General features: G+C 32.6%; 38 protein-coding genes, 1 long non-coding RNA gene, 3 other non-coding genes and 2 pseudogenes across 67 annotated transcripts; 18 read left to right on the plus strand and 26 right to left on the minus strand.

The window, feature by feature from the left end:
• The first annotated feature begins 8,651 nt into the window (after positions 1–8,651).
• Positions 8,652–11,482, plus strand: LOC107907336 (SPX domain-containing protein 1). Its single transcript, XM_016834680.2, has 3 exons — positions 8,652–9,194; positions 9,743–9,869; positions 10,976–11,482. Exons 1-3 carry the CDS (start codon positions 8,886–8,888, stop codon positions 11,329–11,331), a joined length of 792 nt encoding a protein of 263 aa, XP_016690169.1. The 5' UTR covers positions 8,652–8,885; the 3' UTR covers positions 11,332–11,482.
• A 1,168-nt stretch (positions 11,483–12,650) lies between these two features.
• Positions 12,651–12,723, minus strand: TRNAE-CUC (transfer RNA glutamic acid (anticodon CUC)). Its single transcript has one exon. It is a non-coding gene; the product is annotated as a tRNA-Glu (tRNA).
• A 925-nt stretch (positions 12,724–13,648) lies between these two features.
• Positions 13,649–15,167, plus strand: LOC107907337 (peroxidase 25). The gene is made up of 4 exons (XM_016834681.2): positions 13,649–13,890; positions 13,964–14,143; positions 14,231–14,393; positions 14,490–15,167. The coding sequence occupies exons 1-4, from the start codon at positions 13,681–13,683 to the stop codon at positions 14,912–14,914; spliced, it is 978 nt and encodes a 325-aa protein (XP_016690170.1). The 5' UTR covers positions 13,649–13,680; the 3' UTR covers positions 14,915–15,167.
• Positions 14,933–15,014, minus strand: TRNAS-GCU (transfer RNA serine (anticodon GCU)). The gene has a single exon. It is a non-coding gene; the product is annotated as a tRNA-Ser (tRNA).
• Positions 15,168–27,746: 12,579 nt separating the features above from the next.
• On the minus strand, positions 27,747–28,664 carry LOC107902849 (uncharacterized). The gene has a single exon (XM_016828962.1). The coding sequence runs from the start codon at positions 28,662–28,664 to the stop codon at positions 27,747–27,749; it is 918 nt and encodes a 305-aa protein (XP_016684451.1).
• Positions 28,665–30,052: 1,388 nt separating this feature from the next.
• Positions 30,053–31,647, plus strand: LOC107907338 (2-alkenal reductase (NADP(+)-dependent)). The gene is made up of 5 exons (XM_016834682.2): positions 30,053–30,359; positions 30,448–30,625; positions 30,705–30,871; positions 30,984–31,066; positions 31,139–31,647. The coding sequence occupies exons 1-5, from the start codon at positions 30,126–30,128 to the stop codon at positions 31,515–31,517; spliced, it is 1,041 nt and encodes a 346-aa protein (XP_016690171.1). The 5' UTR covers positions 30,053–30,125; the 3' UTR covers positions 31,518–31,647.
• Positions 31,648–35,799: 4,152 nt separating this feature from the next.
• Positions 35,800–37,391, plus strand: LOC107907340 (probable sugar phosphate/phosphate translocator At4g32390). The gene has a single exon (XM_016834686.2). It carries the CDS (start codon positions 36,025–36,027, stop codon positions 37,114–37,116), a length of 1,092 nt encoding a protein of 363 aa, XP_016690175.1. The 5' UTR covers positions 35,800–36,024; the 3' UTR covers positions 37,117–37,391.
• Positions 37,392–38,269: 878 nt separating this feature from the next.
• Positions 38,270–46,084, minus strand: LOC107907339 (CST complex subunit CTC1). Of its 3 annotated transcripts, XM_016834685.2 has the most exons (16): positions 44,716–46,069; positions 44,497–44,615; positions 44,165–44,239; positions 43,993–44,071; positions 43,791–43,850; positions 43,626–43,703; positions 43,317–43,487; positions 42,512–42,616; positions 42,345–42,396; positions 41,671–42,203; positions 40,948–41,544; positions 40,765–40,856; positions 40,005–40,116; positions 39,760–39,877; positions 38,885–39,162; positions 38,270–38,770 (listed from the first exon to the last, which is right to left on the minus strand). In XM_016834685.2, the coding sequence occupies exons 1-16, from the start codon at positions 45,748–45,750 to the stop codon at positions 38,600–38,602; spliced, it is 3,675 nt and encodes a 1,224-aa protein (XP_016690174.1). In that variant the 5' UTR covers positions 45,751–46,069; the 3' UTR covers positions 38,270–38,599. The 3 variants fall into 3 exon arrangements, with proteins under 3 accessions (XP_016690174.1, XP_016690172.1, XP_016690173.1); XM_016834683.2 differs by having other exon boundaries at positions 41,671–42,396; positions 44,716–46,084; XM_016834684.2 differs by having other exon boundaries at positions 40,948–41,535; positions 41,671–42,396.
• Positions 46,085–46,908: 824 nt separating this feature from the next.
• TRNAS-AGA (transfer RNA serine (anticodon AGA)) lies at positions 46,909–46,990 on the minus strand. The gene has a single exon. It is a non-coding gene; the product is annotated as a tRNA-Ser (tRNA).
• Positions 46,991–48,519: 1,529 nt separating this feature from the next.
• LOC107907341 (histone H3.2) lies at positions 48,520–49,280 on the minus strand. The gene has a single exon (XM_016834687.2). It carries the CDS (start codon positions 49,064–49,066, stop codon positions 48,656–48,658), a length of 411 nt encoding a protein of 136 aa, XP_016690176.1. The 5' UTR covers positions 49,067–49,280; the 3' UTR covers positions 48,520–48,655.
• A 7,259-nt stretch (positions 49,281–56,539) lies between these two features.
• Positions 56,540–57,187, minus strand: LOC107907342 (chaperone protein dnaJ 49). The gene has a single exon (XM_016834688.2). It carries the CDS (start codon positions 57,185–57,187, stop codon positions 56,540–56,542), a length of 648 nt encoding a protein of 215 aa, XP_016690177.1.
• A 1,230-nt stretch (positions 57,188–58,417) lies between these two features.
• Positions 58,418–61,844, plus strand: LOC107907343 (ribosome biogenesis regulatory protein homolog; annotated as a pseudogene).
• Positions 61,845–62,003: 159 nt separating this feature from the next.
• Positions 62,004–64,820, minus strand: LOC107907345 (uncharacterized protein At2g34160). The gene is made up of 6 exons (XM_016834690.2): positions 64,640–64,820; positions 63,450–63,629; positions 63,205–63,253; positions 62,682–62,744; positions 62,522–62,586; positions 62,004–62,303 (listed from the first exon to the last, which is right to left on the minus strand). The coding sequence occupies exons 1-6, from the start codon at positions 64,691–64,693 to the stop codon at positions 62,208–62,210; spliced, it is 507 nt and encodes a 168-aa protein (XP_016690179.1). The 5' UTR covers positions 64,694–64,820; the 3' UTR covers positions 62,004–62,207.
• LOC107907344 (uncharacterized) lies at positions 64,312–67,000 on the minus strand. Of its 2 annotated transcripts, none has more exons than XM_016834689.2 (8): positions 66,830–67,000; positions 66,592–66,720; positions 66,368–66,483; positions 65,984–66,065; positions 65,784–65,843; positions 65,596–65,703; positions 65,167–65,212; positions 64,312–64,956 (listed from the first exon to the last, which is right to left on the minus strand). In XM_016834689.2, the coding sequence occupies exons 1-8, from the start codon at positions 66,899–66,901 to the stop codon at positions 64,703–64,705; spliced, it is 867 nt and encodes a 288-aa protein (XP_016690178.1). In that variant the 5' UTR covers positions 66,902–67,000; the 3' UTR covers positions 64,312–64,702. The 2 variants fall into 2 exon arrangements, with proteins under 2 accessions (XP_016690178.1, XP_040948991.1); XM_041093057.1 differs by having other exon boundaries at positions 66,826–66,996.
• A 1,932-nt stretch (positions 67,001–68,932) lies between these two features.
• LOC107902850 (uncharacterized protein At1g15400) lies at positions 68,933–69,259 on the plus strand. The gene has a single exon (XM_016828963.1). It carries the CDS (start codon positions 68,933–68,935, stop codon positions 69,257–69,259), a length of 327 nt encoding a protein of 108 aa, XP_016684452.1.
• A 2,064-nt stretch (positions 69,260–71,323) lies between these two features.
• On the minus strand, positions 71,324–73,290 carry LOC107903303 (uncharacterized). The gene is made up of 2 exons (XM_016829325.2): positions 72,660–73,290; positions 71,324–71,604 (listed from the first exon to the last, which is right to left on the minus strand). Exons 1-2 carry the CDS (start codon positions 73,092–73,094, stop codon positions 71,449–71,451), a joined length of 591 nt encoding a protein of 196 aa, XP_016684814.1. The 5' UTR covers positions 73,095–73,290; the 3' UTR covers positions 71,324–71,448.
• Positions 73,291–75,865: 2,575 nt separating this feature from the next.
• Positions 75,866–77,082, minus strand: LOC107907346 (uncharacterized; annotated as a pseudogene).
• A 13,359-nt stretch (positions 77,083–90,441) lies between these two features.
• Positions 90,442–91,497, minus strand: LOC121217468 (uncharacterized). The gene is made up of 2 exons (XR_005913554.1): positions 91,362–91,497; positions 90,442–90,665 (listed from the first exon to the last, which is right to left on the minus strand). It is a non-coding gene; the product is annotated as an uncharacterized lncRNA (long non-coding RNA).
• An 11,272-nt stretch (positions 91,498–102,769) lies between these two features.
• On the plus strand, positions 102,770–104,753 carry LOC107907347 (protein NUCLEAR FUSION DEFECTIVE 4). Its single transcript, XM_016834692.2, has 2 exons — positions 102,770–104,045; positions 104,210–104,753. The coding sequence occupies exons 1-2, from the start codon at positions 102,817–102,819 to the stop codon at positions 104,631–104,633; spliced, it is 1,653 nt and encodes a 550-aa protein (XP_016690181.1). The 5' UTR covers positions 102,770–102,816; the 3' UTR covers positions 104,634–104,753.
• Positions 104,754–109,920: 5,167 nt separating this feature from the next.
• Positions 109,921–114,444, plus strand: LOC107907348 (mediator of RNA polymerase II transcription subunit 17). 5 transcript variants are annotated; one of them, XM_016834693.2, is made up of 8 exons: positions 109,975–110,258; positions 110,367–110,577; positions 111,044–111,157; positions 111,328–111,413; positions 111,571–111,964; positions 112,040–112,513; positions 112,611–112,931; positions 113,941–114,444. In XM_016834693.2, the coding sequence occupies exons 1-8, from the start codon at positions 110,170–110,172 to the stop codon at positions 114,265–114,267; spliced, it is 2,016 nt and encodes a 671-aa protein (XP_016690182.1). In that variant the 5' UTR covers positions 109,975–110,169; the 3' UTR covers positions 114,268–114,444. The 5 variants fall into 5 exon arrangements, with proteins under 5 accessions (XP_040948992.1, XP_016690182.1, XP_016690183.1 ...); XM_016834694.2 differs by having other exon boundaries at positions 111,841–111,964; XM_016834695.2 differs by lacking the exon at positions 109,975–110,258 and adding an exon at positions 110,883–110,955 and having other exon boundaries at positions 110,441–110,577.
• A 4,242-nt stretch (positions 114,445–118,686) lies between these two features.
• LOC107937156 (uncharacterized) lies at positions 118,687–124,644 on the minus strand. The gene is made up of 2 exons (XM_041093059.1): positions 123,250–124,644; positions 118,687–118,748 (listed from the first exon to the last, which is right to left on the minus strand). Exon 1 carries the CDS (start codon positions 124,556–124,558, stop codon positions 123,518–123,520), a length of 1,041 nt encoding a protein of 346 aa, XP_040948993.1. The 5' UTR covers positions 124,559–124,644; the 3' UTR covers positions 118,687–118,748; positions 123,250–123,517.
• Positions 124,645–132,382: 7,738 nt separating this feature from the next.
• On the plus strand, positions 132,383–134,670 carry LOC107907450 (uncharacterized). The gene is made up of 3 exons (XM_016834838.2): positions 132,383–133,367; positions 133,711–133,983; positions 134,437–134,670. The coding sequence occupies exons 1-3, from the start codon at positions 132,678–132,680 to the stop codon at positions 134,476–134,478; spliced, it is 1,005 nt and encodes a 334-aa protein (XP_016690327.1). The 5' UTR covers positions 132,383–132,677; the 3' UTR covers positions 134,479–134,670.
• A 1,082-nt stretch (positions 134,671–135,752) lies between these two features.
• Positions 135,753–136,908, minus strand: LOC107903313 (uncharacterized RNA-binding protein C17H9.04c). The gene is made up of 4 exons (XM_016829330.2): positions 136,794–136,908; positions 136,362–136,684; positions 136,081–136,151; positions 135,753–135,996 (listed from the first exon to the last, which is right to left on the minus strand). Exons 2-4 carry the CDS (start codon positions 136,673–136,675, stop codon positions 135,986–135,988), a joined length of 396 nt encoding a protein of 131 aa, XP_016684819.1. The 5' UTR covers positions 136,676–136,684; positions 136,794–136,908; the 3' UTR covers positions 135,753–135,985.
• A 5,738-nt stretch (positions 136,909–142,646) lies between these two features.
• Positions 142,647–143,330, minus strand: LOC107907448 (early nodulin-93). Its single transcript, XM_016834836.2, has 3 exons — positions 143,136–143,330; positions 142,982–143,043; positions 142,647–142,893 (listed from the first exon to the last, which is right to left on the minus strand). The coding sequence occupies exons 1-3, from the start codon at positions 143,212–143,214 to the stop codon at positions 142,720–142,722; spliced, it is 315 nt and encodes a 104-aa protein (XP_016690325.1). The 5' UTR covers positions 143,215–143,330; the 3' UTR covers positions 142,647–142,719.
• Positions 143,331–144,877: 1,547 nt separating this feature from the next.
• On the minus strand, positions 144,878–146,039 carry LOC107907449 (early nodulin-93). The gene is made up of 4 exons (XM_016834837.2): positions 145,621–146,039; positions 145,421–145,482; positions 145,241–145,316; positions 144,878–145,146 (listed from the first exon to the last, which is right to left on the minus strand). Exons 1-4 carry the CDS (start codon positions 145,697–145,699, stop codon positions 145,052–145,054), a joined length of 312 nt encoding a protein of 103 aa, XP_016690326.1. The 5' UTR covers positions 145,700–146,039; the 3' UTR covers positions 144,878–145,051.
• Positions 146,040–150,579: 4,540 nt separating this feature from the next.
• LOC107907447 (protein kinase PINOID 2) lies at positions 150,580–152,538 on the minus strand. Its single transcript, XM_041093060.1, has 2 exons — positions 151,743–152,538; positions 150,580–151,617 (listed from the first exon to the last, which is right to left on the minus strand). Exons 1-2 carry the CDS (start codon positions 152,312–152,314, stop codon positions 150,747–150,749), a joined length of 1,443 nt encoding a protein of 480 aa, XP_040948994.1. The 5' UTR covers positions 152,315–152,538; the 3' UTR covers positions 150,580–150,746.
• An 8,109-nt stretch (positions 152,539–160,647) lies between these two features.
• Positions 160,648–162,467, minus strand: LOC107903312 (probable polyol transporter 6). The gene is made up of 2 exons (XM_016829329.2): positions 162,135–162,467; positions 160,648–162,064 (listed from the first exon to the last, which is right to left on the minus strand). Exons 1-2 carry the CDS (start codon positions 162,253–162,255, stop codon positions 160,719–160,721), a joined length of 1,467 nt encoding a protein of 488 aa, XP_016684818.1. The 5' UTR covers positions 162,256–162,467; the 3' UTR covers positions 160,648–160,718.
• Positions 162,468–163,049: 582 nt separating this feature from the next.
• On the plus strand, positions 163,050–164,798 carry LOC107907446 (protein BUNDLE SHEATH DEFECTIVE 2, chloroplastic). Of its 7 annotated transcripts, none has more exons than XM_016834830.2 (4): positions 163,050–163,141; positions 163,406–163,654; positions 163,729–163,877; positions 163,982–164,798. In XM_016834830.2, exons 2-4 carry the CDS (start codon positions 163,529–163,531, stop codon positions 164,022–164,024), a joined length of 318 nt encoding a protein of 105 aa, XP_016690319.1. In that variant the 5' UTR covers positions 163,050–163,141; positions 163,406–163,528; the 3' UTR covers positions 164,025–164,798. The 7 variants fall into 7 exon arrangements, 5 of the variants coding, with proteins under 5 accessions (XP_016690319.1, XP_016690321.1, XP_016690320.1 ...); XM_016834832.2 differs by having other exon boundaries at positions 163,418–163,654; XM_016834831.2 differs by having other exon boundaries at positions 163,106–163,654; positions 163,982–164,038; positions 164,169–164,798.
• A 2,013-nt stretch (positions 164,799–166,811) lies between these two features.
• LOC107907444 (uncharacterized) lies at positions 166,812–169,947 on the plus strand. 9 transcript variants are annotated; one of them, XM_016834825.2, is made up of 4 exons: positions 166,812–167,113; positions 167,741–167,888; positions 168,467–169,598; positions 169,715–169,947. In XM_016834825.2, exon 3 carries the CDS (start codon positions 168,532–168,534, stop codon positions 169,540–169,542), a length of 1,011 nt encoding a protein of 336 aa, XP_016690314.2. In that variant the 5' UTR covers positions 166,812–167,113; positions 167,741–167,888; positions 168,467–168,531; the 3' UTR covers positions 169,543–169,598; positions 169,715–169,947. The 9 variants fall into 9 exon arrangements, with proteins under 9 accessions (XP_016690314.2, XP_040948997.1, XP_016690315.2 ...); XM_041093063.1 differs by having other exon boundaries at positions 167,741–167,885; XM_016834826.2 differs by having other exon boundaries at positions 167,759–167,888.
• A 5,325-nt stretch (positions 169,948–175,272) lies between these two features.
• Positions 175,273–177,443, plus strand: LOC107907443 (deSI-like protein At4g17486). 2 transcript variants are annotated; one of them, XM_016834821.2, is made up of 4 exons: positions 175,273–175,715; positions 176,341–176,628; positions 176,761–176,838; positions 176,963–177,443. In XM_016834821.2, exons 1-4 carry the CDS (start codon positions 175,559–175,561, stop codon positions 177,115–177,117), a joined length of 678 nt encoding a protein of 225 aa, XP_016690310.1. In that variant the 5' UTR covers positions 175,273–175,558; the 3' UTR covers positions 177,118–177,443. The 2 variants fall into 2 exon arrangements, with proteins under 2 accessions (XP_016690310.1, XP_016690311.1); XM_016834822.2 differs by having other exon boundaries at positions 176,966–177,443.
• Positions 177,444–177,534: 91 nt separating this feature from the next.
• Positions 177,535–181,892, minus strand: LOC107907442 (acyl-protein thioesterase 1 homolog 1). Of its 2 annotated transcripts, none has more exons than XM_016834820.2 (10): positions 181,739–181,892; positions 181,217–181,313; positions 180,886–181,000; positions 179,882–179,918; positions 179,686–179,755; positions 179,423–179,527; positions 178,848–178,998; positions 178,662–178,741; positions 178,046–178,139; positions 177,535–177,962 (listed from the first exon to the last, which is right to left on the minus strand). In XM_016834820.2, the coding sequence occupies exons 2-10, from the start codon at positions 181,245–181,247 to the stop codon at positions 177,875–177,877; spliced, it is 771 nt and encodes a 256-aa protein (XP_016690309.2). In that variant the 5' UTR covers positions 181,248–181,313; positions 181,739–181,892; the 3' UTR covers positions 177,535–177,874. The 2 variants fall into 2 exon arrangements, with proteins under 2 accessions (XP_016690309.2, XP_040949000.1); XM_041093066.1 differs by lacking the exon at positions 181,739–181,892 and adding an exon at positions 181,413–181,440.
• A 2,529-nt stretch (positions 181,893–184,421) lies between these two features.
• On the plus strand, positions 184,422–185,545 carry LOC107902870 (AP2/ERF and B3 domain-containing transcription factor At1g50680). Its single transcript, XM_041094810.1, has one exon. It carries the CDS (start codon positions 184,422–184,424, stop codon positions 185,466–185,468), a length of 1,047 nt encoding a protein of 348 aa, XP_040950744.1. The 3' UTR covers positions 185,469–185,545.
• A 7,195-nt stretch (positions 185,546–192,740) lies between these two features.
• Positions 192,741–193,631, plus strand: LOC107902868 (AP2/ERF and B3 domain-containing transcription factor At1g51120). The gene has a single exon (XM_016828980.1). It carries the CDS (start codon positions 192,741–192,743, stop codon positions 193,629–193,631), a length of 891 nt encoding a protein of 296 aa, XP_016684469.1.
• Positions 193,632–194,892: 1,261 nt separating this feature from the next.
• On the plus strand, positions 194,893–198,249 carry LOC107907441 (protein arginine N-methyltransferase PRMT10). 2 transcript variants are annotated; one of them, XR_005913559.1, is made up of 8 exons: positions 194,893–195,204; positions 195,604–195,796; positions 195,891–195,996; positions 196,611–196,800; positions 197,110–197,295; positions 197,394–197,477; positions 197,605–197,831; positions 198,008–198,249. XR_005913559.1 is itself a non-coding variant. In XM_041093067.1 (7 exons), the coding sequence occupies exons 1-7, from the start codon at positions 195,025–195,027 to the stop codon at positions 197,779–197,781; spliced, it is 1,116 nt and encodes a 371-aa protein (XP_040949001.1). In that variant the 5' UTR covers positions 194,913–195,024; the 3' UTR covers positions 197,782–197,959. The 2 variants fall into 2 exon arrangements, 1 of the variants encoding a protein (XP_040949001.1); XM_041093067.1 differs by lacking the exon at positions 198,008–198,249 and having other exon boundaries at positions 194,913–195,204; positions 197,605–197,959.
• Positions 198,250–202,388: 4,139 nt separating this feature from the next.
• Positions 202,389–205,767, minus strand: LOC107907440 (cytochrome P450 734A1). Its single transcript, XM_016834818.2, has 5 exons — positions 205,338–205,767; positions 204,260–204,483; positions 203,915–204,159; positions 203,400–203,769; positions 202,389–203,238 (listed from the first exon to the last, which is right to left on the minus strand). The coding sequence occupies exons 1-5, from the start codon at positions 205,612–205,614 to the stop codon at positions 202,780–202,782; spliced, it is 1,575 nt and encodes a 524-aa protein (XP_016690307.2). The 5' UTR covers positions 205,615–205,767; the 3' UTR covers positions 202,389–202,779.
• A 14,666-nt stretch (positions 205,768–220,433) lies between these two features.
• LOC107907439 (uncharacterized) lies at positions 220,434–222,946 on the minus strand. Its single transcript, XM_041093068.1, has 6 exons — positions 222,602–222,946; positions 222,297–222,376; positions 222,047–222,193; positions 221,361–221,484; positions 220,943–221,229; positions 220,434–220,855 (listed from the first exon to the last, which is right to left on the minus strand). Exons 1-5 carry the CDS (start codon positions 222,780–222,782, stop codon positions 220,991–220,993), a joined length of 771 nt encoding a protein of 256 aa, XP_040949002.1. The 5' UTR covers positions 222,783–222,946; the 3' UTR covers positions 220,434–220,855; positions 220,943–220,990.
• A 4,103-nt stretch (positions 222,947–227,049) lies between these two features.
• LOC107907438 (EG45-like domain containing protein) lies at positions 227,050–228,155 on the minus strand. Its single transcript, XM_016834816.2, has 3 exons — positions 227,771–228,155; positions 227,389–227,689; positions 227,050–227,282 (listed from the first exon to the last, which is right to left on the minus strand). The coding sequence occupies exons 1-3, from the start codon at positions 227,889–227,891 to the stop codon at positions 227,276–227,278; spliced, it is 429 nt and encodes a 142-aa protein (XP_016690305.1). The 5' UTR covers positions 227,892–228,155; the 3' UTR covers positions 227,050–227,275.
• A 1,653-nt stretch (positions 228,156–229,808) lies between these two features.
• On the minus strand, positions 229,809–234,235 carry LOC107907436 (26S proteasome regulatory subunit 8 homolog A). Its single transcript, XM_016834814.2, has 9 exons — positions 233,888–234,235; positions 232,969–233,066; positions 232,557–232,781; positions 232,356–232,418; positions 232,099–232,262; positions 231,661–231,817; positions 231,452–231,550; positions 230,404–230,514; positions 229,809–230,133 (listed from the first exon to the last, which is right to left on the minus strand). Exons 1-9 carry the CDS (start codon positions 234,081–234,083, stop codon positions 229,993–229,995), a joined length of 1,254 nt encoding a protein of 417 aa, XP_016690303.2. The 5' UTR covers positions 234,084–234,235; the 3' UTR covers positions 229,809–229,992.
• Positions 234,236–234,374: 139 nt separating this feature from the next.
• LOC107907437 (serine-threonine kinase receptor-associated protein) lies at positions 234,375–238,282 on the plus strand. Its single transcript, XM_016834815.2, has 7 exons — positions 234,375–235,064; positions 235,242–235,377; positions 235,805–235,886; positions 236,734–236,909; positions 237,351–237,488; positions 237,590–237,729; positions 237,811–238,282. Exons 1-7 carry the CDS (start codon positions 234,947–234,949, stop codon positions 238,068–238,070), a joined length of 1,050 nt encoding a protein of 349 aa, XP_016690304.2. The 5' UTR covers positions 234,375–234,946; the 3' UTR covers positions 238,071–238,282.
• A 2,990-nt stretch (positions 238,283–241,272) lies between these two features.
• LOC107907434 (3-ketoacyl-CoA synthase 11) lies at positions 241,273–243,818 on the minus strand. Its single transcript, XM_016834813.2, has 2 exons — positions 243,604–243,818; positions 241,273–243,102 (listed from the first exon to the last, which is right to left on the minus strand). Exon 2 carries the CDS (start codon positions 243,087–243,089, stop codon positions 241,557–241,559), a length of 1,533 nt encoding a protein of 510 aa, XP_016690302.2. The 5' UTR covers positions 243,090–243,102; positions 243,604–243,818; the 3' UTR covers positions 241,273–241,556.
• On the minus strand, positions 243,603–247,273 carry LOC107907433 (uncharacterized). 2 transcript variants are annotated; one of them, XM_016834812.2, is made up of 8 exons: positions 246,511–247,260; positions 246,298–246,435; positions 246,152–246,220; positions 245,982–246,053; positions 245,822–245,904; positions 245,615–245,746; positions 245,263–245,476; positions 243,603–244,822 (listed from the first exon to the last, which is right to left on the minus strand). In XM_016834812.2, exons 1-8 carry the CDS (start codon positions 246,925–246,927, stop codon positions 244,778–244,780), a joined length of 1,170 nt encoding a protein of 389 aa, XP_016690301.1. In that variant the 5' UTR covers positions 246,928–247,260; the 3' UTR covers positions 243,603–244,777. The 2 variants fall into 2 exon arrangements, with proteins under 2 accessions (XP_016690301.1, XP_016690300.1); XM_016834811.2 differs by having other exon boundaries at positions 244,778–245,165; positions 246,511–247,273.
• A 19,145-nt stretch (positions 247,274–266,418) lies between these two features.
• On the minus strand, positions 266,419–268,802 carry LOC107907432 (pentatricopeptide repeat-containing protein At1g31430). The gene has a single exon (XM_016834809.2). It carries the CDS (start codon positions 268,740–268,742, stop codon positions 266,877–266,879), a length of 1,866 nt encoding a protein of 621 aa, XP_016690298.1. The 5' UTR covers positions 268,743–268,802; the 3' UTR covers positions 266,419–266,876.
• Positions 268,803–270,284: 1,482 nt separating this feature from the next.
• On the plus strand, positions 270,285–272,042 carry LOC107907431 (GDP-fucose transporter 1). The gene has a single exon (XM_016834808.2). The coding sequence runs from the start codon at positions 270,748–270,750 to the stop codon at positions 271,777–271,779; it is 1,032 nt and encodes a 343-aa protein (XP_016690297.1). The 5' UTR covers positions 270,285–270,747; the 3' UTR covers positions 271,780–272,042.
• A 10,223-nt stretch (positions 272,043–282,265) lies between these two features.
• LOC107907430 (DELLA protein SLR1-like) lies at positions 282,266–284,240 on the plus strand. The gene has a single exon (NM_001326992.2). The coding sequence runs from the start codon at positions 282,330–282,332 to the stop codon at positions 283,971–283,973; it is 1,644 nt and encodes a 547-aa protein (NP_001313921.1). The 5' UTR covers positions 282,266–282,329; the 3' UTR covers positions 283,974–284,240.
• Positions 284,241–284,376: the final 136 nt, after the last annotated feature.

The following is a 284,376-nucleotide window of genomic DNA, read 5'->3' on the forward strand; positions in this document are numbered from 1 at the left end:
TCTTGATATGTTGATATATGGAAATTATGTTAGTGGAGACAAGTAAATAACTCAAGTGTGACATGTCAAGAAAATAAGTTTATCAAAATTGAAATTATATGTAATATGTGCAAGTATGCTAACTAGTGTTATTGTTTGATGCTTAGGCAAGTGCCAAGCTATTGGTTGAATTGGTAAGTATTTAAGTGAAAATATGTTAGTGCTCATGAAAAAGTGGTAAGGTTTAAATTAAGCAATTTCTTATGAAATGACTTATCATGTGATCAGTTCGAAAAGGGCTTTGGTTAAATGCACTAGCTTGTGACCATGGTTGAATGATATGTTTATGACTTGTGTGACATGCATATGGAATAAGAGTGGAAAGTAAAGAAATGCAAATGAAAATAAAGAAATTATGAAGAGTTAAAGTTATATAAAATCCTACTAAGCTTGGGATAATATGTTTAAGTGATACTGTGGATTTATTCACCTTGTGAGTTGATGAATATAGCTTCATGAGTATTGTGGTATCAATATTGGGTTATCCTTGATATGTATAGATTTCATATTTTAAATGAACTAATATGATTAAAGACTATACGAGCTTACTAAGCATTCATTGCTTATGTATTTATTTTTATTTACCCTATAGATTATTGGAAGCTCGATTGGGTTGGAAGCTTATCGGAGATATATCACACTATCCATTTGTTCTATCGATAATTTTGAATGGTTTGATTATGGTTATAATGGCATGTATAAGTTAATTTGGCCAACATTGGCTCATTAATATTTTAATTTTGATTGGTTTCAAATATGAATGCTAGATGAAATGAAATGTATGATAATATAATTGTAAACTCTGGTAATGTTTCGTAACCCTGTTTCGGTAACGAATTCGGGTTAGGGGTGTTACATGAGCTTCTCGTTAATAGCTATTCTGAGCATCCCGATTGGATGTGATCCTGCATGTGTTGTGGACACACCAAGCTCGTAAAGGTTGGAAGCTGGTCGGAGCTACATCGCACTATCCATCGACTCATTCGATATATGTAAAATTTTAATTTTGGTTATAATGACATGTATAGGCTAAATAGCCAATGTTGGCTTTTAAATGTTATGTTATAATTAGCCATTAGAATGACTTGTGTTGGACATATTTTGATGTAATTATATATGGCCTTATCATGCTTGATGTGAGATTGGTATGGTGGAAATATGAATAACTCATAAGCATATTAATGGTTGCTTTGAATTGGTATAATAGATACAAATAGTCCTATATGTGTGATTGGGCAAATAGGCAAGTATAATTACTTGATTATATGTGGAGTTATGTCATTAATAAGACTTAATTTGGTTTTGTTTCAATGACTTGTGCTGGCTTAATGTAGGTGGTAGACAACTTGGGTAAGAAATGTGGCATTGGAAATGACCTATTTTCGTCCACACGGGCATGTGCCTCAGCCGTGTCTGACACACGGGCTAGCACAAGGGCGTGTGGTTCGACCGTGTGTCCCCTTCATCTTTAAAATTGCAAAACAGAATGCTCAGATATTTTCACATGGCCTAGCACACGGGCATGTGACTTGGCCATGTGACCCCTGCACCTATTTAATGCAAGTCAATATGCTCAGACGGCCTAGCACACGAGCATGTGACTTGGTCGTGTGACCAAGTCAGAGAACACTCTAATTTGGACACGGACTAGGACACGGCCTGTGCCCTTATTTCGGATGCCCACACAGCCTAAAACACGGGTGTGTCTCTTGACCATGTGAGATACACGGCCTAGCCACAGAGGCGTGTGTCCCTTGCACCTTGGAAAAATTTTGATATTTTGCAAAAAATTCTTTGAGTACTCGGTTTAGTCCCGACTTGTTTCTAATATATATTTTGGGCTTCGAGGACTCATATAAGGGATGTTATGATGATTATGATTGGTTTCTGATATGAACGTGAAATTATATAAAATGTTTGTATTTAATCTATAAATTCTGGCAATACTCCGTAACCCTATTCTGGTGACGGATATGGGTTAGGGGTGTTACAAACTTTTTTAGTTAAGTGACAAAAACGAAAATTTACTCATAATCTAATGACTAACGGTGTAGTTCACCCTAAAACTTTCAATGTTTACTTTGCTTATTACTTTGGTCTTGATTATTTTTAATACTTTCACCTTCAACTTTCAAATCTTAGTCATTTTATTTTATGGATGAAAATTTTGACTCAACATTTAAAATTTTAATAGCATTGGCGTGACAACTCATGTGTTATTATACATATATTTCATAAAAATGTAAAAAATAATTTTTTAAAATCATAAAAAATATTCACATCTGAAATAAAGTACACGCATGGTGGCATACGGGCTACTACATCAATACTGTTAAAATTTTAACATTTCAATTAAATTTTTATTAAAAATAATTTGATTAAATTTTGAAAATTGAGAACGAAAATGATTGAAAAAAGATGTAAGACCAAAGTAACAAAATGGAAGAAATAACATTAAAAAAAAACTTAAAACACATATTTCCTTTCATTGAAAAAAGGGGATAAATATAAAAAAGTATTCATAAAATTTAATTCAATGTATAAAATCGTAAATTTTGGTTTTTATTTGATTTATTTTTCATAAATGGATGTATTTATATTTTTAAAAGTGCACAAATGAATTAAATCAAAATTTCATTTATACATGAAGCACAATTAAAATTTTATTTGTATAATTGCATTGAATAAATATTTTTGTATCAAATTATACATTGAAAAATGATTAAGAAATGTAATTATCCTTAATTAATATATAGGAACTTTGATTTTAAGAAACAATAATAGAAGCTCAAGACTCAAATCTAAGCATTTAAAATATTAAAATCTCAATTTTTCCCGATATTATGAAAGTCTGATTGATAAAGAAATTGATAATCAATCAAACTTAGAATAGAGAGAGAAAGTTCGAACACGCTAAAACATGTTTATTCTCTCATTTAAAAGGTTGAAAAGGGTATAGATAATTTGAACACTTGTATAAAAAAATAAAAAAGAAATATTACTAGGGACTGTACTTATCATTGTTGAAAAACACTAGTATTATTTCAACATTTGAAAAGGTAAGCAAATTTTTTTTTTCTTGTTTGAAAATTGAATTCAAATATTTCGGAGATTTTCAATAAATAATAATGACTATTTTGATATTAATGAAAAATAAAGATTGTGAAAAGGATGGGTCGGAAGTTTTCAAAGGTGGGAAGACTTCTTGGAGTGGGTGATAAGCGCAAAGGAACGAATATGGAATATGCTGAGTTTCTTTTTTTTTTATTACAAAAAACAAACTCATTAATTGTGAAAATTAAAAATATATGTTAAAATTAAACAATATATATATGAAAAAAGGGGCAATGTCACATCATACGTATTCAAACTTCACAGACTCCAATAAATATCTTCCATATTCGGTCAAGCAAAATAAACCGGTGAAATGACGGGGTTGATGGTTTTTTTACTAAAAAAACTCATTTTCAATATTATTTACTGGAATAGTTCAAAAAAAATGTAAAATACGCTTTCGTAAAAGTGTTGTCAGGGAAAAATATAAAAAGTGCGCTGATAGGGATATGTTTTACTTCGTGTCAACAAAAACACATTGATGTGAGCGCTTTTTTATCCATGCTCAAACTAAATTTTTAAAAACAATCATTTTTTTAAAATATTATAAAAATAGATCAATATTTTGAAAATTATGAGAATAAGCCTTTATAAATACCTAAAGTGGCAGCACCATTTTTTTATTTTTTGGTGCCATCAATTGATGTGGAAATAAAACTTACAAAACAGATCTTTATATAGATCCAAAGTCTTATTTCTCTTATTTTTTTAAGTAATGTAGGATGTGAGATATGTGTATATATAGACTCATGAATAAGTTTGCAACTTGTTCCTGGACAATAAGCCTTTCCTTTTAATTAACAATATAAAATTAAAGGTTACACAGTATTTTATATTTTATATTTTATTACTTATAACTAACAACATAACATTTGTTACATTATAAATAAAAATTTTAAACTCTATAAGTAAAAAAATTATCAAATATAAAATGAGTATAGTAAAACATTAAAAAATAAATATTTAAAAAAATTACCAATAATTGAGTGATCATTTTGTAAGTTTTTATAATTCGATAGCCAAAAAATCATAGTTAAGTGACTACTAATGTAATTTAATCTAAATATAAAAATATGAAAAATAATTATTATATTTTATGTGCATTATATATTTATATAAAAAAAACTTATTTAACATAATTATATACCATGTTTAAATAGATTATCTATCTAGTCAAAATACATCTGAAATAAATTTATCATCATTCATTAGGTGATTAAATTAAAATTAGGATTAAAAAATAGTAAAATATTAAAAAATATATTTTAAAAAGAGATATTAATATTTTAAAACTACAAAAAAAAATAAGTACCAAATACTCACAATTTATTTATTAATCAAACATTTATAACATAAAATAAAATAAATAATAATAAAAATTAAAAGTATAACTTTTGAAATAACAGAAAATTATTTTAAAAATTAGAGTTGCATGGATATTAACTTCAAACATTTAAAATTGAGTAAAAGATTACTGCATGTACAAGTTTTCATATGTGCAATTTGTTCTTTTTTTTAATAGTCCTTTTGTATATGCTAACAATTATAAAATGCAACAAGATTGAAGATCTCAAAAGATACTTTTATAAATTGAGAAAATGTTAACAAAATATAAAAAAATAGAAATTGTTTTGTAAAAAAATTATAAAATATGGTGTAACCTTTAATTTTATGTTGTTAGTTAAAAAAAGGAATGAATTAAACATTGTATAGGAACAAGTTGCAAACCTATTCATGACTCTTTATATACACATATCTCATATCCCATATTGCTTAAGAAAACAAGGGAAATGAGACTTTGGGCCTATATAAAGATCTGTTTTGTAAGTTATATTTTCATATTAATTGGTGGCACCTTAAAATAAAAAGAATGGTGTTGCCACTTTGGGTCTTTATAAAGGCTTATGTCGTAAATTTTCAAAAAATTGGTTTGTTTTTGTAATATTAAAAAAAGACATTTTTTTAAAATTTAGTTTGAGCACGGGGTAAAGCGTGCCCATGTTAGCACAGTTTTGCTGACATTGGGTAAAGTGTGTCCCCGTCAGTGTGTTTTTCTGCGTTTTCCCTTGAAAATGTTTCTACGTAGGCGTGTTTTGCGTTTTTTGGACCATTCCAGTAAATAATATTTTAAGTATTCTATTTTTATAAATAATATTAAAAATGGGCCTTTTTTAGTAAAATATTCGGAGTTGATGGCAATTTAATAATATTATAAAATAAAAAATAGAAATTATAAAAAGTAACACACTCAAAATTCATTACAAAGTTTGTGATTTGTTCCGTTATGAATGGTTTTTATCCGTTTTTCGTATAATTCTTTGTTTATTTTTGTTTTTTACTAATTTAATTTTATAATATAATTGTTCAAACTTTGTATTTATAATAATAAAAATAATTAATAAATCATTAATAAATTAACTTTACAAAAGTAATTAATATGTTATGCGTTGTTATACTTACGCTACATTCGAAATTGATCTTTTCGATTAAAAAATTTATTCATTTGTATGGTTAAAAATTAACGTAATAATCATCAATTATACATAGCATGTCATATTTACCTCACACTGATGTATATAGACCAGTTTTTAACAGTAGAAATAGATGAAATTTATTTATGTTTTTGGTAGATGGAGCAAAATATAATTTAACTCTTAATAAAAAAGCTTATGATATTTTTATTGCTAAAAGCAAGGATGGATCTAGAGTAGAGGTGTATATGGGCTGGGCTGGGTTAGGTTCAACAAAAAATTTAGGCTCGTTTTTTGGGCCCAGACTCGGCCCAAAAATAGGCCTAAAATTTTGCCCAGACTCGACCCGGATAAAATGTTAAAATCGGGACCGACTCAGCTCGCCCATATTATTTTTTATATATAATTTTAAAATATATATAATACATAAAAAAAGATTAAAAACATCGAAATAAATATTTCCCAACAAATTGAAAATTAATTTTAAAAAATATGTATACTTAAAATAACATTAAGATAGATGCAACTTAACAAGCAAATGCCTCTAACAAATGTCTTTAAAATAATAACAAAATTAACAATAAAATAAGTTTTATACAATATCCAAATAATAACAACAAAATAGTAGCAACATAATAGTAAAATGGTAGCAAAATAGGGAGAAAACAATAAGAAAATAATATTAGTAGCAACATAATAGTAAAATGGTAGCAAAATAGTGAGAAAAAAATAAGAAAATAATATTAAAAACAAAAAAATTGTCCTTTAGTGAATTCAGGCCGGGCCTGGGCAAAAAATGTCTTACCCGAGGCCCAGCCCGTTTTTTAGATAGACTTTTTTTCGTCCAGACCCATTTTTCAGGCCTATATTTTTGGCCAAACCCTCTCACATTTCGAACGAGCCTCCGGGCAGGGCCGGGTGGCCCGACCCATGAACAAGTCTAATCTAGAGGTGCCAATATGGGTCCAACTCCCCTAAAATAGAAAATTTTCTATTAGGCTCTTTATAATTTATAAAATTTTAAATTAATAATAAAATTACACTTTACCCCTAAAAACTTATAAAAATTTGATTTAATTATTCAAAATTATAAAAATAAAAACTATTAAAATAGAAAATTTACATTTTTACTATTAAAATAGCAAACGTTTTTTGACTTAGCCCCTTGCTAAAAGTTATTTATTTTAAATGTACAAAAACTGAAAGGACTTAAGAGTGTATTTTAGCCATTAGAAAAAAGTGAGGGGACAGGACATTTTTTTTATTTAATCGTAAAACCAAAAATATGTTGTTGTTTTTCTCTTTAATTGTTGATTTTGGTGAAAGGATATGGATATTCCAAATGCTTTGGAATTATACCAAGTGTCATAAATCAATGCGATTCCTGTTCCCCCACTTCGGCTCGGCTTTGTGGCTGTGCTTTTGAAGCTCTTTTCTGGAAGTATTTTGGACGGCTTCTTTTCGCTAAAAAAGTATTTTTAAAAGAATAGATTAGATTTGTTGTATATTTTAAGGAAAACAATAACAAAAAGTAAATTGATATATTCAAATTTTTTTATAATAATTTTTTTATTTATCTAAATTTTAGTTGTTATATATTTTTAACAACATGTTATAGAATAATAATTGCAGTAAACTTACTATAAAATTTATATTGTAAATTTTCATTAAATAAAAAAAATAAGAATCATATTCAAGAATGAAAGAAAGTAGAATCAAATTAACAAAATTAAAAAATATAATTCTGCATGATTAATTATAAAATTAATAAATCTAACAAGTTTAATTAATCAATGATTTATCAAATCAAAAGTAATTAACCATTGAAGTAAAAAGAGGAAGAAGATAATGATTGATTGAGGAAAAATGAGTGAAGGTTGGGGAATAGTTTCAATTTTAAAGATAGTCAAGGAATCAGGAAGGATGAGCGTGTAAATAGTCTGTATGGATTGTTTTTATGGCTCTTTTATGGTAGGGAACAAGCTTGGATGTGTGTATTGAGGTTATCGACGTGAATGTTTGATTTAATATATTTGGCAGCGAAAGTGATGCTACGTCCTAAGATAAGACATTCTAAAGTGACTAGGTAATAAATTACTTTGGGCCTATATGTGGCCCCCACATAGTCTTGGCGAATTTGTTGAACTAACCCCAAGTTTGTAGTGTAGTTGGTTTTATTGAGAAACACATGTTTAGCTCTCTATAAATACACTTTAAGGTTCATGAAGCACAGTGTAAGGTCGCGAGTAGGGCTACTGTATGGTTTAATAATTTTATGTTTGTTTAAGTATACTTATATCTGTAAAGGGTTAATTTAAGCTTGTTTTAAATTTTTTTAATATTTTTATTTTATTAAAATTTTAAACATAGATAAATTAACATATTTTCTAACGCTTACATTATAATAAAAATATTATTCTAGAATTAAATTACAAGAAGATAAAATATTTCAATATTAAAAATGGGTTGGGTTGGCATTAAATTTTTTTTTATCAAACTCAAAATTTAAATTTATATTATTGAGAAAAGTGATTGTATGATAAATTGGAATGGTCAAACATTGTGATTTCATTAAACAACGTAATTTAAATTTAAATGGAGACAACCATCGATGTAAAAATAGAATGCTTAAATTTATTAATTAAGTTTTTTGGCCACCAAACGGAATGGTTAAACTTATTTGATAAATCATTTAATTTAATCCTTATTGCTCGATTAGTTAAATAAAAGCCTGGGTGTTAATTATTTTTTATACAAAGATTCTCAGTGTTAATTAAAAAAAAAAAAACATCCATCCAAACTTATGTTAAAATTTCAAAATGAATTCAAAATTCAAAACCTTAATAAGTTGTGTGTCTCGTTTTCACCGTCACACAAATCCTAGCTGGTGTGAGTTCCAACTTCCAAGTGCCAACCTTAGGCTTGACGCGGCTTCGGCTTGTAGCGGCAACTAAAAGCCACGTGTCAGTACTTGAGTCGTTTATAGAATTAAATAATCCGAAAGAATACTGAGAAAATATTTAAACAAAAGTAAAAAAGTAACCTCTCTTCTCTTCCGAAAGGAATATATAATAAAACCCAAAATATTTATCAAATAGAAAAAGAAACCGACGGATATTCTCACCACTTCCCTCCGAATATTCTTCATTTTCAGTTATATTTACCCTTCTTCTCCCTCCCCCACCCCCTTCCTCCCGTTATCAGTCTCACCCCCGTTCCGTTCTCTCATTTTTCTCACTTACCGAGCACAGAGTTTTTGCCATGAAATTCGGGAAGAGCCTCAGTAGCCAGATCGAGGAGACGTTGCCTGAATGGCGGGACAAGTTCCTTTCATATAAGGAGCTTAAGAAGAAAGTTAAGCTCATTCAACGTAACTCCGGTGAGAGACCGAATAAACGGCTTAGGCTGGATCAAAATTCTGGAGACGTTGTCTATGCTGGAGATAATGTCGGCGACGGAGACGGTATGTCGAGAGAGGAGACCGATTTTCTTAATCTGTTGGAAGATGAACTCGAGAAATTCAACACGTTTTTCGTTGAGAAAGAGGAAGAATACATCATTAGATTGAAGGTAATTTCAACTCTGATTTGATTTCCATCTGTTTGATTGATTTGTAAGAAATTTCTCTTCTTTTCTTTCTCCTTTCCCGGTTCACAAGTAGAGATGTAAGATTTATTAACAGAGCCTAGACAAAACGACGTTTTGTTTAAATAATAGCAGATTTTCTTTCTTTTCTTTTGAAATTCTTTTTCCTTTCCGTAACGAGTCCGTTAAACTGTGTAAAACTTTTCTTGCTTGTCAAACTTGCGTGATAATTTCTTCTACAACCATTGCACATATATTAAAGAATTGTTGAAAGTCATTTTTCTTGTAATGTATACTTGAAACGTAATTTAATTATAATTATTTACTTGCTTGGAATTCGTTGGATTACTGGAATAGAATATTTGAGGGATTAAGATTAGAAAGAATACTGTAAAACTTATTTGATTTAGTGAAGATTTGGTTACTTCGATTGCGATGTAAAGATTCCAAAGTTCCAGACGCAATGCTTTTTAATTTTATTCGTTGTGTAAAGATTATGCTTATTTGATGAGTCATTTTGGTTGGAGATGCAGGACTTACAAGACAACGTGGCAAAAGCAAAGGATTCTGATGAAAAGATGATAAAGATAAGGAAGGATATAGTGGACTTCCATGGCGAGATGGTTTTATTAGAAAATTATAGCGCCCTTAATTACACAGGTACTTATGCTTTTCTTATTCCCTACCTCTCTACTTTGTTTAATCAAATAAATATTTGCCACTTGCCTTCTTTCAATGATTTACATATTTGATAGAACACCATTTTAGCCGGCCGAATGAGTTGTTTAGGGAAATTATTATTACGTTTTATAGCAACTTGCAAGCTCCTGTTCTAGGGAAAATGACTTTATTCCGTGATCAAAAAGGAAAAAAAAACTATTTTATCCTCCATGCTTTTCCTTTTGACATCAATATATTCTGCCAGACTACTTATCCACTTCCATTCTTCAATTAAACAGTAAATGTTCACCATTTCTTTAAATGGCCCCGTTTCAGTGTAGTGGGAGCATTTGCTACAGCATGTGCTGCCACTATTATAGATTTATGCCAGTCTAGTTCTGAATTTCATTTCTCCCAACGGTTATATGGGAAAAATCTTTGGTGATGGTTTGTAATTCGCAAAAGGAGTTACAAGTATTAAAATATGCTCACTTTGATCATTTCTCTTCTATTTGACACAATACTTAGAATTTCCCATTGTTTCTTTCAACCCATAAATAAAAAAATAATGCGCTTCAGCGTACTCAAACTCACATCCTCCTGCATTGACAATAATGCCCATATCAATCGAGTTATGAGTCAATCGACTACCCTAGTTAATATTTGAAATTTAGTTTTCTTATTTATTCTATTTTTTAAATTTAAAAATATAAGTTCAATTGTTAATCATATTAAAAATCCTTTAATAAATTTACATTCATTACTACAATTTTTTTTGTTACATGCTTACAAAGTGAATTTTTTTTTAAATATAGTGAATTTAATAGAAAAATTTTAGCTGTATTAACAATTAAATTTGAATTTTGTTATATGAAAAGTATAGATATTAAATTTATGAAAATAAAAATGGAGTAAATTTCAAAAGTATAGTATTATACAAGAACTTGAAGCATATTTTAACCGTAAGTTTGTAATTTTGAAAAGTTTGTAATTTTGAAAAGGAACAAGACTATAATCGAAATAGACTCTAGTTATTTATTGGCAACTTTTGAATTATTTCTTAATGTATCAAGGGATAAATCATTAACACATTATGCAATGAACAGGATTGGTGAAAATACTCAAGAAGTACGACAAAAGAACCGGTGCATTGATCCGCTCGCCTTTCATTCAAAGGGTGTTGCAACAACCCTTCTACGCCACGGACTTGCTTTACAAGCTGGTGAAAGAGTGCGAGGCGATGCTGGAACACGTCTTCCCCAAGAAAGAAAAACCGGATTCAGTTGAAGCAAAGAATGTGGAGAGCTTATACATGAAAAGCACAATATCAGCATTGCGGGCATTGAAGGAAATCCGTAGTGGAAGCTCAACTGTTAGCGTTTTCTCATTGCCTCCACTGCAAAGTAACGGATTGGAGGAGACATGGAAAATGATTCCCGTTCTTGAACAAGCAGCCAAGTAGTTGAATTTGTGGTTCAAAATTATAATCTTATATTTTTGGGTCTTTACTTTTTAACTTCTCTAAATTTTCACACGCTTTTATAATGCAAGTCTTAGATACTAGTACTAACAAATGTAAATCCTATATTAATTGAAGGCACGGTTTGGTATAATCATCAATTATTGTTGAGATGTTTATATACTAATTAGTCGCTTATTCTTACGAGAGGTATCAGGAACGTGTTATTTCTGTAACATTTTAAGTTCCAATTGGATGGAAAATACTAGGGGATTAACAACTCGGTTAAGATCAACAAAACAAGATGTGATCAAATATCTTGACGAAAAAATCTTGAGAAATCAAAAAATATTCGAATCGAAGTATTTGGATTATGATAAAATGTTGCTATTCTTTATATTGAACTCAATTTTTATATGTACAATGAATATTATTTTAAAGATTATTATTTTATCCACTGGTACAAGAGATTCACTAAATGTCACGTGTTTGTTTTTAATATAATTTTATTTTTTTAATATCACATTATGGTGTTTTTAATTCCAATATTTTTATATAAAAAAGTATTTTTTAAATATTATATAAAATTTATTAACTATTTTTTATTTACTCGAAATTAATATTAAAAATCGAAAATCAAATTGATTCAAAAATTTCTATTAAACCCAACTCATCCTTAAGAGAAACAAAAGGAAATCGATTCGATTTGAAGTTTCGAAGCTTTCTAAACAAATATAATAATGCAATTTTTTTGGGGGAAGGGGGGATTTTAAAGAGAAATCCTTGGCTAAAATTGAAACTCAGGCAACACATTTGAGATTTGTACAATCATACAAATCTTTTATAAATTAAAAATTGTCCAACAATTCATCTTCAGAGGGGTATTTGGCAGGGTGACCCTCTTTCGCCGTATCTATTTATTCTTTGTGCTGAGGGGTTTAGTTTTCTGCTTTGGCAAGGAGAGGCTCGGAGAACTGTGCATTGTTTTGCAGTGTGTGGGACTGTGGACCATCAGTTTCTCATCTTTGACTTGTCGACGACAGTTTCTTCTTTTTTAGGGACATTCAGGAGGAAAGTCGGGCGGTGCGTCATATTCTTTAAACTTACGAGCAGGCTATCAATTATAAAAAAATCTGGAGTTATGTTTAGTACTAATACTTCGTTGGCGGATAAGCAGTGTGTTCATTTTATGCTGGGGGTGGACTCCCTTCTTTTATATGGGTCGTATCTAGGTTTTCCGCCACTAATTGGTAAGAATAAAAATATTGAGGCTAAACGTCATATTTGTGAAGTTTAAGTCGACATGATAAACCCAAAAATTATTCCGTTGCCGGGACTTGAACCCGGGTCTCTCGGGTGAGAGCCGAGTATCCTAACCACCTAGACTACAACGGATTTATAACTAGCGCTGCTTTGAATTTTATATATTTATTTTTAAACGAAAATGAATCTCTGCTCCTAGAAATTAGTATGTCAACCATTTATTACAGGTATTGCCCTGTTTATGTTTTGTCCAAAAATAAACATGCAAATGTAAGAACATCAACATCCATGTAATAAATAATTTTTACCGAATTTTAATAATTAATTTTTTCACAGCATTATTCATCGGAATCTGTAATGTTGCATTAGCCATTAATTCATTTTAAAATTTTATAATAATATATCACTAAATTCTACAATAAACTACTAAAACCACTAATTAAACTGATATCATATGCAAAGTGTAACCATGTCCATCCACACATATAAATCACTCATTATATAATACCAAATTATTATTTTATATAAAAAACGACAAATATGGCATCTATAGCACAAAATGTACATTAATTTTCATTATTAGTCATTTTTTCTTTTACTTGCTCATCGTTAAACAAAATAATGAATTGCGTACACAATGATACATAATCCTCAATTCTAATAATAAACTTTATGAATCATATCAGTGTGAAGGTGAAGAAAAACATAAACAATTAAAAAAGATAGGAACATATACTTAATCCCTCAATTTTCAACTTGAGCAAGAAAAACGCGTTGAGGAATAAAGGGTAAAAGCACCCAAGGATAAGAAAGGCCTCTTACATTATCATTTGCCATTTCTTGTAGCATAATTAATATGTACTTATATCCACGTATTATCGCATTAATCGTTTCAATGCACTACTATTATAAACGGTCCTACACATTCCACTACAAAGATGGTGAAGAGTAGCCCATATTTGGACGAAAAGACAGGCCAATAATGCAATATAAGCAAAACCCATTATCCATATGTATATATAAATGCTGGTGCTCTGAACCTGGTTGGCTATTTATGATTTGGTTCTTTGTTTAGGAGCAGTTGTGAAAATGGGAGCTTTTTGGTTGGTTTTTATAGTAAACATAGTGATGGTTTCGTTAGTTCAGGGCCAGGGATCAGGTTTGCAGAATGGATTTTATTCATCTTCGTGTCCAAAGGCTGGAGCTGTTGTAAGGTCTACTGTTGAATCACACTTCAACAAAGATCCTACTATTGCTGCTGCCTTGCTTAGGCTCCATTTCCATGATTGCTTCGTTCAGGTTGCTCTGCTCTTCTCATTGAATTCTTGTATTGGAACTGATTAAATGGTGGATCACATGATTTTTTATGCAGGGTTGCGATGGCTCGGTGCTGATCTCCGGCTCTTCTGCCGAGAGAAGCGCGTTGCCGAACCTTGGATTACGAGGATTCGAAGTCATTGATGATGCAAAAGCACTACTGGAATCTTTATGCCCTGGAGTCGTCTCGTGTGCTGATATATTAGCAGTGGCAGCTCGGGATGCCGTCGACTTGGTAACATTCCTGCGCCCGCACACGTACACCTATAAACATGACTTTAATTCAAAATACAGTGATCTCATTAATATGTTTCCATGTCAGAGTGATGGTCCAAGTTGGGCTGTTCCAACCGGAAGAAGGGATGGCAGGGTATCTTCGTCATCTCAAACCTCAAGTTTACCGTCTCCACTCGAGTCCATTGCTGTTCAAAGGCAAAAATTTGCTGCAAAAGGCCTCAACGATCATGATCTTGTAACCTTAGTAGGTATACATATATATGTATATACATGTGTATATAAATAATACACCATCGCCCTCTAAAATTCCAATGGTTCAATTACATGTTATGTTTACATTGCAGGGGCACATAGCATAGGACAAACGGATTGCTTGTTCTTCCGGTACCGCCTATACAACTTCACAACAACCGGAAGTGCTGATCCGACGATTAACCAATCTTTCTTAACACAACTACAATCTCTTTGTCCGAGAAACGGTGACGGCTCAAAAAAGGTTGGACTAGATATAGGTAGCGAGACGAAGTTTGATGTGAGCTTCTTCAAAAACGTCCGTGACGGCAAAGGAGTGTTGGAATCGGACCAGAGGCTTTGGGGAGATGATGGCACGCGTAGGGTAGTGGAAAACTATGCAGGGAACGTAAGAGGATTGTTGGGGTTAAGGTTTGATTATGAGTTCCGTAAAGCGATGATAAAGATGAGTAGCATTGAGGTGAAAACTGGTTCCGATGGAGAGATTAGGAAGACATGTTCAAAGATCAATAAGTGACTGTAGATAAACTGGTTCCGTCGCCTGAGAGATTCGAACTCTCGCGGGATGAACCCATGTACTTAGCAGGCACACGCCTTAACCACTCGGCCAAAGCGACTTGGATGTCAAATCTGTCACTCCAATTTAACTATTGGTAATGCAGGAAGTGGATTTGCCATGGAATATTTCATGTTTGTTTAAGCTATTCGTAGTAGAAGTGTTTGTCTGTTCGCCTTACAGCAAAAAAAACTTGGTTTAAGGTTGTCTTTAACTGAGACTTGGTCCCCCCCCCGCGCCCTTTTTTTTTTTAAGAAAAAAATAACACTAAATTAATTATATAGCGACATTTGAGCAAAATAAACATCTGTAGACTTATTCATATCAATAAAGGTGCGAGCCATCAATGGAGGGACATCAAGGACTTGCAAGTTGTCTTTCTCAATCAAGGCTTGCTTAGCTAAGCAATCCGCAACTTGATTTTGTTCCCTCGGGATATACCGCAGAAACCACTGATTTTTCTGAGATAAAATATTATGAATTCGCCTAATCAAAGCGGAATTTGAAGCAGTGGAAGAGTTTCCAAGGATGGTTTTAATAAGTTCCAAACTGTCAGATTGAATGATGACTGGATCATAGCCACTTCGTTGAACAAGTTTGAGACCTTAAAAAAAGACCCCAGAGTTCCGCATCAAAGACCGAACATTTACCAAGGAACCGGTTATATCCAACAATTCAATTTCTATCATTATCGCGAACAACACCCCCAGCTGCAGCAAATCTAGAATCCAATTGTACTGCCCCATTTGTGCTAAGATAGACTCGTTCCCCAGTGGCATGTGCTTTGAAAGAGCGTTCAAAGCATCTGGTAAGAACTTTTAGTGTTGAAGAGAAAAAATAAATCGCCCAAAAAATAACATTAATTTTAAGTTTTTGAATTGGTATCATTATTTTTTTAATAACATTATTTGCATTTCAAAAAAAAAACCACTTCAATCATTTGTTTTACTATTTATTATTTACTATTAATTTGATATACATTTTTTTAATGAAAAATGAAATGATAAACATCAATCTATTTATAACATTATAAAAATTAAATATCAAATTATATTAAATTAAAATATAAAAATTCTAATTCTAAGCTTTAAAGTTGTACTTAAACCAAATAAGTTTCATACTTTTTATTTATTAATATTCAAAGAGATAGAAATTTTTTTAATGGTTCGAGCGTAGTGAAAAATCTGAACTTGAATAAAAAATTAGGTAATTTTTTAAAAATATATAGATCTCATTGAGGAATGTCTAAGATTTGTATCTAAGATTAAGTCTAGGACAAATTTTTTATCACTATATTAGGAAAAATATTTGGTACACTATCAAAGGAGTTTTTAAACTTTAACGTCAGGGATTGACAAGTGTCCTACAAAATATAATAAGTTATTAAAAATATATATTTAAAAAAATACATGTCAATTTTTAAGATTACTCATTAAATAAAAAAAGGGTACAATGTCAATGTACCAAACACATGTTGATTTTGAGAATTGCTTGGTTGAAAAAATGAAAATGAAAGAAGATGTAATGACTTATTTAGCCCTCTAACTTTACAAAAAATTCAATTTAACTTTTTATTTATTGTTTTACTTTTTTTTAGCTATTAAACTTGTTTTTTTATTAAATCACCCCAAAATGGATGAAAAATTTAAGAGATAGATACCAAAATTATACATGAACTATGGTTTAATGGGCAATTGTATATATGAACTTTAATTTTGTACAATTTTATACATTAAATTTTGATTTGATCCAATTCTTGTAAATTGTTAACACAATTATTGATATAACATCATTTTATATTTATATATTGCATGCCTAAATAATTATATTTATCCAATATAAAAAAAGTAAAAGTATTTATTTCTTTAAATATGTACGATTAAATCAAAATTAATGTTTCAAGTATACATTTGAACCACAATTAGAGTTTCATGTGTACAATTGCACTAAAATAAAGTTAATGTATACAATTGCACATTAAATCAGAGCTCATATATAATTTTGAGATTTCTCTCAAAAATTAATATTTTTTAACTTTGTTGATATGACATTCACTTGGATTGCCACGTGGATGATACGTCAGCATTTAGTTAATGTTTTAAAATTTTAAAAAATCATATAAATTTCACTTTTAAAAATTAAAATTATTAAAAATATTTTTTTAAATTAACAAAATTAATTAAATGTTAACATGTTATCCACGTGTATGTCACGTTAACAAAGTTAACAAATGTTAATTTTTTTTATCCATTTTGAGATGACTTGAAAAGAAAAATATGACATCAATGCTAAAAAAAACGAAAAAATAAATGAAAAATTAAAATAATTTAATTTATAAAGTTAGAGGTCAAAAGGTTATTATAGCATGAAAAAAAATGTACCTCTAAAGAAAATTTAAAATTTCTCATTTAAATTCTTACCTCTTTTTGAAGAGATTGGGTGGGATTAACACACGTACTTAATTGTTTTCATTGATGACTTCATTAACGGGGGATCATGAACTTGAACATAAATAATTTTTGAATATGGAATTAAAATATATATTGAAAAGTTGTGTTAGACCTTATACTTTGCGTAAGTTATGAATTTAGTACTTACATTTTAATTTGGTCATTTTCAATTTTTATATTTTTAGAATTTGAAAAATTTAGTCGTAATCCATTAAGTTATCCTATTTTTAAAATTTGATATGTCAAATATACTATCATATGTGTAATGTTATATCTATTTGTTATTTTCACATATTGCTTACAAGAAATTAGTTAATAGATTTAACAATTCTCATTTATACTAAGACTAAAACTTTGAAATTAAAAAATATAACCACTAAGAATGAGACTAATAACATAATACCAAATAGATTTAATTGTTACCATTGGATCGAGACTAAAATTTTAAAATTCGAAAAATATAGAAATTAAAATTGATCAAATTAAAGGCATTATTTAATAAATTTTAAAAATTAGATTTAATTGTTAACTTTTAATAATAAAAAAGACATTATTTAATAGATTAGAATTTAACAAATATTTTTAATAGAATTAACAATTCTTAAAAATTCACATAAGCATTTTAATAAGAATAAAGTACTTAGATGAACTAATGAGATTATAAAAGTTGAGATACTAAATATGTGAAAAAATAAAATATAAAGATCAAAATTGAAATTTAACCATTATTATATAATCCCGTTTATTATCATATTAAAATCAATTAAATATAGATTTTAAATAAATATTAAATAATGCTTTGTATTCGTATTTTATAAACTTTTAAAACTATTTTATTATTTAAATTGAGATTATTTGTATTGTGATAATAAAAACACAAAAAAGACATTAGAGATGATTTTATTCCTTTTACCATGCTACAATTTGAGATTTATTTTTACTCTTTTCACTATGATTTATAAATCAATTCTCCTTTTCTCATATTTTAGAAAATCTTATAGACATTTTTAAACACTGATTCATCTCCTCTTAATTTTTTCATTTCTAATATTAACACCAAAAATTGAACTTACACAATCCCTCAAATCTCACACTTTAACTGCTCATTCAATGTTTTTAAAAAAAATAAATTAGTTTAAGCTTTTTTTTTTAAAAAATGTTAATGCTCTTATAATAAAATTTATTATTTTTTAAATTTTAATTTATTAGTTAATTATGCACAATAAGCTTTACGAACTTATTTATTGTCTTCTTTTGTATGTTTTTGAGCTATGTTTATATATTCTCATTGGTTTCTAACCGTTTGAAGTAGTTAGAAGAAAAATTGATCCATTGAAGACATTAAATCGAGCGTTATGATACTCTGCTTAAATAATATGACCATTAAAATCTTAAGCATCGGACCTTGAGGTTGTATTCTGATACCTCTAGGTTTGAGGTTGATTCATCCTCATTTGGAGTTCAACACTCTTAAATATTCGAAGGACAAATTGACCCCTCAAATTTCGAATCTAATACATAGTTAGATGTATCGGACCACAACCTAAGTTATGCCAAAATAAACTTTGAATGATATTTAAGAACTTTTGACCTCGTAAAGTTTTTTTAAGTGCTTAAATAATTTTGAAAATTATGTGAAGATAATTTATTAAGATTTAACATAAAATCTTACAAAATTTAAGTAAAGAAATAATTTATTATATCACAACATTTGAAAATAAAAATAATATAATTTATTTTATTTTCATTTTTTATAAAAGTTAAGCATAATACTTTGAATATTTCTCTTTTTAAAAATATGTTTTCAGCATTTATTTTTTTTAAAAATGAACACAGCTAAGTATTAAAAAAATTATTATTAGAATACGGTTAACAAATTAATTATTAAAAGAAATATTTTTTTTGAATACTTTTATCAAACACCTTGAGTCAACCTAATACTTTCTTTTTATTTGTTTTTCATTTTGAGTTGTTTAGTTCACGTTAATCGGCTTGCCTCTGTCTTTATTCTTCACCTGTTCATGGGTCAGGTCATTCGGCCCGACTCAGAGGCTCGCCAAAAATATAAGAAGGTTTAGACAAAAATATAGGCTTGAAAAATAGACTTGGACAAAAAAATAAGGCCCGTTTAAAAAACGGGCTGGGTCTCGAATAATACTTTTTTACCCCGGCCCGAATTCACTAAATGACAAAAAAATCTATTTTTTAAATATTATTTTCTTATTGTTTTCTCTCTATTTTGCTACCATTTTACTGTTATGTTGCTATTATTTTACTGTTATTGTTTGGATATTGTATAAAACTTATTTTATTTTTAATTTTGTTATTATTTTAAAGACATTTATTAGAGGCATTTGCTTGTTAAGTTGCATCTATCTTAGTGTTATTTATGTATACATATTTTTTAAAATTTATTTTCAATTTGATGGAAAATATTTATTTTGATATTTTCAGTATTTTTGATGTATTATATATTTTTTAAAATTATATAAAAATTAATATGGGCGGGCCGGGCCGGGCCCGAATTTTAACATTTTTATCCATGTCAATTTGGGCAAAAATTTAAACCCATTTTTCGAGTCGGGCCGGGCTCAGACCTAACAAATAGGCCTAAATTTTTAGTTAAGCCCAACTCGGCCATTCACAGCTCTAGTCTAGACAACCTAAAATTAGAAAAGAATGAATTAAAAGTACGTAAATTAATTTTCATTTGCCTGACCGGAATAAGTGTAGTGTCATAGACTCATAATAAAGATTACCAACCTATATCCCCTACAATTCCTGATGTCGAATGAAATAAAATATTATAATTGATTAGTGGCTCTAGTTTTTCAAAAATTATTTATGATTTTTTTTAATAATAATCTCATTATAAGTTGTTATCATATATACTTTTTTTAACGTAATGTTTAGAAAGACCTATAGCCCCTCTCCAATTCTTAAATTGGAGGATAATACTTTTTAGGACACTCGTATTCACATTCTCCTACACTGACAACAATACAAATACTAATCGAATTAAAATTCAATCGAAATTTATTTATGAATTTTTAACTAGGGAGATTTTCAGCGGATAAATTTCCTTGCTAGCACATAATTGTTATCTTATCTTGTTATAAAAGTAATTTTAACCTTTATCTTTCTTAAATAATCTTATATTTTTTATAATATTATATATTTACAATTTTACCTCAAATTTCAATGATTTTTTTACTTTACTTAAATTGTAACACCCCTATACCCGATCCGATCTCCGAGTCAAGGCATCAGGATGTCACATTCGTCGCCGGAGCAACTACTGAAAAGTTCAGATCAATTTATCATATTATTTAATTAATATAGATCATTAACTAATTTTAGTAATAATTGAATTTACAATAGAACTAATTATGAGTTAAATGAGCTCATTAAAACATCAATAATTGATCAAATGCCAAATTGTAAAGTTCATAAAGATTTTTGAATTGTCGTCGCGACGTTGGGGTTTCCACGACGTGACATGGCGAACTTATCATTGTGACGTCGTCTCCATTTTCCTACAAGTTTCACACTTTATTTTTATTTATTTATTTTATATGATTACCTGAACTGTATTCAGATGTCATAACCGCCACTTCATTCTACATATCATCCACTTATATCTATTTATAATCTCAAGTTCTCATAAAAACATGATATTCAACCAAAGATAACAAAGTTCATAAAATTAACACAAATATTAAAGTTTTACAAATAAGACCATTGGAGGACTTGCACTTGCAAAATTAGTTTACCCACATTATGTATATTTCATATTTATTTCTAAATTATGCCAATCAATTTATTTCTTCATAATATTTTAACAAAGAATTCAATATCACATCAATTAACAATTATTTACTTGTTATTATCAAAACATACTCACATGTATTAATCATTCCATCACCTACAACCATTTCGAAACATTTCAAATTCATCTACTATATATATTCATATATTTTTTTCTCCTCCTCCTCTCCATTCCACATCCTTTATATATATATTTGTTAGAATCTTTAGCTTTTAGTATATAACATACTTATATGTAACATTATCTATAATTCCACTTTTTACTTATGTGTTTATATCAAAGCTGTTCACTTGAGTCATAGTTACTAAATTATTTATATTTTGAGCTACAGAATTCGAAATTAAGATCTGCTTGATGTTTTTAAAACTGGACTCAAATATATTTTTACCATAAAATTTCAAAATTTATAATTTAGCCAACAAGTATAGTAAAATTTTCAAATTTGTCCCTGTTCTACTACTTGACAGCTTCGACCTTTTTTTACTAAAAATTAATTATCTCCTAGTACGGGGTTTGGATGATGTTTCTGTCTGTTTCTCTTAAAAGTAGACTCATTAAGAATTTAAACATATAAATTTAAACCCCTAACCATTTTTTTTTACAATTTTTGATGATTTTTCAAAGTCAGAATAGGGGAACCCAAAATCAATCTAACATTGTCTCACAAAAATTCATATATCTCGTAATATGAAATTCTTTTGCTTACACCATTTCTTCTATGTAAAACTATACTCAATAGTCTTTAATCTCACACTTTAATTAGCCTCTAATTAAATTTCTACAATTTTTGGTGAATTTTCAAAGTCAAATTACTTCTACTGTCCAAAACTATTTTAGTGCAAAATGTTGATAATTAAGTTTATAACACATTCCTTTCCTTTCTCTATAATATTTCCCATCACTTCCTCTTATTTTCCTTTACTAACATATTAATAATATAAAACCTTATATAAGAAAACTCTACTTTAACATCATTTTCATGCTTTTTCAATAATATCAAACTTAAAAATATTATGAAATCTTGATGTTGTTACCTTGTGTATTGGATTACAAATCGAGAGAAATAGAGGATACGGTATAAAAACGCCAATGAACTTTCACGATGGAAGTTATCCTATATATGTTGTATTCATGCCTGTTCGAAATGTGAATCATAGTATTCATTGTTATGGGAATGATAATGAAAAACAAGAGATACTTTTTCTAGAAATATGGACAAATGGAAGTTTAACTCCGAAAGAAGCACTTCATGAAGCCTCTCGCAATTTGATTGATTTATTTATTCCTTTTCTACATGCGGAAGAAGAAAACTTACATTTAGAAAACAATCAACACGATGTTACTTTACATTTTTTTCCTTTTCAAGATAGATTAGTTAAACTAACAAAAAAGAAAAAAGAAATAGCATTGAAATCGATTTTTATTGACCAATCAGAATTGCCTCCCAGGATCTATAATTGTCTCAAAAAGTCCAATATACATACATTATTGGACCTTTTGAATATTGATTTCAAACTTTAACTTGATTTTCTCTCTCCTCCAACTTCCATTTTCTTGAATCCAATGTGATTTTCTTGTTCTCCATAGTCTCCTTATCTCTTTTCTCTCTTGGTGATTATGAAAATTCCTTGAAATTCTAGATGAAAATGGTGGATTTTTTATAGAAGGACCAAATTGTAAAGACAATAAAGTTTCTTCTTCTCTCGCCCTCACTCCCGTAGGAAAGATAGGAGGATGCTCTCTTTTTTCTTCTTCTTTTTTCTCTCCTTTTTTTTTGATATAAATTCTGGATTGGGCTTTTATTAAAAATAAATAAATACTGTTCAAAACAAAAAACCAAAAACTTAACAAAACCAGCCTATGGCAAAATAAACTAACGTCAAAGCCTAAAAACACGGCCCAAAAACATATAGCCTTAAATAAAAATTGAAATATTAAAAAAGATGATTCTAGAACCGGCAATAAGTGCACCGATCCATTACCCAGTCAGAAACTATTTGAAATCTGTCCTCTGATCTTTCTGTCATGTCTATTCATTTCGACGATTCCATTTTCAATGTATGCCCAGTAAATCGATTCATTCCTGTTCTGAGGCTTACCAAACCTTCAACCTTCCTCCCCTGAAAACTTCCTAGTCTGGTTCCCTTCTCATCTCATATCGGCCTTGCTCCTCAGCGTATTCCGAAACACCCATATCCAGGTATATTTCTTCTCCTCTCCTTAGCGTTTCTGTTGTTAGAATATGTGTTAGACTATTTGCCGATCTTGGTGCATGTTGGAATCTTATCTTATCAAGCCCGTATATCTGCTGTTGGATATCATAAATGTATGTTCCTATCATTGATCTATCTTGACCCTTTATATTGCATTTTTTGATGACTGCGAGGGAATCTCCTTCAAAAATCAGAAACTACCATCCCTTCTCGGTTCCTATTTGGACTGCTTTCCGGCAGGCTATTGCTTCTGCAGCAAATGCCGATAAGATATTTTCATGGATTTCTGTACATGATAAGAGGATTTTCCCTTCTGAATCTCTTACCACTACTCCGGAGGCCGAGCGGTTCTGGCTTTTATTGAAGGCCCCGTCAAAATTGATCTTAATGAACCCTTCCTGTGGCCTTTTCCATCTTATTTTTCCCCTGGTAAAATTTAGATCCCTTCTTTCAAGACTAGTGATCTCACCCATGTAGCTATTTATAAAGTTTGCTATTTCCTTTCCGGTACTAACCTTTCCTTCATGTACTCTTTTGTTCCTATCTCCCCATATGGCCCAGAGTGCACAATAGAAGAGTCTACTGTGATAAAGGTTAAGCTTCTCCAGCACCCAGGTAATCCACTGTACAAAATCCTCACATTGATTCATAATAATGTTCTGAAATGATAATGCTCTCCATACCTCATTTGTAGTAGGACAGTCACGAAAAAGATGATTCATTGTTTCAACTTCTTCACCGCAACGGGGACAACTTTGGTTAACTGTTAACTTTCGATGCTGAAGGTTCACCTTTGTAGGCAAATAGTTCCACGATAACCTCCATATTGTGACCTTTATTTTTGTTGGTAGACTTAGGCTCCAAAGTTTTTTGTAAAAATTTCTGTAGATGGTTTGTAAAGCATAAGCTCTAGGATTGTCAATCGATCTCTGTAATAGTTTGTAGGCGCTTCTGACCGTAAATTCACCCGACATCTCACCTTCCCAGAATAGAAAATCTTCGTGCGATGTTTGCGCCAGAGGGATTCTGAGGATTCTTGCAGCATCTTCTTCCGTAAAGGTATTATTGATCAACTCTACTTTCCAGCTTCTGTTATTACTGTCAATCAACTCCTCAACATTAGAAACATGCAAAGAGTTAATTCCTGATGATAATCTAAAGTTAACTGAATCTGGAATCCAAGCGTCAGTAATAGATATATTAGTACCCATCCCCACCCTCCAACAATGCCCTTTTGTTAATAAATCTTTGGCTGCCCAAATACTTTTCCACACATAAGAACATGAATTTCCTAGGCGGGAGTTTAGAAAATGAGTTTCCGGGAAATATTTTGCTTTAAATACTTGTGTAACGAGGGCGTTCTGATTATTCATAATCCTCTACCCTTGTTTGGCCAGTAAAGCTATGTTAAATTGCGCCATATTTCGAAAACCCATACCACCTTCCTCTTTAGGCCTACACAAATAGTCCCGTTGACACCAGTGAATCCCTTTCCTGCCTTTTCCTTTTTGCCACCAAAATCGAGCAAATAAACTGTCAAATTCACTGCAAAGTGACTTCGGAAATAGAAAACATGTCATGGTATAAGTTGGAATTGCTTGTAATACGGATTTAATGAAGACCTCTCTACCTCATTGAGATAAAAACTGCGTACTCCAATGTTTGATCCTTTGCTTTATTCTGTCTTTAAGATTCTGAAAAGATTCTTTTTTCCTTCTTCCAACCATGTTTGGCAATCCTAAATATTTCTCCATATTATTCGAACACCTAATTCCAATTTCAGCCGATATCCTCCTTTTGCCACCTTCCTCTATATTAGAGCTAAAAAAGATCATAGACTTGTTAAAATTGACACATTGACCAGAACAAAACTCATACTCCTGTAAAATAGCTTTTAGATTCCTAGAGTTGTTCTCAGTAGCTTCACCAAACAAATTGCAGTCATCTGCAAATAACAAGTGTGAAATTGTCGGGCCTCTTCTGCTAGCTCTCACCTCTTTAATCAGCCCCTCTCTCGTGCCAATCCTGATTAAGGTCGATAGTCCTTCACTACAAATAAGAAATAGAAAATGGCTAAGTGGGTCACCTTGTCGGAGTCCTCTGGTAGGTTTAAAAATTCTTCCAGTTCTCCCATTTGTGGTCACAACATAAGAGACTGTAGAGATACATCTCATGATTAACGACACCCATTCCTTCGCAAAACCCATCCGGATCATGACTTCCTTCAGGAAAATCCATTCGACTCAATCATAGGCTTTACTCATGTCCAATTTGACCGCCATAAATCCTTTTATCCCCTGTCTTTTTTGTCGGAGTGTATGTAAAAGCTCATATGCAATCAAAACATTATCCGAAATAAGTCTTCCTAGGACAAAAGCACTCTGGGCACTATCAATGCAACTTCCGATAACTCCTTGAAGATGATTTGCAATGGCTTTGGCAATTATTTTATAAATAAAAGTGCACAAACTAATTGGTCTAAAATTAGCCAGATTTGTAGGATTTCAGTTCTTCGGTATAAGAGTGATCCTTGTTAGATTTAACTCTTCGACGCCTTTCCCGTTTTTTAAAACCTCCAAATAGAAATTCCCGATATCTTTTCCAACAATGCCCCAGTATTTTTGAAAAAATAGGGCCGGAAATCCATCATGACCTGGAGCTTTAGTAGCACCCATTCCTTTTACTGCAAGAAAAATCTCTTCTGCTGTAAACGATTCTAAAAGGGTTTTGTTTGTGTCCGGAGAGATACTATTTTCAATACCTGTTAAGAGGTGGGAAAAGTCTCCAACACCATTAGTTGAGAATAACTTTTGAAAGTATTGTGTGGCTATCTCATTTATTTTGCTTCCTCAGTGATCTTCTGACCCTCATCATTATCAAGCCTGTTGATGGTGTTGGTCCTTTTCCGCATAGAGGCATATTTGTGAAAGAACGCCGTATTCTATCCCCCAACCTCAGCCAGTTAGCCTGTGCTCTCTGTTCCCAATACATCTCCTCCTTCTCGGTCTCCATACTCAGATGAATTCGCTTGTCAATAATCTGTATCATAGTATCTTCATCTGGTTCCTTCATCATTAAATCTTCAAGTTCTTTTGTAATTTTATCCGCCAGCCCCTTTCGTTTCTTTTTAATTGAATTTGCCCACTTTGACAAGTTGATCTGTAGTCGCTCAATCTTCTCACACACCGATCCATCTGATGACTCCCATGATCTCCTAATTTCTTCTTCAATTGATTCCTCTGTGGTCCACCATGCTTCAAATTTGAAACTCGGAACTCTCCTAAGTCTACTTTCATTAGTTGTGTGTATTAAAAGGGGACAATGATCTGAAAGTGAAGATGTTAAATGATGTATATTGCCCGTTGGAAACAACTCCATCCAATTTTCATTCGCAACACCCCTATCCAATCTTTCCCGGATGTTTGTATCTGGTAGATTTCCCCTTTCCCAAGTATACCATATTCATGAGTATCCCACGTCAATAAGTTGGCAGTCTTCCAGAACTTCACGAAATGCTGCCATCTTCTTTTCCTCCCTAGGCTGACCTCCCCTTTTTTCAAATGAATAAGCTATTTCATTAAAATCTCCGCTCACTAACCATGGATACTCTCGCTCCTGCCCCAATTTTCTTAGTAGGTCCCATGAGGCATTTTTATTTTGTGCGTAAGGTGATCCATAAAAACCTGTATATCTTCATTCTTTATGAACCCCTTCTTCTTTTATTAACACATCAATATGACTAGTTGACATGGTTTTAAGATTGACCTGGACCTCCTCTTTCCATGCTAAGCAAATCCCGCCTCGCGTACCAGCAGCTCCTACTTCAAGCCCATTCGTGAATCCACACCTCCTCCTAATTACCTCCATACGTTTTCCACTAACTTTAGTCTCCATCAGGAAGACTATTTGGGGATTGTTTTGCTTTAGTAGAAACCGAAGCCTCCTAACTGCCCGTGGACTCCCTAATCCACGGACATTCCAGCATATGATTTTCATTGTGTCCGGTCGGCTAGCCCATTGGCAGCCGCCGATCCATTCTGATTAGAATATTTCATTATCGAATAAGTTTCAATCTCATTTGTTAGAACCCGTTCGCCATGTCTCGCCCTTTTTTGTATTTCTGCCTGAGTCTCTCTTACTTCGTACTCATCCCGTGTGATCTCTGTCAATTTCCTTTTATGCACTTGGCGTTCTATTTCATTATTCCTCATTACTCTTATTAATTTCATCCTTTTCCAGCTGGTTCTCCTGGCTGAATTCGATCTATTGGCGTGTTTGTCTTCATTATTCCTTTCGTTGCTTCATTCCTCCTTTTGCATCTCTAAATCTGCTGTTTTTGTTGTCAACCAAGCATCATTTTGCGGTTCTCTTATCATACCACTACTTTGTTCGTTGTATGAAGGCTCTTCCTGTTTTTCAGTAGATTTTCCAACATTCGAACATTGTATTTGTAGTTTCTTTGCTAGGGCATTTAGCTTTAGACTCTCCCTTCCAACCAGATTTAATTTTGCTTTTAAAGCCAAAGAAAAAGGTGGATCCTCTCTAATTTTATTTTCCTCTGCAGGTGCAATTTCTGTACAATCATGAAGACTGTGCCCCAACATTCCACACCCAAAGCAAAAAGTCGGCAGCTTTTCATACTTGAATGGAATCCAAAATTTATTTCCATTCCCTATTGAAACAAAAATACCCCTGCGAAGGGGTCTCTGTACATTTAATTTCACTCTAAGACGGCAAAACTCACCCAGTATTTCAGATCTAAGCACCCCTCCAAAAGTAACACCTACTGCATGTAGCAGATCTTTTTTGTCAAACTCTGGTAAGTAAGGCCCAGTTTTAATCCAAAACGGAGATGAAACAAGCCTTATTTGATCTCTCGCCATTGATTTACTCAATTGATCAAAAAGGATTAATTGCTTCCTAAACAACCATGGCTGACCTTCCAGGACCGTTTCTAAATCCTCTTCTGATTCAAACGATATCATAAAAAGATTTTGTCCTACCCCTTGAATCCCAAATTTCTTATTTGTCTTCCAAATACTCCTCATCTGTGCTTTGAAGCTCTCCTGATTATAAGATTTCTCAGTCCATATAGAACATATTAGAGAAAACTTCCCGTTTGGTTCCACCATCGAACTCTTTACCGAAAGTTGAATAAGCTCCTCTGTTAATAGGGAGATCTCGTCTCCTCCCAACCCATTGTTACCATCACTCTCCATCATCCCAAGCCACAGCAGCCACTGTAATCGCTGGGATCCCGAGGATAGCACTCTTGGTCTTCTAGGGTTTTAACTTTACCAAATTTGTATATGATTAATAATTATTAATTTAAAATTTAAACTAAATACTTTATAATTTTACTTTATTTTTTTATTCAGTCAAAAAGTTCGAATGATTATGATATTCTTTTAATTTCATCTATAAATTAAAAAAAGCCTTCCAGTAAGTAATCATAATTTCATGAAAGAAAAGGAGTGAGCGTTTCTATAATAAAAATAATGAGAATTAAAATATTATTAACCCTTCAAAATGAATATTCTTAAACCATAGATTTGTTACTTATCCTATCTCAATAAAATAAAATATGAATTTTTTTGGTAGAAAAAACATTAAGCGATTACATTAGATAAAACCATAATCAAGAGGAAATAGACATGTTGCGATCTCTTCCCAACAAGTTCATGACCAAAGCCAATGAGGATCTAAATAAACGTATCAAAGAACTTCCTGTATCGACAGATTTAGTCATGTGGATACGAATCTCTCATTTCCAACGCAAAGCTTGATGTAACAGCCGCAGTTCCACTAAACTACCATTAGCTCCTTCACCGGACAAAAGTAATTCAACCAACAAAGCATTATCACACTCAACTTCAACTTTCTGAAACCCCTTATTCCAAGTTAAGAATAATATTTTCAACATCGCTCTTGTTTCAACTTTAAAGACTCACTCATTACTTAAATCATAGAAATTATCCATTTTTAATAAAATAAAATATAACTGTTCTTAAACCATAGATTTATCACTTATCCTATCTCAATAAAATAAAATATGTATAACTCAATTTTATTGTTTATTTAAATAATGATATAAAATTTTTGAATAACTCAATATCTATTTTTCTCTTTACAGATTTGAAAAAGAAAACGATTATGTGACTGATTTAGTTTTTAGTTTTTTTTTTTTAATTTTTCTACTTTTCGGATTAATAATTTAAATCTATAATTTAAAAATAGTCATGGATTAATAATTATAAAAATTTTGGCAAAGTAAAAAAAATTGGCCAAAACAATTATAGCTCGTTAACTCCAATCTTACATTTGTTTATTAATTTTGAAGCCATTAAAGATTACATGAAAGTAAAGAAACAAGTGAATTCAGGACGGCACCAGGCGTTCAGATTTGTCAGAATTCAGACAAAGAATCTTAAGTTTTACTGGGAGCATTCCAGTTCCCATTTTTTATTTTTGGCCCTTTCCTTGCTTAGTATCCATCGAGAGATGCTGTTTTTCTCCCTATCGGCTCAAATATACTATTCTGCGGTTTTATTTAATTCAAAAAATGGGTCCCGAACTAATAAATAAATGTTGGTGTTTGCAAATATTTAACCAATGGTAGTTGCCATATCCATTTTCACTTGATTCCACCATAGAGCTCCAAAAAAACTCTAGGCTTCAGCATGGATGTTGTTAACAGGTACATTACAATCAACAACCACGTCAATGGTGCGCCACAAGATTCTGATTTCGAGCTCAAGGCTTTTCCTCTTGCTCTGTCACTAGACCCTGCCTCCAATGTAGTCATTGTGAAAAATCTCTACGTTTCAATCGACCCTTACCAGTTAAACCGCATGAAAAGCTTTAGCGCTTCCCAAAAGACTTCAGATTTCGCAGTTGCCATCGTTCCCGGTGAGGTAATTTGTCAAACATGTTCCTTCAGCAAAAAGACTGCGTAATCTATATATCTATAACAGAGTTTGAAGACTGCGGACTCTTACACAGGCTATTGATACTTATGGTGTGGGCAAGGTTGTGGCTTCTACGAACCCTGAATTTGATAAGGGTGACATTGTTGTTGGCCTCCTTAACTGGGGAGAGTTCACCGTTATCAAAGCCGGTGGCATGTTGAACAAGCTCAACACCATGGGCTTTCCTTTGTCTTACCATGTTGGAATTTTGGGTAAACCACAAATTCATTTTTCTCATGATTGATGTAGAGTTATGCTTAAAGGCTGAACATTTTCATACACTTGTTACAGGATTCAGTGGACTGACAGCTTATGCTGGGTTGTTCGATATATGTAAGCCCAAGAAAGGGGAGAAAGTGTTTGTTTCTGCTGCTTTGGGATCAGTAGGGAACTTGGTTGGTCAATTTGCAAAATTGTCTGGCTGCTATGTAGTTGGATGTGCTGGTAGTAAAGAAAAGGTCAGCTTAACTAATATATATAATATGTCCATCATTCATAGTTTAATTGTTGGTTTGAAAAGAATCTTAACTCAGAGCTATAATTTAACATGTTTATACCAAATCTTGTCAGGTAGCGTTGCTTAAAGAAAAGCTTGGCTTTGATGATGCTTTCAACTACAGGGAAGAAACTGATTTGAACTCAACTCTCAAAAGGTATTAAAATATATGTCCATTTGGAAAGCTAAGCTATTATATAATTAACGGCACTTGCATTCAATTCTGTAGTTATTTTCCTAATGGGATTGACATATATTTTGACAATGTGGGGGGAGAGATGCAAGAAGTAGCAGTGAGTAACATGAACATCAATGGTAGGATAGCTGTTTGTGGGGTGATTTCGGAGTATTTGGATTCCGAAAAACGAGCTGCACCGAGTATGATCGAGGTTATATACAAGAGAATCAAGATCCAGGGGTTTCTGGCTGGTGATTACTTGAATATTTTTGGAGATTTCCTTTCAACAACTTGCGATCACCTTCGCACTGGGAAAATTCAGCCATTGGAAGACATCTCGGATGGGGTTGAAAGCATCCCCTCTGCTTTTATCAGTCTCTATAGAGGCCAAAACATTGGGAAGAAAATTGTTAAAATCGCAGAAGAGTGAATGGGAGGAAGACTAGTTCTAGTTTGGCTGCTATCTTCCTCCCTATTACATTTTTAGCAAACTGTATCCTTATTTTCCATGAAATTAGCATGCATGTGGGTAGCGAAGCAATAAACTAACCTTGGTCTCACCAATTGGCCTATGAGCTGAGATGGGTCATTAATGGTCTAGATTTCCATTTTATTCATTTATCTTTTGCTATAGTGGTAATTGGGGCAAAACAAAAAATTTTACTTTGATGGGCCGAGATAAAATTAAAAAGGTTAAATGGGTTAAAGCTAAAATTTTTGTGCTAATATCACTTAAATTAAATTACTAATTTATCAAAAGGGGCCAAAAATACAAATTATCCACTTAATTCAAGAGGGCCTTAAAAGCTAATTATGCTATTCAATCAAGGGGAACCAAGGCTTCTGCGTGTCCCCAACTATGCCTCTTAAGTGATAAAGTAAATTGTGCTCTTAAATATAACAATGACATTGTTTAGAGAAACTGTCATAAAAAATATACTTAATTCCAGGAAAAAGATCATAACTTGAAAACCAAATTTAAAAAAAAAAAAAAACCTGAAACAAATATGTATTTTTTTTAATTTTGTAGAAGTTAAGTTTTGAATGAAATTATGTTTAATTACAGTTTTTTCGCAATTTAACTTCTTATATCACTTTTTTTACAATATCTATTATGGTTCCGTTGGGTTAATTATTTGTTTGTATCAAATTATAGAGTAAAAATCCTAGGTATAAAATATATTTTAAGATCCTGTACACTCCGTACATTTGAAATTTAATTCTCCTACTTTTATTTTTAAGAACTTAGTCCCTCCAATTTTCAAATTTAAAAATTTAAATCTAGTTGTTACCACCGTTTAAATTCTTCTATTAAATTTTTTGGCGTCACATTTTAAAATTAAAAAAAATACACTTGGTAGTCATGTATAATAAAAATAATGCTAAAACTACTAATTAGAATTTTTTTCTTGAAAACATCCATTCAAATTTGTCATGATAAAATATTTTTTTTTGTTGAAATAGGGTTCATAAGAAAAGTTGGCGTAAGCATTTTTGATGAAATAGCTAAAATAGTAGCTATTTAGATTAATTAATGACTTAAAAAAAAAGGAGCCAATTTATCTTAAAATTTAAAGAATATAGATTAAATTACAAATTTTAACACAATCCAGGTGTCAAAATTGAAATTTAACCATTGTCTTATAAAATAAAATAAAAAGCAAATATATATATATAAGAAATGAGAAGCCACGTGTCAATCTATAAGATCTTTGGGCATTCAAATTATATATAAAAAAGTTTACGATATTAACTATTTAAATTAACTGATAAAATTACAAAAATCTAAGGACCAAATTATGTTAGAAATGAAAGTATAGAGAATCAGAGATTAAAATCTTATATTTAAGCATAATAGAGTTATATTGTATTTTATCTCCTCTGCTCAAATTAGTCTCTATACATTAGATCAAAGAGCAAATTGCTTATGTTTAATAAAAATTTCATCAATTTGTACAATTAAAAACTGGCGAAGTTAATGGGATAACTAAATAGTGACACTTGTAATGCCACGTATATCTTATGCTGACATAAAGTGACTACTTTTGAACAATAGAAATTGATGAAATTTTTAACAGAATAACCAGTTTGCTCTTTAGACTAATTTACTAATTTTTTAAGTATAGATGATAAAATATAGTCTGACTCCTAATACAATAACTTCTTTAATATTCTTACCCAATATAAACACTTTTTTATATGTAAGTATATAGATATCAAATATTTGTTAAAGTTTTTTAAAGTCACATTTTCCTCATTTTACCACATTTTCTCAAACACTTCTTTTTATGGATACAAACTTCCTTTGAAGGAAGACAGCAATAAGCCTGCGTTGAGATGAAACCGTCATATGAAGTAAGGCACACCAATAACCCCACCACCATACATAAATATAACTCAAATAACGCAGGGTAAACGTGATACGATAAGAAGGTCTCTAGAATTGTAGTTATTTTAGTAGTATTGGATGTAATTGTAATTTTGTTTTTATTTGTTGGAATAATTTGAAAAAAATATGGCAAAAAGAAATTATTTATAAATAATTGAACTTCGTCAATCAAAACATAGTTTTTCCACAATTTTACTTAATTAAACATAAAAAGAAAAAATATATATGCATTTATCTTCACGCCACCATCTCTCACCGCCTTAATGGTATCTATGCTGACCTTTTCAAATTTGAGAGATACTTTATAACATATTATTATGGGTGAATTTACCTCACAAGTTCCTCTATTATATGGATTTAATCAAATTAGTCCTGTACTATTAAAAATATTCGAATCATGCCAATTTGGTAGAGTTAGCATTTATTATTCAAAGAATTTCAATTATTGTTTGACGGAGTTAATATTTTTAAAGTTTTATGGTTTTGTAAATGAAAATGAAAATTTTTGTTTGGAATTGAACTGCAATTGAAAAAAATAACAATTTTTTTATAGTAAATGTTAATTCTATTGGAATTTGGACATATTTGATTCTTTTTAATGGTATAAAGTTTAAATTGATCCATTTAATAAGAAATGGACTAATTTGATCTAGTCTCTATAATAAAGGAAACTTTCAATATTTTAACCCAATATTAAGTATTTAAGATCACCAATCAATAAATAAAGAAATAGAGTCAAATTTGGCATTCAACGTTATCTTTTATCAATTTGACCTTTGTTTTTTTTTTCTTTAAATTTAATTTGATCTTTAACTTTTTTAAAAGAGTAAAATTTGATCATCAACGTTCCAGAAAGAGTCGAATTATTGTTTTTCAAACAAAAATACGAACTAAAAAGTTAAATGTTTAAACATTACAGTCCACATGACAATCCACCTATACTCCAATCTATTTTTTAAATTTTGAATTTCTTTTGTTTTTAAAATATTTTTATAATTTTTAAATTATTTATTAATATAGCATATAAGATAAATAATATGCAACGCACTTTAATCAATATTTTTATTTAAAAAATCAATTTAAAATAAAAAATAAAAATTAAATTAACAAAAGATATATAAAGGTTTAACAAGAAACCGAAAATAAATACAAAGATATGATGAAATTGAGAGGAGAAAGGAATGAGATGTGTGAGTGGCAAGGAAAAGGAAAATACAGCCCGTTTAACACTTTTGTCGCCGTGATAGTTGTTTGCAACTGCGTTTCTTTCACTATACCTTTCGACTTTTTCCTATTTGTTGCAGTCCAAAAGTGAGGGCGATGGTTGAAGACTCAACGTGGCGTTCTTACAAGGCATTTTAGACATTGACCAGGAACCAAACATGGTTTGAAGATGTAGACATTGACCCAAATGTGGTGAATCTTAAGTTACTGAGTTTCTTTGTGTGTGGGAAAGTTTTCTTTGAAAAACAGCAGACCCAAGCAGACTACTATCACTTTTCTTTGAAATAATCAACTTAGCGACTTTTCTTAAATACACTTTCTATTTCTTTCTTTTTTATTTTTCATATTACTAAATATACTTAAATTAATTCCTTTTTATGATAGCAATTAACAACTTAACAAGAAACTGGCCACAAGAAAAAAAATTACTCATAAAATTATGATAATTATCTTATATATTTCTGTGAATTTCTACAAATATGATAAATATATTATTTAAATATTAAACAAGACAATTTAATATATATATATATGAAATGTTACATAAATGATGTGTGTTTTATTAGTATTACTTAAAGACACGTGACAATATAGACTATTAAACTTGTATCACAAGGCTAGCATAGTTAAATAACTAGTTTATTATCTCGTGCAATATATGAGTTCGGTATTATGTATTAATTAAAATATATTATATTTATTTTTTGAAAACTGTTGTAAAATTTGTAAAATTATATAATTCTTTACTTTTATATTTAAGAAGTAGAAATAATATAAATATATCACATATAGACCATTTTCTTTTAGTTAAAACGTTGCATTTAATAAGATTAAAAGAAATTCACACATTAATTAAGGCGGATTATGTTCTTGCTTTGAATCATTAGTGTAATTTTTTGAATTTTTGTTTTAAGCTGTATTTTTTCTACCAAAAAGAAATTCACACATTAAATGTTGATGTCATATAAATATAGTTTTATTTGTCAAGCATTAAAAATATTTAAATTTAAAAGAATTGCTTACCGTTTTTAATATATTTTAATTTAAATAAAATACTAGAAAATTATGTCAAACGAAATTTAATATTATTATTACCAAAATATGAAAATATAATAATAATCCAATGTGCCATATAATCATGAATAGTTCAATACACCAAACCTTATTGAAAACAAACCTAAACTCGAAGTTCCCTAATTAACGCCTTAAAACCCCCAATAATCCCATATTTAAAGCCGATCAAAATTACCACCCTTGCAACACTAACAAAATTCTCTTCCCTTAAACCCATATTTCCGGGGCCAAAAATCCACAAGCAACCACTATGGGAGCCGCCACCGACGCCCCCACAACCTCCGCATCATCCACCACCACCCTCTCCCCTTCCATTATCAAAAAAATCCTCCTCTCTTACACATATGTAGCCATATGGATCTTCCTTTCTTTCACCGTCATAGTTTACAACAAATACATCCTCGATCAAAAGCTTTACAATTGGCCATACCCCATCTCTCTAACTCTCATCCATATGGGCTTTTGTTCCTCCATAGCTGCTCTCCTTGTCCGTGTCTTCCATGTTGTCGACCTCCCTACTTCCATGTCACCCCGTCTTTACCTCTCCTCTGTTGTTCCCATCGGAGCCCTTTATTCACTTTCCCTTTGGCTGTCCAACTCGGCCTATATCTATCTCTCTGTTTCCTTCATCCAAATGCTCAAAGCCCTTATGCCGGTTGCTGTTTACTCCATTGGTGTTCTCTTTCGTAAAGATTCTTTTAAATCTTCAACCATGGGTAACATGCTCGCTATTTCATTTGGGGTTGCCATTGCCGCTTACGGAGAAGCCAAATTCGATACTTGGGGTGTTTTGTTACAGCTTGGAGCTGTTGCCTTTGAAGCTACGAGGTTGGTTTTAATCCAAATCCTTCTTACTTCAAAAGGAATCAGCCTTAACCCGATTACTTCACTTTATTACGTTGCTCCTTGTTGTTTCGTTTTCTTGCTTATTCCCTGGATTACAGTGGAACTGCCTATACTTAAAGAAAACTCAACTTTCCATTTCGATTACTTCATCTTTGGGACCAACTCTTTTTGCGCTTTCGCTTTGAACCTGGCGGTGTTTTTGTTGGTCGGGAAGACCTCGGCGCTGACGATGAATGTTGCGGGTGTCGTCAAAGACTGGTTGCTTATAGCTTTTTCGTGGTCGGTGATTAAAGATACGGTGACTCCAGTTAATTTGTTTGGTTATGGGCTAGCGTTTTGGGGGGTTGCTTATTATAATCATTCAAAGTTGAAAGCGCTTAGAGAGAAGGAAGCAGCAGAGAGGAAAGATGAAGAGGGTGATGATGAAGAAAGTGGCAGATTGTTGGATCAAAGAGAAGGGGATGTGACTACGAGAAGAAATGAATCAGAGGGATAATTTTGATTTGCTATACATCCTCTTTTTTAAACCTTTAGATAATGATACGATTAAACTAGAAAGAGATTATAGAGGTATTTTAGTTTCTCTTCTCTGCTTGCTCTGTTTATGGTTATTATTGTGAATGGCGCCGACTGCCATCACATGTTGTAGATCATAATTTAGATAAAAACGAATTATACTAGTATCTCACCAATTTTACTTATTGTCGTGGATCTATAGACTTTATTTCCATTTATTGGATTGAATAAACTATGTTCAGCGCCAGGCTTCTATTTTGTGCTCAAATGTTATTTTCAGATCAATAACATATCACTTTCAAATTCTTGGCGAAAATATTGCTGGAAAATTGTTGATTGCTGGTTTACTTGTGCAAAACAAGGCATTAACAAACAGCACTTATCGTCAGCAGAGTTGCCATTAACAATGGTTTCCACATCTGTAGGTTAGATTTTGGTTTCCCTGGCTTGAACCAAACACCACAAACAAGATACAGTACAAAGTTTATCTAAACTACTGACAAAGAGATCAAGCGACAGTGTTGTGAGGAAGAGAACAGAGCACATGGTTTTCATTCCTTTGGGAAGCTGATGGTGGAGCAGAGGCACCAGAAGCATTACAAGTTTCTGGGGGACCGTGAGAGCATTTTGTTTCAATACAACTTTGAATGTCATACTGACCATAGCCCATGACTTTGATCAATAGTAGGGCAATAACAGTTACTGGTGGGGGGTTGCTGGACCAATGCCATTATCATTCTAGCACTGACCCAGGAGATGTTTTCTGCTCAAATCTTTAAATGGTTTTAAGGTTTGAAATTTTGGCATATTAACAGCTTGGTCATATTCACATGATGAAGTGAACGTTCTCATAATAACAGCTTGGTCATATTTATGTAACCCTTATCTATCTCTCTTCCATAAACATTTAGACCAACCCCAATTTGATAGTAATGCCCAAGGCATCACTTTGCCAAATAATCAATCAAATTGCATCGCTATGTGCATTCTTATCGTTTTCTTTTACATTTTTTTGTTGAGCTCGTGGAGTAATTCCAATGGCTCAAACAGTTTCAGCAAATTCTGCCGGTTAGTTTAGTTTCGAGGTATTTTCTCCTCTCATGGTTCACTGACAGCGGCAGATCCAGTTGTCATTAAATTACAAAGCTGGCGGTTTCAACTCCATTAGATAATAGGTTAACACATCACAGTAACTGACATTTTCTATACCCCACAAGGCTACCTAAATAAACAACAAAAAACTTGGTTGAGCGTTGTTGGAATATCAAAAGGAATCTATAACCCGTATACCCAAATTGAAATTATAAAATACCATGTTGCTGAATGCCAAAAAATCTAGTTCCTGGACACTGGCTCAAGGATCTAGAGCCTATACAAAAAATATATCTTTGTGGACTTAACGGACAACAGCATTTACAAATGGATACATGTACATGAAGGGAACAAGTTGTTAGCATCAAGAGTTACCTTTTCGCAAGTTGTTGGATCATGTCTCTGGCCTCACTTAGCTGATCCACATAGCAAACTTCTAAGGCTCGTAAGTTTGCCATGGGAGGCATTGGCATCTGCATTTCAGCCAGGTGTTCTCTTAACGAGTTGACTGCATTAGAATCCATCACTTCAGCAACCACAGTCTGCCAAGTGACAAAAACCTCATTCAACCAAGTCTTTCAACATAAACTAGAGAATATCTTTTACCCACGGCACTGAAGCCATGTAAATATATTATGTTAGACCAATAAACTCACCCAGGATGTATTGACGCATGCATTGAAGATTATGGATACCAGGACGTCAAAATCTTCATCCAAGCCAGTTAGTGCCCTTCCTGAACCGACAGTAACAGTGAAATCTTGATCAAAAGGATCAGAAGTTGATCTAGCGCTTTTCACAGTAATCCTGTCATGCTCCTCTACAATTCTTTGAAGATGATACATGGTAGAGGTCCTGGCAGTGTTCTGCAGCCTCAGCAATGTTGCCGCTCTTTCAGCATTAGCCCAGCAACACCAAGAAGATGACCCATCATCTACACGTGCAAGCAGGAAGATTATTAGTTAAATATATCTTAAGGAGGCACAAAATCAAGTAAAAAGAAATCCTACTAACAGGCATCTGGTCACTGCCAACCACTGATTTTGGCAGCTGATGCATAGAACTTAAAATATTCTTTTCACATTATTGAACAGTTAAGGAGAAGAGGAGGGAGCAGCAAGTAACTTAAGAGAACAATCATCCAAAAAACAGTTTTGGTTGAACAAAAACATGCTTTCAGATATATAGCTTAACTCATGCACTACATATCTATCCTGGCATTAGCAAACCTCATAACACGCAATAATGAAATTTAATAGAAGCTAGTAAAACTTGAAATGCACACAATGGAGCCACAAGAAAGATTAAACTCTAGGAGAAAGAAACATGCTGCTCTTACCACCAAGTTTGATCTTTAGGAACCTCTAACATAAAGCTTAACCTAGTAAAGTTTGAAGTAGCAATGCTAGCTAAAATAATATATAACGTGAACAAAATAGCAATTAAGAAATTGTGTAGGCTATAGGAAGGCTAAAAAATATACAAATCCATCACATTCCATCAATAATCTCTTAAACAATGAGCAACTCACCCAATATAAAGCAAGCAAGTGGAATGTCAACACTATGAGGTCTGGTGTAAGTATTTGATTTTATGTTATCACATTTCCGGTTGCTCTTCTCTAGAACCAGGACATGAACAGCAACAACCTGTCAAAATGTTGAACAAATAGAGCGTTATGAGCATTGACTACCATATTTATGACCAATGACCAACAATAAGCTAAACAACTAGGAGGCAAATTTAACGGGCTTTAAAAGGAAACTTGAAACCTACTCTGCAGCGGAACTGATTTAGATTGCAATCTAAGCTGTGTGCTTCATTGACGGTCCTGATTGAATTTATCTCAACGCTAGATTCAGATGTTAACATGAATTCACTTGGGACCCTGGACACCCAAAACATACCAATTACATCACTTCATGTCAAATAAAGAATGATTCAAGAGTATGAATAATCAAAAGATCAGAAAAACCACATTGATGGCAATATTCTGCCAGCCATATTTTGAAACTACATTCATATCAACTGAATAAATTCCAAAAATAGCCCTTTTTATCATCCTATAGAGCATAGTCTATTCTGAAGAATCAAATGCATGTTCTCAGTTCAGTGGATGCTTCTCCCTCTAATGTTTATGACAAATTCAATATAAAATTTCTATAATCAGAGAGCACTTACACATAAATCAAACCAAAATAGTAGTAGTAACCTTTATCATAACTCATTAACATATGCCAGTTAATTACATTCATACAATACCATATTTATCCTCAAGAACATTTTTATCAATAAAGAATATAAATATGGCAACAAATTAAAGGATCAATTTGATTGTTGAAAGAGTTGAGTATGTTTATTGATTTTTGAACGTTAAGAAAAGAGGGAATAAGGACCAAAGAAAACAGGAAAGAACCAAATGGACTTCAGTCTCCAAATTTAAGTAACATGTGAAAGACAGACATCACAAAGAGATCCTAGAACAGTGTAGGATTGAAGCACAAGCAATAAAGTAGCTGACGTTCAAAGTTCATACTGAAGTTCAAGAATTCGATGGAAAGTTGCATTTATGCCAGACCCAAATCCAGTAGGGAAATGATGTTGGTCAACAGATCCAAAAATCTTCACCTAAAACAATAATATTTTGAAATAAGATAACTCATAAATTCTCCAGGTAATGAAGAAAAAGAGAGGAACAGGAATTCTAATAGGCATTTACAGTTTGATCGGCCACTGAAACATGAATGCAACAATTTTTTGTTCTATCACAAAACCCATATCGATAAAGATCACCATAGTCTTCACGGCTTGAACACATGTCAGAAAACCCTTGGTCAAAACCATGGACAGCTATTATATCTCCACGCAGAGAGGAAAATTTTCCGGCAGGAAAGAGGAAACTAGGACCAAGCAAACCAGAATTCTCATCTGGGTTTGCATCCATTGTGGTCTCAATGCCCGATGAAAGACTAGAGTTCTCCAGGTTTGCACCTGGTGCATTATGGCCATTTCCAAGTTCCTCTGCATCCATCTCCAAAACACCTGTTAAACTTGAAGGGACATGAAGATGAACATCTGAAACTGAACAATCACTGGCAATGTCCAGCACTTGATCTTTTGTAAAGACTTCATTACATAGAGAAGAATCATGCAATGATTTATCACTAGCAAGAACCTCAGAGGAGAATGAAAGTCTTCGCAAATATGTTCCAGAAGTCATTGGTACTTTAACACCAATTTCATCAGCATCCTTAATATTACAGAGAGGACCTTCTATATGGTGCTTCATTAAGTAAAAACCATCAATCTGCAACAACTGAAATTGAATGAAAATGAACAAAACAAATCCGTTTTCTATGCGCAAAATTCATGCGCAAAACATCCATCATTTATGCATTGTGTGAATAACAGAAAAAGGGGAAAAGTAGGAAATTAAGAATACCTGATACTTCAAATCACTTTCAGATGTGAACTCTAGGAAAATCTTCTTCGCACTACCTTTACAAGCTTTAACCCTTGCATTGGCCTTCATTCTACACAAGGTCCCTGCACTTGTATAGATGAAATTATTAACACCTCGTATGGTAGCCAAGCATGGACTTTCATGAGAAAAACTTGTTCTCAGACAACTAGGATCCCCACAAGTTTCCCTTAAAGATGAAGTGCCTTTTTCCAAACATGCACTGCAAAAATTGTCCTCGAATCCTGGACTCAACTGACTAGATCCACTATCAGTCTTCTGCCTCTTACTAGAAGAATGATCTGCGTGGTTACCAACAGTACAACCTCTCAAAACATTTCCCTGATGCGCACTTCCATCTTTTCCAGCTAGAAACAAATACCAGGGTAAGACTCCGGCCTCAGCAAACACAGATCTTACTAATTTCTTTGAATGACATGGCGGATGGAATTTGCGTCTGATGCGGATAAGATGGAATTTTCCACTACTGATTTCATTCAGTTCATCCCTGGAATCTACAGATGGATAAATGAGACGATTTCTGCATGTTGCATTACATAAATGAAAGTAGACAAATATTTTTAAGTTTGGTTTTCTTGCCAACGGGAAAGCCCGGAAGAGACTTCCAGGCAATAATGGGTCAATAGTTGATAAACCTGAATGGACCGACTCAGGCATGCCTTCCACAATTACACAATAATCAATCACCTGAAAATTTAAAAAGAATGGAGTGACTGGTGGTGCATAAACCCTCTTACACAGCATTATGCAGCTCAAGACAAGATGATAAAGAGAATGCCAAAGTATAATCAATAAATATGACCTCAAATATACTATTAGGATCCCAAAATGATGGAAGGTCTGGTATAACAACATCAATGCTATCAGTCATGTCAACCAATTGCAATCTTCCAGAAGACAGAGATATCTGTAGAGTTGAGATAGAACCATGATCAGAAATGATAGCTAATATCCCACCAAAAAAAAAAGACTTAAGAGCACATATAAATCCCTAGTTTCAATAGCAAAAAGAGGAGAGATATAAAAGGAAAGTATTTACCATTCATAATTCTTTGTTAACTAGCCTAAAATTCTTCCCAAAAGTTGTAATTTAGGAGAAATAAAATTAACCGTTCTAGTTTTCTTTTTCTTTTTAATTTCCAAAAGGAGTCCCTCAACATCATACATAGAACACGAATAAAAGATCACGCTGTAATAAGTTGCAGTAATTCCATCCTAATTACTTGGTTATGATTAACAAATGAAGCAAGATTTAATTGAACTTTAAACCAATTGTCATTTGCCACCTTTTCCCTTTACTTTATTTGCAACTTAAATTGGTAAATGCATGTTGCAAGAAAATACTAAAAATGGCAAATACTCAAACATGCGTACTATAGCTTTAACACCACATCAAAAATCAAAATCCTAGTTAACCTTTTTTATTATCTTGTAAGATAATTTTTTAATAAAACAGCTACTGTATTTGGATCTCCTTTTCTCCTCTATGAAGAAAAAGAACCTTCATAGCAACTTAATTTGTATCACACCATTCGTACCTTTGGTATTCCCTTAGAACTAAATGGCCTCACTTGCCTGCATATGTACATACAAGCTAAATCACTAACCTTTAACGTTCCTACTAAAATGATACCCAAATCTTCACTCTGAAAAGCCTTCCTTATTGACTGTTGATAATATTTGCCCCCACATGACACAGGAAGGATATTATCTGATGGTAGTAGTTCCTTTATCCAAAAATTCTCACAATGATTGATGAAATTAGAGATTGGTACCACCTAAAAATAACCACAAGACATTAAAAGTGATGGCTAACAAGAAAACCAAACTAGCAAAAAGTATTAATCAATTAGACACTTGAAAAGTAAGTAAGCTAATTCACACGTATTCCAACAAAAATCAGGGCCAGGACTTACCAACTTCAGATTGCCATGATATGGTTCAGTAGTAGAGCAACATGATTCATTTTTATTGAATTCCATTACCACACCATGCTGCCAACACAAATTCATGACAAGATCATAATGGAATGACCAACATAGAAATTTAAGCACAATATCAATAGGAATTTACTGATTTACCTGTGCTTGAATCACTGATGAAGGCAAATGTGAATTAGCAAACATTTGAACCAGTCCTTTCTAAAAATACCTCAAAAATATCCAAGGTTAGATCAGCAGAAACAAATGTTTTGATTGCTGGAAGAAAAAAGCAGACTTTTCATAAAACTAGAACTCCATGCCAATCAAAAAAATCTCACAAGAACGAAAGCAAGTTAATTACATGTGTTGATCCCAAAATCTTCTTTGTGGATAAGATCCCAGAAAACTTTCTTTGGAAACAAGAAACAAGAAGTAGGACCCTGAAATCCAAAAACTATATTAAGCAAATAATATAGAGAATTATGCACCTTGAACCAATCAAACCATGAATATCTCTAGAAAGCTTTCCATACCATAGTCTTGTAGAAAAAGCTAACGTCTCAATGAAGTTCCCCAACTGGCTTTTTGACTGCGACATTATAAGACACCTGCAGCATATGTTTGAATTACATTTCACGCATGTCAGTCATTCTTTCAGGCCCTAAGCATGTCAATTACCTTCATGAAACCATCCATTGTTGAACTGGTAGAGCCAACATATAAATGAGTCCACCAATTACTAATATGAAACGGAATTCAAATTCAGTTTCCATAGAAATTCCAAAAAGAAATAAGACTAGTTATATGGCATCGCTAAAAGTGAATAAAGGCAATATCGAATAATAAGTTTTGGAATGAGCTATACCTTGTCTTTAATGGTGAGAATGATTTTACTATGATGCTGGTCCTGGTGCAAGCCCCAAGAACGAGAAACTTTGCCCAAGAAAATTTTGGAACCACAAAGTGCACATTTTTAATCAAAATCTGCTCATAAGAAACATACAAATGGTTAAAAACAAACACTCAACAAGCAGAAGATTACGATAATAAAACAATAAATGAAAAAAATGAATGTCTTACTCACATCGGCACCAATCCTAAGACCATGAGGTGGCATGAGTGACTGATTTGTTAGTAAAAGCCATGCTTCGTTGTCCAGTTCAACAACCATTCCTTGCATATAAACATTTTTTACAGTGCCTTTATAAGAACCATATACATCCTTTCTCTTTACTTTCTTCAATAATTGAGGCAGATGGAGAACAGAGTTCTCTGCAGTAACAAACATCAATTCAGACCCTCCTTTCCCCATGAAAACCAACTTCATCCTCAAACCAGAAATAGTAACAACGTTCCCGATGAGCTTCGTCATCACGGGATGCCAACACCAAGAAGGCCCACAAAAATACACAAACACCGGTTCAGTAAAAGAATGACGAGCTGATTTTCCATATAAAACCCCGACAGCCTCTGTAGAACGACACAATTGGCATTCACAAGTGATAATCCTCACATGAAAACCTCGAAGATTCATTGATTTACTGGAGCTTGAGTCGTTAACTGAACAGGGAACAACAAAAACAGGACTAACTGCTCCTATTATCCCGTGAATCTGATAGGACTTAGACTTGCTAGTGCTAGGTACAGATTCGATTAAATTAGAAACTAAAGGGAACGAATCTATCATCAAGCTTGAACATCGACTGAGCCCGCGACTCGAATCCGGCAAGTCCCATTTAACAATTTCCAACAATCCACCGGAAAGATGATCAGAAATAATGAAATTCCAGGTAAGAACGTGGATTTTCTTACCAATTATGCGAACATCAAGCCCGGTGAAATCGCAACAAACGGCCACTGAATCGTCTGAAAATTCAAGGCAGTTGTTGTGGGGACATTTTATTGTAAGGGTAGGAAGTCTTAGGGTTCCGACGACAATAGCCGGGTAATCGAACTGAGGCAGAGGTTTAAGGACCCGGTAAGGGTCTGAAGTGGAAGGGCCAGGTGGCGATTGAGGGTTTTGATCAGAGATGATCGAAGGGCCGGGAGTTGAAGACCCAGTGTGGGGATGGCCGTAGCGGAGAAGATCGGAGACAGTTATCGTCTTCACGTTTTCCATTTGGATATGATTTTCATATGAATGTTGGAAGACGATTTCGGACAGTGAACAAAACAGCAACTCAGAGTTTTATGTTGTACGGTTTTTAAAGGATCACCAAAGCAAATGAGTGGTAAAGAGCCTTTTCCCGCCAAGTGAGTTTTCAACAAAACAGCAACTCAGAGTTTATGTTCTGCTGTTTCGACCCAATAACTCGTGAAAACGGGTTGGAGTATTAGCAGGCAAGTCACGAAAGGGAGCGAAAGAGAAGGTTGATTTTTTCTTTTAACAATGAGAAGAGAAGGGTTGATAGTCGCAGACTCGCAGTGTCAGAAATTTTCTTTTGAGCGACCACAGCGTAATAGTAAAATTGTAATTTTATTATTTTAATAATTTATATTTTTATAATTTTAAAAGATTAAATTATAATTTTATCTTCACAAATTTAAAATTCTATAAATTATAAAAGATTTAAATAAAAATAAATAAATTTAAGGGAGGCAGAGAACCTTTCAGCCCCCTTGACTCGGCTACTGAATTGATGATTAATATATTAAGCTAAGTTAAACTTTAAGTAAAGAAATAGAATATGTAATGGTTTTCTTTAAGCTACACTAAGGTGTTCAAGTAAGGAATTAAAATATGAAATGTCTTAATAAAAAAAAAAGGAAATTGTAAGTAAATAACATGTTGGATTTTAATGAAATGATATTAGAAAAAGAAGACCAAATGAATTCATATTTTATTGTATTTAAGGATAAGTTTTTGTTAGATTCAAATGACTGTCACGTCTTTATCTTGAGGAATACTTTAATTCTTAACTATGTTCAAAACAAAATATTCTGTAAAAGAAAAAGTATACTAAATCAATACACATATCACAATGTATTGTGAACATATATATTTCTTGCCATCGGAAAAATTAATATTTATTTACATGCCAATTCGCAAAACTATGTGTAACTCAGCTCATGGATGAAAACACAATACAGAAACTATGGGATTATTTCAATTCACTTCTACCTCTCGAAAGAGACTCATTTGCACGAAAGTTCTTCCACCTCTAACTTAACTAGAAATAGAAATGGGCTCATCAGACATACCCAGCCAAGAGAATATATTAATCAGTTACTATTGTCAAATTTGATTCAAAAAAAAAAAAGGAAAACAAAATAAAAACGTGAGCGGCAGGATTCGAACCTGCGCGGGCAGAGCCCACATGATTTCTAGTCATGCCCGATAACCACTCCGGCACGCCCACTGAGTTGTCAGCTTTCAGCCTAGTTTTTTTATTTACTCAACCTCACAATAAACAGTAATCGAAGCGAACAACTTTAAATCAAATCATAAATTACAATCGATCTTGAGACAATGTCAAGTATAGAACATGAATCCGATTTTACCACTAGCAATATATGTTTAATTTCCTGATAAAGGTTACACTTACAAACTGCTTGATTCTGTGATGGAATTGTAAATGTTTATTGCCTGGAGCATTAAATAAGGCTTTTTGGCTTCTGTGTGAGAGCTTCGAAGTTAAAACCTTAATTCCACTCTAAATATAGTTCTTCACATGAAAATAGAACATTACAGAGTAAGCCTTAAAACTTAAAGAAAGACCAAAATGAAAACAACCGTTAACTTCCCAGAAATGAAAATACATATATAGCCTAAACATTTCATGTGTCTGTCACTAGGCTCTGGGAGGATACTTGAATGAAAGGGAAAAAGGTACCTTGGCAGAGGCTTATCTGGTTTCCACTTCATGCGCCTAAACACTCACTTATTGCATGGATGGCTATTTTGAACAGGCAACCTACAAGAGACAGGTTAATTGCTTGCCGTCTTAACATTGATAGTAGTTGCCTTCTATGCTCCTCCGCTACTGAAACAAGAGACCACATCTGTTTTGAACGTGAGTTCTCCCGAAGGCTTTGGGGACTGATTTTGGTTCTATGTGGTATTACAAGATCTATTGGGACTTGGGTTCAAGAGTTGAATTGGGCTATGGCTTACTTGAAAGGTAACTCTCTCATAAGTCTGCATTCTCAAACTTGTATGGACTGCATTTATACATATCATTTGGCGTGAGAGAAATGGCAGGCTCTTCGCAAACCTTCTAATCCGGTGGAGGTCTTGCTTTCAAGAATTCAAGAAGTGGCGAGAATTCGGCTGAACGGTAAACAGATTAATAGGATGGACACCATTAACCAACAGTTTTGCTTGAATCGGGGCTTACCCAGTATAGGAATTTATAGTTTTGTTTTCTTGTATAGGCTTTGTATAGTTTCATGCCATAACCAATAGGAAATTAGTGGAAGAAGGCCGAATGGTTCATGCGTGTTGTGTAAAAGGTAACATTTTGTCAGAACCAATTGTTAGCTACAACCTTATCACCGTGTAAGCTAATTTTGAGTTGACAGGAGACTACCTAAGATTTTTGAGGAACTCGAATTCAGAGTCGAACGCTTTAGTTTCAGGCTATTTTTAAAATGGGATGTCACTTTAAGCTTTGAGGACATTTTGATCAGCACTTAAGGAATATAATCCAGATCGGTGCACATGTAAGAGTGTGTTGATCGCAATCGGCTCTGGCGAACATATATCTCTAAAAGCCATTGGGGATTTCGGAAATAATCATTAGAAAACATTAATCCAGTTTTGAAATCTTAAAACAGCGAATTAATCAGTATATTTGGAGTAATTATCCAAGTATATATGCAAGCAACTTCAAACAACACATACCCCAAAAAAAGGATATTAAAGAGTTACCAAAAAAGCAAAAGGCAATTTTAACCAACGAAATCATAAAGCTTCCAACTGTTTTCCATCAATTTAAATGAACATTTGCTGAGAAAGCAAAACGTACAAATGATGAAAAGCTTAGATCTCCAGCTTTAGACGTTACCCAGCCGAAAATCAAACTCTAAGCTCTCTCCCCTCTAATCCTCCTAGCAAGTTGAATATCCTTGGGCATGATCGTAACCCTCTTAGCGTGAATGGCACAGAGATTGGTATCCTCGAACAGTCCAACAAGGTAAGCCTCGGCAGCTTCTTGAAGAGCGGCAACAGCGCTACTCTGGAACCTCAAATCAGTCTTGAAATCTTGAGCGATTTCTCTCACCAACCTTTGGAATGGAAGTTTCCTGATCAAAAGCTCGGTGCTCTTCTGGTACTTCCTGATTTCTCTCAGAGCAACAGTTCCGGGCCTAAAACGATGAGGCTTCTTCACTCCTCCGGTTGCCGGAGCCGACTTCCGAGCCGCCTTCGTAGCCAGTTGCTTACGTGGAGCTTTACCACCGGTTGATTTCCTTGCTGTTTGCTTGGTACGAGCCATAGGGGTTAACTGACGGTGAACAGATAGGATTTGGATTGAAAGAAAGCGAAGGAAATTCGTAGAGTAGGTGACGGTGAAATATTGGAGGGGATATATATAAAAGGTATTTTGGAAGGAGAGGGAAAGAATGTTACTAAATATTTTAAAATAGGAGGGAACTATGGACGGTGGATCGGATGGGTTATCAACGATGGATAATTTGTTAAAGTTGTGATCCATGTGCAGAGCAAAATGACCAATAGAATTCGTTCATTTAAGCGGCAATTTTTCCAAGTTTGGGCTCTTTTCAAATTTTTGTTGGCATTTTTGAGAGAAGATCTGGGCCGTTTATGGATCAGATTATCAACGGATATAATGTAATGAAACCAGCGAGGATTTGATAGCTATCCGTGGTATATGCAAGCAGCCAATGGCATTTATCTTATCACAGTTCACTTAATTTAGCGTATTTGATAGTACTAGAATACGTTGTTTGGTATTATTTGGTTGGTTGAAATAATAGTCTTATTCTTTAATTATAAAATATTATTTTATACATTTAAAATAATTATATTTAATACAAATATATAAATTAAATTAATAAAAATTATATATAAAATTTGATGATAATTAAAATATATTAATATTGGATTTTTTTCTTAAATGTAATTGAAAATATTATTTGTGAGGTATTAAAAACAATAGTTTTTTTTCAAAAGCAATTGTGAGTCTCAATTCTCTCTTTTCTCATTCAAATTTATTTACAATTATTTTCACCACTACACTATTATCAATGACTCCAAAACAATACTAAATTCACCCATAAATTTCACTCAAACCTAGCTTTTTATTGCTTCTTATATTTTTCTCCATCCTTAATGGCACCAAACACCTCTCTTTTATATATGTTCTTCTCTCCTTGTTATTTTGTTAGGATTGTTCCGATTAAGCAACAAACAAGTAAAAATAGCAGAATAAATTAAGAAGATGAACACACAAATTTAACGTGGAAAAACCTCTCCAAAGAGGATAAAAAACCACAGGCAAAGATAATTTTACTATAATGGCAAAAGAACGAAGAGTACAAAATATGGAGATAAAAACTAAACCCGAAAAACAAAGAACCCTCAAAACGTAAACACAAAATTCTCTGAATATGTTATGAGTTCTAATCTAATGGATATTTTTTTCTAAGATTGTAAAAGAGTCTATTTATAAGCTAAATTAGTAAGTCAAATAAACTATACTAAAATGTGTAGAGAAGTTAAGAAGTGGTTTTTTGATATGGATTATCCAAAAGACATTCATAATGCTATTATTAGTGATATTATCTAATAATATGTTATGACCCTTGTGGTCGTCTTTTACTCAAAAAATAAATAAACTATACTAATAAATGTTAAATATATTATACTAATAAATACTAAATATTCTAGGAAGAAAATATATTTTTGTTTAACTTGACTTGCAAGCAATCTCTTAGATTTTGGGTCACACAACTCTAACAATCTCCACCTTGACACGAATTCTTTCAATGCCATATTTGCTAAAACCCGCCACGGGCCTATCTTGAACTATGTAGGGAATTAGCTGAGTCGAATCTATGCTTAGAAGCTGGAAGACTTCTAGCCTTCGACTTATGCACTGCCAAATCAATACTAACCCGGGTCTGATTTTCACGAACACAGTGCTCTAACTTTTTAAAACCTGCATCCAAAAGAGAACCTCTCTTCAACGAAACGGTCATACATTTTTCCCTCCTATGACCAAGTTGCCTCCGCTCCAAACGAGTTGACTTTGACTCCGTAACGGACGAGGGACGTCCGATTTCACCGGTCACTGTAGAATCTTCTAGAATATAAAGACTGCCAGTTCTTTTACCTTTTAACAAAACAAGAGCTCCACGAGATACTTTAATGTCGCTCGACTCGATGTTGATTCTACATCCTTTCAAGTCTAAAATACTCAAGTAGATGAGATTCTTTCGTAAATCAGGTACATACTTGACATCTGAGAGTGTCCTAATTGTCCCATCGTGTATCCTAATTTTAACAGTACCAATACCGATTATCTTACTAGATGAATCATTTCCCATGTGCACAACTCCATCTTCAACTGAACTGTATGTGGAGAACCATTCTCTATTGGGACACATGTGGAAAGAACATCCTGAATCTAGGATCCACTCAGATGTAAGCTTGGAGTTATCACTCGTTGACACTAACAAGAAATCATCACCACCTTCATCGACCAAATTAGCACCAACTACATCTTCCTCGTTACTCTCAGCAGCCCTTTTATTTCGCAGTTTATAACAATCTGCTTTGACGTGACCTAACTTTTTACAATAGCGACATCTTTTGTCTCGTTTCTTTGATGCTACCAAAACGGAAGCTTGTCTATCTGCTTTGCTATTCAAACCAAACTCATTGTCGAGTTTGTTCTACTCAACAAATGACCCTTCACATCTTCGAACGAGAGTTTGTCTCTGCCATAAATCAATGTCTCCCTGAAAGACTTGTATGAAGAGGGTAAAGAGCACAATAATAGCATAGCTTGATCTTCATCGTCAATATGAACCTCAACGTTCTTTAAATCATTTAAAAGAGTAATTAATTGACTGATGTGATCTCTAAAAAGCTCACCTTCGTTCATGCGAAACGTAAATAGACGTTGTTTCAACACTAAACGGTTAGCCAGAGACTTAGTCGCATAAAGAGTTTCTAACCTTTTCCACAAGGCGAATGAGGTCTTCTCCATCAATACCTCCTGCAATACTATATTCGTAAGGCACAACTGGATTGCTGACAAGGCCTTTTCATCAAGCTCTTCTCATTCTGTTTGATTTAGATTTTCAGGCTTTTTCCCTGTAACAACCTTTTTCAAGCTGTTTTGAACTAGAATTGCCATCATCCGAACTTGTCACAGATTGAAATTTGTCTCACCATCAAACTTCTCAATTTCAAATCTTGTTGCTGCCATCTCTGAACGGGCTACTATATGAAAATTGAACTAGCTATGATACCACTTGTTAGGATCGTCCCGATTAAGCAACAAATAAGTAAAAATAGCAGAAGAAATTGAGAAGATAAACACACAAATTTAACGTGGAAAAACCCCTCCAAATAGGATAAAAAACCACGGGCAAAGATAATTTTACTATAATGGCAAAAGAACGAAGAGTACAAAAGATGGAGATAAAAACTAAACCCCAAAAACCCGAAAAACAAAGAACCCTCAAAACGTAAACACTAAATTCTCTGAATGTCTTATGAATTCTAATCTAATGGGTATTTTTTTCTAAGATTGTAGAAGAGCCTAAATGTAACACCCCTTACCCAAGACCGTCACCGGAATCGAGTACGAGATGTCATCCAATTTAACTTACCAATTCGGAGCATAAAAATTTGCTTTTAAAATTAAATTCACTGTTCACAACAAAACTGTCCACCTGCGTGACTGTCACTAATTTAATTATAACTCAAGTTACGAGACTCGAAATTTAAATCCATAAATTTTCCCTGAAACTAGACTCATATTCATACTTACCATAAAATTTTCAAAATTTTTGACTTAGCAAATTAGTACAGTTTATTCATTAAAGTATCCCCTGTTTCACAGCTCGACAGGTCTGACCTCTTGACACTAAAAATAAATTATCTCATTGCACAGAATTCATATAAGGTTATAGTTTGTTTATTTTGAAAATAGACTCACTAAGAAATCTATACATATAAATTATGACCCATAATTCTTTCTGTACAATTTATAATGATTTTCCAAAGTCAGAACAGGGGACTTCAAAAACCATTCTGACTCTGTCTCACTAAAATTCAAATATCTAAAAATAAAGAATTCCTTTGCCTACATTGTTTCTTTTATATAAAAATAGACTTGATAAGCTTTAATTCCATATATAATTCACTCTCTAATTCTATTTCTACTATTTATGGTGATTTTTCAAATTCACGTCACTGCTGCTGTCAAAGAAACTGCTTCTTTGTATTAGCTACCATTTACACGTACATAATACCAAAACATAATCTTTAGTAACCATTTCAATAGCTAATCTTAGCCATATCATATGAACATACTCAAAATGATTAAGACTCTATACATGCCATAGTTTAAACATTTTGAAAAGCACATAATACCGAGATGATTATGATAGTGTGATACGAGCTCCGACGATCCCCAATTCGACCAAGTTCAAATCACTATAAAACAAAGGAAAGGATTAAAGGTGTAAGCTACTAATAGCTTAGTAAGTTACATGTAAACAATAATTACTCATTTAATAATTAACACTTTTAACATATAACTAATCAAAACATTTCCTAGCAATTTCAATCACTTACAAATGCACAATCTTACAAATTTACTTGCATATACATTTTCACACTTAACCTTTATCACTTATACTCATTCTTTTCAAATGTACCGGCATACATAATTCATTTCATATTCACTTTAACTCATTATTAATCCCGTTGAACACTCGGAATATACACAGATACGTAGAGATTTAGCACATAAGCGCAACACTGATATGTAGCCGAAGCTATCACTGTTATGTAGCCGAAGCTACCACTGAAACGTAGCCGAAGCTACCACTGATCAATAACACTGGAAATGTCCACGGGCCTGCTCACACAAGCTGTCAGGTGTCTGCAACACATGCTAGATCACCCAGCACCCGAGACTCACTGTAACACTGTAACACTAATCTCTAGTGACATGTCACTTGTATCCACTTCTATTCCTAAGTTCAACCGGGAATTTACACTTAACACTTTATTTTCAACACTTTAACACTTGAATAATTCATGAATAATTTTCCTTCCACATTGAATATTAATTCACATATCAAATATAATTCACAATTTATAAAAATATAACTATTATTTACACGTAACTTATCTCAGATGCAAAACGACTATTTTTATAATTTAGTCGATAACTTTCTCTTTTCCCCGATCACTTCCACTATTTCCTCTTTCTTGATCTATATTAACACAATTTAATACATTTTATCAATATTCCATTCAAATACAATTCATACACAATATTTTGGTAAATTTACATTTTTCCCCATAACTTTTTAAAAATTCCACTTTTGTCCCAAAGCTCGTAAAAATAAAATTCACTAAATTTTTAAATTTCAAACTTCACTAAATCATATTTCATGCTCATAACATCCCTCAATTTCACAAAATCACAACTTTATGCACACTTTACCATCTTTCACAATTTAACCCTTTTTCAATATTTTCATCAAAATTCATCTAGTAAAACTTGAAATTAACGCTTCAAACATTCATTATCTAACATCGCTAATCAATTTACAATTATATCATGAATGGGTCAATTTTTAAAATTTAATTTCATTTAAATTAAATAGTAGAAACATGAAATTCAAGCATCAATAAGCATAAAAATACGAAAATAATTAAAAACGAGGCAAGAAATCACTTACAATTGAGCTTAGGAAGATCAAGAACCCTAGCTATGGTGACATGAATTTTTTTGGCAGCAAACGTCTGATTTTGAAGAAGATAGACACTTATTTTCACTTTATTTTGTCTTTTAACAATTTGAACAAAAATGCCCTTGACCCATTACTTAGATATTTTTCTTGAATTACCCTTTTGTGTCCATATCACTAATTTATGGTCTAATTGCCACATAAACACTTCCAATTTCATGCAATAATTCAATTAATTCATTTAATCACTAATTAGACACACTTTGCATTTTTCTCGATTTAGTCCTAAAAATTCAATTAGGCACTAAATCATTAAAATTTTCTATCCATATTTTCACACAATATTTCAATCAATCAGTAACTAATAAAAATTTATAAAATTAAACTATTTCACTTCTGATTTGTGGTTACGAAACCACTATTCCGATTAGGCCCTATTTCGGGTTATCACAATAATTATAGGCTAAATTAGTAAGTCAAATAAACTATACTAATAAATGCTAAATATATTATACTAATAAATACTAAATATTCTAGAAAGAAAATATATTTTTGTTTAACTTGACTTGCAAGCAATCTCTTAGAATTTAGGTCACAAAACTCTAACATATTTTCATTGCAATCAAAATTGGTGTTTGAAATCTCACTTAAAACTCAAATTTTGAAGAGATAAAAAGTATATCTCTTCCATTTTTCTGTTTTTGATAAGTTTCTTCTGCCCATCTGCTATGAAAATTTCGTTTAGTTTTTTTTTTAGATAATTGATTTGTTTATGAGTAATTTGGGGGGGGGGGGAATAACACTTATTTCAAGTATTGTCATTGAATAGTTATTTAAAGGTAGCCGTGAAGAATGACTGTAATGACATTATTGCTTAATCCCATAATAATCATTCGGCTGAATTATTGTTCAACTAACCAAACACTAGCACGTCTATAGAGGGCTGAATATGCCCTGAATAGTTAAGTCATTCCATTGAACTAAACATGACATAAAATCTGTTTAACCTGGACTAGAACAGGTCGGTGTACCGATCCAAAAAATGTTATTAAACTAGGTGGATCAAGAATATCTATAAATAGGTTGAACGAACTAAAAAATGGATTGAATCGATTTTTTTATATTTTTTAAAATTTTTAATAATTTTTTAATCGAACTGATCAAACTAGTCAGATTAACATACCAATAAAATGATTAGTTCAACCACTAATCTAATTCTAAAAACATTGCTTAATTTACTAGCATATTTTTATTTTTTTGTGTATCACAAGTGGAGGGCAAAGTAAAAAATTATGAGTATTTGTCCATTATGGGTCATCGTTGCATACATAGCATAGCAAGCAGAGAGCACAACGTGAAAGGCGTGGTGTTTGTCATTGTCTCTGCTACCAGCATCTGTTACCAATGAGGGAAGTCTCAAAGAAATTGCTCCATCAGCATAGCATAGAAAAAATAGAATGCAGGCGCTAGAGCTGAGCTAAAAATCATTGTAGATGCAAGTAACTAATTATGAACTTCAGTTAAACACAAGGGAAAACATTTTCTTCGACTCACCTTGTCATACATGTTCAATAAACTTTGTTTATCAATTAATTATTATGTAATTATTTGTGAATGTTGACAATTTTTAGTTTAGTCGTAAGAAAATTTCACGAGTAATTTTAGCTTTCACCTTCAATTGTCAAAAAAAATATCTTTACAAACATATTTATTTAATGTGAATGAATAAATTCATTTGAAATAAATTAACATGGACAGAAATTCAACTACAAATTCTGGACCTATTATACCAAAAAGAAAAATTCAGAGCATAGCTTTTCAATACATCATATAGACAAGCATCCTAGACAGAAATTAGAGGAACATCGAAATGACCTCAATGGAAGCCATTTAAGCACCCATCTGAAACTTCTGCAACAATTCAGAGGATTAAAATTTTTATATTAAAAATAAAGTGATCAAAGTTCAAAAATCTGAAAAATATAGGAATTCTTCTCATAAATTAAATCCTAGCCATCCATTACATGTTTAATAAACAGGAAAAATAACAAAACAACAAGATATAGCAGTAACAAGAAATGCTCCTGCGAGAAAATGTTGAATCCAGTAGAGCCCTTATCCCCCTTTCCATGCTCAAAGTTAAAACTTTGAAACTGAGTCGTTGCTTCGAATTCGGCATCATAAAAACCATTATAAAATCCATTGCCTCCTCCACCACTATATGCGAAAGCTGATCTCTTTTCATAAATGGGTTCATATGATCGAACAAGATCATAAGTTTTCCTTCTTTCTTCATTGCTTAGGCACTGAAACGCTTCGGAAATAACCATAAACGCTTCCTCAGCCCCAGGAGCTTTGTTCTTATCAGGGTGAACTTTCAAAGACAGTTTTCGATATGCTTTTCGAACATCTTCAACGCTACATGTTTTCTCTAACCCCAGAATTTCATAATAATCTTTTTTCTCCTTGACTTGTTTGACGGTCATGATTTGCTCATCGGTGTAGGCAGGCACTGATAAGAAACTGTCGATGGGTAGTGTTGGGTCGAGGCGACGGGCTTTTCTTAGGAAGCTGAGCGCACGGGCTCGGTCTCCGGCGTTCAACGCTACTTTCCCGAGCTTCAAGCTTTTCAACGCATCAGCCTTGTTTGCATCCATAATTATTTATTTATTTATCAGCAAGAGTGAATTTGAAGGTGAAACAATATTGGTCAAAAAATCTTGACCCAGAAGAAGTGGAGAGTGAAAAAAGAGAAACGAAAAATGTTTTGGAAAGGAATTATAAGCTACCATAAATCTTCCCTACTTTATGCAAATTAAGGTAATAAAAAGTCATGTCATTTAATAATATTTAAAAAGTAATTAAATTTTATGATTTGGTTTCACTAAAAAAAAAAAGAAAAGGAAAATATATGGAGGCTTCTGAAAATTAGACTATTAGCTTGTAGAATGGGGCATGCATTGCTATCAATAAGTGAAGTGATGCTAAAATTTCTAATATGGTCGTGTCTTATAATCCACGATGTCAAACATGGCTTGTATTGACTGGCTTCAACCGGGTACGCAGTTGATAGACAATGTGAAGCTTTTTTATGGTCTTGTTATGACAACTTTTGTTTTTTTGTAGAAAAGACTGAGTCAACGTACTCGAAGAAGACTAAAGAAAACTACAGGGGAACCACTTCTGAAATGTCGTGATTTAAGATACTCCACATGGCATATAGAGACATAGAGAGGCGGCTTGTGATCAAAATTTTGTATCCTTGTTAAGCTTTGCCTTATGGTGAGCAGCCTAATTAGAAAGCTGATTAACGTCAACTAGAACAACCTGTTAATGCAGCTGCAACAAATCCGAGATATGCTTCACCAGGCTTAGGCCCCCTCCAACTTCATTAACGTTGGTATGTAGCCGGACCACCACCTCACTGTCCCATTCCAAACGCACTCTTCTGAACCCCATGTCCCATGTCAGTCGGAGCCCATCTCAACTGCTCCAAAGCTATGCCCGGATCACGAGCATATCCGTTATCGACCTTCCCAGAACAAAGCTAACTTGGGACGGAGAAATAATCTGGGCTTAATTTTCTTTAATCTATTCATGATGGCCTTAGTAACAACTTTAGTAAGAGCAGAGCAAAAGTTAATAGTTTAATAACTTAAATATTTTTTTAATTTATAATTTAATAAGTTTGAGTATTTCAACATGTTGGTTTACATTATGTACTGAGGGTGTCTAATAATGTTATTAAATTTAAATTTTTTACAAAATCATAATTAAAAAAACCATTACATATTTTATTTTGCTTATCTTTAACAAATACTATTTTAGGGAGGAAAAAGTAGTGACAATGGGCTCTATATTGGGCTAGAGCCGATGAAGTGGCTGGTTCGGTTTCCAATTGAAGTTGTTTGCTACGCGCTATTCTCAACTGGTTCTGCTTTGCCATTTCGCCGTTAGGTTTTAATTTTAGAAAAGCGAAACCAAAACGAAGCTTAGAACTTGGAACCACACAGAAAATGGAGATGGAGACGGAGACCCAGAAACCTTTTCAAGTAGACATGGGAAATCTTTTGGCTTTTAACCCTTTTCATAACTTTCCTTCTCTCCCCACTTCCAGGTTCACCCTTTTTGTCTTTTATAATTATAGTTGTGTATTAAGTTGCCTCAAAGATGTGAAATTTATGGTGCAATGGAGATTGTATTTTGATGATAAAATTTCAATTAACTGGGTATACTTTAGAATTTTGACGCTTGGTTTCCTTCAATGTTGGTTTAATTAGTCGTTTCAAAGCATAAATTGTCCTCTGTACATTCCTTGTTCTTTATGTCCATTTGTGTTCTTTTTTCTTTATCTTATGTCTGCTGGCCAATATGTTTAGGGATGAGCTAGTTAAGGAATGTATACAGGAGGGCACCAAGTTAGTTCAAGCAATTGCAGATAGTATTTTTAACTTACCTTCAACTGAAGATGCGGATGGACCGCTTGTTAAGCTGCCTACCCCAACAACAAAACTTCCTAGGGAGAAGCATGTAAGCTTAGCCTCTTATTTAGTATATCCTAGCAATGAATTTGTATTTTATTTAGTTGTTCATTTGCATACAAAGGTATAGTTTGGAAGATGCCTTGAAACCTGAAAGGCTGTATTGCGCTTGTGTTTTCAGCTTCCGAAGCCTAAACCTCCCACAAAATGGGAAGAGTTTGCCAAAAAGAAAGGTAATTCGTTTCATCTATCATCTGCAGTTTTCATTGCTATTTTAGAATTTTGAGTTAAATCTCATTTTTCATTGTCTGAAGATTCGCTGTTTTTGCCTCTTCTCATTTGAAACATCTTGTAGGTATAAAGAAACGTAAAAAGGACAAAGTTGTATGGGATGAACAGACTGGTACATGGAAACGCCGTTTTGGTTATGATCGTGTCAATGATGATAAAGATATACCCATCATCGAGGCCAAGATGACTGATGGTGAGGATTTAATGGGTTGTTTCCTTGGAAGAAATATAATTGACTTTTAAACTGTAATTGCTATTAAAATTCAATGTAAATGGCATTTTTAGATAATAAAATGGAAATAGTTTACAAGTAGCAATAGGACATAGTTGAATAAATTGATTTCGTTGACCCTGATTGTTGCTTTTTGCAGAGCCAGGAGTGGATCCTTTTGCTAAAAGGCAAGATGACAAGACGAAACGAGTTGAGAAACAAGAGAAGAATCACCTCCAAAACTTGAAACAAGCTGCAAAAATTGGTGCCTTGCCAAGGTTTTGCCTATCCATTGTAGTTTTCTTTATGTAGAATCGCCACTCTTATCTTCAATAGGAATCAACTTAGGGCCAGTTCTTCATTGCTTTTGAAAAGTGCTTTAGAAAAGTTTAGTTTAAAATTTGAGTGTTTAACATTGCTGTCAAAAAGTATTTTTGAAAAATAAAATGTTCATTTTAAACATGTTATTATTAAGTAACAAATATATATTTAAATAATATTTAAATTAGTTAATATTATTATATTTTAGTAAGAATATAAAAAAATTATTATAACTTGTTGTTAATATTTTAATATATGAAATATAAATTTTAAATATTTTTAAGCAATAAATATTAATTATTTATAAAATTTAATTAGAATATATAAACTATATTTTAAATATTTAAATATAACCATTAAGTATTTGTAATTAATATTTTAAAAATATTTTTTTATTTTTAATTAATGATTTTAACACATTTGTAATTAAGCACCAAAGAAAAAAAAAAGAAAAATATTATGTTATTAGAGTGGTGAAAAAGTAATTAAGCACCAAAAGTGCTTTTGGGAAGGAAAAGCTAAAACTTTTAGCTTCTCCTTTTCAGCTTCTTTTCAGAAGTGCTTTTCAAAAGTATTTTTGAAAAGTTAAAAATATCAGCCAAAAGCAACTTGTTCTTCATAGCTTTTCTTTCAAAAGCGTTTTTGGAGTCAGAAGTGTTTTTTTAAGCAATGAAGAATTAGCCCTTAATCATATTTGAGATAGTATTGGTATCAATAAGTCTCATTTTAGCTTAATCTTCTTCTGACATTGTTATCCTGCTTTAACCTCTATTGTCCTATTCTTTGATACCATTCCATTATACCCTAACAATTATTGTCATTAGTAGTTTAGGTGTTGGACCATGACTGCAGATTATGCTTATAGGAATTTCTTATAAACATCAATGAATTTGAAGTCAACTTTGATTATTTTCCATAAGCATCATTTCTCATCCAAACTGCTCTAGTTCCTGATGGGAACTTCCACTTACTTTAGCTTGCATTAAGCAACTAGATCTTTGGTTCAGTTTCATTTCAATGCTCTTCATGTATTTAATTTTGCTGGTTCGACTTTAAATGGTTTGCTGCAGCCATGTTCAGCTTGCTGCTACATCCCTACCCATAACGGGAACCCAAGCTCCACCGAAGAAAGTTTCTAAAGATGAATTAGGAAATGTAGCTGGGATGGCCGCAACTTCTACAGCCAGTGGTGGGAAATTTGATAGGAAGTTGCCAGGAGAAAAGCCTCCTAAAAAGCAAGGAAAGCATCGCAAGGTTTTCATTCGTGGTCTTCACCTTAGTGTAAATATTTCTCATGAATTATAATGGCATGTTGTAATATGGTCATTTCTACTTTTGTTAGTTCTTACCCGTTGTTGAAGGATCAGGGATAGGTTCACGAGAGAAGGAATAAACCGAGAATGTTCTAAATAAGCTAATCTCTAAGCATTCCCATGAGATACTCAATGTTGACAAGGTAAGCTTGAGCTATAAATTGTTGGGTTCCAAATGGAAGTTCTTTGTTAATCTGAGATGACCTTTTTTTTTGGTTTAAAAAATTCAGGCAGTTACAATGTATAATGTGAAGAAAGAGAAGAAAGCTAGGAATAAAAGAAACCAAGAAGGGAAGTCGTCATCGGCCACAAACAAGTTGAAACCGAAAAAGCAACTACATAAGAAGAATGTAAAGAAAGGACCAGGATCTTCAAAGAAAGGGAAGGCAAAATGAACTTATCAATCGGTCAACGTTTCGGTAGGCTTGTAGAGATTTGGGTTAATGCAACCATAATTTTGTTTGCTTTGAGCAATAGAGTTTTATTTACCAAATCTTCTATTTCTTAAGTCAGGTTTAAATTTTTACAGTATTTTGCCGGCCCTAATATGTCAAAGTGAAAGCTTGGGATGACTTTTTGGAAACCTTAGTGATATAATCTTAAATTTTATATCATGTACCATTATTAATGGTTATAATTACAAAAAGCTACTAGTCCTCTCGTTTACAAAAAAAGGGGACCTATTAGAAGCCGTTCACTCTTGTATTTTCTTTCTTTTTCAGTAGCAAAAGGAACAACAGGCAACAGCTTGTTTTTCAATTTTGGTTTTTTTTTTCATTCAATGTATCCCTACTTGAAGTTTTGAGAGCCCCCCCAAAAATGTTTACAATGAAAATCTGAAAAGAAAATATTTCCATTGATCCAAAACATATTCTATCTGTACTTTTATTATAAAAAATGTAGATTAGAAACCAAAATCGAATATTGAAAAGAAAAAGGCTTTTCCTAGCATACTAAAACACCTACAATGTGTAAAAAGATTCAGTGTTTTCACCAAAATATAAAGGGCATTAGAAACTGATCACAAGAGAAACTAACAAAGCAAAACTTGTCTCATGTTTCAACTCTGATACTCACCATCCACAGCCTCTCTTTCTTCAGCTGCAGCCACCATTAATTCATCGAAATTTTCTGTCCTCCCCAATAATATCTCGATCTGAGAAACAACATACAAGAACACCTATCAATCTTAAAGCTTAGAGGATCAAGGAAAGTCGGCATTGTCAAAGACTATAAATTACGGTTAAATAAGGGCATCAACAGGCCATGTTGAATATACAATAATTGACTGCATTTCAGATTGAATCTTTTTATTTTTGGCATAAACGTGGTTTATCTAAATGGCAGCATGAAGAAACTATTAAGTTTATTTACCTTGGCTTTTTGCACAGGCCACCCTCGAGACTCCTCCTTCATGTCAACGGTTGCGGTAGTGATCTCTGAAGAAATGAAGGTTGATTCCCATTATTATCAGAACTTAATATTAACATTAACACATCATATATATATTTAAGAGAAATGGAAGACATCTTACTCTTCTCAACAGCCAAACCATTGTTTTTCAGAATTTCCGCAATTGTGACCACCGTCGCAATAGCTGCATGTATGACATGACCCAGAGAAAATATTTACTGCAATTCTCAAAAAAAAAAGAAAAAGAAAAAAGAAAAAAACAGTAGTATTCATATTTGATTATGCTAGGAAAAGCTGTTTTCATCGATGAACAAAAGCTGTATAGCATCTTCACAGCATAATTACCCCACAGAAACGATACATTAATAAGTCCATTGCCTTTTGGATAAGCATAATTTGAATAAAAAAAGAAGACCCATAGAGTTCTACCGGTGTATATTGCAATAATATAAAAATAGAACAGCTAATGCAAGTAACTATGAATTCCCAGCTATTCCTCTAGAGCATAATCCATTGAAGCATAAGGTATGATGATAAGATGATAACTGAGAACAATTCATAATAACTATTCAGATCCAAAGGAAGAAAAAGGTTAATATGAAATTAAATTATCAAAGATAGAGAGCTTAAAAAGTAAACATTACCCATTCCAAGTGCAGACAGCTCCACCTCATTGTGCTGCTGCATATACCTCTGCAAATAAAAAGAAACGTAATGTATTAACAAAGAATTTAATCGTCTCAAAGGAGGAAAAACAACTAGAACCCATCAAAATTCTTAACAATGTTATTCAAATTCAGCACTTTATTTTGTATAGCACATGATGCAAAATTCAAAAAAAGAAAAAAAGTGAAAGATTTGGAGAAGAAAAGAGGGGGGAAGGAGAAACCTTAGCGAGATTAACGTAGAAAAACAAGGGCTTTTTGCTATGGGAAACTTGAATCCTGTTCTTCTTGTGGGAATCAGCGCCCAAGTTGATGTTGTTTACTCCTTGAGTGATTGCTTCCATTAAAAGACACTTTTGCTTCTCGAACCCGAATACCAAGTGCCGAATCTTGTACTTCTGACCCTACGAAGTGTATAAATGGGAGGAGAAGTGAAACAATTTAATGGCAGGTTTTCTTCAGAGCTCAGTGGTGGCTACGCTAGGGTTTTGAATAAAAAGTACTTAGAAATCTATTTATTAATTAATGATAGTAGATTTTATTTATATGACAGTGTATGTGTTAAATAAAACATATTTTTCTTATTCATTTTTATTTTAAATAAATAAATTATTTATTTTAAATTCTAAAAAGTAATGATAAATATATATATAGCTCATTTTACAATTACTGTCACCAAATAATTAAATCACATTAAACAAAAGTTACAATTAATTCTCATCAATTTATTTTAGATTTTGGTATCTAAAAATAATTGTACATTACTAATATCCAGTATTATTTATTTCAAGATATTCAACTAAATGATACTTTAAATTACAATTATTTTTAAAAACAATTACTTACGTTAATTCACAATTTATCTATTATTATTTTTGAATTAAACTTTGCAAACCTTAACATAACATTAAACCTTTTTAAAATATGAAGTTACAAGTATGATTACAGACACACAATTACAATTACAAATATTAAACATTCAAATAACTATTATATCAGATCAAATTGATAAATGGAACATTTTCTATCCCAAGTTCACACATAATATTGTTTTAAATTACGCAAATTCATAACTGAACTGATCAATTTAACTAACTTTATTTATTATATCTAATTATTTTTAAATATATATCTAAAGTAGTTGTCTTATAAAAAAGTACCTTTTCCCCCTATTTCACAAGTACATAATCAATGAACGTTAATGAAAGGCAGTTCATAAAAACTATCCCTCACAGAATGACACTACAGAAAGGAACAATACATGATTCCTTAAAAAAAAAAAAACTGTTGTAATAAAGCTTGAATATGCAGTCCTCCACAATCGCGCTCATGCAATAAGCCAAATGTAAAGGTCAACCCCGCAATTGAGAAAGGATGAAATTATACCATGAATATTACTTCCTTCTAAACTTACATGTATACTGCAAACACTCATGCCTCTTTTGTTATCATTTGGCCTCAACCTCATCTGCTCATATTATAACAACGCCGTGTTCGATTGTGAAACACCATCTGTGGAGTTACTTTCACTCAACAGTCGCTCCTCCACCTCCTCGAGTCTTTGCAACCACTTTAGTGCAAGGTCACATCCAGCTGTTGCTGCTATTCGAAATTGTTCTTTTGCCATTTCAACAGGGTTCCCTGCTCGGTGGTCCACATTCTTCGTTGTTCTTTTGGCAGCAGAACCCCTCTTTGAACTAAATTTTGTTAGGCATTCTGGGACTTGAGCACCTAAGAAATAGTACTTTTTAACAATTCAATCAGCATATGTCAACCAAAGTAAAATGTAAAGCTAGTTGTCATTTTCATTGCAATATGTTCCATTTTTACCTTCAATCCGAGTTACACCAGCTAATACATGTTAATATGATAACTTCCTAAAAACTCACTAGCTATGGTGTCAAAGGCAAATTCATGAGAAGGTGCATGTGTATATTTAACCTCTAAGTAGCAGAGATCCATATGCTATAGCTGCTCCAGCATGTCCCTGCGTATATTTACAAGGATAGAAGGTAAATTTGTATACTATAGAAATAAAGTGGCCAAAAATAATGCAAAGATTATACCTTTTTAGTTTTATACTACAGCAGTTGCTTAAAATAATGAGGGATAACCAGACGTCTACTTCATAATTTAGATCATGGATTTTCAAGTTTAACTATATGATTTTGTTCAATTTAGCTAATGAGGTCAATTAACAAGGTTCACAATTCCCAGTTCCCACAGCATCAGCACTCAGTTATAATGTTCAATCTGAAAAAGTCCTCCTTAAACATTACTGACTAACAATTTGACAATCATGCAATAACCATAGAAGATTCACATGCAATAAACAAAACCACAAATTATAAGAACAAAGAGAAACCTTACTTTCTCCGATGCCCGGTGGAAACACCATAATGCTGAAGAAATGTCTTTCTTCACACAGTCCCCCGTCAAGTATACAGCACCTAGAAGGTAAAGAGCACCTGGATGAAGCTACAATATAAGGAGTTCTAGTAAGGTTTCGAGAGATATCATGAAAGCAGAACATACAAGTGGCTTCTAAAGACTCGTACCTGGTCTACAGCTTTCTCCAAATAATAGAAAGCTTGTTGATCTGATTGGACATAGTCATTCTGTCCAACATAATGATCATGATGTTAGAAACCTAAAGATGTCATTTGCAGAAAGACGTAACAGCTCACTGAGGTGTACTCCTTAAAAGAGTTCCTCAACAAAATTATTAAAGAAACATTTTAAGAAAAATGATTCGAACCTCAACTCTTAGGCGACAACCCAATTCATATTGGGCGTCTTTATCGCCCATATCTGCAGCTTCTACTAACAAAGCAGCACCTCTATCATAATAAGGCCATCAGTTTTCACATTCATGTCCATTAGATTATTTAATCTAACATCTAATACAAACAGGATGAGATTACAACCAAAAAAACATTAACATGGAAATAAAGTATAAGAAATCATATACATAATACAAGGATGCTAACAATCATTGAAAATTTTCACATGCATCAACTTAAGACACTAACATAATTTCAATCAATGTAGTTAACAATGGTGAGAAAAGAACACGCAAAATCTGAATTTTGTGCTCTCATAATTCAATAAAATAACTATTCAAGTAAATAACCAGACTTACATGGCTTTACATGCCCCGGGAACATGGTACTTCAAATGCAATTTGGACAGCCAATACCTAGCATGTGTATTGGAATTATCAGCTTCCAATGCCGACTCAAAATTCTCCTTTGCTGCCTAACAAAAAACATTAAAAATTAGGGAAATTAACCCTAAACAGAAAAAGATTTGTTAATAATATTGGTAAAACGATAATGAGAAGAGTTTCCACTTATTGTGAAATACCCTTAGGAGAGGGATGAGGCGTTTATCATTGAGCTCGCAGTAATCAATAACTCTGTCAACTTCTTTCAAAGCACTCCACCCTTTTGCTATTAACTCCATTGCTTTCTTGTTTCTGCTATGCATCTCCCTCTTTAACAAAAAAAAATACAAACCCACAATTGTAAATTTAACGATTCGAATGAAAACGTATTGGGAAAGTGAGAAATTTGAAAGAGAAAAAGAGAGAAATATGACCGACGTGTGGATTAAACAGAATAAAACTGAAAGTGGCATGTTTGGCTGTTGATTTTGCGAAGAGCTGTCTCAGCATCGTCTCCCTAAGTGACTGAGTTTGTGAAGAAATGGCTTCTATGTGCTCTGTTTTTTGTTGTTGTTGTTGAAAGTGCTCGAATGCAGTTGCAGCATTTCCCGTTTAGGCTTAACTTTTATTGGGCCAGGCTACCACTGATGGATAGTCCATTTCCAAGTGAAACCGATTATTTTGATATTTAAACAGTGAAAACTGGCCTTATTTTATGGGTTTTTTGGTTAATTAAGTTAAAAATTAATATATCTATACTTCTATACTGTACTTTAAACATATGATAAGGTTAATATCACGAATTAATTAAATATAAATTCAGTTAAAAATTAGTTAAATGGTAAAATTTTTACAAAGTAAATTATATTATGAATAGGGTATTTTTATTTTTTATTATATTTTTATATAAAATCAATAAAAACTCATATATATATTAGGACTTGAACATATGATATTATGATTTTTAAATATTCAACATCACAACTTTGACCCTTTTTTTTTGGTAAAATAAGGCTTATTTAAAAACTAGCTAGTACATCCAATTGTTGGGATAAACAAATATTGTGATATCTTTTAATATAATTGAATAAATTTATCGTGAACGTGTCATAATTTAATTTGAATGAATATCTCTATAAATGTTAAACTTTTTACTGAGGTAAGTGTCACGAATCAATTGAGCATCAACTCAATTGAGTAATAATGAAAATACTCTTACTTTTATAAAGTAAATTGTATTATTTTAATGGTGTTTTTGTCACTTTATATATTTCATGTACACAAATAAAAATAAAAATGCACATAATAGAGTTTGAATCGAAACTTTTATAATTATTAACATTTGTATTTTACGATTCATCCAAAACCTTATTTATTAATCGTATCAATTTTTTTATAATTATATTTTCTACATAATTCTATTTTTTTTCCATGCCATAGTCTAAAATTATAAGTTAACACGATAGTGAAATTGTATCTTAAATCTTTTAAATAGTAAAAATTTAAATTAATATAATGATAAAATTATACATTTACCCTTAAATAGAAAAATAAACGCACTTCAACATATTCAAATTAACGTTTCCCTACATTACATTAACAACACTACTAATATCAATCAACTTAAAAGATTTAGTTATTATACATTGAAAGCCATTTTCTTTTTATTATTTAACAATTCTTTGAATATTATTTTTTTCTGACGTAACAATAAACTTGACCTTCAAATAATTCAAACACGGATCACATTTTTTTAATTATATATTTTTATTTACGTTGATTAAAACTATTATGATTTGGAGTCAATAATTCAAGAAAATGTGTTCACAAAAAGAGTGCCATTTTGGACTTAGCCAAAGCCTTGACACCTTATTTTTATTAGCTTGAATTATTCAAATACTTACTATTTAATTCAATCATTTAATCATCCATTCGTTACACGGAAGTGTAAATTTAAATCAAGAGTTTAATAATAAAAATACCATTACCAAAATTTCATTTTATTTTATCTTAACGTTTAAATTCTTGAGCTCCTGTAAGTTATTTTTTAACCGATCTAAGTATCTGCCTTAAAAAAGATCCAGCCAACGGGATTGTGCCATGTCATTTTAAAAACAACAAATAAACTATGAAATAGCTCAAATACCCAACTTAATTACTTCTGGTTCAATTAAGCCTTGTTTTAAAGCAGGTATTTCAATTTATAGACCATGAACTATAAAATAATTTCCCAGTCCAAATCTTTGAATCAATGCTTTAAAAGTTTGCAAAAAATGAAGGTACGTATAATAAAGTAAAAAAAAAAAATCCCAAAATCCCATTTATTTTATCTAACATTTGTTGGTTAAATTCCATACTTGTCATTTTCCTTTCTCCTACTCTCTTATATACTTACAACACCACATTGAAAAAGTCGTATTTCATCACGCATCTTTGGACCCAACGTCCCTCCACCTTGTTCCAATAAAAACCCTCTAACAACTCCCCCCCTACCCCCCACAAAATTCCAGAACAAGAAGGGAGAAGGAGAAGAAGAAGAAGATGGATGGTTTGCAGAGGTCTACGACGTCGTTTAGGAGACAAGGGTCGTCAGGGTTGGTATGGGATGATAAGTATTTATCGGGAGATTTGAACCAAATGAGGGCTAATGGCAACCATCAAGAAAATAAAGAAAACCGAGGGTCGTCCCACGGTATGATGAGACGAAGCCGATCCGACGGAGGTAGCGGAAGTATGTACCACACGACGAAAGCAGCATCGCCTAACGTGGACCCTCCTTCTCCGAAGGTATCCGGGTGTGGTTTCTGTGGTGTTTTTGGCAAACCGGAGGCCGCCAAGAAAAGAAGATCAAACAAACGTAAGTCATGATGAATATCATAATACATATAGCTTAATTTTTGTATATGTTTTTTGAATGTGATATATCCGGCTTATGGGATTCCCTTTTCCAATTACGTGTGTGCTGTGCTTAGAAAACATGTAGAAATTCCATGTGAAAATCATTTCGTTAAATTGAAGGACACAAACCTCGAACTTATGTCTTTTGGTTTGTTTTTCAACAGCTTATGTTTTGTTATAGAGTTGCTTTCTTTTGTGAGCTTTGGGTTGATTTTTTTAATTCCTTTGTATAAATTTGTTCTTCAAAAGAAACTGAGTTATAAATTCTCATTAGGAACTATTCCTTTTCCATTTATTTCTCTTGTAGTTGGTAATTGATAAGGTAGCCGACTTTTAATTTGTTTGTTACCCAATAGTCTCTGCAGTTTAATTGATTAGCTGCCGCTCACCGATCCTATCATCTATCACCTAAAATGCCTCCACATATGATTTTGCCACCTGCCCTTCCCTCTTGTTTTTTTTAATGAAGAACAAATTTAAGTATGATTAGATGGGATTTTCTACATCTCTCTTCATGTATTCCCTTTCTTATCTTCACTTTGACATAAAATAAAAACCAACAAGTTTAGATGAGACACAAGATATGGTATAATTCTAGAAAATGAATTTTCCCATGGTTTTATTAATAATACCCATCAGCTTAGACGAATTTAAAGAGGTGTCAAAATTTCCCCTAAATTCGATCCAATTTTATTTTTTTAAATAAAAAAAATCACTGATTTTGTACTTTATTTAATTTTAAATTAGATGATAATTACATTAATCATTGTTAGATCGTAAATTTGGGATGAAGTTATGTTGACCAAGTGATAACCAAGAGAATTTTTTAAAATTTTACAATAAAATTAAAAATTATTGTTTATTAGGGTTTGGCTTAATGGTTTTTGTGCGGACTTGATATTTATATTAGAATTGTTAGATATATGATATGTTATTTTAATAACTAAAATTAATTATTTAGTGATATATAAATATAATAATTGATTACGATTCACACTAACCTTATATTAAATATGATATTTAAATTTAATTTAGTTATTTAAGCACCTCCGGTTGTGGTGAGTTCAGCTAGTTAGCACTTTGACAGGTTTTGATTAAAGTACCTAGTCATGTCCAACACTTTTAAGCTTCAAAATCTAAAACCGATTATTAGAAGACCTAAAAGCATACAACAACATTAATGAACTAAATTATTCAATTACACTTTCTTGGCTTTGTTTATGATGCATCTTTTTGTAACACTAACAATTTTTTTTTTTTAATTTCAAACTAAATAATATAAATATAATTTCTCTTAATTCATCCAATATTATTGGGTTAGTCAACGTACATAATTCATCATCGGTGGCTCCCTCTTTGTAAGGAAAGATTAATAATAAATTAAGATTACCCCATGCCCAACGACAGCTACTCGATTGAATAAGACCAAGAGAAAGACCCAAATTCAGACCCTCGCAGCTCTTCATATTTAAAGTTACGTTAAATGAACAATCCGATCCATCCACCCATCAATACACGTTGCTATCATACTCAATCTATCAGCAGCCACAGATGGGCCAAAATAGTCAAGAGTCGGCTCCAAATCATGCTTGCGGCCGATTTGTGATTAAATTATTTCCCTTTATTTTTGTTCAAATTAGAGTAACAAATTTTTTGATTATATCTTTCTTTTTGACTTAATGTTTAAAATTATCACAGCCACTCTTTGACTCGTAAATAAAATATAATATGTTTCAATGTACTCGAACCTATATATTCCTATACTGATAATAATGCGTTTTCTAAGATCTTATTGAATGGGTTGATTTTCAGAAAAAGTCAGTAAAACAACGAAAAATTATAACCTGTCACTATTTGTATTAAAAATGATGTAAATCTAGTTGTTGGTCAAATCTTTCCCATCTAAAATACTATTATTTAGTATTAAATAGTTATTAGGTATGCAAATTGTCCTATCCTTGGAATTATTAATGGTTGAATCTATTAGATTATGAGTCATCATTAAAATAAAATAATTTGTATAGGAATTTATAATAATCTTTCACAGTTATACTATTACAGTAGTTTGTTTAAAAATTTACAAACATCATGCTGACGAAAAAAACATACAAAATTAAAAAAAAAATTTGATTAATAGCCTTCAATTATCTATTTAACTCTTAATTTTCAACCCTCCTAACTTTTGTTTTAAATATTAAAATGTACAACTTCTCCATTGAGAAATAAAGAAAGCAACCTGTTGAATGTGTAACAAATGAGCCGAAATTTGAGCCCACAATACAATGCCAGGCCGGTCCATAAACTTTATCAAATTCCTACATTAGAGAAAAGAAAAGAAAAAGTAGTAACCATGAGACATACATATTAGGACAAAAAGAAGGTAATCAAAATGATTAAGAGCTCATGAGACAGATTGGACATAATTTGACATTATAGTAGTTCTACACATGCAAATGACTCAAAGGAGGTAAATAAAAAAAAGAAGATTATTTGATTATTAGAATATGATGCTGTTTGTATTTGATAATTGATATGAGTTTTTGAGGTGCCTCTTGCTGGTTTTTACACATGAGCTGTTGGATCATGATCTGATCTTATTATGGATTCCCATACTCCAGGTTTCAAAGCTGAAACTCTTTTATTCTACTGTATATACGTGTGTGAAATTGACTGAAATCTATTTCAATATTTGCAAGCATAGTTAATGTGAAGAAACCCCAAATTTTCTTAGTGTTAAAAATATTATCGAGGCTTTTATATAAAGTATTATTGTATTTTGTCTCTACTATTAAAAATTGATCCCTATACATCAATATGAGGCACACGCTATACGTTGTGTGTTACTATTTAGTTATTCCGTCAATCACACTAAATTTTAACAATACAAATAAATGAAATTTTTTAATAAAAAAAATCAAATTACTCTTTAATCTAATGTACAAAGACTAATTTATATATTTTTAAATAAAAAAATAAAAACTCCTAATATAATCACCATTACACTAATTTTACGGCAATAGAGTAAACACAACCCCTTTGAGCCAACAGATCAGTAAGTTAATGTTTTGTTTATAGTTTTCATGATTTAACTTTTTGACAGGAATGGCAAAAAAAAAAAAACACCTAGTCAATGGTTCCATGTGCCTCTTAACACCTAGATTCTGCTGAAAGAAACAGATCAGAAAGAAAGTCATATAATTTCTTTTTCTTGCAGAGTTATTGTCTCCTTCTTGTGACTTGTGAGGTTCCATGAATAATCCTCTCAATCATTCAAACTCAGGCAATTCCAAAAAGAAACACCAATAGCATATATATTCACAAACAACTTCGATTTCCAAAAATGAAAAGAATTGTTAAAATTGAGACATACCTTCTTGATGTTATAAGCGACGTGCCTTGAGCTAAACTTCTCTAAGCTATCGTAAGTTCTTCTGGCACAGCGGAAGGCATGCACTTGCATGAACCCTGGCATGTCGGCAACCAAAACTTTCACCTGAAGAAACGAAATCACTGATGATAAATTCGTTTCAATGTGGGATACTGACTTTCTTCCTTCAACAACTACCACCTTTCCTCCGCCGCCTTCCTCTCCTTCGGTACCTTCTTTTTCGATTCCTCTCCGGCCAGCTTTCTCTATAGCATGACCATTTTCCAGTTTATTCAACAATAAACTCTGTGAAACCGGCTTGTTGTTATTTACCAGTACAGCAGGCTCTGATTTCGGCTTCTGACTTTTAGCATTGGACCTATAAAAAGTGCTCAAGAAATCTCCTAATTTCTTATGCTTTTTCTCTTTGGAAGCCATTAATCTTTCTCACTCTCTCTGTGTCTGGTTGTAATAATGTTGTTTTGGTCTATGAAGTCGAGCCACGAAGGTGCATGAATATATATAATGTGAGCAGGGGTGGTGTTGGGAATCATTAGGCAAAAAGAATACCCATATACATAAAATAATAATGATTAGAAAGTGGATGGGATTAATTATATAGGCAAACCATGTGTTATTGCCTGTAATGAAGGATAAATATTTGATGGGTTTTTTTTAATCAAAATTAACAGTCTATGTGGAAGTGGCATATTTGTCTCCAATGAGATTGTTTACTCAAGAACCAGCACCCATATGGACTCACCTTATACTGCACCGCCTCTTTCCATAAGCTACCTAACGAAACTGTCGCTTTCAGACTATTATTAGAGATATATTGCAATTAGAATCTAACCAAAGAAGTTTATAATTAGACCAAAATCTATGATAAAATTGGATTAAATTACAGCTAAAATGATGGGTATACTTCTGGTAATAAAAGACAGAAAGCCCATGATCAACTCCTGGTTGATGAGTTTGCAATCTGTTAAAGAAATTGTGGTTCTGGCTAATATATATGATTCCACAAAGGTATAGCCACCTGTTCTTAGTCTGGCTCTAGACTTGTTTGCTTTCAATTATTTCATCCTTTGTGATTTAATTTGTATAATGTTTTCGTCAACAAAATATTATTTCCACATTTATGTAACTGGGTTTAAACGTAAAGGGTAAAAGATATCATTTTCATACGTCTTACCATATGTAGGGAGGCATATAAGTTTTCTTAATAAGACAAGTCAAACTTATTGTCATTGAAATAAATTGAGTCATTTAAATTTTAGAATAATTATTTTATATACACATTATAAAAATTGGATGAGTCACGTAGATGGGGTTGCATTTGAGGATGGACCACATAATTTCAATTTAATCATTCTATTTATTAACATGTCAGTAGTCGGCTATTAAAAAAACATCACTTAAACCAAAGGAGAAAAGGCTACAATTATTTTAGTTTCATCCTATACCATAGTAGCACGCTTCACACTGCTCTCGATTTCAGTGAGATCGACTTCGAAACATGGGCACAGCATGTGCATTTCTTAATAGTTGATATTCACTTTCATCAAATGTTTTATAGTAATAATATAATTGTTCAAATTTCAAATACACATAACACTGCAATAGTTCTTCTACTGTCTTCCTCATCAATTTCAGAAGTTATTAATTAATAAAAAAAAGATGGGGATAATATTCTTTCAGTATGTAATGATTTTGAGGCTATGATATGGTGTACAAGAATGGCCCCTCACATATTGATCTTTGGAGACAAGCGAAGCCAGAGACCTTAAAATTATGCAATCATATATTTATATGTTCCTTTCTTTCAAAATAAAATTGCATGACATGAATATTGATTGAAATTTTTGGATTCTGGTTGTTTATCCTTAGAATAATACTAATCATTTTTAGTTTATGTTTCATGTAGGGCTTGAGCTTACAAAACTGAGAATGGCCCCCTTATTAATTGTTGCCTAAAAGCACGACACATTTAACCATTTTATTTGGATGGTGGTTGATTAGAAAAAAAGAAGAAGCTATAACTATCCTAAAGATTTTGTATTAAGAATTAGATATTGTTATTCAAAAAATAAATAAACTAGTTCTTATATATTATATCAAAAAGTAAACTGGTCATTTCTGTTAAAAAAATTATTCATTTTTACAATTGAAAACTAACGTGGTTAACAAAATAACCAAACAATTTTTGTCTCAAGACAAGGGCAAATTAAAGTTAAATTAGTTTTTGTCTCGTTCTAGGTCTTGAGGCATTCAAACATCGAAGTTAAAATAAGAAAACAATGGAGGTTTGTCTCGAGACATAGGCTCCAAGGTCTTGAGACATGATTTCTTCGAAGCAAAAATACCAAAAATAAATTAAGATCTATCTCGAGATATAGATTTCGAGACATCATGCTAAAATTTGATATAAAAAGTTGGATTTGAATCCTAACTTCGTTTTTAACCCCATACAACCCCTAAATATACAAAATGTGATCAATTTGTACTCGTGAGTGTATATTGAGTATGTATGGATATTTACTTGTTTGAATATTTCGATACTTGTTAAATGATATTGAATCAGTTAACGGATCGGGTTGGGTGTCGCATTTAGTAGTTCGTGTACATCATTATGATATACACAGACCAGTTGTTAACAATAAAAATGTATAATTTTTTAACAGAAAGACCAATTTGCTCTTTGATCTAACGTATAGATATTAATTTATCCTTTTTTTAATAGAGAGCTTAAAATATAATCTGTCTCTTGATATAAGAACTTTCATTTTATGAAAAGAATCTTATTTTACTTTAATGATAAAGTGACATTATATATTTCTATCATTCAAGTATAGATTTTTATTTATTTACTTCATTTCATGTGAGTGTAGCATCATGATTCCTAATATTTGTTTTTTGATACAATTACTAGAACTACCCATAATCCCTCCTAATCCTTAAATAAAATGATAATACACTTCAACGCAGTCAAACCCACATTCTCCTGCACTATCAATAATACCTATACCGGTATCATTCAAATATAGATAACACATACAATTCATTAACTATATAATTAAAAATTCAACATACCTATAATTTAGTGGCTATTATGCTACACAATCTCTTGGCAAGTATTTTTGTTGAAACATCTGTATTTAGTGTCCTTGTCTAACTTATTTTCAAAAATAATATAAAGACTAAATACATGAAAACTTTCTTTAGAAAATGAATATATTAATATCAATTAAAAAATCAACATCTTTATATGCAAAAAAAAAAACAACAACAACATCTTTTTCTTGGGTACAGTTTCATTCATAAACAGCACAACGGCCTGGCAGGTTAAAACGAAAGATGTTGTCAGGTTGGTCAATTAACCAATCTTAAGTAACTAGTTTGGTCAGACTACCCCCATTAATTTCTCCAAAGAACATGCTCAATCTTCTGCACCTGCAATTGTACTTGCTGTTCTTGTTGCCTTTGTCGTCGAACGTTGCGGTTGGTCAGCGAGCATGATGACTGGATAGAATCGACCGGCAATGGGGTTACAGGGAGGATATCGCAATTGCATAGCTCAATCATGTAGCCATTGGGGTCGTGGAAGAAGAGTTGATCCACGCGGATTCCACCTTCTTCCACACCACTCGTCACGTATTCTATGTTCAACTCTTTCAATTTCTTCTCCAATAGCGCCATGCTCTCGCACTGCATGCCAACGAAAAATTTACTTTCAGAACATAATAATATACATTGATTTCAACTACTTATAATCAAGCCAAGCCGTACTCAAAAACCTCAAGCTCAATTGAATCTCACTTTTAATCTCGCTTAGCATGCAATATATATTTTTTAGGAAGCCAATTCGATTTTTATTAGCTTGCACTATATATATTACACACACACACATATATATAACGTACCTGGAAAGAAATATGATTGTTCTTGGGATTTATACCGCCAACCTTAGGCATGCTATCAGGGTTGTCAGATTGAAGAAGATGGATGCCAATGCCATAATTGAACAGCCTATCCAAAATCAAAACACCATTAATTAATATTTTTAATAAAGAAAAGAAAAACATGGACAAGAGACTAAGATTCAAAGTACAATTACCATGCACCAGAGAAATTAAAGGAACCAGGTCTCTTTACGGGAAAGAACCCTAAAATATTTTGATAGAAATCTACAGATTTTCAACTGATCTGCACACAAGTGAAATGTGATTCAAGCACTTCAACTGTAGAGGATTCTCCATCTGTCTTTTTTTCTTCGGCTCAACCAAAAAAAAGGAGAAGAGATTAAGAAAATAAGTGTTGTTAATTCTTTTATATATGCAACAGAGGTTGAGAAAGAACCGCAGGAAAACGAATGAGTAAATAAAGTAAAGAAGCTTTGATGAAGAAGATGATGCGATTGGACACCGCTCTACCTTGCACCTATTTATAATGACCAAATTTTTGTGTGGAATTTCATTTTCCCTCTTTCTTCTAAGTTTGGTTAAACACCATATTTATCCGTATCTTATCATTAGTGCTCTCACACGTAGATGCCACGTTTATAATTAGAGAAAACAGCGATCTAATAGTAAAATTTGACAATTAATGCATACATATAATATTTTCCTTAATTGTATTTAGAATATTATATATCAGCTACGAGGGTTCCGGATTTAGTGGGACAATTATCTTTGACCACCCAAAACGATAGACTTACAAAGCTATGTGGCTTTCTCGGACGGTTGGTTGTGATGAGACAAATGTTTTAATATTCAAGAAAAAACGAAGTTGGCTTTCTTTTACTTCCTTCAAGATTACAATCCAAATTGGTAGAAAATTACAACATATTTGTGCTAGGAATTTTCTTCTTCTTCTTCCTTGATTCTTATCCCCAAAACAGAAGCTTTTGATCCTTTCAAAGTTTAATATCTTAACTGATCGCGGGCACTACACTATCTATTTTACCTATGCTTCCAAGCCTTATCCTGATCTTAAGGTTTATAAACCTCTGACTTTTTTTTTATTTTTATTTTTCTTTGATACCTTATATTATACATCAAACATTAAAAAAAATTATATACCTAGTATTTGTATTTAACAATAGTTTGACGTCGGTTTTGGTTAGTTCGGCCTATTTAACGTAATTAGGCATAAAAAGAAATAGTGGTCATATGCACGTAACGCGTCTATTCAACTGCTGGATTGCCTCATAAGGTATTGTATCAATGGATGTGAGTGGTTTGATAAGATTCCAAAGGGTAGAAATTACTAATTTAATGAAGAAAATTTCCTGAGACAGACGAAGAGCCTAACAAACGGGTGAAGAGAGTTGCCTTTGATCTACTTTTTGGCCAACAAATTATATTTAAGGTCTTTGTTAAAAGAAATTGATTAGTAATTAAAAACTAAATTAACTGTGGTAATAAATTCAATGATTATTTTGTGTGTGTGGGGGGGGGGTAGGTAATGTATATGAAAAAATTTCAGAGTCGGCTAGTAAAAGTCTACTAGAGAAACAGGGGACAGAAGAAGAGTAGTGTTTGCCTACTCCATTGAATGATTGAAATGCAGCTATCCGGGAGAGTTTGAGTGATGAAGGTCTCAACTGTAAAGCTGTTCAAAGTCTGCTACAAGCCTGCAACCAAAATCTTTGTGGGCTTCTATCAGTGTGGTCCTTTAAACTGTAATGCTAAATATCTTTGTATCCTAATGGAGGCCATAACTAGACAGGTGGTAGATCATTTTTAAGCTTCTTGTAATCTCATTGGTCACTTTTAGTCAATGTTTGAAATGATGCTCATGACACACGATGGCAATGCCGTTTACCAATGGAACTGTCGTACTTGCAACTTTTTTTAGTGAGTCGAAAATTCATTTAACATAAAAGCAAGGAGATGGGTCAAACCCAAACAAACTACAAATCAAACCCAAAGACTTGACCCGTAAAACCACTTAGAAACCATAGTGACCTAAACACCTCCGGTGTTACTTTGGAGGACGGGAGAGAGGACCAAAGTTCGGCAAAGCGGCAGTTGTACCGGCCGAAGAAACGCGCCTCCAAATGAGGCCAATGATCGGAACGCACAGAAAACATCGGAGTCCCCACAGTACCGAAGAGATCTCCAAGCAACGAATGAGCAAAGGTTGAGTCACACCCTTGATGGACCAACCATGATAGCCACCAGGCAAGGCCTGATGTAATTAAACCGATCGCTGTTGGACACCATCACCATTGGATGTTCGTAGACAATGTCAACATCCTAACAGTAAGAGCAAGGGCCTCGAAAAATGAGGGGGAAGGAGATGAAAAGAAAAAGAAAAAAACAACAAATGGTGGATCAGCAGCGGCTACTGACGAAAGAGAAAAAGGGGAACCCCTTGAAAATGTGGCACCACCTCTGACAAAGAAAAACAAGGTAGCACTTCGAACGAGCGGCAAGGTGCTCATTAGTGTGGCTATTACCCCTCGTGTTTTATCACACGCTAGGGACATGGTGTTTGGATTGTTTGGGCCGAAAGGTATTGGTCTTTGTTCTTCTTTTAATCATGGGTTTAATTTGGTCCAAGATGTTGACATGTTATTTGGTAATTTACATTTTGGTGGTAAGGCAGACAGGAAAAACAAAATTTCACTTCTGATACTAGCAAGAACCTTGATGTAGATGAAATGACTGAGGCTGAGGTACAAATGTTTGACGTGATTAATATGACTAAAACAAGAAAAGTTAAGTCTTTATATGAGATCGAAAAACAAAGAATTACAAAACTTGAAATCACAAGATAAGGGAGAGTTAGGAACCGTAAGAACAAGTTTCCAAAGCCAAAAGCTTTTGCCGAAAAATTCACAAATGAGTCTCTTTCTGACTTTGATTTAGAAAATCGCAAGAAAATTTTTTGGAATGAAGTTATGGATGTAAAGGTTAGAAAATAGTGGTCAATTTTAAAAATTGACTAAATATGAATTTTGAGTATTAAATTAGGAAGTACTTAGACTTGATGGGAAAATTAGAAAATATTTCTGAGATAGGAAATTTAAGAAGAAGCTTTAGACTAAATTGAAAGAGTATAAAAATTGTTGTGGTTGCAGTAGGAATTTAGAAAGCTATGAGAATTTTTGTAAGTAGTGGAAAAACAAGGAAGGACTAATAGGAAATTTTGCCAAATTAAAATATGATTCTTACATGGGATTGTGAAGATGATTAAGGGTAAAATAGTAATAGTTGTATAAGATATTAATAGGGTGTAATCATTAGTGTCAAAGTGTAAAGATGATAGGCCAAAGGACTAGTCAGGAAATTGACAATTTCAAAATAAAAATAATGGATTTTTCTTAAGAAATGTGTGGAAAGATGGAGATAGAAAAAAAAACATTCACCTCCTTATTAGCAAGCCAGTCGTCACCAAACTTTCTTTCTTTTTTTATTATTCCATTTAGGTCCTTTCTGCATTTTTAGCCATTCCAAGCTCATTTTCTTCCATTTCTTTGATGTTCTTTTACTACAAATCTTAGATAAAGTTAGTAGATATCTTAGTTTTGTGATAAGAGATTCCATGGAGGAGTTATAGGAAAGAGAAAGTAAGAATTAGTTGGTGATTTTAAGAGATTAAGGTAAGAAATGAGAGAAACTCTCATAACGTACAAGTTTATTTCGTTATATGATATAGAAAGTTGTTTGATTAGATTTTAACATATGAATACTATGTGTTTGATATTTTGTTGAAGAAAAATAGAAGAAGTTTGAGGACAAAAGTGAAAGTAAAAGGAAAAGAGAAGGTCGAAGAGTAAGAAGGAAGGAACAAATCATCTCAAATTTTGGTTGTAAGTACTTCAAGTAGTCAAATTTGTTTAAGTTATATTAATTAGATAATTTTATTAATTAAGTAGTTTAATTACTATATTAATGATGTTATGAGAACTATTTAGTAGAGGTAAGTAATGTAAATGTTATAAATTGTAATCTTGATATACTATTATAGGATGAATTGTGGTGATAGTGGAAAAGGACTAAATCAAAAGAAATTAAAATATGTTATGATATTCTAAAATGTGGAAAGTGGGTTTAGATGAAGTAGTGTAAAAATTATGGCGTTGTATGTGATAAAATTGAATATAATTTACAAGTTTTAGGGTGGGTTTGGATGGGCAGTGCGTTTACTTGTGGTTAGTGTAAAAACAGCGGTGGCGATGAGATTAGATACTGTAGTGATACTGTAGCATGAGATAAAAAGTAAGATAAACGCATCACACCGCACCCAATCTCACATCCAAACCCACCCTTAATGTCATTATTGTGATAAGGACTAAATCGTAAAAAGAATAAAGTTATATTATTTAATGTCAAGTAAATAAATTTAAAGGTTTGATAATAAGAAAAACCCATGTAGATGAGTCTCAAAATATTATAGGATATAGATAGCATGCCATTAAGAAAAATTAGCGTGCTTATTGTATTATTTCGCACTTTGGTGCTAATCGTTGTAAAATTTTGCACTTTAGTGCTTATCGTTATTTGCACTATGTGCTTAATGATATATGTTATTCATTAACAATGCATTAACAATACATTTTTGTATATCCTAAGTGTTCAACTAATTTATATTGGGCTACAGTTTCGCAATTCTGTTATTATCAATTAATGGGTTACGGTAAGTAATGGTAAGTACGATTTTGGAAAACGTTGAACTTCAAGTACTAAATTTTTATGAAGTATATGTGTATATAATGAATATATTTTTATTTTATTATTTGTAAATTTTAAAAATCTTGAAGTACTTACTAAGTTTTCACAGGCTTACCGTGTTAATTTTCTAACGTGTAGGTACAGTAGATCCCGTCAGGCTAATATTGTAGCAGCCTGTTTTTTAGTGGTGTCGGAAACAGTAGTTTTGGGGCCACCAAATTCGACAAGTAAGTTTTTAAATATTGTTATTTAATATTTACGAGTCAAATATAGTTTTAAAAAAGTTTTCGATTTAATAATTTATGTTATATAAGCGATTTATTAAGTTCAAGTGGTAAGACCCTAAGGTCAAGTGGTTTTAGAAAATGAGGTATCGAGACCTCGTTTCATAATCTGAGCCGTAAATATTTTTATAAATATTAACGGAGTGTCATTAAGGTTGTATTAAAGTTTCGGTGAAAATTTTTAACGTTTCGATAGTTAATTAAGTAAAAAGTGTAAAATGTGATCACTATTTAATTAGAGTGATTAAATGGTTTATTAAATAAAGGTAAGTGGACTTGAATGGTAAATATACCATTTTAAAAGGTGTTGGACGGTTAGTGGGGTTATTTAGTTAAAAAATTATGTTTATTAATTTATAAAAACATTATATTATGTTATAATGTTAATAAAATAAGAAAAAGAAATTAAAAGATGATTCATTCATCTTCTTCACCATTGTTAGTCAAAACAAAAAAGGGGAGAAGCTCCAAGCTTCGGCCAAGTTTCAATGGGTGCATATTAAGATTGAGTGGAAATTTGAGGAGAATGGAAAAGTACCAAAATGCCCATGTACTTTGTCATTTCTACAATTTAGCCAGGTAAGTTTATTCTGTTTAATTTTAATTTATATTTAAGTGAAACTGTAACACCCCCTTACCCGTGTCAGACGCCCGGACCGAGTACAAGGCATTACGGAACTTTAACAAAGTTAATTTTTTCATATTTTATTTTAAAGTCCCTTTTTGCATTTAAACATTTACATACTTGCATTAAAATTTATCAACACAACATTGAAATTTCATACACGTGGAATTTAATCCATATTAGTCCATATTAATGACTTATACAAAATAAACTATTATATAGTATATACAGAACAATTTATGACACATAACAAAATGACCAAGTCCTCTATACATGTCATAATTCCAAAATAATATTTTTGACTAAAATACCCAAAAGGAAGTTGATAGTGTGACTGGATCTCTGACAACCTCTGATTTCCGAGCTAGCTTGGTAACACTATAAAACAAGGGAAAAGAGAAAGGGATAAGCATATAGCTTAGTAAGTAAGTATGTAATTAATAAACAAGTTTCTAGCATATTTCCATAGATAATATAATCATAATCACACATAAATTCATTCTTTATTCAAGTTCCAGCAAGCTGTTTATTCGCGTCATAGTCACTAAATTATTTTTATCTAGAGCTACAGAACTCCAAATTAAGATCCGTAAATTTTCCTTAAAATTAAACTCACATATCTTCTTACCATAAAATTTTCAGAATTTTTGGTTTATCCAATTAGTACAATTTATTCTTTAAAGTTTCCCCTATTTCACTGCTTGATAGCTCTGACTTCATTTCACTAAAAATTAATTATCTATTTGTACAGAATTCAAATGATGTTCCTGTTTGTTTTTCTTTAAAATAGACTCATTGATAAATTTAAGCATGTAGATTACAAACCATAATTATTTTTGTACAATTTTTGGTGATTTTCCAAAGTCAGAACAGGGGATTTCAAAATCACTCTGACCCTGCCTCACTAAAATTCCAATATCTCAGAATATATAACTATTGTCTATTCTTTCTCTTTTATATGAAAATAGACTCATTAAGCTTTAATTCCATATCTCATTCAACCACTAACTCAATTCCTATAATTTTTGGTGATTTTTCAAACTAACGTCACTGTCATTGCCCAAATCTGTTCTATTTCAATTTCACTCATTCATATAACACTATAACAATTTATTCAACATTCAATAACAATTTAATTTGTAGGCACAATACGAGACTTTATCACTCCAGTTACTCATTTGCAATTTATCACATTTCAATCACATTTTCATACTTGTTTGCAATTACTCATATCCCGTTGAACATGTCGAAATAATAACGAATATTCAGTGGTTTGCACATAGTACCACCCACGTGACCATTGTCATCCGATACATGTAGTAGCCTACACATAGTACTACACACGTGATCAAGCTTTCCGGTTCACGTAGTAACTTGCACATAGTACTACACACGTGAACAAGGCCATCTGGTACACATAGTAGCCTGCATATAGTACTACACATGTGACCATTATCTATCGATACACGTAGTAGCCTGCACTTTGTACTACATACGTGCTCATAGGTACTTCATTCAAGCCTTTCCTATTCCGACGGTCCAACAGGGATTCTCACTTTTTAATATTTTATAATTTATTCGAAATCAAATCACAATTTCCAATATTTCAGTCCAATACCATAACAAATTTAATAATTCGATTCGAACTACTTCAAATTTTACTCGACAATCATATATCCCCAATTCAAGTTAATTTTGTTCAATTCAACTATCAATACTAAATTTCTAATTGTTAAATAACTATTTCATATTAAACCATTTCTCATATATTATAACAAAATATTAAAAATAATTATAAACGATGTATTATTTACATACAACTTACCTCGATGCAAAATGTAGTGATTTTGCAATTTAATCCGAAATCTTTTCCTTTCCCCAGTTGAGATTGATTCCATGTTCTTCTTGATCTATAATATCAAATTTAGCTTGTTTAATATTGACATTTATCCAAAACAGCCCTCGACTCAATTTTTGGCAAAATTACAATTTTACCCCTAAACTTTTGCATATTTTCACTTTTGTCCCAAAGCTCGGAAATTAAACTTCATCCCTTATTATTATGTTTTATGACATGCTAAACATTTTTCCCTTCTATGGTAACATCAAATTCCCACTCTAACACTTACTTGTGAACATTAGGTATTTTTACCGATTATGTTGTTTTATTCGGTTTCACTTAAAATCGACTAGTAAAAGTTGTTTAACATAATTTCAAACTTCATATTCTACCATAAAACATCAAAATAAACACATTTCACCTATGGGTATTTTTCCAAATATGAACCCTAACATGAATTAATGGTAGAATAAGCTAAACCGAGCCTTAGCTTGAAACATTAAAAACAGGGGGTGGATACACTTACTATGAGGCTTGGAAGCTTGAAAACCCTAACTATGGCTTCCCCCTTGTAAAATTTAGCCTTAGATTGAAGAGGGACAAAATTTGGCTTTTAGTTTTGTTTTTAATTCTTTTTAATAACTAATGACCAAAATGCCCTTAATGAAAATATTTGGAAACATCTCTAACCATGTCCATTTTTGTCTACCAGCTTAACCAATGGTCTAATTACCATATAAGGAGCTCCAATTTAAAATTTCATAACAATTGGACATCTCTAACATATAGAACTCAAATTTTGCACTTTTTAGAATTTAGTCATTTTGACTAAATTGAGTGGCCAAACTTCAAAATTTTTGAACGAAATTTTCAAAAAATTTTTCCATGAAATTGTAGACCATAAAAATATAATGATAATAAAATTTTTCCTCGTCAGATTTGTGGTCCTGAAACCACTGTTCCGACTAGGCCTTAAATCGGGCTGTTACAAAAATATATGAACCTAATTGCATAATATTGGATTATATTGATGTGTGTAATTGAAAATTAAAATAATGAATTGATATTACGTTGATCATTAATTGAGAAACTCAGAGCCATTACTGCAAATTAGTTTTGTATGTTTATTAATAGAAACTCAATTATATTTCTAAATGTTTATGAATATTAAAGTTTAAATGATGTAAAATTACTGATATTAAATTGATTTGTTAATAGAACTGGAATTGTAAAAAGTTACTAAAATGATAATTTCTGATATTAATGGAGACAGGTTGCATTCACCAGTAAGACCATAGCGAGGCTATGACAATTATTAAAACGTAAGACTATGGTTGGACCATGATAGTGTTTATATGTAAGACCATAACTAGACTATGGCATTCTGATGATATGACCATAGCTGGGTTATAACACTATGGACGTAAGACCATGGTTAGACCACAACAGTGTTTATATGTAAGACCATAGTTGGGCTATGGCATTCTGATGACAAGACCATAACTGAGTTATGGCACTATGGACGTAAGACCATGGTTGGACCATGGCAGTGTTTATATGTAAGACCATAGCTGGGCTATGGCATTCTTATGATAAGACCACAATTGGGTTATAGCACTACGACTGTAAGACTATGGCAGGGCAATGGTAATTCATATGTAAGACCATAGTTGGACTATGGCACAAAGGAAACGTGTACCAGGATTTCAATCGTCTTCACAGTATTCATTGATTATAGAAAAGGGATGATTTCGACCATCGTTTATGTAACAGCCCGATTTTAGGCCTAGTCAAAACAGTGGTTTCGGGACCACAAATTTGACGAGAAAAAAAATATTTTTTAATATATTTTTATGGTCTAAAACTTCATGGAGTGATTTCATAAAAAAATCGTTCAAAAATTTTGACGTTTGGGCACTTAATTTAGCCAAAAGGACTAAATTGTAAAAAGTGAAAAAGTCAAGTTCTACATGTTAGAAGTGTCCAATTGTTATGAAATTTTAAATTGGAGGTTCTTAAATGGTAATTAGACCATTGGTTAACTTTTTGGACAAAAATGGATAAAAGATAAGTGAAATAGGATATTTTTAAGTTGGGGGCATTTTGGTCATTTAGTAATTAAAAGAATTAAGAAGGCCAAAATAGCAAAAAATTTGTCCATCTTCTCCATGATGAACGAAAATTGCAAGGGGAAGCCATGGTTAGGGTTTTCAAGCTTCCAAGCTCCATAGTAAGTGATTCCAAGCCCCGTTTTTAATGTTCTGTACGTTTTTGAAGTCCCTGTAGCTTAATTTAGCTTATTCTAGCAATAATTTAATCTAGAGTTTATATTTGGAAAAATACTCATAGGTTAAATGTGTTTATTTTGATTTTTTATGGTAGACTATGAAGCTTGAAATTGTGTTAAACAATTTTTGCTAAGCGATTTTCAGTGAAAACAAGTGAAACGACACAATCGGTAAAAATTATTATTGTTCATAAATGCATGTTAGAGTAAGAATTTGATGTTGCCATAGAAGGGAAAAATGTTCAGCATGTCATAAAATATAAGAAAAAGGAATAAAGTTTAATTTCCGAGCCTAGGGGCAAAATCATAATTTTGTGAAACTTTAGGGGCAAAAATGTATTTTTTCCTAAATATAATTTTTGGACTGGATTGAATAATGTGAATGTTATATAAGCTAAATATGTTATTATAGATCAAGAAAGAAGTGGAATCGACATTGATCAGAAAAAAATTGAAGATTAAATTTCTAAGTTTCTATATTGTTGCACTAAAGTAAGTTTTTAAGTAAATAATGCATCAATTTTTATTTATGATTTTATGTTCTGATATATTTTATGATATGTGGACGAAAGATATATTTTATGATATATGTGATTGAATATCGAATAAAATTTACAAAATAATAAAGTGTGAGAAAATTTCTCGGTTGAACCTTAGGAATAGAATGAGATACAAGTGACTTGTCATTAGAGATCTATGTGAAATTGTGAATAAAGTGGATTCAGGCGCTGATCATAAATTCTACCAGTGGCTGGGTATACCGGCATATGTTGCGGATACCTAACAGCTTGTGTGAGCAGCACTGAGTAGTAACGAATGACTGACAGCTTGTGTGAGCATGCCCGTGACGCGAAACTGTGATTAATGTGAACTCGGGTGCTGGTCTTATGTTCTTCCAGTGGCTGGGTATACTGGCATATGTTGCGGATACCTGACAGCTTGTGTGAGCAGCACTGAGTAGTAACAAAAGACTAACAGCTTGTGTGAGCAGACCCGTGAAAGTGAATAGCTCGAGAACGAGCTTTTATGTAAAAAATTATGTGAAGTAGCTTTTGCTATAAGAGTGGCACTTATGTGCAAATTTCTGACGTATCCAATAATATTCCTAAGTGTTCAACCGGAAAATGATTAAGTGCAAATGAATATGAATATGTGGTGGGCAATGTGCGCGATATGTGGTCAAACTTGAGTGAAGTTGATATGGAACAAGTGTTACAATGAAAATTTGTAAATAATTGATGATGAATAGCTATCGGCATGGCTAATTATGAATATACTTTAGTGTTATGTGAGTGTGAGTGAGAATTAATGCAAAGAAAACATGATTGAATAAAATTAGCAATAAAAAGTGTATGGATAGCATGCAATGGTATCACTTTGGAAAATCACCAAAAATAGTGTAAAGTTAATTAAATGTTTAAAAAAAATATGAAATTCAAGCTTATTGAGTCTATTTTGAGATATTTAAATTTTAGTAAGACAGTGTTAGATTGATTTCGGAATCCCCTGTTCTGACTTTGAAAAATAATTAAAAATTGTAAAAAAATAATTATGAGTTATATTTTATATTCTTAGAATCCTTAATGAGTCTATTTTCAAAGGAAACAAACGGAAATATCATCCGAAATCTGTACAATGAGATAATTCATTTTTAGTGAAGAGAGGTCAGAGATGTTGAGCAGTGAAATATGGGTGAATTTAAAGAATACAATGTACTAATTGGCCAGGCCAAAAATTATGAAAATTTTATGGTAAGAATATATGTGAGTCTAGTTTCAGGGAAAATTAACGGATCTTATTTGGAGCTTTGTAGCTCTAGATAAAAATGATTTAGTGACTCTGACTTAAATAGACAGTTTTGAATTTAAATATAAGTGAATAGTAAAATTACGTATAATGCTATTTAAGCATGTTATATACATAAAGGATGTGGAATGGAGAGGGGGGAGGAGAATAAAGTGTATGAATGAATTGTGTATAATTGGTTATATGTTTGATTATCATCGATAAACGTTGAAATAGGAGTGATGCTTATATTGGTACATTACTAGTCATGGTAAACTCATGAGAGAAAATAAAGTTTCATAGCATATGTGTGTGGTATATTTGGCATGAAGTGATGTCATGAGTGGTTCATGAATTAACTTATGTTGGAAAGTTGATGCATAATTATAGTATTCAAATATATACATATTTGTAATATTTTGCTATGTGATTCGGAAAAAGGGTAATAAATAGCATAATGAAAATTCGGTCATGGTGTTAGTTTATGTTAAGGGAGTGTTTTATGGCATATATTAAGTAATGGAATGTTATAAATTTTGAGGTTAATTTTCTAGTCAAATAAATGACAAATGAATTGATTGCGTATTCGTAATTTTGACATATGCCTTGTGTATGAAACATAAAAATATATGCTTGAATAAACTTTAAGTATTCGAATGACATGGATTTGATGGTGATAAGAATCGAATATTGAATTCATGAAGCACAGGTGATGTATTATTGTTGTGTGATAGCTTGGTTCGAGAAATTGATTAGGTAAATGGTAAGTGGAAGCATTTATGGATTTAGAAGAAAATTTGGAATGAACATGAAATTTAGCTCAATTAAATGATTTCATCAATTAAACATTGTGTACACCGGAATGTGTTAGTGAATTACATATTTGTAAATTAACATTCGAAGTTCGGTAAGTGATATATAAAATTAACATGAAAAGATTTATGATTGTTATTAATATTGATTCTGACATAAAGTGGATTCTTCAATAATATTGAGCATATGAATGGTATGTATTGAGCCTCGTATACCCTAATTAGCGACTCGAAGATAATAATTTGAAAGTTTTTAATTTAGATGAAATTTTATAACTCGGTTTAATATGTCTATAAGTGTATTTATTCTGGTAATGCATCGTACCCTATTCCAGCGTTGAATACGAGTAAGAGGTGTTACAATGTGACATCACCAAATTCGGCCCTAATGTTTAGGCCGGGTTTGGGGTGTTACAGTTTAACACACTTTGTATGAGCTCCGGTAAGGGTTCCGATTGACTTCACTACGACAAATATGGAAAGGTATGATGTACCAATGATTAAAGTATGAATATTCATGAATATGAAAGGTATGGTTTAAGAAATGCTATGTTTATGTACTATACCTTACCATGTGATGATATCGCTAAGTTATGTGTTTAATCATTAGCTTGTGAATGTGGTAAGCGTAACACCCCTAACCCTTATCCCTCGCCGTAACAATGTTACAGAGCATTACCGGACCTTATGGATTAATTACGAATATTTCACAACTTTTATTATACATATCAAGAATCAATTATAAAACACTCATATTGTCCCTTAGATAGACCCTCGAGGCCTAATATACACCTTAGAAGTGAATCGGGACTAAACCGGGTATTCAGGGAATTTTTTCCAAAATCTCAAAAATTTTCTTATAAGTAGGGGACACACTCCCGTTTGGCTGGCCGTGTGGGCATTCGATATGAGGCACACAGCCGTGTCCCAACCCGTGCCTTTACCCTTGTGCTAGGCCGTGTGTAAAAACTTGGGCATTTTGTTTTGAAATTTTAAGGTGCAGGGGACACACGGCCAAACCACACGCCCATGTGTCAGGCCGTGTGTAACACCCCTAACCTTTATCCGTCACCGAAACAGGGTTACAGAGCATTACCAGACCTTACGGATTAAATACAAACATTTCATAACTTTTGTTATACATATCAAGAATCAGTTATAAAACACTCATATTGTCCCTTAGATGGACCCTCGATGCCCAATATACACCTTAGAAGTGAATTCGAACCAAACCGGGTACTCAAGGAAATTTTCCCAAAATCTCAAAAATTTTCTTAGAAGTAGGGGACACACGCCCGTGTCTCTTCTAGTGCGGACGAAAATAGGTCATTTTAAGGCCACTTTTCTCACCCTTTTTGATATCAACCTATACACAACATTTTAATACATCAAGTAACCCCAATCAAACAATTAACACAAGCCAAAAATCATGTTTTAAACATAATATATCATCACAAAACTCAATTGCCTAAACTTACCAAAATAACTCCATTTATTGATTTACCAAAATCTACTACTAAATAAATGCATACTAACATATATATATGTCATTCACAACCATACTTCAAATTTAGCTCTTTTCCAATCTAGCCCTATACGTGCCATATAAACCATAAAATGTATAACAAAATCTACCGAAACAACTGGATAGTGTGGCTCGATATGTTGATCCGATCCTCCGAACTTTTTAAAAATCTACAAAGAACATTAAACGACACAAGTAAGCTTAATGAAGCTTAGTAAGTTCGTTGGCTTTAAATATAAATCTTACCGAATATACTATAATAATTCATTTAGGTAAATCATTTCACAAACATTTCCTGCCAATCACAACTTCGATTGATGAATTCACTTATTTGAGCTCAATATCAATAATAACTTAAATTCTTCCACGTTAATTCCATTTGGCACTTACCAATCATTGTCAAATCAGAGAAAGTCTTACGAATTTGAGTACATCGTAAACAGAAACCCGAAGGCTGCATGGAAGTACATAAGTGCTAAATGGAAACCTATAAGGGTTAAACGGAAGCTCATAGGAGCTGAACGGAAACCCATAATGGTTAATCTGAAACTCAGAAGAGCTAAACTGAAACCCATTAGGGTTAAACTGAAACTCATATGAGTTGACTGAAGCTCATGAGAGCTAAATGGAAAGCAAACACGGAAGTTCGCAACAAATGCTGAACCCCAGTTTACTTGGGTAATTTACTTTTAATTCCTCTTTCACATTGAACGACTGTACTCAATCCCACGTTTCTTTCTTTCCTAACATTCAATTTAATTTCACAACTTTAACAATAATTTTATTTTCACAAATGATATAAATAAATACACATTACTATACATCAATTTAATTTATAAGATTAAAATTTAACCATGCGAACTTACCTGGGTTAAATTATAAGTTTGTAGTGGTTAGGGACTATTCTGCTAATTTCTCTTTTTCTCATTGATCTACGGGCTCTTGATATGTAGCAAAATATGAAAACCAGCTTCTTAAGGGTTCTTCAATGGTGTTTTTGGCTGAGAATTATGAAGAAATGTCTAGATATTCAATTAAATCATATTTTTAACTATTAAGTTTTATTTCATTTCCAATTTTACCCCTTGTTCACACTAATTTCATGATTTTTCTACACTCATGCCGTCCAACCTCTTATTTTAGGCTTATTTACCCTTTAAGTCCTTCCTCATTTAACATTTAGGCTATTTTATCACTCTGGCAAGTTTTACACCTTTTCAATTTAGTCCTTTTTAACTAATTAACTATCAAAACGTTAAAATTTTCTAACGAAACTTTAATACTAACTTAAATACACTCCATAAATATTTATGGCCCGGTTTATGAAATTGAGTTCTTGATACCTCGTTTTTGAAACTACTTAACCTAATAAATTCTTTTAAAACACAAATCACTAATTAAAAAATCTTTCTAAAATCACACTTAACTCATAAATAATAAATAATAAAATTTTTGAACTTACTCATCGAATTTAGTGGTCTTGAACCATTATTTCTGACACTACTAAAAATTGGGTTGTTACTTACTAGTGGTCTTGAACCACTGTTTTTGACATCACTGAAAATTAGACTGTTACAGTAAGTGTTTAATATGAACCAAGACATGCGTGTATGAAATTTATTGAAATGGTGATACATGGAAAACATGATATGTTATGAAGGATGATAAATCCAATTAGATCATTCTCAAGTATAATGGTTATTTATGTTAAGTTCACATGAATTATATTCAATTATGCTAACATGTGTTGTTGGTGGTGCTTAGGCTTGTGCCAAGTTGGTGATTGAATTATATCATGTTTAATCTTAATGAAATACATTCAAATTGTAAGTGTTCAATTGGTAATGTGCTTATGTCCATGAAAAGGTGGAATAAATTCAAGTATGTAATTTATTATGCAATGGTTGATTATGTGGTTGATTTTAAAATAGCTATGTTTATATGCACTAGCTTGTAGTCATGGTTGATGTTATGCTTATAACTTATGTGTTATGAATATGAAATGGGTGAAGAAAGGTAATGAAATGGTAAATTCATAGTTGAAATGAAATTTGAGGAAAAAGAAAGTGATGAGTTTGAATGATGTATTATATGTGGAAACTGGCGATGCTATGGATGAATATACTTATAACATAGATAAATACACTAAGTCGGGAATTGATAATATTGTTTAGGCTTATGATAAGCATTGGGAACAAAATGAAAAAAAAGTAAATTGAAAAGTGTATTATCTTATAAAAAGGTTGATGATTATCTATTAAGTCTCATAAAATCCTATCATCGATTTATGAATCTTATGGCATTGATATAGATTTATGTTTATTCTATAATTTTTATTATTGAAATGGAATATTATGCTTAAAGTTTATATGAACTTACTAAGCATTCATTGCTTACGTAGTTATTTTCCTTTTCTTTACAGATTATCGGAAGCTCAATCGAGTTGGAAGCTAGTCGGAGATCCATCACACTATCCTTCGGCTATATTGGTAGATTTTCATGATTTTGAGTCATGGTTATAATGGCTTAGGGCTGTGCATTATTCGGTTAAAACCGAATTTTTTCGGTTAACCGACCGAGTTCGGTTAATCGGTCGGTTAACCGAAAAAATTCGGTCGGGGGTCGGTTAAGGTTTTTTGATTTGTTCGGTTAACGGTTAAATCGGTTCGAAACGGGTCGGTTAACCGAACAAATTCGGGTAAACCGAATTTACAGTTTAAGGGAGTTGGGCCGAATAGGACAGCCCAAATGTAAGTATTCAACAGCCATAGGCCCTAGCCCAAGAAGGGTAGAACTTGGCCTGCTGTGTGCTGTCCATTAGACCATTACCGTTTGGTCCATTTCTCAGCAGCAGAGTGAGCAAACACCCCTAACAACACCCCTATTCACAACACACCTCCAGCTCTCCTCCCTAATTTCACAAATTTCACAAATTTCACTTTTACACTCACACTGTCACAAACACAGTCCCAACAACACCCATAGCCCTAAATCTCAGTCTCAGTCTTAACTCTTAACACCCAACACCCAACAAACACTCAATAGTAGAATCGGGAGTCGCCGAGTCACCAAGTCGCCGAAGTCGCCGAGTACCAGGTTTGCTTTCTTCTAACTTCTTACCTCTTCACTTCATCTTAACCAATGCTATCCATGGTTGCTGACTTGCTGTCTTCTTTTGTACATATGAAATTTTAATATATATATTAGATTTTACAAGCAGCTATGTAAAAAAAAACCCTAAACAATAAAAATGGTAAACGTACATGAAAATTGAAATCATGGGGAGTGAGGCAGTAAGCAATGAAATGAAATATATAGAATTGCTTTTTCAGTTTTTCTGTGGTGGATTGAATAATGAATAGAGTCATGACCATTTCTTCTTGGGCCTTTTTTCATCATTATAATATCAGGGCCATAGGAAATTTTTTACTAATATTATAATTTTCATCATTACCCATTTCCAACATTCAATTTAGCTTGTTCTTTTCATGGCGAATTGTGCTGTTTGCATTTCGATTGAACTAATAAAAAGCTTTTCTATTGCTATTCGAGTTTTTAATGAAATTCTTTTAATAGTTGTTGACTAGATACAGTTAAATAGACATTATCTATTGTCTAATTCTGATCTTAATATTATTTCGTAATTAATAATTATTATTTTTTGTTATAAAAAATATCTAATTAAAAAACCACCAATTTGGAATTTAAATAATTCAAAGTCTTTGCGTCATTTCTATTTGATTTAGTGACAACATCTATGACTATGCTATTCATTTTTAGAAATTGAAAAACAGAAGGCCAAAAAGCATTAGAATTGTTTGATCTACAATATAGCATTTTTTTAATATTTTACCAATTAATATCTTAAATAATTTTAAACTTAATGGTATATATTTATATATGGAAGGATAATTATATATAAAGAATTTGATTAAATTAGTGTAAAAAATATTTTTTTTGAGAATATTTCTATTTTTTATGTTTTATATAAAATATAAATGTATGGTAGAAATTAAACTCAAAATACCATAGCATACCATTCACTCATCAATTTTCTCATTTCGATCAAAGACATGTTTAATTAAAATATAAATTGAATGTTGAAAATACCAAACTTGGTCTAATATCTAATTTCATTGGTAGCAGTAGGCAGTAACAATCAATGAACATCACCGACAAGCAAAATATGGAAATTTCAGCACCATGATCTTAACTTGGTACATGCGAACAACATATATGATATATCTAGAAACCATAACATAAATTTAATAATTTTAGCGTTTTGATATCTTAACTAAACTTGTATATGTTTGATACTTTAATTATTCATCTAAACCTTAATTTTGTAATGGGTTAAACTAAACTTGTATATGCTGCTCTTGATCTTGCAGAATGTCAACCGAACCAACATCTATTGAGGGTAGTGTTACACCTCCTACTTCGATAGATTCTGAAAATTCGGGAGTTGGAGCTTCAATCCAAACAAAGGGGACTACTGGGAAAAGAAAAGCCCCTCCTCAAAGGTCAGAAGTTTGGTCTCACTTCACTAAGTTTATTAATAGTGAGGGTGCAAGTAAGGCTAAATGTAATTATTGTGAAAAGGAATTTTGTTGTGATATGAAAAAAAATGGTACGGGGTCATTGAAATATCATATTGGTTCATGTAAGAAAAATCCTAGTAATGTTGTTGACACTAGTCAAGGACAACTAGTTTTACCTAGAAAGGGAGTTGAATGGGGGGAAGGGAATATTTCAACTTGGAGATTTGATCAAGAAGCATGTAGGAAAGGATTAGCACAAATGATTTTGATTGATGAATTACCTTTCAAGTTTGTTGAAAGTGAAGGTTTTAAGAAATTTATGTTTGTGGCATGTCCTAGGTTTCATATTCCTTCACGAACTACTATGACTAGGGATGTTTATCAATTGTATCTAGATGAAAGGGTCAAGATAAAACAACTTCTGAGAAGTTCTTGTTCTAGAGTTTGCTTAACTACTGATACATGGACATCTTTGCAAAGAGTTAATTATTTGTGTCTCACTGCTCACTTTATTGATAACAATTGGAAATTGAATAAAAAGATTTTAAACTTTTGTCCAATTTCTAGTCATAAGGGTGAGTCCATTGGGATGGTGATTGAGAAATGCTTGTTGAATTGGGGGATTGATAAGTTGTTTACTGTTACTGTTGATAATGCAAGTTCAAATGATGTTGCTATTGGTTATTTGAGAAAGAAATTTAACCCTCGAGGGGGTTTAGTTCAAAATGGTAAATATCTTCATATGAGATGCATGGCACACATTGTGAATTTGATTGTTGTTGAAGGCTTAAAGGAAATGAATAAATCTGTTGAACGTGTTAGGGGGGCTGTTAGATATGTGAGACAATCTCCAGCTAGATTACAAAAGTTTAAGGAGTGTGTTGTGGTGGAAAAGATAGAGTGCAAGAAGATGTTGTGTCTTGATGTTTGTACTAGGTGGAACTCGACCTACTTAATGTTAGACACTGCTCAGAACTTTGAGAGAGCTTTTGAGAGATTTGAGGAGCAAGATACAAATTTTAGGGCTGAACTTGAAAGGGGAGAGGGTTGGCCTAGTGTGGATGATTGGGATAATGTTAGAAACTTGAGGGATTTCTTGGAACACTTTTATGAAGTCACTTTGCGTATATTTGGCACTTCATATGTCATGTCCAATAATTTTTTTGATGAGCTTTCCGAAATTGATATTCTTTTACGTGATGCTCAGTTAAATAGTAATATTGATTTCAATGTTATGGCCATCAAGATGAAAGAGAAGTATGATAAGTATTGGGGTGATATTGATAAGATGAATTTGCTTATGTTTGTTGCTTGTGTTTTAGATCCTAGACAAAAACTAAAGTATCTTGAATTTGCACTTAGTGAAATGTCTAGTTCTGAAAAAGCTTGTGAAATGATGCAAAAGTTGAAGGAATCTTTGTATGAATTGTTTGATGAGTATAAGCCTCCACTCCATAGTACTTGTAGCCAATCGAGTGTGTCAACACATGTTTCTATTGGTGAACCACAACAAAAAATGAAAAGGCGAATGCAAGCTTTGTATAAAAAGCGTGAGTTGGAAATTTGTGGTGAGGATAAAACATCTGAGTTGGATAAGTATCTAGCTGAGGCTAATGAAGAATTTGTTGAAGATTTCGATATTTTATTGTGGTGGAAAGTGAACAGCCCTAGATTTCCCACTCTTTCAAAAATTGCCAGAGATGTGTTAGCTATACCGGTTTCTACGGTTGCTTCAGAGTCTGCATTTAGCACCGGAGGACGTGTGCTTGATCAATATAGGAGTTCTTTAACTCCTAAAATTGTACAAGCTCTTGTGTGTACTCAAGATTGGATTCGAAGATCATCATCACAAGAAGACATAAAAAAGATTGAAGAACAAATCCAAGAGCTTGACAAGATTGAAAATGGTATGTTTATTGTTTTATTTTAATAGTTTCAATTTTTTTACCATATCACTCTTACTTATTTAATTGATTCAATGTTTAGACATTTCTTGGAATGCATTAGAGCCTACCCTAGATTCATGAGCTTTCGTGAGTTATAGGGTATGCTTACTACTATCTTATTCTTGTTGATTTATAATCTATTCGTTTGTTTATATTATTTGAGTTTTTTTTAAATGCGTATATTTCTATTATATGCTAAATTTTTGCTCATGGTTTTTTTTTAGGTTTAATGCAAATGGAGATATTTTGGAGAGATGAAATGAATATATTTTGGAAAGATGAAATGGATATAAATGGAGAATGTTAAAAACATACATTTCAATTATGTTTTAATTCAAGACTTGTGTAATATTTTTAATTATGTAGTGATTCAAAGACTTATGTAATATTTTTAATTATGTAGTGATTCAAAGATTTATGTAATGTTTTTAATTATGTAGTGATTTAATTCGGGTAATTCGGGTAATTTTCGGGTAATTTTCGGGTAATTCGGGTAATTTGGGTAATTTTCGGGTAATTCGGGTAATTCGGGTAAGTCGGGTAATTCGGGTAAGTCGGGTAATTCAGGTAATTCGGGTAATTTTTAACCAAAAATGAATAACACATATTTTTCGGTTAATTCGGTTAACTGACCTTATTAACCAAAAAAAATTCGGTTCGGTTAATTATTTTTAAAAAAATTCAGTTCGGTTAACGGTTAAAAAATTTGAGAGGTCGGTTAATTCGGTTACAAGAATTTCGGGTCGGTTAACCGGTCGGTTAACCGACTGAACACCCCTATAATGGCTTGTATATGTGTCTTTGTTTGATGAAATTAGCCATTATGTTTGGCTTGTAAATATGCTATTTTAAGTGAAGAAATAGTTGTTATGTTGACATGTATGTATGGTACTTTAATGGTTGTTAGTTTGGTATTTAAGTTCTTAAATGATGGTAGTTGAAATGATGAATATAAATGTATGCTATGAAATATTGGTTTGGTATGGAATGATATAGTGCATTGAGTTGTTAAATGGCTAGTTTTGGTATATTTGGTTGTGGCTGGCATATGGCTAAGTTGCTAAGGTATTTGCTAAGGCATATGGCTAAGTTGTTAAATGGTATATTGGTGGTTATGAGTACGAAAATAATATGTGAACATTATAGTAAATGTAGTATATAAGTTGTTGAATTGGTTGATTGATTTATGGCTAAATTTAACAAATGTTTAGTCAAATTTGATTGTTGTGTTTGAGGTGCCTTTAAGGCATATTGGTTGTATGGATAGATGTCATTTTGATTTAACTACATTATGCATGTTTTAGGTACATTTTTGAATGTTTGAAATAGGTATAAATGGTTTGTATGTGTGACAATGTTTAGGGTGAATGAAATGGCTTGAAAATGGTCTATTTCTCGTCTACAAGGCCTAAGACACAGGCGTGTTTCTCAGTTGTGTGTGACACATAGTCACGCGACATGGTTGTGTGTCCCCTGTAGGTTTTTATAAGTTGTATTTCAAGAGTTACACGGCCTGGCATACGGGCGTGTGGCTTGGCCGTGTGACCCAAGTCAGAGAGTTAAACGGGCACGAACACGGGCTGGAACACAACCGTGTGTCCTTATTTCAAATGCCCACACGGCCTGAGACACGGGCGTGCGGGCGTGTGTCTCAGCCGTGTGACCCATGCAATTTGAAAATTTTTATCTTTTCCTTAAAAATTCTAAATGTTTCCGATTTAGTTTTGATTTGTTTTTAATTTGTTTTTAGGGCCTCGATGGCTCGTATAAGGGAAAATGTGCATGTTATTAATGGAATTTGCTATGATTGAAGTTGTGAAGTAAATGATTTATATTTTTGATTGTTTTGAAATGTAAACTCTGGTAATGCTCCACAACTCTATTTCAACAACGGATATGGGTTAAGGGTGTTACAAATATCGAGGTCAAGGGCATCCCATATTATTACCACTCCAAGTGACAAGATTGTATGTAAGAATTTTGGGGTTAGTATGGAATGTACATAGGTTCTTGGTATAGGTGAATGTTAGATGGACTAAAATGCAAACATTGGAAACCTTGTTACTTTGATGATATAATGATATATTGTGTTAGTATTGAAAATGAATTTATAAGAGTTTAACATTTGCATGCATATGTGATGTTATTGTATGGCTATTGTGATGAACTTTAATGAGTTTAAGGTTAATTGAATTGGTTTTGAAGTGTTGGGCTATTTTGAATCAATGTAGGGAGTTTAGCAATTTTTCCAACTGTCCTAAGGTATCGATACCAAGGGGTAAGGCATCGATACTTGGGCCCTAAAATAAAAAAAATGAAACAGAAAGCAGTTTTAGCATCGATATTGAAGCCTAGGTAACAATACTTATTAATACTTTCATCAAAATTTTGAAAATTTAGAGTTCTAGAGTACTATTTTGGTATTGATACTCATCAAAGAATATAGATACTTTCATATAGGTATCGATAACTCATGTTTTAGTATCGATACTTGTCCCTTGTATTGATTGAAAATCATATTTAAATCATTTCTAAACATACTTGGTTAACTAGTAAAGCCCTTAAACTTTTAATATAAATGAAAACATTATTCTTATACTCGGTTAATCAGATTGTTTAAATGAAAAAATTATTATTAAATGTTCAAAATACCTAATGATTAGCCAATATCGCTTTGGCACGAAATGTAATATTCCTATATCAGGTTCTGAGGGTCGGATCGAGTATAGGGGTGTTACAATGAAAATAGTGGAGCTTGGTAAAAAGTTGGGATTACGTGTTTAGCTTAGGGATGTTATCTTTTGCTTGAGCATTATCGTGCTTATCACTTATGTGCTAAGTGTGGGTAGGTGTCACGGTTCGCCAAAGAGTAGCACACCCCATAGTGCTAAAAGAGGCCATCATGGTGCAGAGCAAGCCATTTGAGGAGCAGCAAGCCCGGAAGGGCGTAGAATTGAGATGGAAGAGACTGAAATGTCCTGGAACATGGTGGAAACTTCTAGTATGCATTGGAGAAGTCTAGAAGGCCTAAAAGATTCTGAAAGGTTATGGAAAGGGTTAAACCTTTTTGGAATAGGGTAGAAGGTTCTAGAAGGTCTAGATACATCCACTTGTATAGATGGAAATGTTCTAGACACGCAATATAGGTCGTCAAATCGAATAGATCTTAGCCATTAGTTTTGAGGGCCAATAAATAAGAAGGTTCCATCCCCAGTTGTGGGCCAATAAATAGGAAGGTTCCATCCCCAGTTGTACATACTTGGCTTGAATAATGAGAATCCTCCTAGCATTTCTCCCAACCATTGTGTGCTTGAGTGTTTGAGTGTAGAAGCTCTCTTGGTGGCTTGTTATAGCCTAAAGGCAAAACTAGCCTCTTTCAATAAAGATCGAAGGTTGTACTTAGGCTCATTGTCATAAGAACTGAACCTAAGGCCACATGTTGACAGAGCTAATATCTCTGCACGTGACATATGCTTGATGTGGGTAATATTTTGCTTTAGGTTTCATTAAACTCTAGCTTAGTCCCCTATTTTGGGATTTTAATAAATATTTTCCTTTCGGTTGAGAAAAAAATGAATATAAATTACTGTCAAAGTTATTAACTATTATTATCGACTATCATAATAATCTAGTTTTTGGAATCGAAAGCAAGTCCTTAAATAAGAAACAATGTGATGTGATTCTTTTCATCTTCTAGTTTAATGGAAGCAAGAATTGGTCAACAATCAACCCACCTTTACATTTAGTACAATGAAGTAAGCAGTGCACACTATTTTATATTATCATATATAAAATATAGAAGATACTTTATATATAAAATATATAAGATCATTTCAAAAAAAAAAAATCAAAGATTATAGATAAGTTATCAAACTTCTAAATAAATAAGTTAACAATTTCAAATAAACAAATTTAAAATACATAACATAATTTTACAAAATAAAAAAACGATAAATATTCACTTTAACTAAAACCACCAGCAACATACATATTATGAAATCAAAAGTCAATAAATACACATATTTCCCATTGTTTTCTCTTCCTTTTTACTGTTTACCCCCAGATTTTCCACATTCTTTTTTTCATTTCCATTAAATATGTGCTTCCTCACACTTTTTTCCACATTCTCGTTTCTAAGCTAAAAAAGTTATTGCAAACATTACAATGCAATTATGAAATTAAATGAACATTTGTAGAGCCAAATCAAATGAACATTTTGTGTACCATTGAGATTGATACTTAGGAATAAATCTTTTTATATAATTTTAACTATTTAATATTTTTTTAATTTAATAATTTTGAGTTTTTTTATAATTTATAGTGTTAAAAATAATTTTTACTTATTTTAATAATTATTATTTTTGGTTGCCTTATTAATTTTTTTATAGTTTTGCATTAATCCTAAATGGATTTGAATAACCCTTTATCCAGAATAATTTTAGATGTTCATGTTATTAATTTTTACATTTTTATAAATTATTAATAATTTTTATTTTTTAAAATTTTAAAATTATAATTTTTTAGTATTTTTTAATAAATTTATAAGTTATTTTTTTATAAAATTATACTTATTTAGAATGAATTTAAATAAATAATTGTCTATGTTTTCTTTTATAATTAATAATTTTTTAAAAATATTTTATTTAACATGTCACATTAAGACGGTTAACGATAAAATTGGTGAAAGAAAATAAAAATAAAAATAAAAAATAAAATAATAATATTTAATTTAAATTTAGTTAATATTAAATTTAAAAATTTTATAATATTAAAAATGCTACGATTCCTTAATTGGTTGAAGAAATTTTTAAATAATGATAATAATAAAAACTTATAATAATTACAAATTTATATATTAACTATATTATTGGTGGGCGGTGAATTGAATTAAGCCTTAAAATTAAGGCTTAACTAGAAAAATCTTGAGCCCAAAAAGTGGGTCCACCGAAACCAAAACTATTAATTTGTGGTTTTGGATGGTTAAAAATTAAACACGCTCCCTTAAAGAATTTCCATAAAGAAACATGCTGTGTGGCCCCCAACATAAGCATTAATTTGGACCCTTGCATGAATGATGTCACCACTGAACTCACCTACACGATTCTACCACAGTTCCTATCCTATGTTTTGATTCGATTTAATAGGAGTTTTTAAAAAGAAAAAAAGAAAATTGAATGCAAAGGCTCAATACAAATTTTCGGAATTAGGTCCAAATGGAGTTTTGATTAAATTTGTTCCGCTTGGTTCCATCTTGAAAATTTTACTAAAATATTTTTCTATTAATTTCATAAATAATTTTAATTAAAATATTTTTAACATTTACAAAATTTTATATGATTTAACTATTTTGTATATATTTTAAATTTTTTTTATAAAAATATAAAAGGCATTGCATACAATTATAGGCTGTGACATACAAATGATGAGAATCAACGACATGAACGAGAGCAATAATATTGCATGAGGCTCTGCCATGTATGAAATAAAAAAAAAAGGCTTATGATGTAAATACAAATATATAAGACCCTCAAAGTGTATATATATATACACGTGTAGGCCTAGCCCATATATGTGTGTCCGTAAACATAAGCAGCAATTATGTTTCCTTCTAACACACACCAATAAGGTAAAACTGATGAAATTCATTAATGAATTATAAGATGTGTGGTACCGATGCTAAAGCATCTTTTAATCTTTGTTGAAAAAGCCACGTCTTTTGTCATTCTCAATTGCCAAACACAGAGACACACTCAATTCCTTTAAATACTCCATTAGTAGTACCCACAGCACTCACAATTTCAGTTTTATATCTTCTTTCGCATTTCGCTTTGGCCATGCCTCCAATTTTCCTTCAATGGCTTAGTCTAGTTGCGATGATTTTGCTTCAATCCATAAATGGAACTAACTCAAATTTCCCGGCTTACTCATCCCAACTCAAGCATCTCCTCTCCATGTCACAAATTCAGCTCAATAACCTTGCCTTTGCCTCTGATGCCGGTAAGTTGTTCGGGTGGCTTTCAGGCATAGCTGCCAATTACTTGCCCATGTGGCTGGTCCTTATCCTCGGTTCATCTCTCGGGCTGGTTGGTTATGGAGTGCAATATCTCCTCCTCATAGGCCGTGTCTCCAACTTGCCATATGGTGCCATTTTCTTCCTCGCTATGCTAGCAGGAAATAGCATTTGTTGGATCAACACCGTTTGCTACCTCGTTGCCATTAGAAACTTCCCCCTCGACGGCCAACTCGTCATAGGATTGACAGGTAGCTACCAGGGATTAAGTGCAAAAATCTATACAGATATTGTGGATGTCATCTACCCTTCTTCAAACGTGAAGAGAGCCAGAGCCTATCTTTTACTCAGCTCTATCTTACCCCTCATAGTTAGTGTCATAAATGCACCATTAGTTAGAGTTATTAAAGTTATGAAGACAAAGAGGGCCAAAGATGCATTTATATTCATTCTTGTCATAACAATAGCCACAGGAGCCTTTGCTGTCATGGGCAGTATAGGATCAACATCAAGCTTGTTATCACCATTTGCTAGTGCTGTTGGAATGCTAACGTTGCTATTAGCCCCACTTTTAATCCCCTTAGGTTTGGGACTAAGACATCAAATTAAGCAACTTGCAGAGGAAAAAGTTCATATAGAGGAGATTAATAATGTTTCTATGGACAAAATGGAGAGTGGGGTGAAATTAGATATCAGTGAAATCATAAGTGAGAGCCCAAGTGAAAGTTTCGATTTAAGTTTTAGTTCTACTAGTGAAGAATTTAATGGAGAGATAAGAGAAAGCAATAATGGAGATGATAGGATAAGTGAAACAAACGAGGTAATTAGTGTGATAGAGGAGATCGGTGTGAAGGTGATGCTAAGGAGATTGAACTTTTGGTTATATTTCTTTGTTTATCTTTTCGGTGTTACACTGGCCTTGGTTTTCTTCAACAACTTAGGACAAATAGCTGAATCTCGAGGGCGTTCAGCTTCTTCTCTTGTTTCATTATCTTCTTCGTTTGGTTTCTTTGGCCGTCTCGTACCATCAATCGTGGAATACTTTGTCTCAAGGTAACGTAATCCAAGCTCTTAACTCTTTTATTTTTGGCAATGTTATCTATCTAATATCTTCAGTACAGCAATATTATTTAAACCAAACAAATGAGAATCAGTTGAAGGTTGATGAATGCATTGAAGAAGCATATTTAATTATATTACAATTGGTGGAATTTCAGGAGAAAATACATGATATCGAGACCAGCATTTGTGGTGGCATTAATGGCACCAACAGGAGCAGCCTTCTTCTTATTACTTGCCAACGACACCAGCGTACTATGGCTTTATATTAGCACCGCCATTATAGGAGTGTGTTCGGGGGCAATTACTACCATATCTGTATCTTTAACGACGGAACTATTCGGGACCAAAAATTTTGGCGTCAACCATAATGTTTTGGTGGTCAATATTCCCATCGGATCCTTACTCTTTGGTTACCTAGCAGCTGTTGTTTATCACAAAGAAGGAAATGCAGAGGGGAAATGCTTTGGCATGGAATGCTACAGAAAGACCTTTAGTTTGTGGGGTACGCTTTGTTTTATTGGAACCTTCCTCGCTTTAATCCTTTACGCTCGTACCCGAAAGTTTTACAACTCGCAATGATCATAGGGTAATAGAAACTAATTATATTTTATTATTATAGGGTTAGATTTAACTTGCTAATTATTTTTGTATTTGTGTTTAACTTTAAAAAAATAAATAAATTAAATTATGAATTTCATACTTGTTATTGTATTGATGTTTGAATTTGACATTATCCTTATATTAATATCAGAATTTTAAAATTTTGAAAGACATATCGAAAATTTACTTAAAAATATATATATTTAAGTCTTAATATGAGAATAATTAATAAATTAAAGATGTAATTTAAATAAAAAATTTAAACCCTAATACAAATATAATTATCAAATTCAAGAACTTAAAATATTATTGAAAATAGTTACAGAGTTAAAAATAATAATTTAAGCCTTATTATTTATCATGCATACACAAATATTTAATATGCATAAATGAAAAGCGATGTAGCCTAGTAAAAGTTTTTTACATAAATGAAAATAGTTTTGCCGCGCCACTTGTTCTTTAGGTTTGCTTCACATCAATACATTGAAATGACGTTCTTTTACTCGTTATATTCGATGCTGGTATCTATAGTCTCGTTTTCTAATTTTTACATTTTATTTTAATCTTATAAAATACTATACCCTTATGGTAAATTATATAATAAATATATAAATTAAAACATAATATGAAAAATTATACTTAAATTATATAAAATTAATATATAAAAACACCCCATTTCTTCTTTAATTTCCTAGACTCGTGTGTTCTTCTTTGATTGAACAATTACTATTGACATCTACCAAATGTTAGGCGCAAATGCAAATTAATTGCCACACAAACAATTCTATATATGTTATATTATGTATATATCATTATATGATATGTAGGTAGTTATTATACTCTATATATACATATAGTGTTTTATCTTAAAGTTTGATATATATTTTGTTGTTGAAATTTCATCTTCGGATATGAATACATAAATCAAATTTCTTAATCTAAGCTCTCAGAGTTTCGACACTATTAAGTTTATTTTAATAAATTTGATTCTTCAAAGTTTTGGCATGTGCTATTACATCTTAACAAATTTAATTAATACACAGCATTCTACAAAAATATTTATCAAATATATTCCTTTGCATGTATGGCTTTGTATTCTCAGAATAATTTCTTGAAGTGGATATTAAAGTAACAAAATTATCTATTTTACTTTTTCATTATTTACTCTTTTTTTTTCTAGTAAAAGTATTAATTAATGCATTTAGGTGAGAAAACAAAATATCCAATAATTTTAAGCATTATCTGTTGAAAACTCTATCATAACATATGCGTATGATTTAAGATTGGTATTTTTAAAAAAATATAATAAATAATGAAATGCATTTGAAACTAATTAATAATAATAAATTAGATTAAGTTGTAAGTAAAATGAAATTTAAATATATGGATACATCATATTATAAGATTTCTAAATGAATTATTTATCGTTATGTTGTCATCAATCCTAAGTTTGGATCGAGTTAATTTGTGACACTATCTCAATCAACAATTAATGCTATAAATTATATTACACACGTATTTGTGTGGAAACCACAAATTTAAAACACAAATGTGTGTTTAAAAATAATATACAATAAAAAATAAACGTATGGTTTGAAATTATTTAATAATAACACATTAAATATATATGATATTAAAATGAAAAATATTAAATTAAATTATTTATCACGGTGTCAATATTGAGTAAGTGTCGGGTTAATTTGCGACACTAAGTCAACAACATTATTAATATACATAAAAATATAACAAATAAATTTATTAAAGTTTCATATAAAATAAAATAAAATAAAAATGCTTTAACTCAAATGGTAAATGAAAATGTTTTACATGCATGGTGGCCTTAATTCAAATCTTATGTAAATAAATTTTTATTGATTTATAAAATATAAAAGGCCAAAAACACTCACATAATCATATAACTTGAAAAATAAAATATTTTTTTAATAATGTCTAATTAAATTGAGACCGAATTAATAGGTGACACCAACTAAATAAAAACTTTTACCAACCTAGATAATGTTAATTACGAGCCGATAATATTTTACAAACCAAATTTCCTCTATTTTAATAAATATACTTAGATAATCCATTATTCATTCTAAATATTTTACCTTCCATTATAATTTTTGTAATTTATATATTACGAAATTTATTATTCATACTTCAACTCATATTCTTCAAAAAAGGTATCCTTTATAATAATCGTAAAATTAAATTTAGCAGCAAATATTTTTCACCATTTTTATGTATTAGGAGATTTGATTAAAAAGCGAAAACACTCCATTACCAGTTTTGCCTATCATTGTAGACTTTAATGCACAAACCTTGTAAAACTTATCGGTGAGACCATATTGATACGACACAAAAAGTAACGAAGAATCAAGTAAGCGCTTGATCAATAGATTGAGTTTGTTGCATCTTATCTTATATTTGAAGCCGCAACTCTATACATATATTTGGCAATAAGCCGCATGTCCGATTAAACGTCAATAAATTTTAGGAAACCTGTAACGTGATTGGTAAATATACCGCATTATCGGTTACTATATCATGTCATTGATATTTTCTTTTAATGCGGTTAACTTATAGTTAATAAAATACTAACCAACAAAATAATACTTCAAGAGGGAGAAAACATTTTATTATTGTGGATATAAAAATAATAATGCCTATAATCTAACCTTACATGTAGTGTTATAATTTCATGTTTATATTTTAATAAATATGATAAAATATTAAAAACAAAAATATTATTCATAACTTACCTTAAAAAAATTAAAGTAAAAGATAGAATAGCTAGCTTAATTAACTAAACGTATATGTATATGTAACCACAAGTCCAGTGGAAACATATACGAACTAACCTCTAAATCCTGTACTTTTCCTTATTAAAATATCGTATAGATCAATGCATCTGGTCATAAATTGATATCTACCCTTTCATTTTCATCTTTTAGTTCACGATTCTTGAAAGTAAAACCTGCGCTTAATTTTCAGTGTCATGAACAACTAACGACCTATATATAGGCGCTTAATTAGCTTATTAAAATGAATGCAGTTGCAGGCCCCAGAAGAAAGGCAGGGAACAATTGCAGGCCACATGATCTGCTGTAATCAAACCAAACAAGCAATCTAAACAGGGACCACCACCTGATTCATAGATATCCCCATAAGTTTGTGTGACTGAAAGCAGCGCCACATTATTCCTTTTTTTATTGTCGAATTATTCAGTAAAGGAATTCAATTCTTTGTCTGTTTTACTTTCTGCCCTCGAATTGCATACACACGAGGGCACAGACGTGTGCAGAAGTGGTTAACGTTTGGCTAAGTTGTTATGAGTTATGCCATCTTAAATCTTTCTTTTCATTTGATGCATGACGGCTTTTTCACTAAAATAATATAAAAATGTTTTTTACCCAAATGACATAAGAGCAATATTATTTATGTAAATAGCATGAAATCTATGGTGATTTTGGGAGGGACGTACGGCCTGGCACCATTAGTGGTGATTTGGGCAGGGCACAAAACTTTGAGTCCCAAATCCTTGCCAATAATTTCGATTTGAGGTATGAAAAATTGAAAATTTCTTTTACAGGAAAAAAATTGTTGATTTATCTAAGTTAACATAATTGGTGATTTTATCCAGCAAAACTCTACATGATCCCTTTTCTACCTAACACTAATCTCTCATTACAAAAACTCAACATAAAACACAAAAAAAATTCCAAAAAACCACTCCCAAATTTCTGAGGAAAAAAATCATTTCGATTCAAAAAATTCACTAAAAAAATTTAAACCCTAAATCACTTAAATTTTCAAATCCTAAACCATTTTTTTAAAGCAAATTTTATTGGTTAGCATTCTAAGACCGGGTTAGTAAGGTAAATAATATTTTTCATTATATTATGAACCAAATTTTAGATTAGTGTAATTAATATTATTACAACATTAATAATGTTGTAATGTTAGTTGAATTAATACTATGTTATAATTGAAATAGTTGAAAGTGTTATAATCTTATTTAAAAAATATTAAGTTATAACAATGTTAGTTATAAATTAATTAGATTAGTGTAATTATGTTTGATATTTAAATATGTTTTTTTAATAAGTAAGTGAATGTATATTATCGATAATTATGGTGAAACATTTAATGTAAATGTAGTAAATTATAATGAAATAAATGACAAATGTAAACGATAATTGTAATAGTAACTTCAAATTTACTTGATGGAATGTAAATAGCTACGACTTTTTGAACTTTAAGATAAATTAGGAATCAAGATCAAAGAGAAACAATGATTAGTTTTCATTCATTAGTAACATATATTAGGATAACTATTACATATTCATTCATCAAAAAAAAATCTATTATTAACATTTAATAAAATCATTTGTCCTAAATAAATGACTTGCGACCATTTTCTTTTTCATCAACCATGTAATGTCAGTGAGAAAATACATTTCATTCTTTATTGGGTTATAAATTTTACTGTTGTAAGTAGAACTATATCATATTTAAGTCATGATATACCCAACGTGCTAACTTTCAAATCTATTACCAATTGAGTTCCGACTTTTAATATATTAAAGTGTATGAGTTACATACACACAGTTAGTTACTCAATATTGAGGTAAGTCACACCGTGAAAGTTACAAGTGAATAAATTTATAAATGGATCTAGAATAAATTCACCTTGGGTTCTATCAAATTTATTGTCAGTCCAGACAATCACACCTATATTTTCATCTTTTTGGGAGTCATTCGTTTTAATATCTAAGACAATGTATCTCCTTAATTAGACTTGATAGATGACATAATAGTCTCTTGAATCAAATTGCTCAATATTAATTCTTTAGACCATAGACGATTTAGATTACCTATTAACATAAGTTATCTTATTGCATCATGATCTGTCCACATAATGTAACTTGATATTATTTAGGTAACCAGTAAACCAATATTATTTGTCTATTCACTAAGGACAAAAGAAAATATAATAATTTAAATAATAAAATTTTATTAACTAATCTATTTAAAAAATACAAATATTAATAAATAAATAACTACACTAAAAATACTAAATCACAACACTCTCTCACTTACCCTAAATGAATCATATTTTATATACCCATACCCTCTTTATACTAGTCATCAAAATTTTAGTAATCGAATCCGCAAAATGATACTACATCAAATATTCTTTATTTATATTTTAAAATTTCATATAATGAAATACATGAAACTGTAGCATATTTCGAAATGTTGGATGATTGGGATTGGGCTAAAAGAACGAAACAAACCCAAGCCTAGCAGAACCTAATCAAGCCTTCAGCCTTGGTTTCTACTAGTCCTTCCCTTTTTGCTATCAAGACCTTTTCATTTGTCAACACTGAAACTCCATGGGAGAAACAGACTTTTCGCTTTTAAATCTCACAAACACTTAAGTCTGATCTCTCAAACTGAAACCTGCGCTTTCTTCGAGGGCTCAATTCAGATTTTCCGGGAAAAAGAGATGGAGGGGAACCTAGAAATCTCCTTGGATAAGCTTCCCGTTAAACGCCTCGACGCCATCGAGGAAAACGGCCTCGAGCGATACCCTCCGTAAGCGTCTCTTTCCGATCAAGCTCCGTTATGTCCTAACTGATTACATTTGCTAATTTTGACTCTCTTTTTTTTTTGGTTTTATTTTTAAACTATTGTATTACATAGCGAGTCTAGCTACGACGAGAAGCGAGTGTCGCTTATACGGCGAATAGACTTCGCGTGGGCGGTGGAGGAAGACGAAGAAAAGGAGAGAAAGAAGAAGCAAAAGAAGAATAGTTCTAAAGATGCCTCCGCCACGTGGCAGTGGCAGAGCATGGTGGAGAATCTCCAATTGGCTCATCAGGAGCTTTCCGTCATCATCGACCTTATCAACACTGTGAGTTCCCTAGCTTTTTGATGCGTTACTTAGGTATCGTTTTTGTGCTGTTACGTATTTATATTTGATTAAAAATTAATAAATGTTTTATTCAACACAAAAGTAAAACTAAAACCAATTATATTATGTATCAATACTTGAATTTTTGTTGATTGAATTTAATTCCATATTTGTATCAATATTAAATTGTTCTGTTTCTTTCCCCTTTAAGTAAAAACTTGGTTTCCTGTACATCATTGTCTTTATCTTGGAATGAATGAGTGCTGAATGTAACAGAGTCTTAATAAACATTACCTTTTGGTTAGGTGAGTTCAAAAGCTATATCTGAAGTTTCCATTAGCTTCTTTGTCTGGTTGCATTTCCATTTTCCTTGACATAGTAAGTTCAAAATGTGGAGAGTTCTGCCTTTTTTAATGGTAAATGGGAAGTCATTTAAATATGATTTTTATTTTTATTTTGTGGAAAGTTGGAAGCTAATGATGCTGTAACGGTGGCTGGCATGACCAGGCCTAAGCCATTACCTAATGAGCTTATGTCTGATCTTGCCGTATCTGCTGCAACCAAGCTGCAATGTTACCGGGTATTCTTCTTTTTTTTTCTGGGGAATTAAAGTGATGCTCTCAACTCCTCTTGAGCTTAAGTTTGAGTTGTGTAAGATGTGTAACTACCACTCTCATTGAAAACATGCCTATTTGTCTTGGTATCAGAGAAATTTTACAAACTTCCTATTGAGGTTTATTTCTATTGCAGCATCTGGGAAAATACTTCAAACAGTCTGCCAATGCTTTGGAACAGCAGATTGCTAGGGAAGCAAGATTTTATGGTGCTCTAATCAGGTATCCCTCTGCATTGGTTTAAAAGAATCTGAAATTTTGTTGCTACCATGTTTCGTATTCTTTACTTATTATTCTATAAGCTTATTATGTGATTTGTTTTGTGGAGGCCTTGTTCTTTTACCTGCTCCATTTCTCTTATTTCCTAACAAGCGTATAGATTGCAGCAAAATTGGAAAGTTAAACGACAGCGAGTGGCAGGTCCAGGCCCAGCTTCTAGCAATGAAGGCTTCTCTATTGATCTTTTTGATAATTCATTATATAGTTCAACACCAATGTCTCGCCCGTCTTCTTTATCTTCTATACGTGTTGAACATGATTCAGCTGGGATGTTGTCTATCAACTTACCTCCAAATTCATGCCACTCTCTTCATTTTGGTTTTCTTGGTGTGCATTCTGCTGATATACCAAAAGAATTTAATAAGATCAGGACCCATGGCTCGGTTGGGCAGCACACAAGAAACACTGAGAAAGAATCAATGAGCGATGATGAGTATGTCAAAGAAACACATTTGCTCCTTCGCGATGTTCATCAATCAATCTTCAATGATCAGGTAGAATTTGCTTTCTTTAAGCTATTTTGTGACTCTAATATGCTTTCTTACTAGTATTATGTTGCTTTGATTCAGGTATTTGACATGTTGAATTGTGAAGCATTCAACCAATCTGTTGGAGTCAATGTAACTGGAATGCGAGAAAATTATCTACAATTGAGCATAGGTCAAGGAACCTCTCTATTCATATCACTTGTGCCATCTAGTGAGGGTGACAATCAGGCTGTTGACACTGCCAATACGCAGAATGTAGATTCTGCAATTGTACCTTTGGACTCGTTTGATGAGGTGAAATTCGGAGAACGAAAACATGATACTCCTACAATGAAAAAGAAATGGGGTTTCCCTCATCGTATCAGTTGTGAAATTTATCTGCAGCAAATTGTTCATGAACATGCATTTCTAAAAGCAAAGGATAAACCAAATTTATCTGGTACTCCAGTATCTGGCCAATCAGGAAAGGATGGACCTGGTCTTCTGGGTCATTTCTGTCTGTCTCTGGCTCATAGAATCTTTTCGAGCAGAGTTCTTATAGAGCTGGAAAATGTGGTATTTTCCTCATTAACCATTTGACTAGCATTACTACAAGTTTTCTTTAGATTTTATTTTTCCTACTTCATAAAATATTTTTTCATGATATCTGTAGGTATGCAGGGTTCCATATCTCCATTTAATGACCCACCCAACTTGGCATTCACGGAAATCATCTTGGACAATCTTTATGAAAGTTCCTCAGTCCATTCTTCATGCAGAGTCCCAATCCCCAAGATCAGACTTCCAGAACATTAAGGATGTTATAAAATCACAATTTCATACCAAGGTGGTGCTGAGTGATGACCGTATAAATGTTGAAGGGGAAGGTGCTCCTAATGTTGTTGGCCTGTTCAAAAGAAGCTCTGAGGACATATGTTCTGTAAACAAATATGACTGCGACTTGGCTGATCTTCCTGTTATATTACTTCAGCAGGTAGGTTGCTTGTGTAAACTTCATGGAATTATGCCACTGAGTATTATTTAGATCTGTCCAATGGCCATGGACAAGTCTAGTATTGTTCTCTGACCACTGTTTTTAAGGTTTAAATTGACTGTTAATGCTGACATGATCTGCATGTCATTCGGTATCTGCATACAATTAATATAATGAGGCTGACCAACAACCTAACATTGGCATAAATCTTTAGCAGATTTGAGTACTATCATTTAGCAGATGTCTGAATGTAATCTATCTGCTTTGCCTAAGCATAAATCTTTATCCCTCCCTATGCTGAGAGGCTGACACTAATTATTAGTAATACTTAGTTGGCTGAATTACTTGCTAGACAGTATCTATTGCAACTTTAACAGATTTAGAATACGGTATGGAAGCTATACCTTGATGGAAACAACTGTCTACTAACTTTTGGTGGTTTAGATACTTTTTAACTTATTGTTTGTGCAAAACTAACGATTTCATATTATCATAATCAAAATGAGGATAGCATAATTTATACCTAGAAAGTTAATTAGGGTAGTGCAAATTCCTTGCTGTGCTTGGTTGTGTAGGCACAAATCATGTGATTAGTGATTACCCTGTGAGTGTTAACATAGATGAGGTGATTAGACGATAATGTGGAGGAGGAGGTTCCTTTGGTTAAAGGGGAAGAGTGGGCTGATATAGAAGCATGAGGAGAAAGTGATGTGTAAAAGTAAAAGAATGGTTAATTTTTTTCTTAGTGTGAGAAAGACGGCCCTATTTTTCATTTTTGCTATTTTCTGGCGTGATCTATTTGTTGTAATGAAATAGGTTTTTCTTGCATAATCACGAATCAACTGTGAATTTGATTATTTTAACTTTTGTTAATTGGTGGGTTTAATGTATACTGCATGCTATTTGTTTTCTTTACTTGCGTTTGTCTGGAAGTGTGATTAGAACATGCATGCTTGATGCATGTTCATGACTAAATATTTTGCTGATATGGCATTGACTCTGGCTACAGGTTGCAAGCCAAGTTATTCGTTGGCTTCATGAGGAAGCTCTTATGGTGGGAATAAAAACAAACAGATATTTTCTGAGCTTGGCTTTTGATCTAGAACAGGGGGAGAGTGTTAGCCTGGTGGCCCATGTGGACCCAGAAGACATACAAGGCGGCATCTCTTGGTGGTTAGTAATGGAAGATGGGTTTGCAGAGGATTGGAAACTTCAAATGGAAATTTATGATGGTACACCTGAGTATAGAAAATTTTTGGGTCATTTAAATTTGGATGTATTATACTCAACAATGATGGACTTGGTTACCTTGAGCGATGGAGGTGGAAACCACTGATTCCGTTAAAGTTTCATCAACATTCCTTCACATTTAAGCTCCGTTTCTATACTCAAATCAGCGATACATTTAAATTAGTTGCTGTATTACTGTGCAAGTAATTTCGGTCGTTAGTTCTCTACTCTATACTCCACATTTTCTCGCCAGCTTACTGGAATAGAGTATTAGTTTTATTGACTTGTTACAGGTTACAGCAGCTTAGAGTTGATTTTAAGTTTGCAGGTCCCTCAAGGAAAGCCCCAAACAGGACTGACAGACATCAAAATTTCCAGGTTAGGGTCACTTTCATTTCCTTATTTCACCAAAAATAATTAAATGCAGGGCTTATAGACAAGAATTGGAGGAGAAATAAATCAGCCAATCATGTTTTCGACTAATTAATAAAAATGCCTATCCAATTCTCTTCCATTCCAGGCTTCCAGCACAGTTCGAAAAATCAACATTCCCTTTAATAGGCCATATGGTATGGAATGAAATTGAAAGATGATCATATCATTTTAATGTGATAGTATCATGATAGGCGTTTAAGTTTTTAGTTAATACCTGTCTCGGGTTTGATTTTTAGATAATATTTGTTCCCTACTTCTTGGTGGCCGACTAAAAGATGAAAACACCGTCTTGCCTACTCTTTTTTCTTCCCTTATGCAAAGTCAAAGCTGTAGAAACAAAACCTTTGACGTTCAACATCTTCACCAATCAATAGTCAAATATAATGTCATTGAGCCTTGATGCATTGTTATTGCATCTTACGATTTGGAGTATTATTATTCATCTGATGAAAACCATGTCTATGTTTATGGCGTTCCCTTGTTCTGCAGTGTGTAACGACCCGGAACGGAGAAGATGTAATGAAATGGAGTGTTGTTTTCATATTACGATCAGAAAATTTTAGTTTTTCTTCTTATTATATTGTTAAAATCACCCATCTCTACCGTCATCACTCTGTTGTTTAGCTACAACTTACCCATGATTTTAATATAGAATAAAGGGCAGAGTCCATGAAGGAGGCTCCTGCACGAATGAATCAATAAGCTTTAATCAATGGTGGACTCATATTTCTGGATTGCATAGTGTTTTCACATAATAAAAAAAAAATTGGAAAGTGAAGTTGCATCATTACTAATCAATCATCAGTAAAGTGGAACACTCATTAATGGCTAGTTTTTTCTGGGGAAAAAGGAAATTCACTGTTAATAACCGTGGTAAACAATGTTTCCTTTGAAAATATTCATTACGAGTAATAACCGTGATAAACAAAATGCAATTGAAAATACATCAACAACTTAATTTTAATCTTGATTTTAAGTTTTGAGAAATGGAAAGTCACTGGTAGAGGAAGATGATGACTGAATTCCAGAAAATAAAATTCCATAAATGGCAGGATTTTATCTTGTGAAACACTACCTTTCATCTCCAGAGGCAAAACGCTGCTGCACGGAAGATTTTTTTTTTTTGGCTGTAGATACTTCACTTTCTTTGATGAGATGGCTTACAATGATTAATTAGATTTTATGTCGCGAGTCAATTGCAGATTTGATATTACCTGCCGCATATTCAGCAGAGGGATTATGGGACATAAGACTCCAATGTTAGAGGCCAAACCAAAATGAAAATACAATGATTAATTAGCCATCATTTTTCTGTAAGAAAATCACTATATCAATTAGAAGCACTTAAGAGAACCAAACCGCATATTAACACTGGAAATGATTACAAACAATCTGAGCTCCAATGATTTTTCAGTAACATTTGTATTCTATGGGATATACATACACTCTTACTTAATACAAAGAAAAATATCATAATCAAATTAGACCCAGTGTCCAATAGCTGTAAGACTAGAAGCCTTCATATTCATGAAGTAATGGAGATTGTTTTTAGGCTGGAACTTTGTGTCTGCCTGACATGATTCTATTGGATCAGCAATCATGTCTCTCACCCTGCTTGTCCAAGAAAGACAAAAAGCTCTTTGCCATGCGCCATTTCTTGATTGCTCATCCATCAATTAACCAAATTGTCTTTGTCAATTATGTTCCTTAAAGAAATTAATATCCACATCATTATCTTGCAGCAAAACCCATCACCATATTCAAAAGGGTTAAAAAGAAACGTAAACTACCTAGTTGGTCACTCAATTTTTAGAGTGCTTTCATTGTGGTCGCTTAAAATTAAACTATTACAATTTGGTCACTTAACTTTTAGAGCGTTTTCATTTTAGTCACTCAAGCGTTAAATATTTGATGGCGGTTAACTTTATATGTCACATCATGTTTACACTTTTATTTTAGTCACCTAACTTTTAAATGCTTTCATTTTGGTTACCCAAAAAATATATTTTTTAAGTATTGATTAGGGTAAAAAAGTAAATCAATGATTAAAGTAAAAAAGTGATAGAAACTAATATAATAGAATTTTTTTATCAATTTGTACTTGTTTATCCTATTGTCTAAAATTCTAAATTAGTTTGAAATATAAAATTTCTAAATATTAGGATTCAAAGTTATAGTAGCAAATAGATTCACATTATCAATGGATAAAAAAATTTCAACAATTTATTTAATTTATTTTGATGTTTTGAAATTATTTTCAAAAACTATCAATGAAAATTATCTTTATTAGTTGTCTACGAAACCCAAAATTCTTTTGATTATGTGATCTTAAATCTTACATGCTAAGCTAAAAACAAAGAAAAATCCTTACAATTAATTAAATTAATTAATTTTATCTTCTATTCCAAGCAAAACTCATAAATTTTCTTCACTTCTTTACCAAACGAAGAATAAACAATTAATTCATAGTTTTGGCAATGGAATAAACAAGTATAATTTAACAATTTTTGTGTATTATTTTAATTTTCCACCTTTTCACTTTAATCCTTAATTTTTTTTATCCCAATTAATACTTAAAAGAATATTTTTTGGGTGACTAAAATGTAACACCCCTTAACCCCGAACCGTCGCCGGAACAGAATTACGAGGCATTACCGGACATATCGAACGATTTACAACAATTCTTAAATAAATAACCAATATATTAAAATAATTCATAAAATTTATTAGTTTGTTTACCAAATGACTTCATTTTTTTTATAAAAATTTCGGCAGCATTTCTGCTTATTTTTACATAAAACCCCCTGCAAATTAAAACCATATAGTTCCCAAATATCATCAATTCAACCAATTCATTTCACATTCACATTTTCTATTCTAAATACTTCTAATCAAACTCAATCTACACAATATCAATTTAAAATTTAACAATGTACTAATTAGATAAAATAGATAGACTTCTTTCATTAAAATCCATAAACTTTTAATACTAACATTTTTAACCATTATATATTAAAACATAATAACATTTATACACAATCTATGTACATGCCACCTTTACCAAAGGAAAAATACATCACCAAGTTTTGCCGAAGCCGGGATTAATCTGGATGCTGAACCGGGACCTTTGACTTCTATCGACCTGCGCACGGAAACAGCCGTACGCTGAGTAATTCATACTCAGTGGTATTACCATAATTCAAATTATAACAATAATGTACATGTAATGCATAAATCGTATATACAATTTAAATTCAATATTTCAACAATAGCAAATCATCAACCAATATCGTATATCCACAATTTGAGTTTGAATAAATCACGAACCTTAGGTTCATTTCTCAATCTCATTTCACATTTCAATTCACAATTCAACTTTTTCATATCATTTCAATAGCTCGTTTGACCAACTCGTTCGGTTTATCATTTCATCATTTACCCTATTAACAAAACTCGGACTTTGGCGGATACACAGATCCAACCAAACACACCAGAATGGCACCCAGTGCCTCATCGGATAGTTCGAAGCAATAGTTGACACCCAGTGTCTCATCGGCAAAGCCGAAGAAAGTTGGTACCCAGTACCTCATCGAATCTATCCGAAGAAATATAGTGACACCCAGTGTCTCATCGACTCGAGGTCGAAGTATCCCTGAACTCTTCCAATCCTATGGCATGCCAACTATATCCGACTCAGCCCGACTAGTTAATAGGGTATTTAAATCACATATATTCTCAATTCAATCACAATTTCTCACACTTTCAATTCAATCATTTTTCCACCTTCAATCAATAATTATTGCACAAATTCACACATTTTCACAACTCAATACATTTCCATACAATTTAATACCATTCACAATTCGATTCAAATTCATTTCCCGCTTTCAATCAACAAACAATTCAAATATTAATTCATATAAACTATTCAATTTAATTCCCACCCATAATAATAATAATAATAATACTAATAATAAATTAATACTAATATTATACTTACCTCACATTTCATTTACTAGACACATAAATTAAAATTTAGCATTTAATAATAAATAACTTGAATTATAGTAATACAAACCGTTATTCTCCCGTTTTAGTCCTCGATAACTTTCTCCTTTCCTTTTGACGCCGATGCCTCGGGTTCTTTGTTAGCTACGAAAATAATAATTTGTAATATTAATTACAGCACTAATTATAATAAATAATTGAATTTCTATTCAATTTCTTCCTAATTCTCAATTTAATCCTAACTAAATTCACTTACTTTCCTAATTCAATTCACACTCTATTTCTATTCAAATTTCATCCAAACTAAAATTTAACTATCAAAATTTCAGCATATTTTGCTAATTTCGAATTTCCCTCAATTTAGTCCCTAAAACATAAAACTTATAGTTTCTTTTACAATTTAATCCCTTTTTCAATTCTAACTTAAAATTCCTTCAAGTTAATCCCTAATTCATCTCTTTTGTTCAACATAAACTATACTTGAAAACCTATGAACTTACAAAATATCAACTTAATTCCATCAAAACTTTGTTTTAAAGCTTTTAAAACATTAGAATTAAGAGAAAAGGGCTAATTTGACTTACCAATCAAAGCTTTAAACCTTAAACCTTCAAATTTTCCTTTTTCTTTCTTTTTTCTTCTTTCTCCCCTGTTTCTTCTCTGTTTCGTCTTTGGCTATTCTGTTTCTTTCTTCTTTTGTTTCTTTTATTCTTTTATTTTAACTTACTTTACTTTATTTCCTTTATTTTATTTCTTTTGTTTTCTTTTATTTAATTACTTTAATATAATAATTAAAACAAATATCTATTTAGTAATTAAATATAAGTATTACAAATGTATGTATTTTATTAATACACTTGTATTAAATATCACCATACATTTGTCTTTATTTAATTTATTTCTTAATATAATATTTATAATATAATTAATTTAATAATATCCTTTATAATTAATTTATATATTTATATAAATAAATAATATAAAAATCTAAGATTTTTACAATGTTATGCCGCCTCAACTTCCAAATGTGGCTTAATTGCCCATTTGGTCCCTCTTATTTTCTTTTGATCTATAATTAAACATTTACCCTTTATTTAATTTAATCCTTTTTCCTAATTATTCTTAATTAGATTAAATTCATCTATCTAAAACTTAATTAAACACACAACTAGTCTCGTAAATATTTCTAATAATTATTTTCGGACTCAATTTACTAAGACGGAGGCCCGATATTATACTTTTTCGATGCCCGTGAATTTTGGGTCATTACATTTCTCCCCCCTTAATAAATTTCGTCCTCGAAATTTACCTGAGAAGAGATGAGGATATTGTGCTCTCATCGTCTCTTTCGGTTCCCAAGTTGCTTCTTCCACACTATGGCTTCTCCATAAAACTTTTACTAAAGGAACCCGTTTATTTCTTGATTCTTTCACTTCTCGTGCTAATATTTGAACTGGTTCTTCTTCATAAGTTAAATCAGATCGAAGTTCAATGTCTTCAGTGGGAATAACATGAGAAGGATCCGATCTATATCTCCGAAGCATCGAAACATGAAAAACATCATGAATTTTCTGTAACTCTGGAGGTAAGGCTAATCGATAAGCAATAGGCCCAATTCTTTCCACTATCTCATACGGCCCAATAAAGCGCGGACTTAATTTTCCCTTCCGACCAAATCTCAAAATTTTCTTCCACGGCGATACTTTGAGGAATACCTTATCACCAACGGAATATTCAATGTCTCGTCGTTTCAAGTCTGCGTAAGATTTCTGTCTGTCGAAAGCGGCTTTCAGTCTATCTTTAATCTTTTTAACTGTTTCTTCTGTCTCTTGAATCAATTACGGCCCAATCACTTTTCTTCCTCTTAATTCTGTCCAACATATTGGCGATCGACACCTTCGACCATAAAGTGCTTCATACGGAGCCATTTGAATACTAGATTGGAAACTATTATTATAAACAAACTCGACCAATGGTAAATAACGTTCCCAACCTGATTCAAAATCAATGACACAAGCTCGAAGCATATCTTCTAATATCTGAATTACTCGTTCAGATTGTCCATCAGTTTGAGGATGAAAAGCTGTACTGAAACTAAGTCGAGTACCCAATGATTCATGCAGCTGCTTCCAAAATCTCGAAGTGAATCGAGGATCTCTGTCTGAAATTATTGATACCGGAATACCATGAAATCTAACAATTTCTCGAATATAAACCTCGGTAAGCTTCTGTAATGACCAGTCGGTTCTAACTGCTATAAAATGAGCTGATTTTGTGAGTCGATCAACAATCACCCAAATAGCATTCTTTTTACTCACTGACAATGGCAACCCCGTAACAAAATCCATGGTAATGCGATCCCATTTCCACTCGGGAATAGTAATAGGCTGTAACAGACCTGTTGGTACCTGATGTTCTGCTTTTACCCGCTGACAAGTCAAGCATTTACTGACATATTCAACTATATCTTTCTTCATTCCTGGCCACCAATACAGTTCTCGTAGATCACGATACATCTTCGTTCCTCCTGGGTGCAAAGCAAAAATACTATCATGTGCTTCTCGGAGAATCAATTCTTTAATTTCAGAAGTAGATGGAACACAAATTCGATTCCGAAATCTCAAACAATCATGCTCGTCAATACTAAAATTTTCTACCGCACCATACTGTACCATTTCTCTTTTCCTCATCAACTTTTCATCTTTTAACTGTGCTGCTCTGATTTGATCAAACATCACCGGCTTGACTCTTAACTCAGCTAACAAACTTCCATCATCCTTAATACTAAGTCGAGCGAACATTGCCCGTAATTCAACCGCTGCTTTTCTACTCAATGCATCTGCTACCACATTTGCCTTCCCTGGATGATAATCTATAACACAATCATAATCTTTCAGAAGTTCAATCCACCGTCTCTGTCTCAGATTCAATTCCTTTTGTGACAGAAGATATTTAAGACTTTTATGATCAGTGTAAATATAACATTTCTCACCATACAAGTAATGTCTCCAAATCTTCAATGCAAAGATTACAGCAGCTAACTCTAAATCGTGTGTCGGGTAGTTGCGTTCATGTGACTTCAACTGTCGAGATGCATAAGCTATTACTTTTCCTTCTTGCATCAATACACAACCCAAACCATTCAAAGAAGCATCACTGTACACTATGAAATCTTTCCCCGATTCTGGTAAAGTTAAAACTGGTGCCTCTGTCAACATTTGTTTCAATGTTTCAAAGCTCCTCTGATACTGATCATCCCAGATAAATGGAACATTCTTCTGTAGTAATTTGGTCATCGGCAAAGCTATCTTCGAAAACCCATTTACAAATCTTCTGTAATACCTAGTCAAACCAAGAAAACTGCGTACCTCTGATACATTCTTTGGTGCCTTCCATTGAACAATTGCCTCGATCTTCTTCGGATCAACTCTAATCCCATCCGCAGATACAACATGTCCCAAGAATACTACCTTTGATAACCAGAATTCACATTTACTTAGTTTTCCGTACAACTGTTTTTCTCGCAGAATTTGTAGCACGGTTCTGAGATGCTGATCATGCTCTGACTCTGACTTCGAATAAACCAAGATGTCATCAATAAAAACCACCACAAACTGATCTAAATACGGCTGAAAAATACGATTCCTCAGATCCATAAAAGCAGCTGGAGCATTAGTCAACCCGAACGGCATCACCAAAAATTCATAATGACCATATCGAGTACGAAATGCAGTCTTCGGAACATCACTTTCTTTTACCTTCAGCTGATAATACCCAGATCTTAAGTCAATCTTTGAAAATACTGAAGCTCCTTTTAGCTGATCAAATAAATCATCTATACGAGGTAACGGATACCGGTTCTTGATCGTCACTTTGTTTAACTGCCGGTAATCAATACAAAGCCGCATCGATCCATCTTTCTTTTTAACAAACAATACTGGAGCTCCCCAAGGTGAAATGCTCGGTCTAATAAATCCACGATCTAACAAGTCCTGTAACTGCACTTTCAACTCTTTCAACTCAGTGGGCGACATTCGATACGGTGGTATAGAGATTGGTGCTGTACCCGGATACACTTCTATAGCAAATTCAACCTCTCTGTCAGGTGGTAAACCCGGTAGCTCTTCAGGAAATACATCTGGAAACTCACATACGGTTCTGATCTTACTGCACTGACTACCAACCAAATCAGAATTAATAACATAGGCTAAATACGCTGTACAACCCCACTGAAGCAATTTATTAGCCTTTATTGCCGAAATAATACGTGCCAGCCCCTTAGTACGGATACCATTTACCTCAATTCTGTCCCCGTCTTCTGTCTGAATACTAAACTTCTTTTTATAACAATCCAATACCACTCCGTGCTCAGCCAACCAATCCATCCCCAGTATTATACCAAAATCTCCAAATGGCATAATCAACAGGTCAATAGGAAAAGTTTTATTTTGTATAATTAACGGGCATCTCGGACAGACCTGATTCACTAATACTGTTTGCCCCAACGGACTCGACACTTCTACAGTCACTCTAGATATTTCAGAATTAAAATTTCCCAATTCAACTAATTTTGAATTTATATAAGAATGTGAAGATCCGGGATCAATTAAAGCATAAACAGGCTCAGAATATAGTAAGAATATACCTGTTACTACATCGTGGGCGTCACCTTCTTCCCGTGTTCTGACCACATAAGCTCTGGCAGGTACTTTAGCCTCAGACTGCTGAGTAGCAATATCACTGCTTCTCCTAATACTTCCTCCCCTTGAAACCGAACCACCTCTTCCTAACCCTCTGCCTCTAGCTGTAGATACCGATCTCTGTGATGTCACGGGTACAGTACTATCAACTTTCGGACAGTCTCTGATGAAATGGTCTGTAGAACCACATCGAAAACAGCCTCTAGTTAATTTTCAACATTCCCCTCTGTGTTTCTTTCCGCAGTGTTGGCAGTCTGGAATATCTATTTCTCGGGAAGGACCTCTCACACTGCCAGTAGATATCATCGTTTGTTTTCCCCTACTTCTACCACCTCTGTCTGACCTGAAACTGGATCTCCAACCACTTTGGAATTCCTTTGGTCTTTTCGGCTGAGGATTCGAACTGGTAGTTCCTGTACGCTTCCCGGTTGGTCTAACAACTTCAGTCTTTTTGTCGAGGCCCAGAACTTGTTCCACCATTTTAGCTCGTTCAATCAAATCTACTAACTCAGTGATCCGATGAGATACTAGCTGCACTTTGATCTCGTCTCGTAAACCCCGTAAAAATCTTTTACAACTATCGGCTTCTGTCGGAATAAACTCGGAGGCATATCTGCTGAGTCTCGAGAATTCCCTCTCATAATCTATTACTGACATATCACCCTGTTGTAGCAACAAAAACTCTTGTTTCTTGTCTTCAATATACATCTCTCCGATATATTTCTTTTGAAATTCCTTCTGAAATAGATCCCACGTTATCTGACTCTCTGGTAAATGTCGAACCACTGATTCCCACCATAGATAAGCCTCCCCTTGTAACAACGATACGGCACAGATTAAACACTCTCGGGGGGTACAATCCAATTGCTGTAAAATTCTTTTAGTCGACTCCATCCAATTTTCAGCTGTGGATGGATCAACTCCTTTTAGACTCATAAATTCAGTGGCACCATATTTCCTCAGTTCCTTTATCGGAGCCCGTCTAACAGTAGGTACTGAAGTCGTAACAGGAGTAGTTCCTGCTACTCTTTGTAATGCATCAGCTATAATTCTCAGTAATTGGGATTCATCTCTATCTCTGACATTTTCTCGTTCTACATTAGAAGGTTGGTTGCCTAACGGATTCACACTCGGTGCAACAGATTCTGTTTCATCTAATTCTCTATCTTCAGTATACATTCTTTCATCAGTATCATTTATTCTTTCTTCAGACATCTTTAATCTATAAAACAAAACAAACAAATAGGTCAGCATCCAAAAATCCCGACTCAGTTTAACTCGACAGTGGCATGTACATCTAGACTCAATTCTGAGCTCGATTTAGGCCGAGAATCAGCTAAACCTGATAGCTCTGATACCACAAAATGTAACACCCCTTAACCCCGAACCGTCGCCGGAACACAATTACGATGTAACACCCCGTACCCGAGACCGTTTCCGGAGTCGGACACGAGGGGTTCACAGACTAAATTCGCTTACTATCGCAGTCCATTTTAAAATTTTCCAGGCAGTTGGCTAACTGCGACACTGTCACCTTAAAAATCATATCTTGAGTTTCACAACTCGAAAATGAGTTTCGTAATTTTTCCCTGAAACTAGACTCATATGCCCATCTACATATTTTTTTCTAGAATTTTTGGTCAGGCCAATTAGTACAGTTTATTAGTCAAAGTCTCCCATGTTACAGGGATCAACTACACTGACCTTTGCGCATTACGACTTGGATATCTCCCTGCACAGAGCTTCAATACTGATGCCGTTTGTTTCTATAGAAACTAGACTCAGAGAGGAATCTATACATATATAGAATGACTCCTAATTATCTCTGGTTAATTTATAATGAATTTCCAAAGTCGGAACAGGGAATCCAGAAACCGTTCTGGCCCTGTCTCACGAGAACCTGAATATCTCTTAACATACTGTTCATATGATCGTTTTGTTACTTTCCTATGAAAATAGATTCATCAAGGTTCGTTTACATAATTTATTCATTATTTAATTCCAATCCTACTATTTTTAGTGATTTTCCAAATCTACATCACTGCTACTGCCAGCATCTGCCTTTAAGGTAGACTTTACCTATTTCATAGTTTCCATGATTCAACTAGCCCTTTTAGCATAAATAGCACAAATTATGATAGTGATTAACCATTCCATGCCAAATGATTATAACATTATGCTCAAACATATATAAGCCATTTTCGCATGGCTATATACATTAACCAAAATATTCTTCCGCCACTAGTCTATTTTATACATGCCATAAGATAATCCAAAACATAGCAGTACCAAACAGTGGATAGTGATAGTGTGACTAGTTGCTGACGATCCCCGAGCCTGTAGCTTCGCAATGAGATCTATAAAACAGAGGAAACAGAGTAAACGGAGTAAGCATTACAATGCTTAGTAAGTTTTAAGCAGTGTCAACAGATAACAATCAAATTATAACATAGTTGTTCGTATTTTTATTTCACTCTTCCTTCGGGCATACCATCCCTTTGCCGAATATGCACATCTCATCATATACAATAGGCAGATAAACTTTCACATAAAAGTGAGCTCATGTGACATAGATATATCGTATGATTTCACATCACCTCTCACACTGATCCGATGTCACATAATCATAGGAATAGTCTCATAGATTGCTCTCGTATGCATCACATAACTACCTTATGATTTAGTGCAAATCAAGCTCACATATAAACTTGGAGTACATACCTGTTTAACCTTTCGCATTGAATATATTTATAAGCAATTCTTATTACGAAGTCTTACCCGGACATAATCTCCACACGAAGTTATCGGGTCTTACCCGGACAAAATTCCCACACGTAGTCATCGGGTCTTTAGAGCTCGGATATAGTACGAGCACGAAGCTTACGGACATTAATCAGTGATAATATTCTCGCATAAAGCCTGCGGGGTTTTAACCCGGATATAGTACTGACACAAATGCCCTTCGGGACTTATCACATTTATGCACTTTCACATCCATCACGTTGGCCACTCGGCCCTGTCACATATATACACTTTCACATTCATCACATCGGCCATTAGGCCTTATCACATATATACACTTTCACATTCATCACATCGGCCATTAGGCCTTATTACATATATACACTTTCACATTCATCACATCGGCTATTAGGCCTTATCACATATATACACTTTCTCATTCATCACATCGGCCATTAGGCCTTATCACATATATATACACTTTCACATTCATCACATCGGCCATTAGGCCTTATCACATATATACACTTTCACATTCATCACATCGGCTATTAGGCCTTATCACACATATACACTTTCACATTCATCACATCGGCTATTAGGCCTTATCATACATATACACTTTCACATTCATCACATCGGCCATTAGGCCTTATCACATATATATACACTTTCACATTCATCACATCGGCTATTAGGCCTTATCACACATATACACTTTCACATTCATCACATCGGCTATTAGGCCTTATCACACATATACACTTTCACATTCATCACATCGGCTATTAGGCCTTATCACACATATACACTTTCACATTCATCACATCGGCCATTAGGCCTTATATCATATATATACACTTTCACATTCATCACATCGGCCATTAGGCCTTATCACATATATACACTGTCTTGGCTGAATCTACATCTATCATTTTCCAATATCACAATTTAGAATTCACGTATGGGTTTAATCAATAGCTTATGAGCAACTAGAACAAGTTTATCAAGGTTTACAACACAATCTCAAATTCAGCACAAGCTGTTTTTCCTGAGCAATAATCACTAAATCATTTATAACTGGAGCTACAAAACTCCAAATCACTTTCCGTTAAATTTTCCTGAATATAGACTCGTATATCTTCCATCCATAAAATTTCCAGAATTTTAGGTTTGGCCAATCAATACCAGATTTGTCTTAAAGTTTCCCCTATTTCACTGTTTGACTAATCTGACCACTCTTCACTACGAATCAGATTTCTCATTTTACAGAATTCAAAATGTGTTGTATTTGATTTCATTTGAAACTAGACTCATTAAGGAGTCTAAGCATATAAATTTTATCTTATAACCATTTTTGTACAATTTATAATGATTTTCTAAAAACGGAACAGAGGATTAAGTGTCATTCTGCACTGTCTCACACAACTTTAAATATCTCATTATCGGAAATAAATTTTCTTACACGGTTTCTTTTATAAGAAACTAGACTCATTAAGCTTTAATTTCATAATTTATTCAGCCTCCCATTCAACTCCAACAATTTATGGTGATTTTCTAAATTCATGTTACTGCTGCTGTCCTGAGCAGGTTTATCACATTTTTACTCTTCTGACATATCCTTTTAGCACTTCATAATATCATATCCATTTGGCAACATATCATATCAATAACTTACCTATACTTCATAATAGCCATTAGGCTATATGCATAAAAATTTACAATAGAGTTATGATTCTTTTAATATGTGCTTAACATATCATACTCAATCACATTATAGGCTTTAATACTTAAAACTTACCTCGATCGCTAATGTATGTCAATTCCGACTATTCGACCAATTTCCCTTTTTCCACGATCCGACTTTGTTTCCATAAGCTCTTGATGCTCAATCAACAATTTTTAACTTCAAATTTGCAAACAGCAATGTCATCACTTTACATAACAGAAATTAAATTTCATTACTTAAACTATCCACGACAATCACCTTCCGAGCACCTTAATTTTCTTTAAGCTAAACCACCTCATAGTATACATATACACATTCGGCTAATTATAAAACAAATCAGCACTCATAACCGAATCATTGACTAAAATCACATTCGGTAATATGCTTTTAAATAATTTCAATTTTTATTAACATCTAAAACTAATTTGCTTGGGGTGCCATGAATTATTCAAATCGGCCGAATATCATTGAATCTCTAAAATCATGCTTATAACCACTTGGCCGAGTTTCACATTTCAAAGCCACATATATATATTATTCAAAGTATTTAACAACACTTAAAAATCCAAAACCATAAAACTCAATTCATATAACACCAAACTCAATGCTAAATCACCCTAGGCACATTCGGCACTAGCACAAGCACACACACATTTAACTTTTCTAAAATTCAACTTTAACAAGCTTCCTATGCTTCCATGATAAAAACCGAATGCTCATCTTACCACCAACATGCATATTTAATTATCTCAAGCCTCTCTTAATCAATTTTATTCATAATAGCATGAACTCAACAATCCATTACTCATACAAAACAACATAACCGAAAACCTTACTCATTCCAAAAATTCAAATCTCAACTTGGTCACAAAAATAACTTGATATCTCACCAACACAACATCAACACCAAGCAAGAATGATGCATCCATGGCCGAGTGTCATTTCCATCACATAGCAAGATTTAGACCATGGGCTAGGTAGAACTCAAGCTAACAACTAAAACATGCATGCATCTCATGGAACATCATCAAACATACCTTAGCCTAGTTACATGCATGGCCGAACCTCTTCAATCTTTCTTCTTCCTTCCTCCTTAAAATTTTCGGCCAAGGATGAACCAAAGGATGAACACTTTTTTTTTTGTTTTTCTTTCCTTCAACTCACGGCAAGGGGGGGACAATCACACATATCCTTTCTTTTTTTTTTGTTTCTCATCCTACTAACACTAATATTTTATTGCCCATGCTCTTTACTTTATTGTTTCCTCCCATGATGCACCAACACAACATGTCTATGACATGTTTTGCCCATCACCCTTTGTCCATCCTAATGTCATGGCCGGCCACTACTAGATGGGGGAGAAAATTGACATGCAAGTCCCCCCTTTTTCAACATGCACTAATAGGTCCTTATGTTTTGATCTATCACATTTCAAAAATGTCACACATAAGTCCTATTGACTAAATTCACATGAAATTTACTAAATCGAAGCTTAAAATTTTCACACATTTATTTTAGACAATAAATATCATGTTCAAATAATTTGGTTACTCGGTTTAGCGGTCCCGAAACCGCTTTCCGACTAGGGTCAAATTAGGGGTGTCACATACGAGGCATTACCGGACGTATCGAACGATTTACAACAATTCTTAAATAAATAACCAATATATTAAAATAATTCATAAAATTTATTAGTTTGTTTACCAAATGACTTCATTTTTTTATAAAAATTTCGGCAGCATTTCTGCTTATTTTTACATAAAACCCCCTGCAAATTAAAACCATATAGTTCCCAAATATCACCAATTCAACCAATTCATTTCACATTCACATTTTCTATTCTAAATACTTCTAATCAAACTCAATCTACACAATATCAATTTAAAATTTAACAATGTACTAATTAGATAAAATAGATAGACTTCTTTCATTAAAATCCATAAACTTTTAATACTAACATTTTTAACCATTATATATTAAAACATAATAACCTTTATACACAATCTATGTACATGCCACCTTTACCAAAGGAAAAATACATCACCAAGTTTTGCCGAAGCCGGGATTAATCTGGATGCTGAACCGGGACCTTTGACTTCTATCGACCTGCGCACGGAAACAACCGTACGCTGAGTAATTCATACTCAGTGGTATTACCATAATTCAAATTATAACAATAATGTACATGTAATGCATAAATCGTATATACAATTTAAATTCAATATTTCAACAATAGCAAATCATCAACCAATATCGTATATCCACAATTTGAGTTTGAATAAATCACGAACCTTAGGTTCATTTCTCAATCTCATTTCACATTTCAATTCACAATTCAACTTTTTCATATCATTTCAATAGCTCGTTTGACCAACTCGTTCGGTTTATCATTTCATCATTTACCCTATTAACAAAACTCGGACTTTGGCGGATACACGGATCCAACCAAACACACCAGAATGGCACCCAGTGCCTCATCGGATAGTTCGAAGCAATAGTTGACACCCAGTGTCTCATCGGCAAAGCCGAAGAAAGTTGGTACCCAGTACCTCATCGAATCTATCCGAAGAAATATAGTGACACCCAGTGTCTCATCGACTCGAGGTCGAAGTATCCCTGAACTCTTCCAATCCTATGGCATGCCAACTATATCCGACTCAGCCCGACTAGTTAATAGGGTATTTAAATCACATATATTCTCAATTCAATCACAATTTCTCACACTTTCAATTCAATCATTTTTCCACCTTCAATCAATAATTATTTCACAAATTCACACATTTTCACAACTCAATACATTTCCATACAATTTAATACCATTCACAATTCGATTCAAATTCATTTCCCGCTTTCAATCAACAAACAATTCAAATATTAATTCATATAAACTATTCAATTTAATTCCCACTCATAATAATAATAATACTAATAATAAATTAATACTAATATTATACTTACCTCACATTTCATTTACTAGACACATAAATTAAAATTTAGCATTTAATAATAAATAACTTGAATTATAGTAATACAAACCGTTATTCTCCCGTTTTAGTCCTCGATAACTTTCTCCTTTCCTTTTGACGCCGATGCCTCGGGTTCTTTATTAGCTACGAAAATAATAATTTGTAATATTAATTACAGCACTAATTATAATAAATAATTGAATTTCTATTCAATTTCTTCCTAATTCTCAATTTAATCCTAACTAAATTCACTTACTTTCCTAATTCAATTCACACTCTATTTCTATTCAAATTTCATCCAAACTAAAATTTAACTATCAAAATTTCAGCATATTTTGCTAATTTCGAATTTCCCTCAATTTAGTCCCTAAAACATAAAACTTATAGTTTCTTTTACAATTTAATCCCTTTTTCAATTCTAACTTAAAATTCCTTCAAGTTAATCCCTAATTCATCTCTTTTGTTCAACATAAACTATACTTGAAAACCTATGAACTTACAAAATATCAACTTAATTCCATCAAAACTTTGTTTTAAAGCTTTTAAAACATTAGAATTAAGAGAAAAGGGCTAATTTGACTTACCAATCAAAGCTTTAAACCTTAAACCTTCAATTTTTCCTTTTTCTTTCTTTTTTCTTCTTTCTCCCCTGTTTCTTCTCTGTTTCGTCTTTGGCTATTCTGTTTCTTTCTTCTTTTGTTTCTTTTATTCTTTTATTTTAACTTACTTTACTTTATTTCCTTTATTTTATTTCTTTTGTTTTCTTTTATTTAATTACTTTAATATAATAATTAAAACAAATATCTATTTAGTAATTAAATATAAGTATTACAAATGTATGTATTTTATTAATACACTTGTATTAAATATCACCATACATTTGTCTTTATTTAATTTATTTCTTAATATAATATTTATAATATAATTAATTTAATAATATCCTTTATAATTAATTTATATATTTATATAAATAAATAATATAAAAATTTAAGATTTTTACAATGTTATGCCGCCTCAACTTCCAAATGTGGCTTAATTGCCCATTTGGTCCCTCTTATTTTCTTTTGATCTATAATTAAACATTTACCCTTTATTCAATTTAATCCTTTTTCCTAATTATTCTTAATTAGATTGAATTCATCTATCTAAAACTTAATTAAACACACAACTAGTCTCGTAAATATTTCTAATAATTATTTTCGGACTCAATTTACTAAGACGGAGGCCCGATATTATACTTTTTCGATGCCCGTGAATTTTAAGTCATTACATAAAATGAAAACGATCTAAAAGTTTGCAAATATTTTATTTTAGGTAACCACAATGAAATCGGCTTAGAAGTTGGGTGACCAACTTGAGAGTTTACCCTAAAATAGATTAAGTCCACAGGAGTTGTTGCTTCACAAGCAGACGATTACAGCAGTAATTTTGCTGAGCACCCCATAGTTAAGGACTTCGCTTCTGACAACTGAGCGTGACAATTTGCTGTAAACAATGTCACATTTTCAGTTTTCAGGAAAAGGGTAAAAAATAATTTAGGCCAAAGGTGATGTCTGTCTGTCTTTATTTGGAATTTGTTAAATAATTCCTTGAATTATTAATTTATCATATATGCTTTCAACGGTGGGAAATTGATGCAATGGCAGAAGCTAAGACGGTGACAAGTATGGAGATTGCTTTCCCCATTTATATGACTGTTCATTCATTGTCATTGATGCAGATATAAATATACCCTTTGCAGAGTTAAGGATCATCGTCTCCATGTGCCCTTCTTTGCCTTTTTACCTTTTCTACAATCAATAAGATAAAATATCTAGGAACCTGCAAATTAGAGTCACCCCCCACCCCGAAGATACTTTTATCAGTGAACTCTGAAAAGTGAGAGGCATGAACATAATCTACACATTTCATTGGTGAACTGTTTCATCTGTTAGGGATGTTTGATGGAGGGTTGACTATGTCTTTCCATAAAGTAAACTGTCCACCAGTTGTAGGTAATCTAAGTAAAATCAGAAGCCAGTGTAGAACAAGACCAAACCCATGTTTTGCAGTACAAATGTCTTCAACTCTGGTACAAACAGATGAAAATGGAGATTTTTATGAATCCAAAAAGATATCAGGTTCAAGTTCAACCGAACTAAAAAGTCAGCCCCAGAATTCCCTGCTTAGCCAAGCCAATACAGTAGGTATAATTGGAGGGGTTTCTGTTTTGTCCACTCTTATATTCCTTGAGAAACTTGTGTGGTGGAGCTCTAGGAATGGGGAGGAATGTGTTCCTTTCGTTGTCTGCAGTGAACCGGCCCTAGACGGCGGCCGCCGTCCGGTTCATTCATCGGAAGTGAATGGTGAACATATTATTATCCAGAATCTGAGGCAGAAAAGAATATTTCTCGAGAAATCTGGAGCTCGTTGCATTGTGATGCCATGCCATATCTCAAATGCATGGCATGATGAGATATCTGAGAGCTGCTCACTGCCCTTTTTTCACATTGGTGACTGTGTTGCCAGGGAGCTCAAGGAAGCGAAATTGAAGCCACTGGATGCTGGGAGCAGTGTTCGAATTGGGGTACTTTCCACCTGTGAAACCATAGCTGTTGCTCCATATCAACAAAAATTACAGAATCAGGTATCTCAATGGTCTATTTGATTCTGGATTTGATTTTTTTTTCTGGTATCATCAAGTTTATATACATTGTACGATAATAGAAAGCTAAATTTGTGTCCTAAAAACTTTGGGTCATAAAATCAACAATCAAATTGTTAGACCAAGCGCTTAGTCATGTTATCAGAGGAAACCGGGGAACTCTTCAAATTCAAGTTTATTAAGATTTTATTCGCCATTGTTTGCAAAATCTGTTCCTTTATTTGGTTTGGTTGGAAAACATCATGTGAAACAACTAATTTAAGACAAAAGATGCCACTAGGAAGAATCTTCACTATGTTCATTCAAAAGTACACATTTTTTGCAGGGTTTTGAGGTGGTTTTGCCAGACAAGGAAACGAGGGAACATATTCTAATGCCAGCAGTTGAATCATGGAACCAAAGGGACATAGAAGGGGCTCGAAACTTGCTGAGAATTGCAATTCAGGTTCTTTTAATTAGAGCTGTGAATATTGTCATCCTTGCTTCGGATGTACTGCAGAACATTTTACCTCGAGAGGATCCTCTTCTTAAAAAATGTATGGATCCCATGGATGCTTTAGCCAGAACAACTATAAAATGGGCTAAATCTGCAAAGAAGGTACGTAGGAAAACTTGAACTATACAAGCATGGAAACTCTTGCTGTCTTGTAACTTGTAAGGGTATATTTGCCTATCGAAAGTGCACAACATCTTGTTCATACTATGGTGTCAATAAAAAAAAAAACAAGGCTTCCACAGCAACAACAACAGTACCAAATAAGATAAGGCTGAACCGATAATGTTAGAAGCAAATTAAATGATCACTCTATGAATGTATACAAAGAGATACCTACCTACAAATAAAGACAGACAAGGGACAGAGGCTTAATTTGCATTTGATGATATGAAATTTTTGTAAAGTAGATGTTCTTCATATTCAATACAATTCGTGTTGAAATATGTTTAAAAGATGCCATCTCAAGTCGCCATGTCGTTTTGTATTATTTCATTATTAAGAGAGTAATATATTATTTTAAGATTGTGAGATTATGATTTTAATATTGTATAGCAGGGTTTCATCATTTCAGCATTAAAGCAACAGTCGGGCAGCTAAGAAGATTGAGGACAACAGCATCCATTCACTTCCATGCACGTTTTGAAATCTGAATACAAAATATAGGAATTTATTATTAATAAATTTTATATTTACTCAATGATAAAAGATTTCCATTGATATCACGTCATTGGTTTAGTAACAAAACTTGTGTTTCTAATTAACTGGCATGAAGTCTGAGATTTAATCCCATGTTTGTAAATTCTTTCTCCTGTCCCCTGTAATATAATTGCTTGCCTGTAAAAATAAAATAAAATTCAGAATCTAAACAACCAGTAAAAAAAATATTATAAATGTAATCCTATAACCCATCAAAATCCTAAAGTGCCACTCAAGTGTTCCAATAATTTCTGAAAGGTCATTTGAAAGAATTAATTAAGAAACAAAAGAAAATGCATTGAATTGCATTGATTTGGTTTTGGGTGCTTTAAAAATGATTATCATAATCATTTTTGCATGTTTGTTTGAATATTCTGTTTGGTTTTAGACTTTTAGAAAGTTATATTTGTCGATGCCTTCATTGTAATGAAACAGAGTAACAAGATTCTTGATTTAGCACCATAGTTTTGCATGGCTAGGTTCCATAGTCCAAATTAATTAATTTATTAAGCAACATTATTGAAATTATTTTAGTGTAAAGTGAAAAAAATGAGCAACATATAGCAATGTACCCTCTTACCTCTGTCTAGACTCTGGACCCCCCATGGATGTGCTGTTGCAGAACTGGTTCACTTGAAATTGGGGCACTTAAACATCTTAAAGAATAATATGAGCAACATAAAAGCAGCACTGCCCAATCCCAATTAGAATCTTGTGAAACAAAAGCTACATTACAGGGCAGTAGGAGGGAGACAACAAAGTATGTGTGTATATATATGTGTAAAAGAAAATTACTTAAAGAAAAGGTTATGCAGACAAATACTTGTGCCAATAATAATGTGTGGGATTTGACTTTGCTTTGAACTTGGCAATGGGCATTGGCATCTATGCTTCTAAAGAAGGGAGCATCTGGTTCTTATCTTCATTATTATATTATATATATAGTTCCATAAAGGTTTTACGCTTAAAAGAATCATAAATTATTGCACTGAGACAAAACCCTGCCTTTTGATCCCTTGAATCTTTATTTCTAAATTTCAGCTATCTTAATTTTGAATTTAATTTTATTGCATTTGTTGAATGCTGAGACCGGTGGTCCTTTAAGTAGTATTAGCCCAAAAATGTAGTAGCATTCAATTATGGGTTTCCCCACATTCATACATACACCCACAGGCTGAAACAAAGATATTATTTTCCATTAGAAAAATTAATCTCAAAGCTTCATGTTCATAAAGCCTGAAACCTCTTCTGCTGATCAGTGCAGTTTACATATGAGCTATTCTTGGTAAAAAAGGCCTTCACCTTTGGTTAATCTATCTATCTATCTATCTATATGTTATTTGATTCCAAAACAGAAACTGATGATGGAAAATTTGCGACATTGCATACCATGTTCTTCTTGAATATCCTAAGCACCACCTGAAAATAGAAGGAAAAAAAATGTCATTTTTCTATGCTATGATAAGATCAATGGTGCAATGGCTATACCAAGATTTTTCTTACCAAAATCCCTTGGTGTCTTGCATTTGAAGCATTCAAGCCTGCTAGCGTAATTGTGAACTCCACACCCATATCTGTCAATACAAAATTGCAGTCACATTCACTTGATAAATCAGGCATATCATCATCATCATCATTCAAATGAACACTGTGATGGGAATTTACTATCTGCTGAAACTTCCTATTATCATTGCTTGGAAAATGGAAAAGAATGCAGTATCAAGAATGTCACAAACAGAGACAATGCAGCTTATTTGTGGAATTTTATAACAAGGCCAACTCACCTGGTGCACATCCAGTCACCAGTTTTCCACCCAGGTGGGGCACTGCTTTCAGACCCCATCACAGTGTAACCACCATAGTCGGTTTTCATGGTACCACATCGATAGCAGTTTGGTCGGCTAGCGTAGTTGTGAGCTCCACAGTTCATGGCAACGCAATACCAGTCACCGGCCAAAGCTTCGGTCCTGTTGTACAAGTAAGTCGATACATCAGGGCCACCATACTTAGGATACCCGCAACGTTGGCACGCTTCTCTCTTTCTGAAATTCTGGTGTTGGCATGCTGCACACATCCAATCTCCTCCTGTCCAGCTCATTTTTTATCCCTGATAAGCCATTTTACAAACCACAAAATAAGAAAAAGAAATCAAACCCCAGTTTTTTTTTCTGGTTTTCATAAGAAAATGAAAGCAAGCTTAGATTGAAGAAGCTTACCTCCTTAGAAAATAAAGGGCTTTGAGTGAAAGAAAAGTAGTAGCTAAATCAATAAGTTTGTTAGTTTAATTGGTGATTTAGGTGTTTGGGATGGGAGGGGCTATATATACTTGTTAAAGGGCTAGGTTTTTTTTTTTGGGGGGGGGGGGCGGGGGGTGGGGTTCTTCATGGGATTCTTAAAGCTGACATTTTTTTTTTCTTGGGTGTTCAGATAAAACCTAGCTAAGCTGGTCATAGTTCTGATACTTTACAGTATTCTTGGGAAGATAGGGTTAGCAGTACACTGCATGTCATATGATTGCATGTATTCATGCACGCATACTTTTTCAAAATTAAAATTCCATAACATGCAAGCATGCCTCTTTCTTTATGTGATTCCCTATCGTTATTGCTGGAAAACAATGTAAAAATATTATATTCTCTTTCATCCATATTACTCACTAGCTATAGGTGTTATGAGGGGAAGCTCTTATTTGGATATGGAGTCTACTATTTCCCTTCATAAATAGATAAACCATTAACTCTCTTTTCTTTCAAGTCTTGTAGTTCTTTTTTCTTAATAAGGGAAAAAGGGGTTTAGGATTGTCTATAGACTTGAACACAAGACTAGTTTCAATGGAAATTTTAGTCGACTTTAAGTATTGTAAAATTTGATACTGAAATCCATCTTTAACTCAATAATTTTAACACTTCAGTCGAATTGATATTATTACTCAACCAACTTCAACTCATTTAGGTAATAATTAACATATATACTATTGCCTTATTAAATAAATAATATATTTTTTATTGTTTTTATCTTTTTACCTTATCATCTTTACTATTTCAGTCCAACTGCATTTGAATTTTATATTATTTTTTATCACGAGTGTAGCATAATTATATATATATATGATATTTACTTCTTAAACTAGAGGATACCTTGTTAATAGTTTAAGCATACATACATACACATATATAGGCGTATGTGCTTACAAGATCACTTTATTATTAAATGGATCTATTTAATGTTTGATTTTTTTAACAGTACATGCACTAAAAAAACTAATTTAATTCAATTCCTATGACGACACTTATTATTTTTTTCATACTTTTATATTATTTCAAATTACAAATTACAAATTCAATGGTCGTCCAATAATATTAAATTACGAATTTATTACTATTCCACCTATATATTTATTATTGACCAAGTTTTTTAAAAAAATTCACATAAAGTTTAATATATATTAAGTTTTAGAATAAGTTATAGTTACGATAGAATATATATTGGTGGGGCCATGTGAATCAAAATGATTGCTGAGGTGGGGTGTCCACTTGTGCAGACACGTCACGCTCCTCCCATAAAGCTGACTTGGATGAGCACGTCAAGTGCCAACTGAGGCTCATCCAACTAGAGTCAGATATGTAGCTTCCATGAGTAGGCTTATGCAGTGGCGGTTAAGAAAACATTTGAGGAAAATATATATACACATATATGCACATTGCATTTGGAATTGATTCCTTATAATGCACATGCATTGCAAAATTCCTTTTTAAAATTTTTTTTTAATGTGTCGATTCCGCTTTCTTGCAATAATTCAAAAGCTATTTGAAGATTCATATCAATTGGAGCTTCTGCGCATACACAAAAATATCCCATGAATGATGCACATTATTTTATTTATTATTCATAATCAAGTTACTGCAAATTTAAACATGAATGATTCAACACGTCTGCTTCTTTTTTATATATTTTTGGAGGATTTATAGCTTATATTTTAACCAAATATTTAATGATTCAATATTGTTATCTGATTAAATTAAATATTAACTAACCCGAATTGTGTGCGCTTAGAAATAGAGTTCAGTTAACAAAACCACTCTTATTTATCTTATGGTTAATTTAATTCTCTCTCTTTTGGTTGATGAGTGTATATGTGTAACATTTCTTTCGACAAGGGAATAAATGTACCCATGCACATGCACTTGCCAAATTAGGGAGTAACTTCCATTCTACTTTTCTTAATGCTTGTAATAATTTTGTTGTTTGAAACATTTATTATTAGTTGATAAACAATATCGAGCTTCACTTTATTCATATTTTTATGAATCTAATCGCATCTTTTAACAATAAAAAAATAATTTTTAAATATTGCAATGTTTTAAGTTATCGTATGTATGTATTTTTTTTAGATTTTATATAAAAATATTTTCAAAATAATATATTTTTTAATAATTTAACTCGGTCTATAAAAAACATAAATTAAGCTAAACACTAGACTTATATCTGTAGTTTCCCTCTAATCACACAAAAGTGAACCTTGAAAAAAGGGGAATGTTATGGATGAATATGGTTCGCGGCGGACCGACGCTGGTGGGCTATAAGTAATTATCGGATAAAATTTTTAAAAGTAAGGTTTGCACACTGGAGTTGGGCTCCATTGCACCTGAAAAATTCCATCCTTTTTATTTTTTTTATTTTTAACATATGATGTGATGAGCTGCATTTGACCTTTCATAATAAAGGCATTGCCAAGATTCTTAGAACGTCCACCAAAATCGTGTCAAAAGTTGAGAGCTAACAAACCCACACCAAATATTAAAAACAATCAATAATATAAAAGCCCTGTAAGAACAAAAAAAAAATGTGTGTTTGCAACGAAAATTGCAATTTAAAAGGCCACTAAGAGAATATACTTGTTGATAAAAAAAATCGGTGTAAAATTAGGGGTCATTTTATCATTAAGAGCGAAAATACATCAATTATAAGTAGCGGATTGAGAGGGAGAATAACATAGAGATGTAAGTAAGAGGAGAATTGAGGGAGAGAACGAAGAAGGTGGTGTTGGTTTTGTCTCATTTTTAAAGATGAAACTCCTGATAGGTTGATTAGTACTTTTAAAAATTTTAACTAAGTTGATAATGAAGACTTTGTTCTGAAACTAACGTATATAGGTGACAAATGATAACCGTCTTCTCAATTTAAATAGTCTATTAAAAATAACAGCTTAATAATGTATAATCTGACAAAAATTTCTTATGTAATCATACTAGTAGGTGATGACTATGGTAGATGAGTGTCGGTCTCTATTGCTTACATGGTAAACATGTTGAACTCCAAATAGTCGTATAGTCATAAACGTTACTTGTTTGGCATAATTTTATATTTTAAGTAGACATGATGAATATTCCCTCTAAGGGAAAATACCTTAGAACAACAGCCATGGAGTCCAGCTTTATTCTCTACATGTCACTGTTTTAATTTTTGGGAAAAAAAAGAGAAGAAAAGGGTCCATTTCCCTTCAATAATACTTGAGAGAATCCACCTTCATTAATAGCAGTTGGTTTTCAAATTTGTATATTCTCTTCCCCACCCTTTTGCTTCACCACATGACTTAAAATATATTCAATCCTTAAGTATACGCGTTGCGGTGGACATTTCACATTCCATAAAAAATTGAAATATTTTTCATAATGATCACACCATTTTAAAAAAGTGAGAAAATGACTAGTAATCTCAGCATCTATCTATCTCCTGATTTTGGCACCAATTATTGTACGAGATTAACTAGTGATTGTCAATCCACGTGCTGTTAAAAGATCTGAAATAAAGTTGGAATTTCTGAAGAGATTGGATTTGGATGGTTAAATCCTACTGCTCCATTAAATTATCTTCCATTAACCTCGTTTCAGCCAATTGCCTTTTTACATGCACCATTCTTTTAAGCTGATTAGAATATCAATTACCACACCAAATGTGGCTTATAAGATCCATGGATTTTAGCTCTCCGATAGAAATCTTTCGGGGATTGCAATGTCTTCCGAGTCATTATTTGTGAATTAAGTTATTCTAATATTTTATTTTACCTTTTCATGAAATATGTGAAAAAAATTAGAATGAAATAAGCCTAAATTATTTTTGTCAAGTTTTGTTAATATTTCAATGTTTTGATTATATCTTAAACTGTTTCAACTCATACTATTCCATTGAAAAGAAAATTAAAAGAGATTTACCTTGTTGAGGCATATCATTTTTGTTATTTTATCAATATGAATGGTTGAACTTTTTTACTTTTCCTAGAGATTTTGAAATTTTTGATTTTTTAAGTTTGTGAGATTTGATTTATTTTGATTTTTTACTTATTTTTTTATTATTTAATACAAATATTTAGGCTTGTTGAATATACGTTGTGTATTTCATAGCTTAAAATATTTACCTTGTTGATTAGAATATTTAAATATTTAACTATTCTAATATTGTAACAAATAGTATGATTAAGTATATGCAATTCATGTTATGCGTATATATAATCTAAACTAATAAACCCTCATTGTGCATGTTTGTTGACTAGAATTGAGTATCTTTAATTTTTAATGCTATTAATAAATTAAATCCTAAATGTTTAGTTATAGGATCATCAATATTTTGCTATAAGTCAAGCCATCAAGAATTTATTTGAATTTCCTTGGATGGTTAAAATAGAACATATTTTCAGAGAGTGTAATAGGGTTGCTGATTATTTGACTTCAATGGTGTTTTCAAGACCGTTGGATAGATATATTTTCATGCAACCGCCGGAAGAAATGCTCAAATTACTGCACGATAATTATTCTGGAATGACTTGACCTTACTTGGTGTAGTTATGGTTTATTCCTTCCTCTTGTACCAAAAAAAAAATATTTTGTTAGGAGCAATGTGCTGTAACTAAAATTAATTTATTAAAAAATATTATATTTATCTTTATATTCATGATTTCTTAAACATTTATTATGATAGTTTAAATTTAAAATTTAAAAGTCTTACATTTTTTAGTTATTTTTTACTATTGAAATAAAAGACTAATTTATCATTAAATGTCAAGAAAAATATTTACGGGACTAGGCCAATTAAATAAAAATTGATGGGAATAGGCTTTATTTTCGAAAAACACTTCCGGTTGAAAGCTTTTTCAGGTGATACGTAAAAAAGTGCTTCAGCTGGAAGCGCACTTCCAGCAAAAAGCTCTTTTGCCTTGATCATTGGGGGAAAAGAACTTGCTGCTAAAAGCGCTTTTGTTGATTTGGGAGAAAGGACTTGCTGTTGGAAGCACTTTTATTGAAAAATAATAGTAAGAGCTTCCAGTTAAAAGTACTTTTCTATAGATCACCTGAAAAAGCTTCCGGCTGAAAATATTTTTCAAAAATTAATCCTGTAATATTTTATTTTTTTAGCATTTATGAATAAAGTAGTCGAAATAAAATTATCATTAATCTTTATAGATACCATCTACGTATATAAAAAATAAAATTTTAATTTTATTGATCTGAATGCTTATCAAATTTAAGTCTCCAAGCTCCATAAAAAATGATGCTTCTGTGAGATTAGTGAAAGCTACTCTATCAGCAAGATATTGCCTACATTTATAGCATCCATGGCAGTCAAGCAAACATTCGTCGAGCGGTAAGGTAAGGTTCCATCACTTTCATAGTTGCGAAAAGGATTCGCATATTGGAAGTCCTAAATCAAATGTTGTAAGTGTCCAAAAGACAACAATACCATATTGGGCTTTCGAACCCAAATCACAAACCAGACATATTGCTAATTAACCATAAATAATATAACAGAATAACCCTGAAACATCACTGGTTTTGTTTTATGTTATTTTAGAAAAATCCAAGGTGGACTTGGAATCTGAATATAAACTAGAAAGCCATTAAAACCTCGTGCTAGCTATGTAAGCTAATATCCAAAGCCCCTGCAAACCACCCAACTCTTATTACATGAGTTACCAGACACAGAAACCGATCCAAATGCAAAGGGTATAAAACTTCTTGTAATAAAAAACCATCTTTATTTATATATACAAATACAACTCTCCCCGCCCACCCCCCCTTTTTTTTAGCCAACTGAATGGTAATATAATTATGGCTTACATGTTGAGTTTAAATTAAAACCAGCTCAAATTCATGCTTCCATATTGTTAGGAGCATGCTTGAAGGAGTTCTTCCGTGCCGTAGCCAAAACAGTCTTGTCTGCAACTATAAAATAAGCAGCTCCTGCCGCTGTGGAGATGATGAGAGCTTGCGCGGTATGATTAAGATTGGCTTTTGCCCAAGGCAGCATCCTTACACTAGCTAGCTGCATATGCATGGTACTGTTACCATTTAATCATCAATCACTAAGAAAAAAAGGATCTAATGTGGGATATTGTCCATCGTATACTTACAGTCGGAATTGCAGTGGCAATGGTAGCAACAATGGCTGCCTTAGCTCCAGCAACCACGCCCTCTGATGGTGCCAAAGAAGAAACAGATCTTCATTTAAGTTACCTTTTCGTTTAAATAAGTAAACCAGTAGAGTAAAATAGTGTTTATACTTACCATGAGAGCAGCGCTTTGCCAAGGCCAGCTTTTGGTCAAGGGAAGCCAAGGTAGCAGATTGAGCCACATTTTTAGCCATTATGAATTAAATATGATGACAATCAAATGAAACAAGTTGAAGAGGAAATTAGAAAGTGTAAGTATGATTGTGAATGTTTTGATGAAGAGATTGTAATTAGTGAATGGGTATTTATAAGGGGAAAATGTGTTATGGAGTGGGTGTGAGATTCAAAAGGGACTGTGCCTCGGGTGTTGAGGGGAGTGTTTGATGGTTTCCTCCAATTCCAGCGTCAGAGACTCTTGTTTTTTCACTTGGATTTCTGATATTGTCGGTTCGGCCCCTTGCTCATGCACTGTTCCCTATAATATGTAAAAGGAATTAAAATAGTACAAATCTTTTAAATTTTATTAATGCTGAAAAGAAATATTATTTTAATTCACACCTTATATATTATTACACTATGGTACATTTGTGATTAAATGAAAATAATATTAAGTAAAATTTTGGTTTGAAAGGTTAAATTCAATAAAGTTCAAATTTTAAATATATATGAGTATTTTGTTCAGCTTATATAAAAGACAGAATATATTTAAAATAATATAATTTATTTTATAAAAAATATAAAGTGGGTTTAATTTTGTCTAGTAAAACTTTAATTATTATGGAAAATAACATCTTATTTCTATACTTAATTAAGTTTTAACAATTTATAAATAAATTCTACGCAATTATGGATAAAGATCCCAACAAAAAAAGCATGGACGGTGGAGTAGAAAGAGATCACGTGGAGCCGACAGCTTGTAATGAGATGATTTTAAAATGAAATTGGAGATGAAACTTGTTATTGGCAAATTCCAAGAAGATAGCCCAGCAGGGAAGATGTTGGGCTTGTTTTACTTTCTGTGTAGAAGAATGCAGAGCTGGAATTAGTTTTTTTTTTTTAAATTGTAATAAAATATTGATTAATATTTCATGTATTTTTATTATTTAAATTGAATTTAGGCTAAATTAAGACAAATTAAAGTGTGAAAGTACCTGTTTCAATTCAACCCAAGTAGGAACAGATTTATTAGGTTGACCTGACTACCGACTCTATGAATGGTCTAACAATAATTAAGGTAGAGATACTTAGAGGTTGGTTTAAAATGTTTAGGATTTTGATTAAATATAATTACTTGATATAAAGAATGTAATATATTCTCTCAATTAATGTTTAAAAATTCAAATTAATTTTTAAACTCACTTGTAAATCAATAATATCAAATAAGAGTAATGGGAAGAGGGTATTATCAAAGAGGTGCTGCAAATAGCCTTGCCGTAGCTCTACCTAAAACCGGTATTGATAAGATTTGTGATATTTTAGTACATACAACTTGATTACGCTTTATCTGGTACTTTTGGGTGGATTTTCTTATATTTCATTATTGATTAATTGTTACTTTTATATTGGGTTCTTGATGACTCGTTTTGTTTTTATGTTATTTTAAAGCATCACATGGATAAAATGGCATGATATTTTAATGATCCGAAATCCAAGATGAAATTGGGGAGCATATGATTTGGAGAAAGCAATTAAAGTTCATTAGGCCAATCTAAGCTTAAAACCTTGTGCTATTTAAGCAAACCAGCCAACTTTTATTAAATGAGTTGATTTCAAGGATGGTATGCCTTCATGCAAAGGACTATTGGTGAAAACTGGATGGATGGATGGATGGAAGTGAATTTTCTTAGTGCATACTTGTAAATAGAAACCATCTTTTATTTATATATACACAGATAGGATGGATACTACATAGCAGCTGAAGCTAATAGCTTCTACGGATACAAATACAACTCTCCCCACCCAGTCTTTTATAGCCAACTGAATGGTAATAATCATGGCGTACATGCCGAGTTTAAATCAGCCAACTCAAATTCATGCTTCCTTGTTAGGAGCCTGCTTGAAGGAGTTCTTCCGTGCCGTAGCCAAAACGGTCTTGTCTGCAACTATAAAATAAGCAGCTCCGGCCGCTGCAATGGAATAGAAACTTCATTAACAAAAGGATTTTATTATTACTAAAAAACAAGATCTCGAGCTGATGGTAAAAGGATGATTGATGAAAACCAGTGGAGATGATGAGAGCTTGTGCAGTGTGATTAAGATTGGCTCTTGCCCAAGGCAACATCCTTACACTAGCTAGCTGCATATTCATGTCAAGGCAAGGGATAGAAATGTTACCAATTAATCATCACTAAGAAAAGAAAAAAATGATCTAATATGGGATATTGTCTTTCGCATACTTACAGTTGGAATTGCGGTGGCAATGGTAGCAACAACGGCGGCCTTAGCTCCAGCAACCACACCCTCTGATGATGCAAAATAAGAAACAGTGTTTATACTTTAGCATTAATATATTTCATTTAAATCAAATTAAACCTAAAGCTATTATTATCACTAACCCTTTAAAAAATTTGAAGAAAGCTGGAAGGAAAAGAGAAACTTACCATGAGAACAGCGTTTAGCCATGGCCAGCTTTTGGTCAAGGGAAGCCAAGGTAGCAGATTGAGCAACATTTTTAGCCATTATGAATGAAATATGATGATAATCAGAGGAAACAAAATGGAAATGATAATGAAACTAGTTTAAGAGGAAATTAAGGAAGTGTATACATGTGATTGTGAAGGGTTTGATGAAGAGAACGTGAGAAGTGGATGGGTATTTATAAGGGGGAAATTACAGTGGATAAAATGGGGTATGGGAGTGGCTTAGATACAAAAGGGACTGTGCCTCAGGTGTTGGGAGTGGCTTAGATACAAAAGGGTCTGTGCCTCAGGTGTTGGGGATGGAGAGTTTGATGGTTTCGCTTCAATTCCAGCGGTCAGAGACGCTTGTTTTCACTTGGATTACAGATATTGTCAGTTCGGTCCTGTTTACAATTCTACTGTTCCCTATATTATGTAAGGAGGAATCTAAATAATAATAAAACTAAATCTTGTGGGGAAAATAGACCACGTCACAAAATAGAATTAATGGAAGGTGGTTTTCCAGTTTTTTTAATACATACCCTAAATTACTTGTCATCTATCAAACTCCAATTATTCACGTAATCCCACTCAAGTTTATATTTTTCAAATTACGGATGATAGCTAAATTAAAATTAAGTCGACTCATTATTTTAAATTTAAATATAATTATAAATGAATTTAATAAGAGTTAGGCATTTAATGGAAATCTACCACTTCATGTTTTTTTCAAACATCATTAAATCAATTTTGTTTAATAATAAATTGAATAAATTTAACAAATAATAATAGTAATTTTTTGTTCAACTAAAATTAAGATTTGTGGTAAGGTGACTTAGAATTTAGAATTGTATGGTTTATTATTTTAGGAAAAGGGTTTGATTAAGATTTATGATCTAAATAGATTATTTTTAGAGTTAAAAATAGTAATAAAAGTTTATTTATGTATCATATTTGATACACTATCAGTGCATAAGTTCTATGCACCATTAGTAACTTACAACGCGCCACAAGAATAAAAAATAATTGAAGGACTTGTTCATATATACTCAATAGATATAATCCCTTATATTATTTATACATTCTAAATATATATATTATTAGATCGTCAAAATCTAAGTTAAATTCATTTAGCAAATTTATTATAATAATTGACTGAAACAGTCCAGGAAAATGTAGATTCGAGCATGTTCAAACATACGTATATCCCTATTTAAAGATTGAATTATAAATAGTTATATGCGTTGACTTATATCAGATATTAATATTGTTTGAAAAACTTACCAAATATGTAAATAACCCGCATGGCAGACTTTGAACATATTCAGATTTTCTTAAAGAGCATTTAGTTGGTTTTACTTTGCATAATAAAGATGTAATGCAAAGGGCAATTAGAAGGAAGAAACCATTATAAAACAGTGGGCATTGAAAATTGGTGACCTGCGCACATTATCAAATGGTGGTTGGTGATTTCACATACAATACGCAGAAACCCATACAACTTTTTTCAAACTCCTTTTTCCTTTTTACTCATAATGTTTGATTGCAGTAGCCACTGGTTTCCTGATCTAAAGCCAATGCTTTCCACAATACCATGGGTACCCCACCTAACCTTAGAGCAAAGGTGTATCTTAGATCATCTATAGTTTTTTAGATTTTAAATTTTATATATTTTCATATCTTGAGTTGGGCTGGAGTGCCCATGAGATCGGACCACGTGTCCTGGAAAACACATGGGATTGGGATTGCTGCTCACTCTCTGCCTATGAGACCGACAGATATCAGCTCCAATACACACAGGTTGGATGGGGGGGTTGGTGTTGTAGTTCATAGTTTTAGGGTTGAGTGGGTGGCCACTGCCCACTGCTGGGGTTTTCATTCACCACATGCATTGAATTCATTATAATTTCACAATCATAATTGCTTTTCTTTTAAATTACTTATCAATTTTATGATTTGAGCATTAAAATAGAACTTTCATAAAGGGTTAGAATGCAGGTATATTTGGCTAAAAAGGAAGAAAATAACATTTTTTATATATATAATTTTTATTATGGTTTATCAAATCTATTCAAATAATAAAATTACTAAAAAAATTAAATTTCAATATTAATTTAATTTTTCATTAAATAAGGCCTAATTTATCGATAGTGCTTTAACCCATGATTAAGATATATAAATTTATTAACCAATATTTTACTTAATAATTTTTTTCATAAAAAATATATGTACATGTACTTATAAATTTCCTAGATTTTTAGCTTCAAGTAAAAAGAGTGGAAAAGGCCCAATCTATAGCCCAACCGTCGAAGCCTAATACATATGTTTAAGCCTAGGCCCATATTTTGTTTGGGCTTTTGGAGTATCATGAATTTGTAAGTTTAACAGTGTGTCTGAAAAAATGAAGTTGGCATGATTTAAGGCCAAGACAAAAAGAAAAAGATAAAGATTAAAGCTTTATGAAGTCGAGGTTTTCCTTTTAACTAGTCCAAAGAAAAAACAAAATTTCTCGACTTGTCGATGAAAAAGAGCTTGGTTTTACTATTCTTAACAAAGAAGATTATTCAAACTTTTTTTGGCCTTTTGCATATTAGCACGAGAAAAAAGGGGCAATTAAGCAAACAATTCTTATTTTCTTAAAAGTATGAGTAAAGCAATGTTTAGTCATAAATTAAGGAAAGCAAACAAAAGCACAACTCTGTTTATAGGAATATTCTCTCTTTTTTTTTCTAATTTTTCCATGTCTATTTTATTGTTTATATTTAGAATTGTATATTAGGATTGAAACATTAATTCAACAAATTACATGATTTTAAACTGATTTTTTACTTCAAATTTATCTAAATAACTCAACTCGAAAAATAAAAATCTCACAAAATTTCACCAAGACATCAATGCCTTCACAAAGCAAGCAAGCACAACAAGCTGCCAAAGAGTATGTGCAACAAGTATTCCAGTAAATACTTTCGATTAACACTAACATCGAATGACTGCAACTCTGAGTACAATTCATGGTGATTATAAATGAGAGAAAATTATTTATTTATAGTTGATTTAAATTTTATATACTTTTATTCTTAGGTAACTTTAAATTACTTGAAAGTTTCATTGGACCTTTAAATTTGAAAGTTCTAAGGAGTTAAACTCTATAAAATCTTAATCCATTGACCTCTTTGGTGATTTTGTGCGCTTTAATTACAGGCTTTGATGTGCAACCTGTTACATGTGGATGTTCTTCTTAATAATTCTGTTTCTAAAGTTTAAGCCTACAATATCTCCTTAAAAATACAATATATCTTACTATTACACTAGCTAGAAAGATTCCCTTTTATTAATAGATTCTCTACTTATCTGTATCAATTGTTTTGATTTTCTGTTAGTGTCGGTTTAATTTCCAGTTTTGTTAAAGGTGAGCATGAATATATGAGAAAATTGGAATACTAGATTAGAGATAACGATGTCACTTTCGCCATGCAACAAACACACAGAAAGCATCAAGTGGGGGTTCATGTTGAAGTTGAAGTTGAAGTTAAAAGAAGAAAGCTCACTCGCGTGCTTCTGCAAGCTGACGCCTCACCGGTCCCCCTCAACCCCGGTCCCAATATTCCATATCAAATGGGTCTCACCAATTTGGCTTTGCCTGTCTGTATCTATTCAATGTTGAAACCAAAGTCCTACCTTATTATTAACCTGTTGACTCACACACACATATATTCCTCTACAAAGTTCTGACCCATTTCATTAAATTTTGACTTATCCTTAATGAACCCACGAATTGTATAAACATATACTGAAAAACAGTGAATCCATCCTTCTAGTAGTACTTTAGGCAGGTTTGCAGTATCATAAATTCTTATTACCTAATGTTCTATTCTACCTCGAAATTTACAAATAGGGTTTAAAATGGAAAAACTATCATGAATTGCATCTAAATTTTATTATATATAAAAAGGGAGTCAAATTATCACTCTTCTCGATGTGGTTAAAGTTTGATTAGTATATAAATGAGTTAAATTAAAATACATTATTTTATTTACTTTTATATTTCTTGATTATGATGTTATTATCCAACCACATTCTAATAATCATGAAAGTGGTCCACACATGATATTTAATCTATTTATTTCTTTTTTCTATGTTCCTCACCAATATTTTCGACTTTGCAAACTTCCTCTCCCTCCCATTTCTTATTAATTCATCATTGTATCAATGGATTAAATAATATTATGTTAATAATTTTATTTTTATTAAAATGATAAATTACACTAATAGTCACTCAACTATTAATAATTTTTTGTCACTTGAGTATGAAAATTTATAAAATGATTACTTGACTATTTAATTTTTTTTTGTTATTAACTATTTAACATAAAATTGAAAACATCCAAAAGTCTAATATAATTGAGTGACAAAAAATTTTATTAATAGTTGAGTAATTTTTTAATAATTTTTATAATTAAGTGAAAAAATATTAATAATTAAATAATTATCAGTGTAATTTTAACCATATTAAAATAACATAATTTAACTTTGAATGGATAAATGATGGAAGGGGAGATTCATTGCTCCAATGAATTTGTTTAAAAAAATTCACTGTTATTATTGCTTTTGTTTGTGGCAGGAAAACATGATTGATAATTTGTCCTTTTTATTATAGTTTTTCTTACCTTTGATCCGTGAAAGGACATGTGAATGCGTGACTATGAAAGTGCTCATTTTATGTAAAAAAAAAAGCAAAGAAAAGTGGTGGAATTGATAGAGAAAAAAAGTAGTTGTTAAAATTCTTCATTTAAAAATATTATTTTTACCATCATTGACAAGTAGTCATCATAATTGTCACCACATGAAGTTCATAGATTTCTCATGGAATCACATTGGGACAATTATGGGATCCCTTCCTTTTACACGTAAGCTCTAGATATATTAATGGAAAAATACATAAAAATAAATTAAATGTTAAAATTAATTCAAACCATAGAAACAATTAGAAGCTTACAATATCTTCTTTTTTTTTTTGAAAAAAAAAAAGAAAAAAAAACTCTCTCATTAGCAAGTAAAACAGCTCTTTGTTTTGGTGTAATACATGATTTTAATTTACATTTTTAGAGTTAGAAATAGTCAAAATGACGAGGGATTTGATATGGGGCATCTCTTTCTTGTTTGCTTAGCTTCGGAATATGAACTCTGCTACTCCTAACCTTGTAAAGATCACTGGGGACTTCAGGTGGCCGTACTGATCTAATGAGAGCCCAATTCACCCCTTTGAAGAATTCATGCCTTTTGATTTCGACAGATCCTTTCATGCTTCCAATTCTCTTCTTTGGATTCTTCACTAGAAGCTTGCTGATGAGATCTTGAACTTTGACCATATCTTCAAACTCTTTGCCGCTTTTAACACTGATTCTCGGGAAGCTTAATGGCTGTTTAAGGATGTTAATCAGTGTTTTCTCATTGTTTTCGCCTTTGAAAGGCGTCCTCCCGTACAGCATTTCATACAAAAACACCCCAAGTGTCCACCAATCTACAGCGCTGCCATGGCCTTGCCCTGATATCACTTCTGGGGCTAAGTATTCGTGGGTACCAACGAAGGACTTGGACTTAGCATTGAGTGGTTCAGCCACCAATTCAGGACCAACTTCTTGGGCGGCGGCGCTACTATCAGCTTGTTCTGTAATTGTTGTGACCCTAGAACCTTTCTTTTTCCTGTTGGAAGATGAGAAACAAGACAGCACCGGTTGCATGGGGGAAGCACATGAAGGTGTCAAGCAAAAGTTATCGTCATCTTCATTGTCTTCCAAGTTGGGCTTACTACGCCTTAACAGCTTGGGAACGACATCACATTTGAAGGAAAGATCGAAATCCGAAAGCATAATATGCCCATCTTCTCTAACCAAAACATTCTCTGGTTTCAAGTCCCTGTAAACAATGCCCATCATGTGCAGATACTCTAGTGCTAAAAGTATCTCAGCAGCGTAAAACCTGCATTGTGTTACAATAGATTATATAATTAATTATAGACCTTAAGTCGGTGAAGCATTACTTGAATAAATAAACATAACATGGAATTAATGATCATTAAATTAATAATAAGATCATAAGCTTACTTAGCAGATGAAATATTGAAACGCTTTCCGGGTTGGCGTTGCCTGGCAACATACAGGTCTCCACCAGGGCAATACTCCATGACCAAGCAAGAGTAATGAGAAGCCTCGAACTCAGCATACAAAGTGGGTACAAATGGATGATCAAGCATACCCAGGATCTCTTTCTCCATGTCAGCTCTCTGCAACTTCTTCCTTATAGCCAGCGCTTCTCTATCCACCACTTTCATGGCGTAAAAACACTGGGGCAAACCAACCACGGGGTTCCTTATCTGGCAAAGGTAAACATTCCCTATGTCACCGCTTCCCAGCCTACGCAAAAGCCGAAAATGGTCGAGCCCGACTTTGCCTTTGGCTCTCTTGAGTCGCTTCATGGCTTCCCAAGCTGCCTGGTTCGCCTTGTGCGGCTTATGAGAGGTGTAGAGAGAAGTTTCAACGGAACAAAGAGAAACCGAGCTCCGGTGACTACCGAAGCTAAGATTGCTCATCCAGCTACGGCTGGAGTCAGGTACGGTGATCGATGAGGAGCTGCTGTCGTAGTCGGATTCATCTCTGGTTATTATGGCCGCTGCCATTGTTGTTGTTGTAGCATGTAACAGTGATGATAGTAATGAGATATCTATATCTATATCTAGATATATATATATATATGAGAAGCTTATAATGTTTTTTTGTAAGGGTTTTCTCTTTTGCTGCTTTCTCAGGCTTTTTATATACAAAAACACTGTGCCATGAAATTTGTAATGCCTTGATCGAAGAAAGTTACAAAGCCTTGCTTTTTCCTCTAATTGAGGCTTGTAAGATTAATAACTATTATTTAAAGTGAGTATAAGTTTTATGTGGTCAACTAAACGACACTAGTTTTACCATTTATTACAATAGTGCCATTGTCCCTTTGTTAGATTAAAATGGAAGAAGAAAAAAGGAAGTATAATTTATAAGCCTAAGAGTATATATCCAAAATTAAGCTTAGGTCTCGACAGTGGAGCGAAAGTGCTGGATCAAGTGCCATTCATGTTTACACAAATTAAAATTAAACTAATATAATTTACCTATAAAAAAAAACTTGGCCAATTTAGGACTCAAAATGAAACAAGGTAAAGAAAAGGAGCTTTTTAATTTTAGTGTGATGAGCATGCTTACTCCGCTGACACAACCACTACTCTTTGTTTTCATCTAAATTTCATCACCTCTAAAATTATATATTACCAAAAACAAGTGCTGTACCTCCAACTTTTGTATCCATTGAAAATTTCTCATATCTTACAATAATTAATATTTGAATCATTTATGAAAATTATTATTTATTGGGTAACTGGTTTTTCAATAATATTTTGTTTGCTTCACCTTTCCTAATAATATGTTTAAAGGTAACGTATATTTTTTTCATAAAACAAAATAAGGAATTTCTGCGTCATATATGATTACCATTATAAAAAAAAATCATTAATTTAAGCCATCAGAATTCGCGAGAGTCGGTCAAAAGCGTTGCTTCTTTTTCTGCTATAAAGCTTATATGCACCGATTTTTATGCTACTTTTTCCAGCAACCAAACTTCTTAATACCCAATTCATCTAAATGAAATTTTAATTATGACTAATTAATATTGCTTTTTTGTTAATTTAATATTTATACAAAAATATATCATTTTCAGTAAAAAAATTTAATGATAAAAATTAGGCCCAACTACATCCAATATCACTAAACATTTTGATTATTTAACTTTAAAAAATTACAAAATAGTCACTAAATTATTCGAAAATTTACACTCAAGTCACTAGGCTATTAAAATCGTTATTATATGACTCTTTTTTTCACACTGCCTGCACCAATCAAAAGCTCTCATTCCCCTTCTCTTCTACAATTTTTTTTAATCATGGAACAACTGTGAACGTCGCGAATTTGTGAACCAAAATTCAAACAACTTTCTTCTTCGATTTTTGACACTAACCGTCAAATTAATTTGGATTTAAAGTATATTTTTCTACTTATCGATATGTACAAATCCACAGTAAGAATCGTCGAATTATCACTTGGAACTCACTGGTCAAAATTTAAAAAATAACTTAATAACTCAGTGACTTAAATAAAAACTATCAGATGATTCAGTGATTTAAATGAAAACTTTCGAATAGTTCAATAATTATTTTATTACATTTTGAAGTTAAATGGTCAAACCGTAAATTTATAAATAGTTTAATGAGCTTAGATGTAATTTACCTAAAATATTATTAACAGGTATTTATTTATAAGCACCCCATCCCTCATACCATTATTGATAGAATTCCACCGAAACGACAGGTTTACCGTAGGAAAAAAAGTATCGTTTTGAAGGGTCAAACATGAAATTTGCCTCTTCCCTCCCTTTGAATGGTAGTTAACCTCTTAAACATGAAAAGTTCAACGAAGAAAGAAAAAAAGAATACGTAAATAATAAAGTAACGGAGCTTTTGGTAATTTAAAGATGTTAGGTGAAAACCGTGGAAAAAGGATGGTAAGGTGCACGAAGAACCCGTGCCCCAAATTCATTTTCGCTTTTTTGTTAAAAAAAAAATCTTATCTTGTCTTTTGCTAATTATTTAGAAAAAAGGTTATTTTTGTGTGATATTTGCGATAAGAAGAAAATTTGAAAATAATTAATAGCTAATAATAATGGGTTAGTTGAAAATTAATTATTTTTATTTTTAAACTATGCTATGAAAATTAGTTTTAAAAAAATATTTATATTGAATTTTGTTATTATTTTTCTCTTTTTAGGACATCTTTGAATTTTGTTATTACCACCAAGAAGTGAATTAATATCTTTTTATGATATTCTTGTTATGCATGTGATGGCGATCATATAAGAGGGTACCTGTATATTAGGGTCCATGCCTACACTTTACACGTGTCGATCTTATTGGTTTTGAAAAATCTCAATTTTGTACGTGAATTATGGTTTAATGTGTAATTATATACATAAACTTTAATTTTGTATAATTTTATATATAAAATTTTGATTTGATTTGATTCAATTCTTGTAAATTATTAACACAATTATTAATGTATATCATTTTATGTTTATATTTACGTACATAAATAATTATATTTATCTAATATAAAAATAAATTAATGTATTTATTTCTTTAAATGTGTAAGATTAAATCAAAATTAAAGTTTCAAGTATACATTTGAACCACAAATAGAGTTTCATGTGTATAATTGCACCAAATTAAAGTTCATGTATATAATTTCACATTAAATCAAAGTTCATGTATATTTTTTATATTTATCCCATTAAAAATTGAACTGAAAAATCAATATAAATTGGGATAAGTTTTTATTAATTACCGTTATATTAGCAACTTATTTCAGAATCAAGGCAAATTATTTGATCCACAATTAGTAAAGTTTTTAGACTCCACAAATAATGTTAGGGGTTGACAAGTATCTTACTAGGATATAGCAAAATACTTTTTAAAAAAAAGACACATGTCAAATTTTTAAAATTGATTGTAGAATAAAAAAAAATAGTACCAGTGTAGCAAATATTTATCCCTATTATAAATACTTACATATTTTTGATAAATTATTTCTGTCAAAGAAAAAAGAAGAAGAATATATTTTTGATAAATCATTAAAAATATTATTTCATTGAAAATGAATGTTTTCGTTTTTAATGTTTTAATGTGTTTGATAATCATTTTAAGTTTTTGCCTAATCATTATTCCATGGATGTTGGCTCCACCCCTCCTCGCCCCACTTTAATTTAATATTTGCTATTTATGTTTAATTTTTTTTTCCAATTTTTTTAAGTTAAGTAAATATTTAAATATAATTATTCAAAAAAATATTTAAACATAAAATATATTTTTTTTCTTTATTATGTTATTATATTTTTACCATTTTAATAATTTACATATACAAAAATAAAATGGTAATTTTATATAGTGGAGCGGGTTAGGATGAGGCAAGCAATTACCATAACCGCTCTATACCCGCTATCTAAAAGAAAAAATCCATCTTGCTCTGCATGCATCCACTTTTCAAACAAAAAAACCCACTCCATATCTAAATCCATTGAGCGGTTCGGGTTTTGCCATCCCTAATTAATGTAGAAAATATCAAGTTGATCTTACTTTATTAAAAAGTCGAAACAAATTATCATTAAAAAATGAGATATTCAAATTGTCATATTTATCTTTTACTCAAAACTATCCAACACAATATAAAATATTATATTAATAAGATTAAAAGTAAGAAATAAATATTTTTTTTAAAAATCAGTTTTTACTTTTAACAAACAAAATCATTTTATTTAGTACTTATATTTTAGGGATAATATAATTTTTTTGCCTTTGAATTCGGGCTTTAGTTAAAATTTGATGATGTGGCCAATGTTACTAGAACAATATTGAATTAGTTAGTTAGACTGATCAGACCGAGAATGATGAGTACAACAATTCGAACAAAAAAATTGAAGCGATTTAATTGAAAGTTGCTTAAAATTTGTAAAATAAAAATTTACAGTTGAACAAATTAAATCGATTTAAATAATTTTTAGAAATTTTTAAGTGTTATTAATTTAGTAGTGAATCCATGAAAATAAGAATGAGTAGTTTGGTCAACTAGACTATTGATCTGATTAAATTAAAAGAATTAGTAGTTTGGAAGATTTCATTTGACCAAATATTATATTTGCGACATGGTTTGTATTCAAGGTATGATAATAATAAGAACAAACATGAACTTGCATTGACTTTCGGTTCACAGAACTTTCACTTGATTTTAATAATTCTAATTTAAACATTAATTGAAGAGCTACGTAGAATTTGAAGACAAATATTATTGGTCTTGTTTTTTTTTCTTTAAATATTTTACAAAGGCTTAGGCGAAATTATTACTATAAAATATAATAAAATTAACATTCAGAATCTTAACCTGGATTAACAAAAGGTAGATGAACATAATAATGTTGTATATTAATTAGAAAATATACAGAAAGAAAAAAAAGGAGGGGGAAGAATGAGATTCTAAATAGAAAAATGTCAGCAGATCTGGATTCATGAAATGAAAATTAGAAAAAGTAAATGTATTTCTGATGTTCCCCACTTTCAAAGCTTTAATCAGACACTGTAAACTCACCCAATCACTTCTGGTTTGGGACTTGTTGTCACATCCCCATTCCCATTATCATCAATCTTTGTGGCTTCCAAATTACCATATTCCTTTTATCCGGTTGGAATTATTGTTACTTTAATTCAACTGGACCGGTTCATCGAGATATTGAGTTGAAAATAGGTATTGAATAAGTTGATTTAAGAATTGGTATATATTGATTAAATTAAGTTAAAAAAATGGGTTGATTTAGACTGATTTTTTTAAATATTTTTTTAATTTTTTTTAAAAATTTTAATGATTTATTTAATTAAACCGGACAAATCGATTAAATTGACGAGCTGATGATTAACCAATTTAATCATCTATCTAATTTTGAAAATTTTGATTGGAATTTAAAAATCTGTTTTTTTTAATTTTCAATTTTCAATCAAATTTGTACAATAAGATTAAAGAAATAAAAGAAATGGAGCAGTTTTTTTAAGTTGGTACTATTGGGATAAAAATAAAAGTATCATGAAGACCGTTGTACTAAGTATTGGATTACACTTTATTCCATCTATTTAAAAAATGAGTAAATTAGTTCTCATACATTAGAGTAAAGAGCAAATCAGTCATTATGTTATAATTTTCATAAACTTTTATTGTTAAAAGCTAGTCTTTATGTATCAAAATAAGGCACACATGGCATGCCACGTGTAATTATCTGATTATTTCGTCAGCCATGCCAATTTTTAACGATAGAAATGGATGAAAATTTTAACAAAAATAATCAATTTACTCTTTATCAAATGTATAGAGATTAATTTGTCCATTTTTTAAGTAAAGGGGATAAAATGCAATCTAATTTCTACTATATAAGCTTTCATGGTACCGAGAATATCATAACCAAATCTTAATCCCATTTAGAAAAATTTTCTTGGATTTTTCATTATAATTAGGGGAACACAAACTTTGTAATACTATATATATTTTGGGTTAATATAACTTTTAGTTATTAAGCTTGGTATCCGTAATATAATACCTTAAATTTGTATCACATTGTCATCTAAATATATATATTTAAAAATTAAATTTTAATGGAATTCAAGTCCAAAAATTAAAATGGACTTAATTGTCAAGCATGTCAAATTCAAGTATCAAAATGAATTTGATTGCCAAGTTAAGGACTAAAAGTTATATTAACCCTTTTCCTTCATCTGCTTCCTTTGGGAGCTTCACTTTTGTCTGAAAAATCTTATCATTTAAACTTTTGGTTGCAATTTCAGGCAGCAGACCCAGCAAAACTTGCAGCATTGCAGAGTGACAAATGTATAGGATGATTGAAAGCTCCATAACTTGCCCCATACATTCTTCTCCCCCAACCATCCTTTTTCTATTTAGATTTTTTCTTTAGCTACAAACAATAAAAATCACATTAAAAACAATGTCAAATTTCTAATAACATTTTATATAATATATGTTTCCTTTACTGTTTTTTCTAATGTCATGATGAGTTCAGCTTATTTAGTTATTACTGTGGATTAATTTTACCAGTAATTAACTCTGTTAGTAAATGACAGTTAAACAAAATGAAGCAATCATTTGGTAAATCTTTGAGGTCTCTCATTTTTCTTTACCTTTCAGTGGCTCTTTTTTGTCATGATGGATTTCCTTCCATTTTTCTTTGTCTTATTTTTTTGTTTTTGTCAATAAAAATAATTTCATTTTATTTTTTGTTTTTGATCGATTGTCAATGATAATAATTATCTAAAAGAAATTGGTCCTTCTTCAATTATTTTCCTCCAACCCCAATGATGAATGATTTAAATCTTAAAATGATATGTAAACATGATGACCATGTTCCACCAGCTCTGTAAATCGTAAAAGACTAATAATAGTTTCTTTAAAAAAAACACTATAATCTTGTTGTACTCCTACCCCAGCTTGGACGTGTAGCAGCGCCAGAAATAACTCAACGAGCACCAATGGATAACCCTCAGCCTCATACCTTCAGAGGCATTCATCCAGTTAATCTCACTCGCATACTCCACACCACTCGCTATAAGGTACGTGTTACGGATTGTCCATGCGGACTATTAAGGCATAACAACATCATACTACCTCAACAAAATAAATGTCTATATTATACTACTCTTGATTCCTCCTGACATATAAGAGACCTGTCACTTGACTGATCACATAAGTAATTCACCATTCGTATATCAGTGACATGACACTACCAGACAAGAAAATCTCCTCGATATATACCCCAACACACGGTGTAGGGAGATCTCTTCTCCCTTAAGCTTTTCACAATTTCTTTTGTTCTTTCCATTATTTTCTCATCTCTTTCTGATTGATTCCCAGCATTAACAAGTTTCAATTTGATTTTTATAAACTCTGATATTTAATATCGATGCACAATTACATTATCACACCAATTATGTCAAATTTGTCTTAGAAGATGCAACTCCATGTAAAATATATTTAAAAAATTAAAAATTTGGAGTAACATGGGGCGTATTAATGATCATAAATACATTCTTTTCTACATGTGAATTTCCTGGTAACTATATTTATTAACATTGCTTGTCTACCGCCAGATTCACCTAAAATAGAGCTTAGGATCCTACTGCAAGTACCAAGAAACTGGTGATTGATTTAATTGCAACAAAATATTGCAGGCAAGTAGTAGAATTGGTAACAATCAAAACTGAAATTTTTTACTGAAAAAGACAAGAACAGATAAACTTTAAGACTGCAAACTTTCTACTACCCTAACTTTAATAATGTGTAAAATAAACTGAGCAAAAGATGGCCAGCCTGACAACTCCACAACACAATGTTTTGTCAATGCAACGGGTGATTTAACAAACAATCACAGCATCAATTTCAGTGGAAAAGGAAAAAAATATCAGACCAAATTCAAAACAGATATGGATGCATACACTGAGGCAATATTGTTTTTGATCTTTTATATATATTCTTATTAAAATGGAGATTTTGTTGAGACATATATCATGGGCAGCTCCAACCCTTGGGGGTCCAAACAAGACATTTGTTTTGTTTTTTATGATATGTTGGTTTGAATTTGCACACATATCATATTTTAATTGGTCCCACATTCAAAAGATTATGACAAAGATGGTATATTAATTTTTAAGAAAAAAATTAAATAGGGTATACAAGATCACAGAAGTGAAATACTGAAATAGTATTAAATAACAGTTGTTTTTTTAATAAATGAAGAGAAATATTATGATATACAATTGTAATAATCTGTTTGTAATGATGAAATGCCTTGAAGCAGGTTATTCATTTAACTTAGTCAAGGTATGTAATATATATTTAATTTGTTTTCTCCTCCAACTAAACTTCATCAGCCAACACAGATTGTCTAGTTGGTTGGGGACATTGAGAAAATGATAGAGAAATCAAGATTGTTCGTCAAGTCACCATGAAAGAACAGTAACAAAGCAAAGGTTCATATAATGTTATTTTATAAAGCTAACCATGCATGCAAGTCTCTTTAAAAAGAGTAGTATGAAGCTTGATCACGGTTTAACCTTATTTTTTCCCCCTCAAAATAGCAAGTTTCAAAGATTAAATGCATCTGTGAAAACAAAATAAACTTGCAATTTGAAAGAAACTTCCATTCCAAATGGACTGCTTTTCAGTTTATGATACCCAATAAATCTTTAGGGTCATTACTTGTAATGTTAAACAGGAAAAGGAAAAAAGAGAAATACAAATGGCCCAGAAATGGACTGGGTCTGGGCTTTGACAGTTTCAATCAACTGTTTGTTGTTTTGGTTTTGAATAGAATGGAAAAAAATAAAAACACCAGAATCAATCTATTCATGTGATTTGTTTTTCAGTACAAAGGGTGAAAGCGAAGAACTAATTTTCAACATCACTAGGTCTATCTTCAAAAAGACCCTCAATCTCTTCAAGGGTTTTACCTTTTGTTTCAGGCAATAAAAAGTAGAAGAAAATGGTGGCCATTGTCATAATCCCTGCTAGTATAAAAAAAACTCTAGCAAATGTAATCTTGTTTGCAATGGTTAAGAAACTCATTGCAACACCACCACTCACCAGCCTGTTTACTGATATCGCAACGCTGGTGCCTTGTGCTCGATATTTCATCGGGAAAATTTCAGACGAATACACCCATGTGATAGGGCCAATCCCTATGGAAAAGAATGAAAGGAAAGCACAAACTGCGATTATACTTAATACAATAGCCCATGTAGGTTTACTGTTATTTTCTGCTAGAAATTTGGACCCCAAGCCTAACCCCACCAATGAAAAAACCATCCCTAGTGTGCCTAATAAAAGAAGAGGTCGCCTGCCGAACCGGTCCAAGAAAAGAGCAGAAACCAGAACAAAGAATGTCTTGCTGAGCCCCATGATTACTGTAATGCCGAAAAGGTGTCGTTTGTTGTGGATTCCAGCAGCTTTGAACACTTGGGGACTGTAATAAACAACAGCATCATTGCCTGAAGCTTGCATGAAGAAGTTGATCCCAACAGCTGCTATAAGAATCCTACGAAGTGAAGGAGATGGGGTTAATAATAACTCTTTCCAAACACCTTTACCACTGAATTGGCTCGAGTTTTCACTATCCAATCTCGAAGCAGCCATTTTTATTTCTTGAAACCTTGACTCAGCTTCTTCCATGGTGTGTGATATTTTTTGAATGATCTTTTTAGCTTCACCGTACCGGCCTTTCATCACGAGCCACCTAGGAGACTCAGGCATCGCTAAAACACCTAAACCAATAGCCGCGGCTGGTGCTCCTGCTATCCCCACCATTATTCTCCAATTTATACGATTGGGGAGACCAGCTAAAAAGTAGTTGGATAGGTAACCGAATAGGATACCTAAAGTAATGAAAAGTTCAGGTAATGATGTGAGAAACCCTCGGCTTGTTGCTGGTGAAAGCTCGGTGGTGTAAACTGGGGCGATCATAAGGGAGTAACCGACTCCGACACCGGCAATCACTCTGCCAGTCATTAAGAAAGGATAAGATGGTGCAAATCCCATTAGAACTGCACCAACGAGAAATGTTGATGCTGCTAATACTATAGTCAAACGTCGACCGATCAAATCAGATGTTTTCCCAGCTAGGAGTGAACCAAATAATGAACACACATTCAAAGAACCAACCAATATCTCTACTTCAATAGTTGAAATGTGAATGTTTTCTTTGATGAAAATGATCGCACCACTCATCACACCAATATCTAAAAACAAAATATTACCATTCATATCAGATAAAGATGACAATATACATATAATTAAAGAAACACTCACCATAGCCGAGTAGAATTGAAGTTGCAGAAGCCAGTAGAGCAGCCGCAAAGGCATATTTGTTAAGAACTGGTTTTCTTGGATGAGGGACATCATGGGACGAACTGTTTTCCAAAGAATCCATATCCGAAAACCCAATGACTGGTTTCTTTCAAATGTTCTTTTAAAAAACTTGGAGATGATCAATAATAATATTAGGCATGACTCTGCAAATGAAAAGTGTTCTTGGATTAATTAATGTATAAGGCGATATTATCATGGTGTCACCACCGTTTATGGATATGTTGGATTGATGTTAATGCTATCCAAACAACTTAACAAAATCCTTCTGCATCTCCTACTTTTACTCCTCTTCTTTTGCTTCACGGAGAATCTCTTTTATATATTATCTCTCCTTCTATATTAATGTTGTTGCAGAGGAAAATTATATGATGGGCTTTGTCAGTGTAATTTTAAATTTTAACCAACAAATTTAATATAGTAACACTTGTTTATATATACAATATTATAAATTAAAATAATGAAAATAAAGAGAAATGGCAATGGTTATTGTAGGGAATTTTGATTTAAAATTTAAAATATAAAAATAAATACAATTTAACATCTTCGAATGCACATTCTTTTACACTGACAATAACGAAAATACTAAGTTAAAACTAGTTTAATAAATTATCATTATAATTTTTTTAATATATTAAATAATTGAGTGAACCCTAACAATGTAGCAAAGAAATTATTACCATTATTTTAATTATTATTATTTTGCCAAATCACCATTGTTTTATTTTATTTATATAAAGTATTTAAAATAAGAGAAAATATAATCAAATATTTCAGATAGTAAAAAGACTTTTGGGCCAGCAACTAGCGTTGGGCTGTTACTAAAATATTAATTAATCTAAAGCTAATCAATGATGTGGACTTGTGCATAGAAGTCCATTTTAAAAGAATAAAAGCAAGAGAATGTTTGCATAATTATAAAAAAATCCGTTGCCTGAAGCATGTTCTTGGTGAGAATCTCTGTCTCTCTCGCTACGTTATTCACTTTTCAGGCTCTTCAAAATTCCTTTGCTTCCATTGAAGAAGCCACAAGGGTTCCAGATTTCTCCCTATTTACTTCTTTTGCCACTCTGCTCTGCTCTTCTTTACTCTTTAGAGTTTTTACTTATGTCTGATTTTTTGGAGAAAACCTCAAATTACTAGTTTATTTTAATATAGTGATGACACGCCACCGTTTTTCTCGTTTTCTTTGAAAAAAACCCGACTCCTTGCAGTTTCTGTTGCAGACTGTGGACATCTAAAACTCTGTCTTGTAGCGCAAAAGTCTGGGTATATTATGCACCGAGTGTGTTCGAAGAAATTCCTCTAAGAAATTAAATTACTGGAAAGGTTTAAAAATGATCCCAAAGCAATTTCGTATATTGGGAAAAGGCGCTGCGATAGTTTTTGGAGGATTTATGGCTCTCAATCTTGCAGCTACCGTTGCCATTGGTGCATTTCGCTCTGTAGCCGAAAGGAATCGGGTAAAAGACAATTTGCCAACATCTTCTCTTTTTCTTGTTTTCTTAATTTCAATCTTACTCTCTGGGTTTTGTAGAGAAAAATTGCCTTGCCTTGTGGGGTTTGTAAAGGGAAAGGATTTTACTTATGCAAGCTGTGCAACGGAAATGCTACAATAAAGTGGTCACCTTTGTATGATCCTATTCATATTAACCCTTGTGTTTGCCCTACTTGTGATGGTAACAGGTTAGCCTTCTTTCTTTTTATCCATTCAATACTGTGTTTTCTTCTCAGAGAGGATTTTCTATTGATTTCTGATGGTTTCTCTCTCTCTCGTGGGATTATTACAGGGTGCAGCGCTGCTTAAACTGTCTTGGCAAAGGTTATAGTTGACTACTACTTAACTTGTAAGAGTTTCGATTGTCATTGCTTTATAATTCTGAAATCCATTTTGTAAGTGAATAATTTTCTGCTATGTATTAGAGCCTTATTCTTGCTGCTTTATAATCTATGTTACACCGTCTTCATGGCAATCAGAAAATCAAGAAGCCATCTCGCAATGTAATGAGGTACTTCAAATCTCTATAGAAATCCAGTCTCCTTTATGTTGGCCATCATGAAACTTGTGATACTGAAACTAGATGACTGTTATCTTTCCAAGGTCTTGTTATTTCATTTCATCGTCGACTGACATTCAAAATTTTGATGAACTGCTTGCTTTCTGCGATTGTCTCTGACAAGATCGATGAAATGAACTACTGCTACGTGATTTTGAACTACAATAGGATTACATGCTCTACGAGCTGCTGTGGGTCATGACCCCAGTTTGCAAGATGGTTGCCAAGTTAATGTGATTTACAGTACAACTGAATTCGCAAATCCTATTAAAGTGAGTTGGTACTGGGAAATCCAATTTTTTTTTCCTTTGAACTCTTTTAGACCACTTTCTTAATCACATGAATTATAATTAGATCAATAGCTCCTGAGTATGTTCCTTGGATTGGGAAGAAACTATATATATATTGGTATTTTTCATTTTCGTTTTACCGCAGTTCGTGATTATCTTTTTTTACAATGTCGTCTCCATCTCTCCTTGGAATGCAGTGTCTTACTATTGTACTCAACACTTGTTAGTCTATAATTATAAATTTAACTTAACATTTCTCATTTTGTCATTATGATTCTAATTGATTTTCTTTTTTTTACCCTTAACTTTCAAATGTTTGGATGAAAAAGTTAATTGAATTGTTGAAACTTTACCAATACTAAAGTGGTAACCTACATGCCATTTTACATGTATTTGAATTTTTTTTTTAATTTTAGGTTAAAATTTTAATAATTCAATCAATTTTCATTAAAAAAATAATTTAATCAATTTTTGAAGATTAAGGGTTAAAGTAATAAAAAAATAAAATCAACATAAAAGACATAATCAATAAAACATTAAATTTATCGTTATCTTAAAACTATAAGAAAGAAACTAATTCAATCTCGTTCATTTCAATTTTATTTTCTTTTAATCTTTGACTGTGATCATTGTTAATAAAATACATAATGTATATTTGTGTAAATTAGTTTATAAATTATGTTTAGGTTATTCAACTTTCAAAAGTTATATAAAAATCATTAATATTATAGACTTATTACACTTTGATCATCGATCCATTAATGTGACATATTAATTCAAAGGGTTAATAACTAAATTGACCCCTGAATTATAAATTTTTTTTGAAAGGTTGAATTATAGTTAAAGTATCATTTTGATACCTTTGAAAAAAAATGATTTATAAAAAAATTTCAAAATTTCAAAATAAAATAAAATATGAAAGTATGTAAAAGATCATGAATATATATATAAATTAAGAAATTATATATATTTTAATATTAATCTCTAGAATTACCTATACTCCCTTTCAACTCATAAAAATATAATGCGATTTAGCACACTCGAAGTCACTTGATAATATTTCTAAAAATAATTACAAAATCAACCTTCTTGCAACACTGGAGCCCAAACTTTATTTTTTGAGAATTCTTTTTATCTTTACAAGTAATTTCTACCTTCTGATTGTTCTTTTTCTTCGTTCTTGTTTTTCAGTTTCTACCTTCTTGCAATAATGGAACCCAAACTTAATCAAAGAAAAAAAATCCCATATCTTCATCGCTCTCCTCTCTCTTCCTTTTTCTCCCCAACGGCAGGAGCCTCTGCGACAGCAGCACCTCCACCTACGATGAAGCCTCTGCCTCCACATCTCCAATAATCATATGGAAAACGGCTGAATTATGGGTGACGACAGAACCTGAAAGTTGTGTTAGTGTTGTTGAGAAATGTGATGTAAAGTTTCTAAAAGAGAAGTTTTTTGTTGATGGTGGCACTAAATCATCCATTAACAAAACCTTTGACCTCTAAACTATAACTTAATTTAGATTTTTATTGAGATTGAAATTTTAAAAGATGTATGATAAACATTTGCTGAGATAAAGATAATAGTTAATGAGAAATTCATTTTTTTTATTTTCTTGAATTTTTTATATGATTTTTTTATTGAAGTCTTTTAAAAATGTATTAATTTTGAAGAAGCCTTTTATAATAATTTTGGTTATAGTTTAAAGGTCAAAATTAAAGTATCACGTCATTATTTCATTAAGAAAATAACAAAAGTTAATAAATGAATTACTAAAATGTAATAATTTGATAACATTAGTAATTATTAAGTTTTCAAAGTTAGGTGATTGAAACGTAATTTTAAATAGATTTTAATGATGATCGGTGTAATTTACCCTATATATTTTTATATTTAAATCTAATAAAATGATTAAAAATATTTTTAATTATGAAATGATTGAAAATTAAAAAAAAAAATTTGAATCTAAAGAGCTTGAGTCAATGTATAATAATTTATTTAAATTATTACGTGTAGAAAAATAATAATATTTTTGTGCATGATATTAATCGTAAGCGCAGCCGCCAGCGAGTGAACAGCTGTATTCACAAAACCTCTGCTAAGGAGGTTAAAAAAAAAAAAAGATAAAGCGCGCGCGTGGTAATTAGTCATTCTCCGTCCTCGTCGAATCCCGAAGCGGCGCCGATTTTTCAAATTTCGGAAGAACAAAAATTTATTGAACCGAACTTATCCACGTCAGCTTCCACCTTATATATATAAGATGCCCCCTATTTTTTCTCTAACACTTAATTTTTTTCTAATCTTTTTTGTTTGGATTTTGGAGCTCAAACAAAAAAGGAAGCTCGAAAGAGCCCTAAGTAAGAAAAAAAGCTGCCTCTCCCTCTCTTCCTTTAGTTTTCTTTTTCTTTCGGCTTCTCTCACTATTCAAATCCCTAATCACCAACTTTAAATTCTGTTAGTATTTAAAAGAGAGAAGAAAAAAAATTGAATCCAGTTTAAAGGATCTTAGCCTCCAAATCAAATCGGGAGTCTGTTCGTTTTTTTTTTTCTATTGACGCCTCGAAGTTGAAGTTGCTGGTAATTATCTAATTCGAAAAACCTCTTGTTTTTCATTTCTATTCGGGTTTCGAAGGGCTCGAGTTTACCCTGATCTGATCGATTCCAGTATTTTTCTTCGGGTTATTATAAGTTCCCGATTCGATTTCTTTTTTCTTTTCACGTTTTTTTTCATTGCGAAAGACTTTCTTTGTCGGGGGTTTTGAACTTAATGTTTTTGTTTTATTCGAAATCGATTTAATTTGTTTAATTTTGGAGCTCAAAGAAATTTTATTCCTGAGATTATTATCGCTTCGGATATTGTGTCCTTTTTTTTGGTATTTCGATATCACTCTCCGCTTGAATTTAACATTTTTTTTGCGCATGAAATCAAATTTGATGCTATGTAAAGTGCTAGTTTTGTTTGGGATACTTGCCGCAGTTTCTTATAGTTGAGTTTCAGTCTGGATAATTGATAAGGTTACATGTCGGGTTAATCTCTTTTGGATGAAAATAAATAAATAAAGATTTGTGGGAAGATTACTAATGGATAGTTTCGCCGTTTTGGGTTCATGTTGGCACTAGCTTTGCTTAAGGATTTTTTTATCTTGTTCTAGTTGGTTGTAAGAAGTAAGCTTTTGTGCAAAAAGAAGTAATTGTTTATGATAGTGCCTGAGACAATTGTAGGACCCTAATGAAGCAAACAGATGGAAAACAGCATCAAATTTTCGAAGGAGTTACAATTGCACAAGAGTACTATTTGCTGGATTTGATAAGGCCTGGTGATTATGGAATAAGATGTTGCAATTGATGGGTGGTTTGTCTTCTTTTGAATTCAAGTGATTTAGATTTTAGATTGTTTTGACTTTTTGAGTTTAACTTTAAAGCATGAGGAAAATTTTTTGAAACCAACTGAACTAAGGTAGTGTCCGTTTGGATTTTGGGAATTTGTCCTTGGTTAGGGAGTTATTGAATTATATTTAAGATTAACTTCGGTTCTGACTTATTATTACTATGATGCAGTTCTAGAATCATCTCTGCTACAATCATAACTAGCAGCATCATTTCTCCCGATATAGTTGTTGAATGCCAACTAATTGGCCGACAGATTTATTTACTTATTTTTGTGACATCTATATGCTATTTCTAGCGCTTATCTGATATTGTGAAATTTCATTTTTAAATGTACAATATCTTCTCTTTTTTATTTTTTCCCTTGAAATCTATGACATGTTTGTGAAGCTTTGGTTTTCCATTTTCATACATTGTATCTTTACTTGGGATTTTCTTTATTTATTTTTACTTGTTAGCCTTCTCTCAGTTCTTTTTTCTTCTGAATCTTATACTCTTTAATGCATTAACTAGTGATGGTGTTATGTTTTGTATTTTAATCAGTCAGTTTCTGCCTTCTCAAAGGTCCAGTAACTTAGCATTAGTTTTGGCACGTTAGAGAGTTCAACATGCCGAAGGTGAGAAGAGATCGTTCCCTATCTTCTGATAGGTGTAGGAGATCTCCCTTTTCGTGCCACCAATCTTCACCAAAATTCCCTTCTGAAACCGAGGAAAATCTAAAGGAATGGGAGGATGCCAGGTGCCCTGTCTGCATGGAGCATCCTCACAATGCAATTCTGCTCGTATGTTCTTCCCATGAGAAGGGTTGCCGTCCATACATGTGTGATACAAGTTATCGCCACTCTAACTGTTTTGATCAGTTTCGCAAGTCATTTTCAGATACCTCCTCGACAACACCACAAAATCCTCAACAAGGAGCTCAACTTGTAACCACAAACCTATCACCAGTTGTGAATGCAACTTCAGAATCAACTATCTCCGAGTTGCGGGAAGAAAGGACTGAGGAAGGTCCCTCCAACCCATCTATTATCTCATGTGAAAACCAGGTGCTCCCAAAACTAGTATGCCCTCTATGTCGTGGTGAGGTAAAAGATTGGGTTGTTGTAGAGCCTGCTCGTCATTTCATGAATGCCAAATCTAGAAGCTGTTCCTCTGAAACATGTAATTTTACTGGTTCCTATAAAGACCTAAGGAAACATGCTAGACTAGAGCACCCTTCTGCCCGCCCATCTGAGGCTGATCCTGAGCGACAACGAAACTGGAGGAGGTTGGAGCGTCAAAGAGACCTTGGAGACTTGCTCAGCACACTTCAATCTTCATTTGGGGAGGAGAGGGCTGATGACAGCATTTTGCCAATTGATGATGGTAGTTGGCTCACCGTCTTTTTCCTTATTCGAGTGTTTCAACCAGGGTCTAGTCCTAGGAGCAGCAGTTGGTCTGGCACCTCAAGAGCGAGAGCTCAACTGAGTATTAGGAGGAGATCCACAAGACTGTGGGGAGAAAGCTATGATGGGGAACCCGGATCTACCAGAGATGAGGACAATGAGTCTTCAGATAGTGGATCATTTCCTTGGAGGCGCCGTGTAAGGCGACGGACATCTCCCGATAATCAACCATGACTGTCATTGTATCTTTAATGTGCTCTGTTTCTTGTTTGCATGTGAAAGTTTCAATTGTAAGTGTCATGCAAATTCGTATACATCTTTTAATTGTTTGCTTTAGTTCCTTCTTGGCATAGCTATAATAGATTATAATATAGTAACGAACTGATTCCAATTTTTGGTGATTTAGGTTGGACAACAAGAGGAATATATAAAGTCCATTGCTCGAGCGTCTCTTGTATCTGTTGCGCACAGCGTGGAACAAAGTTGGGGTCCCCAGTTGTTGGGTGTTTTTATCAAATGAGTGAACAAGTTTTAAGGTATCTGGGAACTTGAAATCATGCAGTATACCTTTTTCTGATTGGCAGCAATTTTATATTCTGTCTTTATGGCTGCAATAATTTGAAGGCTTACTTTTTATGAGGGACATTTGTTTCTGGGTTCGTTGAACAACTGTTATGATGTTCTATTCCTGCCAGGTCTGCCATTTGTTTAAAGATACTATGTTCTAATTAAAATGAATTCAACGGAGTCGGCTCAGATAAAGAAAACCCAAATTCAAGCCCTATGTGGTGGTTATTAGAGAGGTTTAGAGGGTGCAATTCTAGCCAAGGATAAGATGCCAACTCATAGAGATGTATTTCTTAATAATGAATTTTTCAAGGGAATATTTATTAATAATGATATAATAAATAAACATGTTATTTTAAAACATAATAAATATAAGATATTGTATTTATGTTTGACTGAGGGAAAAAATTATACAAAACGCGATTATTTTTTTAAAATCCTCATTTTGGGATTATTTTCATTATTTTAAATTCCATGACATTGATTGGAAATTCATTAGTTCACGAATAGATTTTTTTTCAGCAACGAATATAAATTGTTATTGGACAATAATAATTTTTGTAATACATCTAAAATATTTGATTTATCATTTAATATAAAAAAAATCAATTAAGTTCTTTTAAGAAAAATGCATTGAATTAAGTCCTTGAATTTTTAAATTGTATTAGTTAAGTTCTTTCATCAACGTTTTCCATTTTTAACCATTATGTCACTGACATAGCCATTAACGGAGTTAATGTAGTAGTCCTATGTTAGCAAAAATAAAAATTTAAAAGTTGCATGAGCTACGTGGATGAAGTTTATAAACTAAAACGCTTATATAAAAGTATGGAAAACTAAATTCTCATTTATTCCAAATGAAAGTATGTGGTCGCTTATCTTGAGTGCTCCATTCGAGTTGGTATTGGAAATGTGTTTTGTCATCCAAACGAATTAGCGATATTGCCATTATAAAAATAAACAAAAATAAAAGAAATTATGAAATATTAAATTAAAACAACAAGAAATTGAGAGAAATTGAATGAAAAAGTGAGAATCAAATAGTTGAGAGAATTGAGAGAATAGATGAATAGAATTGAGAGAATAGGATTTGAATGCAAAAGCACGAAAATGAGTTAGGTTTATATAGCAAATAAATTAGTTGTTAGGGAAAAAATTAGCCATTTAAAAAAAAACATTGGAAATTAGTCGTTGGACTTTTTGACCATTTGACAAAAACGCATCCAGCAGGATGCATTTTCAGTTGAGATCGCAATAGGGATGCTAAAAGTACATCCTATATGTAACAACCCGATTTTTCAGTGGTGTTGGAAACAATGGTTCGAGGCCACCAAATCCGGCAAGTAAGTTCATAAATATGATTTTAAAAAAGTTTTTGAATTGGTAATTTGTGTTTTATAATGATTTATTAGATCAAGTGGTTTTAGAAACTGAGGTATCGGGACCTCGTTTCTATAAATCAAACCTTAAATATTTTTATAAATATTTATGGAGTGTCATTAAGATGGTATTAAAGTTTTGTTGAAAAACTTTAATGTTTTGATAGTCAATTAATGAAAAAAGACTAAATTAAAAAAGTGTAAAACTTGTTAAAAATAATAATTAGGTGATTAAATGGCTTAATTAATAAATAAAGAAGGAGCTAAGTAATAATTGTACCTAAATTTAATGGATGAGGCAGCATAAGAGAAAAAAATAATAAAATAAAGCCATTGAATGGCAAAATTGTATTTTTTGTGAAATTATAATAAAACAAATTAGATTTGGATAGTTTTCTAAACATTTCTTTTTCAATTTTCGGTTCAAAACAGACATAGAAGAGAGCTTAAGCTGGTTGTTCAATTTTTTCTTCATGTGAGTTCAAATCTTACCCATTTCTTGTAATTTTTATATTTTTGAGATTGTTACAATTAGGTCCAACTAAACCTTACCTTAGTTTTTGATTTTATTAAAAATTTTGGAAGTTTCCATTGATAAATATTAGATTTTTTTTATGAATAACATGGATTTAAAGCTTTGATTATGTTGTATGATGATTTTATAAAGTGATTTTGTTAAATATTGATTTTAGGATTAAATTGAGAAAAGGTTAAAAATACAAGGGTTTTTTGTGAAATTATTATATAAATGGGATTTTTTTGAATATCATGAACATTTTGTTAGCTTTTTTTTATTAAAAATGGTTAATTTTCATGTTTTGGGCTCAGGGGCTAAATTGAATAAAAGTAAAATTTTAGGGGAAATTTTGTAAAAATGTCAAAAAGACCAAATTGCATGAAACGAAGTGTTTTATTGTCTAAATTAATATATGGAATAAAATTATTAATTTATATCAAGGTCAAGTGGAACATTGAGGAAAATAAAAAATTACCAAAAAGTCCCTAAATCTTGGTATTTCTGCAATTTAACTAGGTAAGTTCATATGAACTGTATTCTGTATAATTTTGATTAAAGTGAATGTTAATTGGTAATTGGTATTATATATATATATTCTATTGTAGGAATTGAATTATTGTTGGAAATATATTATCGAATTTAATACTCAGTTTGAATTGAACGCGAGATTTGATACTTTCGTAAATTGGTGTATGGTGGTATTGGAGGGAGATGTCGACATATTACCCAAGTAAACTGGGGTTCAGCATTTGTTGCGAACTCTCGTGTTTTACTTTTTGTTTGGAGTGATTTGGGTGGATCAGCTCTCACAAGCTTAGATTTAGCTCTCACGACATTCTGTTTAGCTCGTTTGAGCTTCTGTTCAGCTCTTACAAGCTTCTGCTCAGCTTTTATGAGCTTCTGTTAACGATGTACTCTTATCCATAAGTCGTTCTTCGATTTGGAAAAGTCTTGGTAAAGTGATTTATTTAATGAATTTGAAAGTTATCCAACGATATCCTAAATGGTTCAACGGGCAATGTTCTGTTACGAGACGATATGAGTTTGATACAAACTAATACAAATATATACACGAAATACATGGAAATGATGGTACATGATATATTGATATATAATGATATATTGAAATGGATGATATATGTATATGAAGAAACAGTAAGAGAATAATATGTATCATGAAATGAACATATACGAATATCTTTGATATGTTGATACATGGAAATTATGTAAGTTGATACGAGTAATAAACTCAAGTGTGACATGTTGAGATAATAAGGTTATCGATGTTGAATTTATATGAAATATGTTCAAGTATGCTAACAAGTGTTGTTGTTTGATGCTTAGGCAAATGCCAAGTTGTTGGTTGAATGATAATATGTTTAATTACAAGTTGTATTGAAATGGTAAGTGTTCAAATGAAAATATGCTTGAGCTCATGAAAGAGTGGTAAGGTTTAAAGTTATTTAAAATCCTACTATGCTAGGGATGATATGTATAAGTGATGCTGTAGATTTATTCACCTTATGAGTTGTTAAATATAACTTCATGAATCTTGCGGTATTGATATTGGATTGTTCTTGATATGTATAAATTTCATATTTGAAATGAATTGATATGATTAAAGTTTATACAAGCTTACTAAGCATTCATTGCTTACGTAGTTGTTTTCCTTTACTTTTAGATTATCGGAAGCTCGATCGGGTTGGAAGCTTGTCGGAGTTATATCACACTATTCATCGGTTCTATCGGTACTTTCGGATGTTTTAATTTTGGTTATAATGGCATGTATAGGTATACTGGTTAATGTTGGCCTATATGTATTTTGTTGAGATTAGCCACTTATTTGGCTTATGTTTTGCTACATTTTGGGTTGTTCATATTTGCTTTATATGGTTGATGTGTGGTTTGTTTTATGGTTGTATGGTGAAAGGTAAAATGTTAGCTAAATGTGTATTCTATACATGTGTTTTGGAATGTGATGAATTGATCATGAATCGGTACCTTGATATGTAAGTTATTTATGTCTAAATATGTTAGTATTTGAAATACATTTTGGCACCAAATGGTATGTTTTGGTAGGTAAGTGACTTGGTTTGAAATAATGCAAATTAGCTTGATAAACTTTGGGTACAAATATGCATATAAGTTAATTATACATATGAATATATTGAATACATGAATACACATGTTATAAGCTGTCATCTGAAGTGTCTAAAGGCATATTGGTTGTATGTGAATATATTATATGTTTAAAACTTGATTTTGGCTTGCTTTGGATGCTTAATTATGGCTTGTTGATGTGCATAATGTTGATTGTAGGTTGACACAAAATTGAGTGAGAAATATGACTTGTAAAATGACTTATTTTCATTCACACGGGCAGAGACACGGGCGTGTGTCCCTTGTATTTTTTTTTTAAGAATGTAAGTAAGTATGTTCATAAGGCCTAGCACACGGGCGTGTGACTTGGCCGTGTAAGTAAGTATGTTCATAAGGCCTAGCACACGGGCGTGTGACTTGGCCGTGTGACCCAAGTCAGTATACTCACACGGGCACCAACACAGGCTGAGACACGGCCGTGTGTTCTTATTTCCAATGTCCACACGGCCGTGTGTTCCTATTTCAAATGTCCACACCGCCTAAGACACGGGCGTGTCTCGTGTGAGTCACATAGCCTGGCGACACGGCCTGGCCACACGGCCGTGTGACCCCTGCAATGTTGAAAATTTTAAATGTTTCTAAAAAAATTTATGAGTTTTCGATTTAGTTCCGATTTGTTTCTAATGCGTAATTTGGGCATCGATGGCTCGTTTAAGGGACAATATGTATGATTTTGATTGGTTTTTGACATGAATGCTATGTGATATGAAATGTTTGCATTTTTTTTTGTTTGATTTGTAAACTCCGGTAATGCTCCGTAACCCTGTTCCGGCGACAGATTTGGGTTAGGGGTGTTATACTATAGGACACGCTTTCTGCCACCTTAGCTGAAAACGCGTCTCGGTGGAGGTGTTTTTTGTTTCTCTCTCCAAAATCAGTTTATTTTCCTAATTATTTTTGAAAAACGACATTTTTTGCTAATTTTCCTGCCTAAAAAGTACTAGTAAAATTAAAAAATTGATACATATCTCATATTTTTTAAAGAAAAATAATATTTAATATTTTAAACTTTATATAATTTAAATTAAATAAATTTTTTAATTTTAATTTGCTGATTTGGGAACACCATATCAGCAGCATAATAGTCAAGGATAAAAAAAATGTTGATGGAGTTTGAAGAATTAATATATATTATATGTAAGAAAAGGATGGTAATTATATGTTATAACATAAAGTCCCATTTCATTGGAGTTTTGAAACAGAGAAATCCTTTTGTAAATCCAAAAAGCTTTGAAAACATGAACTCAAGTCATAATAAAAAGGTTGTAACTTAGTTTTTGTTGGCATAGAAAAACAAACTTGGTACTATTTATTAAGAATCGATTAGTAATAGTTTAGGAAACATTTGACTATAGACAATCATAGCCAACTTGTGTTTGCCATATTTGCCCACTATTATCTTTTTCCCTTCCTTTTCTCTGTCTATTTCCTCCAGAAAAGGAAAAATAAAAATAAAAGAAAAATTTTAGCTTTGGATCTTTGGGAAGGGTTCTCTAACATACTGAAACAAAAAGAAAAGATTTCTGGGATTTTTGGTAAACCTTCTTTGGCAAACATTTTTTTTTCTTGTGTATGTGTGTGTGTGTGTGTGTGTGTGTATTAATAAGAATATAAAAAAGAAAAAAGAATGGGAGCAGGGGAAGAAGTCTCAAGTTCTAGCTCTGGGAATCAAAATGGGAGCCATAGCGACATAACCAATGTGATTTTGAATGTTTATGATCTAACTCCTATCAATAATTACTCTTATTGGGTTGGTTTTGGGATTTTCCACTCCGGTATTGAAGGTTTGTTCTCGTGTCTTGATTTGTTTTTTCTGCTATGGATTTTATTTTATTTTTGGGTATGTTTTAAGATGTGGGTATCGATATTTTAGCTTATTATTGCTCCAAAATGGTGAATTTGGATTCTCCTGATAGAAAAATGGATATGGGTTTCCTTTTTAAATAACTTTTTTCACTTGATTATCTCTAATATGTAGCTGAAGATTGATATTTTAAAACTATAGTAATGGTATTCATTTATGGAGAAAATGAGATCTTTTGGTGTTTGCTTAGATCTCTCTATTGACTAATGAAATTCATCATCCAATTCTTTCCTTTTCTGACTGTACGATGTTAAATATTCGTTATGCATGAACCAATGTACGTATATTTTAGAAAGATAATGTTAAGATTAGATGAACATAAATTGTGGTAAAGGACTCAAAGTTCCTTTAGTAGGAATTAATATTAGGCATTGAAATGCATCGAATCTTAAAGAAAATTGTAGCATGTTTGTGTTGTTGAGGGCTTTAGGCTAAAGCAATTTTGCAACTTAACATGACTTTTAGTTCTTGTGTTGATGTTCCTTTTTTTTTTTCCTTTTTTAAATTTCGGAAACTGAACTATTTATCGCAATGTTTACGAACAGTTCACGGTAAAGAGTATGGGTTTGGGGCTCATGATTTTCCAATTAGTGGAGTTTTCGAAGTGGAACCAAAGAGCTGCCCGGGTTTTATCTATCGATGTTCCATCTTGTTGGGGTGCATAAACATGTCATTCTCTGAATTCAGAGCATTGATCGAGAGTGTAGCTTCTGAGTATCATGGAGATACCTATCACCTCATCTCCAAGAACTGTAATCATTTTACAGAAGACATTGTGCATAGGTTGACAGGCAAACACATCCCTGGATGGGTTAACCGGTTGGCTCGTATAGGTTTGTTGATCCTTTCAATTGTTCATCAAATTCTGTATATGCATGTATACATCTGTTCATATGTGTGTGTGTGTGTGTGTGTGTGTGTGTGTGCTCGCATTGGATGATGTCAATGATTTGTCAAAATTGTAGGTTCTTTATGCAGCTGTTTACTACCTGAAAGCCTTCAAGTAACTACAGTGAAGCAGTTGCCTGAATACCACGAAATGGGTATGCTTCTTATCTTTTCTGCAGATTTCAAATACTTGAACCTTCCATTTACTCTGTACAATTTACTCGTTCTAATCAATTTTTGGGACTTTTCTTCTGCCTCTTTTGGTTGGTTTGTTTCCAGAAGATGGAACCGAAACTCTCTCAACTGCCAGCCCAGGCGGCTCAACAGAAATCGACGATACAGATCCAGAGAAGCAGTTGCTGTCACCAAAAGATGGGAATTCGGATATATCTTTTATTAAAGAAGCCCAAATGTGTGAATGCAAGGTACCATGAAAAGGGAGCTTTCCATTGAATGTCTTTCATAGTTTCATCTGAATGTTGTAATTAGATTTCTAGTATTCCCTCCATCTTTTTTTTTCGGTTTTTTCATTTATTATTATTTTTTCTCCTTTTCATTGTTTAAGCAGAAGAAAATGGCATTGGTAGTGTAGTTTGTTGTTGCTGCCTTGTAAGAGTGGATGCCAATTGGCATTGCAAATAATTTGTGAGGTTTTATGACAGGAAGTAAACATTTCAAAGCCATACAAAATCTGGTTTTTGTATCAGTTGAATAACATTTGCCAATAGATGAAAGAATTAGTGGCTCTTTTACTTTTTTAGCTGGAAATTTTAAGTGCTCAAATTTAAAACAACAGACCAATTAACGAGTAGTGTTCAGAAACAGATTTCGAATGAAAAAAACTCGAATCATACTCGAAAAGGAAGTAGACGGCTCGGTTTCTGCATACCGATTAAAATAGCATTTGCGAAAACATAAAATTTACCATCCACAGTGCATTCCAAAATAACAAGAATCCAAACTGCCAAGTTGATGGTCTCATGTTTTATCACACGGTTCCAGCAAGGTCCATAAACAAATTGAGCAATATCAGTCAAAAGAGAACAAACAAAAGGCCTGCATCTTATCACTATACCATGTATGAAACCCAAAACCAGAATACTTTCGCCATTTTCGTTACTTGCAACTTGTAAATAGTTTCTCCTCTCTGTCTCGCTTGCTCCAAATGATAAACACTTTCATGTTGCAACTTTATGCGGACCGACCCTCAAGCCCAAGTTTTGAAGTTAACCAAGCACAGACCTCGTCCATCTCCTCAGGAATGGTATAGTGACCAAGCCTATATTGTTCAATAAAGTATCCAGTTTTAAGTCAAATTGTCTAAGAAAAACGCAAGTTCTTTCAGACACTTGAGTTCCATACCCGCTGTAGGATTTGAAAGTAGTGTCCTGAAATCCATTTGAACTCAATGCTCGAGAGGATTTCTCACCAAATTTATGTGGAACCACGTCATCACCTGCAACCAGCCATTTAACATATAATATACTTACTCGACAACTTCCAACAAGCATAATAAATCCATAAGGCTCTCATATACCATCAAATGCACACAAATATAGCTAACATTAATTATGTAAAATCAAATACATTGCTACAATCACAGCTCATTACCATTTCATTGATCCATGGAAAAAGAAGAAATTTTAGATGTAATGCAAGTACTTTTATTCCCCTTGAATATTAGTCTAATGAAGCAAAACAGGGATTTGCTTTTTCTAGTTAAGAACTAAACTCATATTGACACTAAATATTTGGCTGGTCAAACTCCTGAACTGGCAATGTCAATTTATTTCGGACACCATCTTGTCATATCTTGATGCTACTTGCTTATCAAGACAAATGTGCTATTGCTAGTGGTCATAGCAACACTTCTCCACCAAAGAAGTACATAAAGCAATAACCAGAAACACCTCCTCCGGCAAAATGAGCATGCATAAACCCACGATAATTTGCTTAATGAAGGTTACTAAATAAATACCTTTTCCATGGCATAGCAAAATGGGTAAGGATGCAGCACGTCTAGCAGCCTCGTCCTGTCCTATTTTGTTTTTCAAAGTCCTGAAAAAGAATAGATGTTATAACAATAAACCAGAGAAAAGGGGGGGGGGGGGCGACAGCGAAAACATCAAGCTCGCATGAGAAGGAGTCAATATAGGAAACCAACTTTGAACATGGAAGCCATCCGCTAAGTCCTACAACTGCACTCAATTTGGCAGGATATGGATTGCCATTTTCATATTTTCCATGAGTAAAACAAGTTGCAGAGTATAAGGAGGTAGCTGCACCCATGCTGAAGCCTCCAACACCAAGTTTAACTGTAATTGGAAAAGGCTACTATTAGAATGATGTCATAAACAATGACCATGACAAGATTTTAATTCTTAAAACTGAACACTAAGATGAGCCAGTTATCTTTAGTGTGCGTGTACAACCTGAGAAATCAGCCACAAGATACACACACAAAGACATCTTTGTCCAACTAACTCATTTACAAGAACCAGAATGAAACTAAAAGGCATGCTAAATCTAACGACTTCCAAACCAGCACTGTATGTTCTCATGTTCTTGCTTTATGGCCCAAAAAAAGCATAAAAATATTGTTCACATTTGATAGCAAAACACATTAGAAAATAAAGGCGGTGCTATGTAAGCTTTCCTAAATATATAGAATCAACCTCCCCCCCCCCCCCAAAAAAAAAAAAAACATATATATATATATAGTGGCAAGCAAAAACATACTGTCAGCAGGCTCTGTTGACAATAAATTTGCAACATGTGCTGCAGCAGCATCCAAACCCTCAATATCATCAGCAGCATCTTCTGAAATGTCTCCCACATCAAACCCTGACGTATGATGTCACATTAGAATTCAACAATTTGATTAGCATTCAAAGCACTCTCAGAAAAGATAAAGGTTGAAGAAGAAGAAGAAGAAGAAACTAAATGTATTTTGTTTCTTTCATTCGAGATTGCATGTCATTACAGATTTAGAAAATACTTACAAGCAGTTGACGGGAATCCACCAAAAATAGTTATTGGCTGAGTAGGGGCAGTTGGGCATATCCATTTAATCTGTGCACCACAGGATACAAGCATGGAAAATTATGAAGTTATGAAGATAAGAAAATTCATTGGTTAATACTTAAAAGTTAGAATATATTCTCCTAAAGATTTCCAGATACAAACAATCATCCTTACATTTGGAAGAGGGAGAGTCTCCAGGAGCTGGGACCAGCTGCCAAAAGATGAACGAAAAATGAGGACAAGTAGATTTTTCAAAAAGATATCAAAGATTTAAACAATAAGATTTGCTAAAACATATACTAATATCGGAAGATATGAAAATAACTTGCAATTGAAGATTAAACTCCTTGAAAAATAAACTAGATTTATCTTTATTATCAACTTAATTTGTAGTTTAGTGCAAACCTTATCAGCAAAGTAATAGCAATTCAAGACTACATCGTAAAATATATGAACACAAAAAAAGTTCTTTTGCATGCAAATATGAATTCCTTACTACTTAAGCATCAATCGCAATAGTGCTATACTACAGGAACAAAAATTGCATAGAGAAAGAGAGGCTTCTAATTAATTCAAGCAACCAAATGTTTTCTTGAATCACCCAAAACAGAAGGAAATAACAAGACAACATCTCAAACTCTTGGGACTATAGTTAACCCATGCAATCACTCAAAGAAGGGAAATGACCTAAAAAGAAAATATAAAAACAGTAAAAAGTACCGCTGTTAACAAAACCGTTAAAAAACAAAGACAAGCTACGATCATTTGATATGTGCTCAATTGCAGGACATCGTTCTTGGATTCCACATAGGAAAGTATGGGATTTCCTTGTGGGGTTATATGGACCTAGGTTTTGGGGTGCGGTTCTCCAAAGGTCCACATCGCTGTTGTCCTTGAAAGATCTGTTGAGTTGCTGACGCAAGGAAGAACTAGAAATGATAACTCAACACTCGTAGACTCTGCTATAAATAGAATATAGCAGCTATACATTATATTTTTCCTTTAAAAGATGGCATTTAAAGAGATATGAAGTCACCAAATTTTAAATCATTTTATTTTCCTTAAAAGAAAATAAGTTTAATGACCGATATTATTGAGAAATAATCTAATATATAATCACCAGGGGGAAAAAAGCCACAAATAAGAAGCTTAAAAAGCTAATACAAAGTTTATAATACTTCGAACCATTATCACCAAGGCCATGTAGCCAAACTATTGTCGCCTGATGCCTACCTTTGGGCCTGACCACATAGGTTCTTCCAAATTCAAGTGCTCTTCTAACGGTTCCACCACCTGAAATTTGTCACATTAGTAAAACTAAATACAATGAGCAAAAAACAAGCTCGTGAATTTATATTAAAGAAAAAAAAAGTCTACTTCAACCAATACAAGCAATCTAACAAGGAAGAACCAATTGATTCAATTTCCATAAGAACAAACAAAAACATTTATGCAAGCTTGCTAGTGAGATCTCATTATAAAGATATGGAGCAAATCAAATAAACTAACCAGGACCAACAGAAGAACCTGTGAAGCTCATGGTCGCCCACCCAAAAGGAGCACTGACTAAACCCGGCTATTGCAGTAGCACAAGGCTGAACTGATCCTGCGATTAAGAAAGACCCAGATTTACATTTAACATTCAACAATGCAATTAGTTTTCACTATATTGATACATAATACTTATGACTAAGCAACTTGGCACCTGCCCGGAGGCCTTGTTAGCTGCATTTTAACTAAGCTCCACATCGAAACCAGCCAAAAAGACAGGCACATTACAACAAAATCATGAAAATATTAGATTTTTATCCAATCTAGAGTAGATATCTTTCAAAACCCTTCACTAAAAAAAGGGGATTTTAAGCAAAAAAAAAAAAACTTAGATGAAAATTTTAAAAGTCGATTGTTTTATAGGATTAACGGATTGCAAAGACCTACAAACTGGAACTTCAAGGAATTCCAGAGAAAAAAAAAGCAGAAACCTGGAGAAAGAAGAGATCAAAAAAGGAAATGGGGTTTTAGGCATTTTACCTTTTCAAGTGATACGTCGACAAGATGTGAAGAGTGAAGACTCCGAAAGCTTTAGATAAACAATTATTTATTTAAAAAATTCTCCTGTTTTTGGTTCCAATTTCCAAAAGGCCAAACTTTTTGGGTTTTTTTTTTCATTGATAAATCCTTTGTTTTACTTGTGTGTTGTTTATTTTCTTTCTTTGGGATAGAGTTTATGATTTTTTCTTTTGGATAAACAACCTAATTAGTCACTAAACTTTTCCTATATTTTTATTTTGATCATCTAACTTAAAATTTTCAATGTAGTCTGTAAACTATGAATTCATTTTTTATCACTCCGAAGTTATGGCAAAAACAGCTAGATAACGTACTCGTATATTTTTGGATAAATTACATTAATGGTCACTTGATTATGGGAGTTTTTGTTTTGGCAGTCTAATTATAATTTTTTATTTAATCATTAATTTTTTTAAATTAGGTTTTTTAGTTACCATGATGACGTTGGGGGTCAGCCGTGTTGGCAACGTTATACCGAGAGATGTGTTGGGTGACGAAATCACATAAAATTAAAATTGGTGGTTACATGTTACTACTACAATCATGGGCGTGGTAACAGCTGCCATTTTTACGTCCTCGAACGAACTACCCTCATACATTCTCTCTCGTAACAAGATAAAATTCATTAGATAATATATTTCTCATAATAAAATTATTTAAATGTTAAATTATTGTGCTAACAAATTATTTCAAATGTAGAACCATGGGTCGAGTTATGTGGGATTATCGAATGAGCTTTGAGATATACAACTTCTGTTAGACTAACGACCAGAAGCAGAGTTATGTGTTTTCTATATTTGAATTATATAATATTAACGTAGTTGATTTGAAAATTAGTAGTATATATATAACTAAAATTTTTATTATTTTAATATAGTTTTAATGGACGCCATACTCTGATCTGACAATTCAAGAATGCATCCTATCTGAATTCTTGGTGAATCCCAACATATGGCACGTGAATGTGCCATTGGTAGTGTACACTACTTTGGAGATGCACGAGTCAGACTGAGTATTACGGTAATTTTGGTTTAGGCAATCAATTCCACTGACACCCTAAGAAATCGAAGACCTAAATCATATCGACTTGCAGGGGGAAATTGATCAGCATTAACCTACATTCCACGTGCAATATATCAATATTTGTAACAATAGGTACGAGTTTTTACCTACTCGCGAGACCATTGTCCCTCTAGAGTTAGACTACGATCCGAAATACATGCCATGTTTTAGGGTCCATGACAAGCCATACTTGCTAGCAGAAGGCACGAGGTGCCGGCAACTGCATACGAAGAGGCCACAACGGACACCTAGACATCCAAGGTCCGACGAGGCGGGTCTATCTTCAACACCTACGCAAGAACCGATATCGATGGCTGCACCACCCCTTGGTCAGTATGACTCGACTTATTCTGGTGCGTACACTAACCCTGTCATTTTCACACAATCACCACATATTCCACCACATTTTTTTGCTTCTACTTCGATGCCAGGTTTTGTTTTTAGACCTCCATCCCCGGCATATTACACACTGATGCCATTAATATTTCAAATGACAACGACGACGACGTATAGATCGCCTATATTTGGGGCACCGATCGGGAGTCCGAATCATTATGTCATCGGTGTATGAGACATAATATAGTTATTCCCCTACACCGATGACGTCACAAACACCTCCGGAATCATTGTTCTACAAAGGTGGATTATCTTGGCAACCATCTATTCCTAGACCGGAGGATGCATGATGGCAACCAAGGAGCAACCAATCACAACCAACTACAGGTGAAGGCGAAGAAGATGAGAGGTCAAGACTACAACCTATACCGAAGGTTGAACCAAGAAGGAATCCAACTCGCTTTCAGTTGGAAGCGTTTTCGTTATTTCGGCCTAATCCGGTAGTTTTCTGAAAAAACAACCTAATTTGGTAATTTTTTTTTATTTTCGATATTTTTAGGTAATTTAGTCATTTTTTTGCTGTATTGAAATTGGTGAGTTATTAATTATAATACTAAAAAAACCTTTAAACATGGTGAAAATTAAATCAAATCTGAATCCCCTTCAAAATATGGATTATATACTTGCCAAAACTAAAGTTGCAAAATCTAAAAACTTTGTTAGCATTTAATTAAATCAACAGATTTTTCTCTATACCTACTTTCTTTCATTTTCTCCAACATGTTTATTAGTTTTCAAGCAATTTCCGGAACCACTTATAAAGTAATCAGTAGGGTTTATCATAGTTTTCTTATAGCACAACTTGTTTGATTTTTAGAGACAACCAACTCTTAGTTTCAATTCTCTTGCTAAATTAACAAGGTACCAGGTTTCTGTTTTTTTACTTTTATTTGATTTCTTGCATACTAGTTTAAGTTACAAGTACAAAATCATAAAAATTTCTGCTGTGATTGTTTCTGATTTTATTTGATTGGTATACCCAATAAGTTTGAGATTCGAATCCGTTTGAATGAGTATCCGTAGATTGAATATTTAGGGAGCAGTTCGGATTTAGATGTATAATTGAACTCGAAGCTTAATTTAATTGTTTCATATAATCACTTTTAAAAGATGATATATAATAAATTAGAAGTTCAAATAATCCTATAAATTATTATTATTATTTTGGATTACTTTGCTAGAGATTATGGAAGAAGAGATACTAAGTGTGATTTCAAGTGGTGGAGGAAATACAAATTCAGATGTTTCAAATTCAATTAGCACCACTCATCAAGCAAACAAACGCCAAAGGTGCGGCGATAAAGGCAATTCGTCGCAATTCAAAGGCGTAATGCGACAGAAAAACGGAAAATGGGGCGCTCAATTATACTCTAATCATACCAGAATTTGGCTAGGGACTTTCAAAACCGAAATAGATGCGGCCGTGGCCTACGATAGCGCAACGATCAAGTTCTGCCCCGGAGACACTCATCGAAACTTTCCATGGAACGAAATCACAATTGAGGAGCCCAAGTTTCTGAGCCATTACAGTGCAGAAGCTGTCCTTAGCATGATAAGAGACGGTTCCTACCAATACAAGTTCATGGATTTTATTAAGGCTTGCTCTAGAAGTACAAAACCAAACACTGCTATCAACTCAGTGGGGACTTATAGCAATGAAGGGCTAATTTGCAAACAATTGTTCCAAAAGGAGCTAACACCAAGTGATGTTGGTAAGCTGAATAGGCTTGTCATCCCCAAAAGATATGCTGTCAAGTATTTTCCATCGATTTTCTGGACCGAAAAGGAGAATGCCGATGTTGCCGATAGCAAAACGAACGATGTTGAGTTGGTTTTCTACGACAAGTTTATGAGGATATGGAAGTTTCGTTATTGCTATAGGAATAGCAGCCAAAGCTTTGTTTTCACCAGGGGCTGGAATCGGTTTCTGAAGGAAAAAAAGTTGAAGGCCAACGATGTGGTTTCGTTCTTCGTATGCGAATGCCGGAAGGAGAACGAAGTCCAAAGGTTCTGCATGATCGATGCCAACAAATCCGGTAACGGTGGCACGTTCGTGGCGGTAAACAACATTCATGTTGGAATAGAAGTTGATTTGCAGCTTCGGTTGGGACATTATTACCCCATTGGTGATGAAAAACATGTCCAAGAGGAGCAAGGATCAATGGCGGCAGCGAAGCCGGAACAAGACGACAAGACTGAGGGTTTCAAACTCTTTGGTATGCAAATTAACTGAAGCTGAAATCCATGCTCTTTTTAACTATCAGGATTGTTAACTGAAATCAACGTTGCAGTAATGTTGACTTTTGACCTTTTTTCCAGATTATTAGCAGTTTTTTTTTTAATTATGGATATTTTGTTTTCTAGGATGAATTTTTGTCATTCGTAAGATTGATATCAATATATGAATTGATGAAAGTGTCTTAATAAGCAAATCTACTTGTTTTCCTTTGGACGTTATTGTTTTTTTATTACAACCTCTGCAACAATTGTAGGACTGTCAAATAGTGTTGTAAAATTGGATAAACCAAATACAACCATACATGTGACAATTTTTTTTACCGTGTTTTAACTTTAATTATTAATGTTACATTAAGAATTTAATTTGTAATAAGATTTTTCATATGCAACAGTAAATATAATATTAACAAACTAAAATTGTTTGTTTGTTCACAGAATATTTATAATATTAATATTATATATAAATATCTAAATTAAATATTTTCATAATCAATGGCTTTTTTATAGTTGGGTTGAACTAATTCTTTTTATGTAATTAGGTAACATGCCACTCATGAATATTAAGTAGGCCTTTTTTAGCTTAAGTAAAAATCTCTAAGTTGGGCAAAGCTATTATGAGTGCAGACGGCGGTCATCAGAAGCCCAATGAAGTCCATCGGGTGTAACTTCGAGAAGAAGGGATCCAAGGTTTCGGAATATGTCGAATGGCTATAGAACAAATAAGAAGGTCCTAAAAGAATCCAAAAGTCCAAGGAAATGATTGAAACCAGACCCATGTAAAATTGTTCTAGAAGCTCTAAAAGACTCTAGGCTTGTTGAGAGTTGTACAGAATTATATAAATTGTTCTAGATACGTGATCTTAACTGTATGTTGTAATCAATCTTAACTGTAGGATCTGAGGAGTTTGGCCTGTAAGGGAAGGCCCTCACTCATTTGCACAAACTTTAACTTAAGATTGACCTCCTTTGTATAGACTCTAACTTAAAGGTAATAACATTTTTTAGTATTTTCTAGCTCCATTTTGTGTTTAAGAAGATCGAAGATTAACTTAGATGTATGTTGGTGTAAAACTAGAGCCTAACGCAACATGTTTGTTGAGCTTAAGTCTAATTTTGTAATAATTATTTTCTATTAGTCAAATACGTCTAAAGAATTAAAGTTTTTTTTTGTAATTATAAGAGGATTAATAATTATATTTATCCAATTATACTAAAGTCTACAAATGCACCTAATATAAACTCTCTCTTTTTGTGAAGAAAAACCCATAAAATTTTAATTTAGATTTACAATATCAAAAGCACCACTAGCCTTATTAGCTGAAGCCATATTGGCAATCTTGCCAACACATTTACCCCTTCCATATTAGCTGAAGCCATATTGGCAATCTTGCCAACAATGGAATTAATCTCCCTAGGGACATGTCTTACCACCCAAAAATCTTTATTTTGTAACAGTTGTTGAACATTTCTAACTAGAGTTGAACTCGAGCTTTCTGGATTCCTCCCTTGAATTGCTTGGACTGCCTCAGAGCTATCAGTTTGAATCAAAATCTTGTACACACCCTACTTTTGTAAAAGAGTCAACCCATCCAAAATATCCCATAAATCAGCATCAAAGACAGAACATTCCCCTAAATAGTGATTGAAGCCCATAACCTAATCACTTGAATGATTCTGCACCACTCCCTCTATAGACGCTAAACCTGTTGTCAAATTAACAGCACCATTAGTATGTAGGTGAATCCAATTATCTGATAAAGGTTCCCTCTGAATGGAGCTTCGTCTTTGAGTCAAAACCTCCTTATGTATGGATCAAAATTGTCTCGCCCATGTAATAAAACTTTAAAAATCTCAACGATATTCTACGTAATTCCTTGAAAGACGAATAAATTCTTTTTCTTGCAAATGCGCCAAATAACGATCCAAATAAACTAGCCCAACTAATTCCCACGAAGACCAAACTCTCATAAAATTGTAAGTTATATGTAAGCCAACCCAGAAGATTGGAATTAAAGAAACTGCTACTTTGACTCAAAGGTACCAACTGTCACCAAACCTCTTTTGTCGCATAGCAATCTCTAAGCACATGAAGAATATCATATGTGTTATGTCTACAAATCAGACATAAAGCTTATTGTCCAATGCCTCGTCTTGCTCATTCCGCATTAGTAAGGAGGCGTTATTTGAAAATGAGCCATAGGAAAAACTAGACTCTATGGGGTCCCTTAAACTTTCAATGAGTATCCTAAATAGGTTCTTTAGCATTCCAATGATTCTCCCTAATCGAACGATAGACACTCTTGATCGAAAAGGCTCCTGTCGAGTTCGATAGCCAAGAAAGTGGAAGGGGTATACTCACAATACTCGTAATTATATTTTCCGAGACCCACAATCAAAAGGGATAGATTCCAATTTCCTTCCGAAATGACCATTTCTTCGAGTAGACAATCCGTTTCCATGCTCCAATGCGCATAAATCTGCTTTATTAAAAGACCAATCTATACTAACCAAAGATATTGCCAACATCGAATTGACTTTCCATCCCCCATCGACCACACTAGATTGTCCCTAAACAATGGTCATATCTTAGACAGACCTCTCTAAAGAAAAAAGCTATTGCTCCTCTGAATGCTTTCCGACAGATTATCTTTCATACCATACTTCACCCAAACAACCCTCACCCAAAGAACATTGACATTAGTAACCAAATTGAAACCCAAATTCATAAAAGAGAGGCATTCTGATCCTCCAACATCCGCAAGCCAAGACCCCTACAAGAGCGTGGTTGACAGATTGAGTCCTAATTGACTAAAGCCATATTCTTCTTTCCATTCAAGGACCCCGAATAAATTTCCTAGCCAAACATTCAATCTCCTCACAAATTCCTTTCGGTATCATCATTGACGGGATGAAATAGTTAGGAATAGATAGAAGCAGAGATTGTGCTAAAGTAACTCTTCCAGCAATAGACAATTGTCTAGCATCCCAACTAAAAAGCTTGCTACGTACCTTATCCCCCACCAACTAAAAAGCATCCCAACAGGCTTAAACTTTTGCGTTGGGACCCCATTCCTCAATAATTGCGTAGTAGAATTTGAAATTGCGGACATAATGACCTTCCTCAAACAATCTGAAATGCCAGTAGCACTAATTGAAGCGGCAATGAACTCCCATCTCAACCTATCATAAACTTTCTCAAGATCTATTTTGATCCTCGTCCAAGCCTTTTTGTTCTTCCCACCTTTCATTGAATGAACAACCTCCTGAGCTAAAATAATATTATCAGTAATATTTCTACTAGTAATGAAGCCTATTTGTTCCTCCGCTGTTATTTTAAGGGAAACAAACCTGAATTAATTTACAATAACTTTCATCACCAAATTATACAACACAAAACACAAACTGATAGACATGAAATGTTGAAAACTTTCTGGAGCAACATATTTTGGAATAAAGGTGATAAGAGTATTATTTAGTGCAGGATCAATGAGACCACCATCAAACACTTTTTTTACCCACTCACAAACAACACCTCCGACCACATCCCATTGACTTTGAAAAAAGAGATCATGGTAACCATCACTACCTGGGGACTTTAGGGGAGCCCTATTAAAAAGAGTTTTCTTGATCTCATCATCAAAAACCATCCTTCCCAAAAAATCAAAATCTATCGAATCCAGACAAGGAAAAGGATTAGGTGGTAAACCAATCAAAGGGGTCGATTCTTCACCATATAGATTTTGAAAGAAAGTAAGTGTTTCATTCTGTAGGATATCCAGATCATAGCACCACTCACTATTATGAACTCGCAAGGCAGAGATGTGATTCAACTTTCTTTTCCTAAGTGTGTGACTATGAAAAAAATTTGTTTTTTGATCGCTGAGGTTGAGCCAATCACATCTGGATTTTTGCTTTCATAAAAGTTCTTCGTGGTGCAAAACAGATTCCAATTCTTTCCTAACCGGCATCTCAATAAGTGCCAATAAGATAGCTCATTCTCTTGCTCGAGCGGTTTTATTTTATGAAAATCATATGGAATTGGATTCTTTTCCCTTTATTTCTCTTAAAAAATTATAAATAATGTTCAAGTAGCTCATGCGAATGAGGATTTTGGACAGTAAAACCGGATCTACAGGGTGAGTCTAATGGCTTAAGCTTAGCAGTCCCTTTTTTTGTTGTGCTAATTTATTTTTAGTTCTCTTGTTGATGGATTTTTTTCTCTAAAAAAATATAAACAATGTAATAAATTTTTAATTTTTTTTAAAAATTTAAAAATAGACTCTAAAATTAAAGTATTTGTCATATATTAAAACATATTTTTAATGGTTTAATAATTTAATAGTTTAAATTTCAAAAAGAACATAATATTTTATAATTTAAAATATATATTAAAATATGTTCGCAAATCTATTTAACAAATAACAATTTTAAAAACTATCTTTAAAAAATTGTTAGATAAAAAATTCTCTAATATGGTTCTAAGGTAGTCAATATCGTACTAGTGGACGTGCCATTTTTCTACTGGTACTGATTTATACCAGTAATTGTTTGTTTCGGTGTATCATTTTAGATTTATCATTATTTTAAAAAACATTTAATATGTTATATAAAAATATTTATAAATATCAAATAATGAGATTAAATAAAACACGAATATAAAATACTCATAAAAAATAATGCCTCGGTTGAAGTGGTAAAGAAAATATTTTAAAAATATTGGTAGCATCTATTCAAATCTCACCATATGTAATTTTACCATACCAAAAAAAACAGCCTCATCAATTATATAGAATGTTATTTAATAAGTTTCACAAATACAATCCATTATTAAACAAACTCAACATAAAGGAGCAAAAAAATATTCTATAAATTAAACAATAATGTCATCCCATACTGTGTGTATAATTACTCATAATTCAACAAATGTAAAATAAATTTTTTAAAATTTTAATTTTAATTTTTAGCGCAAATAAATAATAAAATTTTAGAATATATATATATTTTTTAATATTGGTCGATACACCATATTTTGATTGTTATGAACGAAATCAACGAATATACATTGATACGATTAATACCAACTACAATTTACACAAAAACAAAACTTAAAACTTATTATTCTGAACAAATCGTTATAACCGATAACGATCTGTTGTAAAACAAAACTGACTACCATTTATCAAAACTGGTATATAATAGGGAGTAGTATTGGACAACTATTCTTTCATTAATTTCTCTATTATATTCTAAAAAACCATTCAGGAGACAATTATCAATAAAAAATTATTGTGCAATGGATATTAACAAAAGAGAAATACAAACACTGTAAAAAATATTTTAAATAATTTATAATGATGTTTGTATATTTTTAATATATATCTTTCCTTTACGAAATCGTATATATAAATATATAAATAATTTTATATATTAATTAAATATTTAATTACAAAATCTATTAGAAATTAGGAAAGATTTAATTTTATTTATAACATTAATGATAAAATTTATTTAAAACTATAAATTAATTTATGATATTTTAAATAATACACACAAATACACTTCTGCATCCCCAACAAATCTAATATTAATACAGAATAATTGCTACAATTTAACATATATTTTAATTTTTTTGGTGAATTACAAGAGGAGGATAAAGCCTTAATAATAACGCGATTAATGCGACTCGAACCCAGACCGCACTTAAGATGGTAAACACCCTAATCATCAAGCCAACACGGAGTTGACATATATTTTGATTTTAAGGTGGATGTGGGATGGGGATTAACTAATTTATTGTTGGTTAAAATGGTATTGCTTCGGCAGTAAATCAGTTGCGCTATATAGAATTCAATGAATTGAATTTTCCCCATGATTTTCGGTTATTGTTCCCCTCTTCAATTTTCACTTTTCACGCTTCTGGTTTAGTCCTGGACCATCTTTTTAGGCTTCTGGTTTAGATCTAAACGATCTTTTTAGGTTTGAAGGTATGTCTAAAAAATAAGAAGATTTAGACAAAAATATAAGTTAAAGAAATGAACTTAGACAAAATATAAGGCCCATTTTTTAAATGAAACGTGCCTTGGGTAGAATTTTTTTACTCGAGTTTAGCCCGGTTGGAATAAGTTGTTTTATTGTTGTTATTTTGCTATCATTTCGCTATCATATTGCTACTATATTGTTGTTATTACTTGAATATAACTCTTGTTTTTTTGTTAATTTTGTTATTATTGTCGAGACATTTGTTTGCTAAGTTGTAATATCTTAGTGTTATTTAATTTAAATATAAAGACTTTTTTTAATATATTTTCAATTTGTTAAAAAATATTTATTTTAATATTTTTAGCGTATTTAATTTACAATATTTTTAAAATTTATTTTTATATAAAAAAGTCTAAAAGAATTTAATAAGAGCTAATCGGATTAGACTCGAATTTAGCATATTTAACATGAACCAAATTTAGACATAATTTTAAATTCATTTTTCGGACAAATCAAATCCACATCTAAAAAATCCAACTTAAAATTTTGCATCCCGGTCATAATCATGTCTACTATAGACATCCACCAAATTCCTACTACGATTCATGTCCATTGATTTCGCATTTCTTTCTTGAATTAAATAAAGATTCGTTATTCAAAAAGTGAAAAAAAAATATTATACAAAAAATGACGATTCATTTTTGTGTTTTATATGGAAGTTAATACTAAATCCATGATCCGAACTTATTTTGTAAAATTAATGACAAATTCTTCTTTCTGGCTCGTTTCTCTTGAATTTTCTGTGTTGTGAAACACTCGTTAATCCATGGAATCCATCGTTTAAATAACCCTTCAATCTTCCCGACGTTAAATGTTGGAGAAAATTTCTCTAATCCTTCGTAAGAATTCCTAAGTATGTGCAATATTAATTCACCCAGGCCCAAAAACTGTAAAAAAATCCTTATTCACCATGGCGCACATGAGTTCTAAGGGCTTATATCGCTGGGAACATGATTTCTCAATCTTTTGTCTAAAAATGTGGATTATATTGTTGCCAAAAATAAAGTTAGAAAAGCTAAAAGGTTTAGAACTTTAATTAAAAGAGCAGATTTTTCTCATATACATATTTTCTTGCCTTTTGTGGAATTTCTTTCTTAAATTTGAAGCAGTTTGCCGAAACTAAATATAAAGTAACTAATAGGTTTGATTTTGAGAGACAGACACAACATCTTGTTTGATTTTGAGGGTCAGTCCATTGCTTTGTTTTCAGTTTATTTTGTTAGAGGTTATGGAAGAAGAGATAACAAGTGTGATTTTAAGTGGTGAAGCGAATACACATTCGGATGTTTCAGATTCTACTAGCACCACTCATCAAGCAAACAAACGCCAAAGGTGTGGAGGTAAAGGTAATTCGTCGCAATACAAAGGCGTAATGCGACAGAAAAATGGACAATGGGGTGCTCAATTGTACGCTAATCATACCCGAATTTGGCAAGGGACTTTCAAATCCGAAATAGATGCGGCCATGGCCTACGATAGCGCAGCGATCAAGTTTCGTACCGAAGACACTCATCGGAACTTTCCGTGGAACGAAATCACGATTGAGGAACCCAAGTTTCTGAGCCATTACAGCGTAGAAACTGTGCTTAGCATGATAAGAGACGGTTCTTACCAATACAAGTTCATGGATTTTATTAAGGCTCACTCTAGAAATACGAAACTCAACTTAGTGGGGACTTATAGCAATGAAGGGCTAATTTGCAAACAATTGTTCCAGAAGGAGCTAACACCAAGTGATGTTGGTAAGCTGAATAGGCTTGTCATCCCTAAAAAATATGCTGTCAAATATTTTTCGCCAGTTTTCGGGACCGAAAATGAGAATGCCGATGTTGGTGATCGCAAAACGAACGATGTCGAGTTGGTTTTCTACGACAAGTTTATGAGAATATGGAAGTTCCGTTATTGCTATTGGAATAGCAGCCAAAGCTTTGTTTTCACAAGGGGTTGGAACCGGTTTCTGAAGGAAAAAGAGTTGAAAGCCAAAGATGTGGTTTCGTTCTTCGTATGCGAATGCCGGAAGGAGAATGACGTGCAAAGGTTCTGGTATCGATGCCAACAAATCCGGGAACGGTGGCACGTTCGTGGCGGAAAACAACGTTCATGTTGGAATAGAAGTTGATTTGCAACTAAGGTTGGGACATTGTTACCTTGTCCAAGAAGAGCAAAGATCAATGACGGCAGCGAAGCCGAAACAAGATGACAAGACTGAGGGTTTCAAACTCTTTGGTATGCAAATTACTTGAAGCTGAAAACAATGCTTCTCTTTTAACTATCAGGATTGTTAGCTGAAATTAATATTGCAGCAATGGTGACTTTAACTTCTAACTTTTTATTTAGATTATTAGATTTTTTTTTAATTATGGATATTTTGGTTATTAGGATGAAGTTATTACGACCTCTGTCAATATTTCGGACAATTAAATAAGGTTATAAAAATTGACAATAATACCTAGACCAATTGAGCTAACACTTAATCAACATATATTTTTATATTTTAATTTCTATGTTTATTTAAATTATTTTGATTGCATTAAAAACAAATTTACAGTAAGAGTATTAAAATTTTGCATATGCAACAGTAATTATAAAAGTAAAAAAGTAAAAATATTTTGTTGTATAATATTATTCCATTGGAAGAACAAAAGCTATCACCAATAAATCTCGGATGCCCAGAATCTGGGAGTCCATCAATGGCAGCAACTAGCGGTTTAGCACTGCTGTATATTGCTTCATTCTACTTCTCTTCTGTGCCCATGTTAAATGCGTATTGATTTTAAATACTAAAAGAGAGAGAGCTATTTCTGGTATCTGTTGAGTTTAAAATGTTGGACTGCTCTGGATTTTGTCCTGTTTTGGATTGGCTGATCATGTTGTTTTTCCTGGAGGATAATGTCTCTCAGCCATGGAAGATAGTCTATTCATGACTATACCTATTATCCCACTTCACATTATGTTTACAAATTGCAGAAAGTAGATCCAAGAATGGGATTATAATTTCGGTAGGAATGTTGTAATCAACATGTGATGGTATTGAAGCAAAACTTGACCCTTCATTTTTATTTCTCAAGTTAAATTAAAAAGAGTAGGATATAATCCAATCATCGCCCCCTTTCCCTTGGAAGTTAGACCTTCACCACCGTCGCCGAGTAATTTCTCAAAATACATTAAAAAAAACAACAGACTAATAATGTAAACTAAAAATAGCGGGGGACCCAAAAGATACAAAAAAATATTGAGACCCAATAGCATCAAAACATATCAATCAAACCGTCATTAATCATTATAAGGCTAGAGCTAGAGAAGGTAATCTAAGTGGGTCCCCGGTTTTGCCACCTCCAGAGCTGATGACATGGCAATCCTATTCGCATTATTAATGAATTTATATATTATTTTTGAGACAAACAAAGGCCAAAGCCAAACCAAAAACCTCACCGCCTTTGCCCTAAAAAGGAAAACAACTCTCATTCTCTCCTGCCGTGTTAAAAAACCTTGAGCTGTGACAGAGAGGGAGAATGGCGAGCCGTACAAATGGCGGTAGCAGCAATGGACCGGTGGATAAAGGAGCTGATTTTGCCAATTACTTCTGCACTTACGCTTTCCTTTACCACCAGAAAGAGATGCTTAGTGATCGAGTCCGTATGGACGCTTATTACAATGCTGTTTTTCAGAACAAGCATCATTTCCAAGGAAAGGTAACTCCTTTTTTCATTTTTTTCTTTTTGTGTTAGGGTATAGAACTTGAATCCTAATATGTAGAAAGATATACCCTTTATGTTTGGGTATTAGCTTAGTGACTTGGTACAACTTATACAAGAACGAGATGCAATTGGGGGTTATTATTTGTTGTGTGGGATGCCTAAATTTCACTCTGTTTTTCCTTTCAAGTTTCGTTACTTGTTTGTAGAGATAAGACTTGAGAAAGCTGTGAAAATTGAATATTTTGAAGCAGATGCTTCTTATATTGTCATTTTTGTCGCAGCACGTGTAGACATGAAATAACCTGCAAGTATTAGACTAGGAAAGTAATGGAAATGAAGGATTTTAGGCAAGGGAATCCTGACAGAAAACTGATTTGGTGAATCCTGGTGAAGGCTGTGTTGGATGTAGGAACAGGAAGTGGCATTCTTGCAATCTGGTCTGCCCAGGCTGGTGCAAGGAAGGTCTATGCCGTTGAAGCAACTAAGATGTCGGAGCATGCTCGGACTCTTGTTCAGGCAAACAATCTTCAAGACATTGTAGAAGTAATTGAGGGCTCTATGGAGGAAGTTGTCTTACCAGAGAAAGGTTGGTATTATTAGATTTACTTGTTAGTTACTTCCAGTTTGTTTTAAATCACTATTTCAGGTTCCTCTCATCTTAGATTTTGGTTAATGGGCAGTTGATGTGATTATCTCCGAGTGGATGGGTTATTTTCTCCTGCGAGAGTCTATGTTTGACTCAGTTATATGTGCTCGAGATCGTTGGCTGAAACCATCTGGGGTCATGTAAGTAATGAACTGGGGTCATTTTTAGTTTTTTTTTGGCTATCCCATGTTTTACTGGTCAGTCAATTTTGTTTATTTATGAACTTTATATGTGACTTGGGCTCTTTTTCATTTTAATTTCTAGAAGGGGGGTATTGACTATTTAGATAAATTTAAGACTTTGAGTCTGAGGTTCTTGGATTGGAAAGAAAATTGAAAGATTGATGACTTAGTCTTACTTGAGGCATGTTTTAAGTGCAAGAAGGTGGCTACCAGCTCAGTGGTTTGGGGGGGTGATGAACCTAGACCTTATGCTTCATGCAAGATGGTCATCGACAAAATAACAACTGAGGGATGTCAGCTTGAACATGGGTCTTAGCTAAATACTAATGTAGGCTGTGAGTGGTTATCTTGCCTATTAAACATTCTAAAAGACGATTCAATAACAAGTAGATGCGACATAGCTTAATTTGACTCTAATAGGACCTTTTGCATATCTGTGGTGTTACTGTAATTTTTTCTGTCATATTATCAGTATTTTGCTTGTGCAGCTGCTTGTAATATTTATTAATCTCTTGGCTATTCTTTACCAATGTTGCAAGCTCGATATCTGACAGATAAATTTCCATTTCTAGGTATCCTAGCCATGCACGCATGTGGGTTGGACCTATCCGATCTGGATTGGTGGACCAAAAGAAAAATGATTATGAAGCAGCAATGGATGATTGGTATGGGTTTTTGGAAGATACGAAGGATTACTATGGTGTTGATATGAGTGTTTTGACAAGGCCTTTCTCTAATGAGCAGGAGAAATATTATCTGCAAGTGAGTTCTAAAATTCTCTGATGCCTTGGTGCCATTTATAATTGTTGTTTTCAGTTTATTGCCTTTCATTCTGCTGCTTAAATATTGATGTTAGTCGGTAAAGGAAAGACTTTTCCACTCTTTAGGTACTGAATCACTGTTTTTATGTCTTTAGGTGAGAGATAGTGAGACAGATCCTTATATTAAATGTTTTATGTACTTGGTTCCTTTTATTAACTACTCTAGGCGATTACTGGTGCTAATATCTTTTAAGAACTGAGAAGGTTGTTCATTTGTTTGGTTCTTTTTCATATTCATTCATTTGTATAGACATCATTATGGAACAACCTCCACCCAAATCAAGTTATTGGGACAGCAGCTGTTATAAAGGAGATTGATTGTTTAACTGCTTCAGTAAATGACATCCTTGAAGTCAAATCAAGTTTTTCATCAGCTATCAGTATGGCGTCCACTCGCCTCTGTGGATTTGCAGGATGGTTTGATGTCCATTTCCGAGTAAGTTGAGCCTCAGCTTTCCTTATTACTCTGGTCTGATTGGATGAAGAGGCTTTACGTGTGCTATATATAACCCTTGTTCTTATCTTGTGCAACAGGGAAGAGGGGAGGATCCTGCTCAAAAAGAGATTGAGTTAACAACTGCTCCTAGTTCAAATAATGGCACTCATTGGGGACAACAGGTCTGAATGGCTTTTGTTTGGTGCATCATGTTTTGGAGTTCTAGTTTGTTGCATAAATCGAGTTCATTTGTGTTTGCTTGTACATTTTCCTGATGATTTATTTTTCTCACTTTCCATTATTGGACAGATTTTTTTGTTGCATCCTCCCGGTCATGTTGATGAAGAGATCAATCTCGATGTTTCTTTCTCAATGAACCGTTCTAAGGAAAACCATAGATTAATGGAGGTTGAGTTTGATGTTAAGATAAGCAAACCTTCCGGCAAAATGCTTCCACCCATTAATAAGAAGTTCTACATAGAGTGAGGCCAGCAATTACTTGCTAGTTCTTTTTTTTTAATGCTTTCGACACCAAGGTATATCTCACTACTTGATGGTTCTATAATTAAAAACTTGGTTTTTTACCCTAATCAGGGTAACATCACAATCCTTTCACTTTTCCGATGTCGGCTTTTGCACTTTCTAGTTATTTATTCCTGTTTAATTCCACCACTCTAACCATTATTTATTTTGTTTGCCTAATATTTTTCAGTGTCTGCATGCAAGGGGTTGATTTTGGTTCTAAGAATTCCTATCTACAATATAAATTTGACGGGGCAATTTGGTTTATCTTTTTGTGGCTCGAGTAAACCCCATGTTTTAGAGAGATTGTAAGTCACCTTTGCTTAAATTTTCTTCTTTCAGGGTTGCATCTTAAAACTTGCAATGTATGACAGCTGAAATTCCTTTTTAACTAAAATTTTCATATAGGGTATGGGAACCATTTTTTCTGCATCATTTGTTTTATCTTATAAGTTGGTGAATCTTTTTAACATGCACGTATGTTACGATTTTCTATTTCGCCAACTCAAATCACAATGAGATTACCAAGCAAATTCTGGCAAGGAGTTGTGCCAAAACAAAAAAAATACACTATTATGGACTTCATTAAAATTGATTGGATAATGATATTTTATAATTGTGGATGGATGGGCTAAGAGGAGATTGCCCGAGTTTGGGCTCAGCCTAGGTTTTTCTAATTTGAAATAAAAGAGGCTGCTAAATAGCTAGAATGTTCCTATTTTTATTTGAATATCATTATAAAAATCCCACCAGTAGATATTATTTAAACAAAATTGAACTGCCAAAATAGATGACCACAGAAAGTCAATTCTACATATATTATGGACTACCCAACACGTTATAAAGCATCTCATTTCTCATACAATTAATATATTTTAAACAATAAAAGAAATATAAGTTGTATAATATATGTATTTGGTTGAAACAAACTACGACAAGTCTGCAAAAGAAGTGGATATCTGGGTATCATTACAGCATTCTTGTTTGTTCTTGCTTTTAGATTTTGACATTTTTCCTTACGGACATATCTTTAACAAATAGGCTTATAGGGTATTGCCAGAGACAAATGCAATTATTCAACATTGGTAAATATTATTAACAGGTATTGGTAAATAAAAAGTAGATCCCATGTTTGGACAGGATTGTATGTGGGACTGTATTTGGAAAAATAAATTTCCAAGTACTTTTGATGTTTTTTACGGCTTTTCTGATGTTTTTGCAGTAAATATATATCAGATGCCCTGCATAGTACAGTGATGCTAAAATCCAGCATAGAAACTGTGGATATTTTTTGTCCCCAACCAATTTTATCATTTTGTCAGAACCCTTTTCTTTTGGAATTGGAAGGCAAGGAACAAGAGAGCCCCTTGGCCGATTGCTCCCCCTACTTGATTTATGTGCTCGATCTTGTTCTTGTAAGAACAATTGTTGGGTCCCATAACTGGTTTCTTTATATATATTACTTCCAAAACACTATAAAAGTTAGTTCAGCCGTCAATCATATTTTTGTCCAATGATATATACAAACATATATGAATCTTTCTCCTAATCTATGCCCAGTTTTCAGATTCGATATTGCTCCTTGTTTCTGGTGCCTCCCTGTGAATTCATTCACTGAGTAGGTTGAAGTCTTTCATTTTTTGTTTAGTATAGGTGGCCAACACACATATAAACGACGCACAAGCAGTAAACAATCTAAAAACGTAGGTTGGATGTAACTGTATAATTTTGGAGTCAAATAAGATCAGCTGGGGGACCAAGTGGTTAATTTTATCAACACCCAAGTGACAAAACAATTTACTCATTGGCCTCTCATACACCCCCTAACCCGTAATCCCTACCCAACAAGCAGAAACCTCTGTACCATTGACTCCACTCCATTAACTAAAAACCAACGCTGCCCTTCTTACCTATATCTAGGCTTATCTGTCTCCGTTCGATTTCTTTTTTAAAATTTATATGAAGGTATAGTGTTTTTTGTTTTTTTGTTTTTTAAAGTGGAACAGTGTATTAAAGGGCTCCACCAAATCGTCTACCCTTGTCTCATTTGCAAAGTCTTAAGCATTGATGCTCCCATGTGACAATGTCTCACTTCCTTCCCTTTCCCAAAAGGGAGACATCAATCTCTCTAACTTTTTTCACTTGGCCCCCCACTTTGTTTTCTTCTTCTCTTCTTCTTCGAACTTCAATGGTATGTAAGAATATGCATTTTCGTCCATGTTTTCACCCTAATTTACTACTACACTTATTGGTGATTAAGGTAATTATGTGTATACATACATCATCGGTGAATGAATGATGATGAATGATGCAAACATTTATAAAATTTTAACATATATATATGTTTGTGTTAGGTGGCATGAGGTTTTTTTTTTCTTTTTTGTATTTGACAACTCAAATAAAACATTTATTTTGTGTATTTATCTAAGTGACATCGAAAAAAACATTTATCAAACGCGTAACTTAACTCAAAAAGTTGATGCAATCTTCGTATAATTCATAGACGTACAATAAATAAAAAAAAGAAAGAGAATATCAAAATTATACAAATTAAGAGATATGGATCCAAATTAATATAAACAATGACACATATATACTGAAAACCTGAATGCATGTATACTTTCAATGAAACAATAATAACGTACTTACGTGGCACATTAATATACACAAAAATAAACGATAAAAAATGAAAACTAAAATATATGTATGAGAGAATGTGGCATGGTGATTGGAGAAAGGGGAAAAATATAATTTGGCCAATCATTCCCAGAGGGGGTGAACCGTGAAGGACTAGAAGTCTTGGCATTGCCCATTTTGTCTTATAAGATGGAAGCCTACACAAAGTTTGCATTAATCAATGGCAGACATAAGCCAGCTCCATTAATTAAAAAGCAACAAATTAATTGCAGACATTTGGGATTAAAATGAGGCAGGTTTTCGCCATGTACATAATAATTCTTTTTCCCACTAACCGTTTGAATTAGTATTAGCTTGTTGCTACTACCTAGGTATCTATATCTCTCCCTTTGATTATTTGTTAATTAGGGTTGTAGCCAATCTAGCTTACATATATATTGTTTAAATTCCCGAAACATGCATGCAAAATTTTTAAACATATGGAGACAAATGAATCTGATCCACTAAAATGTTGGTTTTGTGGTATAGAATTAAGGTAGGGGGGGAGACATTTACCTAGATCTTAATGTTGTGGGGCATGCTTAAGACAAAACACAAAATAACAACAGAAGCTAACCCTTATTAAAATAGTTAAGCCTGCCTAGGATTAACTGCTAATCACGGAAATAGAATAATTTCGTTTAATTAAATCATAGGGAAATGAGAAGGTAAAATATTAGTATGTGTTTAATCATCAACTAAGCTTGAAACATACTTTATCAAAGAGGGTATGTCCAAATAATAAGAATCTCGATAATGAAGTCATTAGCCAAATAAATAATAACAATTAAAGGAAGTAAGAGACATGGAAGTGATTAAAGAAATGAAAATTAGGGTTAGCATGTAATCATAGAAGGGATCACATGCTTTGTTAGCATGCTTTGATTCCTTTTAACAAAAGCTTTAAAAAAGGGTGAAAACAAAACACCCCAAATTAGATTAGAAGGCCAAAAAAAAAAGTACTTGAAACCACATGCTTCTTGGGAACCAGCAAATCCTTAAATAAAGCTCCTTTTTTTTTTCTTTTACTTTTGTCTTTTCTCTTTGTATGTTTTTATTTATAAATGATAAATATTCTTAATTAATTTTGAGCTTAGAGGAGGAGATCCCAAAAAGTAATGCATATATTAAATAATATTTCATTTAGCCCAAAGCCCTAAACCCCATAAAGTAAAGGAAATCAATTATTAATATTTTTTTAAGAAAAAAAGGTGCATTTGCCTGCTGGGTTTAAAGCAATCTTTGCTTAAAAGAACATTTCTTGTCTTTGGGGTACTGTAAATTCTTCGTTTCTTTTTTAATCTTTGTAGTAACACAAAGATCACCGATTTGGGTGCTCCCCTTTGTCTTCTAAGTCTTGGAAAATGACGAGGAAACTTCGTCTTTGATCTTTGCACCATATTTTGGGGAAAAAGCCTAAATCTCACCATTTCCCATGTAATATCTCTCTTAAAAAGAATGTTTGGGTTACAATATATATATTTATCTTTTACACCATTCTCTTCTTGAAATTAATTGTCAGTGTTCAAATTAATTATGTGATATAATATGTATAATCTATATGTAAGTAAATGATTTATTTTCAGTAGGAAGAGACAGGCTGCAACTTGGGATTAAATTTTACAAGATTGCCTGATAAGTTTAGGAGTCCTTCAAAAATTGAATATTTTCATTGTAGGAAGTTTCATCAAAGGGGTTTGGCTCCTCTGTTTTCAACTGTCTTCAAGTTCAGCTATACTGGTATTTGGAATTGAATTTTCAACTTTTAATAAAATATTTGTGTTTGCAACATTGGTTACGTGTTTTCGTTGGTTGAGTGTTGAAAGTTGGCAGGTCATGACAGCAGCTAATTTTCTATATACAACCATAGATTTTAATCATAAAAAAAAGAACAATTTCATGAATTGCATAACATTACAAAACTGTGTTGCAAATATAATTACATACATACGTATTGGGAAGACCAAGGGATATGAAGAAAAACTATCTACTTTGTTAGCCATTTTCCCAAAATCCTAAAGGAACTGATATCGAGCATCCAAAACCATAACCATGGAATTTGAGGGGGAGGGAGAGGGTCAATTGTAGCAAATGCCAAAAGGATTTGACAAGACTTTTAGTGGCACTTTTTTTTTTTCGTTGCAAAATATCTCTAACTTTTTCTATGCTTTAAAGGCAACAACGGAGATGGGTATTTTTTTTTCTTTTTTTTGGGGGGTCACTCAAGTTACTAGCATACGCGCAGGCACACACAAGAGATAAGCACATATACGATATAGGATTAACTCATGACCCTTGATCTCTTGGAACAGTGGATTCTGGCAGAGGTTGAAAGATGATTGGTGCTCCATATTGTGGGTAAAGTAGCATCAGAACCGTCGGTGCATGTTGATAAGTTGGGGCCAACCTAAAGGAGAAGCGTTGAAGTATGATAGAAAGTGTTAACTTGGCTTGTAAAATGGCTAGGTTTTGCCCGATACACGTGCGGACCCCAAGCCCAAACGGGATGAACCCCACGGGATGTTTTGCTGCACGTGCCACACCTTCAGAGAACCGAGCCGGGTTGAACTCATTAGCATCGTTGCCCCATATGGCTTGATCATGATGAACGGCTAAAATCGGTATCAAAAGTTCGGTATCACGAAGAATCATGTAACCCCCTAACTCCGCATCAATTTTGGCTCGTCTAATTGTTGCTATTGTTGGTGGATATAATCGTAAAGATTCATTTAATATCATAGTGAGCTGCACACACATGTAATTTCAAAATTAGAATGTTTTTCTCAACTACATTCACCGATTCACACCAGTGAAATTGTGAGATTTACTGATTTATACCCAAAAAGACACAAAACATATGAGCTTTGTCTTTAATGCAAAAGGAAAGGGTGTTAGGGATATTTTACCGTCTTAAGCTTTACAACATCATCTTTGGAAGGTATGTCACGTGATCCACACACCTTAAGCACCTCCTCACGTGCGAGCACCTGCCAGTGTGGGTGCATTGCTAGAAGAACAGTCGTCCACGTCAACAAATTGGATGTGGTCTGTTTGCCGGCAAAGAAAAAGCTCTTACACTCTTCAATTATGTCATGGACTGTGACATTTGGACTGGAATTTGAGGCCTGCATCATTAATCCCAGCAAGTCCTTAGGTCCTTTCTCTTGCACTGTGTTCCCCAACTTGTTTTTCCGTCCATCGATTAACTTCATCAACGACTTTTTGACATCCCTATCCAATTTCCAAAGCCTTATGTTCCTCTTGGTCGGCAAAAACCTGAAAATCCAAATATATATCCCAAATTTAGACATTTCGTATAGTATCACGACAAGGAACTGAAACCTTCGATACGTGAAAATCTAGGACCAAGGATGACGGTTGTAATGATTGATGATATACAGGAATTTTAAATAATTTTTACCTATAACCAGGGATGAAAACCTTTTGAAATGCCTCGGCTGCAAGCACCATTTGTTGGGCTTGTAGTCGGAAAATGGCTTTTCCATCTTCATAACTGGTCCCAAACGCCGTACGAGTAATGACATCTTCGGTAAGGGTCTGAAACCATTCGCAGACTTCGATTTCAATCTCGCCGGTGTTGGTCGACATTGCCGACCATTTGTCGAGCATATGGGTTACTCTTTGTGCAACCAATGGCACTAGCAACTGCAAATAAAAAAAAAGAATGGAGTATTAATAAACTTTCTTGGTGGGGTTAATCATTAATATGAGAAATGAATGAAGTAATAAATGAGGGATAAATTACTTTGAGATTCTCCATATGGAAAGTGGGAGTTATGATTTTTCTATGATGAGCCCATTTTTCGCCTTTGAGACTAAGGAGACCATCACCTTCGAGCTGTCTAATTAGAGGGTGAGCTTCATTCTTTTCATAGAATTCGGATTTGGAAGTGAAGATTTCCCTTATCAGATCAGGGTCGGCCACCGTGAGGCGAACCGTCGGGCCAAACCAAACCAGAAATGTTGCACCTGCACATATTAAACAATATTTATTGTTATAAATGAAAAAATGAAAAAAAAAAAAAGAAGGGATTTACACCAAGGAGGGAGTGGCAGGGAACCTCAAGTGGTAAGTATCAAGTTTGCAAAAGAGGAAAAGGAGCAGGAAAAGAAATGACAAGCCATTAAATTAAGATTCAAAACGAAATGATGATGGATATGTTTATAGAGAGTACTGTAGCAAAAACATATATATTTATAAAAAGAAGACGAGGGAGCGCAGAGAAAATTAAATTAAAAGCCGAAAGAAAGTAGGGAAGAAAACAACTCAAAGCAACAGTGGTACTAGCAAACATAACATAACTTCATTATCAGAAACTCAAACCTCCTATAAAAACAAAAGCAAGATGACACATATAAAAAAAACAGAGAAAAGATAGTAAAGTATGTTGAAAAGGATAGAAATATATACACACACACATGTGTATATATATAGTGTGTGTGAGAGAGAGAGAAATGGGATTATGAAAATCAAGGTTTATTTTTGTTCATTAAGAAGAGAGTGCAAGAAAAGAAGGGAAAAAATAAAAAAGAAAGAGAAGAAAACAGAAGTGGAACCGTCCAAAAATTCCTGAACTTCAACATCAAGCATCAAAGCACTGAAAAGGCTGTAAAGTTAACCCGAACTCAAATAACCAAAAACAAAAGCTTTTTTTTTTACAAGACATAAAATTTTCATTGATCAGAAATATTTTTTTTTACAAAAATGAAGAACAAGAAGATCCATTCCTTCCACTCTTTTCTTTGCTTTAACAATGAACTGAAAGGAACCCACATTAACACATTTTTAGACACACGCCCACAAAAGATTAATGAAAACATACCATAGATTTTCTTCCAATGATGGTAGAAAGAAAGGACTCTAGGGAGGATATTGTGGGAAAAAGGCATAGGTTGAGAAGAAGCCTTTAACATCATCCCAACAAGCTCCTTAACATTTCCAATGAAGAAATGGTAAGGAGGTCCTCTAATCCCTTGTCTTGAGAAATGATCTTCAATCCTTTTTGGTCTCCACCAAAGCAACACTATCACTTTTAACACCAAAACTAACACCATGAATGATACAGCAACCAGCTTCAACCACTGTAAAACACCATCCATTTTGAAAAAGAAGAAGAAGAAGAAAGAAAGAACAGACAAATAGCTTCGGTTTCTCTCTTTTCGCACAGTTTTCCTCCTTAGTGTGGAGCAGCCTTTTTTTTTGGGTGTGTTTTTGCTTCTTATCTTCTTTAGCTTATGTTGGTTTACTTGCTACCCTTTGTTGGCCTTTTATTACTACTACGAAAAAGAGAGAAAATATTAAAAAAAATGAAACAAAAAGAGAGAGATTAGAAACAATCCCAGGCCAACGCCGTAGGGCCCGCCACTGGAATAAGGGTCAACGTGAAGAGTTATTTTAAATTCTATACATATTAATCAAACTTTTCAGACAATTTTACCCTTGATTTTTATTTCATCTCTCAATAAATACATTAGTATTTTAAGAAAAATAGCAATGGATATGGGAAGTACATTCTTTTATAAGAATGTCCTCTTATTATTGTTTACTACTAAGTATATGAAAAAAGCATTAAAATCGAGAAAAACACACCTAACTAAAATTCCAATTAAAGGGTACATAATTCTTTCTCTTTTCCTCTTGGAGACCATACAAAGATTAGGTTGGATTTAAAATGATATTTTATTTTATTTTATTTTATCACTAGCTCTTAGCTAGCTTGAGGGATTTTTCTAATATTAAGGCATGATTGATGGGAAACAAATATGATGTGCTCTAATTGCATTTTTTTTTATTTTTAAGTTAATGCTTATAGGTGTCTATTCTAGAGTTTTGATCTTTTAGATAATGGCAAAATTTTTAACATTTTGGTTTTGTTTTTTTGTGTACAATTTGCTAACAAATTTATTAATTTATTTCGTTATATAATTTGAAAAAAAATATATTTGTAATAGATGGAGAAATACAAATTTTATCAACATCAAATGAATATTATGGCACGTTCATAATTGGCTCTATTATAACTCAAACACTTAATACGAGAAGGAAATAAACTTGGATGGTTCAAAGCGGTAGGCAAAAATCTGAAAAAGAATCAAGCATTCACCAAACTAAAAACCATCCCTAAAATCACTTGTGAAAACAAGTTGCATGTATAAGCAATACTAAAAAAGTGTTGGAAGAACAAACAAAAACATATGAAAAGGAATATTTGTTAAACAACAAAAAAACATAAAAAAAAAGTGTTAGAAGAACAAACAAAAAATTATAAAAAGGAATATTTGTTAAACAACGAAAAACAAACAAAAAATATATATATAACTTAAGACAATACGAACTTAAATCAACTCGTGAAATTATTTATTATTTTAAAATAAGTTCAAAAGAGAAACAAATTAAAAAGCTGGCGAAGAGGCGCCCACTTTCCAATAGATTATTGGTGGCCGGTGGAGTTTTAGCGACAATAAACATCGTCATCCGTGTATCATAACTTGTGAAAATAACAAAGATACTTACAAGATAGATCTACAAATTGAAAAGATAGAAGACACATAAAGTGAAAAAAAAAATTGGAAAAAAAATAAAAAATAAAAAGAGATAAAAATCGAGTCGAAAGTAGACACTACCGTTAAACAAAACAAAAAGAGAATAAACAAACACCTTATATTTTTATTTGTTAACTTAATCATTTAAATGTGTCCAAAAGCCTTGAATGATTGTACTATAAATTGTTGTTACTAACTATATATACAGCAATTGTAAAGGAATCCATTTTTATCACGATTAAATTAAATTTGAAGAAATGCAAGCAAACCTTGGAATTTTGACGTATGCATAAACTTGAAGACATTAAAAACTCACGTGTCATGTTAGCCAAATTTACACATTATAGTCAAATTTTCAAAATGGGTTGACTTTTATTAAACTTAACTGTGTATTTGGAATTAAACGACGTTTTTTTCTTTCCTTTTCAAATTTGAATATTTTTACTTTTCCGAAACGTTTTAACTAAATCTACATGAAAAACGTTTCTGTTTTCTTAAATCCATTCGGTGATCCGTGATAAAGTTTGTTTTTCTTTTCTTTTTTTTGATGTTTTCTTTAAATATTTATTGAAAAGTTAAAGATATTATTCTTTAAACCGACAAAAGCATTAAAAATAAAAAATACAATTATAATTGTTATAATATTTAAAATAAATAGTGATGTGTCAACTTGAAATACATGTGGACTGCTATGTGGGTCACTACTACAACGTTTTTTAGTTAACATTTTCATTAGAAAAACTAATTTAACCTTTTATGAAAAGTTAATAATCAAATTTAATTAAAAAAAAGATAACGACCAAATGGTCAAAATATGTAAATATTGAGCACGCTTTATATTTTTTTTGTACTGAGTTATTTAATTATCATTTTTTCAAGGAATTAGACTATGACTAAAAACAACAATAGGCATAACTATATAAAAAAAATGAATATTTGATGTATTGATAGTGTATTTTTTTTATTCTACAAACAATTTTAAAAATTGTCATGTGTTTTTTTTTAATCTTTTACTATATTCTTACAGACACTTGTCAACATTTGATCTTATTTATGGAATATAAAAATTCTATTGAGAGTGTACTAAATATTTTGAAAAATAAAAGAAACTAACATTTTACTTAGTTTAGTTAGTTCATATGCACTTCTATTAATATGGTAATAAAAATACGAAAACTTATTTAAAAAATTTGAATAGTTAGTAAAAAACTAAAAATGAAAAACAGATATAAAGAAAATGTGTTAATAAAAAAAATGTCTAAAATTTTAAGTTGAATATAATATTTACATCCTTTATTTTCATTAATATTAAAATTAATTATTTTCCAATTAAATTTGTGTTTTATTAATTCATAAAATCAAGTGAACAAAATTTTAATAAATATTTTACATCTTAATCTAATTTAGTCCCATTCTCATACACTTGACCATTATATTGTTTATTTTTTCTATTTGTAAATCAGTGTTTGTCCAATAAACATTTATGGATATTCAAATAAATTAATTTTACTCGATATATATATACACATGAACAATAATTGTTGTTATTCAACATTGAGAAAAGGGAAAGAAGGGAAAAAAAAGAAAAGGAAAGCAGGTACTCAACATATATGAGACTAAATCATAACGTACAAGCAAGACCAAAGTTTTAAAGCGATCACATGCCATTGGGAGTCAAGAACTTCAACTTGGTGCTGGATTTTTATTTTTATTTTTTATAGTTATAGGCATTGTCATGATGATGGGTTTTCGAAAGTTGGATTGAAATGTCAAATAAAACAAATTTAATGATAAAAAAATCAAATAAAATAATGATTTTGGGAGGTTAAGATTGAATGGAGAGATAAAATATGTGGTTGAGTCTTTGCATTTTTAAAAAAATTTGAAATTTACTTTTTATATTATGAATTCGGTCTCTTTATTTTTAAATTTTTAAAATTCAGATCTGTTAAATTTGTTGATGTGAAATTATGAAAAAAATATTTACTTGGTAGTCATGTAATTAAAAATAACGTTATAATTTACCTGAATTTAATAAAAATAATATTAACAGTTGGACTTGAATTTTGAAATTTAAAAGTTTGAGGGATTAAATTCTTAAAAACAGAAATATAAAGACTAAATTTTAAATTTATAAAAAGTATAAGGATATATGCCAAAATTTAACCGATACACACATCAAACAAGCAATGCGTTAAAAGCAGGGACGAAGTACAACAGCAACAACAACGATATCTTCCTGTCTCTGAACGCCAATGCTTTAAATTTTGTAATAAATAGAAGGCTATTTGCGTTCTTATTTTACAAAATTATATTTGAAAAATTACCAGAATTTACGTTGACATTTCACTATAAAGAATGGGATAATTCTAAAATTACATACTAATGTTTTAGACATTTGTTTTTGGTACCGAAGGGTAACAACATTCCTAATAGCGTCTCATTCTTAGACCGTATTGACAACACTGCCACTTGGGCACACCATCTACATTGAGAAAGTTGTGGGAGGAAAACTTCGGTACACTATGCTCTTATAGAAAGCTTACAGGGATGAAATCAAAAAATTACTTTAATGGAATAGAAATGAATTATAAATTTTTAGAGGGTTAAAGTATAAATTTATCATTATATTAATATATAATTTAAAAAATTGAAAAGACTTCAAAATAATTCTACCTCTTTTGGGAGCCAAAGCCATTGCATGCCTTTGTCTATGCCCCTCTCTGGAGCACAAGTGCTTTCTCCCCCTCTTTTCTCCTATTTTTTACTTTTTTGTAATTTCTCTTATTTTCACTACCCATTATTTATCTCATGACATTCATCATCACTTCCATCTCTTTATAAATAAGTGATGGAACACTTTATCTGAGAGGTTTTTCGATTTTGATAAATTTAAAGATTTTCAATTGTTTTCCGCAATTTTCTCTCTACAATTTATTACGACCATCATAATTTTGATATTTTTTTTCTATAATTTTACTATGAGACTACGTTTTAATAGATTATAATTTCTCTTCTTTGACAAAAGAATTCTCTAAAAATATACCATGTGAAAATTTTGATTTAATGTAATTATTAGAATTAAATAAAAGTCAAGCTTTGATTTTAGTTTTGTGGCATACACACCATTTTTCATGTTGATGTTAAAATCTAAGCTGGTAAATGAATATTTTACTAATAAATAATATGCACATGTATCCCATATTAAAAGATTTGACTTGACTCCAACCGTCGTAAAAACACACACATTCACGTTGTTTGAAATTTATTCCCATTATACATGTGTGTAACCTTTCCAAAATGAATGTTTTCATTTGAATCTAATTGGGTTCAAGTAAGCTTGTTTACCTCAAATCCAGTAAGTAATATTCAAATTCCATTTGAAATTAGAATTTTCAATGTTAATTCAAATCTAAAAAAATTAAATTAAATAAAAAATGCTCAAACTCGACTCATTCAAGATGACATTACTTTGACAATTATTGAACCGAATTTAGAAATTTTCATGAAATTGCTACCCTTATATATACAAGAAATCAAAGAAACTTGTAAAATAGTTAGAACTGGTTCCTATGAAGGAATAATATAGTCAAGCACTATGGAATAATTAAAGTTTTGTGGTAAAAGTATCACGGATGCGCTTATATTAGGAATTAGATTGTATTTTACCCCTTCTACTCAAAAAATGGACAAATTAGTCATTGCATATTAGCTAAAAGAGCAAACCAGTTATTCTTATAAAAATTCCATCCACTTCAACTATTAAAATTTAGTCTTTGTACGTCTAACTCTCTGGTTATTTCGTTTACTACACTAGTTTTTATTATTGAAATGGATGAATTTTTTAACACAAAGAACCAATTTGCTCTTTAGACAATCATATGAGGACTAATTTACTATTTTTTAGTAAATGAGACAAAATACAATCTAATTCTTAATACAGGACCTCCATGATACTTTTATCAAGCTTTGTATGCAAAAAGGGAAGGCTAAATTGGAAAGGGGGAATTAGGGAATAAGAGATCATATAACAAATGCCAAATCCTAGTTCCCAAAAAGATAGAGAATTGAGGCACAAAGGGGTTGTTATTTTGGAATGTATCTCTTAAATTGGTGCACATGAAAACAAAGGCTTGTCTATTTCTAGGGTACCCTCCCAACTTTGGTTTGTGGTCAGGTGGGGATATTTATGTTCTTCTTCACTCAACATTTGGGGTACCCACTCAAGCCCTCCGCTAATCCACACCTAATACTCCCACAACATGTTGGGGCCATATGCCCCCCCTTCCCATAAATTTTAAACATAATTCAATCCTTACACTGTTTATTTATTTTTCTGACAGGAGGGGTGTCTTGACTTGAAAACACAATGAACCCCAAAATGTTCTTTTTTTAATTTTCATTTTTATTATTAGATTAGACACAAACTAACCTCTCAAACCTTTTTAAAAACTTTCTTTTTCCTTTTATTGATCCAATGAGTTTACAAGATTTGGGGTGATCCATGTAGTAGAGATGATGTTTTGTATATACATCAAGTCCTTTCTTTTCGTTAGAAACAGTTGGTAAAGACATATCCTATTGTCTAAAAAAAGTGCACAGATTGGATGGGACTGTCATGAAGTTGAAAACTCAAAAATAATAATACAAAATATTCATTGCACTTAAAATAGAAAATATCCTGAAATTTCACATCTCAGTTTGCTTAATTAATTGCAAATTATAGCTCTCTAGCATCACAAAACGTAATTTAAATTTATTTTCTAATTCTGATTTTTCTTTGAACATATTGCATATATGAAATTGAATAGTTTGTAAAGAGATGTTTATTTGAGCCATTAAGATAGTATTTTTGCTTTAAAAAAGGGAAATTTTAGGTTGCATTTTTTCGTTCTACTTTTTTCTATTAAAATCTAATTGTTAACCGCCTATAAAATTTGTTGGTGTTACATTTAAAAAAAACATATCTTAACCTACATATAATAACTTCTGAATATCAAGGACACTAAAGGACAAAGTTGCTAGAATATATATGCAGCGGGTAACAAGTCAATGGAGTTTACGAAAATGACCCATATTCCAATTCAAAAAAGAAAAGAAAAAAGAAACCTGCAAATGGGATGGTACCTTTGCTTTAAAATTTGCCTCCTTTAAAGATCCGAGTGATGCAAAATAAAGCTGCCAAGTTGTTGCATTTAGTACCTAAAAATAATAAGAAATAAAAGATTAGTTGCAGCTAAAAAGAAATTGCAGAGGACATAACATAACATAATTTAATTAAAGAAATCAAAATAAATCAATCCCTGGTACTGAATATAGTTATGAAAATCATGCACTGACACGAAGCTTGGAATGATTAGACAGAGTTTATGGAAACAGATAATTGAAGGCCAATCATAATTTTGGACTCATATGACCAGAAAAATATATATTGTCAATAATTGGAATTGATTCATCATTACTTTTTTTAATTTATCGCATCTTTGTGGAAAATAAATAATATCCATTATTTATAAATATTGATAACTTAGACTCACAGATAGAAAGAGTTTGGAATTGAGGTTAGATTTAGTGAAGTGTTAAAAAGAGGGAAATAAGGGATTTGCACATATGATTTGGTAGCAAATCCCTCTCCAACTACCATATCAAATCTTCTCAATATCATTAACCCTAATCTTTAAACCTATCCCCACTCCACTATTTAAAAAGAACAACAACAAAAAAGGGTCTTTTTCTTTATAGCCATCTTAGGACTATGGCCATATGTGATTCCATTTATGGCATAATGTGTGTCAAAAAATATTAATAATGTGTAAACCTTTGACCTTGTATATCATAATGAAAGTCTTGAAGAATCCATAGCTACTCAATGGCAAATCCAATGTGAAAGGGAAACTGGGTCTAAGTTTTCATTAACCTAATAGCTTTTTTAATTATATATTAATTATCAAGGGTTGAAAATGGGTCTAATTAGATGGTCAAGCAATGATATCAATAAAATCATCTATTGACTACAACAACAAAATTTGCATGCTTAAGCGCATGCTAACTATGTAGCCAATATAATACAAGTTTCAACTTTGTGATAAGCATCTATCTTAGCTTTTCTCTTATAATGGCTCCTTATTGGTCTAGAATCTTTAGTTATAATATATATTAAGTTAAATTTTGGAATTTAATCTTTATACACCTTTTTTTCAAGATTTTTAACTTATCTATCTTTTCAGATTTCAAAATTCAAGTTTATTTGTTAACAAATTCTTTTTTTGGTAAATTTGTCGACCTGACATTTTGAAATAAAATAAAAATTTACTTTGCAGTAATGTAACTAAAGAAAAAAACCTTTGTATTGAATTTGAATTTAATAAAATAATTTTAACAAGTTAACAGTTAGATTTGAATTTTAAAATTTAAAAATTAAAATTTTGAATTTGTGAAGAGTATAGGGACTTGTGGCATATGTTAACCTATATATTAAAATTTTGAAAGAAAAATTTTAAACTCAAGTAAAAAATAATCCATCTATTTGAATTGGTTTAATACACGATTTGGTACTTGAGTTTGATAGTTATTTTCTAACATGGTATCTATATTATTTTTTATTCAATTTGACATCTATATTTAACAAAATTTATATATTTTGATGCTCAATTGTTAAATTTTTAGTGTTTAATTAGAGTTTTTTTGGTTGATTTGATGAAGGTTAACTATTAATATTTTTAAGTTCAAAATTTCATGATTTTGTTAATAGAATAAATTTATTGTTAATCGTAGATTTGTTTAATTTGTTAAATATAGCATGATGCTTGTTTTTTTTTCTTCTAGATTTTAGGGTTGATTTAATGAAGGTTAATTGCTGATTTTATTTATTAACTATGATTTTTTATCAATTTAATCTTAAATTCTAAATTAAACACTAAAAAACCAACATTGTTACATTCAAATCAAAACATATAAATTTTTTTTTTCAAATACAAAATATCACATTAAAAAAAACACACAAATAATACATACATATACTTTTTTTCACAATTTGGACATGTGTATTGTGTAAGGTAATATTCTCAAATCAAGTGAGGGCATAATTTATTAATTTTATACTTTTACCCTTTCGCTGTTTAATGAAGGGTAATGTTGGAATTTGATTATTCTATTTATATAATATAAAAATTATTTTTTCGATAATAAATAAAAGTATTTCCATCTAATTTAAGAATAATTTTATTTAGAGTGAAATTAAAAAAGAAGAAGAAGTATAAGGAGTACTCGTCCACGCAATCAACGGTGTGACGGGTCGTTGGCAGCTCTGTCCTGTCATTTTAGTTTTCCTTTTTAAATACTTAAGCTTCTTGGTTTTACGTATAAAAAAATACTATATAAAAATCAAAAGATCTGCCACGTTTCTACTAATCATTTAACTGCATCCCCATTTTGTCCTCGTATAAGAACCCGCTATTGAGAACAAAAAAGTTTTAATTAAATAAAAGAGACTCAAATTGAAAAATATGAGTAAAGAAAACACTTTTTAGTGTTTGATACTACTGAAGAAAAAATGTTTTTTATGAATTGAAATATAATAAAATAATAAAACCAAAATTTTATATTCATAGAGTAAGTTGATATATCAGTGGTGCAATTGTTTTTAGATAAGATTGTAAAAAAAGATGTTCCTATGAAAAATCTTTAGTTTTCATGAAGATGTCCAATTTTGGCAAAACTACACCATGTTGAGTTCTTTTTTCCCTTTTTTTTCTTCTTCTTCTTACACTTGCCTTTAAAAGAAGAAGCAAAGAAAGAAAGAATTACTATAAGCAGTTAATAACATCACATAATAATTAATTATCTCAAACCCTAAAATTATTATAGAGGTTTTTGTACTAGAAACTATATTGTATCTTATTTTTTTACTTAAAAAATGAAAAAAAATTAATTATTTTACAACAGATTAAAGATTAAACTGATTCATTTTATTAAAAATTCCACCCACTTCTACCTATATCATGGAGGTCACGTGCTGATATATAAAGATTGATTTTTACCAGTAAAAATTGATTTTGTAATAGAATGATTGGTTTATTCTTTAATCTAATGTATAAAAATTAATTAAAAAGTTATAATAAATTAAACCCTAATCCTTTGAACACTTAAAATTAATAATTTGATACATATTCTTCCAAAAGAGGTAAAAAAGAGAGAAGGATAATGATGACAGAGTCATGCCTTATGAGGCCTAATAGGATTGATTGAGGCACAAAGCTGACAAATAGCCACAAAAATACAGAGGAGGAAATCACAAGAATCTATAAATAAATAAGAGTTTTTATAAAATAAAATATTTTTTTAGAAAAAAAGGAAAAAGTAAGTGAAGTTTTATTTGGGAGTACAAAGATAACAACCTCTGGCAGTGATACAAGAAAGAATCCACAGACCAAATCCGTACTTTTGGTTTTCAGCCCTCGTGAATCGAGGGCCACTGTTTTCACTTTTTCAGTTAATAAATATATAATCCTTCTTTTTGCTTTAAAAATAATAATATTATTTATAACGTTTTTAATATATTAAATACAATAGTTTTTATTTATATATTAAATGAAATATATGTAAAAATATTATAAAGACCCTCATATAAAGACTCAGATTGTATTTTATCTCTCCTACTTAAAAAATGAAAAAAATAATCTCTTTATGTTACATAAAAAGTAAATTAATATTTCTATTAAAAAATTCATTAATTTCTGATATTAAAAACTAGTTATTATATATCAACATAAAATACAAGTGCACGTCACGTATCATTATCTAATTATTTAATCAGTCACGTTAGTTTTTACAATACAGATGGATGAATATTTTAACAAAAATGGTCAATTTGCTATTTAATCTAATGTATAAAGATTAATTTATCTACTTTTAAAATAAAAAAAAAGATAAAATGCAATCTAACTTTTAATATAAAGACTTCCATTAGACTTTTACCTAGAGTATATAAATAATCTTAAATATATATATTAAAAAGAGAAAGGGAAGAAGTGAGAAAAAAACACAAAGTAAAACATTTCATGCCATGTGTTTTGTCCCTTTAAAACCATCCTTGTCTACTTATGTCTCTCTCCAACGGCCATGTTTTTGTCCGCTTGTATTTTTTCCCTAGAATCCTTCTTCAAACAAACACCCATCATTTCTTTCCATTTTATTTCCACTTATAATTACTCAGTAATTCAATGCATGATATTACAATCGTCAACATCGAGTTCAATTGCAACCAACAAATTTAGAAATGGATGATTAATTAATAAAACCAACATGACATGAATAAATATAGCAGATAATTTAATAGGCGTCGGCACATACAGGATTGTGAGAAATTTAGATATTGCGAAAACAGTTCCAAGTTTGTCTTTGTTTAACCATCAACTGATGTTTTTGCATAATGTCTTTTCCTAAGAAAAAAAAATCAATTGCACAAACTTACTTGTTTATTAGCAACATTGCAGCACCTCAAATCTTGTATTACTTTTTTTTTAATATATATATATAAAATTAAAAATGACTGGATTTTTCCTTCAACTTCAAATCTTAAATTTAAACTCTTTTGTCACAAAATTGGTAGTTTTGTTTACACAAATCTTATGTTGGTTTCAGGCTTTATAAAAATTCAATGACTAAATGACAGTACAAATAAATAAAATTTTGTTTACATTTGAATATATTTTTAAAAAAAATACTGTATGGCATTGATAGTATATATTATATATATAAAAAAGTAAGAGATTACACAATATATATTATTATGGTTTTCATCCTAAATTTTAAATAAATATTGTTATACTTACATCTACAGGTTTATATTGTAGGCAATACCTTAAATTAAGAATTATCCTATAAGAGAAAGATATTGTCATTCCTAAGTCATACATTATATTTATCTATTGTCTTAACATAACAACTTACATCTAAGAGAGCATGACATTTATAAGTCAATTGAGTTTTAGGGAGCATAATACTAATATCAAGATAACATGTGGCATTTGCGAGAAAATGAATAAAATACCCTATTTAATATCCACATAGACTAAAGAATATAAATTCTCTCTCCATCTACACTCACACTCTCATCAAAATCTGAGAAAAAAAAGGGGGAAGGTAATGTCCATGTAAAGCGAGCAATAAATTCAGGGTTTTGGGGGAAGGGTTATTTTTCTCTTAAAAGGTAATATAGCCTTCAAGACAAAACAAAGCAATAGGGGGAATAGAAAAGGACAGTTGCTTCCTAATCCTATCCTTCCCCAATATATTGATGTCTCTGAGTCTCCCCTCCCATTCATGTTTAAGCAACATTGTCCCATTGCACTTGCACAACATGTTGTGTCCTGTTCCAAAATTTACATCGATTCGTAACATACCATACCCTTCTTTAAGTTTTATTTTTCCCTTTTTCTTTTTTTACTTTCTTGTCCTTCTTTCATCATTTCACTCTTTACCCTACCTTCATCACCTCCTTTATACATTCATGTTCCCCTCATGTATGTCAATTTGTATTTCGTTGAAGATGATGCGTCACAATCTATAATAAGTGCTATTCCCCCTTCTCCTAGACAATATTACTTCATGAATTTTAACGATACATTCAAAAATTTACTTTTGAAAATAACATTTGTTTTTTTTTCTTGAGTGTTGGAATCAGTGAAATGCATGTGCGTAGATGTTTGTTTATGGTTATGAACTAACAACCCTAAAATTGATAACATGTCTGCATACATGGCATAGACAAGTCATAATCTGTTCTATGTCTAGTCTATTTCTGGGTATCATGCAAAATCTATTTCATATGCTCATGTTACTTTGAATCTGGTATACAAGTTGACAGAATAAAAAGACATTTAATGGGGATAAAAATAGATATATTTACTGCATTGCCATGTAAATTTTGTTAAATGATTAGAGTTAGTTGACGTAGGTGGATTCTTTCAAAAAAAATATTTTAAAGTGTCGTTTATCGAGTAGTTGATCGAACTCCCAACAATGTTCGGAGATTTTATCTCCCATCTCTATCAAAAGCCTTAAAAGGTTCACTGAAAGAGAGCGTCTCGAGGCATTGAGCTACACGTGGGCACATGGCCACCTACTATAAGGACAAGAGCATCTTCGCTCATGGCGGGGTCTGAACCCTCGACTCATATATAGCATTAAGGAGGAAGTAGGGTACCACTTGCTCTAGCTCAAATATATGGCTTATATCCCCTAGATTAGTAGTTTGAATCTCCCGCACGCAAGTATTTTACATAATTAATGCTATGCACTATTCTAACATTTATCTCATAAGCCTCACAGGTCATATCTCCATTGGCCAAAACATTTTCCTTTCGTGAACCTTTCAAGGCTCTTGACAAAAGCAAAAGACAAGACCCTCAAATGGGGATAATACCAACCACAAATTGAAGGTTTGATCAGTTGTCTAGTTAACGATACTTCGAAAACTTCTTCTAAATGAATTGTCCACCCCACACCAAATCTGATCTAATGACGTGGAACTACAAATTATACCTAAAAAGTAACACAATACTTATTCATAATTAATACAGAAGATAAATGGGCGCAAATAATTCATAAACGAGCAAATATCGAATTATGATATGAAATATCAACTTTTAGGGGTTTCCTCCATTTCGTTACACATCAGCTGCTCTGACAAAGAAGGATCAACAATTTTTAAGCATGAAATTGAGTATTCTATAGCTTAAATTAATTTAATTAATTAGAAGAGACAGAAGCAAAATACGAATAGACACGAAAGAGAAAAAAAAAACAGTGAGGAGTTATGATAAAAGAAAAGGAAAGAATAGCCAATTCACCAAAAAGAAAGAAAGACAGCAGTGTAATAGCAAAGAGAGCCCATTTTCATTGTTTATCAGAATAATAGCAATGGAAGATGACTTATGAAAAGATATGAAGAGAGCCAGGGCCTAGCTAGCATTTCACTCGGCAAAAACCGTGGCCCGAGCTCGAAAACCCGGCCACCCATCGACAGTAATGAGCCCCTGAAAATCAGGACAGTGTCGTTTTTGAGCCCTCCCCACCTTGTGTAAACATGCTGGCAATGGTTAAGACCAGCTTTCATTTGCCCCACGTCTTGGTTGGAATGATGTGGACTGCCTGGTGGGCATAAATACTGCTTGTACATTACACTGCGACGACAATTTAACCCTATTGGCTGTGCTCTGAACCGACACCGATGGGGACATCTCCATTATCACTTTGGGGACTAACTAACAAGTAGTCTTTTATTTTTATTTCATTTTTCTGAAACCAAGGGAATGTAACCAGAGGACTCTTGTTGAGAATGAGATATGATTAATAAATAAAAACATTTATTTAAGTTCTCAGGCTGTATTACTTGAAATTCTGCTATGGTTTTTGTTTTGATATAAACCAGAAAAAGAGTGTCAGCCTTTGATTGATACACAAAAACATGAAAAAAACTTCACTGCAAAGACAATTTCAGAGATACTATGATTTCACTGCAAAGTAGTAAACGTTTCCTATGGTTTAATCATTTATGGCATATGGTGACATTGCGAAGTCCAATAGTTGGAACTCAGCCCGATTAGACCAGCGCAAGCCACCCCACTTTACAGGAACTCATTAAGACCATTCTGGACATTCAACACCGTAATTTCTGAACCATTTTAATATTAAGTGGCGAATGGGAATATGGGGTGGTTAATGGCTTGGATACAAGCGCAAGCATGCTCCCAAAGGGAATCAGTGATGACAGCCGACACTAACAAAAGATGAACCTAAAAGAAGACCTTTTAAAAATGGCGGTTCGTTTGAAAAACCGATTTACTCTGCTCACCTTCGATTTGGATAACAGTATCATTACACAATGATGTTATATTTTTAAACTTTTTCCTTCAAATTGAGAAAGACTACTTTGAAAATAGAAATTAATACTGACTAAAATCGGTTTAGGTAAACTTTTGTACTAATTTAGTGTATTAGATTGAGTTTTCCTTTTTAATATTATTGGGACAAAAAAACCCAAGTTTGGTGAGCATTTTAATGAATTTTTTTCAACAATGTGCAAAAACTGTGGAGCTCTCGGGGTTTGTCGGATTTAAATACTCATGAAACATCTTAGAAAAAAAAAAGAAACAGTTGTCTTTGTCCTTTTTAGCTAATTCAGTTGAAAAGATGCGTTTTATAACGGCGAGAACAAAATGATTTTAAGGTCCCACCTAAGGTTAAAATACATGGGATACGATGAAACCATTCTGTGAGGCAACAATGCCCGGTGTCGCCCTGATTTGTTCATGTAAACCTTATATAAATGATAGGATCAGCAATTGTCCATGGACATGATGAACACATAAGGATTTGTTTACCTAAAACAAATATCATGTCAGAACTATGACATGTATAGAAGGTATGGTATATTTGCTACAATAATATAACTGTGGCTGATTTAGTTATTAGACAAACATCAAGGATGAAAGATACTGTGTGTATAAATAACTGCACAGATAATTTATGGATCCCCTTCAACGCCGGTTTGCTTCATTTTCTATCGGCGATGAGGTAAAGATCTAAATTGAGTGATTTTGGTGACAAACGACGGAGCAGTCCACATATTTTGTATTTTACGAAACCTGAATAACTCGAAATAATCAAATACCTCTCATGGCTTTTAACCCTTCATCCATCATTACAATAGCTTCATCATTTTCAAGCGTTCTTCATGTTCTGGATCAAGTTTAGGTGGAGTATAAGAGCCATGGAGGTCCTCTACTATGTACTCCTGCAAAAGACCAATGTGAGATTTACTCAACAATGAGTAATGATAGGAATCAAGATACAATTACAAGGGTATTCTCTCCATCTTTACCTTAGTAAGTTCCCTCTTTGTAAGAATGTGGTAGTGTTTCTGCCAGATTCACTGAATTGCCATTGTGGCAGCAAGCAAACCATAAGCTATCCCCAGAATAACAAAGATTACAACAAAAACCACGAGCAGTGCAAAGCAAGCTTCCATGGAAGCAGGAAAACAATCTAAGACACCCCAACCATAACAGCAATTCTGGCATCCAGCCATCCGTGCATCATTGCTGTTGAAGGAGGTGCAATGTACTATGAGCCCAAAAAATCCAAGCAAGACAAAGAAGGCCAGCACACCTATAAAGCAAAGAGTTTATCACGTTACTGCGGTTGAAATTAGCATATGCTGCTAAAATTAGTCATTCAGCGCTATAAAAGCACAAAGGAACATTTGATGAGGTTCATGCAGAAAATCAGGGAAAGCTTACCAATGCAATAATAAAATGGTATAGGATGTTTCGATAGCATGCGATCCCAACCATCACTGAATGAATTTCGAAAAGCACCATCTTTGTCCATAACATATGCAAAGCCTCCTATTGCTGCAATTACCTGAAGAATAGATACTTGTTATAAGATAATCATCTCAAAGCAAATGAGGCAGTGATCTCAATCAGACAGGTTCAAGTTTTCAATCTTCTGACTCCTCAATAACTAATACAAAGAGTGGGATAAAATTAGTTTTTTGACCTCTTTCTCCCTTCCATGCCCTGCCTTGATTTTGACTTTGTTTTTTCCATCAATAGGAAGGCAAAACAATGAAACTTGAGGGGTTAAGGTATTTTTAAAATAACCTATTGAGGATTGACAACATGCTGGCAGCAAAAAGTCCGAAATGCAATCACTGCACTACTTTAACCAATATGGAACATCAAACAAAGCATAAAAAATGGAACCCAAAATCAAATTAAAGATAGCGCTTTGTAATCTACAAAAAGAGTAAAAAGATGGAGGGCCTTCTGCAAGTAGTCACTACCTTAACCCAAGAATTAATCAACATATACACAGATTTTAAAAAAATCAAAGAATGTGAAGAAGAGGAGTAGTTAATTAACAGGTATGCAATAACCATCTAAGCCTGTTCAATGTAGGGCAGAAGACTTAGAAGACTTACAGTTTGTACTGCCAAGAACACAAGAAAGACATCTCTTGCCACGAAAATTCTGAATTTTAATTTACGCCAAGAGTTGTCCTCGAATAATTCAACTCGAAGGTGAAACCGAGCCTTGCAAGTTGTACAATGAGAGAAGGAAAATCCTTCCTATCAAAGAATTAGATCAATCACAAGGTATTAACTCACAAATTTCACAAAGAAACTAGCAGCCTTCCCATGCTGTTGCAGAAACAAGATTAATTTACCTTACCGATCGCCAATGATCAAGGCAAGCACGATGAACGAACTGCTGAGTGCCTTTGCACATGCATGGAGATATCAGTTCATCATCTATGAGAACGAAACAACCATTAGCACAAGGTTCAGATGCGGATAACAATCATATAAGTACAACAGGGAATATGAGTCGAAAAATATAAATGTTGGTACGGGTTTCCGTATCCTGAACACAATATAAAACAACTTTATGATAATGTTCACAAACTTAAGCTGAAACACGAAAAATCGACAATTAACATTTTAAGAAACAAAAACAAATGAGAGGAGAAAAATTACCTTCTTCGCCATCGCACTCGAGGCAAATACGACAACAAGGAGCAGAAACATTCTCAATATCTTCATTCCTAATCTCAGCCGAACTGACCGGCGACGACGAATCGACCGGGTTTTCTAAAAGAGGATCAGAGTCAGTAAGGTTTCTTTCATCTGCTGATTCTAGTTGCAATTCCCCCGTCATTGATCGGAATAAATAAAATCACAGCAAAATATCAATAACCAAACTTTAAAAACAACAAAGCGATCATAAAATTCTGATGCTTTAATCCCGAAAACAAACAGAGAGAGTGAAAGGAATAAAGAATTCGAGTCTTTGAGTCTTTGAGTCAACAAAAAGTAGAGAATTTTCCGAATGAAATTTGGGCTAAAACGTAATTAAATTATGCATTATTTCATAGAGTCAAATTAGGTTGGATTGATAAATTATTATATTTTAGGGTAATTTCACTAATTTATTTTCATGTTTATGTTTTAATCACTCAATGTCAAAATTTTAAAAAATGGTTATTAAATTATTTGAATATTTTTATTTAAGTCATTAGACTCTTAAGTTTTTTATTTTTTTTAAAGTCCAGCTAGAGAATTTCAAGACAATTTGATGATTGGTAAGGATGAATGGTACCCATTAACGAGTAGAATAACTTACCTTAGGTCTAAGTAAATATGACAATTAGTATCGAAGATCGAAGAAAAAGATTGCTTAGAATTTAATTTGCATGTTCGTGACTTTCAAAACTGTTTCATAAAAAACAAATTATAGAAGAGAAGCGAAATAAAAGCTTTCGATTGGTGTAGGAATGCAAGTGGAGAAAGCCATACAAAAGTAATTTTAATAGCTCAATAAGTTAAATGAAAACTTTCGAATAGTTCGGTGGCTATTTTATATTTTTTTAAAGTTAAATGACTAAAACTTAAATTTAAGGGTAAATTATCAAAATAGTCACTTTTGTTTTCCTTAGATGACATTTTGGTCACTTTTGTTTGAAATGTTACGTTTTAGCCACTTATAATACCGTTTTGTTACACTTTGATCACTAAGTCATTAATTATCGTTAACGGTGTAACGGTAGTTGACATGTTAAATCATTATGTCAAACGAAAATTTTAAGTTGAATTATATAATTAGTCCCTATATTTTTTTGAGCAATTTTTATTTTTATGTTCTTTTAACTTTCTTTTTTTTTTCATTCTCTTCTCATTTCCTCTCTGTTTTCTTCCCTTCTCCTTTTTTTTTATCTGAGTTTTTCTATGTTTTTCATTTCTTTTAACATAACTTTATTATGTTTCTGAAACAAGAAAAGGGGAAAGCTAAAACCAAAATAAAATTTGTCTCGCACATTCTCACCTCACAGTTACAAACCCTTATCATCCACTGCCGCTTTGATGGACCAACTCGGATTTCTCAATGATCTAGTCCACAAGCTCACCCCACTTGAAGACCTCACTAGCGTGACTTATGACAATCCACTCTCAACAAAGTTTCCTGAGTCCATTCTCGAAACCTCCTAACCAACTCCCATGACCACCTTATCTACCTTACCTACAACATTCTCGCCCTCTTAAAACTATGTTGCTTCATAGATTCTTCAAACAAGCTCAATACTCTCAATGACTAAAACGATCACCATACAAAACTTACCCTCAATTTTATCCAAACCAATTTTATTCCATGCTCTCTTTATCTCTTTGGTTCATCCATGCTTGGCTTCCAATCAAGCTTGCTTGAAAATATCCAAGAAAGTTTAAATCAATTTTATCGTTTGTTTAATTTTGTTCGTCAAAAAATAAAATAAAATAAAATGAATAATTTACACGATTCTGCCAAAATTTGGAAAAGGAAAACAATTTGTTTTGAATATAAAAAAATCAATTTATGTGTAGAGTTGATTAAGGATATGGTTTTTTTTATATTGATTAGTTATATCTAGTTTTAGTTTCAAAATTAGGTTATATTTAAATCGAGATTTGAATAAGAATGATTGATATTCGGTTTTAAGTGAAATTCAATTTAGGAATCATGTGAAAGAAACAATGACTTGGTGTAGTTGGTTGGCAAAGATCATACATTTGTAGTGAAGAATATAAGAAGAGTGAAAAATAAGAGAATGAAAAAACATAAATAAAAAGAAAAAAATAAAAGTATAAGGATTAGTTGTGCAATTTGACTTAAAATTTTAGTCTGATATGATGAAATAACGGGTCATGTCAAATTGTCGTTACACCATTAACAACAGTTAATAACTCAATGATCAAAATGTAACGAAACGATAACATAAGTAACTAAAATGTACCTTAAATTAATAATTTACCCTAAATTTAATAATAGTTTAGTGACATTACCGGTAATTTATGGTATATTTTATTACTTACAACTTTCAAGGAAAAAAATATATATAATATTTTAAAAAATTCCTGGATCTTTGTTTGAACAATTACGGCCCACCCTTAAAACTGGTTTTCGGCCCATATTTCTATTATCAGCAGAGCAACTATGGATATGAAAAAAAATATTGGGTAAGAAGAAAACAATGGAAAGGATTTAAAATGAAATTAATGTTTAAATTATAAAATAAATATTTTAATTTTAAAGAAATCATCATTCTTGAAGACTAAAGAATTTCAGAGCAAGGGAACAATATAAAATTACAAAATTTTTGAGTAAGAGGGCACTTAAAAATCAAACTGAGGTATTTATTCAACAACTATTGCTATAATTGGTTTCTTTGATGAAGATGGTCATTCTTCTTTTCTTTTTCTTTTTCTTTATATTAATCTCATTATAAGTTTTTATTATATTTATTCTTTTTGATACAATACTTAAAATTATCTACAGTCTCTCATTAACTCTTAAATAGGAAGATGATGCACTTCAATGCACTCGAACCCATGTCTTCCAACATTGGCAACAATATCGATGTCAATCAAGTTAAGGCTCAATCGATTAGAATAGTGAACGTTGAAAAAATTGATGATTAATTTTTTATAAAGAAAAATAGGGATAATGAAAAACAATTAATAAAAGAATAGAAAATAAGCAATTCAAAAAGTAAGAGACTAAATTTGAAGAAAAAAAAGTAAAAGGACTGAATCTGCACACATCAATAAGCAGAGGGACTAGCTTTAAAACTTCTAAAAACGAAAACTTTTCAAAACTCAAAAGAGAAAATTTCTGCGAAGTGCGAGAATGGTCCCTATTTAAAAATTATGTCCCCTTTGAATACGATTTGACGTCGTTTTAACTTTATTTAAAGTCGTCGGGTTGGGTTTTGGAAAGGCACATTCATCTTCCTACGCTTTCCACATTTGACGGGATATTTTTGTATGTTCAGTGTTTCATACCAACTATGAATTTTAAATTAAAAAAGTTTACAAATTTTCAAAAATTGATTTTGGCTCACAGATGTATAGTAAATAGTAGCAGTTGGTATCTTACAACTGTCATGCATTTGGGGAGACTAAAAAGACTTTTATAAAATTGGAAATTTCAAATTAAAGAAACTAAATTGCAATTTGTCGTGTTTCGTATAATTTCTAAAATCAAATCTCAATTACAGGCTGTGGAAATGAATTCTATAATTCATAAATGCTTTAATGTTATGTTTTTAAATAGAAATTTGGACTTAAATTTCATTTCTTATATTGTATACAATAAAATTAGTTAAAAATAATAATAATAGTAACGGTAAATTCACGTACTTTTATTACACATATATAATTTTTTAGTAAACGTGGTTATTTACGTCGGGTCTTGAAGTTTCATCATTCGTAGTTGTCATGGGTGGGTTTTAATATCTATTTAGTCTGTGATTACTCCTATAATTTATTTGTGTTATATTATTTTAATACTTGCAATTATTCAAATATATTTTATATTATACTTTAATTGTACTATATGAAAATTGAAATACAAAAAAAATATTAATCTATCAAATTAAAAATTAAAAATTAAAAGAATAAAAATAAACCCATGCCATTCATTAAATATTTAAATCCTTCTAATGAAATTAAAAATAACAATATAATAGCAGATCAAAACACAAGACAAACCTAACTAAATGTTAATTGCTGTTTTTAAGGAGAAAATGCATGCATTAATCTTTTAATTTGAAGTGAATGTGAATCCAGTGGGACAAACGGGTCCAATTTGCATACTTTTTAAAACTTTTTCTCTATAAAAAAAATCGATGCATGCATGAATTCCTCTACTTTAATTGCTGTTACTGTCGAAAACATGTTTTAAATCAAAACTCGTTTATTATTGTTACCAAGAGCATACAAACAGAATCGACGTAGCAAATTGAATAGAAATCAAATGGCACATAGTTTCGTTAATTAATAATTACCACCTAAATGATAACCAAAAAAAGATATTCCTTTTCCAGATTAATATCTTATAAAGAATTTTATATTAAAAGAACTTTTATTAAAAATAAATTGACGATTATAGATTAAATTCATTCAATTGCAATGGTGACTAATGAAATAATTAAATAGTGACACATGATATGCTACATATAGTTTGCATTTACATATAAATATCAATTTTGTATAGTAGGAATTTTTAATAGATTAATTTATCTATTTTTAAACTACAAATGCTCCCGTGTTACTTTTACCATATAGGTTTCTTCTTCCTTTAGCTACCTTCAGTACGCAGGGCGCCATGTAAGAGACTTAGACCCTGCAAATGAAGAAGCAAAAGAGCTTAGAACTTGGAAATATGGGGAAAACGGGAAACAATTAACAATTAATGAGTAAATATCATATTAAGGAGATGATGGAATTACTGTTGAAATTCTATGTTGATGGAATTAACAGCTATATTAGTGATCCCACCAAAAGCTGTCTCGGATAAGACGATGGTGGTTGATTGAGTCGAAGGAGGAGACTGTGCAGTGGGAGCATAATCAACAATCTTGACTTGGATCGTCTGGTCCTCAACACAAGTCCCAGGCTGCGAAGCACTGATGCACCGTACCAGGTATTGCCTGCCGCACGATGCTCCATTGTCCCATATCCCATCTCCAGCTGCTGCGAACAAATTGCTCGATGGGAACTGGGTTTGATCGTCACCATAACACGCCGTCGCTGCACTTATAGCAGTCGAGTTATTACTTTTCAGAGCTTAAATTATATGCTGCTCTTGTGGAAAGGATCAAGTATACTTACGTAAATATGGTGGGCTGTACTGGGCAGCAGTGCCAACATCGGCATAAGAGAAATAGACAAGCTGGGAAAGAATGAGGAGACATGAAACAAGTTGAAAAACTGGCCATTGCTGGGTCTGCATCTTTGTAAACTTAAGATGGATATGAAAGAAAAAAAAAAGGATAAGTTCTTTCCTGCCGTTGGCGACAATGAAGCCTAAAAATCGTATTTCGTATAATATAATATTTACCCCTTTTAAGTCAACTTCGTAAATATAAGTATTTGGATTAATTCAAACTCGGGGTTGGAATCTAATTTGGTACCAAGTTTAATTTTTTTAATTAAGTCCTCAAGGTTCTATTAACCTAATTATCAGCTTAACATTATATGGTAGCTCAAAATTGATGAAGAATCAAATCTTAAATACATTGGTATCTATTGTATGCACAAATTGAATATGACATGTTTAAAAAATAATCTTTAATTTAAATGATATTATAAATGTACTCCAAGTCATATTCGAATTAAAATTTTCAGTCCAAACTAAAATCTAGAATAAGAGAAGAACTTAATTGGAAATTTAAATCATAATTTTGGGACATTATGGAATTAATCTTGAGTTTTGTAAACGGAAAAGTTAGTTGGAATTTGGCTCTAAGTGAAATATTATACGAGAAAGCAACCGCCGAGCTATAGTTTGAGAGGTTTATAGATGGACTTGAATTGTCAGACCCTAGTAAATTTATAGAATTTTTTAGGAATCTGACTCTATAAATTTAAAATTTTATGAAAATAAATCAACTTCAAGATTAATTATGGGAATGACCTTATTTCTATAGTGGAGTTAGGTACCGTCACTTTTCTAAGCGACACCACCCTAAAAATCCCCCCCCAAATAATTTTTTGGTACCTCTTGACAAATTAGTAGCACCAGACTGAAGCGTGTAGAGGCAAAATGTTCGGGGACCTAATGACGTAATTATCTTTTTTAGATTGGTTGAAAAAAAAATGCCCCATAAGAGTACCACGACACTAATAAACTTTTAATCTATTTGCATGTTAGGTCTATACCTTTTTGAAATTAAATTTAAATAGCCTTTAAAAGGTATAAGAATAACAAAAATAAACCCTTCTCATTTTTTTTTATTTTTTAAAAACAATAAACTTAAAAAATTATATAAAATACTTATTTAAATTACCCAAATATATCCCTCAAAAAACTTCCTCAAGTTTATCTAGATTTAAACTTTTTCAATTTATTCCCTAACATATTTGAATTTAGATAATCTTGAGGAAAATTTTTGAGGGACATATTGGGTAATTTAAATAAAAATTTTATATAGTTTTTTAAGTTTATTGTTTTAAAAAAATAAAAATAAAAATGAAAATAAAAAATGAAAATAAATTATTTTTATTATTCTTATATCTTTTAAGAATTATTTAAATTTAATTTAAAAAAAAACCTAACATGCAAATAAACCAAAAGTTTAATTAGTGCAACAATAACCGATTTATTTTTAGGTGTCACCAATTTGCAAGGTAACACAAGCGGTGCTGCCTCAAAAAGTGATGATCATTCTCATAATTAATCTTAAAGTTGAGTCATTTTTATGATTTTTTAAATTTATAGGTCAGATTCGTAAAAAAAAAAACCAACTTATCACGCGGAATCACATGAAGATTATTTTGCTTTTAAAGGCCAGGCAGGCCCTTTCAGGAAAATGAAGTAAAACGATTTTGATAGGCCTAATTAATACCCCGAAAAGGACAACAAATTATCGTAAAGGGTAAGAGTTTTGAATAAGCAGCGATTTGGGTGGAAATCAGTTTACCTCATGACAAAGAAAGCCAAGTGTGGAAGAGTCGTATGTATTTAAATATTATATTTATTATCCACCAACCTAATAACTAATAGTTTCGACTTTTCAATCACAGCAATAAATGCGGTTGTCTTGACTTGTCTGGGGGGTGGGTTTTGACCATTGAACCAATTATTGTCACCTGTTCATAAAGTAACTATTTTAGAAGCAGTTTTAGTTTTGCCAATGACACTCTCATGAATCCAAAACTTAGCAAATATGATTTCATAAAATGTCCTCTTACCTTGTCTAGAAAAGTAGACGTGTGTAGTACTAGCCAGGCAAATAATATAATATTTCTACACATTGTTCATATATTAAATCGGGTTTCCATGTTTGAATTTACCCCAAAACCGCGAAAGCACAATAAATAATAAAACATAATCACTTCCATAGCTTCCGTAAGGACATGTTTTTCTCGCTTTCCTTCTTCATTACTTTCGCCACCGCCATCTCGAAATCTTCTTGTGTTACGTGGACTCTCCTTTCCCTCAAAGCAAACATTCCTGATTCCGTGCACACAGCCTGCAAAAAAACGGAATAGAGTTTTTCATAAATTAGCACAAACACAAACCAGTTAAGAATCACAAGCCTAAGGCCTTGAATCTGATTATCCAACTTATGTACTAATAAATCCTCAAATAAATCATCTCTCTATGCGGTTTGGGAGTTGGGGTAAGGGAAGGAGATAGGAAACTAGAAGAAAAGATGCTATTCACAGCTTGCCAACCATATTCTGAATTGAAGCAAGATGTCTGCATATCCAGAAGCACATCTTATTATCTGAATACATACCTTAAGCTCTGCACCAGAAGCACCGTTCATCTTCTCAGCAATCTTCTTTAGATCAATCCCTCTCATCAAATTCATTCTTCTAGAATGTATTTTTAAGATGTCGAAACGAGACTGCATATAATTGAACAGACAATATAAGTACCTAAAGAGACATAAGATGCATTCCAGAAATAAGAGAAATTCTGGTACACCCGTAGAAGCAAACACTGCTACTATGGGACTGCTCTATTCACTGCATATTTTTCATAATACCCAGAACGGGTTGAGAAAAAAAAGACCAGGGCAAAAGAACCAGAACAAGTTCGTTACTGAAAAAATTTGGCTATCTAATGTGGTTCAAAATGACAGAAGTTTCTATTGTGTAGTGGTAGCGCATTAAAGCAGCACTAGCACATGAAAGATAATTGTCACTTGGACTGTAAAGTGACACGGGTAAACTTCCAACACAGATATGCTCAATTTTTCAAAACTTTTCCATATATTTGGAGGGTTGCAGCTCCGTATTGATGTTGGATATGTATCAACTTCATTACTCAAACTCAGGTGCAAGTGACAGTTGCATGTATGCATCCAGCAAAGGTATGTTGAATTATTTTCAAAAGTTATGTATTTGGAGGATCAAACTACCCATGTCCATATATGGGTCAAATACAAGCGCTTCAAGAACAATGTAAGAGTTGAAGCAACACAGAATCAAAGATTCACCAAATTCTACTGTGCAAATTATTGTTTCTCCCGAGTGAGCGACACTGCACAGTAAGTTTAATAGGACATGATTCTTATTTATTCTGAGGCTGCCACATAGCCACTGGAACAGAAGCCTGAGAACCCTACCAGTCAATCATGCATAATAAAGATTATGAATTCGAAAAAGTGCAATATTTTAAGTTCAAACAAAATCCTTTCATGCCTTTTTTCTTTAAACATTCTATAAGAACAAAGTGGGAATCAGGGTGTGGCATTATATTAACCCTAACACGAATAAGATAGACAACAGTACTAAAATACTTGAAGGAACATAACAATGATGACATTGAATGGCAAGTACCTCCTCATTAGGATTTGGAAATTCAATCTTCCTGTCAATTCGTCCTGGCCTAAGAAGAGCTTGATCCAAGATATCGATCCGATTGGTGGCCATCAGAACCTATTATTCAATGCACAAAAGCAGGTAAGGAAACAATAAAATAAATTATGCAGACTATAAGGCGGTCTTGCTATTTCATTGAATGTTTATTTCTGTCAAGTAATTAATACCTTGATCTTGTTAGATGCTTCAAATCCATCAAGCTGGTTGAGAAGCTCCAGCATTGTTCTCTGCACCTCACTGTCGCCATTGCCACTTCCAGATTCCATTCGAGCGGACCCAATGCTGTCTATCTCATCCATAAATATGATCGACGGAGCGTGCTCCCTGGAGAAGGGAGGAGAAAAACAGAGGAGGGAACTACTTTAAGTGCAAAAAATAATACAAAACAAAGGTACAACAGTGTGACAGATAATCAGACAGAAGCGCTTTACTTTGTGGTCCAGATAACAAGTTACTAAGACATTTAGGGAAAAAAAGGTTCCTTTTCTTCAAACTCAAAAGGGATTTAAAATTAAAATTTATATATCACAGATATTTAAAAAGAGTTTTACTTAGCTAGTATATAATATGTTTTGCCCGGATAACAAGCAAGGAAGAAGAGCAACCTGGCCATAACGAAAAGTTCTCTAACCATTCGAGAGCCCTCTCCAATGTATTTCTGAACTAATTCAGAACCGGAAACCCTGATAAAAGTGCAATCAGTATGATGGGCCACAGCTCTAGCCAATAGAGTTTTTCCTGTACCCGGTGGTCCATACAACAGAACACCCTATAATTTATGACAGGGCAAGTGTTAGTTTTACAATGCAATGATATGAGAAACAAATTGAGAAAATGCTATAACTTGGAAGTATGCTAGTACCTTTGGCTGAGCTATTCCAAGACTTTCAAACAATTCAGGGTGTTTAATTGGAAGTTCTATAACCTGCAAATTTTACACCATCCACATTGCAGGTGTAAAAAATTGAACCAATTCGGTTATAATGGAGAACCATAAGAGATAAAGTAAAACAAAGAAAGCGGTAAGGCAAATATGATCAAAATAAGGAAGTGAGAGAGAAACCTCTTTTATCTCTTTAATTTGTTGATCAAGACCACCAATCATGTCATACGTAGAATCTGGTACTTTTTCAACTTTCATAAGATTAACCAAGGGATCTACTTTGCTCGGTAAGATCAGATGGAGAACATAGCTGTCATTGCGAAGAGCAACTCTAGTGGATGGTGTGATTTTTGTGATATCAATATTCTTATCAATATCGACAACATATTTTCCTTCTGGATGAACCTATACAAGAAATTACAAAAGAGTAAAGAGTAAGAATGAAACATGAAATCCAGAAAAGACATCATGGATTACAGAATAAGAAAATGATTACAGTTTTAAAATCTTATGCTGATACCAAGTTCGTAGTCTGCAAGAATATGTTATTCCCATTTTAATGACAAAGAGAGAGCTTGGAAGGATCACATACCTTGACTAAGACCTTGTTTTTACCCATAACTTTCACAACCTCACCAACATAGGATCCAGGTTCCTGAAGCAGCTGCAGTTCCTCTCTAAGCATTCTCACTGACCGATAAGCAAATATAGTAAGTAATTATGCAAGAAATAGACTAAAAGAATGCACCATAATAAAGAAAACGTTCTCTTGAAAAAGGATCTCTTCCCCTGATCAAGAAAAAAAAAATCTTGTTCCCTAACCATAAACAGAAGGCCCCTAACAGTATTGCCAGATGTACCAGACTATCAAACTAAAAATGCAATGATGTCCAAATAGGCCCATCCCCCTTCCAATCAGAACAATTCTAAACAGGTAAACAACAAGCAAATGGGCAATAAGAATATAAGGTTACTACACAGCTTCAGTAATCAACTATACGAGCATCCCATTTTAAACCCCACACAGTTTCCATCCATACAGAAAAAAAAATGGCCTTTCTAAGCTCAACCAATAATTTGCATAAATTTCCATTATCTTTCAGTTAAGACTTCTCCAGATGGAGTTGAATTAGAATACACAAAGTTCCCAATTATCCCCATTGCAGCAACTAAGTTATTATCAGATCTAGCACAAAGTCATATAAACCAGCGAGATCAATATAATCCTTTTTGTTGCACTGCTTTTTTTTTTAATCAACAAATAGAATCCAATTCTCAATGTAACTAGCAGATGCGTTCACCGCCTTAACCTCTAGAAATTAGTAAACAATAATCTTCTTCTTACCAACCTTTATTCAAATATCACTATTTTCTCACAGATCAAAATAACAAGGTAACGACTTCTAAAAATGAACCAAAACCCTAATCCCAAATTAGCAATCGAAATCAACCCATAATTAAATAATATGACAATAAATAGAGGTAAACGAAATAGATAATGGTTAGAGAACCTCGGGAATTGAGCTCGTTGCGTTGGGCTTCAAGACGGTTGAGATTGTGGGTTTTTTGGCGGAGGTTGAGCTGAAGCTCGTGGATGTGTTGGATATAGTATTGCCGGAGCCCTTCCCCTTGCTTGGCGCCGCTCTTGGCGGTGCATATCTCTTCCGCCGATGCCGCTTGCTTCCTCTCGATATCCACCGTCGCCATTGAGTATTGATGCTTCTTAGTTATTTCTTTTGTACTGTACTACAAATCCCGGGGATTTTGAAGAAAGGGGTCGCGGAATTCCGAATAAAAACAAATTCAATTTTGGGTTTATATACACGAAGTCTCTCTCAGTGTTCGCGGAATTCATGGGCTTTGTGGCGGTGATGATAAATGAGCTGGGCCTATTTTTATTATATGTTTTCGTTATCATTAGAAAACATTATCTTCTTATCTATATTTTTTCACACTTGTGCCAAACTCTATCGTTGAACAAAAAACTTGTGCCAATTTATAATTAGATGATGTATTTTCTGGGATTGGGCTAGAAAATTTAATAAATCTTATTGGGCTAAGCTCTATCTCCCTTCAAACTCACTTTAAAGTGAAAAAACGTGAAGTCAAGCGAGCCTTTGTGTATAAATAGAGAAGCATAGCAGGTTTTTCTTTGCGCCTAGCCCCCCCCCCCCCCAAACTTTGTTTTTCATTGCTCTGTGCTTGACTCTAGATTTCTATAATCACAACTGAATTTTCTTATTTATTTTTCCTTTAAATTTTTCGCATAATCAAGTCATCATCTTGCTCAGAGCTCAGGGTTAGGAGGTGTGGACTAACGCGATCAAATCCCCCAATCCCACTAATTTTAGCGTCTTTCCCACCTGTATTAAACTACCGCCATTTCCATCTTTTTCACTACTGATCTCCTTTTCTCTCTGTATATTCTGATTCAGTATAGTACCCAAGAAAAAAAAATAAGTTCAAGTTTTGTTTTCTAATCTTTGGGTTTGTGTAGATTTGTTAGAGATTTAAGGAATTTTCTTTCTTTCTTCTTATTTGTATTTTGATTTGCGAGTAAAGAAAAGAAAATGGATAAGAAAAAGATTGCTGTCCCACTTGTATGCCATGGCCATTCACGTCCCGTTGTGGATCTCTTTTACAGTCCCGTTACCCCTGATGGTTTTTTCCTCATCAGTGCCAGCAAAGGTAATTGCTATCTTTTTTCTGTGTACATGGAAATGGGGTTTTCATACTAGTAATCGATTATCTTAATTTGTTTGTTTTAATCTATTTGATTGATAAAGATTTCTTTTTAATGTAAATGGTGGGCAATAATTATTGATCTTGTGCTTAAAAAAATGGGGTTTTAATTGTCTGGTTTAGATTCCAGTCCTATGCTGAGGAATGGTGAAACTGGAGATTGGATAGGAACCTTTGAAGGACACAAAGGTGCAGTTTGGAGTGTTTGCTTGGATACAAATGCCTTACGAGCTGCTTCCGCTTCTGCTGACTTTTCTGCGTATGTTATTTGATATTAATTACAATATGTTGTTATAATTTGAAAGTTATTTACTTATTTTTGTCAGACAGATTCTTAGCTATATATGCAGATTATGACTTTAATACCAATTTCTTGGAACACTGCAAGAGGTTTGCCTAAAATTCTCCATATATTTTAACACTAACAATTGAGAGACTTTATGTCAATGTAGCGTGCCCTATATGTTTTACTTGTGTTCTTTTGGCTGCTCTGTACATATTTTCCATTCCCTGTAGCTTTTTTGGTTCTCAGATAAAACATATTGTTGCTCCAAATAGACAATAATCTTAGTGAATGGTGCTATGCGCTATACAGCTGCTCATGCTTCAACTCTCTGCTGATAGTTTGTATGGAGTTATTTATCGATAACAGGTTGACAAATCTTGTGAAATGTCATTATATGCAGGAAAGTGTGGGATGCACTAACAGGTGATGTCTTGCACTCATTTGAACACAAGCATATAGTTCGAGCTTGTGCTTTTTCAGAGGTAAAGCTGGTGCTTTCTATCATTTTAAGCTTGGTTGTTAAACAGCTTTCTAGGTTACTTTGGCTCTCATTTTAACATGCGAAAAATAATTTCAATTTCTTCCAGCAAACCCTATTAATTCTTGTGAATAGCAAAGTCTGTTTCTAAACAGAAGCTATCTTTGCAACAATTTAGTAAGTTAGGTGGCTTCTCTCGATCTTTATTTTCATTGGTTGCCTTGAGAAAGAAACTTTTACCATGTTTCACATTTATCATAGTATTTTTTTTCTTTTGCTTTTTTTAGTAAGAAATTTATTACAAGATGTTGACTACCACATTAGAATTTTGTATTAGGTCTTTAACTTTCTGCCCAGCACTAAGGAAGCAATCTCTACCTTCTCTGCTGTTACAAATATAGGCAGGCAGAAATTCTTTCTGCCGATAAAGCCATAAGGGTTGATAGTTGGTATCATCATCTTGGCATGGAAAACCATAAGTACAGAAATTCTGAATTGACATGTGCTGTTTTGTCCGAATATGAATTCATAGTCATTGCAAAGCTAGTTAGTGCAATATTGTTAAATTAACAAATGCATTTATTGATAGGTAAACGAACTTGGTAATAAAAGTTTTCCACCCTTGTGTGTGGAAATTAGATCACATAGGGCCATTGAGGTCTCACCAAATATGGCAGCTCAATCATGGTTTTCGGGTGATCATCCCATACCAAATGCCACCATGTGGAACTGTTGGCCTTTTTGTACCCTGTATTTAATTATGGCCAAGTACACCTAGTTGTTAGTGCGTCTATTTTACGTTATGTTTCTTACTTCTAGATTTCATTAAAGATTTTCTAATCTGTTAGCAGGATACACACCTTCTATTGACTGGGGGAGTAGAGAAAGTCCTCCGTATTTATGACTTGAATCGCCCAGATGCACCTCCAAGAGAAGTGGACAAATCTCCCGGTTCAGTCAGAACTGTTACATGGATGCATAGTGATCAGACAATATTAAGTTCTTGCACTGATATGGGAGGTGTCAGGTATTCATTTCCCTCCGTGTTTGGAGGTTCTTTAATGTAATTTTATGGTTTGTTGTTCATAAGTGCAAGCGTTTTGTTTACATTTTTATTGTTTACTATTGATTCATACCATTCTGTGGATGGCTGTTATCTTGTTCTAGAAATTGTAAATTATCACTCCCCCCCCTCCCGGTGGGGTACCGTGACACTTATTTCGAGGTTTTGAGATCAAAATCTACTGATGTATGAATATCGGTGAGGCAAGGGTTTTAAGTTTTCTAGTGCTTACCTTCTTGTTGTTATGATAGCTTTATACTTAGTTTAAAGATTTTTGTTAAATTGTGTGGCTTCTTACTGCTATTAATAAAATCCAGTCTAATGCTTGTCTTGGGTTTTTTGTGGCATCTCTCTCTCTCCCTCCCTCCCTCCCTCCTATTACTGATTTTCTTTGTGACTGTACAGATTATGGGATGTAAGGAGTGGTAAAATAGTTCAAACACTAGAGACCAAGTCATCTGTGACCAGTGCGGAAGTGAGTCAAGATGGTCGATATATCACAACTGCTGATGGATCTACCGTTAAGTTCTGGGATGCCAACCAGTAAGTTCTGATTTTCGAGTCAGATTGGTCTATTTTGTGGTAGAATGTCTGCTTTTATTGATTACTAATCACCATAATCTATGCTTTATGCATTTACTCAGCTATGGGTTGGTAAAGAGCTACAACATGCCATGCACAGTTGAATCAGCTTCATTGGAACCGAAGTATGGAAATAAATTCGTTGCCGGAGGAGAGGATATGTGGGTTCGTGTTTTTAATTTCCACACTGGAGATGAGATAGGTATGTTCTCAGACATAAGTTGGACCGTGCTTTATGATTTAGTGTGCAGCATGTAATGACTGACTAACATCTGGTGTGCAGCATGTAACAAGGGTCACCATGGTCCTGTGCATTGCGTGCGGTTCTCACCTGGAGGAGAATCGTATGCCTCGGGTTCTGAGGATGGAACGATTAGAATATGGCTGACAGGCCCTTTGACTCATGATGGCACAGAACCATTTGCAGCAAATGGGTCGGTTGGAAAGGTGAAGGTAACTGCAGAAGACGTTTCACGCAAGATCGAGGGCTTTCAGATTGCAGAAGAGGGCAAGACCAAAGAGAAAGAAACAGGAAAGGAGTAACAATGGTGATGATTTCTAGCTTTATCTTCAGGGTCAATGCTTATTACCGCATTTATCCAAGATCTTCAAGACAGCTTTTTTTTAATCAGAGATAGAAGTAGACCGAACTGTATTTTGTATAATTTCTAGTCTTCTTGCTTTTAGCATACGTAGACCAAGTCCAATGGTTTTATAATAGATTTAATAAATGACATCTATAATTTTATGTTGCACTCCCTGCACTCTCCATTCTTGTCAATTTATCATATTGGTTTAGAAAGATATTCTAGAGTAGATTCATGGTAAAAGTATCATGAAGGTCTCCATAGTAGGAATTAGATTATATTTTCTCTTTTACTAAAAACTAACAAATTAGTCTCTATATAGGGTTTTTTACAAAATTATTACAAAAAAAATAAAAAATAACTAAAATGTTATTTTTTTATTTATCAAAATATTATAATTTTTTTATTTACCAAAATATATCAAAAAATAAAAATAAAAGCTTGCAAAAAAAAAACTTGTGGCGGCACCAAAGGTGCCAAAGAGATTGGCGGCACAAGACTAAAATGTAACTCTCTGTAGTTTCAAGGACCTGACATGCAAATTTACCATTTTGAATTTTGAAAGTGAATTGGTGTGTCAGCGCCAAAACTGAAACTTGGCTAATTCCCTTCTAAGTCCTTCAACTCACTTTTTTATTTAATAAACAAGCCTTCAACTTATTTTTGTAGTTAAATACTCTTAATATATGATTTTTACTCATAAAAGCCTTTTATTTTATTATTAAAGTAAATATATTTTACCTAAAGTAAAGCTATTTAAAAAAGTATAAACTAATTCGCATTTTATGTATTATTTTGGTAATTTGATGAGAATAGTTTATTAAATAATAACACTATTTTACTTTAATAAACTATTCTCATCAAATTACCAAAATTTGTAATTAAGTGATAATTAAGATACTTAGAATTCTAATTAAGTAATAATTCTATTTTACTTTAATAAGTTTATTAAAAAGTAATAACTCTATTTTACTTTAATAAACTATTGCTTTTAGGCTTAGTTTAGTAATGTTTCAAAAAATGTTTTTAAGGAGAAGTAAAAATTTTTAACTTTTTAAAAAAAATACTTTTTTAGCTAATTTTTTTATTTGGGAGAAGTATTTTTTCTTTTAAAAAGTAACTTGTTTAAAAAATATTTCTTAAAAATAATATTAAACACGCAACATCAAACTGAAATATGATAAATTAAAATATTCAAACTCCTAATAAGTAAATTTTTCATTTAGATTGATTGTTGAAAAAAAAGCTTTAAGGTCTCGCCTGAGAGTGTGGCGACATCAAACCTTAAATAGTATTAATTGCTTCATAAACCTTCATTATTTATTATTTATTATTCTCTTTCAACACCAAAAATAGAGAAGTCTTATACCAATTAGTCCAAAAAGTATTTTTGTAAAAAATCGATTCCAACCGGAAATAGATTTTATTTATTTTTCGAAAAATATTTTTTTTTCAAGTATGTCTGATATAATAGTTAATGATATTCATAATAATTTTCTTTTGTTCACATTATATCTGGGAACTATAAATTCAACTAATAATTATAAATTATACATAATAAGATTTTTCTAAAGTTTTTATAATTAAAATTTTATATCGTATACGTAAATTAAATTGATAATAAGGATAATTATAAAAGCTTTAGAAAAATATTATCATGTATAAATTATAATTATTAGTTAAATTTATAGTTTCTAAATATAATGTGAGCGAAAGAAAACTACTATGAGTACCGTTAACTGCTAAGTCAGACATAATTTAAATAGCAAATTATTTTTCTAAAAATAAATAAAATTTATTTGTGGATGGAATCACCTTTTTTACAAAAATACTTTTAGGTAAAAAAAATTTTTTGGACTAATTGATATGAGACTTCTCTATTTTCTATAAATTTTTACTTATTAAAGTAAAAATAATACATAAAATTACTTTTTAATAAACTTATTAAAGTAAAATAGAGTTATTACTTTTTACTAAACTATTCTCATCAAATTACCAAAATAATACATAAAATGCGAATTAGCTTATACTTTTTTAAATAGCTTCACTTTAGGTAAAATATATTTACTTTAATAATAAAATAAAGGGCTTTTATGAGTAAAAATCATAGATTAAGAGTTTATTTAACTACAAAAATAGATTGAGGGCTTGTTTATTAAATAAAAAAGTGAGTTGAAGGGGAATAAAAAGAAAATAATAAATAAGGAGGGCTTAGAAGGCAATTAGTCAAGTTTCAGTTTTGGCGCTGACACACCCACAAGCGCACCAATTCACTTTCAAAATTCAAAATGGTAAATTTCATGTCAGGTCCTTGAAACTGCAGAGAGTTACATTTTAGTCCTGTGCCGCCAATTACTTTGGCACCTTTGGTGCCGCCACAGGTTTTTTTTTTTTTTTCAGATTTTTGTTTTTTTTTGTATATTTTGATAAATAAAAAAAATTATAATATTTTGATAAATAAAAAAAAAGGATAACATTTTGGTTATTTTTTATTTTTTTATAATAATTTTGTAAAAAACCTCTCTATATATTAGATTAAAGAACAAATGAGTTTTTTTTTTAATTTCATCCATTTGTACTATTAAAAGTTGGCGTGGTTGATAGAATAATTAGATAGTAACACATGATGTGTCTTATGTACTTTTTGCTAATGTACAAGAATCATTTTTTAATAGTAAAAATGAATGAAATTTTAAGGGATGGGTTTGATTTGCTCTTTGATTTAATATACTTGAATTAATTTATTTGTTTTTTGAGTAAGAGAAAGTAAAATGCATATATTGTTACTTAAAAGCAAAGTCAAAATATTAGAAAAATGATATGGATAAATCAAAGATAAGGAAATGAAAATCTCATTAATCAAACAAGGTTTACTTTCCACTGTTTCGCCCACGAAGAAATATTCTTAGTATTATCGTTAGGTTTGTTTATAGTTTTGTCGGGAGAAGATGTCTGGGCTCCAGGCAGATCTTTTTTGTTATGTCCATTTCGTTGCCTTATCCCGATAAGTGTTGTTCGAGTTCGCTTGAAATGCAAGCAAGGATCTTATGGAGATGACGAAGTTGATGCCCATAGTAAGGGAACAATTGCTGGTGTTATTTGCTATCCCTGGTTCATTTCAACAGATAAAAACGATTTTATGAGACCAGAAGCACAAGTCTACAATGCCATACATAAGTTAAATTAGCTACAACTTGTATCCCAGTTTAAAATGATGAAGATCTTGGAAGAAAGCCCAAGCATCTCATGAAATAATGTCAGTAAAAAAAAAAATGTTCTAATGTTTTCTCATAACACCCTCGAATCAATGCTTTCCACAAATTGTTACAACAATAATAATCCCACTCAAAGCTAGTCCCATTTAAATAACTTAAAAAACTAGATTATCTAAATGCAAAGGTTTCCTCCACCCAATGCTGAAACCACCACCCAATTCTGTCATTTAGATGGTGGAGACCCTTGGAACATCAACTGGGAAATTATGGATCTCATCCATCCATGGGTTTTTCTCCTTTACCGGATTTATCGTCCTCAAAGCTTTCCAAACTGCACTGTTACACTTGAATCCTGAACCAAATGCTATTTGCCATGTTCTGTCACCCCTTCTAATTCTACCCTTAGCTTCGGAGTAAGCTAATTCGTACCACAGAGAACTGCTTGAGGTGTTCCCGAACCGGTAGAGAGTCATTCTTGATGGTTCCATGTGCCATTCAGACAGCTGCAAATTCTTCTCCAGTTCATCCAAAACGGCTCTTCCTCCGGCATGAATGCAGAAATGCTCAAAAGCTAGCTTGAAATCCGGAATGTACGGTTTGACCTTCATTTTGAAAAGCTTCTTGCCAACCAATGTAGCAAAGAAAAGAAGCTGCTCAGACATTGGAAGAACCAGAGGCCCCAATGTGGTAATGTTGGTCTTTAAGGCATCACCAGCAACTGCCATGAGATCCTTCGACAATGTAACACCAATCTTCCCTATGGAGTCTTCTTCCTGTGTAACACAGGAAAAGCATTTATCATCTGAACCCTTGTGAGTGCGAACAGTGTGAACCAATTGATATTTGGATCTTCTTTCGTCGGACCATTTGTTAGAGAGCAGTATTGCAGCCCCTCCCATCCTGAATAAGCAGTTTGATACAAGTTTCGAACGATCATTTCCGAAGTACCAGTTCAGGGTAATGTTCTCCATGCTGATAACCAATGCATAGGAGTTTGGATGGACTTGAAGAAGATGTTTCGCAAGATCTATCGAGATCAAACCTGCACTGCAACCCATTCCTCCCAAATTGTAGCTTTGAATATTACCTCGAAGCTTATAATGGTTGATAACCATGGCAGACAACGATGGTGTTGGATTAAACAAGCTGCAGTTCACAATCAAAATTCCAATGTCTTTGGGTTTTACGGAGGTCTTAGCCAAAAGCTCATCGATAGCACCAAACATAACAGCCTCCGCTTCTTTTCTTGCTTCATGCATTGACGGGTTAGGGGGAATATTGAGGACCGCCTCCGGAAGATATGTTGAATCCCCTAGTCCAGACCTTTCAAGGATCCTACGCTGGAACTGAAGGTTCTCCTCTGTGAATGTACCAGTCAATTGTGACTGATCTACGAACATCCTTTTCGTGCATTTCCGAGATTCCTCCGGCTTGTAGCAAGCAAAGTTGACAAGATAAACAGGGCGAGGGCGGGTTAGAAAGTAGAGTGTTGACAAGAAAACAAGAAGGGCCGAGCAGATTATGACAGAAATGAGGTTGTATTGAAGATGCTCCCAAAGATCAAAAAGATCCGTAACAGAAAAGGTCGAGAGCTGCGCCGCGATGACAACTACAAGAGGGGTAAGGAAGAGGTACATTCCATGGGTGATTAAGTAATGGTATCCAAGCTTCACATACTTTAGCTTAACTGATTTCTTAAAATCAGGTAGGTTCCTTGATGATGATGGCATCAAAGGCTGGTCTGGTTTTGAGTCAGCCATGTTTTTCTTTTTCCTGTAAAAGATTGAACTCAATGTATTAAATCAAGTGCAACAAAGGAATCAGAATAACAGAATTTAAAACCAACAAGAAGCAAAGCTAGTAAACGAAAAATAAGATAAAATAAGTAGGCTTTCAAAGGTGAAGTTTATCCCTTTCAAGAGATGAACTTTATGGCTAGTCTAAAAAGGCTAAATCCTAAACTCAGAATGATAAAAACACACATCTTTTTTCATAAAGATGTTTTTACATCAAAATCTTACTGAGATTTTGCAAACCCAGATCAGAATTTCAAATCATAATATTTTTACATAGTGTGTGAGAACTGACTCTGGGGGAAACATTAAAAAAAAAACCCAGATCAGCATTTGCATTAAAAACACAATTTTATTCAATAATTCAGATCAATCGGCTACAGAAAAGAATACACAAAGAGAGCCCAGCTCACAATTCATAAGCAACTAGTAAATGAAATTAATCAAAAAATTTCAGATTCAAATAAAAAAGAAAACTCACCTAGATCTCCCAAACCCGCCGAAAGGCTAGTTAAATCTATTCAAGAACGGCCACGGATACAAAGAAAAAAAGAAGACTACAAAGTCCTTCAGAAAGAGAAGAAATATGAAGATGAAATATATAAAAGCAGGAGTAAATAATCTAAAATATATAAATTTAGAAAAAAAATGAAGAACAGCCTTTGCTAAAGGAAAAAAAAAAGGAAGGTCGCAAGAAATAGGAAAATGGTGGTGAAGAAAGCCAAACAAATAAAAGAGTGGCGCAACGAACGCGTTTTCTTGAAGAGGCAGCGCCGTCTGGAATCTCAACTCGGGTATCACGGTCCAAAACGCTGTCGTTTAAAACATCAGGCGGCTAGTTTCAGACGTTTCCAGTCAGCTCTTTTCAGATTTTTGGAATATTTTAATTTTCAACATTGAGTGGTCCATAATGGAATAAAAGAACAAAGTTGAATCCAAATTTATTTACTTTTCTTTGATAGTAATCATCATTACGTAACTGGTGCAAATCTTCTAGAAAATTTTACATTTTTGAAATTTAGAACTTCAGAAAACAGACGTTGGAATTGTGGTACCATTAATTAAAAATTATTTAATTATTAATTTTTTAAAAACTTCTATAATTTTTTTTCTTTTTATGTTTTTTTTTACAAATATGGGTTCATAATATATGGTAACGACAAAGCAAAATCATTGTATGGGAGCACTTGCCTTAAGTTTTATGGTCACATGGTTACCAACTGGAAACTCACATGGAATTCTTCTAGAAACATAGCTGTAATATTCTCTAGGGTCCATATGCCAAGCTGTCGTCGACATGAATTGATAACATGATTTAGCTAATTAACGCAAACATTAAGGCAATATTCTTAACACATGCAACAATAGCTCAATGACAGCAGATATACAATCTCAGGCTTTCATTCTTGTAACATAAAGCAAAACCTATGCTGTCCGGGAATGTGTAAGATCGGGTTCGATCTTACCGTCCGCCGGTATGTATTTTTCGAGAATGCTAAGGTTTTACAATTTTTCATTTTTGGATAGTTTAATTTGCTACATATCCATGACCTTTGTCAAGAACAAAATGATTACATTGCAAGTTTCCGGTACAGCCTATGCCGGTTCTTTAATTACCACTTCCAGGTCTGACAGATCGGCAGCGAGTATTGTTGCTAATCCAAAGAGAACTCTTCAAGCCAAATCAGCACTTCATTTCTCTTCAATGCAATCGCCGATAGAACAATGTGGAGGATGAAATCAATAAGTAAGATGAGCATAACATGTAATAGAGGGTAACATCAACATTGCTATCCCAACATGTCAGCAGGCAAAGAAAACTAGCTATTATCTAGGTGCTATCACAAAGCTAGCCCCAGAATCAATTAAAGAACCATCAAATTGCATTAAAGAAGCAAATTACAAAGTACGCATAGCTTACTTCTTGTTCAAGAAGGGAAAATTTATGGCTAAATCGAGCAGCTATATATGTGGAAAAAAGAACGGTTACTATGATCAATGATTAGGTGCTGCAACAGAACTATGAGAAGTGGATTGCACAATCTGCTGAAGTAAAATCCCTTTAGCATGCTAAGAACGAACTAAAACTTGCAACAAATGACTTGAGAAGCAAAATTGTAAAGGAAAGTTAAAATCATACCATTGTAAAGCTCCATGTTCGTCCCGGATCATTGTAACGGGCAAGCATACAACCTATCCTTGGTTTAAGACCATCTTTCATAAGATTAGAGCGCAATGCTTTCTCTTTCTCACGAACAACATCCTCTGTTGGTTTTCCACTGAACTTCAATGCTGCAGCAACCCCTCCTTCCACTTTTCTCAACTTAACTGTTTCTTGACTAGGATCTGGCAGACTGTTGACACACCAATACATTTCTTAGTTGCTTAAGCATAGCATGAAAGTACTAAAAAGGTTATCAGTCGTTATCCGGTTCAGAAATACGAAACCATCTCCAAATGTTTAGGACCCCTACTAAACTGATAACACTAACCTGCTTATATCTTTCTCAGATGGTAGAACAATTTGGATGGATACATCGGATAGTTCGGGATCAAGTGCGTGGGTAAACACAGGAGTAGTCATTGGTATCTTCTCTGTTGTTGAATTCTTACCAAATATATACCTAGGGAACAAGAAAATATTAGAATTGAAACCAAAATAATGAATTCGATTTTCCACACGAGTCGAATACACTTACCCAGCAACAGCATTAAAGCCATTTGATCCTGATAGCTTCTCTCCAATTGTTTCTACCACTATGAATGGTTCATATTTCCTTACCTGCATACACCTAATGTTACTCACTATGAATACTATATCACAGATGCAAAATTTTCCCAAGGATCCTATAATATAACCTCATAATTTGCAGTCCTCTTTAGTATCTGATATCTGGGTGTCTCCAAGTCAGGAGTCTTATAAACCCGCAACTGCAAAATAAAATAACATTCTACAACATATAAGATAGGGAAGAACCACAAACTTATGACCATAAAAATGCCATTTTGGCTGAATTAAAGAGCCATACCTGCCTAAACACATCCCATAAACCTTCTAGTGAAAAATACTCATTGTTCTCTATAGAATCCCAAAAGTCCTACAATAAATTACATTTAGCAAATTTCACAAGGACTGTAAATGAAGAATTGTTTATGGAGAAATTAAAAAGCTCACCACATGGCTACAAAATTTTCCATTGTTTGGGTTAATTCCCATGACAGAAGTTCCAGTAAAGACCAGCTCAGGCTTCCATGGCAAGGGCATGAACTTCATCACCATAGTCCACCTTGTTGTTATCTCATAAGGTCCTGTCTATACCAACTCAACCAGTCAAATAAGCAGATACCTAATAAACAAATAAAAAAAAAGGGTTATAATGAATCGAACCTGCTTGACCCAATGCAATTGAAACAGGGGCCTAAAGAGGACTTTCAACAAAGAAATGTTAAACAAATAACCACTAATTGTATCATGCTTTGTTATAGGGTCCCTAAACTTGACTTGTTCGTCATATGCCGTCCTATCAATCCCTTGATCATCAAACAGATGGGGAAGATCATCGTACAAGAAAGTAGCTAACCCTTCAACATCAACAGTTGGTTTTGGCGGGCTGCTTTCCTCCACTAAGCTTAACTTACGTGCCCACTTGAACTTTTGGTTCTTCGGACTTGGTTCTTTTCTTGTCTTAAAGGTTATAGTAAGAGGAGAACTAGAAGAGAGTCCGGTGGTGGTAACACGTCGGAAACTTCCGCAAACAGGAGGGGCTTGCCGGAGAATTTGAGTTGTAAGGTGAGTGGTAGCCATTAATTTCGAATTGTTTTTGAGTTCCCGCAAGTTCAATAAACGAGAGCTGCTGCTTTAGTTTACGTGGAGAAATGTTGTGGCGTGGTGCTTCGGTTTGAAGCCGAGGTGAACCGGTTAACGTGAGCCAGAGAAAAATGATTGGCTGCCGTTGGTTCAGGGTAATAAATGCAAAGATGGGCTGACAATGGTTCCAAATGCAAACCTGAGCTCGACCCAAAAACTTATCGGACATACATTTTATCCAAATTTGGAGCTGCCTTGCAAAAATTGGAACATGGCTCATGGCTGTGTTTAAGCTGAGCCCAAATTTTGAAAGACGATATTTATCCATCTATGCCATATATGATGGGATTGATTGGGTTGGTGTTGTTAATGGCTTAAAGCATACTTCGAACCAATAAGACTTTGGTGCTGGATCTAGGTTGTGGAGAAGTGGGGCCTGCAAAAAGATAAAGAAGGTTAGCTATGGTGCGTTAAGGTGGATATTTTGATTGCTATCCGATGCTTAAGTTACGACATGATTTAAGAATTAAGTAGAGGAGAAAAGTTGAAAATGAATCATAGCTAGCTCCAAACCACATGTTAGAAGAAAATGAGCTTCACTTTTTCACATCCTGCGAAATCATCCATCTATTTTTTTTTTCAGATTGTAGTGTGTAGCCCACCAACCTGCCCCAGAGATGACTTTACTAAACATCAAAAGCCATTGATGATTTGCAGAGGAGAATCTGCTGACTTGTCAGCTTAGATGGCTGGACCGCGTACCGCCACCTATGCTCGGCACTTGGTCTTGCACAAGGCAGCACAGCCTTTGGTCTTTATTCCACACTCTTCGCGGGGTAGCCTTGTGGCCGAAAGAGGCTATTCACCACCACTACCAATTTGTTACATAATTATTTTAACTTACATTATGAGTGTATCGTAATCTAGATCTATATAATGTTCTTGATTCAATACTAATTCAATCAAGAAAATTATTAAAAAAATATTTTTTTAAAATAATAAATATTAATAAAATGATGTTTTTTTTACTAATTTTATATAAAGTATTTAAATAAAATAACCAAAAACTAAATGTCTATTGAACTCAGGGTTAATAAGAGTTTAATTATAAATATTTTATTATTCAATTATTAAATAAATTTATAAATATAAATGTCATGTGAAGTAAAGATGATAAAAGCATTTTTTTTTTAAAATACATAGTATTTGCTTTAAAAAGTACATATTATTATTCTTTTGTATATTCTACCCTGAATTTTAAGGCTATTTTCTAGTACAAGAGTTTTTAAAAAGTATAGTAGCAAATTAAAAAAAAAGAAGCTAATATAAATATCACAAGGTAATTAAGCTGATTTTTAAGGCAAGAGATTTGCCAAGATTTTATAAACAAGGACATTGAAATTTCGAAATAAAATATTTTAAGAATCATCTGAAATAAAATTCGAATTAAAAATCGTTTCAGGGAATTCGGTAAGAAAAAAGACAAGACAGAGAATCAACCATTTTGTTACATTTATTTATAACATATCCTTCATATCAATGTAAAAGATTTATTTATTTTGGCTTTGAAACGAAGCTAGCTAGGATTTGACGCGACATTTTATGACACAGGCTTCACATGCTCCAAATTTCTTATGCCACGAATCACCTCGCGTTCCTCTCTATATAAACCTCTGCCTCTCTCCCACCAATTTCAACCAAAAGTCTCCACTGGTCGTTCAAAGTCAAAGTAAAAAACAAAACCTCCTTTCTCATATATCTCGGGATATCATCATCATGAGTAGCTCAAAGTCATGTGTCATCATGCATGATGCTGCTGATGTTAATATTAAAAGGTTTCAAAGCAGCTCAAACTTGAGCATCATCATGTATGTTGATGGTGTACTTGTTTCAAACTCAAACTTACCGGGTAAACATGACGGCAGCTACAGCCGAGCTCCACCTGCACTTGAAGATGGTGATGGGGACGATGACGACAACGATGGTGATTATGATTATGCTCCAGCAGCTTAATTTTAAGGGATTATAATAACATCTTGTCAAAACCCTAGCTGTAGTTTTACTTAATGCTCTAAAACCCTAGTAAGTATGCTGCATACTCATTACTCGATGTTATCGCTAATCAATAAATTGGTTTTCCTTAGTTATTTTTTTGTTAAGTAATCAAAAGATTGACCTTTGTTGTTTTATATAATACATTCAAATGATTAGGAGATGTCACATAAATTAATTAACCCAACATGTTAGCAAATATATATATAAATTAATCAGATACTTGATGAATAGATCCACCAACATAGCTTATGTGATGCTAATCGTTTAATTAATTATTAGTTGCTATTAATAATTAATAGATATCATGATGGATTTTTTTTCTTTTTTGGGAATTGTATATGATGACTCAAAGTCCATGCATTTGTACGTGCATGCTTGTGAAATGTTGTATGATACGTACTTTGTACAACACATGAACCAATATCCAATTCTTCGCCTATTTTTTTCATTAGTTAATTCTCTACTAACCTATATAATTAGCATCAAATACTAATAATTATAATGTTAATATGTATATATGCGAGATGTACATTAAAAAAAAACTTGATTTATTATTTAAAAATTAAAAATTAAAAATCAGTGTGGAAGAAGTAAGGCCACATGATGATAATTAATTTATAATTCATATTCTATCTTCGATTTTGAATAATATTATTTTCTAAATTTAGTGTTAAGATAAAATATTGTTTAATTAATATAAATTTTGTGTTTAATTTTAAATTTTATATATGATATATTTTAATGCAATATCAAACTTATTCATTATCAACACAAACATGTTTGATAAGATTTAAAATTAAAACTCGATTAAGCTTAATCTATAAACACTTCTATACACACACTTTTACTATTTTCATTCTTTACCAAATGTATTACTCTTATAATAGCATGATTATTTTGATTTATGTTATTAAAATATATTATTTTTATTACTCGTTTGAAGACTACTTATTTTTCTTAAAAGTTAATTACATACGCATATATATTATCAGAGTTCTTTTTCACACATAACAGGTGTGAGATAATTTAATATGTGAAAAAAAACATAAAATCGAGTCTCAACTCAATTGTGAAAATATATAAAAAAAATGCACCATACATGTATCATACATATTAATAACGAGAATCATAAGATTTGAACTTACATCAATTTTTATTTTTATAATTTTTTATATTTTTTACCCACATTGGAGGTAAAACTAAGTTGTAAATTCTAGCTTCTTTTTTTTTTTTTGCTAAGATGGCTTAATTTTTTTATTCTCCATATTCGTGGTTACCTCTCTCAATAGGGGGAAAACTAGAAAAATTTTAGGGGCTAGAGTTGAATTATAAATTTTTGAGAGATCAAAATATACTTTTATCATGTATTAATTTATGATTTTATTATTTGCTGAAGGGACATAATAATTTTTTTATTCTTGGGAGGGTTAAAGTGCAATTTGATTATATATTACTTTATAATTTAAACATTTCTTAAGAAGCCTGCATAGCAATTTTTTTCATTTTAGGAGGGTCAAGACCTTGTCTACACCCTCTAAATTCGCCTTCATCTCTTAACAATGTCACATCCAAAGTTTAAACTTATATCTCCTTTTAGGAGTACAATGTATCTTATCGCAATCAATAATCGTTAGTGCTAATATGGCTTAATTAATCAATGAATAATGGGGAATATCTTTAGGAAAGCTAATTGAGGGAATATAATCTTAAACTTAATTAAGGCAAGTATATATACATACGCAGACAAGTTGACGCAAGGCATGTTGCTAATTCAAGATTAACAACGATGTTTTTCAACTTAATTTTAATTTAACATAGTTTAGGTCGAGTCAAGTGTGAATTTATAATTGTTTAATCTTTTAGCAGTAGTTTCAACAACAGGCACTACTAGGCAATTAACTATTGAATAATCTATCTTCAAATTAATAATTAATTATGAATTTTTATGGCCAAAAAGAAATAATTTTGAATTCCATTCCCACCTTTTAGAATCACTTTAAATTAAATTAACACCAATTAATATAATAATAATAAAACAAGAACACTAACACTAACATGAAGAGGTTTTTTTTATCATTGAACTTAAGATATGGTAAGGATTTAATACCAAAGAAGTGTGTGTTTATATCCATCAATATTCCCCTAATTAATCAGAGAAACTAAATTTAATTAAAATTGAAACTTGAATTCTAATATTTGTAATTTTTCTCTGGACACATTAGTTTGCCATTCATCTGAAAATGTTGAGCAAAATGTGATTATGTTGCCATGATGATGCCACAACTATTAGGCCATAGCTAGCTCCAAACCACATGTTAGAAGATAATGGGCTTCACTTTTTCATATCCTGCAAAAGCAGCAATATGATTTAATTTCTTTCTTTTTTCAGATTGTAGTGTGTAGCCCACCACCCTGCCCCGGAGATGACTTTACTAAACATCAAAAGCAATTGATGATATGCAGAGGAGAATCTGCTGACTTGTCAGCTTAGATGGCTGGACCGCGTACCGCCACCTATGCTCGGCACTTGGTCTAGCACAAGGCAGCACAGCCTTTGGTCTTTATTCCACACTCTTCGCGTGGTAGCCTTGTGGCAGAAACAGGCTATTCACCACCACTACCAACACCACCATCTATATAAGCACTTACGGATGGCTCTCAAATCCAAACCAAGTTACATACTGAATTTGAGCATAATTCAACGCCAAACACAAGCCACCATTAGACCCATTTTTAAACCCCAGCTCCTCCTTTGTTACAGAAGTAGAACGAAAATGTCGCCTTTATCCAAGGTTGTTGCTTCATGGTGCAAGAAGCATGCAGATGGAGATGATGATGACAATGATTTTGACTATGCTCCCGCAGCATGCATGGAAGGCAATGGCGACGATGATGATGGAGACTATGACGTTGCTCCAGCAGCTTCTCTCGAGGGCGATGATGATGACGATGGCAGCTATGATTATGCTCCAGCTGCATGATTGGAGTGAGGTTTATGAGTGCCCCTTACCGTGGGGTTTCTAACCCAAAACTTTTTGCAATTCTACTATGGAGTGAGGTTTATGAGTGCACCCCCCCCCCGGTGCGGCTTTAAAGCACCTTGTGATTTTGGGTTTGTAAGGATTATTTTAATTAAATGATATTCAAGGAAAACATGGGATCGTATTCTATGTCAGCTATCGTTATTATTTTAGCAATCTGTGACAAACGTGGAAGCAATTAAATAATTTATTGCAGTTTTGTACTTTAGCATAATCCATTGTTTTAAAAGAATGTTTTCTTATCTGTTGGTGTTATGGTAAATATCAGTCAAACAAGTCAATGTAGAGCTAATTAATCACTGGTTTGATGGGATCCTAAAAGGTCAGACTCTAAACTTGAAAAAAAAATCTAATAACTGATATTGTTGCTTTTTTATTTTTTAAAAGTACTTGTGTTTTAAGGCATATCTAAATATAAGTAAGACTGTAAGAGAAGATAAATAAAGCTGGTTGTTTTCATGTTCCAATCAAAAGCAGATGCTGACACTATGGAAGGGCATTATGAAAAATTCCCAAGGTAGGTTAATAAAATCTTGCGGGCCGATTAGGCGGGCAGTGGGGGATGGTAAAAGTGTTTTATTTTGGCACGATTGCTGGTTCGCGGATAAGGAGTTGAAGTTGCTTTTCTCGAGGCTTTATGGAATAGCATCGTTGAAATGGGTTACTGTGGCAGATGTGTATGGGAATCAATACTGTACTAAGATTGATTGGAATAAGCTTGGCAAAAGTATTATATAAATTTTGTATTAAAAATTAAATTGTATTTTTTATTATAAAATTGTTAAATCAATTTCAAGAGGAAATTGCTCTTTTGCTAAAAATTATATTCATTTCTAATGTTAAGTGATGATATTATGTTAATGTGTTTACTTAAAAAATTTTATCAATTTCACTATTTGTTAAAACTTCTTTCATTTCTTTTGTTAAAATTTTTATCCATCCATTTTACTTGAACTAGTCCCTCCAAGTCAATATGAGATACACATGACATGCTACTTGTCATTGTTTGGTTGTTGCATCAGCCACACGTCAACATTTAACAGAAAAAGTTGAAGAAATTTTTAATAAAAAAGAATAGTTTGCTCTTTTATCTAATATATATGGACTAATCTATCAATTTTTTGAGTAGAGAGGACAAATGTAATACGATTTCTTAGTATAGAGCTTCTATGGTATTTTTACCGAGTAAGATTTTTATAAAAGATTTTTATAAAGGAGTTGTTCAAATAAATGTAGATCATGTACTAATCGAATTATCTGGATTAGAGATACGGCTGGGAATTTTTTAGTTAAGAGGCTAACTTTGTTAATGGCAGAGGAGATTGAACAACATTGTGATTTGGGATTTGGAAAATTGTGGATTTTATTGATACCGTCGAAGGTGAAGGCTTTTTAGTTGCTTGTCATTCAGAGAATCCCTACGAAATATTTTCTTACGAAGAGAGGGATTAAGCTGAGTTTGAATAAGCTTTAATGCTGTGGGTGTAACAAGTTCGAAGAGACTGGCCCTGTCTCTAACACGGTATGTGATCATGTATATGAATCCTAGTCATCATATACCATATCAGTTTCTTCAAATAAATGTTAGCTGAAAGGAAAAATATAGCCGCTAGGAAAGGCCAGCAATTGTTTAGCAGATCCATGAATATTACTAAACTCATGCCTTTGTGTGAACTTCAGATGATAATCTTAACTTCTAAAATCAGATGCTAAAATGATACATATGAAATGATTCTATGGGATAAAACTACAAAATTATATATAAAATATTTTACGATTTTTTTATAAATAAAAACATTCAAAAATCATAAAAATCTAACTCAAATAAATTTTCGAGTTAAAGATGGTTCCATCAATGTCTCTAAGAATAAATACCCACAAATACCTTTCACTAGAAAACCGAAAATGACAACAACAGGAGGAGAAAAAGACCAGACAGAGAATCAATCATTTTGTTACATTTATTCATTACATATACTTCAATATTAATGTAAAAGTATTGACTTTTTTTTTTTGGCTTTGCAACGAAGCCAGCTAAGATTTAACGCGGTTTTTTATGTCACAAGCATCACACGCTCCGAATTTCCTATGACACGAATCGCCTCGTGTTCCTCTCTATATAAACCTCTGCCTATCTCCCCACCAGGTTCAACCCAAAAGTCTCCCACTGGTGGTTCAAAGTCAAAAGTCAAAAACCAAACGCTCCTTTCTCACATATCTTGGGATATCATCATCATGAGTAGCTCAAAGTCATGTGTCATCATGCATGATGCTGTTGCTGATAATATTAAAAAGTTTCAAAGCAGCTCAAACATGAACATCATCATGTACGTTGAGGGTGTACATGTTATTTCAAACTCAAATTTATCGGCTAAACATGATTATGCTCCAGCGCCAGCTTAATTTTAAGGGGTTATAGTAACATTATCAAACCCTAGTTATAGTTTTTGCAATGCTCTAAAACCCTAGTTAGTATGTTGTACTGTATGTTTTTAGGTTTTTCTTTTTGGAGTTAATATGCATGCATGCATGATGTAATCTTACGATAATAGATAGCAATATATATTGTCGTTAATCTATATATAAATTGGTTTTCTTTATTCATGTAGGATGAGAAATTTTAGTACAGTCGTGCGGGAATTTTGAATAAATAATTTATTTTATTATTAAGTAATCAAAAGATTGAACTTTTTTTTTATATAATAGAGTCGAATGATTAAGAGATGTCACATAAATTAATTAACCCAACATATGCTAGCAAATATATATATATATTTTTAATCAAAAACCTGATGATTGACTCCACCAACACAGCTTATGCGATGCTAATCATTTAATTAATTATTAGTTATTAATAATAAATAGATATCATGGTGGACTATTTTTTTGGAGTTGTATATGATGACTCAAAGTCCATGCATTTCTACGTGCAATATGCTTGTGAAATGTTGTATGATATGTACTTTGTACAACTCATGAACCAATATGGCAATATCCAATTTTTTGCCTATTTTTTCATTAATTAATTTCCTACTAACCTATAAATTAGGAGCAAATACTAATAAGTATATATGTGAAATATAAATTTAAAAGAAAAACGGTTTTTTTTAAAATAAGAATAAAAATCAGTGTAGGAGAAATGAGGCTAATTAATTCAGTCTTAAGATAAAATATTATTTGTTTAATAAATAATTTTATTTACTTTTATTTTTTAAAATATCGTATATTTTAATGCAATATCAAGCTTATTCATGATAAACACAAACATTTGATAAGATTTAATTATATATACTTTTCCCCTTTTTATATATCTTTAATACAATGTATTAGTACTATTATTAATAACATGACTGTGTTTTTTTATGTTCTTGGTGTGATTTTTTACTCGCAATTTTAGAATAATTGAAATTCAAAAGCTTTTTCCGTCCCTATAAATATAAAAGAATCAATGAAAAAAAAAGGTTAAAAGATGATATTATTGGGTGGAAAATCCACAAGTATCAAACATAAAGAGTAAAAACAGGGGAAATATCAAACAGAAAGGTATTTTTTTATGTAAAATAGAAAAATAATTATGTGAAACAAAAATGTTAATCTTTTTAATATCAAGAGTTAAAGTGATACACATTTAATCATATATATTATTTTTTTTTAAAATTTACCCACATAATGAGTGTGAGTTGTAATATAATCTAATTTATGAAAAAAATGTAAATTATTTTTTCGAGTGCGCGCATTATCCTCCTATTTATGGAATAAGAAGGGGATATGGGTAGTTTTAGGCATTACATCAAAAAGAGCAAATATAATCAAAATCAGATTGTTCAAAAAAATATTAAATATTAAACCTAATTTTATTTTTAATAAGATAACTTATCAAAACACACCATTTTAATTAAACAAGTGTGGGCTTAAATTTTGTAGCATTTTGATTTTCTTATATAAAAGAATTCCAACAAGTAGCAGTAGCAGGCAAATAACTATTGAATAATCTATCCTCAAACTAATAATTATTTTGCTTTCCTATCTGAATACCTTTTAGAATCACTTTAAAATAAATCAACAGTGTAAATCCCTCAAAAGCCTTCCAATTTGTTAAATATAAAAGATTAAGACTAATTAATAAGACAAGATCATGAAGATGTTTTCTTTAATCTTTATCAGATTTATTCCGCCCAGTTGAAATTAAGATATTCTGAGGATTTAATACCAAACAAGTTTGTGTTTGTCTAATTAATCAAAAAAAAAAGCATCAACCATTATCATTATTATGTGGTTTGTTAAATCGAAATTTAGTTAACTCGAATTCAAACCTTCTTTTTAATCTCATGATTCATTTGAAAATGTCGAGCAAAATGAACGAAATCAAAAATAAGAATAATAAATTGAGATAACAAATAAGATTTTAAATCAAATAATTATTTTTATTTTACAATAAAAATAGTCAAAGATAGTTGTTGAATTAAACTTACAACATTAAACCACCCGGTAATTAAAGATAAAATTAATTTTATTAATGATTTGATAAGATGGTTCTTGAATTAAAATTAATTTTTTTAATTACAAAATTATAAATATATGTTTGTGCAATTACAAAATAGAATCCGCATAACAAATGAAGAATCGAAAAGACTTATTTTTTTGCAAATCCATGTAGTTGATTATTTAATGTTGTAGATTTAATCCCTTCAATTCAATATATTTGATTATTTAGTTGGAAAACTATCCCATATATAGTTAATGGAATTTTTTAAACTTTTATACATAAATAACTCCAACACTTGTCATAATTTTAATCATATATAGCTCTGGAATCTAAAAACTCTACAAGTCGTATATCAAATAATTACTCGTAGTTTAATTCAAGAACCTTATTGTCAAACTCAACTTAAATATTAGCATGAGAAAATCTTCGATTATTTTTATTTTTATATTTTATAATTCAAAATAATGAATTGATTTAATTTATTATTTATTATTTTTTTACCAAGTCCTACCATTAATATCAAATTAAAAAATAATTACAAAAATACAAGAAGAGAAGAGAAAAACGCGTGGCTGAAGGGGGCACAAATGGGGACATGGGGGAGGGGGCAGAAGATTTACGTTCGAGCAAAATGTGATTATGTTGCCATGATGATACCACAACTATTTGGCCATAGCTAGCTCCAAACCACATGTTAGAAGATAATGAGCTTCACTTTTTCATATCCTGCGAAAGCAGCAAAATGATTTAATTTTTTTTTTAGATTCTAATGTGTAGCCCACCACCCTGCCCCAAAGATGACTTTACTAACATCAAAGGCCATTGATGATATGCAGAGGAGAATCTGCTGATTTGTCACCTTAGGAGGCTGGACCGCGTACCGCCACCCATGCTCGGCACTTGGGCTAGCACAAGGCAGCACAACTTTTCGTCTTTATTCCACACTCTTCGCGTGGTAGCCTTGTGGCAGAAAGAGGCTATTCACCACCTCTACCAACACCACCATCTATATATGCACTTATGGCATCCTTTCAAACCCAACTCAAGTTTCAGATTGAATTTTAGTATAATTCAACCACAACCACAAGCCACCACTAGACCCATTTTGAAACAGTTCCTCCTTTGTTACAGTACAGAAGTAGAAGGAAAATGTCAGCTTTATCCAAGGTTGTTGCTTCATGGTGCAAGAAGCATGTAGATGGAGACGATGATGACAATGATTTTGACTATGCTCCCGCAGCATGCATGGAAGGCGATGGCGACGATGATGATGGAGACTATGACTATGCTCCAGCAGCTTCTCTCGAGGGTGATGATGATGATAATGGCAGCTATGATTTTGCTCCAGCGGCATGAGTGAATATAAATAGTTAGTCCTTATGCTATTTGCTCTTAACAGCATCAAACCCTAATCATGGGGTTTCTAACCCAAAACTTCTTGCAATTCTATTATGGAGTAAATTCTATGAGCGGCCCCCGATTGTGCAAATTTAAAGCACCTTATGATTGTGGGATTTTAAGGATTATTTTAAATGATATTCATGGAAAACATGGGATTATTTTAAATAATTTACGAATGTTATATCGTTTACGTTTAAGGATGATGATGATGATAGATGGCCATCATCACTATATTATATATTAACTACTCAACTAGCACTTTGTTCAGGTTATCGTGGAAGAAATTAAATAATATTATCTCAGTTTTGTACTTAAGCATAATCCAATTTTTTTAAAAGAATGTTTTATTGTCTGTTGGTGTCTTGGTAAATATCAGTCAAGCAAGTCAATGTAGAGCTAATTAATTACTGTTTCGTTAGGCCAAGAGGTCCAATCCAATGTTATTATTTTACATTAAAACCGAAAAATAATAATCAAAAGTGCTCGTGTTAAACTCATATCTAAATACGAGTACGAGAATATTGTAAATTTGTAATGATATACCAAAGCACCTGAAAATGGAGCTTAAAAATCTCTCAACACACGATGAGTTTGAAGGACTACGGCATAATATTCCTAAACAAACAACAGGATTATTTATCTTCAACTACATGTTAGCAGAAAAAGATACCTGCTAGGAAAGGCCATAGTTGTTTAGGAGATCCACGAATATCAGCAATTCAATGAATATATGCCATGAGCTATTATGAAATTAAGAAAAGAAAATTCTTAACAAAAATCTGATTTCAATGTAGGTTCCCCTCCTAATAAACAATAGTTTACAAATTTCAGTCAAAATCTCAACATACTAGGGAATAGAATGTAACAGTCCAATTTTTAGTGGTGTCGAAATTTAACAGTGGTTTGAGACCACTAAATCCGACAAGTGAGCTCGTAAATTTTATTATATAGTGGTTATGAATCGATTTTGAATTTAGGAAGCTTATGAATTAGTGAATTTATACTTTAGAAATATTTATTAGATTAATTAGTTTTGAAAACGAGGTATCGAGACCTCGATTTTATAAATCGAGCTGTAAATATTTTTATAAATATTTATAGAGTGTCATTAAGGTAGTATTAAAGTTTCGTTAGCAAATTTTAATGTTTCGATAGTTAATTAACTAAAAAGAACTAAATTGAAAAAGGTCCAAAACTTGCTAATTAAAGAAATAGCGATTAAATGACTTAATTAATGAACAAACGAGGACTTAAGGAGAAATTATACCTATATTAAAGGCATGACGCGGCATAAGCTGAAAAGAAAACAAAAATCATGTGATTAAAGGGTAAAATTGTAAATTTTATGAAATTAACTTAAATAAATTGAATTCTAAACTTTTCTAGGCTATTCTTCTTCTAATTTTCAGTCCAAAAACGTCATTGAAGGTATTCTAAGCTGGTTTTTCATATTTTTGCATCATGTGAGTTCAATTCTTGCTCTTTTCTTGTAATTTTTGCGTTTTTAAGACTTTTACAATTAGGTCCAACTATCTAATTCATTAATTTTTGATTTTATGGGTAATTTTTAAAGTTACCATTTATGATTTCTGGATTTTTATGATGAATTAATATGGATTTTAAGTTTTAATTTTGTTATATGATGATTTTATCAAGTAATTTCAATAGAAATTGATTTTAGGACCAAATTGTGAAAAATATTAAATGTTAGGGTTTGGTATTGAATTATGTTTATTAAAGTCTGTGTAATAGCTTATAATATTTAGATAAAGTTTTAATTGAGAAAAATTAGCTCGTTTGATGAGTTAATTGGTGAGGGACTAAATTGCAAAAACTGTAAAAGTTGGGGTAATTGCATAATTTCGAAATTTGAAGGGTATAAATTGTGAAGTGGACTGAGATTGAAATATATGCTAATGAATGAAAAGTTTTATATTCTAGATCAAGAGCTCGTAGATCAACGAGAAAAATGGAAATTAGCCGAGTAGTCTCTAAACTATTACCAATTTTACAATCCAACCCAGGTAAGTTCATATAGTTAAACTTTCATGATTATTTGTTAATTTAGGAATGGTATAATATATTTATTAATATTTTGTTGTTGAAATTAATATTATTCTAAAAGTATGAAAATTTGAATTGAATGTTTTAAACTAGTAGAACGCAGGATTGAGTACGATCGTTCCATGGCAAAGAATGAATTGACGAATAAGACCATGGTTGGACCATGGCAATGTTTAATGAAAAGACCATAACTGAGTTATGACACTTTGAATGTAAGACCATGGTTGGACCATGGCAGTATAGATACATGTGTAAGACCATAACTGGGCTATGGCATTCTGATGATAAGACCATAATTGGGTTATGACACTACAAATGTAAGACCATAGCTGGGCTATGACATTCTGATGATAAGACCATAACTGGGTTATGACACTACAAATGTAAGATCATGGCAGGGACATGGCAATGTATGTGTAAGACCATAATTGGACTATAGCACAAAAAGAACGATGTACTCATATTTGTAAGTTGTTCTTCGATTCAGTAAGAAATGGTAAGAGACTTATGTGATTGAATTGAAAGATTTATAGATTATTATTGATATTGATCTGAAGGAAGTGTGTTTATTGATTATATTGTATTTGATAGGGAAAAATGTATGATTTATTTACAATTTAATTTATTATATTATATTAAGTTCGGTAAAATCAATGTTTAACCTATTGAACTTACTAAGCTTCATTAAGCTTACTCGTGTTGTTTAATGTTCTTGTAGATTAACGTGTAGTCGAAAGATCAGATCAACACATCAAGTTACACTATCCAGTTTAATTTAGTAGTTTTTGCAATGTAAATTTTGGTTTATATGGTATGTATAGGGTTGAATTGGCAATGATATAATTTGAAATGTGGTTGTGAATTATATATATTGTATGTATGTTTACGTAATTAGTAGTAGAATTTGATAAATCAATGAAATGAGTTAAATAGGTAGGTATAAGTAAATGAAATTTGTGATGTTATGTCATGTTGAGAACATGTTTTAGTTTGTATTGATTGCTTGGTTAGGATATATTAGTGTATGTGAATGTTGAGTACAGGTTAATGTCAAAATGGGTGAGAAAAGTGGCCTTAAAATGACCTATTTTCGTCCACATGGGCAGAGACACGGGTGTGTGTCTCAGCTATGTCTGACACACGGCCTGGTACATGGGCGTGTGGCTTGGCCGTGTGACCTCTGCACCTTAATTTCATAAATTAGTTACCCACACGGCCTGGCACGCGAGCATGTGACTTGGCCGTGTGACCCAAGTCAAATAGTTATACGGGTAAGGACATGAGCTAGGACATAGCCGTGTGCCTTATATTAAATGCCCACACGGGCGTGTCTCCTGGCCGTGTGAGTCACACGGCCACACGGGCGTGTGTTCCCTACTTCTAAGAAAATTTTTGAGATTTTAGGAAAAATTCCCTGAGTACCCGGTTTAGTCCCGATTCACTTCTAAGGTGAATATTGGACCTCGAGGGTAACACCCCTAACCCTTATCCGTCACCGAAATAGGGTTACAGAGCATTACCGAACTTTACGAATTAAATACGAACATTTCCCAACATTTGTTACACATACTAAGAATCAATCATATAACACTCATATTGTCCCTTAGATAAACCCTCGATGCCCAATATTCACCTTAGAATTGAATCGGGATTAAACCGGGTACTCAAGGAATTTTTTCCAAAATCTCAAAAATTTTCTTAAAAGCGGAAGACACACAGCCAGACTACACGCCCATGTGCTAGGCCGTGTGTCAGACATGGCTGAGACACACGCCCGTGTCCCTGCCCATGTGGACGAAAATAGGTCATTTTAAGGCCACTTTTCTCACCCATTTTGACATTACCTGCACTCAACATTCACATACACCAATATATCCCAACCAAGCAATCAATACAAACTAAAACATGTTCTCAACATGACATAACATCACAAATATTTCATTTACTTATACCTACCTATTTAACTCATTTCATTGATTTATCGAATTCTACTACTAATTACATAAACATACATACAATATATATATTATTTACAACCACATTTCAAATTATATAATTGCCAATTCAACCTTATACATGTCATATAAACCAAAATTTACATTGTAAAAACTGGATTAAACTGGATTATACCTACCTATTTAACTCATTTCATTGATTTATCGAATTCTACTACTAATTACATAAACATACATACAATATATATATTATTTACAACCACATTTCAAATTATATCATTGCCAATTCAACCTTATACATGTCATATAAACCAAAATTTACATTGTAAAAACTGGATTAAACTGGATAGTGTAGCTTGATGTGTTGGTCCGATCTTCCGACTACACGTTAATCTATAAGAATAATAAACAACACGAGTAAGCTTAATGAAGCTTAGTAAGTTCAATAGGTTAAACATTGATCTTACCGAACTTAATATAATATAATAAATTAAATTGTAAATAAATCATACATTTTTCCCTGTCAAATACAATATAATCATTAAACACACTTCCTTCTGATCAATATCAATAATAATCTATAAATCTTTCAATTCAATCACATAAGTCTCTTACAATTTCTTACTAAATCAAAGAACGGCTTACGAATATGAGTGTATCGTTCTTTTTGTGCCATATTTTAACTATGGTCTTACACATGCATTACCATGTCCCTGCCATGGTCTTACATTTGTAGTGTCATAACCCAGTTATGGTCTTATGATTAGAATGTCATAGCCCAGCTATAGTATTACACGTATCTATATTGTCATTATCCAACCATGGTCTTACATTCAAAGTGCCATAACCCAGTTATGGTCTTTTCATTAAAATGTTATAGCCCAGCTATGGTCTTATATTTAAACATTGTCATGGTCCAACCATGATCTTATCTGTCAATTCATTCTTTGTCACGGAACAATCGTACTCAATCCTGCATTCTACTCATTTTAAACATTCAATTCAATTTTCATACTTTTACAATAATCTTAATTTCAACAACAAAATATGAATAAATACATTATATCATTCCTAAATTAACAAATAATCATGAAAGTTTAACCATATGAACTTACCTGGGTTGGATTGTAAAATTGGTAGTAGTTTAGAGACTACTCGGTTAATTTCCCTTTTTCTCGTTGATCTACGAGATATTGATCTAGAATGTAAAATTTTCATTCATTAGCATATATTTCAATTTCAGTCCACTTCACAATTTATACCTTTCAAATTTTGAAATTACACAATTTCCTTAACTTTTACAATTTTTGTAATTTAGTCCCTCACCAATTAACTCATCAAATGAGATAAATTTTCTCAGTTAACACTTTATCTAAATATTATAAGCTATTACACAGCCTTTAATAAATATAATTTAATATCAAACCCTAATATTTAATCTTTTTCACAATTTGGTTCTAAAACCAATTTCTATTGAAATTACTTGATAAGATCTTCATATAACAAAATTAAAACTTCAAATCCATGTTAATTAATCATAAAAATCCATCATTAATCAATGTTAACTTTCAAAATTACCCATAAAATCAAAAACTAATGCATTAGATAGTTGGACCTAATTGTAAAAGTCTTAAATACACAAAAATTACAAGAAAAGAGTAATAATTGAACTCACATGATGAAAAAATATGAAAAACCAGCTTAGAGGACCTTTAATGACATTTTTGGATTGAAAATTAGAAAAATAATAGCCTATAAAAATTTAAAATTCAATTTATTTAAGTTAATTTCACAAAATTTACAATTTTGCCCTTTAATCACATGATTTTTGTTTTCTTTTCTGCTTATGCTGCCTCATGCCTTTATGTTAGGCATAATTTCTACTTAATTCCTCCTTTGTTCATTAATTAAGCCATTTAATCACTATTTCTTTAATTAGTAAGTTTTTCATCTTTTTCAATTTAGTCTTTTTTAGTTAATTAACTATCGAAACGTTAAAATTTTCTAACGAAACTTTAATACTATCTTAATGTCACTCCGTAAATATTTATAAAAATATTTACAGCTCGATTTATAAAATCGAGGTCTCGATACCTTGTTTTCAAAACCAATTAATTTAACAAATATTTCTAAAGCATAATTCACTAATTTATAAGCCTTCCTAAATTCACAATCGACTCATAAACACTATATAATAAAATTTACGAACTCACTTGTCAAATTTAGTGGTCTCGAGCCACTGTTTCCGACACCACTGAAAATTGGGCTGTTACATCGAGGGTCCATCTAAAGAACAATATGAGTGTTATATGATTGATTCTTAGTATGTGTAACAAATGTTGGGAAATGTCCGTATTTAATTCGTAAAGTTCGGTAATGCTCCGTAACCTTATTCCAATGACAGATAATGGTTAGGGGTGTTACATGGAACATGCTGGACAACCCAGTTTTCCATTTTTCTCCATCTAATATAAACTAAACGAGAGGGAGAAATTTTGACAACTTCAAATTAAGAATACGGACACAATGTTATTGTCTCTACAGAGTGGAATACTTTGCTTCAAATTTTACCAGCCGTTGAGCCATTCGTAGTCCCATCTCAACATTCCCATTGGTCCTGCAAGCACTAAGCAAGGAACCATGAAGGGGCACAATGGTTTCATTATCTATGCTTTGGCAAATCTTGTGCTTATGTATATTTTGAGTGGATACATTAATTTGACCTTCATCTGAAAACGTTGAGAAAAATAGGCCACCACTGTTTGACTTTAGCTAGTTCCAAATCACATTTTAGAAGATAATGAGCCTCACTTTTCATATCCTGCGAAATCTGCCATATGATTTTTTCGGTTTGTTTTGTCACTGTCTAGGCCACCACCATGTCCTAAAGGATCTTACACTTGGCCCTACGCATACACCCAAAGATGACTTTACTAAACATCAAAGGCCATTTATAAGATGCAGAGGACAATTTGCTGAGTTGCCAGATACTCAGCTTAGATGGCTGGACCACGTAGCGTCACCCGAGCTCGGCATTTGGTCTTGCACAAGGCAGCACGACCTTTGGTCTTTAGTCCACACTCTTCGCGTGCTAGCCTTGAGGCATAAAGAGGTTATCCACCATCTCTACCAAGACCACCATCTATATAAGCACTTCTGGAATCCTTTCAAACCCAGTACAAGTTACGGATTGAATAATTCAACCCCAAACACAATCCACCATCAAACCAGCTGACCTTAGAAATAAACCAAAGTTCCATTTTTAAACCCCCTGCTCTCCCCATTCCTACTTCGTAACGGAAGCAGTACAAAGAAAATGTCACCATTTTCCAAGGTTGTTGCTTCATCGTGCAAGAAGCATGTAGATGGAGATTATGATGACAATGATGGATTTGACTATGCTCCCATAGCATGCATGGAAGGAAATGGCGATGATGATGATGATGATGATGACTATGACTATGCCCCTGCAGCTTCTCTGGATGGTGATGATGATAATGACAGCTATGATTATGCTCCTGCTGCATGAGTAGATAAATAGTTCGTACTTATGCTATTTACTCTTAACAGCATCAAACCCTAATAACGGGGTTTCTAACCCAAAACTTTTTGCATTTCTATTATGGAGTAAGGTCTATGAGTGGACCCCCATGTGCTGATTTAAAGCTCCTTATGATTGTGACATTTAACGAAAACATGGGATGTATTTTATGTCAGCTATCGTTATTATTTTAGCAATCAGTGACAAATGTTAATCTCATGCATTTTATATGTTTACTGATAATGATAGATGGTCACCATCACTACATCATCAACTACTCAACTAGAGCTTTGGGAGGTTGCAGTGGAAGAAATTAAATAATATTATTGCAGTTTTGTACTTAAGCATAATCCAATTTTTTAAAAGAATGTTTTCTTGTCTGTTGGTGTTATGGTAATATCAGTCCAGCAAGTCAATGTAGAGCTAATTAATTACTGGTTTTATGGGGCTCAAAAGGTACAATCCAACTTTTATTTTTTTCAAAGTAATCGTGTCCGACACATATCCAAATATGAGTGCAAGGATTGAAAAAAAAAAAACTGAACAAATGCATGTCAGACAGAGGAGACTCACACCCGAGTCTGAATCAATTCGGTTGCAATGGTATAATAAACCCAACGAGCAGGCACCTCAAATGGAGATTAAAAGTTTGACCTTACCAGGCAAGCCCTGTCTCTTAACACGTTATGTGCAAACTCAATCCTAGAAGACCATGTAGGCAAAAGTTGAACTACGTAGATGAATCCTTGTGCCACATAGCATTATCAGTTTCTCCGTAATTAATTTAAAGGACTACGGCATAATATTACTAAACAGATCACAACTGGAATATGTAACTTCAAATACAAGTTAGCAGAAAGGAGAGAGATACCTGCTAGGAAAGGCCGGCAATTGCTTAGGAGATCCATGAATATTAGCAATTCAATGCAGACAAGTAAACAACAATGAAAAAGAAATCCACAACCAAACATTAATATATGGCATGAACTCTTAAGAAATTAGCCAAAGAAAAATCTTAACAAAAATCTGGTTTCAATATAGATTTCCCTGTTAATAAACAATAGTTCACAGATTTCAGTCAAAACTCATATTCCTATGAACATGATGTTAGTGTCTGCACTGAGTTGACAATTGTAAAATCATGCCTTTGTGTAATATTCAGATGATGATTTTAACATCTAAATCTGATACTAAATTTTAACAAGATACATGAAATGATTCTGTTGGATCAAACCTAATGGAGATGTTGAATGACGCGTGTTCCACCACAGACTTGGAGCAAATTTAAGCGTGCCTGTTAACTGTTATGAAAACCTGCTTGAACAAGAAACCCAACCAGTAGTCCAATTGCCTCTTCTTGAAAATTTTGATTCCCCAACTTGGATTTTTTTTAAGCGACTGCTTTATGATTGAGTTATTGCACCATTGACTTTAATTGAGCTACAGCCAGGCACCTTTTTGACTCCAAGATCTTTCATCTTTTCTCTAACCTTTTTTACATCTTCCCATCTATCAGCAGATGCATAGATATTGGACAGAAGTGTATGAACGCTTGAATCACTTGATTGAATTTCTACTAGCCGTTGAGCCATTCGTTCTCCCATCTCAACATTGCCATAGGTCCTGCAAGCACTAAGCAATGAACCATAAAGGGGCACAATGGTTTCATTATCTTTGCCTGGTATATCATCTATCAACTTCTCTACTTCAACTAACAGTCCAGCTCGACAAAGTAGGTCAATCAAACACGCATAGTGTTCCAACTTTGGCTCCATATGATACACTTTTGATATGGAATCAAAAACCTTACGACCTTCTTCAACCAATCCTCCATGACTACAAGCACTTAAAACACCTATAAAGGTGATATCATCAGGTTTTTCATTGGTTTGTTCCATTTCCGAGAATAACTCAAGTGCCTTGCTTGTTTCCCCGTTAACTGCCATCCCGCATATAATTGAAGTCCAAGAGGCAGTATCCCTTTTTCTCAACCCATAGAATATCTCCAGAGCTTTCTCAATGCAGCCACACTTTGCATACATTTCGATAAGAGCTGTACCAACAACAGTGTCTAGAACAATACTATTTTCATTAAGGTAACCATGAATCCATTTCCCTTGCTCAAGAGCTCCCAACTTAGCACAACCTGTTAGGAGAGAAACCAAAACAAACTTATCTGGTTTAACCCTTTGGGCCTGCATTTCTTGAAACAGTCCAACTGCCTCATCAAAACAGTTGAATTGCACATAACCATTAATCATGGCTGTCCAAAGAACTACATCCCTAACTGGACTTCTCTCAAATAACCGTCTAGCTTCAACCAGCTGACCAACATTTACATAGCCAGAAACCATACTAGTCCAACAATTAACATTTTTACTCGGCATGTCATCAAAAAGTTTTCTGGCAATATCTAGACAACCACACTTGCAATACATGTCTAACAAAGCATTCCCCATTATAGTAGTCAATTCAAGTTCCTCCCTTGCATAATGGTCAATTTCCTTTCCAAGATCCAATCTTCCCAATGCCGTGCAAGCCGAAAGAGTACTAACAATTGTAGCCTCATTAGGCTTAACCAGACCCTCTTTTCTCATCAGCCCAAAAAGATTCACAGCATCTTCAAACTTCCCACACTTAACCAACCCAGAAATCAACACATTCCAGGCAACAACATCTCTTTGAGGCATTTCATCAAACAACTTCTTCGAACACCGAATCCGACCCACTTGAACATACATATCCATAAGTGAATTAACGACATAAGCATCAAACTCAAGCCCAGATTTTGCTACTAACCCATGAATCTTTTGACCTTCAAAAACAGCTCCCAAGCTTCCAATTGCCTTAAAAACGAAAGGATAGGTAAAACCATCGGGCCACAATCCTTGCTCTCTAAGCTTCCCAAAGACCAAGATTGCATTTTTATGACTACCCTTTTTCACAAACGTCTTGATCATCACATTGTAAATAAACAAAGATGGGTATTGAACGAGATTGAAGATCTTTTCAGCGTACCGAAAGGTTCCAAGAGTTGGGTCTGTACAAAAAGCTATGAGCTTGTTGAGAGTGTGGCTGTCTTGGTGTAGACCAAGTAGAAAGGTTTGGGCTTGGATTTGCTTAAGGTGGTTCATGGATTTGCAGCTTTTGAGAAGAGAGATGCATGATTGCTTGGTTAATGGAGAGTGAAACGAGAAAAGGCGTGGCTTTGATAAAATGTAATGGCGGGAAATGAAGTGAAATAACCGAAGCTGACTTTGAAGGAGCATCAGACTCGAGAGCTCAAGGATTTTATTATGTAACTGTTTATGAACTTGACTTGGGCTCTTAAAAAGAGATTTTTTTTTTTTACGCCCGCCTCAATATATAATTTGATTTTGATGCTGAAAAAGATTAAGACTTTTCTTTGGAATTTGCTTGAAGTTTGAATTTTCAAAATCCTTTGAAATTTGTCAAATATACTAAAATTTTGTATTTAGTGTTCAAAGTTTTATATAATAAGAATTAATATATTAATATTTTCAATAGTGAATATAAGAATTTGATTAAATTAATACTTCTACTATTAAATGAATCATGTTAATTTTTTTATTATTAAAAAATTAAATAATACTAAAGTGAAATAAGAATTAATATTTACAGCTTAAAAATTATGATTTATTGTTTAATATAGTTAATATATTTAAAGTTTTTATGGTTCAATAAATAATTTTTTTTAATTTATTTAAATTTTATTAACCGTATAAAAACTAATTTAATTCAATCCTATAATATAGCACTATATGATAAGGAATTATGCAGAGTCTAATTATTTTAGTTTTCTAATTAAAATGCGAGAGAAACTCAAAGGCTTCTTGAAAAGCTCCAGTGTGAGCCATTCTTATTCCTATAGGCTCCACACTGCAAGCCCGTAAAAGGCAATCAGTAATGGGCTTTAAAATACTCTCCCTGTACAATATTTAATTCAACTTTCTTTTGGCAGTAAATTCAAAGGAGGTATAGAGTAGAAATTTGACTTTTAAATAGTTGTTTGAGTTTTAAAATATTTTTTAATTATATTTAAAGTGATTTTTTATCTTTATAATTAAGTTTTGAATGTGATTTTTTTACAATTTTTAATTATAGTGTATATTATATTAACGAGACATTTAAATATACTAATTTTAAAACTCATAATTATATTTGTTTTATTGATGATGTATTAACACATCAAATGATACATCAATCTATATCGTGTATATATATAATGTAAAAAAGGTAACTAATTGTTTAGTTTCAAAATGTTTTTTAGTTATATTTAAAGTGAGTCATGTCTTTATTTTAAATATGGTTTTCTTATTATTTTTAATTAGAATTTATTTACAATTTTTAATGATAGTGTATAATTACATTAATGAAGTATTTAAATTTGTCAATTTTTTTAGTGGATACATTGTCTAAAATGTTAATTTTAAACTCATATTTCAAGACTCAAACTCGCCCAATTCATTTTTCAAGTTTTACATGTTTTATATTGTATTATTTTTATACATTATGTAATTTATAATAATATATAATATAAACATTAAAAAATTAAGATAACTATATATTAAATTAATATAAAATTATTAAATATTAAAATAAATATATTTTAATAAATAAAAAAGAAATAAAATGCGCGGATTCAAAATCCACTTAATTTAACCATTTTTAGTCAAAGATAAATTTGAAAAAAAATTTAAGCAAGTAAATATAAAATATGTTAATAGGTGGAAAATAAATTAATGGAACAATAACAATCAATAAATATCAGCATGTTAAAATTGTTTAGGCATTGTCATTGGTAGACGCTGTCGTATAGTCTGAAATCTGAAATCGTCCCTTCCTCTTCGATTTTTATTGAACCGTGGGAAAGTGGCTCCCTCTCTAAACCTCCCCTGTTCCTCTTGCGGAAATTAACCAATCAAAACAAGCGGACTCTGCTTTCTAGTACGACGCTACGCCTCTACCCCCCACCACTCTGTTCTCTTTCACAACCATTCATTTTCGATCTCAAAAGGCTTTCTCCAAGATCTCCCACTTCCTTGTCGGTGACTTCTCTGTTTCAATTTCTTTTATTTTGCTTCTTTAATCTGTTTTTTTCCTTTTACTTTGATTTGTTTAGATCAATATCTTAAATACCCACATCCCCATTCCCTCTCATCAAGTCCTCTTCTAGTTCACATCCTGTTACAATTCCCACTAATTCTTTTTTCAGATCCATTGATTTCATCTTGTCGATATTTGTTGTGAAAAATGTCAGCTATTCGATTTGATTCCACTAAGCAATACTATGCTACAAGTAGTTTGGTTGCGGGTTATGCACTTTGTTCAAGCTTGCTTGCTGTTATTAACAAATTTGCAATCACCAAATTCAATTACCCAGGATTGTTAACTGCGTTACAGTACTTAACTTCTGCTTTAGGAGTCTGGGTTTTGGGAAAGTTTGGGTTTTTACATCATGATGCTTTCACATGGGATACTGCCAAGAAGTTTTTGCCTGCTGCCATTGTCTTTTACCTCGCGATCTTCACAAACACCAATCTTTTGCGTCATGCCAATGTTGATACTTTTATAGTGTTTAGATCCTTGACACCCCTTTTGGTTGCATTAGCTGATACAACCTTTAGGAGACAACCGTGCCCTTCAAAGTTAACATTTATTTCCCTGTTGATCATTCTGGGTGGTGCTGTTGGGTATGTTGCCACTGATTCAGCATTTACCTTGACTGCATATTCATGGGCGTTCGCATATTTGGTGACAATTACTACTGAAATGGTGTATATTAAGCATATGGTGATGAATCTTGGGTTGAACACCTGGGGTTTTGTGTTGTACAACAACTTCTTGTCCTTGATGATGGCACCCATATTTTGGGTTTTGACTGGAGAATACAAAGAGGTTTTTGCTGCTTTGGGAGCCAATGGTGGGGATTGGTTTGAGCCTGTGGCATTTACCGCCGTATCTTTGTCGTGCTTGTTCGGTTTGCTCATTAGTTTCTTCGGATTTGCGGCTAGGAAGGCGATCTCCGCCACAGCATTTACCGTGACTGGTGTAGTGAATAAGTTTCTTACAGTTGTGATCAATGTGTTGATTTGGGATAAGCATGCTACTCCTTTCGGATTGGTCTGTCTCCTCTTCACGCTGGCAGGAGGGGTTCTTTATCAGCAGTCAGTTACTGGACCACCACGTGAGTCATCGGCATCTAAGCAGACCGGTGACGTAGACAAGAATGACGCTGATGAGAATCAAGATAAGAGTGTATCTGGTAAACATGCTTCTGTATGAGAAGTGTTATTTCTTAGTTTTCATGGTTTTAGCCTCTAAGAATACTGTTCGAATGTATGAATCTTTAGTACCCCTATTTTTGAAAGTACCTTTGCTGTGTTAGATCTCACAATCCCATGTCTAGAATTTAAACACGGTTAGCGCTTTATGCTTTAGCAATTTGGTGATTTACGAGTCATTATGCTTCATATTCATAATTGACCATATTGTCGCATTCTTTGTTGCTTAATGTACTAGTGGCTGGCTGGTTACAGTTTTCCATATATAGTCTTTGGCTCATTGATGGTTTTGAATATGTATTTTGTTGTGTCTTATTTACTTTTTCATTGTTGCCTTGGTTTAGATATTGATGTTGCTATCAGTTATAGGGTCCCGGATTAGTTTCAAGGACCTCTCTGAGTAAATCAACTTTCGGTACTTAAATCTTAATACCAACCAACATCGTATCTCTTTGATGAAAAAGAGGAAACAGAAGTAGACTAGAAAACCTTATGTCTTAGCTTGATTTTTGGACAGATCTTGTGTCTAATATGACTTGAATCGAGGGGTAAGCTTGATTGGCGTTGCGAAAGTGAAGAAGGCACCGACTCACTATGAAATTAACTGATGTTCTGATATTTTGCATAAATGCCAATGGTTTATCTCTGAGATCAATTACTGCTGAACCATTTTGTTAATTTTATTGTTTGGTATGCATTCTGCCATTTAACCTCTGGTCTTAGGAACTTGCTACTAGTTCATTTAGTAATGCATGATCGAGTCGGCTGCTATCGAGAACAGGGACGCCCAAATTAGTCAAGTTATTGCTTGTTTCAGCAACGTTGTTGTTCTAACCAATCCATTTCCACAGCTCTTCTTCTTTTGATTTATGTAAAGAACATGGTCTAGTTAGTACTGACGTCAGGGAAGCAATGTCCTTGGTCCTACACTCTAATACCCTAAGCTCTTATACCAACTGTCTAAGTTATAATCAATTTGCAAGGTATTGTCTGTCTTGATTATTTTTCTATGACGATTTTATCTATAAAGATATGAACACTCGAAGTCCAAATTACTGTGCTAAAAAAGTCCGATGAATCTCAAATTGAGGCCATCTTCCTTGGTTCCTGGAGCTCTTACAAAACATCCTCTTACCCATTTTCTTTGCCTGAAATTAGACAAGTTTCTTGCTTTTGTTACAGCCAATCAAATTCTATCTGGGAGTGCATTTTATCATAAACAACAGCTTCAAACATTACAAATCAACAGCTTTAATCCGCAGCCTTGTTTGCTTATCTGAGGCTGCACCCTATGATCAAAAGTCATGGTTTCCCACCAATCAAGCCAACCGCTGATTCACAATTTCCTTAAAAATTTGATCAAACAAGTATTTTTGGCTGAAGATTTTTATTTTTATTTATCTTTTATGTCCATTTTATTGTAGGTTAGAACTTGTGTTTTCTTTTATAAATGAAAAATACATTTATCATTACATCCTATACTTATCAGTGCTGAAGATATTTATTTATCGATCAGCGAGTTTGTTTTTTTCTCTCTTCGAATGGTAGTGGCTTTTAAAAAGGATCCGTTGCTCCACGTGACCTTTGTTGTTGTAGAAGATCCGAGGTGAGGTTAGTAGCGGAATCATTGGTTTCGGATCTGGACCAACACACTTAAAACACACACAAATACATATAATGTCTCCGTAATGGCCCTAAAGCTTTGTAAAAGGGAGATAAATGGGATAATGATAAATGATTAAAAAATGTTTCAAATGATATGAAGAACGTACTTATCCAAATATATATACATGATTTAAAACTCTAAGAATATTTTGTTGTTGATATTTGAGATTAGTTGGCTGACTCGAGCTTTATGAGACGTAATTTGAAGCATATATGTGTCCGGTAACTAAAATAGGATGTGTTGTATTTATATATAAACTTTGTGCTTTTTAAAATCAACATTTACGGGTAAATTACCATTAAAAGTCCTTTCTTTTTTAATAATTATCAAAATAGGCCCGGTAAATAATTATTTACCGGAATGGGCCTTACCGTAAAAACACGTCCTCAAGGGCGCGCTTTATCCACGTAGACAGAAAGCGCACTTATGTGGACGCGTTTTCCTGCCACGTCAGCACGTCCCTGGGGACGCGTTTTCCCCGCGCGTGATCAGTACCAACGGTCATTTTTTTGACCATTGGCCCCCCCAACGGTAAAAAAAAACTATAAATACCCCCCACCCCTTCATTTTTTTCACAAATTAATCATTTCTCAATTATTCTCTCAATTTCCTCTCAATTTGCTCTCAATTTCCTTCCAAATTTCTCTCAAATCCATATTTAATCTCAATTTGTGAGAAATCCCTATTTTTAATTTTTTTTAATTTTAATTTTTTTAATTTTTTTTAAATCGTAAAAATTTGTACGAATTTAGCAATGACCGGAGAATTGATTCGTCTTGATAACAAGCACATATCCGTCGAACAAATGAAAATGGTAAGTGTTAAATTTATTTTTTAAATATTATTTAAGATTTTTTTATTTATGCAATTTTAAATAATTATTAATTTATTATTTGTTATAAAAGTCTGTAGATCGGATATTGGAATGTTATATCTGTAATATGCATGGTCCTCCATCATTGTTGGTAGAGAATTACCTGCGGGAAGCGGGTTTTTGGCACGTGGAGACGGTAGGCCGGGGATGCAAGTTGGACCCGGAACTATTGATTGAGAGGTGGAGACTCGAGACGAGCACATTCCATCTTTCATGTGGAGAGTGCACTATCACTTTGGAAGATGTCAATCTAAAATTGAGATTGCCGGTGGACGGGTACCCAGGCACTGGGTCTGTTCAATCTGGTAATTGAGGAGCGGTGTAAGCTTTTGAGTGTTATTCCGAAGAAAATTAACAGAGGTCGGATCGAGATGAGCTGGTTACGAGACACATTCCCAGATCCGGATGATGATTCAACTGAAGTAGAAAGAATCTGATATGCTCGGGCATACATTATTCAGATAATTGGAGGTTATCTGATGCCGGACTTGTCATGGAACCTTGTACATCTAAGATGGCTGCTGAAACTCGTTGATTTTAGAGCAGCTGGTGAATTGAGTTGGGGGTCTGCCGTGTTGGCAACATTATATCGGCAGATGTGCAGGGCGACGCGACCGACTAAAGTGAAAATTGGAGGTTGTCTGTCACTACTGCAGTCATGGGCACAGTTTCGCTTTCCATTTTTACATCCTCGAGTGGACCACCCATATACATTCCTACTCATAACGAGGTAAATTTTATATTAGATTTTACAATTATTACGTAGATTTTTAAAAATAATAGTATGCTAAAAATTTATTTAATTAGGTGGAACCATCAGGCAAGTTATGCTCGATTACCTACCTTTCTTGAAGATATACGACTTCTATTAGACCAACAGTCGGAAGCATAAGTAAGCATTAAATAAAATTGATATTTTCATCATGAGCTAGTCGATTGGTATTTAGTATTTAGCATTTAGTATTATATATAACTAATATTTCTATCATGTTCATATAGTTTCAATGGACACCATACGAGGATCCGACAATTCGGGCAGTAATTTCGAATGAGTACTTTCAAAATCCAAACACTTGGCAAGTGAAAGTCGCGTTGATCAACTATGCGACCATGGAGATGCACCAATCAAACAGAGTGTTACGGCAATTTAGATGTAGACAATCGATTCCCGTGGCACCTGAGATGTTTGATGATCACCACAAAATCGACCTACTGCAATTGCATACGGATTGGCTGAGATTTTGGTCGTACTACATCCAAATGTGGAAAGATCAGTATGATTATATACCTACTCGAGAACCAATCATCGTTCCGGAGTTAGCGTGCATGCCGGAATACATGCCATGGTTTAAGATCCGTGGTAAGTCGTATTTACTGTCGGCAGAGGAGAGGCAGCGGCAATTACATGTCCAAAGGGAACGACGTGGGCCTTTAAATCCAAGACGAAGAGGCGACGACGCAGGCCCATCAACGAGGCCCAGATAATCACCCGGCCCATCATCAGCGGCCATTCAATCACCAGTCCCAACAAGAGCACCGACACAGTCACCCGACCCAGCAGTTCAACCGACGATACCCACGACACAACCTTTTCAAATGATGCCAGGTGCGTATCCTAGCCCTTTTATGTATCCTAACCCTTATATGTTTCCTTTTCTGAGTCCTATGATAGGTTGGAGTCAATGGCCCGGTTTATCTCCATTTTTCGTTACGCCGAGTGGACTGCCGATGTATATGCCAGCATTGCACGAGGGGCCGTTGGGGAGCTCTACTTTTTACCAATTCCCATCACCATATGGGTTTCAAACAGTTTCGCCGTTGGTGATGCAAACACCTCCATAGCCTCTATTCTATCAATGTGGCTCATCGTCCCAACACCAACAACCAGATACCCTACTAGAGGAACCAAAATTCCCGCCGGATCAACCATAACCCCCGCTGGAAGCTGGACAAATGAGGAATTCAGCGTGTAACCGTCGACGGCCGCCATGTGGCACTGAATCTGGTGGCCACGGAGATTGAGAAGCTATTTTAATATATTTGTACAAACATTTTGAATATTTTGATATTATTTGATGTAATACAATAGAAATTATTCTATATTATTTCATGTACTAAAATAGAAATTTACTTTTACACTTTTAATATAATAGATGTAAATTGTACGTATAACTCAATATACGGTGCTCCACTAGCGAGATGAGTCTGCACCATTGCTTCCAAGCTACGAGCACCTCTTATGTCGAACGAGTCATATGTCACCGGATAAACAGAAGAACAAAATCGATACGTAATAGATAGAACTTTCATTTGCGTCGTTCCGAATATTTTATGCCTAATTCTTTTACGAAGTTCTGTCAAATCTATGTTCTAGTTAAAAACCAGTCGCACTGTATTCTCTGATAAAAAAAACAACACTGTTCTCGGTGTGGCAAACCTCACCATTATAGTAAATAATAGCACTAATACGTTCACTCATCTTCAGTTTCTATCCTTTTTAGCCTCTCTAAATTTTTTTTGCTTTAACTTATTCAATCTGAGGGAAAATTTTTGCCTTATTTATAGTCAATCGGTAAACTCAATTGATGGACCAATTAGATAATTTAATTGATAAAAAAAGAGCAAAATTTATTTTGAAAGCAAAGAATTATTCTTGTAGAAATGCTTTACTTTGTTCAGAATTTTGTATGACATATAAACCTTACTTTTAATTTAATTTGCCTTTTTCTTTTTTAAAAAAATAATGTTTTTGGTAGATGGTTCTTCGAGTATAACATATGCATAAGTTAAAGCATCCTGCTTTACTTTGTTCAGAAATGCTTTACTTTTTTCAGTACTTCTGCTAATAAAGCATCCTGCTTAAAAACACCAAAACCCTAATTTAATTGATCTTTTCTTAAAAAATAATAAACACGAAAACTAGTCCAATTTTGAAAATTTTAAAAATAATTTAATTGACAAACCCTAAACTAAAGGTGCTCATGGGCCGGGCAAAAAATATGGGAGGGTTTGGGTAAAAATATAGGCTCGAATTATGGGTTTGAGCAAAAAAGGGCCGGGCCTCGGGCACCACTTTGTTGGCTCGAGCCCGGCACGGCACGGCCCGACCCGAATATATAATAAATAAATATTTTTTATTCTTTAATTTTAAAATATTTTTTTATTCTTTTTATTTTTAAAATAATTTTTTCGATGTTTATTAAAAAATGGGTCCGACCGGGCCAGGCTCGGGCTTATAAATTTTTTTCCCCGCCGAGCCTGGACAAAATTTTAGTCCCATATTTCGTGCAGGGCCGACCCCGGGCCTAGTAAGCAAGCCAAAAATTTTTTGGGCCCCGCCCGAACCAGGCCCTACCCGGCCCATGAACACCTCTACCCTAAACTCTAATCCATTATTTATTTAATTTTTAACCTTAAAACCCTAAACCTTAAACCCTAAAAGCAGTGAATCGGGCAAAACGCTCCCTCAGGAACGCGTTTTCCTGTCACGTACCTTGACATCGCGCTGACGTGGACGCACTTTCTAAGAAATGGGCCCATTCTGGTAAATAATTATTTACTGGGCCCATTTCGATAATTATTTTTAAAAAAGAGCTTTTAATAGTAATTTGTCCAATATTTACAGCAGATCATGCGTAATATTACTTACAAAATCTCTTTTCTTTTTTTTATTTTATTTCAGATTTCAATGGGATCCTATTCTCCTCATTCTTCATATGTTATTATTTTTGGATAACCAAAAAATATATAATCTAAGAAATTTAAATTGTTTGGTATTACTATGAACAATTTTGATAATTTTAATTTTTTAACATTTTATTCAAAATATGACCTTTCAGGTTATAAAAAATTTAATTATTTTTATTTAGACTACCATGATTTTATTCATAAATATTATTTCTTTTATTTTTCTTAATTGAAGTTTTGGATGGGTTATTTTATTTTTCATGAATCATGTGGCAATAAAACGAGAGGTGCAATAATAACGTGACGGTGTCAGCTAAAAGAACGGGAATGGGACACACAACTTAGGTGTCTGAACCAAACACAACATGTTCTCTGCACGAAAATGCTATTCAGCTATTGCTATTTGCTGGTCCCAATCCCCCTTTCTATTTTTTAAGCTCTAAACTATCATTCTTTTTCATTAATGTTTCAAGATATATATATTTATTTATTTTTAACAATATCTAATATTTAAATATTAAAAAACCTACATAAATAATATAAGAAATCCATATTATTATTTTTTGTTGTGTTAATTAAATTCGAGGTTTTGGGGGTTTGCAAACTGGTCCCAAATTCCATGTTCTGTACTGGACCACATAACAGCTTTGCCCCTTTTTCTTTAATGGGCGGATCCACTCAATCCTTTTTTTTAACCCTTTTCGATATCTTGTGTTTTCCTATACCTTTTTACTTTTCTACTATTCTGGCTTTAAATTATTTTCTCCTATTTAAGGCTTTTAGCCTTTTTCTAATTAATGGTCCGTTGTATTTTAACATTGATTTTGTTTTTGATATATATATTTTAACAATTCTACTATAAGTTCTAATTATTGTTGTTCTTTTTGACAAAATACTTAAAATTATCAATAGTCTCTCCCACCTCATAAATAAGAAAAAAATGTGCTTCAGCATATTCGAACTCACCTCCTCCTACATTGACAATAATATAGGTTAAAAACTGTCATTTAAAATTTTCATTTCTCTTTTTTTTTTTAACATGTCTTTAAAACTTGTGATAAGATTTTTAAATTTACTTTTAACGCTATAAATTTACAAATTGTGTACTTGAATTAGCTCCGGCATACGTTTCCTTACAAGTTGTGTACTTTGGGGATGATTTGTAAAATGTATAAAGTGATTTGAATTTAAAAATATATATGTTTTTTAAATGCAACAATGTACAATTTTAGCTGAATATCTTATCACCTAATTTTTTTTAATAAATGTTTTCCTATTACCTATATTCCCTCCCACTCTAATTCTTTTTCTTCATCTCTTAATAATTGCAGTATTATTATACCTCTCCTTTTTACTTCCTAAGACGTAGGATGAGAGAGAATCTGGTAATCCTTTTTATTGCCTTCACATTCCCCATTTCCTTTAAAACGTCTGTAACTATCTTAATGCATATTGTGATGTTGTTGTATAATACTAGAATTCCATTCATTAATTTTTTTTATTAATTATGTTGACTGGGCCTGAGAATTGATATTGTTACCAGTACACAAAGATACGAGTTTGAGTGTGAAAGTGTATTGATCCTCCTATTTAAGAGTTGAAATAAATTATGGATAATTTTAAGTATTGTATCAAAAAATTGATTAATTATTAAAGTAATCAATAACTTTACAGGTGATTTATTTGATGAGACAAATCTTAAAATTATGCATGAACTTTGATTTAATGTGTATTTTGATATGTGAATTTTAATTTGGTGTAATTATATACACAAAATTTTGATCGTGGTTCAAATGTATAAATGAAATATTAATTTTGATTCAATTATAAATATATCTATTTATTCTACATTGGATAAGTATAATTATTTGTGCATGCAATGTATAAAAGTAAAATGATACTGTGTTAAAAGTCAGTGATAATTGGATCAAATTAATTTTTCATATATAAAATTGCACTAACTCAAAATTTATGAATAAAATTGTAGATTAGATCAAAATTCATGTTTAATTTTTAAAATTTATTCCTTTGTTTGATACATAAATAGTAAAAAAAATTAATTCTACAAACAAGATTAACGTATGGTTATGTATCTCAATTATACATTTTTTTATTTTTCAAACATTAATTAACAACACTTGTGAATTCATTAATCCCGTTTATATAGTTGAAAAACTTTATGATATCTATTATTATTATTATGTGGTTATTGTCATTCATTTATAGGCCACGGTAGGAGGGAGGGAACGTATTTAGTCAACGAAAGTTCACATTTGTTCATAAATTAATTAGTAGGGTTGGTCGGGCACAGTGCTAGTATAATAATAAGACGGGAATTAATATTAGGTGGATCCGATTGCAGTCCATTTCGAGAAAGGGGTTAGAAATGTCTAAGCACTAAATTTCACTCATTTGGGACTATATATTAAATAGGATGTCTTCCTTCATGGCTTGAAGTTTTTGTGCTTGCGGATATGAGATCAATGTACTTGCCTTGTCTTTAATTACACTGGAGACCCCCTCCCCCCCATTATTTTAATCAAGCAACTTGTACATATGAAATCTCAATAAAATATCAGTTTATTGTTTAATTTATGCAATTGAAAATACCCGAAACTATACTAATTTAATCCTTTGCTACTTCAATAGATTGAGACCTTGTTAATCTTTTATTAATTATTAGGGTAAATTGTACTTAAAATCATTAAATTATTAGTAAATTTACGTTTTGGTTAATTAATTTTAAAGAAGTTATAAAATGATAATTAGACTATTCAGAATTTTTATTTAAATCATTAGGGTATTAAGTTTTTTTTTTAAGTTCAACTAACAAGCTTTAATCGATGATTCAACAATCGATTTAGTGGATCAATGCCTATCAACGATTAGAAGAATATGCCTTGGATCCAAGTTGATTTGGCAGTCATTGTTGAAGAATTTGTAATGTTTTAATCTATTTCATGAAAAAAAAAGTTGAACTATAGAAGAAAAGATGAGAGAAAGCTTTTGATTAGTGCAGACAGTGAAAATAAAAAATGCCATACAACAACGAAAATAACTCAATAACTTAAATGAAAACTTCCAAATAATTTAATAACTGTTCTGTAATTTTTTAAAATTAATGATTAAAACATAAATTTATTAAGATTTTAATAACTAGCTTACCGAATAAAAAGTATAGTGTAATGAATATTTTTACATTATTTTTGTATTGATTATAATTATTAACAAAAACTAAACCAAATTAGAGAGATACTATACGGCGAGTAAATAAATTAAGCCTGTATAATAAAACAAAGCTGATTGGATCTTAACTTTTTACACAATTATAGATAACCAAAAGATTATAATTAATATAATAATTTATTAACAAAAACAGGTGTTAATGTTTTGTTCTGACACATGGATCATGTTCGAATATTCCCCTTTTGCTCTGTGTGATAATTTTTATTTTAATTCCGATGGTAAAATTAATAATGAGAGATTTAAACTATGAACTATTTTTGTAGGTGGAATCAATGACTTGATAGAGGAGTGGCATATAATTCTACAGGAAAGACAAAAGTAGCTCTCCCCTAATTGATTAATAATATGTGATCTTAATAATCTTGAAAATATTGATTAATATGTCTTTTTCTTTTAATTACTATATCTTTCAATACGGTACAAAGGTTATAAAATTTGTAGGATTATTTAATCATCATGATTGACGCTATCATTACACATTGTATCCTTCATTTCTTTTTAAATAATTTCCTTCTTCATTAAATTGTATATCGCTTTCAATTCTCCTTCTCATTTTTTTAATTATAGTTCATCAATTGTTTAATTTTTTTTAATAATTTTAGATTAGGTTTATTTTTTATACAACGTCTAAAAGTCGAGATAAGTCTTTTCAAATTTTAAATAAAAATAATACATTTTAATACACTTAAATTTATGTTTTTTTATAGTAATAACAATACATATACTAATCAAATTAAAATTTAAAACATAAATGAAAATATGAAATTAAAATGCAAGAAAAAAAAAGTGACAGCATCAATCGTTGTCTTAAAAGATACATACACCTCATCCTCTTTAAGAACACGTCACTCACTGTAACCTCTCACTTTCTCTATTTCATTTAAAATTAAAAGCTCATCTCTTTATTTATTATTATTTTTTCATATTTTCACATCACTTTTCCAGCCATTTCTCTGCCTACACTCGCTCGCTTACTCTTTCTCGCCAAAATCTGGGCGTTTTAGAGATCTCTGTCTTATTTGATTATTTCCCAACTTCAATTTCTTTTTAAGGGAAACGAAGAAAAGGGATTTGAATCATGGTGCTGTACGACTCCGCCACGCTAGGGGGGAGTTGCAGCGGCAGCTCATCCTCCTCTTCCTCCTCCAAGCCGCCGCCCTTGCAGCAGCGGCAGCAGACGCAGCAAGATATTGATGGTCTTCTCGCCGGAGCTGGATACAGAGTTAGGTCATCGGAGCTGCGAAAAGTAGCTCAGCGACTTGAACGACTTGAAACCGCCATGGTTAATTCTCCCGCAGATTTGTCTCAACTTGCTTCCGATACCATCCACTATAACCCTTCCGATCTAGCCTCCTGGGTTGACTCGCTGCTGTCCGAGTTTACTCAGCCTCCTACTTGTCCCTCCGAGTTCATCATGGATCCTGAAACCAATCAGACGGTGGTAAGCGACGCATGGACCACTGCCGAACCTCATATGCCGCAGGTGCACCAGAATATTTCTTACCAGCAACAAAGTTTGAATAATCAGTTAACGGTTGATAATCAGTTAACGGTTGTAACAGCAATGGAGGAAGATTCCGGTATACGGTTGGTTCATATGTTGATGACGTGTGCGGAGTGCGTTCAACGTGGAGACTTCTCATTGGCTACTTCATGTCTCGAAGACATGCAAGGGTTACTGACACGTGTTAACACCGTCTGCGGTATCGGTAAAGTTGCTGGACATTTTATAGATGCTTTGAGCCGTCGTATTTTCCAAGGAATTGGGGGCGGTTCTATCAACGGTGGTTCTGCTTATGAGAATGAGATTTTGTATCATCATTTTTACGAAGCGTGTCCGTACTTGAAATTCGCACACTTCACTGCTAATCAGGCGATTCTCGAAGCTTTCGACGGTCACGATTGCGTCCACGTGGTGGATTTCAATTTGATGCACGGCTTACAATGGCCAGCTTTGATACAAGCCCTTGCCTTACGTCCCGGTGGACCCCCTTTACTTCGGCTCACCGGCATTGGACCACCATCACCAGATGGCCGTGACTCGCTTCGCGAAATCGGGTTGCGACTCGCCGAGTTGGCTCGTTCCGTCAACGTTCGTTTCGCCTTCCGTGGAGTCGCGGCTTCCAGGCTTGAAGACGTTAAGCCGTGGATGCTTCAAGTGAATCCAAAAGAATCGGTGGCAGTTAACTCAATCATGCAGCTTCACCGCTTACTCGGGTCTGATCTAAATCGGAATTCCCCTATCGAAACGGTTTTAAGTTGGATCCGGAGCTTAAACCCGAAAATCATGACAGTCGTTGAACAAGAAGCAAACCACAACCAACCCGGTTTTCTAGACCGATTTACCGAAGCTCTTCATTATTATTCAACCATGTTCGATTCTTTAGAGGCTTGTACCGTTCAGCCAAACAAGGCTTTAGCCGAGATATACATCCAGAGAGAAATCGCTAACGTGGTGAGCTGTGAAGGGTCGGCTCGAGTTGAAAGACACGAACCGTTATCTAAGTGGAGGACACGGCTTAGTGGAGCCGGATTTAGGCCATTGCATTTGGGGTCCAACGCGTATAAGCAAGCTAGCATGTTGTTGACGTTGTTCTCGGCGGAAGGGTATTCAGTGGAAGAAAATGATGGGTGTTTGACTCTAGGTTGGCATAGTCGTCCCCTCATTGCTGCTTCGGCTTGGCAAGCCGTATCTGATGGGACGGCTGATTTCCCAGCATAGGATACTCTCCATCAGCCATCCTAATGGAAGGGCAGGCTAATAGTAGGTAAAATAGTTACAACTAAGACCTCGCTGTAAATTTGGGGTAATTTGGTTACTTTTGGGAAGATTTTTCCTTTTTTTCCAGCATTAATCCATGTTATTTTCAATGAGATTTTACTTCAGGAGAAATCTGTTCCTAGGATTTTCCAATTTCTTTTACCCATTTTCTTTTTTATCCTCCTTAAATCAGGCAAATTGGCCGTTACGAAGAAGATATTGTGGTGAGGCTTAGGCTTAGCATTAGCCATTAGGCTTAAAAAAGGTGAAATTATGAGAGGTCTTAAATTCCATATTCCATAACAGTGGTAGAGGTGCCTCATACTTTCCAAAACTGGGGAATTTCTTCAGATACCCTTTTCAG

This window comes from Gossypium hirsutum, chromosome D05, assembly GCF_007990345.1.
Source record: "Gossypium hirsutum isolate 1008001.06 chromosome D05, Gossypium_hirsutum_v2.1, whole genome shotgun sequence".
Lineage (NCBI taxonomy): Eukaryota > Viridiplantae > Streptophyta > Magnoliopsida > Malvales > Malvaceae > Gossypium > Gossypium hirsutum.

Bases quoted from the DNA above. Each gene is read 5' to 3' on its own strand.
- LOC107907441 (XM_041093067.1), top strand. From the start codon at position 195,025: ATGGCGAGCCGTACAAATGGCGGTAGCAGCAATGGACCGGTGGATAAA. The intron at 195,205-195,603 runs GTAACTCCTTTT...ATCCTGGTGAAG, and splicing joins AGCATCATTTCCAAGGAAAG to GCTGTGTTGGATGTAGGAAC. The intron at 197,296-197,393 runs GTAAGTTGAGCC...CTTGTGCAACAG, and splicing joins GGTTTGATGTCCATTTCCGA to GGAAGAGGGGAGGATCCTGC.
- LOC107907430 (NM_001326992.2), top strand. From the start codon at position 282,330: ATGGTGCTGTACGACTCCGCCACGCTAGGGGGGAGTTGCAGCGGCAGC.
- LOC107907432 (XM_016834809.2), bottom strand. From the start codon at position 268,742: ATGCTCCTTCAAAGTCAGCTTCGGTTATTTCACTTCATTTCCCGCCAT.
- LOC107907340 (XM_016834686.2), top strand. From the start codon at position 36,025: ATGGGAGCCGCCACCGACGCCCCCACAACCTCCGCATCATCCACCACC.
- LOC107903313 (XM_016829330.2), bottom strand. From the start codon at position 136,675: ATGAGCTGGACAGGAGGAGATTGGATGTGTGCAGCATGCCAACACCAG. The intron at 136,152-136,361 runs GTGAGTTGGCCT...TTGTATTGACAG, and splicing joins GGTGACTGGATGTGCACCAG to ATATGGGTGTGGAGTTCACA.
- LOC107937156 (XM_041093059.1), bottom strand. From the start codon at position 124,558: ATGCTGACCTATTTGTTTGTTTTGTTTTATAGATTAAAGATGTCTGAA.
- LOC107907338 (XM_016834682.2), top strand. From the start codon at position 30,126: ATGGATGTTGTTAACAGGTACATTACAATCAACAACCACGTCAATGGT. The intron at 30,626-30,704 runs GTAAACCACAAA...CACTTGTTACAG, and splicing joins TTACCATGTTGGAATTTTGG to GATTCAGTGGACTGACAGCT. The intron at 30,872-30,983 runs GTCAGCTTAACT...AAATCTTGTCAG, and splicing joins GTGCTGGTAGTAAAGAAAAG to GTAGCGTTGCTTAAAGAAAA.
- LOC107902850 (XM_016828963.1), top strand. From the start codon at position 68,933: ATGGATGGTTTGCAGAGGTCTACGACGTCGTTTAGGAGACAAGGGTCG.
- LOC107907448 (XM_016834836.2), bottom strand. From the start codon at position 143,214: ATGGCTAAAAATGTGGCTCAATCTGCTACCTTGGCTTCCCTTGACCAA. The intron at 143,044-143,135 runs GTAAGTATAAAC...TGGCACCATCAG, and splicing joins GGCAAAGCGCTGCTCTCATG to AGGGCGTGGTTGCTGGAGCT. The intron at 142,894-142,981 runs GTAAGTATACGA...ATGCATATGCAG, and splicing joins TTGCCACTGCAATTCCGACT to CTAGCTAGTGTAAGGATGCT.
- LOC107902868 (XM_016828980.1), top strand. From the start codon at position 192,741: ATGGAAGAAGAGATAACAAGTGTGATTTTAAGTGGTGAAGCGAATACA.
- LOC107903303 (XM_016829325.2), bottom strand. From the start codon at position 73,094: ATGGCTTCCAAAGAGAAAAAGCATAAGAAATTAGGAGATTTCTTGAGC. The intron at 71,605-72,659 runs GTATGTCTCAAT...TCTCTAATGTAG, and splicing joins TCGCTTATAACATCAAGAAG to GAATTTGATAAAGTTTATGG.
- LOC107907348 (XM_016834693.2), top strand. From the start codon at position 110,170: ATGGAGGGGAACCTAGAAATCTCCTTGGATAAGCTTCCCGTTAAACGC. The intron at 111,158-111,327 runs GTATTCTTCTTT...TTTCTATTGCAG, and splicing joins CCAAGCTGCAATGTTACCGG to CATCTGGGAAAATACTTCAA. The intron at 111,414-111,570 runs GTATCCCTCTGC...ACAAGCGTATAG, and splicing joins TTTTATGGTGCTCTAATCAG to ATTGCAGCAAAATTGGAAAG.
- LOC107907442 (XM_016834820.2), bottom strand. From the start codon at position 181,247: ATGAGCTTCACAGGTTCTTCTGTTGGTCCTG. The intron at 179,756-179,881 runs GTAAGGATGATT...TGTGGTGCACAG, and splicing joins AGACTCTCCCTCTTCCAAAT to ATTAAATGGATATGCCCAAC. The intron at 177,963-178,045 runs GTATGGAACTCA...TGAACAATATAG, and splicing joins ACTTTCAAATCCTACAGCGG to GCTTGGTCACTATACCATTC.
- LOC107907431 (XM_016834808.2), top strand. From the start codon at position 270,748: ATGTCAGCTATTCGATTTGATTCCACTAAGCAATACTATGCTACAAGT.
- LOC107907344 (XM_016834689.2), bottom strand. From the start codon at position 66,901: ATGCTGAGACAGCTCTTCGCAAAATCAACAGCCAAACATGCCACTTTC. The intron at 66,484-66,591 runs GTATTTCACAAT...GTTTTTTGTTAG, and splicing joins GCCTCATCCCTCTCCTAAGG to GCAGCAAAGGAGAATTTTGA. The intron at 66,066-66,367 runs GTAAGTCTGGTT...TTATTATGATAG, and splicing joins CCCGGGGCATGTAAAGCCAT to AGGTGCTGCTTTGTTAGTAG.
- LOC107907339 (XM_016834683.2), bottom strand. From the start codon at position 45,750: ATGGAAAACGTGAAGACGATAACTGTCTCCGATCTTCTCCGCTACGGC. The intron at 44,240-44,496 runs GTATAGCTCATT...CATATGCTGCAG, and splicing joins TTCTCACCATTAAAGACAAG to GTGTCTTATAATGTCGCAGT. The intron at 40,857-40,947 runs GTAAATGCCTAT...TTATTGTTTTAG, and splicing joins TTTCAGTGGCCGATCAAACT to GTGAAGATTTTTGGATCTGT.
- LOC107907443 (XM_016834821.2), top strand. From the start codon at position 175,559: ATGGGAGCAGGGGAAGAAGTCTCAAGTTCTAGCTCTGGGAATCAAAAT. The intron at 176,629-176,760 runs GTTTGTTGATCC...TCAAAATTGTAG, and splicing joins TAACCGGTTGGCTCGTATAG to GTTCTTTATGCAGCTGTTTA. The intron at 176,839-176,962 runs GTATGCTTCTTA...GTTTGTTTCCAG, and splicing joins GCCTGAATACCACGAAATGG to AAGATGGAACCGAAACTCTC.
- LOC107907438 (XM_016834816.2), bottom strand. From the start codon at position 227,891: ATGCAGACCCAGCAATGGCCAGTTTTTCAACTTGTTTCATGTCTCCTC. The intron at 227,690-227,770 runs GTAAGTATACTT...CTATAAGTGCAG, and splicing joins GTACAGCCCACCATATTTAC to CGACGGCGTGTTATGGTGAC.
- LOC107907449 (XM_016834837.2), bottom strand. From the start codon at position 145,699: ATGGCTAAAAATGTTGCTCAATCTGCTACCTTGGCTTCCCTTGACCAA. The intron at 145,317-145,420 runs GTAAGTATGCGA...ATGAATATGCAG, and splicing joins TTGCCACCGCAATTCCAACT to CTAGCTAGTGTAAGGATGTT. The intron at 145,147-145,240 runs GTTTTCATCAAT...ATTCCATTGCAG, and splicing joins AGCTCTCATCATCTCCACTG to CGGCCGGAGCTGCTTATTTT.
- LOC107907450 (XM_016834838.2), top strand. From the start codon at position 132,678: ATGTTTGATGGAGGGTTGACTATGTCTTTCCATAAAGTAAACTGTCCA. The intron at 133,368-133,710 runs GTATCTCAATGG...CATTTTTTGCAG, and splicing joins AACAAAAATTACAGAATCAG to GGTTTTGAGGTGGTTTTGCC. The intron at 133,984-134,436 runs GTACGTAGGAAA...ATTGTATAGCAG, and splicing joins GGGCTAAATCTGCAAAGAAG to GGTTTCATCATTTCAGCATT.
- LOC107907342 (XM_016834688.2), bottom strand. From the start codon at position 57,187: ATGGATGCAAACAAGGCTGATGCGTTGAAAAGCTTGAAGCTCGGGAAA.
- LOC107907434 (XM_016834813.2), bottom strand. From the start codon at position 243,089: ATGGCTGACTCAAAACCAGACCAGCCTTTGATGCCATCATCATCAAGG.
- LOC107907341 (XM_016834687.2), bottom strand. From the start codon at position 49,066: ATGGCTCGTACCAAGCAAACAGCAAGGAAATCAACCGGTGGTAAAGCT.
- LOC107902870 (XM_041094810.1), top strand. From the start codon at position 184,422: ATGGAAGAAGAGATACTAAGTGTGATTTCAAGTGGTGGAGGAAATACA.
- LOC107907446 (XM_016834830.2), top strand. From the start codon at position 163,529: ATGATCCCAAAGCAATTTCGTATATTGGGAAAAGGCGCTGCGATAGTT. The intron at 163,655-163,728 runs GTAAAAGACAAT...TGGGTTTTGTAG, and splicing joins CTGTAGCCGAAAGGAATCGG to AGAAAAATTGCCTTGCCTTG. The intron at 163,878-163,981 runs GTTAGCCTTCTT...GGATTATTACAG, and splicing joins CCTACTTGTGATGGTAACAG to GGTGCAGCGCTGCTTAAACT.
- LOC107902849 (XM_016828962.1), bottom strand. From the start codon at position 28,664: ATGGAGAGTGATGGTAACAATGGGTTGGGAGGAGACGAGATCTCCCTA.
- LOC107907336 (XM_016834680.2), top strand. From the start codon at position 8,886: ATGAAATTCGGGAAGAGCCTCAGTAGCCAGATCGAGGAGACGTTGCCT. The intron at 9,195-9,742 runs GTAATTTCAACT...TTGGAGATGCAG, and splicing joins AATACATCATTAGATTGAAG to GACTTACAAGACAACGTGGC. The intron at 9,870-10,975 runs GTACTTATGCTT...TGCAATGAACAG, and splicing joins TAGCGCCCTTAATTACACAG to GATTGGTGAAAATACTCAAG.
- LOC107903312 (XM_016829329.2), bottom strand. From the start codon at position 162,255: ATGGATTCTTTGGAAAACAGTTCGTCCCATGATGTCCCTCATCCAAGA. The intron at 162,065-162,134 runs GTGAGTGTTTCT...TTTTGTTTTTAG, and splicing joins TTCAATTCTACTCGGCTATG to ATATTGGTGTGATGAGTGGT.
- LOC107907433 (XM_016834811.2), bottom strand. From the start codon at position 246,927: ATGGCTACCACTCACCTTACAACTCAAATTCTCCGGCAAGCCCCTCCT. The intron at 245,905-245,981 runs GTTATATTATAG...AGGTGTATGCAG, and splicing joins AGAGGACTGCAAATTATGAG to GTAAGGAAATATGAACCATT. The intron at 245,477-245,614 runs GTTAGTGTTATC...GTGTGTCAACAG, and splicing joins TCTGAGAAAGATATAAGCAG to TCTGCCAGATCCTAGTCAAG.
- LOC107907436 (XM_016834814.2), bottom strand. From the start codon at position 234,083: ATGGCGACGGTGGATATCGAGAGGAAGCAAGCGGCATCGGCGGAAGAG. The intron at 233,067-233,887 runs GTTCTCTAACCA...CTTATCGGTCAG, and splicing joins CAACGAGCTCAATTCCCGAG to TGAGAATGCTTAGAGAGGAA. The intron at 230,134-230,403 runs GTATGTATTCAG...GTTTTTTTGCAG, and splicing joins CTTCTGGTGCAGAGCTTAAG to GCTGTGTGCACGGAATCAGG.
- LOC107907447 (XM_041093060.1), bottom strand. From the start codon at position 152,314: ATGGCAGCGGCCATAATAACCAGAGATGAATCCGACTACGACAGCAGC. The intron at 151,618-151,742 runs GTAAGCTTATGA...AACACAATGCAG, and splicing joins TTCAATATTTCATCTGCTAA to GTTTTACGCTGCTGAGATAC.
- LOC107907345 (XM_016834690.2), bottom strand. From the start codon at position 64,693: ATGAGGTTGAGGCCAAATGATAACAAAAGAGGCATGAGTGTTTGCAGT. The intron at 63,254-63,449 runs GTTTCTCCTTCC...TTTTATTTGCAG, and splicing joins TCTACGTTAATCTCGCTAAG to AGGTATATGCAGCAGCACAA. The intron at 62,745-63,204 runs GTAATGTTTACT...TCATACATGCAG, and splicing joins GCTGTCTGCACTTGGAATGG to CTATTGCGACGGTGGTCACA.
- LOC107907437 (XM_016834815.2), top strand. From the start codon at position 234,947: ATGGATAAGAAAAAGATTGCTGTCCCACTTGTATGCCATGGCCATTCA. The intron at 235,887-236,733 runs GTAAAGCTGGTG...ATCTGTTAGCAG, and splicing joins GAGCTTGTGCTTTTTCAGAG to GATACACACCTTCTATTGAC. The intron at 237,489-237,589 runs GTAAGTTCTGAT...GCATTTACTCAG, and splicing joins AAGTTCTGGGATGCCAACCA to CTATGGGTTGGTAAAGAGCT.
- LOC107907444 (XM_016834825.2), top strand. From the start codon at position 168,532: ATGCCGAAGGTGAGAAGAGATCGTTCCCTATCTTCTGATAGGTGTAGG.
- LOC107907337 (XM_016834681.2), top strand. From the start codon at position 13,681: ATGGGAGCTTTTTGGTTGGTTTTTATAGTAAACATAGTGATGGTTTCG. The intron at 13,891-13,963 runs GTTGCTCTGCTC...TTTTTTATGCAG, and splicing joins TCCATGATTGCTTCGTTCAG to GGTTGCGATGGCTCGGTGCT. The intron at 14,394-14,489 runs GTATACATATAT...TTTACATTGCAG, and splicing joins TGATCTTGTAACCTTAGTAG to GGGCACATAGCATAGGACAA.
- LOC107907439 (XM_041093068.1), bottom strand. From the start codon at position 222,782: ATGACGGGGGAATTGCAACTAGAATCAGCAGATGAAAGAAACCTTACT. The intron at 222,194-222,296 runs GTAAGGTAAATT...ATTCTTTGATAG, and splicing joins GCCTTGATCATTGGCGATCG to GAAGGATTTTCCTTCTCTCA. The intron at 221,230-221,360 runs GTAAGCTTTCCC...TTTGCTTTATAG, and splicing joins ACCATTTTATTATTGCATTG to GTGTGCTGGCCTTCTTTGTC.
- LOC107907440 (XM_016834818.2), bottom strand. From the start codon at position 205,614: ATGGATGGTGTTTTACAGTGGTTGAAGCTGGTTGCTGTATCATTCATG. The intron at 204,160-204,259 runs GTAATTTATCCC...TTTTATTTGCAG, and splicing joins TCCATATGGAGAATCTCAAA to TTGCTAGTGCCATTGGTTGC. The intron at 203,239-203,399 runs GTAAAATATCCC...ATGTGTGTGCAG, and splicing joins ATGTTGTAAAGCTTAAGACG to CTCACTATGATATTAAATGA.
- LOC107907347 (XM_016834692.2), top strand. From the start codon at position 102,817: ATGCCTCCAATTTTCCTTCAATGGCTTAGTCTAGTTGCGATGATTTTG. The intron at 104,046-104,209 runs GTAACGTAATCC...GTGGAATTTCAG, and splicing joins GTGGAATACTTTGTCTCAAG to GAGAAAATACATGATATCGA.